Source organism: Coregonus clupeaformis, chromosome 15, assembly GCF_020615455.1.
Source record: "Coregonus clupeaformis isolate EN_2021a chromosome 15, ASM2061545v1, whole genome shotgun sequence".
Taxonomy (NCBI): Eukaryota; Metazoa; Chordata; class Actinopteri; order Salmoniformes; family Salmonidae; genus Coregonus; species Coregonus clupeaformis.
The window spans coordinates 48,063,087-48,351,444 of NC_059206.1; the positions used below are offsets into that span (position 1 = coordinate 48,063,087).

Consider the following 288,358-nt stretch of genomic DNA (forward strand, 5'->3'; position numbering starts at 1 on the left):
CCAGTGAATCGGTTAATAAAAAAGTGGTCAGATGACGCAGATGCTAAGCTACAGGACTGTTTTGCTAGCACAGACTGGAACATGTTCCGGGATTCTTCAGACAGCATTGAGGAGTACACCACATCAGTCACTGGCTTCATCAATAAGTGCATCGACGATGTCGTCCCCTGCTGATTTTGTACATTTGCCCACTGACAAAGAAATGATCAGTCTATCATTTTAATGGTAGGTTATTTGAACAGTGAGAGACAGAATAACAACAAAAAAATCCAGAAAAACGCATGTCAGAAATGTTATAAAATGATTTGCATTTTAATGAGGGAAATAAGTATTTGACCCCTCTGCAAAACATGACTTAGTACTTGGTGGCAAAACCCTTGTTGGCAATCACAGAGGTCAAACGTTTCTTGTAGTTGGCCACCAGGTTTGTACACATCTCAGGAGGGATTTTGTTCCACTCCTCTTTGCAGATCTTCTCCAAGTCATTAAGGTTTCGAGGCTGACGTTTGGCAAATCAAACCTTCAGCTCCCTCCACAGATTTTCTATGGGATTAAGGTCTGGAGACTGGCTAGGCCACTCCAGGACCTTAATGTGCTTCTTCTTGAGCCACTCCTGCCTTGGCCATGTGTTTTGGGTCATTGTCATGCTGGAATACCCATCCACGATCCATTTTCAATGCCCTGGCTGAGGGAAGGAGGTTCTCACCCAATATTTGACGGTACATGTCCCCGTCCATCGTCCCTTTGATGCGGTGAAGTTGTCCTGTCCCCTTAGCAGAAAAACACCCCCAAAGCATAATGTTTCCACCTCCATGTTTGACGGTGGGGATGGTGTTCTTGGGGTCATAGGCAGCATTCCTCCTCCTCCAAACACGGCGAGTTGAGTTGATGCCAAAGAGCTCGATTTGGTCTCATCTGACAACACTTTTACCCAGTTCTCCTCTGAATCATTCAGATGTTCATTGGCAAACTTCAGATGGCCCTGTATATGTGCTTTCTTGAGCAGGGGGACCTTGCGGGCGCTGCAGGATTTCAGTCCTTCACGGCGTAGTGTGTTACCAATTGTTTTCTTGGTGACTATGGTCCCAGCTGCCTTGAGATCATTGACAAGATCCTCCCGTGTAGTTCTGGGCTGATTCCTCACCGTTCTCATGATCATTGCAACTCCATGAGTTGAGATCTTGCATGGAGCCCCAGGCCGAGGGAGATTGACAGTGATTTTGTGTTTCTTCCATTTGCGAATAATTGTACCAACTGTTGTCACCTTCTCACCAAGCTGCTTGGCGATGGTCTTGTAGCCCATTCCAGCCTTGTGTAGGTCTACAATCTTGTCCCTGACATCCTTGGAGAGCTCTTTGGTCTTGGCCATGGTGGAGAGTTTGGAATCTGATTGATTGATTGCTTCTGTGGACAGGTGTCTTTTATACAGGTAACAAGCTGAGATTAGGAGCACTCCCTTTAAGAGTGTGCTCCTAATCTCAGCTCGTTAGCTGTATAAAAGACACCTGGGAGCCAGAAATATTTCTGATTGAGAGGGGATCAAATAGTTATTTCCCTCATTAAAATGCAAATCAATTTATAACATTTTTGACATGCGTTTTTCTGGATTATTTTGTTGTTATTCTGTCTCTCAATGTTCAAATAAACCTACCATTAAAATTATAGACTGATCATGTCTTTGTCAGTGGGCAAACGTACAAAATCAGCAGGGGATCAAATACTTTTTTCCCTCACTGTACATACCCCAACCAGAAGCCATGGATTACAGGAAACATCCGCACTGAGCTAAAGGGTAGAGCTTCCGCTTTCAAGGAACGGGACTCTAACCCGGACGCTTATAAGAAATCCCGCTATGCCCTCCGACGAACCATCAAACAGGCAAAGAGTCAATACAGGGCAAAGATTGAATCGTACTACACTGGCTCTGACGCTCGTCGCATGTGGCAGGGCTTGAAAACTATTACAGACTACAAAGGGAAGCACAGCCGCGAGCTGCCCAGTGACACAAGCCTACCAGACGAGCTAAACCACTTCTATGCTCGCTTCGAGGCAAGCAACACTGAAGCATGCATGAGAGCACCAGCTGTTCCAGATGACTATGTGATCACGCTCTCCGTAGCCGATGTGAGTAAGACTTTTAAGCAGGTCAACATTCACAAGGCCGCAGGGCCAGACGGATTACCAGGACGTGTACTCCGAGCATGTGCTGACCAACTGGCAAGTGTCTTCACTGACATTTTCAACATGTCCCTGACTGAGTCTGTAATACCAACATGTTTCAAGCAGACCACCATAGTCCCCGTGCCCAAGGACTCTAAGATAACCTGCCTAAATGACTACCGACCCGTAGCACTGACGTCTGTAGCCATGAAGTGCTTTGAAAGGCTGGTCATGGCTCACATCAACAGCATTATCCCAGAAACCCTAGACCCACTCCAATTTGCATACCGCCCCAACAGATCCACATATGATGCAATCTCTATTGCAGTCCACACTGCCCTTTCCCACCTGGACAAGAGGAACACCTACGTGAGAATGCTATTCATTGACAACAGCTCAGCATTCAACACCATAGTGCCCTCTAAGCTCATCACTAAGCTAAGGATCCTGGGACTAAACACCTCCCTCTGCAACTGGATCCTGGACTTCCTGACGGGCCGCACCCAGGTGGTAAGGGTAGGTAACAACACATCTGCCACACTGATCCTCAACACGGGGGCCCCTCAGGGGTGCGTGCTCAGTCCCCTCCTGTACTCTCTGTTCACCCATGACTGCATGGCCAGGCACGACTCCAACACCATCATTTAGTTTGCCGACGACACAACAGTGGTAGGCCTGATCACCGACAACGATGAGACAGCCTATAGGGAGGAGGTCAGAGACCTGGCCGTGTGGTGCCAGGACAACAACCTCTCCCTCAACATGACCAAGACAAAGGAGATGATTGTGGACTACAGGAAAAAAAAGAGGACTGAGCACGCCCCCATTCTCATCGACGGGGCAGTAGTGGAACAGGTTGAGAGCTTCAAGTTCCTTGGTGTCCACATCACCAACGAACTATCATGGTCCAAACACACCAAGACAGTCGTGAAGAGGGCACGACAAAGCCTATTCCCCCTCAGGAGACTGAAAAGATTTGGCATGGGTCCTCAGATCCTCAAAAAATTCTACAGCTGCACCATTGAGAGCATCCTGACTGGTTGCATCACCGCCTGGTATGGCAACTGCTCGGCCTCCGACCGCAAGGCACTACAGAGGGTAGTGCGTACGGCCCAGTACATCACTGGGGCCAAGCTTCCTGCCATCCAGGACCTCTATACCAGGCGGTGTCAGAGGAAGGCCCTCAAAATTGTCAAAGACTCCAGCCACCCTAGTCATAGACTGTTCTCCCTGCTACCGCACGGCAAGCGGTACCGGAGTGCCAAGTCTAGGTCCAAAAGACTTCTCAACAGCTTCTACCCCCAAGCCATAAGACTCCTGAACAGCTAATCATGGCTACCCGGACTATTTGCACTGCCCCCCCCCCCCCCATCCTTTTTACGCTGCTGCTACTCTGTTAATTATTTATGCATAGTCACTTTAACTCTACCCACATGTACATATTACTTCAACTATCTCAACTAGCCGGTGCCCCCGCACATTGACTCTGCACCGGTACCCCCCTGTATATATAGCCTCCCTACTGTTATTTTATTTTACTTCTGCTCTTTTATTTTTATTTGTTTATTTTTTTGTTAAAAATAAATGCACTGTTGGTTAAGGGCTGTAAGTAAGCATTTCACTGTAATGTCTGCACCTGTTGTATTCGGCGCATGTGACCAATAAAATTTGATTTGATTTGATAAACTAGCTGGAAAGATGAACGGAGCAAAGTACAGAGAGATCCTTGATGAAAACCTGCTCCAGAGTGCTCAGGACCTCAGATTGGGGCGAAGGTTCGCCTTCCAACAGGACAACGACCCTAAGCACACAGCCAAGACAACGCAAAAGTGGCTTTGGGACAAGTCTCTAAATGTCCTTGAGTGGTCCAGCCAGGGCCTGGACTTGAACCCGATCTAACATCTCTGGAGAGACCTGAAAATAGCTGTGCAGCGACGCTCCCCATCCAACCTGACAGAACTTGAGAGGATCTGCAGAGAAGAATGGGAGAAACTCCCCAAATACAGGTGTGCCAAGCTTGTAGCGTCATACCCAAGAAGACTCGAGGCTGTAATCGCTGCCAAAGGTGCTTCAACAAGTACTGAGTAAATGGTCTGAATTCTAATGTAAATTTAAAAAAAAAATTAATACATTTGCAAAAAATTATAAAAACGTGTTTGTTTTTGCTTTGTCATTATGGAGTATTGTGTGTAGGTCCTGTAGGTTGATGAGGGGAAAAAACGATGTAATCCATTTTAGAATAAGGCTGAAAAGTCTGGAAAATAAAAAAGTCAAGGGGTTGGAATACTTTCCGAATGCACTGTAGGGCCATAAGCAAACAAGAAAATGCTCATCCAAAGGTGGTGCTCCTAGTGGCCGATGATTTTAATGCAGGCAAACTGAAATCCGTCTTATCTCATTTCTACCAGCATGTCACCTGTGCAACTAGAGGCGAAAAAACTCTAGATCGACTTTACTGCACACACAGAAATGCATACAAATCTCTCCCTCGCCCTCCATTTGGTAAATCTGACCATAACTATATCCTCTTGATTCCTGCTTACAAGCAAAAACTCAAACAGGAAGTACCAGTGATGCGCTCAATACAGAAGTGGTCCGATGAAGTGAATGCTAAGCTACAGGACTGTTTCGCTATCACAGACTGGATATCATCAGTCACTGGCTTCATAAGTGCATTGACGACGTCGTCCCCACAGTGACTGTACGTACAGTGGGGAGAACAAGTATTTGATACACTGCCGATTTTGCAGGTTTTCCTACTTACAAAGCATGTAGAGGTCTGTAATTTTTTATCATAGGTACACTTCAACTATGAGAGACGGAATCTAAAACAAAAATCCAGAAAATCACATTGTATGATTAAGTAATTAATTTGCATTTTATTGCATGACATAAGTATTTGATACATCAGAAAAGCAGAACTTCTGGAAGGAGAGTTTACAGTCTAACCAGACACCTAGATATTGGTAGTTGTCCACATACTCTAGGTCAGACCCGTCGAGAGTAGTGATTCTAGTCGGGTGGGCGGGTGCCAGCAGTGTTCAATTGAAGAGCATGCATTTAGTTTTACTAGTGTTTAAGAGCTGTTGGAGGCTACTGAAGGAGTGTTGTATGGCATTGAAGCTCGTTTGGAGGTTTGTTAACACAGTGTCCAATGAAGGGCCAGATGTATACAAAATGGTGTCGTCTGCGTAGAGGTGGATCTGAGAGTCACCAGCAGCAAGAGCGACATCATTGATATACACGGAGAAAAGAGTCGGCCCAAGAATTGAACCCTGTGGCACCCCATAGAGACTACCATAGGTCCAGACAACAGGCCCTCCGATTTGACACATTGAACTCTATCTGAGAAGTAGTTGGTGAACCAGGCGAGGCAGTCATTTGAGAAACCAAGGCTATTTAGTCTGCCAATAAGAATGCAGTGGTTGACAGAGTCGAAAGCCTTGGCCAGGTCAATGAAGACGGCTGCACAGTACTGTCTATTATCGATCGCGGTTATAATATCGTTTAGGACCTTGAGCGTGGCTGAAGTGCACCCATGACCAGGCAGATTACTAGGACGCGTACTCAGAGAATGCGCTGACCATATGGCAAGCAACTTCACTGACATTTTCAACCTCTCCCAAGTCTGTAATACCAACATGTTTCAAGCAGTCCACCATATTCCCTGTGCCCAAGAATGCCAAGGTAACCTGTCTAAATGACTATCGCCCGTAGCACTCACATATTGTATGTAGCCTTGAAATGCTTTGAAAGGCTGGTCATGGCTCACATCAACACCATCATGCCAGACACCCTGGACCTACTCCAATTCGCATACCTCCCAAACAGATCCACAGATGACGCAATATCTATTGCACTCCACATTGCCCTCTCCCACTTGGACAAGAGGAACACCTATGTGAAAATGCTGTTCATTGACTACAGCTCAGCATTCAACACCATAGTGCCCTCAAAGCTCATCACTAAGCTAAGGAGCTTGGGACTGAACACCTCCCTCTGCAACTGGATCCTGGACTTCATGACGGGTCACCCCCCAGGTGGTGAGGGTAGGCAACAACACATCCGCCACGCTGACCCTCAACACGGGGTCCCTCAGGGGTGCGTGCTTAGTCCCCTCCTGTACTCCCTGTTCACCCACGACTGCGTGGCCGCGCACGACTCCAACACCATCATCAAGTTTGTTGATGACATGACGGTGGTATGCCTCATCACCGGCGACGATGAGTCAGCCTATAGGGAGGAGGTCAACAACTTCTCCCTGAACGTCAGCAAGATGAAAGAGCTGATCGTGGACTACAGGAAACAGAGGGCTGAGCATTCCCCCATTCATATTGACGGGGCTGTAGTGGAGCGGGTCGAGAGCTTCAAGTACCTTGGTGTCCACATCACTAAGGATCTATCCTGGTCCACACACACCAACGCAGTCGTGAAGAGGGCACGACAATGCCTCTTCCCCCTCAGGAGGCTGAAAAGGTTTGGCATGGGCCCTCAGATCCTCAAAGTTCTACAGCTGCACCATTGAGACCATCTTGATTGGCTGCATCACCGCTTGGTTTGGCATCCGTCCGCAAGGCGCTACAGACGGTAGTGCATACGGCCCAGTACATCACTGGGGCCGAGCTCCCGGCCATCCAGGACCTCTATACCAGTAGTCTGAGGAAGGCCGTTAAAATGGTCAAAGACTCCAGCCACCCAAGTCATAGACTGTTCTCTCTGCTACCGCACGGCAAGCGGTATCAGTACAAGTCTGGAACCAACAGGACCCTGAACAGCTACTACCCCCAAGCCATGAGACTGCTAAATAGTTAGTCCGGGTAGCTACTGTATTTGGTTAACTATTAAACTACTTCTTTGACCCTTTTTGCAGCTATTGCTGTTTATTATCTGTCCTGTTGACTAGTTACTTTATTCCTAGTTATATGTACATATCTATCTCAATTACCTTGCACCCCTGCACATCGACTCAGTACTGGTAGCCCGTATACTTTTCAAAAATGTATCTATTTTCTTTCTCTGCATTGTTGGGAAGGGCCCTTAAGTAAGCATTTCACTGTTAGTCTACACCTGTTGTTTACAAAGCATGTGACAAATAAAATTGGATTGGATTGAATTGAATTTACAACCAGTTAGCAAGATGAAAATATCAGAGTTTCCTAGTTCCAAGTAGCATGTGAACACGGCAAACGTGTCCCAGCTGTTCCAAAAAATTATGCTGCACCTGCGTCTGCGAAATGGCCGCAAATTGTGCAGCGCTGTAGTTGCTCTCCCCCAATAGCTACCACAGCCACAAAGTCATAAACCCAACCTCTTTATACAATTTCTCTTCTTAAAATTTGATTTTAAACCTAACCCTTACCTTGATAATGTGCATCCAGGTATACTTTAAGAGGATGAGTCAACTTATTTGAATGACATTATTTCATATGATTTAATACATGTTATTAACAAAGTCTTCTCCATTTGAAGTAATAAACTTTATTTCATGAAACAAAACGTTTAAAAGCAACTTCTCCTTTTGAATCAGCCTATGTGGCATCAATATGAGTCAGAAACATGTATTCTAGTGTCAAAATTTACTACAAAGTGTGAATGGGAATATTTTGGTCATTATGTCAGGCTCGTCCAAAACAGAGATTTGCGATATAATTAGGAGAAAAGGGTATGTCACAGAATGAAGGGTACCGTAAGAGTTTTCATTGGGTTGGGTGTATTTCAATCCTGTCCACATGCCCACAGCTGGCAGCACCCAAGTAGTCATTAATTCGGAGCGCAGCTGCACACGAACCTATCGTAATGCCCATGGTCATTTTGGTTTGACATTCAATATCCCTATGGGGCTAGTTAGGGACCATCAGTAAATTACACAATGTGCATTGGACAATATTTTGAAACGTCAATAGTTCCAAATGTTTATGACTTAAAAACCTTGAACCATAAATTGTATAAATGCATTCAGTGCCTTCAGAAAGTATTCAGATCCCTTGACCTTTTCCAAATGTTGTTACATTACAGTCTTATTCTAAAATGGATTTAAAAAATAAAAATCCTCATCAATCTACACCCAATACCCCATAATGACAAAGCGAAAACAGGTTTTTGGAAATGTTTGCACATTTATTAAAAATGAAAAACAGAAAGCTCAGGTGCATCCTGTTTACATTGATCATCCTTGAGATGTTTCTACAACTTGATTGGAGTCCTGTAGTAAATTCAATTGATTGGACATGATTTGGAAAGGCTCACACCTGTCTATATAAGGTCCCACAGTTGACAATGCATGTCGCAGCAAAAACCAAGCTATGAAGTCGAAGGAACTGTCCGTAGAGCTCAGAGACAGGATTGTGTCGAGGCAAAGATCTGGGAAAGGTTACAAAAAAATTACTGCAGCATTGAAGGTCCCCAAGAACACAGTGGCCTCCATCATTCTTAAATGGAAGAAGTTTGGAACCACCAAGACTCTTCCTAGAGCTGGCCGCCCGGCCAAACTGAGCAATCGGGGGAGAAGGGCCTTGGTCAGGGAGGTGACCAAGAACCCGATGGTCACTCTGACAGAGCTCTAAAGTTCCTCTCTGGAGATGGGAGAACCTTCCAGAAGGACAACCATCTCTGCAGCACTCCACCAATCAGGCCTTTATGGTAGAGTGGCCAGACGGAAGCCTCTCCTCAGTAAAAGGCACATGACAGTTTGTCAAAAGGCACCTAAAGACTCTCAGACCATGAGAAACAAGATTCTCTGGTCTGATGAAACCAAGATGTAACTCTTTGGCCTGAATGCCATGCGTCACATCTGGAGGAAACCTGGCACCATCCCTACGGTGAACCATGGTGGTGGCAGCATCATGCTGTGGGGATGTTTTTCAGCACCTGCTCCAGAGCGCTCAGGACCTCAGACTGGGGCGAAAGTTCACCTACCAACAGGACAACGACCCTAAGCACACAGCCAAGACAACGCAGAAGTGGCTTCGGGACAAGTCTCTGAATGTCCTTGAGTGGCCCAGCCAGAGCCCGGACTTGAACCCGAACGAACATGTCTGGAGAGACCAGAAAATAGTTGTGCAGCAACACTCCCCATCCAACCTGACAGAGCTTGAGAGGATCTGCAGAGAAGAATGGGAGAAACTCCCCAAATACAGGTGTGCCAAGCTTGTAGCATCATACCCAAGAAGACTCGAAGCTGTAGTCGCTGACATAGGTGCTTCAACAAAGTACTGAGTAAAGGGTCTGAAAAGTTATGTAAATGTGATATTTCAGTTTTATTTTAAATTAGTCAATTGAAAGAAATGTATTAGGCCCTAATCTATGGATTTCACATGACTGGGAATATTTCCCGAGTGGCGCAGTGGTCTAAGGCACTGCATCGCAGTGCTAGCTGTGCCACTAGAGATCCTGGTTCGAGTCCAGGCTCTGTCGCAGCCGGCTGCGACCGGGAGACCCATGGGCGGCGCACAATTGGTCCAGCATCGTCCAAGGTAGGGGAGGGTTTGGCCGGCAGGGATGTGGGTTCGTTTCCCACGGGGGGCCAGTATGAAAAAAATAAAAAAATAAAACATGAATGCATTCACTAACTGTAAGTCGTTCTGGATAAGAGCGTCTGCTAAATGACTAAAATGTAAATGTAAATGTTGGTTACAGATACCTTTAAGAAAAGGTAGGGGCATGGATCAGAAAACGGGTCAGAATCTGGTGTGATCACCATTTGCCTCATGCAGTTGCTGGATATTGGCGGGAACTGGAACACGAACACGCTGTCGTACACGTCGATCCAGAGCATCACAAACATGCTCAATGGATTACATGTCTGGTGAGTATGCAGGCCATCCATGGAATAACTGGGCAATTTTCAGCTTCCAGGAATTGTGTACAGATCCTTGTGACATGGGGCTGTGCATTATCATGGTGAAACATGAGGTGATGGCGAGGGATGAATGGAACGACAATGGGCCTCAGGATCTCATAACGGTATCTCTGTGCATTCAAATTGCCATCCCATACCATAACCCCACCGCCACCATGGGGAACTCTGTTCACAACGTTGACATCCGCAAACCGCTCTCCCACACAACGCCATTCACGTTGTCTGCGGTTGTGAGGCAGGTTGGATGTACTGCCAAATTCTCTAAAATGACGTTGGAGGTGGCTTATTGTAGAGAAATTAACATTAACTTCTCTGGCAACAGCTCTGGTGGACATTCCTGCAGTCAGCATGCCAATTGCACACTCCCTAAAAACTTGAGACATCTGTGGCATTGTGTTGTGTGACAAAACTGCACATTTTAGAGTGGCCTTTTATTGTCCCCAGCACAAGGTGCACCTGTGTAATGATCATGCTGTTTAAAACAGCTTCTTGATATGCCACACCTGTCAGGTGGATGGATTATCTTGGCAAAGGAGAAATGCTCACAAACAGGGATGTAAACAAATTTGTGGTAAACATTTGAGAGAAATAAGCTATTTGTGCGTATGGAACATTTCTGGGATCTTTTATTTCAGCTCTTTACATTTTACATGTTGCGTTTATATTTTTGTTCAGTGTACAAATATTGAAAGCATTTAATGAGACAACTAAAAGGTGTGCAACATGAAAATATTGTCCCATTTACATTGTGTAATTTATTGACGGTCCCTAACTATCCTCACAGATAGGCTATCCAAAGTCAAACCAATTTTGCCATGGTTGCACATCGGCAGCTGAAGCTAATTGCCGAAAGAAGTTGGCTAGCTTGCTAGCTAGCCTAGGCTACTTTCAGACACAATCCCTGGTTAGACTGTTTTAAGTTATCTATACGGGTGAATGGCTGTAACTGTGTACTGTTTTGGCAGAGTGAAAGTACAAACACTTCCCATGTTCGAACACACACACATGAGTCACCCACATCAAAGCACGCGTCCCAAATCCAAATCTTGTTGAACCGTCTGATGCTGCGTTCATAACCAAATGGGAATGTGGTAATTACCAGTTTTGAAATTGTAAATACCAGTTGGATGCATTCACATGCTTTGAATCAATTGGCTAATGGCCAATAAGCTGCGTCAAAAAAACTAAAAGTACAGCTATCATGCTTGTAAACAAATTATATAACTAAACATATTAATAGATTGCGTTTTATAAATAATGTTTTGTTGTTGCATTTAACTGCTGAAAATGCTGTTTACAAGGTCATGTGGGTGAAGTCGGATCTCAGGGATGATAGATGAGTTTCCCACTAGTAATTACCAGTTGGAGGGGTATTCAAGTCAATTTTTCCCAGTCGTATGTGGGAAATACCACCTTCCTACTTGGTTATGAACGTAGCATGAGCAGGGGAACGCACCCATAATAAGGGTATACAGTTGAAGTCGGAAGTTTACATACACTTAGGTTGGAGCCATTAAAACTCGTTTTTCAACCACTCCACAAATTTCTTGTTAACAAACTATAGTTTTGACAGATTATTTCACTTATAATTCCCTGTATCACAATTCCAGTGGGTCAGAAGTTTACATACACTAAGTTGACTGTGCCTTTAAACAGCTTGAAAAATTCCAGAAAATTATATCATGGCTTTAGAAGCTTCTGATAGGCTAATTGACATCATTTGAGTCAATTGGAGGTGTACCTGTGGATGTATTTCAAGGCCTACCTTCAAACTCAGTGCCTCTTTGCTTGACATCATGGGAAAATCAAAAGAAATCAGCCAAGACCTCAGAAAGAAAAATTGTAGACCTCCATAAGTCTGGTTCATCCTTCGGAGCAATTTCCAGATGCCTGAAGGTACTACGTTCATCTGTACAAACAATAGTACACAAGTATAAACACCATGGGACCACGCAGCCGTCATACCGCTCAGGAAGGAGACACGTTCTGTCTCCTAGAGATGAACGTACATTAGTGCGAAAAGTGCACATCAATCCCAGAACGACAGCAAAGGACCTTGTAAAGATGCTGGAGGAAATAGGTACAAAAGTATCTATATCCACAGTAAAACCAGTCCTACAAACTGAAAAGCGTGTGCGAGCAAGGAGTCCTACAAACCTGACTCAGTTACACTACCTCTGTCAGGAGTGTCACGAATTCCGCCGAGACTGCTCCTCCTCCTTGTTCAGGCAGGCTTCGGCGTTCGTCGTCCCCGGAGTACTAGCTGCTACCGCTTGATGTTCTCTATGTTTGTTTGGTTTTGTCTTGTTGGTGCACCTGTTTCGTATTATGTATTGATTATGTCACCTATAAGTTTCCTTTGGTTTTTCCTTTGGCGTATGATGGCACCGCAGCCGGGTGTCAGGGGTTCCTCCTTCAGGTGGAACTCTACCTGGCCACCATACACCCGGCGCCCTCGGGATACGAGAGCGTTTCCGCCCTCATCTCCTGTCTCTCCGGCAAGGCGTTGGAGTGGGCCAACGCCGAATGGAGGGGAATAGACGCCGCCACCATCAGCTATGCAGAGTTCTCCCGCTGCTTCAGGGCTGTTTTCGATCACCCTCCTGAGGGTAAAGCGGCGGGGGAGCGTATGTTCCACCTCCGACAGGGGAAGAGGAGCGCCCAGGATTTCGCCCTGGATTTCCGGACTCTAGCGGCGGATGCGGGGTGGAATGAGAGGGCCCTCATCGACCACTATCGGTGTAGCCTGCATGAGGACGTTCGTCGAGAGCTGGCCTGCAGGGACACCAATCTGTCCTTCGACCAGCTAGTGGACATGTCCATCCGTCTGGATACCCTGCTGGCCACCCGCGGACGTCCCGAGTTGGGGCCGTCCATTCCATCCCCCAGCACCTCCGAGCCGAGGCCCTATGGAGCTCGGGGTGCTGGCGCTAGAGAGAGAAGGAGAGAGAACCCGAGGGGGGCCGTCCCCTGCACCAGCTGTGGCCGTGGAGGACACACTGCGGCTAGGTGCTGGGGAGGGTCTCCAGGGAATCGGGGCAACAGGTCGCGCACTGGGGAGTCATTTCAGGTGAGTAGGCGCCCCACTCACCCAGAGCTCTCTGTTGTTCACTTGTGTATACCTGTGGTATTTCCTCACGTTGCATCTCATTCCCAGCATAAGGCGCTAGTCGATTCAGGCGCAGCTGGGAATTTTATTGATCGGAAATTTTGTTCTAAGTTAGGGATTCCCCTCCTGCCCGTCGATGCACCCTTTCCTGTCCATGCCCTAGATAGCCGCCCGTTGGGATCTGGGTTGATTAGGGAGGTCACAGCGCCACTAAAGATGAAGACGCAGGGGGGTCATGAGGAGATTATTCAGTTGTACCTAATTGACTCTCCTGCGTATCCCGTGGTGCTGGGGCTTCCTTGGTTAATCACCCATGACCCCACCATTTCGTGGCAACAGAGGGCTCTCAAGGAATGGTCTGGCCAGTGTGTTGGGCGATGTTTAGGTGTTTCCGTTGGGGCGACCACGGTGGAGAGTCCGAACCAAGTGCCCGCAATGCACATTCCCCCTGAGTATGAGGATTTGGCACTCGTGTTCAGCAAGACGAGGGCGACGCGATTGCCACCTCATAGACAGGGAGATTGTGCGATAAACCTCCAGACAGGTGCGGCACTCCCGCGGAGCCATGTGTATCCTCTGTCTCAAGAGGAGACGGCGGCTATGGAGACATACATAGCTGAGTCCCTGAGACAAGGATACATACGGCCCTCCACTTCCCCTGCGTCCTCGAGTTTCTTTTTTGTGAAGAAGAAGGATGGAGGGTTGCGCCCGTGTATTGATTACCGTAGTCTCAATCAGATCACTGTGAAATACAGTTACCCTCTTCCTCTGATTGCGAGTATGACTGAATCATTACGCGGAGCGCGTTTCTTCACAAAACTGGATCTCAGGAGCGCTTATAACTTGGTGCGCATTAGGGAGGGAGATGAATGGAAGACGGCATTTAGTACCAACTCAGGTCATTATGAGTATCTTGTCATGCCATATGGTTTAATGAATGCTCCTTCAGTCTTCCAATCATTTGTGGACGAGATCTTCCGGGACCTGCATGGGCAGGGAGTGGTAGTGTACATTGACGACATCCTAGTGTACTCTGCTACACGAGCCGAGCATGTAGCCCTGGTGCGCCGAGTGTTGGGTAGGCTGTTGGAGCATGACTTGTATGTCAAGGCAGAGAAATGTCTGTTTTTCCAGGAGTCCATCTCCTTCTTGGGTCATCGGTTGTCCGCGTCAGGGGTGAAGATGGAGATTGACCGTGTGTCAGCCGTGCGTAACTGGCAAACCCCAACCACTGTTAAAGAGGTGCAGCAGTTTTGGGGTTTTGCCAATTACTACCGGAGGTTTATCCGGGGGTTTTGGACAGGTGGCAGCTCCCATTACTTCCCTGCTGAAGGGGGGCCCGGTGCGTTTGCAGTGGTCGGCTGAAGCGGACAGGGCGTTTTGTAAACTGAAGGACCTGTTCACTTCGGCTCCGGTGCTGGCGCACCCGGACCCCGCTTTAGCGTTCCAGGTAGAGGTGGACGCGTCAGAGGCCGGTATTGGGGCAGTACTGTCGCAACGCTCCGGCACGCCTCCTAAGCTCCGTCCCTGCGCTTTTTATTCTAAAAAGCTCAGCCCGGCGGAACGTAATTATGACGTAGGGGACAGGGAGCTGTTAGCCGTGGTTCAAGCCCTAAAGGTGTGGAGGCATTGGCTTGAGGGGGCTCAACACCCTTTTCTCATTCTGACTGACCATCGTAACCTGGAGTACATCCGGGCAGCTAGGAGATTGAACCCTCGTCAGGCTAGGTGGAACATGTTTCTGACCCGGTTCGTTTTTAAGATCACTTACATCCCAGGGTCCCAGAACGGTAAGGCAGACGCCCTGTCCCGGCGGTATGACACAGAGGAGAGGTCCATTGAGCCCACTCCCATACTGCCTGAGTCTTGTCTGGTGGCACCGGTGGTATGGGAGGTCGATGCGGAAATTGAGCGGGCGTTACGCACCGACCCTACTCCCCCAGAGTGTCCAGTGGGTCGGACGTACGTGCCGCTCGAGGTCCGTGATCGTCTCATTTATTGGGCTCATATGTCACCCTCCTCTGGACATCCAGGTATTGGCCGGACGGTGCACTGCCTTAGTGTTAAGTACTGGTGGCCAACTTTGGCTAGGGACGTGAGGGTTTATGTCTCCTCCTGCTCGGTGTGCGCTCAGTGTAAGGCGCCTAGACACCTGCCCAGGGGGAAGTTACAACCCCTGCCCGTTCCACAATGGCCGTGGTCTCACCTCTCGGTGGACTTTGTCACGGACCTTCCCTCCTCTCAGGGGAATACCACTATTCTGGTCGTTGTGGATCGGTTCTCTAAGGCCTGTCGTCTCATTCCAATGCCGGGTCTCCCTACTGCCCTACAGACCGCTGAGGCTTTGTTCACCCACGTCTTCCGGCACTACGGGGTTCCCGAGGATATAGTGTCTGATCGGGGTCCCCAATTCACCTCTAGAGTCTGGAGGGCGTTCATGGAGCAGCTTGGGGGTCTCGGTTAGCCTTACCTCGGGTTACCACCCTGAGAGTAACGGGCAGGTGGAGAGAGTGAACCAGGATGTGGGTAGGTTTCTGAGATCCTATTGCCAGGGCCGGCCGGAGGAGTGGTCGGGTATATCCCCTGGGCAGAGATGGCTCAGAACTCTCTTCGCCACTCCTCTACTAACCTGACCCCTTTTCAGTGCGTGTTAGGGTATCAGCCGGTTCTGGCACCATGGCATCAGAGCCAGATCGAGGCTCCTGCGGTGGGTGAGTGGTTTCGGCGCTCGGAGGAGACGTGGAACGCTGCACACGTACATCTGCAGCGGGCCATCCGCAGGCAGAAGGCGAGCGCCGATCTCCACCGCAGTGAGGGTCCAGTATACGCCCCTGGAGATCGAGTCTGGCTCTCGACTCGAAACCTGCCCCTTCGCCTGACCTGCCGGAAGCTTGGCCGGCGGTTTGTGGGGCCATTTAAAGTCCTGAGGAGATTGAACGAGGTGTGTTACAAGTTGAAACTGCCTAATGACTATCACATTAACCCCTCGTTCCATGTGTCTCTCCTCAGGCCGGTGGTAGCTGGTCCACTCCAGGAGAGTGAGATAAGAGAGACCCCTCCGCCCCCACTGGACATCGAGGGGGCTCCGGCGTACTCAGTCCGGTCCATCGTGGATTCGAGACGTCGGATGGGGGGTCTACAATATCTCGTGGAGTGGGAGGGGTACGGTCCGGAGGAACGGTGCTGGGTGCCTAGGAGGGACATTTTAGATCCATCCCTCCTGACTGAGTTCCACCGTAGTCATCCTACGCGCCCTGCTCCACGTCCTCCTGGCCGTCCTCGAGGCCGGGGTTGGCGCACGGCTGGAGCCGCGCATCAAGGGGGGGGTACTGTCACGAATTCCGCCGAGACTGCTCCTCCTCCTTGTTCGGGCAGGCTTCGGCGTTCGTCGTCCCCGGAGTACTAGCTGCTACCGCTTGATGTTCTCTATGTTTGTTTGGTTTTGTCTTGTTGGTGCACCTGTTTCGTATTATGTATTGATTATGTCACCTATAAGTTTCCTTCGGTTTTGTTTGCAGTTGTGTGTTGTTGTCCGCCTGTCCGCTGGTGAATGTTATTTGTTTTCTAGTTGTTAGTGTTTTACGCACTGTTTGCGTAATCGCTCGCCTCCTGTGTTTTGAGGCCCGTTATTTTGTATTTGTCTTTGTGACAATTAAAGTCGTTTTCGACTAAGCTTCTGTGTCCTGCGCCTGACTCCAACACCGCATCCACATCAGCTTCTGACAAGGAGAAATGGGCCAAAATTCACCCAACTTATTGTGGGAAGCTTGTGGAAGGCTACCCAAAACGTTTGACCCAAGTTAAACAATTTAAAGCAATGCTACCAAATACTAATTGAGTGTATGTAAACTTCTGACCCACTGGGAATGTGATGAAAGAAATAAAAGCTGGTATAAATCATTCTCTCTACTATTATTCTGACATTTCACATTCTTAAAATAAAGTGGTGAACCTATCTGACCTAAAACAGGGAATTTTTACTAGGATTAAATGTCAGGAATTGTGAAAAACTGAGTTTATATGTATTTGGCTAAGGTGTATGTAAACGTCCGACTTCAACTGTATAAACGCAGTTGCCACACACACGCCCACACAGACACACAAAGACAAACACACAAGCCTTCGCCTCACTAATGTTAACAGGGGTCACAGTGGTCACACACACGACCCAGCATCAGCTCGAAGTTGTCCATCTCCAGCAGGCTGCTAGTGATGCATTGTGCCCACCAAGCCACTATAGGTGGTCCTAGCCAAGTGCAAGGAGGAGCGCCAAGCCCACCTGAAGCTGTAGTCGCTGCCAAAGGTGCTTCAACAAAGTACTGAGTAAAGGGTCTGAATACTTACGTAAATGTTATATTTGCTTTGTCATTACGGGGTATTGTGTGTAGATTGATGAAGGGGGAAACTATTTAATCAATTTTAGAATAAGGCTGTAACGTAACAACGTGGAAAAAGTCAAGGGGTCTGAATACTTTCCTAATGCACTGTATGTATGAGCTTCGAAAATATTTGAAGAAATAATATTGACATTGCAGCAAGATTAATGAAGTTATTTAAACGAATGAATGATTGACTGCCAAATCTAGATGATTTGACCTTGAAGAAATAATTACTACAGTTTATTGAAAAAAAAAAGTTTTTATTAATATTATTATTAATACTAGTAGTAGTATTAATAATATTAGTAGTAGTAGTAGTAGTAGTCGTATTAGCCTAATATAAATAGTTGATAATTCACACTCCGAATTACCCCATTAATCTATCCATATATTTTTTTACCTGTTAAATTTGATCAAAATAATGGTCTATTTTTCGTCACAAAATGATGTCAGAGGAGGCGTATGCAAGTTTCGGTTCTCCGGTGCCCTACTAGTCTACTACTGTGGCCTGGAGAGAGAGAAGGGAGACGTTTCTCAGTTGTGAGATTACATTCACAAAGGAAACTGGTAACGCAAAGAAAATAGCCTATCAATTGCGCATTCGTGTCGCCTTTCTCAATCCATACATGCTGACTGAAATTTGTGGCGTTTTCAATTTGTTTGCCTATCTCAATCTTACAATCAGGATGGAGTAAGAAATGAACATTTGTCGGTGGAGCTGGTCCATTTCCGCAGATGCTGCTGACGTTTGCGATGATATAGCGTCACATCTTGAACACTCGTTTTCAATTCCAAATGTTGAAAATATGAACGAGATCAAGTAGAAGCTGGCATTTGGAGAGCCTGGAAACATCAGTGGCGCGCGCTGAACATGCCCATTCAGCTGTTTTCACGAGGTCTCAAAATGAGTGTTTTCTAGAGTTAATTACCAACTTTTGGCATCACCAATGAATGATTGGAGACGTGTTTTCTGGAAGATACTATAGTGGGATAAGGGCAATGACCGCAAAACTATGGAGTTGGAAACGTTTACACATTGTGCGCTAGACTAAGAACGCAGTAACGCACGACTTCACCTGTGCGCCCCAAATGAAAGTTGTGAGTCGGTAGGCGGCGCACGTTCATACCATATGCTTTTCACTTCCTCGTTTAATTTGAACAGAAAACAAGTACAGGAAGGAGACGGGGTCGATCTGCTGAATCACACAAATCTTTCACACTAAAACTTTGCGACTGAGGACGCAGTCTGTGGTTCAGGCTACCTTTGGGTGACAGATCCAGCTTTTTAAAGTTTATTGTACATAGGAGTTAATGTCTACAATTATGTAAGTTCCGTCGTAACACACTAAAGAAGAATTTATTACAACTTTTTTTTTAGCGTTTTAGGAATTGCATAACATTTTTCTGATCCTCACGGTGGAGTCAAGACATCGACCATTCCCTGTGGGTGATTTACATGACTATAGGATATTGCAGTCACTCAATGCGATCACCTTCGATTCACCTGGCAGTATCGATTGTAAATTATGATGAAGCTCAGTCGGCAATTCACTGTTTTTGGCAGTGCTATATTTTGTGTAGTGGTCTTCTCATTGTACCTGATGCTGGATCACCTGCAATTAGACCATACCAAAAGTCCAAACAACGGTGGGGATAGATTGCAAAATGTAAGTCTGAATTATTTTCTCTATTTTTTGCAGTCTAGATCAGACATGCATGTGTAAGATATAGCCTATAACTGAGGAACGTTGTTTTTACATTGTTGCACAAATATGAATGCATTTATTTCCTCATAATCCTATCTCTGCTACTGTGTAGAGAACTGGTGTTGACTGGCTGCTGTAGGTAGTAGTAGGCCCTACTAGTCGTTTTTACAATGTTACAATGTACCAACGTTCCAGGCAATGTTTAAAAGTTTTCACTTCCGACAGGAAACACATTTTCAACTGTAGCCATGATAGAGTTATCGTCTTGAAACGGACATGGTTCCAATAAACACAAGTGTATTACTTTTTGGAAGTCCAAGGTTCATTTGCAAATTGAGATCTTGATATCGTGGGGTTGTGTGTCGCATAATTCCATTCTGAATGAGTGAAAACTAGTATTTATAGGCAAACAAAAACAATGTTCCAGCATAACCTACACCCTATTATTATACAGCTATGTTGCACCTAGTGCTCTTGCCCTAGGTCTGGGAGAGACTAAGTGAAAACTGGTAAAAGTGGACATGTTTGTGCAACAAGAAGGTGACTGACCTCTTGTTATCTCTTTATTCGTCATTTCCACTTCCTTTCACTGAGGGCTTAACAATTAACCCTATATGCATTGACACTTTGGATTTGTGTAATATAGTATGCTATATTTGTCACCATGGATGACATACCCATAGGTCCTCATTTTGGTAACACTACAATAAGGTTACTTTTATTAAGGGTTTACAATTAGTTTATTGACTGTCATTATAACTCATTTATAAATGGTTCTTGCATAATAATTAGATGCATACTGTATTGTATAAGCCAGTGAACTTGTTTTCCTCCGTTCCTTCTTCTCCTTGACCAGGGCCAGTTGTCAATCCTGCAGGGTAAGATTGACCGCTTGGAAAGACTACTGGCAGAGAACAATGAGATCATAACCAACATCAGGGACTCTGTGATCAACCTGAAGGAGTCGGTCAAGGATGGGGGTCCTGATGGAGGGAACATGAGCCAAGGGCCCTACACAGAACTGCTGGCTTCGCCTCCTCTGGTCCTCCCTATTGACTCCCAAGACTGTCAGTTTGCAGCAAGGGAGTTCTCCAAGCCAGCAGATGGGGTGCAGGTAAGACTTTTAGAGAGAATTAGAAACAGCTCAGGTATTTGTAGATGCAATGCTGTTGTAGGATTGAACTACGATTGGATCTATTCAACATACTCCAGTGAAAGTTTGAAGTGAACAAAACTTCAATGGACAGCGTTATAACTGCCAGTGTTATTTTTTATTGAACTCTAACCTATTTTGACAAGTTGAAATCGTTATACAGAGAGACATCATCATGATCTCATTACCACGCTGAATTGCTCCTACCATCAGTGTGAAATATGAAGCCTTGTAATAGCCATGGGGGAAATACTTGTTACAGTGTGACGTGACTATGGTGTTAAAATGAAGGACAAATGTAAAAACCATTACACTACTATTACACTGTGTCATGGATATGTTCTTGAATATTTTTCAAATTAATATCATGATAGTGCTGAGTGATTAGTGTTTTTTTAGGTTGATTCGGTTTCGGTACGATTATAAAAAATAAACACTGTTTCCGGTTTTGATTATTTAAAAAAATTATTAAATGCTCTATGCATTATGACGGTTGAATGCTTTAACAACACAGAATAAAACAATTAATAAAAGTCCCATGATGGTAGTGACTGTCCATTACTTATCACTTATTAACCATCATTTATTCACACTACTTTAATAAAATATTTCAGTTGTGGTGTATATTACATTTGTTTTATTTGATGACTTTATTATTTCATTCCAAGTCATCATCTCTATACAGCTGCTGCCTATGCTGCCTGACAAAATCACTATTTTAGTAGTTCTTCAAAGTAAATAAGGCATACTTTTATGACTGCTGAATACCAACTATCAATCACTTAGATCATGTATTTTCAGGTAGATACCTCGCGAAGCAACTGCTCTCTATCCCTCTCGATCGCATATTATTCTGTCTCCCTCGCCGTGTCTGCCCCACACTAACCTAATGTAGCAGGTGTAAAAGAAACACACAGACCAGACAAGTAGGCGCGCAATGGATTATGGTCATTGTAGTTCATCACCACGTTTTCTGTGCTGAACTATTTAGAAGATTGGCCTCTTGGAAACTAGAACTCCCTACTACCTCACATAGTTCGGGCTTGATCTGATTTATCTGTAGAGAAACTGTGCATTGAGCTAAACAAAAACAAAAAACAAAATGGAATTCTAATAATTGAACCAACATTTGTCAATTAGTTGTTTAAAAACGGAAAAATTACAGAAATGTCAGTTAATCACTCAGCACCTACAGTGGGGGAAAAAAGTATTTAGTCAGCCACCAATTGTGCAAGTTCTCCCACTTAAAAAGATGAGAGAGGCCTGTAATTTTCATCATAGGTACACGTCAACTATGACAGACAAATTGAGAATTTTTTTCTCCAGAAAATCACATTGTAGGATTTTTAATGAATTTATTTGCAAATTATGGTGGAAAATAAGTATTTGGTCACCTACAAACAAGCAAGATTTCTGGCTCTCACAGACCTGTAACTTCTTCTTTAAGAGGCTCCTCTGTCCTCCACTCGTTACCTGTATTAATGGCACCTGTTTGAACTTGTTATCAGTATAAAAGACACCTGTCCACAACCTCAAACAGTCACACTCCAAACTCCACTATGGCCAAGACCAAAGAGCTGTCAAAGGACACCAGAAACAAAATTGTAGACCTGCACCAGGCTGGGAAGACTGAATCTGCAATAGGTAAGCAGCTTGGTTTGAAGAAATCAACTGTGGGAGCAATTATTAGGAAATGGAAGACATACAAGACCACTGATAATCTCCCTCGATCTGGGGCTCCACGCAAGATCTCACCCCGTGGGGTCAAAAATGATCACAAGAACGGTGAGCAAAAATCCCAGAACCACACGGGGGGACCTAGTGAATGACCTGCAGAGAGCTGGGACCAAAGTAACAAAGCCTACCATCAGTAACACACTACGCCGCCAGGGACTCAAATCCTGCAGTGCCAGACGTGTCCCCCTGCTTAAGCCAGTACATGTCCAGGCCCGTCTGAAGTTTGCTAGAGTGCATTTGGATGATCCAGAAGAGGATTGGGAGAATGTCATATGGTCAGATGAAACCAAAATAGAACTTTTTGGTAAAAACTCAACTCGGTCGTGTTTGGAGGACAAAGAATGCTGAGTTGCATCCAAAGAACACCATACCTACTGTGAAGCATTGGGGTGGAAACATCATGCTTTGGGGCTGTTTTTCTGCAAAGGGACCAGGACGACTGATCCGTGTAAAGGAAAGAATGAATGGGGCCATGTATTGTGAGATTTTGAGTGAAAACCTCCTTCCATCAGCAAGGGCATTGAAGATGAAACGTGGCTGGGTCTTTCAGCATGACAATGATCCCACACACCGCCCGGGCAACGAAGGAGTGGCTTCGTAAGAAGCATTTCAAGGTCCTGGAGTGGCCTAGCCCCAAAACATCACTGCTCTAGAGGAGATCTGCATGGAGGAATGGGCCAAAATACCAGCAACAGTGTGTGAAAACCTTGTGAAGACTTACAGAAAACGTTTGACCTGTGTCATTGCCAACAAAGGGTATATAACAAAGTATTGAGAAACTTTTGTTATTGACCAAATACTTATTTTCCACCATAATTTGCAAATAAATTCATAAAAAATCCTACAATGTGATTTTCTGGATTTTATTTCCTCATTTTGTCTGTCATAGTTGACGTGTACCTATGATGAAAATTACAAGCCTCTCTCATCTTTTTAAGTGGGAGAACTTGCACAATTGGTGGCTGACTAAATACTTTTTTCCCCCACTGTATATCATGAGCATACAGAGCGCATAATGGGCTGCGCCACTGCTTGTAACTAACTATAAGTTAAAGCTACAATATGTAATGTTTTGGGTGGCCCGACCAAATTCACATAGAAATGTGAGTTATCGATCTTTCATTCTCATTGAAAGCAAGTCTACGAAGTGGTAGATCTGTTCTATGTGCGCTATTTCTATGCTTCCCGTTCTTAAGTTTTGTTTTTGCGTCTTTTACTTTCGGTTTTGTACATCAGCTTCAAAAAGTTGAAAATATAATATTTTTGGTTATGGAAAATATATTTCACAGCGGTTTCGATGGTACAATGATTCTCAACACAATGACTGCTTGTTTTGGCACATAAACTGAAATTAGGGAAACTATTAGAATTTTAGAAACCAGGAAATGGCGGAGTGATTTCTGCATAGTGTGTCTTTAAGTATAACTATAAGAAATCTAAGCTCAGGGCTCCAGCCAGCTATGCATTTGGTTTGCTAACTTGCTAGGAGGTAAGTGGCTAGATGTCAAGATCAAGCTTCTTGGTTATAGCAGAGACATTCAATCCCCTCCTGGAGCAAGATCCCTGTTACCTAAATTGTTTTGTGTGTCAGGTAGCCCAGCGGTTAAGAGCATTCGGCCAGTAACCGAAAGGTCAATGGTTCAAATCCCTGAGTCGACTAGGTGAAAAATCTGTGGATGTGCCCTTGAGCAAGGCACTTAACCCTAATTGTTCCAGTAAATTGCTCTGGATAACAGCGCACCTTTTGTGCACTTCCGGTAATACCGTATACCCCGGTATGGTACAGAAACGGTATGACGGTATGAAAATCTGGAGACCGCAATACCCCATAATGACAAAGCAAAAACAGGTTTTTAGACATTTTTGCACGTTTATTAAAAATAAAAACCAGAAATATCACATTTACATAAGCATTCAGACCCTTTACTCAGTACTTTGTTGAAGCACCTTTGGCTGCGATTACAGCCTCAAGTCTTCTTGGGTATGACGATACAAGCTTGGCACACTTGTATTTGGGGAGTTTCTCCCATTCTTCTCTGCAGATCTTCTCAAGCTCTGTCAGATTGGATAGGGAGCGTCGCTGCACAGCTATTTTCAGGTCTCTCCAGAGAAGTTAGATCGGGTTCAAGTCTGGGCTTTGGCTGGGCCACTCAAGGACATTCAGAGACTTGTCCCGAAGCCACTCCTGCGTTGTCTTGGCTGTGTGCTTAGGGTCGTTGTCCTGTTGGTAGGTGAACTTTCGCCCCAGTCTGAGGTCCTGGGCGCTCTGGTGCAGGTTTTCATCAAGGATCTCTCTGTACTTTGCTCCGTTCATCTTTCCCTCGATCCTGACTAGTCTCCCAGTCCCTGCCGCTGAAAAACATCCCCACAGCATGATGCTGCCACCATCATGCTTCACTGTAGGGATGGTGCCAGGTTTCCTCCAGACGTGACGCTTGGCATTCAGGCCAAAGAGTTCAATCTTGGTTTCATCAGACCAGATAATCTTGTTTCTTATGGTCTGAGTCCTTTAGGTGCCTTTTGGCAAACTCCAAGTGGGCTGTCATGTGCCTTTTACTGAGGACTGGCTTCCATCTGGCCACTCTACCATAAAGGCCTGATTGGTGGAGTGCTGCAGAGATGGTTGTCTTTCTGGAAGATTCTCCCATCTCCACAGAGGAACTCTGGAGCTCTGTCAGAGTGACCATCGGGTTCTTGGTCACCTCCCTGACTAATGCCCTTCTCCCCCGATTGCTCAGTTTGGCCGGGCGGCCAGCTCTAGGAAGAGTCTTGGTGGTTCCAAACTTCTTCAATTTTTAAGAATGATGGAGGCCACTGTGTTCTTGGGGACCTTCAATGCTGCAGAAATGTTTTGGTACCCTTCCCCAGATCTGTGCCTTGACACAATCCTGTCTACGGACAATTCCTTCGACCTTATGGCTTGGTTTTTGCTCTGACATGCACTGTCAACTGTGGGACCTTATATAGACAGGTGTGTGCCTTTCCAAATCATGTCCAATCAGTTGAATTTACCACAGGTGGACTCCAGTCAAGTTGTAGAAACATCTCAAGGATGATCAATGGAAAGAGGATGCACCTGAGCTCAATTTCGAGTCTCATAGCAAAGGGTCTGAATACTTATATAAATAAGGTATTTCTGTTTTTCATTTTTAATAAATGTTCAAACATTTCTACAAACCTGTTTTCGCTTTGACATTATGGGGTATGTGTGTAGATTGATGAGGATAATTCTTTTAAAAATCTGTTTTAGAATAAGGCTGTAACGTAACAAATTGTGGAAAAAGTCAAGGGGTCTGAATACTTTTCGAAGGCACTGTATGTCATCACATTTCTTCTTGACACCAATCATGATAACAAGCTCTTTTCTGCGTTTCATATTCCTGTTATTAAAATCATGGTTTTAGTCAGTGGCTCTTGTACCATTACGTACTGTGCATGTACATATAAAACCATGACAGATAATACATTCTTTCATCTTGTCCTCTCCAATTATACCATCATTTTATTTGGCCATAAGACAAAGACAGATATTTAAGTTGGCGCAAGTCCCAAAGAAACTCCAAGCAGCCTCTGTTGCATTAGAAGTTCCATCTCTCATTTGCATTCTTCTGACCTGCTGATATCACAGATAATCCAGGAACAGATGCACTGTTTTCTCTGTTTTCTTTCTTTTTGACCGCTACTGTGACTTAAAGTAAACAAAAAACTGAAACTGAACCAAATACACTAAACTTCCATAAACAAATTCTAGAGTAGGCAACATAGCCTAATAAAGTGAGGCTTTGCTGCAAACCAGTGTCACGGTTTATTGGTGGCAATATTGTTCAATACTTTTAATACTTCTAATAATACATTGTTGACAATAAACAGGTGAAATATACTTCATTGTATGTTAGCCTTCTTCATGGTAGTAGTTTACCTCAAATAATATCCCACTATTTGTCTCAGAGAGAAACAGAAACAGGGGTTCAAGTGTTTGTTTTTTGTGTCTTTTTCAGTTGATGGATGTTAATGATCTTCTGACCTTTGACAATCCTGATGGGGGAGTGTGGAAACAAGGATTTGATATCACCTACCGGGAGAATGAATGGGACAGCGAGCCACTACAAGTCTTTGTTGTGCCCCACTCACACAATGATCCTGGTAAGCAGTGCACTACTTCAGAGAGCATTAAAGGGACAACACACTCCAAAATCAAGTTGTAGTTCTTCACAATCGATTGTGTGGGACATGGATTTATCTTGACATAAGACTGCCTTTTAGGTTTAAAAACATCTGCTCATTTTATTTTGGAGTATATTGTCCCTTTAAAGCTAACCTGGAAACACTGGACTTTCCTCTGTGACTTCTTCAATGCTTTGTTTTCTCTACTTAATACAATCACACCTCGTATAGACAGGAGGCAAGGCGTAGGCAGTTCCACAGCAGTCAGGATTCATTTTTCATATTTATTTTTCCTAGGTTAATTGTGTTTCATGGTCTGCCAGGGGAAATAGCATTATACCATAGTATACAGCGTAAAGACAAGCATTATATCACAGTATACAACGTAAAGACAAGCATTATATCACAGTATACAACGTAAAGATAGGCATTATACCACAGTATACAACGTAAAGACAAGCATCATATCACAGTATACAACGTAAAGACAAGCATTATACCACAGTATACAACGTAAAGACAAGCATCATATCACAGTATACAACGTAAAGACAAGCATTATACCACAGTATACAACGTAAAGACAAGCATCATATCACAGTATACAACGTAAAGACAAGCATTATACCACAGTATACAACGTAAAGACAAGCATCATATCACAGTATACAACGTAAAGACAAGCATTATACCACAGTATACAACGTAAAGACAAGCATTATATCACAGTATACAACGTAAAGACAAGCATTATACCACAGTATACAACGTAAAGACAAGCATTATACCACAGTATACAACGTAAAGACAAGCATTATACCACAGTATACAACGTAAAGACAAGCATTATACCACAGTATACAACGTAAAGACAAGCATTATACCACAGTATACAACGTAAAGACAAGCATTATACCACAGTAACAACATAAAGGTCATAGAGCAATTGATGAAAGTCTTGTCCTGTTACCACTTGAAAAAAACGAAAACAATTGTTCAGAAAAAGAAAACAATTGATCAGACATATAAGAAGCCTGTTTTCTATACATTTCCTCACTGTTACATTTTCCACAGAAACAGAGCATTTGAATGATGTATTGCATTGTGAAGGCGAAGTCCCTCACAAGCATTCTAGAGACTAAGGCGTCAGTGCAGGCAATAAGAGTAGTGGTAGTTTCCGGCGTTTGTCACGTCGTGTGTATGCTCAGTAGCAGCATCTGCAGCCCAGTTACAGCCAGGGCCAGTCTATTCTTTGTTCCTGAGATTGGTTAACTCTTTAGTAACCCGAGCTGGCTTTCTGGTTTGACTGGGGTGGTCTTCCCTTACAGCTGTATACAGTGGCTCATGACAATACTCACGCCCTTGTACAGTTTAAAAGCACTGTTTGCCGTTCACTGAATGATTTATCCTGTTTTATCTTGCAGTGGAAAGAACGATGCAATGTTCAGACTTTTTTTGAATGCATTGATTTTCATTGGAAATATGATAACATTATGTTGTGAAATCAATGGATGTGGCATATTGATTGAACCACATGTTCTGCTCATTCACCTGATGATGATGATGATGATGGCTTTATCGAATCCGCTTATTGAATCTATGGCAGACAGACAGACAGACAGACAGACCACACAGCATTTACATAGAAGTGAACATATGTAGATTATTCCTTACACACCACTCTACAGTTGTAATGTATGCTCTTCCACTGTTTATAGTTGTCCATTTGTACATTTTCAGGATGGCTGAAGACGTTTGATGACTACTACCGGGACCAGACCCAGCACATCCTGAACAACATGGTGGTGAAACTCCACGAGGACAGCCGCAGGAAAATGATCTGGTCTGAGATCTCCTACTTCTCCAAGTGGTGGGACAACATCGACGACCAGAAGAGAGACGCTGTCAAGAGGTAGGAGTTCTGTCTGTCTGTCTGTGTGTGTCATTCTAGCTTCAAGGTGAAATCAATATGAGCAGCAAATCACTTATGGATTCTGTAATTGTATTCTTGATTTAGCTTGGCTGCTGTAAACGTGGAAACTAATTCCTTATTGGATTTGAAATAAGATTTCGATGCTCCTCTGTTATTCCCATTTTAATTAAAGCAAGGTTATACATTGCTTAGGGCTAGCGGTTTTATAGGGTTTATTAAAAATGCAGTGAAATTAGAAGTGAAGATGTTTTACATAAATTAACTCAACAACACCACAGCCTGAGATTGTCATTATACGGTATGTACAGGTAAATCAATGGCCGCATCCCAGTTTACAGTACAACGATTCTTTACTCTGCCTGGTAGCAGGAGTTAATTGGTTTGAATCGCCTTAACAAGCCAAACTGACTCCAAATGGTCTTGAGGTCATAAAATCAATTGTGCTTGTGAGAGGCACATGGGCTCACACTATCTCTCGCTCACTCTGCCTCAGTCTCTTTTCTGTTGACAATGTCCCCTTGAGGATGTAACGGTTGTCAGGAGTCAGGGGGTTCTCTGGGATCGACATGGAGGGAGTGAGAGGGAGAGGGTTTTCCGCTTCAGAAAACAGCCCCAAAAGCAAAGAGGGTGTCACAAATACTGTGTGCATTGGCCATGCTCACGACGAGCTACTGGCTGGTAGGCTTCAGCACTAAGCCCTGGGAGATTACAAAACGGTGTATGAAATGCAATAAATATTTCAGCTGCAGGTTAGAATTCCAATTAGGAGCACAAGCAAAAACAGCCTTAAGGTGAAGGATGGAGGAAGATGAAAAATCCAACACAAATATTTATTCACTATTGATTTGATTCGCAGGGAGTTCAAAGCGAACCAGATCCATTCCTTTTTTTGGGGGAGAATATTCCGTGTTTACTCTTTTTTTGAAGGGTGTTGCTACCCATTTAATAACTTATTTTCTTTGCGGGTTTTCATTTTATGTCAGCAAATTCAAGGTCTGGCAATTTTCCACGTTACAGTACACAGAGAAGTCTCGCTCAAGAAATTCAAACAAACAACCTCATTATTTCTTCAGAACGCACCTTTAGAATTTGAGAGGAACATGTTTTTGAGCAGCATGTTTCGGTTTGTAGGAGGGCCACATCCATCCTCGTTAGAATGCAGTGTTGCTATCTGCTCAGTGAAGATGGCACATGCCTTCATCCCTCCAACTCTTCAATACCAGGACAAACCTACACTACACACCACTTCCACCTGTCCAATCATAGAACAATGAAAGAAACCCACTGGTGATTGAATGATCCCAGAGGAAAATCATGTGTCCAAGGGGAGAAAATAAAAAGCTATTTCTATAACGAAAAGTGCTGAGTCGTCATACGTTGCTTTGCTGCTCCAATGCTCTTATTATAGGGGCTTGCCAGGGACATGTTAAAGAAGTCTGCAATTGAAAATTGCTCCGCGAACAGAGGAAAGATGCTGACTCAAAATCAATGCAAGAGGTTTCTAATAAGAGAGGGGAGTATCTCCTAAAGTGGTTGATTTTACTCTTAGGACATAGGAGTAAGATAATTAAACAGCAACAGATGAAAAGATGGTTTGTATTATTGCAATAAGTAGGGCCTTGATTTTTTCCTTTCCACGTGAGGTGATGTCTCGTGCAACTAAGATGTATGGATGACACCCTTAGAATGTCGTATTATCATGTCATAATGTTTGTGACTGAAAGCATCTATTTTTAATCCAGTGTTTTTTTTAACATGTAATAAACATACAGTGGGGAAAAAAAGTATTTAGTCAGCCACCAATTGTGCATGTTCTCCCACTTAAAAAGATGAGAGAGGCCTGTAATTTTCATCATAGGTACACGTCAACTATGACAGACAAAATGAGGAAAAAAAATCCAGAAAATCACATTGTAGGATTTTTAATGAATTGATTTGCAAATTATGGTGGAAAATAAGTATTTGGTCACCTACAAACAAGCAAGATTTCTGGCTCTCACAGACCTGTAACTTCTTCTTTAAGAGGCTCCTCTGTCCTCCACTCGTTACCTGTATTAATGGCACCTGTTTGAACTTGTTATCAGTATAAAAGACACCTGTCCACAACCTCAAACAGTCACACTCCAAACTCCACTATGGCCAAGACCAAAGAGCTGTCAAAGGACACCAGAAACAAAATTGTAGACCTGCACCAGGCTGGGAAGACTGAATCTGCAATAGGTAAGCAGCTTGGTTTGAAGAAATCAACTGTGGGAACAATTATTAGGAAATGGAAGACATACAAGACCACTGATAATCTCCCTCGATCTGGGGCTCCACGCAAGATCTCACCCCGTGGGGTCAAAAATGATCACAAGAACGGTGAGCAAAAATCCCAGAACCACACAGGGGGACCTAGTGAATGACCTGCAGAGAGCTGGGACCAAAGTAACAAAGCCTACCATCAGTAACACACTATGCCGCCAGGGACTTAAATCCTGCAGTGCCAGACGTGTCCCCCTGCTTAAGCCAGTACATGTCCAGGCCCATCTGAAGTTTGCTAGAGTGCATTTGGATGATCCAGAAGAGGATTGGGAGAATGTCATATGGTCAGATGAAACCAAAATAGAACTTTTTGGTAAAAACTCAACTCGTCGTGTTTGGAGGACAAAGAATGCTGAGTTGCATCCAAAGAACACCATACCTACTGTGAAGCATTGGGGTGGAAACATCATGCTTTGGGGCTGTTTTTCTGCAAAGGGACCAGGACGACTGATCCGTGTAAAGTAAAGAATGAATGGGGCCATGTATCGTGAGATTTTGAGTGAAAACCTCCTTCCATCAGCAAGGGCATTGAAGATGAAACGTGGCTGGGTCTTTCAGCATGACAATGATCCCAAACACACCGCCCGGGCAACGAAGGAGTGGCTCCATAAGAAGCATTTCAAGGTCCTGGAGTGGCCTAGCCAGTCTCCAGATCTCAACACCATAGAAAATCTTTGGAGGGAGTTGAAAGTCCGTGTTGCCCAGCGACAGCCCCAAAACATCACTGCTCTAGAGGAGATATGCATGGAGGAATGGGCCAAAATACCAGCAACAGTGTGTGAAAACCTTGTGAAGACTTACAGAAAACGTTTGACCTGTGTCATTGCCAACAAAGGGTATATAACAAAGTATTGAGAAACTTTTGTTATTGACCAAATACTTATTTTCCACCATAATTTGCAAATAAATTCATTAAAAATCCTACAATGTGATTTTCTGGATTTTTTTTCCTCATTTTGTCTGTCATAGTTGACGTGTACCTATGATTAAAATTACAGGCCTCTCTCATCTTTTTAAGTGGGAGAACTTGCACAATTGGTGGCTGACTAAATACTTTTTTTCCCCACTGTATCTGTCGGTGTTGCTCAGAATTTTGAACTGAAAAAGAGGGCTCAAATTCATAAAGCTGCAGGGTTTTTGGATCGCTTCACGATTTGTTTGTTTTTATTTTGGCTTTGAACTATGAAACGGTAATTGACTGAGTTGACAGTCTGAGATCCTGATCATTTTGCTCTGTGTTGTTTAGTCTGGTTGAGCGAGGCCAGTTGGAGATTACAACGGGAGGCTGGGTGATGCCTGATGAAGCCAACTCACACTACTTTGCATTAATTGACCAGCTATTGGAGGGACACCAGTGGTTGGAGAGAAATTTGGGTGAGTACATAATATATCAGGCATTTGTTATCTGGAAAGAGATTGTAAAAAAACAAATGTTGTTGACATGCACAACATACACTGAGTGTACAAAACATTAGGAACATCTTTCTAGTATTGCGTTGCACCCCCTTTTGCCCTCAGAACAGCTTCAATTATTCAGAGGGATGGACTCTACAAGGTGTCGAAAGCGTTCCACAGGGATGCTGGCCCATGTTGACTCAAATGCTTTGACTCCACTACCATTCCCCCTTTCAAAGGCACTTAAATATTTTGTCTTGCACATTCACCCTCTGAATGGCACACATACACAATCCATGTCTCAATTGTTTCGAGCCTTAAAAATCAGTCTTTAACATGTCTCCACCCCTTCATCTACACTGATTGAAGTGGATTTAACAAGTGACATCAATAATGGATCATAGCTTTAACCTGGATTCACCTGGTCAGTCTATGTCATGGAAAGGTGTTCATGTTGTTTTGTACACTCGCTGTGAAGCTGTTTGCGTTCCTGTGCTGGAACATGCAGTCACAAACTATAGCTACTTACTAGTGATTTGTCTTTAATTAACACTCTGCTAATGTTTTGTACACTCAGTGTATTTGTTCAGCATATTTGTTATTTTGCATGATTGACACAAAATGATCGGCATACTTTAACCATCAGAGATTTTAACTGTTTATACATGAACACATTAACCCAGTGGCAGATGGTGACTTAAACAGTTAGGGAGGATGACAAATGAAAACTGGTTGATTTAATGGGATGACCTGTGTAACAGATGTTTATTATAAGGATTTGTAGCTTTTCTATTATTTATAATTTTTCCTCAACATTTTGAGGAGGGTTGCTGCGAACCTTCTCTGCATGAACCTGACTCTTCCCTCTGGTCTTCCCTGCTAGGAGTGAAACCCCAGACGGGCTGGGCTGTGGACCCGTTTGGCCACTCCCCTACCCAGGCGTACCTACTGAAACAGGCTGGCCTGGCCAACATGCTCATCCAGAGGGTGCACTACTCCGTCAAGAAACATTTTGCCAGTCAGAAGACCCTGGAGTTCTTCTGGAGACAAAACTGGGGCAAGTATGCAGACTGACTGTAGCCCTGTGGCTCTCTCAGGGTGCTTTCCCAGTGTCAGTGTTTCCCCTAGCTAGGTTGTTTTCTAGGCGGGGTGCTAGGGCCCTCAAATAAACATCCAGTGCCTCTTTCTGATCTCTGCCAATCTCTGCTGGAGATCCGCTCCTCATGCCTCTATTCTCAGTGGTTCAGTGTTTCAGGCGCTATCTTATCCATTTCAATTTAGCATTTAGCATATTCAAAGTCCTAGTTCTACTTCTATAGACAGAAACAAAATAACATGACCTCAGAGTGACTACTTCATACTCAGTAGAAAACGCATGCTTCCAGCTACTTCCAATTCCTTTACATATTTGCTGTGGCTGATGCTGTGGATGGTTTGATGCCATGTGTTGAACTCTGGGCAGTCAGCTTGTGTAACTATCAGCGCTAGGATAGGCAACAGTAGCATCAGCTGTGGATGTTATTGAGTCGCTCAGACCACAGCAGAGGGATTTCTCATGTCAATAGATAATTACACGCGTATCACATGCAAGAGCATACTCGTCTCTCAAGGCTCCGATTTTGTTTGCCGTCATTTTATAGCATCTGTGGTATAGGGGATTGGCTCCTTGTATGTCTGGTTGGCATTTCATGCGATGAACAGACCTCAGATCGAATAGTATTTGATTTCTTTCCATTTGTGTTTGATTGAGCCTCTACGGAGTGCCAGATGGGCAGGGTTTGCAATTACGTTGGTTCCATTGCACCAGGCAAGCTCAATCGAGTGCAGCTGAAGTATTTGAAAGAAGATAAATACTATTTGAACTCAGGTCTGATGATGAGCATGCTGATTGATAAGAACAATGTAGACCACATCCTAATGACCAAAGGGAGGTCAAATATATAAGGGGTTTCACATTTTCCGTGAACCATCTGCAGTGTGTGTCTTTGTGTGTGCCTGCGCGTGCACTGGGTAGATGATGAAATCGTCTGCAATGCCAGAGCATCTGTCTGTACAATTTTTTATTTACGTCATGAAAATGATCAAATACTATTATGGTCATTTAATAGCAGACAATGATAAAAGATCAGGTCAGTTTGTGCGCTGTTCTTATGGTTCACTTTTATTGAAGTGTTTTATGTTATTCTCAGAGTTGAGTACTTGTTGATGCCCTTCAGGAGGCTGAAAAGATTTGCCATGGCCACTCAAATCCTCATAAAGTTCTACAGCTGCACCATCAAGAGCATCTTGACTGGCTGCATCACCGCTTGGAATGGCAATAGCACCGCCGTTGCCCGCAAAGCGCTACGAAGGGTGGTGCGGACAGCCCAGTACATCACTTGGGCCGAGCTCCCTGCCATCCAGGACCTCTATATTTCAGGCGGTGTCAGAGGAAGGCCCAAAAAATTGCCAAAGACTTCAGCCACCCAAGCCATAGACTGTTCACTCTGCTACCGTCTTGCGGAGCATTGGCTCTCGGACCAACAGGCTCCGAGACAGCTTCTACCCCTAAGCCATAAGACTGCTAAATAGCCAAAAGACTCCTAAATAGTCAACCAGTGGTACCCGAACAATCTGCACTGACTCTATCTTGCAAACAATCTACACTGACTCTATCTTGCACTGACCCTACACACACTCACTAGACTTTATATACATACCATATACACACTCACTCATACACACTACACAGTCACTCCCACACACAATCAAATAATACATATGCACACACACACACGCATACCGACACAACACAAACATACAGTTTTTTACATTTACGTCATTTTAGCAGACGCTCTTATCCAGAGCGACTTACAGTTAGTGAATACATATTTTTTTATATATACTGGCCCCCCGTGTGAATCGAACCCACAACCCTGGCGTTGCAAACGCCATGCTCTATCAACTGAGCTACATCCCTGCCGGCCATTCCCTCCCCTACCCTGGACAACACTGGGCCAATTGTGCGCCGCCCATGAGTCTCCCGGTCGCGGCCGGCTGCGACAGAGCCTGGATTCGAACCAGGATCTCTAGTGGCACAGTTAGCACTGCGATGCAGTGCCTTAGACCACTGCGCCACTCAGTTGAAGTCGGAAGTTTACATACACCTTAGCCAAATACATTTAAACTCAGTTTTTCACAATCCTGACATTTAATCCTAGTAAAAATTCCCTGTCTTAGGTCAGTTAGGATCACCACTTTATTTTAAGAATGTGAAATGTCAGAATAATAGTAGAGAGCTTTTATTTCTTTCATCACATTCCCAGTGGGTCAGAAGTTTACATACACTCAATTAGTATTTGGTAGCATTGCCTTTAAATTGTTTAACTTGGGTCAAATATTTCAGGTAGCCTTCCACAAGCTTCCCACAATAAGTTGGGTGAATTTTGGCCCATTCCTCCTGACAGAGCTGGTATAACTGAGTCATGTTTGTAGGCCTCCTTGCTCACACACGCTTTTTCAGTTCTGCCCACACATTTTCTTAGGATTGAGGTCAGGGCTTTGTGATGGCCACTCCAATATCTTGACTTTGTTGTCCTTAAGCCATTTTGCCACAACTTTGGAAGTATGATTGGGGTCATTGTCCATTTGGAAGACCCATTTGCGACCAAGCTTTAACTTCCTGACTGATGTCTTGAGATGTTGCTTCAATATATCCACATAATTTTCCTTCCTCATGATGCCATCTATTTTGTGAAGTGCACCAGTCCCTCCTGCAGCAAAGCACCCCCACAGCATGATGCCACCCCTGTGCTTCACGGTTGGGATGGTGTTCTTCGGCTTGCAAGTAACCCCCTTTTTCCTCCTAACATAATGATGGTCATTATGGCCAAACAGTTCTATTTTTGTTTCATCAGACCAGAGGACATTTCTCCAAAAAGTACGATCTTTGTCCCCATGTGCAGTTGCAAACCGTAGTCTGGCTTTTTTATGGCGGTTTTGGAGCAGTGGCTTCTTCCTTGCTGAGCGGCCTTTCAGGTTATGTCGATATAGGACTCGTTTTACTGTGGATATAGATACTTTTGTACCTGTTTCCTCCAGCATCTTCACAAGGTCCTTTGCTGTTGTTCTGGGATTGATTTGCACTTTTCGCACCAAAGTACGTTCATCTCTAGGAGACAGAACGCGTCTCCTTCCTGAGCGGTATGACCGCTGCGTGGTCCTATGGTGTTTATACTTGCGTACTATTGTTTGTACAGATGAACGTGGTACCTTCAGGTGTTTGGAAATTGCTCCCAAGGATGAACCAGACTTGTGGAGGTCTACAATTGTTTTTCTGAGGTCTTGGCTGATTTCTTTTGATTTTCCCATGATGTCAAGCAAAGAGGCACTGAGTTTGAAGGTAGGCCTTGAAATACATCCACAGGTACACCTCCAATTGACTCAAATGATGTCAATTAGCCTATCATTTTCTGGAATTTCCCAAGCTGTTTAAAGGCACAGTCAAGTTAGTGTATGTAAACTTCTGACCCACTGGAATTGTGATACAGTGAATTATAAGTGAAATAATCTGTCTAAACAATTGTTGGAAAAATGACTTGTGTCATGCACAAAGTAGATGTCCTAATCGACTTGCCAAAACTATAGTTTGTTAACAAGAAATTTGTGGAGTGGTTGAAAAACGAGTTTTAATGACTCCAACCTAAGTGTATGTAAACTTCCGACTTCAACTGTACATACACACACTCACACACACATACTTTTACACTCATCATTTGCTGCTGCTACTCTGTTTTTCTTTTTTTACTCTTATTATTATCTATCCTGATGCCTAGTCACTTTACCCTGCCTTCATGTACATATCTACCTCAAATACCTCGTACCTCTGCACATTGATCTGGAACTGGTGCACCCTGTATATAGCTCCATTCTTGTGTATTTTATTTTAATCATCTTTTGTTAGTTAGTATTATTATTTTTTAACTCTGCATCGTTGTGAAAGTTTCCTAAGCAAGCATTTCACTGTAAAGTCTACACAAGTTGTATTTGGCGCATGTGATAAATACAATTTGATTTGATTTGATTTGAGTAGATTACAGTTTGTTTGGCCATGTGGTGCCATTCTGCCAGTATGGCCAAAGGGGACACACTAGCTTAGTCTCTGGACAATGTTCTACATTATATACATGAGTAAGTGTTGTGGTTTTTTAGGTTTGAAGACTTGAATGAAATGAAAGTCGAGTGAATAGTCGAATAACGGTCGGTCTGAGAATGTTGTTTTACCTGTAATGTACTGATCAAATAACAGTAGAATACAGTATATTACTAAGCTTTCTAAAACTATTGTGTGTATGCTGCTCACCTTCTCTATATTCCTTCTACTCAATAACAAACGCGGGGTCAAATACATGGAAATCCAACATTGATGTAGTGGTTGGAAACACCTCTCTGTGCTATTGTTTTGAGAGACAGACAGACCTGTGGCATAATAGAGCGCATTGCTTGAAATGTGCAATGTCACACTGACAGATCCATATGGGAGATGACAGCGTGCTCTAGCTCAGGAAGCAGGCCCTTTCCACTGCAGGACAAATAGGATTTCATCTCAATGTCTCCCGAGTGGCGCAGTGGTCTAAGGCACTGCATCGCAGTGCTAGCTGTGCCACTAGAGATCCTGGTTCGAATCCAGGCTCTGTCGTAGCTGGCCGCGACCGGGAGACCCATGGGGCGGCGCGCACAATTGGCCCAGCGTCGTCCAGGGTAGGGGAGGGATTTGGCCGGCAGGGGATGTAGCTCAGTTGGTAGAGCATGGCGTTTGCAACGCCAGGGTTGTGGGTTCGATAAAATAATGTATGCACTAACTGTAAGTCGCTCTGGATAAGAGCGTCTGCTAAATGACGTAAAATGTAAAAAAAATGTAAACTTGGCCGCAGTGGCGTGTATTCATAGATACCAAGGGAAGCCAGGCTTCCCCATAGATTTTTACCAATTTTAACATTTTAAAACATACAATAATTTATATTTCGTCTCTCTGTGTTCATCAACATGAAAGAGAGGAGGGTGGCATTGGCGTTTCTCTACAAGTAGGGTGAGTCAACATGTTTTTCTACTTGCAAGAAACGCGCACGCACACACACGCACACAGAAATCAGAACCATGGACAGCCACATCATATTTAGCTTACGTTGATTGGTCTAAATTGTTTGTGGTGTCTTTTAGTTGTCACTGTATTAGACTGATTTGATCATGTTGAAGTTGAAATGGTGCTGGAATAGTGGAGGCAGCTCTTGTTTTCTTTGCGACTTGCTGTGGTTGTAAAGTTTTTTAGTGGTCCAAAAATGTCGGAAACATTAACTTGCTTGACCATGCTGTAGGTCATGTAGCTGTTTGTTACATGCAATGTGCTTTGTGGACTTCACTGGACAGAGGTTGCAATCTGGTTTTGTGATAAAACAAAGGTGTGGTTGAGTTTATTCTGCCACTGTGTCTTCTTATTGTCTCTGCTTTTAGGCCTATATATCAGCAAGGCATATGAATTAACAGGTTATAGAGCAAACAACATAATTCTTTTTGGGGGGGGCTTGGCTTCCCCCATGATTTTACCGCTCCTGCTTGGCCGTAGCAAATTAGTCATCGGTTCAATGCCAGATCAGATTGTATTTTATATAATCATCATCATACAAGCGACCAGGCATTATTTGTTATTTCTAATAAGGGATAAATGTTAGTACTTTTGAATACTGCATGCATGCCACGGACAGTCTCTTTGAGATAGAAATGTAATCTGTTTTTCTTTCAAACTATTTTTAGACATTGCATGCTAGCTTACATGCTAGTTGACAGTCCACATTCTGAAATATTGTCATAAGGATGTTTGTGGGTTCTTTGTACTGTCAAATGCAAATACCACGCAAGATGTACTGTTAGGAAAAATATATATATTTTCAAAGTTCTATTCTAATACTCTATTCTATTTCATGTTCTATTCTATCTGTGTGTAGACCCAGCCTCCAGCACGGACATTCTATGTCACATGATGCCCTTCTACAGTTACGATGTTCCCCACACTTGTGGTCCCGACCCCAAGATCTGCTGCCAGTTTGACTTCAAGAGACTTCCTGGTGGGCGGGTCAGCTGTCCCTGGAGGGTCCCCCCTCAGCCAATCACGGATGGAAACGTACAACAGAGGTGACCAATCACATAGAAATAGAATGAGCGTGATATACTGTCTCTCTACAACCACCGGACTCGGCTGTGAAATGCAACATTCACATTATAAAATCTTTATTGTCCTATCGAATTTACATGAAGCAGGAAATTGTCTTTGGCTTGAGGCTCACAGTTAAAAACAACACTTGACATTCAAACACGACAAACGCAAAGCTGGTCACAAAGGCGTTGGGTTCTCTATGGAAAGTGTTTCTTAATCTGTGGTCTGTCCCATAGCTTGCCTCTCCCTGGTACAGACAAGTATTAGAAACACTGGTTTATGGTGTAGCCAGACGGTCCACATTCTCTCCACAGTTTGATAGTGTTATGGACAAGGATCAAATAAGACATTGAAGCCACTGTACGGTACTATGTTGTGGTAATAGGAATTTCAGATGGCCTTTGTTTTTCTAACACAAGATAGGCTCTGATGATAAGTGGACTTTCTGACACAGTAGCAAATCCAAGACTAGAGAATTGACCACACACGTGAATGAACGAACACACACGCACATATTTCATTGACAATTACAGCTTAATATGTCATGAAAACTGTTAATCCGTTGTAGTATAGTAAACTATTTTTCCCATGATCCCTAGGGTTCAGATGCTGCTGGACCAGTACAGGAAGAAGTCAAAGCTATTCCGAACCAAGGTGGTGATGGCCCCCCTAGGGGACGACTTCCGCTACACAGAGGCCTTGGAGTGGGACCAGCAGTTTCAAAACTACCAAAAGCTCTTTGACTACATGAACTCTCATCCAGAACTACACGTCAAGGTCTGACTTGTGACTTAGGAGCTGGAATGTTGCGTGAATATGCAGGAAGTTTTGTTTAGTCTTTTATTTCCTTTTCAAGCTGCCAGGTTTATTTCAGGTTTATTAGGTTTGCATTAGTGGAAGATGGTGGGGTTTAAGGTTTTGATGCAACACATTGGAATGACTGATGCCCGATAGTAATGGTGTGTTTCGTTGGCTTCCTACCCTTCTTGAAATATTGTTTTTGTGTCCAGCTATTGCAATGGTACACTGCTCTCAATAAAGCTGAAAAGTAAACTACCCTACAGCATTAATGAGAGAGCTATTTTAAGTTTCTCTCTCAAGCACTCTATCATCAATTTGCTTTATAGTCTAACTGACACATTCTGTTCTAGGCTCAGTTCGGCACAATCTCGGATTACTTCAATGCTCTTCGTAAATCGGCCATAGACCCCGGTCATGCTGGTCCCTCTTTACCTGTGGTCAGCGGAGACTTCTTCACCTACGCAGACCGAGATGACCACTACTGGAGCGGCTACTTCACCTCCCGACCCTTCTACAAACGTATGGACCGCGTGCTGGAGTCACACCTCAGGTGGGAGCACAGACAGTTATTTTGTGGCAACCTATTTGTCTTTCTCTGTTTCTTTTTTCTCTGTTTCTTTTTATACAACTTATTCAAATCTCTTTCTCTAGTTCCTATAATTTATTTTAATTTTTTATCAATATTGTTACATTTCAATCATCATCCGTCAACCAACACAGATTACGTAGATTATTTTTACAACCAGTACAGTTTCAACATAGAAAGTGAATCACTGTAAGTACATGTATTGGATGACTGGTTAAAGAGAAACTGCCCCTAAAAAACTACTTCTCATTTAGAAAACAACCTATGTGGCATCGGTATGACTCCGAAACATTTATTCTAGTGTCAAAATTTACTACAAAGTGTAAATAGGATAATTTGGGTCATAAAGTCAGTCTTGTCCAAAACAGAGTTTTGTGAGACTTTTGGTCGTGACTGCATCACAACGTAAATGAAGGTTGGGTTTGTTTCAATCCTGCCCACATGCCCTCAGCTGGCACCACACACGTAATCATCAGTTCAGAGTGCAGCTGCACGTGACATTATCGTAATGCCTGTGGTAAATTTGGGTTGAGTTTGGATATCCCAATGGGGCTAGTTAGGGACCATCGTTAAATTACAATATTGGGACAATACAGTGGCTTGCAAAAGTATTGTATCACCCTTGGCGTTTTTCCTTTTTGTTGCATTACAACCTGTAATTTAAATTGATTTTTATTTGGATTTCATGTAATGGACATACACAAAATAGTCAAAATTGGTGAAGTGAAATGCAAAAAATTACATTTCAAAAAATTCAAAAACAAAAATAATGGAAAAATTACTTGTTTCCAGAAATGCTAAAAAATTATAAACGGAAAAGTGGTGTGTGCATATGTATTCACCCCCTTTGCTATGAAGCCCCTAAATAAGATCTGGTGCGACCAATTACCTTCAGAAGTCACATAATTAGTTAAATAAAGTCCACCTGTGTGCAATCTAAGTGTCACATGATCTGTCACATGATATCAGTATATATACACCTATTCTGAAAGACCCCAGAGTCTGCAACACCACTAAGCAAGGGGCACCACCAAGCAAGCGGCACCATGAAGACCGAGGAGCGCTTCAAACAGGTCAGGGACAAAGTTGTGGAGAAGTACAGATCAGGGTTGGGTTATAAAACAATATCCGAAACTTTGAACATCCCACGGAGCACCATTAAATCCATTGTTAAAAAATTGAAAGAATATGGCACCACAACAAACCTGCCAAGAGAGGGCCGCCCACCAAAACTCACGGACCAGGCATGGAGGGCATTAATCAGAGAGGTAACAAAGAGACCAAACATAACCCTGAAGGAGCTGCAAAGCTACACAGCGGAGATTGGAGTATTTGTCCATAGGACCACTTTAAACTGTACGCTCCACAGAGCTGGGCTTTACAGAAGAGTGGCTTAAAGAAAGAAATAAGCAAACACGTTTGGTGTTCACCAAAAGGCATGTGGGAGACTCCCCAAACATATGGAAGAAGCTCCTCTGGTCAGATGAGACTAAAATTGTGCTTTTTGGCCATCAAGGAAAACGCTATGTCTGGCGCAAACCCAACACCTCTCATCACCCCGAGAACACCATCGCTGGTGGTGGCAGCATCATGCTGTGGGGATGTTTTTCATCGGCAGGGACTGGGAAACTGGTCAGAATTGAAGGAATGATGGATGGCGCTAAATACAGGGACATTCTTGAGGGAAACCTGTTTCAGTCTTCCAGAGATTTGAGACTGGGACGGAGGTTCACCTTCCAGTAGGACAATGACCCTAAGCATACTGCTAAGCAACACTCGAGTGGTTTAAGGGGAAACATTTAAATGTCTTGGAATGGCCTAGTCAAAGCCCAGACCTCAATCCAATTGAGAATCTGTGGTATGACTTAAAGATTGCTGTACACCAGCGGAACCCATCCAACTTGAAGGAGCTGGAGCAGTTTTGCCTTGAAGAATGGGAAGAAATCCCAGTGGCTAGATGTGCCAAGCTTATAGAGACATACCCCAAGAGACTTGCAGCTGTAATTGCTGCAAAAGGTGACTGTACAAAGTATTGACTTTGGGGGGGTGAATAGTTATGCACGCTCAAGTTTTCTGTTTTTTTGTCTTACTTCTTGTTTGTTTCACCCCCAAAAATATTTTGCATCTTCAAAGTGGTAGGCATGTTGTGTAAATCAAATGATACAAACCCCCATTTTAATTCCACGTTGTAAGGCAACAAAATAGGAAATGTACTTTCGCAAGCCACTGTATGTTAAAACTGCAAGTGCTCCAAATTTCAATGACTTAAAAACCTTAAACCAACTATAAATTGTAGAAATGAATCATCAAATATTGAAAGCATTTTTGGGGAAACTAAAAGGTGTGCAATATGAAAAGATTGTCTCATTTACATTGTGTAATTTATTGACGGTCCTTAACTAGCCCCGGAGATAGGCTATCCAAAGTGAAACCGATTTTGCCACAGTCGCACACCAGCCAGCTTTGGCTAACTCTTTCCACCTGCAAACACACAAGAGACACCCACATCAAACCACACCCCGAAACCAACTTGCGTTTGAATTCAGTCTTGGCCGCTAGCATTACTTAATGAACCAAATCTAAAACGAGGCCAAATCAGAAAGTGCAGTCGCCTTTTAAGATTGCAGTGTACACAAGGAAATGGCAACTTGGCTGTCAATTAGCCAAACAATAGACCAAACAACATTGATTATCTATCTAGAGTAGTTGCTGGGGAATAGCCAAACCACAAGGCTCACTTATGTAAAAACTATAGTATACTAATGAATTAATGAAAATGTATGTAAACGTGAATTAACAGCATTTCAGTGAAGTAAATAAAAATCTGCTAAATGGTACTACATGCAAGTAAAACCAACATCAACTGTCGGTTTCCTGCATGTCTTCATTTATGCCCTGGAGACCCTAGAGTCTTGGCATCTATGCCTAGAAGACGCTGGCAGAGAAAGATCCCACTCGCTTTACAGACCCTTTCTATGTGAATGGCATTCAACTCCTATAATGGTCATGACTAACCTTCCCAACACCACACTCAACGCTGGCTATAACTGACCGTGCTGACGATGGGAAGAGATTGTCCTTTGTACTAATTGGGAAGAGATTGTCCATTGTACTAATTAAGGATAACTACTAATTAAGGCTAGTAATTAGTCTCCTGGACTGTCTCCTTGCCGGAGAGGGTGTATACCCCCGGCAGGTCCAACCAAGCCAGACAGGTCGAAGGGTAGTAGGCGGACAAAGCAGTCCCTGGCCCTCCAGGTTGGTGATTGTGCATGGGGCCAACTCCCCCACCACATAAAAAAATGACTTGTTACATTAACCTTTACTAAAGAAAGAAACAGACTGGATCAAAGGCAACAACCTGGTGGAGATCTTTTCAAGCCTGTGACTGTGAATTAAGGTTATAGTCTACTAGTACTAAATGCATTAAAACACGTTTGTCTGGTCAGTGTTTGAGGTTACTAGATAGTGGACCATTAGATTGGCTTTCATTTATTTTAACACTTTGGAGTGAGAAGACTGAATTTGAATATTTTATTGGATTCATATTCATCAAAATGCAAGAGTGGTTGGTGATAAATGTCATTACAAATAAAATAAAAAAACATCTAACAAGCATATTATTTCAATCAAACCTTTGTAATAGGCCTAGTTTGAGATGTGGTTATTATTCACAGTTTATTTTTGGGCTATCTCAGTGCTTCAAATGTAAAAATAACAATTTCTCCAATCAATTATCTGTTTATAATGCTGTGCATTTTACGTTGCACAGTGGATTAGTTTCACCATGTCTTTGATTGGGTTACAGTATTCTTTATTTGAATTGGATCTCCATGAGTTGACACCTTGGCAACCACTAGTCTTCCTGGTATCTTCTAATCTAGTGTTTCCTCTAGGAATACACTTGAGATACACCTCATAGTACCAGGTACCCAAACTTCTGACCAAAAGTTTGGCTACTTTCTACCGATACAGGGTGAAGACCCTCAGTCACAGTGTTCAGAACTGTTTTTTCAGCACGTATCGATTTCCTTTGCTTTGTCTTTTGAGATAAGGACCTAATCTTACAGGCTGCCTGGTGTGAGGCAGTCAAAGTGGTCAGTGCAGGAACTAAGCACATAGAGATGACTGTGGATGAGAGTTGTTTGTGTGTGTGTGTTTGTGCGTGTGCACGTGCACCAGTGAGTGTGAGCAGACTCAGTAGGAGAGCAGTAATAAGTGTTTCCTCCCCTATCCCAGGCCCCAGTCTCTGCAAGCCTCAACACCACAGTTTGTCTCACTGTGAACCCCCACAGACACAGTCTTCCTGGTCTTCCCTCATTGCCGACCAACCTCCAGACCCCCACATACAGTTGAAGTCGGAAGTTTACACACACTTAGGTTGGAGTCATTAAAAATTGTTTTTTAACCACTCCACAAATTTCTTGTTAACAAACTATAGTTTTGGCAAGTCGGTTAGGACATCTACTTTGTGCATGGCACAAGTAATTTTTCCAACAATTGTTTACAGACAGATTATTTCACTTATAATTCACTGTATCACAATTCCAGTGGGTCAGAAGTTTACATACACTAAGTTAACTGTGCCTTTAAACAGCTTGGGAAATTCCAGAAAATGATGTCATGGCTTTAGAAGGTTCTGATATGCTAATTGACATAATTTGAGTCAATTGGAGGTGTACCTGTGGATGTATTTCAAGGCCTACCTCCAAGCTCAGTGCCTCTTTGCTTGACATCATGGGAAAATCAAAAGAAATCAGCCAAGACCTCAGAAAAACAATTGTAGACCTCCTTGGGAGAAATTTCCAAACGCCTGAAGGTACCACATTCATCTGTACAAACAATAGTACGCAAGTATAAACACCATGGGACCACGCAGCCGTCATACCGCTCAGGAAGGAGACGCGTTCTGTCTCCTAGAGATGAACGTACTTTGGTGCAAATCAATCCCAGAACAACAGCAAAGGACCTTGTGAAGATGCTGGAGGAAACGGGTACAAAAGTATCTATATCCACAGTAAAACAAGTCCTATATCGACATAACCTGAAAGGCCGCTCAGCAAGGAAGAAGCCACTACTCCAAAAGCCCATAAAAAAGCCAGACTACGGTTTGCAACTGCACATGGGGACAAAGATCGTACTTTTTGGAGAAATGTCCTCTGGTCTGATGAAACAAAAATATAACTGTTTGGCCATAATGACACCATTATGTTTGGAGGAAAAAGGGTTTGCTTGCAAGCTGAAGAACACCATCCCAACCGTGAAGCATGGGCGTGGCAGCATCATGCTGTGGGGGTGCTTTGCTGCAGGAGGGACTGGTGCACTTCACAAAATAGATGGCATCATGAGGAAGGAAAATTATGTGGATATATTGAAGCAACATCTCAAGACATCAGTCAGGAAGTTAAAGCTTGGTCGCAAATGGGTCTTCCAAATGGACAATGACCCCAAGCATACTTCCAAAGTTGTGGCAAAATGGCTTAAGGACAACAAAGTCAAGGTATTGGAGTGGCCATCACAAAGCCCTGACCTCAATCCTAAGAAAATGTGTGGGCAGAACTGAAAAAGCGTGTGCGAGCAAGGAGGCCTACAAACATGACTCAGTTATACCAGCTCTGTCAGGAGGAATGGGCCAAAATTCACCCAACTTATTGTGGGAAGCTTGTGGAAGGCTACCCGAAATATTTGACCCAAGTTAAACAATTTAAAGGCAATGCTACCAAATACTAATTGAGTGTATGTAAACTTCTGACCCACTGGGAATGTGATGAAAGAAATAAAAGCTGAAATAAATCATTCTCTCTACTATTATTCTGACATTTCACATTCTTAAAATAAAGTGGTGATCCTAACTGGCCTAAGCCAGGGAATTTTTACTAGGATTAAATGTCAGGAATTGTGAAAAACTGAGTTTAAATGTATTTGGCTAAGGTGTATGTAAACTTCCGACTTCAACTGTACACCCAGCATCTCACACACTATTGTCCATATCCGAAAAATACCACATGAGAAGAGTTTGAATCCGTTTGAACTTTGAATCTGTTCTGTCCTGCTGAGGTCTCAAGATTGTGTACACATCTATTGTTATGCTTGGATGGTTCAACTTCATAACAGGAAGGAGTTTATGTTAGATTCAGTACACCAACAAATACAGTAGGGCTGGATTTGTGGATTTTCATTAAACACAGCACCGTATTTGCATTTGATGGTGTCTAAATATAGGAAGGGAGATGGCTAATCAGAATACAGTCGTTAAATTAGTCTTGGCACTCAACCGGCAGCTCCTTTCAAGCTGCAAACAAGACTGTGCACAGTATGTGGTATACGTCTGCCTGCTCTCCTCCTCATTCATCTGAAAGAGATGTTCCCTTCAAGGTCATTGTCTCGTTCTGTAAATATGTTTTTCTCCTTGGAAGGAGGCAGACCTATTGGCTTTTTACATGGTGCAATTGGGTCAGTTGCCTCAGTGTGTTGATTATGTTAGAAGCTCTCAAGATGCGGTCATTGCATTAAAACACATGATTTTCTTAGAGATACTACCACAAACAAGACGTGTTGCTCCGCCCATTGTAACAATCTAGAAAGACACAGTAAGATATAAGACACTGAAACTAGGGCTGTGGCGTTCATGACATTTTGTCAGCCCGTAATTGTCATGCAAATAATTGCCGGTCTCATGGTAATTGACCGTTAATTAACATAAACATGTTCACCATCTCCTGGCTTCCATGCATCATCTACAAGCCACTGATGCAGACCGTTGGAACATCTACATTTTAAACAGTCTAATAAATCAATTTAATATAGCCTACACCATCACAATAAATCCATTATTTATTTTAGACAAGTCTAAAGAAACATGATATGAAGAAAATGTAGTCTATTTCAGAAGAACAAAATAGCATATTCTGAGTTGTCCTTATGTTAGGCCCTGATCTGGCTATGCCATATGGCTGTGGGCTTTGCTTAGCATACAAGATTTGCTTAGAATTCTGTGGCATTATTTTTATATTATTTTATAGTATGAAGAATACAATTGAACATAGCTGAATAAAATAGAAAGGATATTTTCTCCAAAAGATTTCCAAGAGAGTGACCACATGCGGCTATTCTGTGTTGAGCAAAGAAACAGGTCCTCCTATATGCTTCATTTAGAGTTATTTATGCAACTTTAGTTGTGTTACAAACGTTAGACTAAATGTTTATATTTTTTATACATTTTAAGGCTGCATGAAGTGACTCTAATGATGATGTCACGATCGTTGACAGATGAAGCGGACCAAGGCGCAGCGTGATAAGCGTACATTCTTTATTTGTGTACACAACACGAACCAAAACAATAAACAAACGATACGTGAAGTCCAAGGTTACAACACAAACCTTTCGGAACAAGATCCCACAAAATACTAGTGCCAAACAGGCTGCCTAAATATGGTCCCCAATCAGAGACAACGAGCTACAGCTGTCTCTGATTGGGAACCACCCTGGCCAACATAGATATAAACGATCTAGAACAAAAGCATAGAAAATGTAACAGAAACTCCACACCCTGGCTCAACATTTAAGAGTCCCCCGAGCCAGGGCGTGACAGTTGATTTGAAAAAAGTTGCATGAAAGGCATGAGCTCTGCTCTGGTTCTTGCACAGGCTGCACACAATTCATCAGTTTCTCATTCACAATTTGACAAGCACTTGATAATATTCTCACCCATCAAACTATTCTTAATTTAATCTGGTCTTTACATATTATTTTTTATTTAGAATGGCCCACAAAAAAAACGGCATCCATAGCCTGCACTCGAATAGCGAATGGAGGTTACGTGTGGTTAAGTTTTTTTATATGCAAGCATAGGCAGTACGTCCATAAGGCTAGGGGAAGCTTTAACTAAAGTGAATTATATAGCCTAATTAGCCTACTCCCCTCTATACATAAATAAATAAAATAATTCAAAATAGGCTACTAAAGCATTTGGCCACAGAGGATCATTAGACAAGAGTAATACCTATGTAAGAATGTTGTTAATTGACTATAGCTCAGCATTCAACACTATAGTACCCTCCAAGCTCATCATTAAGCTCGAGGCCCTGGGTCTGAACCCCGCCCTGTGCAACTGGGTCCTGGACTTCCTGATGGGCCGCCCCAGGTGGTGAAGGTAGGAAACAACATCTCCACTTCGCTGATCCTCAACACTGGGGCCCCACAAGGGTGCGCGCTCAGCCCCCTCCTGTACTCCCTGTTCACCCATGACTGTGTGGCCAAGCACGCCTCCAACTCAATCATCAAGTTTGCAGACGACACAACAGTAGTAGGCTTGATTACCAACAATGACGAGACCGCCTACAGGGAGGAGGTGAGGGCTCTGGGAGTGTGGTGCCAGGAAAATAACCTCTCACTCAACGGCAACAAAACAAAGGAGATGATTGTGGACTTCAGGAAACAGCAGAGAGTGCACCCCCCTATCCACATCGACGGGACCGCAGTGGAGAAGGTGGAAAGCTTCAAGTTCCTTGGCGTACACATCACTGACAAACTGAAATGGTCCACCCATGCAGACAGTGTGGTGAAGAAGGCACAACAGAGCCTATTCAACCTCAGGAGGCTGAAGAAATTTGGCTTGGCACCTAAGACCCTTACAAACTTTTACAGATGCACAATTGAGAGCATCCTGTCGGGCTGTATCACCGCCTGATACGGCAACTGCACCGCCCGCAACCGCAGGGCTCTCCAGAGGGTGGTGCGGTCTGCCGAACGCATTACCGGGGGCAAACTACCCGCCCCCCTACAGCACCTGATGTCACAGGAAGGCCAAAAAGATCATCAAGGACATCAACCACCCGAGCCACTGTGTGATGAGTGTGATAGAAGGAGTCAGGCGCAGGAGGGTATATCACCGAATACAGAGTTTATTCCATCGTACACAATTGCGCTGGATAGCGACAACAGAAAACAGCCACAGGGGAAACCATCTACCCTGGCAATACAAGGTACGGGTAGCTCCAACAATATACAGGCACAGGGGAAAAATCGACCCTGGTAATACAAGGTACGAGTAGCTCCACCAAGCTACTCTACTCTCACAATAAACAATCACCCACAAGGATAAGGGGGCAGAGGGAACACTTATACACAGACTAATGAGGGGATAAGAACCAGGTGTGTGTAATTGACAAGACAAGACAAATGGAATGATGATATATGGAGCGGCAGTGGCTAGTAAGCCGGTGACGACGAACGCCGAAGCCTGCCTGAACAAGGAGGCTGCTGCTGCCTATTGAAATCACTGGCCACTTTAAGAAATGGAACACTAGTCACTTTAATAATGTTGACATATCTTGCACTACTCATCTCTATTCTATAATATTCTACTGTATCTTAGTCCATGCCGCTCTGTCATTGCTTGTCCATACAGTGAGGGGGAAAAGTATTTGATCCCCTGTTGATTTTGTATGTTTGCCCACTGACAAAGAAATGATCAGTCTATAATTTTAATGGTAGGTTTATTTGAACAGTGAGAGACAGAATAACAACAAAAAAATCAAGACAAACGCATGTCAAAAATGTTATAAATTGATTTGCATTTTAATGAGGGAAATAAGTATTTGACCCCCTCTCAATCAGAAAGATTTCTGGCTCCCAGGTGTCTTTTATACAGGTAACGAGCTGAGATTAGGAGCACACTCTTAAAGGGAGTGCTCCCTAATCTCATTATTACCTGTATAAAAGACACCTATCCATAAGCAATCAATCAATCCGATTCCAAACTCTCCACCATGGCCAAGACCAAAGAGCTCTCCAAGGATGTCAGGGACAAGATTGTAGACCTGGGCTACAAGACCATCGCCAAGCAGCTTGGTGAGAAGGTGACAACAGTTGGTGGGATTATTCGCAAATGGAAGAAACACAAAATAACTGTCAATCTCCCTCGGCCTGGGGCTCCATGCAAGATCTCACCTTGTGGAGTTGCAATGGTCATGAGAATGGTGAGGAATCAGCCCAGAACTACACGGGAGGATCTTGTCAATGATCTCAAGGCAGCTGGGACCATAGTCACCAAGAAAACAATTGGTAACACACTACGCCGTGAAGGACTGAAATCCTGCAGCGCACGCAAGGTCCCCCTGCTCAACAAAGCACATATACATGCCCGTCTGAAGTTTGCCAATGAACATCTGAATGATTCAGAGGAGAACTGGGTGAAAGTGTTGTGGTCAGATGAGACCAAAATTGAGCTCTTTGGCATCAACTCAACTCACCGTGTTTGGAGGAGGAGGAATGCTGCCTATGACCCCAAGAACACCATCCCCACCTTTGGGGGTGTTTTTCTGCTAATGGGACAGGACAACTTCACCGGGACGATGGACAGGGCCATGTATCGTCAAATACTTATTACCCTCATTAAAATGCAAATCAATTTATAACATTTTTGACATGCGTTTGTCTTGATTTTTTTGTTGTTATTCTGTCTCTCACTGTTCAAATAAACCTACCATTAAAATTATAGACTGATAATTTCTTTGTCAGTGGGCAAACGTACAAAATCAGTAGGGGATCAAATTAATTTTTGTATGTATATATTCTTAAATTCCATTCCTTACTAGATTTGTGTGCATTGGGTATATATAAATTGTTAGATATTACTTGTTAGATATTACTGCATTGTCGGAGCTAGAAGCACAAGCATTTTGCTACACCCGCAATAACATCTGCTAAACACATGTATGTGACAAATAAAATGTGATTTGATTTGATTCTTTTTTTTAAATTAGTTGTGGATTGTTTTAAATCGTATTGCCTACAGTCGGAAGGAAAGGCAGCACACACAATTTGGGCAGATTATTGTTGAGTTGTGACTGTCTGTGAAAAGTAGATAGGCCAAGCCAGGCATATTGCAATATTTCAAAATACAATTACAGGAAAACATAGTTTGGAAAGCAAATGGTTATTGCTGTAAAGAGAAGACAATGAAAATACAAATAATCTAAAATTCTCAACTGAATTGAGCGAACAACAGTATAGCCTGTCTTATTGGCACCAGCAGAGAGCATCGGCAATATCCCCGGTGAGTGCGCACTGCGCATATTCACTATTTATTATTATTGGGTTCGTTTTTCACAATAGTTTCCTCCTCCAGTTTAGATGGACGTCATATTCTATTTGTGTCTCCCCTTCTTGTAGGCCTATTATACGGACAACGTTGTTTGTCAGTGTCAGCAGAGTAGGCTACCCTGTAATTTGTCGTATTAAAAAACATCCTGCTAATGTCTCCATTCATGTAAAGTGTAGTACAATTGCATGAAATGTGTTTATAAAAGGCCACATTTTTCCCATGCAAAGAAAGAAGAAACGTAGCTGATATAGCTGAGGCCTATACTCGCTCAGCCATGCATTGAATGGTCTTTTTTTGCGAACAGTGATTGAGTTATATTATTTGCCTAAATTATGACTATGCAATCTACTCATCACATTAGGAATAGTAGGTTATCTTACATAAGTCTGCAAATGCGATAATGCATGGAATGCTTTATTATAAAGGTGCATTTTTATGGTGAAGATTACTTTCCCCAAACTTGAAACTCACGCGTCACCTATGTATGCCATTCTTAAGCTTAAGAATTGAGCAATAAATATAGCAGCACGAGAAAGCTGGGATCCTCTTTTAAATAGTTGCCAGTCAAAACTCTGTTTTCACATGCGATTGTGCAATGACTGGGTTTATAAGAGCACATGTTTCACTAGGCTCTGTAGGCTATGTGCTCTCTAACCGTTTTCCAGGGGTCCTAAGCCTATAGGATACATTTGGAGTTATTTGGCCACTTTAGTAGTGATACAATCAAAATATAGGCCTATGGGCTAGGCTACATGATGTGTGTGACTATGTTTAGAAAAAGTCACACAAAAAAGGCATGTGGTGTTTCTTGCCTTACTGCACACAAGCTGGGCATCATTCACAAGTGATAATATTGTCACCCATCAGACTATTCTTAATTTAATCTTGTCTTTACATACACTATATATACAAAAGTATGTGGACACTTTTGGCCATGTAGTGTATGTGTGAAATTAGTTTTGATTTAGAATGTACCATTATTATGCACCTATCGGAACAGTAGCAGGGGAATAAAATACATGTCATCTATGCACTTAATTAGCGAATGAAGGATGCTTTTCCTGCGGTTCATTTTCATGCCAGCCAGGTAGGCTATACTCCTGTTGTAAAGCGAAGCAAAGTGCTTAATATTAGGAAAGCTGAGAAATAAATATAGTAGGCCTAGCCTATAGAAAGCTGATGGGATCCTCCTCTTTTTAATAGAGGCCATCAAAACTCTGTTTTCTCACGCAATTGCATAGCCTACAGAAATGTTGCATAACATGAGCTCATGGGCTCTCATTAAGTGTTTAATTAGATTTTTCGATCGCATTTGCATTGATTTAAGAGTGATTAGAGGGACAATAGATCGCTGAGTACCAGGCCATTAGCGACTGGCAGTTAGCAAGTTTGGTAGGCTACTAATGACCATCAGCAGCATCAGAACGCAGATTTGGAGAAGCCTAGTTACCATGACTAAACGGTCACGTGGAATTTGACTGTGTGACCGCAGGTGTGGCGGGAAAATACAGTCACCGTAACGGCCCTAGCTGAAACACAGGCCCAGTGCAGTCAAAAACGTGATTTTCCTGTGTTTTAATATATACAGTATATGTCTGCACTATGAGTTTGGAATAATATTGTGAAATTGTGAAAATGATGATAATGCCCTTTTAGTGTAAGAGCGGTTTGAAAAGACTGCCTGAAATTTCTGCCTGTTTTGGTGGGATGGAGTTTTAGTATAGAATAAGAAGGCCTGCACACTGTTAAAGCTCCCAATTCACCGCTTTGTTGACAACATTTCCATCTGAAATGGATCTTCATCAGGTCAAACAAACTGAGTGCTCACATCCCAAAATATACACATTTCACCTCACATGACTATTGCAGCCATGACACATGGTGGGTGAAAAAACATTTGTGTATCTCTAACAATGTAATAATTTAATAACAATGAGATGGGTACATGTAGTGGTTCCAGAAAATAATATATATTTACAAAATGACCAAGTGGGTAACCTGGAAGGCAAGACAATTCAAAGTAAAGTGACATATACATGTAAGAAATGGTCTGATGTCAAACTCTTGGTTCAGACCTCTACGAGACATGTTACACAAACGGTGAATCCAATATAATTCTCTTCTCAATAATAGATTACCAGTATCTCCGCCCCTCCAGGGAGTCTTAAAATGTTCAATGCCAATGTATCTCAAAGAGCTAATGTTGTGACGAGCCTCCATGAAATGCTCAGCCACAGGGTTTCTCTGGTCAAGGGTCCTGATATTACTCCTGTGTTCTGCTGTCCTTGTTTTCAAAGCTCGTTTTGTTTTACCTACATAGCATAGACCAGAAATACACTTGATCAGGTATATCACATTTTTTGTGGAACATGTAATGATGCCCTAAATCTTAATGGCCTTTCCCGTAATAGGGTGATTGAACATTGTACATTTGTTTGTGAAGTTACACTGGGTACATCCGCCACATCTATAGTTACTGTCCGGAACATTGTCTAGAAAGGTACTGCGTGGCACTGGTGGAAGATCAGACCTCAACACCATTTGACTGATGTTGGGGGTGCGTCTGAAGACTACCAGTGGGGGTTCTTTAAACGTATTTTCTAGTTGTGGATCAGTGCTCAAGATGTACCAGTGTTTTTGAATGATGTGGTCAAATTGTTTACCAAGTGGAGAGTACTGAAGGAAGCATTGAACGCGTTGGTCAGGAGGGTGGGAAGGTTAATCAAAATGTCAAGAAAACGTATTTCATGCGCATTAAAGGTGAGGGTGAATTTCAAATGTTCACTGCTTGTATTGATGAAGGAGTGGAATCGATGAAGTTCCTCTACTGTGCCCTGAAATAGAACGAATACGTCATCAATGAAGCGTTTCCAGAGTCTAATATGGTGCAAGAATGGATTATTATGGCTGAAAATCACATTCTTCTTTTTTTTTTAACATACAGATTGGCATAATTTGGTGCCATTTTACTACCCATAGCAGTTCCCTTCTGTTGATTTCTGTTCATTCTGTTCATTTTCAAACATGAAAAAGTTCTTAGTCAGAACAATCTCAGCAAGTTCAAAGATACAGTTAGTGGTAGGGAGTGTGTCAATGGGTCATTGACAGAGGTAGTGTGCAATGGCTTCTAGGCCTCCCTGATGAAGGATATTAGTATTCAGTGATTCAACATCAAAGCAAGCAACGTCTCACCATTGATATTGTGCATTGTCTTAAGGGTGTTAATCATGTCTATAGAATCGCGTACATATGCAGGGTGTGACACCACACTGGGTTTTAGAAAGAAATCTACAAAAGCAGAAATATTTTCAGTCAATGAGCCAATGGAGGCCACAATAGGTCTCCCAGGTGGCTTATCTAGTCGTTTGTAAATTTTTGGTAAGGCATGAATGACGCTCCTGATTGGATAGTCTACTTTCATGAACTCATATTATTTTTGCATGATGTCTCCACTTTCCACAAGCTTGCAGTGAATCTCACCTTTGAACAGTGGTGTGGGGTCACGTGACAATTTCTGATAGAAAGTGGTGTTGTTCAATTGTCCCCGGATCTCATTCACATAGTCATCACAGTTTAACAACACCACAGCTCAAAGTGGAATCCTTTTTTTAAACATCCAATGCTTGCCTCTTGTTCTTTAGGGAGATTACTGTAGACTCTGTATTCTCGTTTCTTATTCAAAATCTGAGACACAAGGAGTTTTAGCCTTCCATGGTGACATCACCATGCGGTAAATTAGTTAATAGTCCAATAAGAAAGAGTTCCAAACCTCTCTGCCAATAACAACAAGTTTTCAGTTTTCCCCTCCCCACTCAGTACTTGATACTCTCTAGGGATAGGGCTGTACTGTGACCGTATTTCTGCCACACCGGCGGTCACATGTCAAGACAGCAGTCAAATTCCACGTGACCATTTTGTCATGGTAATTAGGCTTCTTCAAGCTCTGATGCTGCTGATGGTCATTAGTAGCCTACCAAACTTGCTAACTGCCTGGTACTCAGCAATCTATTGTCTCCCCCCATTTCAGTCCTGCCACAAAAGGACCAGCTGCCATCATGTCAGTGATTGTCTCATTAACACATGTGAGAGTGTTGACAAGGACAAGGCTGGAGATCACTCTGTCATGCTGATTGAGTCAAAATAAGACTGGAAGCTTTAAAAGGAGGGTGGTGCTTGAAATCATTGTTCTTCCTCTGTCAACCATGGTTACCTGCAAGGAAACACGTGCCGTCATCATTACTTTGCACAAAAAGGGCTTCACAGGCAAGGATATTGCTGCTAGTAAGATTACATAAATCAACCATTTATTGGATCATCAAGAACTTCAAGGAGAGAGGTTCAATTGTTGTGAAGAAGGCGTCAGGGTGCCCAAGAAAGTCCAGCAAGCGCCAGGACCTTCTCCTAAAGTTGATTCAGCTGCGGGATCGGGGCACCACCAGTGCAGAGCTTGCTCAGGAATGGCAGCAGGCAGGTTTAAGTGCATCTGCACGCACAATGAGGCGAAGACTTTTGGAGGATGGCCTGGTGTCAAGAAGGGCAGCAAAGAAGCCACTTTTCTCCAGGAAAAACATCAGGGACAGACTGATATTCTGCAAAAGGTACAGGGATTGGACTGCTGAGGACTGGGGTAAAGTCATTTTCTCTGATGAATCCCCTTTCCGATTGTTTAGGCCATCCGGAAAACACCTTGTCCGGAGAAGACAAGGTGAGCGCTACCATCAGTCCTGTGTCATGCCAACAGTAAAGCATCCTGAGACCATTCAGTGTGGGGTTGCTTCTCAGCCAAAAGGAGTGGGCTCACTCACAATTTTGCCTAAGAACACAGCCATGAATAAAGAATGGTACCAACACATCCTCCGAGAGCAACTTCTCCCAACCATCCAAGAACAGTTTGGTGACGACCAATGCCTTTTCCAGCATGATGGAGCACCTTGCCATAAGGCAAAAGTGATAACTAAGTGGCTCGGGGAACAAAACATTGACATTTTGGGTCCATGGCCAGGAAACTCCCTAGACCTTAATCCCATTGACAACTTGTGATTGATCCTCAAGAGGTGGGTGGACAAACAAAAACCCACAAATTCTGACAAACTCCAAGCATTGATTATGCAAGAATGGGCTGCCATCAATCAATCAATCAATCAATTTTATTTTATATAGCCCTTCTTACATCAGCTAATATCTCGAAGTGCTGTACAGAAACCCAGCCTAAAACCCCAAACAGCTAGTAATGCAGGTGTAGAAGCACGGTGGCTAGGAAAAACTCCCTAGAAAGGCGAAAGCCTAGGAAGAAACCTAGAGAGGAACCAGGCTATGAGGGGTGGCCAGTCCTCTTCTGGCTGTGCCGGGTGGAGATTATAACAGAACCATGCCAAGATGTTCAAAAATGTTCATAAGTGACAAGCATGGTCAAATAATAATCAGGAATAAATCTCAGTTGGCTTTTTCATAGTCGATCATTAAGAGTTGAAAACAGCAGGTCTGGGACAGGTAGGGGTTCCATAACCGCAGGCAGAACAGTTGAAACTGGAATAGCAGCAAGGCCAGGCGGACTGGGGACAGCAAGGAGTCACCACGGACGGTAGTCCCGGGCGTATGGTCCTAGGGCTCAGGTCTCTCAGTTGGCTTTTCATAGCCGATCATTAAAGAGTTGAAAACAGCAGGTCTGGGACAGGTAGGGGTTTCGTAGCCGCAGGCAGAGACAGTTGAAACTGGAATAGCAGCAAGGCCAGGCGGACTGGGGACAGCAAGGTGTCATCATGCCCGGTAGTCCTGACGTATGGTCCTAGGGCTCAGGTTCTCAGAGAGAAAGAGAGAACGAGAGAATTAGAGAGAGCATACTTAAATTCACACAGGACACTGGATAAGACAGGAGAAGTACTCCAGGTATAACCAACTAACCCCAGCCCCCGACACATAAACTACTGCAGCATAAATACTGGAGGCTGAGACAGGAGCGGTCCGGAGACACTGTGGCCCCATCCGAAGAAACCCCGGACAGGGCCAAACAGGAAGGATATAACCCCACCCACTCCGCCAAAGCACAGCCCCCGCACCACTAGAGGGATATCCCCAACCACCAACTTACAATCCTGAGACAAGGCCAGTATAGCCCACAGAGGTCTCCACCACAGCACAAACCAAGGGGCGCCAGCCCAGACAGGAAGATCACGTCAGTAACTCAACCCACTCAAGTGACGCACCCACTCCCAGGGGACGGCTGAAAGAGCACCAGCAAGCCAGTGACTCAGCCCCTGCAACAGGGTTAGAGGCAGAGAACCCCAGTGGAGAGGGGAACCGCCCGGCAGAGACAGCAAGGGCTGTTCGTTGCTCCAGCCTTTCCGTTCACCTTCACACTCCTGGGCCAGACTACACTCAATCATATGACCTACTGAAGAGATAAGTCTTCAGTAAAGACTTAAAAGGTTGAGACCGAGTCTGCGCTCTCTCACATGGGTAGGCAGACTGTTCCATAAAATGGAGATCTATAGGAGAAAGCCCTGCCTCCCGCTGTTTGCTTAGAAATTCTAAGGACAATTAGGAGGCCTGCGTCTTGTGACCGTAGCGTACGTTGGTATGTACGGCAGGACCAACTCGGAAAGATAGGTAGGAGCAAGCCCATGTAACGCTTTATAGGTTAACAGTAAAACCTTGAAATCAGCCCTTGCCTTAACAGGAAGCCAGTGTAGGGAAGCTAGCACTGGAGTAATATGATCAAATTTCTTGGTTCTAGTCAGGATTCTAGCAGCGTATTTAGCACTAACTGAAGTTTATTTAGTGCTTTATCCGGGTAGCCGGAAAATAGAGCATTGCAGTAGTCTAACCTAGAAGTAACAAATGCATGGATTAATTTTTCTGCATCATTTTTGGACAGAAAATTTCTGATTTTGCAATGTTACTTAGATGGAAAAAAGCTGTCCTTGAAACAGTCTTGATATGTTCGTCAAAAAGAGATCAGGGTCAAGAGTAACACCGAGGTCCTTCACAGTTTTATTTGAGACGACTTTACAACCATCTAGATGAATTGTCAGATTTAACAGAAGATCTCTTTGTTTCTTGGGACCTAGAACAAGCATCTCTGTTTTGTCCGAGTTTAAAAGTAAAAAGTTTTCAGCCATCCACTTCCTTATGTCTGAAACACAGGCTTCTAGCGAGGGCAATTTTGGGGCTTCACCATGTTTCATTGAAATGTACAGCTGTGTGTCATCCGCATAGCAGTGAAAGTTAACATTATGTTTTCGAATAACATCCCCAAGAGGTAAAATATATAGTGAAAACAATAGTGGTCCTAAAACGGAACCTCGAGGAACACCGAAATGTACAGTTGATTTGTCGGAGGACAGACCATTCACAGAGACAAACTGATATCTTTCCGACAGGTAGGATCTAAACCAGGCCAGAACTTGTCCGTGTAGACCAATTTGGGTTTCCAGTCTCTCCAAAAGAATGTGGTGATCGATGGTGTCAAAGGCAGCACTAAGGTCTAGTAGCACGAGGACAGATGCAGAGCCTCGGTCTGACGCCATTAAAAGGTCATTTACCACCTTCACAAGTGCAGTCTCAGTGCTATGATGGGGTCTAAAACCAGACTGAAGCATTTCGTATACATTGTTTGTCTTCAGAAAGGCAGTGAGGTTGCTGCGCAACAGCTTTTTCTAAAATTTTGAGAGGAATGGAAGATTCGATATAGGCCGATAGTTTTTATATTTTCCGGGTCAAGGTTTGGCTTTTTTCAAGAGAGGCTTTATCACTGCCACTTTTAGTGAGTTTGGTCACATCCGGTGGATAGAGAGCTGTTTATTATGTTCAACATAGGAGGGCCAAGCACAGGAAGCAGCTCCTTCAGCAGTTTAGTAGGAATAGGATCCAGTATGCAGCTTGAAGGTTTTAGAGGCCATGATTATTTTCATCATTGTGTCAAGAGATATAGTACTAAAACACTTAAGTGTCTCTCCCGATCCCAGGCCCTCGCAGAAATCTGCGCAGATCCAGGACAGCTAAGCCCTGGAGGAATACAGATTCAAAGAGGAGTCCGTAATTTGCTTTCTAATGGTCATGATCTTTTCCTCAAAGAAGTTCACGAATTTATCACTGCTGAAGTGAAAGCCATCCTCTCTTGGGGAATGCTGCTTTTTAGTTAGCTTTGCAACAGTATCAAAAAGAAATTTTGGATTGTTCTTATTTTCCTCAATTAAGTTGGAAAAGTAGGATAGATCGGAAGCAGCAGTGAGGGCTCTTCGGTACTGCACGGTACTGTCTTTCCAAGCTAGTCGGAAGACTTCCAGTTTGGTGTGGCGCCATTTCCGTTCCAATTTCCTGGAAGCTTGCTTCAAGCTCGGGTATTTTCTGTATACCAGGGAGCTAGTTTCTTATGACAAATGTTTTTCGTTTTTAGGGTGCAACTGCATCTAGGGTATTGCGCAAGGTTAAATTGAGTTCCTCAGTTAAGTGGTTAACTGATTTTTGTCCTCTGACGTCCTTGGGTAGGCAGAAGGAGTCTGGAAGGGCATCAATGAATTTTTGTGTTGTTTGAGAATTTATAGTACGACTTTTGATGCTCCTTGGTTGGGGTCTGAGCAGATTATTTGTTGCGATTGCAAATGTAATAAAATGGTGGTCCGATAGTCCAGGATTTTGTGGAAAAACATTAAGATCTACAACATTTATTCCATGGGACAAAACTAGGTCCAGAGTATGACTGTGGCAGTGAGTAGGTCCAGAGACATGTTGGACAAAACCCACTGAGTCGATAATGGCTCCGAAAGACTTTTGGAGTGGGTCTGTGGACTTCTCCATGTGAATATTAAAATCACCAAAAATTAGAATATGATCTGCTATGACTACAAGGTCTGATAGGAATTCAGGAAACTCAGAGAGGAACGCTGTATATGGCCCAGGAGGCCTGTAAACAGTAGCTATAAAAAGTGATTGAGTAGGCTGCATAGATTTCATGACTAGAAGCTCAAAAGATGAAAACGCCATTTTTTTTGTAAATTGAAATTTGCTATACGTAAATGTTAGCAACACCTCCGCCTTTGCGGGATGCACGGGGAATATGGTCACTAGTGTAACCAGGAGGTGAGGCCTCATTTAACACAGCAAATTCATCAGGCTTAAGCCATGTTTCAGTCAGGCCAATCACATCGAGATTATGATCAGTGATTAGTTCATTGACTATGACTGCCTTTGAAGTGAGGGATCTAACATTAAGTAACCCTATTTTGAGATGTGAGGTATCACGATCTCTTTCAATAATGGCAGGAATGGAGGAGGTCTTTATCCTAATAAGATTGCTAGGGTGAACACCGCCATGTTTAGTTTTGCCCAACCTAGGTCGAGGCACAGACACAGTCTCAATGGGTATGGCTGAGCTGACTACACTGACTGTGCTATTGGCAGACTCCACTAAGCTGGCAGGTTGGCTAACAGCCTGCTGCCTGGCCTGCACCCTATTTCACTGTGGGGCTAGAGGAGTTAGAGCCCTATCTATGTTGGTAGATAAGAGGAGAGCACCCCTCCAGCTAGGATGGAGTCCGTCACTCTTCAGCAGGTCAGGCTTGGTCCTGTTTGTGGTGAGTCCCAGAAAGAGGGCCAATTATCCACAAATGTTATCTTTTGGGAGGGGCAGAAAACAGTTTTCAACCAGCGATTAAGTGCTGAGACTCTGCTGTAGAGCTCGTCACTTCCCCTAACTGGGAGGGGGCCAGAGACAATTACTCGATGCCGACACATCTTTCTAGCTGATTTACAAGCTGAAGCTATGTTGCACTTGGTGACCTCTGACTGTTTCATCCTAACATCGTTGGTGCCGACGTGGATAACAATATCTCTATACTCTCTACACTCGCCAGTTTTAGCTTTAGCCAGCACCATCTTTAGATTAGCCTTAACGTCGGTAGCCCTGCCCCCTGGTAAACAGTGTATGATCGCTGGGTGATTCGTTTTAAGTCTAATACTGCGGGTAATGGAGTCGCCAATGACTAGGGTTTTCAATTTGTCAGAGCTAATGGTGGAGCCTTCCGGCGTCTCAGACCCCGTAACGGGAGGAGTAGAGACTAGAGAAGACTCAGACTCAGACTCCGACTCGCTACATAATGGGGAAAACCGGTTGAAGGTTTCTGTCGGCTGAATGAGCGACACCGGTTGAGCATTCCAACAGTATTTCCCTCCAGAAGCCATGAGAAAGTTGTCCGGCTGCGGGGACTGTGCGGGGGATTTATACTAACGTTACTGTCTGTACTTACTGGTGGCACAGACGCTGTTTCTTCCTTTCCTACACTGAGATTACCCTTGCCTAACGATTGCGTCTGAAGCTGGGCTTGTAGCACAGCTATTTTCGCCGTAAGGGCGATCGTTCTCCTGTATATTATGAGTACAGCGACTGCAATTAGAAGACATCATGTTAATGTTACTACTTAGCTTCGGCTGTTGAAGATGTTGATGAACCATGTCCAGATAAAGCGTCCGGAGTGAAAAAGTTGAATAAGGGAAAAAAGTTGCGATGGAAAAAAGGAAAATAACGTAAAGTTGGCAGCTAAAACGCACAGGAAAATGACTCTTCTGTCTCGGGATAAACGTCCGGGGTGAAAAAGTTTAACGAAAAAAGATGAGTGAGGACAAAACTAAAAAGTTGGTAAATTTGTTGAACACAAAGATTGATTAAACGTTTATTAAAAGTAAAACGTGAATAGTTTGGCAGGTAGCCAAGTAGCAACAAACAGCACAGCAGTACGGAGACAATGCAGTCAGGATGTGGCCCAGAAGTTAATTGACAGCATGCCAGGGCGGATTGCAGAGGTCTTGAAAAAGAATGGTCAACACTGCAAATATTGACTCTTTGCATAAACTGAATGTCATTGTCAATGAAAGCCTTTGACACTTATGGAATACTTGTAATTATACTTCAGTGTACCATAGTAACTACTGACATAAAGATCTAAGAACACTGAAGCAGCAAACTTTGGAGAGACCAATACTTGGTCATTCTCAAAACTTTTTACCACGACTGTATATGTAAAGACAAGATTAAATCAAGAATAGTCTGATGGGTGACAATATTAGCCTATCACTTGTGAATGATATATTATCACTTATGAATGGTGCCCAGCTTGTGTGCAGCAAGGCAAGAAACAGTGCATGCCTTTTTTTGCGACTTTTTCAAATCATAGTCGCACACCTCATGTAGCCTAGCCCATTTGATAAGGTTTGTATCACAACTAAAGTGGCCAAATAACTTCTTAAAATTAAGCACATGAATCCGCTTTACAATGGGTGTAGAGCCTAACTGGCATACATACGCAGTGCGTGAGTTTCAAGTTTGAGGAAAATCATTTTCACCATGAAATTGCAAACCTTTATAATAAAAGCATTACATGCATAATCGCATTTGCGGTCACTTTCCCCACTAATTGATTGCATTTTTGAACATTTGTGCTTATAGCCTACTGCCGTGTGCGCATTGCTGCGCTTATAATGTGAAGAAATAGCCTAATAGTTTATCAACATTTTAAGCTAAACGTTGTATCAGCCTCATTGCTTAAAAACTTTTTTTTTTATGCTAATGGTTGTATTAATTTGGGATCTATCGCATCCCACAACTGTCCGAGACTATGTTTCGAATATTTATTTATCTCACAGAATTGAATAGGTCAATATTTTTACTATGGGGGATAGTAGATCAATAACACAAGCTGAGTCTCTGATTGCAACTGTGGTCAATTTGGAGTAATTTACTTACACTCTTGGCCCATGATGACCCATATATCAACAACTATTTGTCACTTCACTGAATGCACTGAAATGAGTGAACAAATAAAAACTTTTTGCAATGGAAAACAAAAATCTTTGTTCTTATTGGACAAATCATATACAGTGCCTTCGGAAATTATTCAGATCCCTTGACTTTTTCCACATTTTGTTAGGTTACAGCCTTATTCTAAAATTGATGAAATTGTTTTTTTGCCTCATCAATCTGCATACAGTACCCCATAATGACAAAGCAAAAACAGGATTTTAGACATTTTTGCTAATAAAAAAAAAAAGAAAAAAAAGAAATCAAATGTACATAAGTATTCAGACCCTTTACTCAGTACTTTGTTGAAGCACCTTTGTCAGCGATTACAGCCTCAAGTCTTCTTGGGTATGACGCTACAAGCTTGGCACACTTGTATTTGGGGAGTTTCTCCCATTCTTCTCTGCAGATCTTCTCAAGCTCTGTCAGATTGGATAGGGAGCGTCGCTGCACAGCTATTTTCAGGTCTCTCCAGAGATGTTCGATCGCGTTCAAGTCCGGGCTCTGGCTGGGCCACTCAAGGACATTCAGAGCCTTGTCCCGAAGCCACTCCTACGTTGTCTTGGCTGTGTGCTTAGGGTTGTTGTCCTGTTGGAAGGTGAACCTTCGCCCCAGTCTGAGGTCCTGGGCGCTCTGGAGCAGGTTTTCATCAAGGATCTCGCTGTACTTTGCTCCGTTCATCTTTGCCTCGATCCTGACTAGTCTCCCAGTCCCTGCCGCTGAAAAACATCCCCTCAGCATGATGCTGTTACCTGGCACATAGGGATGGTACCAGGTTTCCTCCAGAAGTGACGCTTGACATTCAGGCCAAAGAGTTCAATCTTGGTTTCATCAGACCAGAGAATCTTGTTTTTCATGGTGTGAGAGTCTTTAGGTGCCTTTTGGCAAACTCCAAGTGGGCTATCATGTGCCTTTTACTGAGGAGTGGATTCTGTCTGGCCACTCTACCATAAAGGCCTGATTGGTGGAGTGCTGTAGAGATGGTTGTCCTTCTGGAAGGTTCTCCCATCTCCACAGAGGAAATCTAGAGCTCTGTCAAGGTGACCATCGGGTTCTTGGTCACCTCCCTGACCAAGGCCCTTCTCCCCCGATTGCTCAGTTTGGCTGGGCGGCCAGCTCTAAGAAGAGTCTTGGTGGTTCCAAACTTCTCCCATTTAAGAATGATGGAGGCCACTGTGTTCTTGGGGACCTTCAATTCTGCCAAATTTTTTGGGTACCCTTCACCAGATCTGTGCCCGACACAATCCTGTCACGGAGCTCTACGGACAATTCTTTCGACCTCATGGCTTGGTTTTTGTTCTGACATGCACTGTCAATTGTGGGACCTTATATAGACAGGTGTGTGCCTTTTCAAATCATGTCCAATCAATTTAATTTAACACAGGTGGACTCCAATCAAGTTGTATAAACATGTCAAGGATGATCAATGGAAACAGGATGCACCTGAGCTCAATTTCGAGTCTCATAGCAAAGGGTCTGAATACTTATGTAAATAAGGTTTTTCTGTTTTGTTTTTTAAATACATTTGCAAAAATGTCTAAAAACCTGTTTTCACTTTGTCACTATGGGCTATTGTGTGTAGATTGCTGCGTTTTTATTTTTATTTAATTCTTTTGGAATAAGGCTGTAACGTAACAAAATGTGGAAGAACTCAAGGGGTGTGAATACTTTCCGAAGGCACTGTAGCATCTCCCTGTTCAAAACGTTTCCTCCCTAATGAACACGACCCATGTCTGTCTTGGTGCCATGGAAAGGCATACTCATGTGAAGAAAATAACTATTCCCTCTGTCTGTCCTTCAGGGCTGCTGAGATCCTCTACTCCCTCACCCTGGCCAATATTAGGAGGTATGGGAAGCGGAATGATTTCCCAGCTGTGGAGAATTACAGACTGCTCACTGAAGCCAGGAGGAACCTGGGCTTGTTCCAGCACCATGATGCTATCACAGGCACCGGCAAGGACTTGGTAGTGATCGACTACGGTACCAGGTATAATTTTTTAATTGCTTGTTTTATTTTTTTTCAACATGGACACACTGATTAAGCAAGAATTAAATGGATTGCACCGACATGGTTTTGTGATTATTTCCAGCATCGGGCCGTAGACATTGATTGAATGAAAGTGAAACATTATATATTTGACTCAGAGCTTTGACTGCTTTCCTCTGGGCATTTAATTAGAACAATTCTCTGTTCTCAGGTTGTTTCATTCCATTTTGAATTTGAAACAAGTGATCGTCAACTCCGCTCACTGGCTGGTGCTGAAGGACAAAAGTGCATACAGTCACAATCCCTCAAAGGCCTTCCTTCAAATGGTGAGTAAAAAAAGCATTGGCGTTTTAATTTCAATGTTGAAACAAGGTAGATGATTGTGCATAGCAACATTTCAGATTAGTATAGGGATTTTCAAAGGGTGACAGTTTATGGTGGTGTTGCAGGTAGTGAAATGCATGCAGTAGCTACCTTTGAAGTGTTTACCACACTCTACCTTTGGCCAAATCCCTCAAGGAGGCACAACATCAGGATTTTAATATGCAAATTGCCCGGGCAGGAAGTCAACATCAATTTCCAGAGTAATGTAACCTCTTCCACTTCCTTGTTTTGATACAGCAGCTGAAAAGACGCTTGATATGTAAACTCAGCAAAAAAAGAAATGTCCCTTTTTCAGGACCCTGTCTTTCAAAGATAATTAGTAAAAATCAAAATAACTTCACAGATCTTCATTGTAAAGTGATTAAACACTGTTTCCCATGCTTGTTCAATGAACCATAAACAATTAATGAACATGCACCTATGGAACGGACACTAACAGCTTACAGACGGTAGGCAATTAAGGTCACAGTTATGAAAACTTAGGACACTAAAGAGGCCTTTCTACTGACTCTGAAAAACACCAAAAGAAAGATGCCCAGGGTGCCTGCTCATCTGCGTGAACGTGCCTTAGGCATGCTGCAAGGAGGCATGAGGACTGCAGATGTGGCCAGGGCAATAATTTGCATTGTCCATACTGTGAGACGCCTAAGACAGCACTACAGGGAGACAGGACGAACAGCTGATCGTCCTCTCAGTGGCAGACCACGTGTAACAACACCTGCACAGGATTGGTACATCCGAACATCACACCTGCGGGACAGGTACAGGATGGCAACAACAACTGCCCGAGTTACACCAGGAACACACAATCCCTCTATCAGTGCTCAGACTGTCTGCAATAGGCTGAGAGAGGCTGGACTGAGGGCTTGTAGGCCTGTTGTAAGGCAGGTCCTCACCAGACATCACTGGCAACAACGTCGCCTATGGGCACAAACCCACCGTCGCTGGACAAGACAGGACTGGCAAAAAGTGCTGTTCACTGATGAGTCGCGGTTTTGTCTCACCAGGGGTGATGGTCGGATTCGTGTTTATCGTCAAAGGAATGAGCGTTACACCGAGGCCTGTACTCTGGAGCGGGATCGATTTGGACGTGGAGGGTCCATCATGGTCTGGGGCGGTGTGTCACAGTATCATCGGACTGAGCCTGTTGTCATTGCAGGCAATCTCAACGCTGTGCGTTACAGGGAAGACATCCTCCTCCCTCTTGTGGTACCCTTCCTGCAGGCTCATCCTGACATGACCCTCCAGCATGACAATGCCAGCAGCCATACTGCTCGTTCTGTGCGTGATTTCCTGCAAGACAGGAATGTCTGTGTTCTGCCATGGCCAGCGAAGAGCCCGGATCTCAATCCTATTGAGCACGTCTGGGACCTGTTGGATTGGAGGGTGAGGGCTAGGGTCATTCCCCCCAGAAATGTCCGGGAACTTGCAGGTGCCTTGGTGGAAGAGTGGGGTAACATCTCACAGCAAGAACTGGCAAATCTGGTGCAGTCCATGAGGAAGAGATGCACTGCAGTACTTAATGCAGCTGGTGGCCACACCAGATACTGACTGTTACTTTTGATTTTGACCCCCCCTTTGTTCAGGGACACATTATTCCATTTTTGTTAGTCACATGTCTGTGGAACTTGTTCAGTTTATGTCTCAGTTGTTGAATCTTGTTATGTTCATACAAATATTTACACATGTTAAGTTTGCTGAAAATAAATGTAGTGAGAGGACGTTTCTTTTTTTGCTGAGTTTATCTCACTCACCCAAACCTAATGAAAATTGTATTAGAAAGTGAATGAGCCTTAGATGTTTAAATAGTTTCTCAGTTTTGAAAAGCGGCAGCCAATACCACAAAAACAAAATTTAAATATCTTTTTTGAAAATTAGTCTCAAAGAACTGGAAATAGCCTGTGGACTGTGTGTTGGTGTAGCTATACCAGATAGGTGTTCTTTTGCAAATCAACTCTAATCTCATATACATTTCTCTCAGGATGATATCCAGCCTGCTCAAGATGCCCTGCCTCGAAAAACAGTTCTGAAAATCAGCTCACAGCCTAGGTAAGGCACCGTACAAATGTTCCTCCCTTTTCCCTTACATATTCTGGCTGATATTATGACCCCTTTCATATTGCAAATATGATTTAGAATAAATACAGGAAGTTATAGTCTGGTCAGATGACAGCTGTGGAATCTTTTCTTTATGACCAATTAGTTTTGTCTGGGTATGTCTCTGTACTTTCAGACTTTTCAGATCAAAGCATTAGCAACTCATACCAACCTGTCTATTTTCCTCCAGGTCTGTGGTCATCTACAACCCCACGGAGCAGGACCGCACGTCAGTGGTGACCATGTATGTGAACACGCCCCATGTGCGTGTGGTCACAGACCACGGTCATCCCGTCCCCGCTCAAGTCAGCGCGGTGTGGGACAACCCCACCACAGCCTCCACAGAGGTCTTCCAGGTACAACTGTCACATTTTTGTCATTAGTGTTTGTATTTAGCCTTTATTTATCCATGTGAATCTTATTTATTGATCATTTTTTAAATAAGCTTCAAATTCAGATACATTCATGAACTATAATGGCAGTATCAGGGAGGACTATGAGGTTACCCCGGAGATTAACTGGAGATTGATTACCAACGTGTTACCAGTTCATAGTGAAACATACTTTTTTATGTTCATGTATGCTTTTTCTCACATTATCTCATGTTATGGTGTTTTCCCTTGGGGGCAGTTGTCGTTCATAGCACAGGTGCCAGCGCTGGGTCTTGGGGTGTACCAGTTAGGTAAGGCTGCGAGCGGCAGGGCGGAGACTGCAGAATACGTCTTCTTCAGGCAGAGCGGCGAGCTGTCCGTCAACGTGAAGCACTTCACAGTCAACATCCCCCAGGACGCCTCCACCCCCCTCAGCGTCCACAACCCCCACCTCCAGGTCTGGAGCTCCCCCACCACCGGCCTGATGGAGGTAAGACATGCATAGCATAACAAAGCATACCATAGCATAGTAAAGCATAACATAGCATAGCTTAGTAAAGCATAGCATAGTAAAGCAAAGCATAGCATAGCTTAGTAAAGTATAGCATAGCTTAGTAAAGCATAGCATAGCTTAGTAAAGCATAGCACAGCATAGCTTAGTAAAGCATAGCACTTCACAACACAGCAGTGCTCAGCACAGAACTCCTGCAAAAGTGCTATATAATTAAAAACAAAAAACGATGTTTTAAGTGAGAAGGTCTGAAGCCGAAAAAGAAAGGCATTTCACATGAGCACCACAATGCGTACCTCACCCATGCTCTACCAAGGTTTTCCAGCACACAGCTTTGACCTACTACAGTAGCTATGTTGGTCTATTGTACTTCCAACAATATGTAGGCAGGTTGCTTCAAACCTTCTCAAACAGACTAATTCATACCATTAGAGGAGGTGCTCCCAGAATAATGTGATTTGTACCACATACAAGCTAATGTATTGCATTCTTCCCACCCCACATTAAGACCCCCATTCCACTACCTTTTCAAGCTTTTGTTTTATTATATGAAAGCAAGCTTTGCTTTTATACTTACAACACCATCAGGCTTGATTGAGTGAGCTATTTTGTATTGTAGTAATGTGGTGCCTGCCTGTATTTCCTTAAACCTTAAACATGTAATTGAAAAATATCTATATTTCATAACATGTTTTTTGGTCAGTAGGTACCCAACATAAGAACAGGAGGTGGTGTGTTCGACACAGTCACTCATATATATATATATATATATATATATATATATATATATATAAGAGAGAGAGAGGTCTATAGAGCATGTCTGCATTCCTGATTTCTGTAACCGTTAACTTAACTGTGTAATATTTACATAAGCTCAGAACCACTTGTTTTTCAAACATGGCCCTGTTATCAACTGCTGTGCTGATTAATAGGCAGTTTATCACCTTTGTCAAAAGACTATGTAGCTTAAAGTTATGTGTATTTGTATTTATTTTTGCAATAAAGATGATACAATAATACACATTTACAATAGGCCTATATCTAAAAATACGTACATCCTAATGATATATATATACATTATTTTAATAGCAGGACACTGTAAAGTCCATTATCCCTCTGAAGAGTATGAATTAGGCTGTTTGAGAAGGTTTGAATCCTAAGCAACCTGCCTACACATTGCTGGAAGTAAAATAGACAAACATAGCTACTGTAGTAGGTCCAAGATATCTGCTGCAAAACCTTAGTAGAGCATGGGTGGAGTAGGCATTGTGGTGCTCAGGTGAATTTCTTTTTCGGCTTCAGACCAATGCCGACTTCTCACCTAAAACATACTTTTTGTTTTTAATTTCCATGGTTTTTACACTGTAAGGTGACTATACAACATTATTATTCAACATTATAATACAGCAAAACACAGCCATAAAAGTAAAGCAAAAGTACACAATAATGACAAATGACAACATAAATAATGTAGTTATTAGTCTTTATTTAATATTAACAGCTGATTTTCCAGAGGGATGCAAAGAACCAGAGACCCATTTAAGCCAATATGGAATAAACTGGGAAAAAAATCCCTGATCTCTTTTAACAAGACAATCGAGAAAGATCCTGGAAAATACACAAATAATCAACATGTATGTACCCATTAACTATTTACATGAAAATGTACTTTAACGTTTACTGAAGAAAAGCCTAGTACTAAATTACCTGTAAACAATAGTGAGTTATTACAAAATATAAGATTTACAATCAAACGTACATTCATCAGATATAGCTAGTAAACTTTGTACATACAATTCAGGGATGGCCACAATTGCTCTTGAAGAGCTTCAGGGTTATGCAGGCTTTCTTGTTCAAGCAAAGTTCTACCACACCTGATTCTACTATTCAAGGTATCGATAAACAGCGAGGTCTCTATGAACATCTGAGTAATAGAATCAGGTGTGGTAGCACTGGGCTTGAACAAAAAAGCCTGCATAACCCTGTGGCTCGTCAATAACAATTTTGGTAACTCCTGATACAAACACTGTGACAAATGACAAACTGCTGAGAAACACCTGTAAGTCATTAGACAAGTACAAAACACTTTTAAGAATACATATTTACAAATCTGACATTGGATAGGTGCTCTAAATCCTTTAACTACAAATGTTCTTAGTAATGCTGTACACAGCAGTCCAACTCCAGTAAAAGAGCACACACTCCCACATGTATAATTGGCATCTATCCTGGCCATTAGGCAGGCAGGGGCTTTCCCAGCAGCACGAAGATTGGTGTAGAGCTCCACTTCTCTTGTGTGCACGTCAGGAGAGGGGGTAATCAACTGCTTGTTTAACAATTCAACTGCAGAGCTGGTAAGTCTGCCTATGTGCAAGTCTCTGCCATTAAGCAGTGTGTCCCTGGGATGTACTGTAGGGATGCATCTGACGGATGAGGGCAACAACGTCTTCCTTGAGAGTTTGAGAGCTGGTCTCTCCACCGTTATCTCCTCCGTAGTAGCAAGACGTGCGCACTAGTACTACATACACGTCACACTCCCTGTCCCTTTTTGCCAAGTCTAATGGTCATCTTATGAACGATGTAGCCTCGTTTTAATCCGACGTCTAAAATCGGACCTAGGTTTGGGCAAATAATAGTCTGCCAACCCTAATGCTAACAACCCTGGGTTCTCGGTAACGGCCGGACGGATCATGACGAGAGGCGGGGAGTGTGTTGTACCTCCAATCAAATTGATTTGGAATTTTCATAGACATTGGTGTCATATTGGCTTAGATATGATGGTAGGGAGATTTGAATTTAACATTGAGCTTCAACCAATCCCATACTATAGTCGTGCCGACCTGCGCGACTATAATTCAAGCTTATTCTAATATTAGCACTGAACCAGAGTCATAAAGTGTATAGTGACTGTGACCTGCACTGAAATGGAATGTGTTACACTTCTAGACTGTCAATGGGACTGACAGGGTATCAAACCAGGGTCGTCTGTGTGACACAAGACTATATTATTCCTCTGAGCTAAAGCCTAGGCATTAGTTCTCGGAAGTAAAACAAGTCCAGGTCTCAGGCAAAATTAGTCATCACACAAGCTCATCACATTGTTCACCAAACCACCTCAGCTACAACAACACAGGATAAAGTTTGTTAGCTCTCTTTATTGATGTCAAGCTGTCAATGTAATGGTGATGTAAGTATTGAATCTGACTTTCTTCTGACTGACACCCACAGAGATTGAAGCTGAAAGAGGACGGCTCAGAACACCAGATCAAGGTGGAGTTTGCATGGTACGGCACAACCAGCAACCGAGATAAAAGCGGAGCCTACTTGTTCCTGCCCGACGGGGAAGCCAAGGTAACCCGACAACTTTATTAAACGTGATTGATTCTCCGTTGTCAACGTGTATCATTACAGCTGTACTGAAACCTTTTAAAGAAGAGAGTGCTTTCAGCTCTTACAGTAAAGGGAAAGGAGATACCTAGTCAGCTGCACATTTTACATTTACATTTTAGTCATTTAGCAGACGCTCTTATCCAGTGTGACTTACAGTTAACAACTGAATGCATTCAACCGAAATGTGTCTTCCACATTTAACCCAATGACTCTGAATCAGAGAGTAGTTCTGTTCCCCCAGTTTCACTCTCTTTTATCCCTTATTTGTGCTCCCTTACCAGCACACTCTCTGTAGGAGGTATTATTGGCAGAGGATGGATGGGAGATGGTGTTATGAGTGATTTGATTCCCATTGATTTTCTGTCCTCCTCCAGATGTACTCTCCCGCTCGGCCTCCAGTGATACGGGTAACCAAGGGATCTGTGTTCTCTGAGATCACTACTACCTTCGATCATGTGACGCACACTCTACGCCTCTATAATGTTCAAGGTAATGATGGAATGTGTGTGTGTGCGAGTGCGCGTGCATGCGTGGCTTATCTACAATTGACTCCATACATTGAGACCTTGATCAGTGACACAACTGAAAGCAGTTGTACATACATGCATGAGAACGTGTAGCCTACATGTATCAAAATCAGAAAAACAGAACCTTGAAAGATCAAAACACCCTGAAATATTATGTTTGTCTGTGAAATGGGAGAAGATCCAAAACCCGGTCTGTAGATGAGCTACATGAAGACTCACTCAGTGAGCCTACTAGCATAGTCTAGAGAGAGAGAGAGAGAGGGAGAGAGACGGTTTAGTCAGTGCAATACCTTTTGAATGGCTTGCTTTCGTAGAGAAAATTAGTGTTGTTCTGTTGCGTGCTTGGTGAGAAAAAGGAAGCTGCAGTCATGCCCACCAGGAGAAGGAGACCCTGAAGGGCTGCATGTCATCGCACAGCCAAGCAGGCCTTAATTGGACCCAGCATGCAGATTTTTACTTAATGAATGGTTTCATTGCATATTTTGACCTGAGGGTACAGTATATAGAGATGCAGTATACAGGTTGCAAGACGTATCACTAGAGTTGTAATTTACCCATTTGGAATGCTACACTGTGCCATTGATCTTCTATTAATGTATTTACGATATTTAATGGCTCAATGTTGAGACCCAATTTACTTTCACTGCTTTTGCATTCACCCAAAGTCTATGTACTGTATCTGTGGTTTTTTCTTCTTAGATATATTTATTCATGTTTTGCATTATTTCTGGGGGTATGTTTATTTTTTTTCCACCTGAAAAACTGGGGCAAATTTGTTCAACTGTTAATTTTTTTCCCTCCCAGTGGATTAATTAAGTTAGGTATGTAAAATTATATCAAACAATGTAAGATGTATTCCCAAAAAATGTATTTCCAAAAAGTGTATTCGGAGACTCACTAGGAGTATAATTAATACCTTGAAATCAAGCCAAAGAGGAAAGAAGCTTTTAAATATGTGCTGTGAATATGCTCTGTGATTGTGTTAGTGTTCTCTCTCTCTCTCTCTCTCTCTCTCTCTCTATAGGTGTGGAGGGCCAGGCGGTGGAGATCTGTAACTCGGTAGATATAAGGGGGGAGTTCAACCGTGAAATTACAATGAGGTTAACATCAGATGTGGACAGCAAGGATCGATTCTTCACAGACCTCAACGGATTCCAGGTACTGTTACTGTATGACCTGGAACTCACTCTCTCTTTCACTCACTCTCTCTCCCCTCCCCTCCCCTCTCTACTCAGGCACTGCCCCCAGATCATTCAATGAGAGAATGAGAATTGTATTTTGTACACACTGAAGGATAAGTGTACAGGTAAATCGGTCACAGCTTTTCGAGGGCTTACTTAATGAAAAAAGCCACTTTGAAAGGAAATGTAGCACTACAGTAACCCCTGATATTTAAAATAACTCAGACAAATGCATAGAGTGAAGAAAACATTGACAAAGAGCAACCTTACACAAGGTATACATTCTAATTCAAATGTTCCACGTGGAACATTTTAATTAGAATTTCTAGTAGGAATGCACAATTACAGCCCAGTCTCTAGCTATCCAGTTGCGAGAAAACACTCCACAATATAACAGAGCCATATATACCAGAGCAAATACTGCTTTTCTTGCTTCTGAAGTGGAGATTTCTATGCGAGATTGTGCATGGACATTGAACATGTCAACAGTAATGACATGAGCAATTAACTATGATACAAATGGCTATTTAGTAGCATTAGCTTGAATGTACATAGAAACTGGATGTCCAAACTCCTAGAAATGATTTCATGGACGTCTCCCATTTTGTCATAACATAAAGTTTTGATTTGAAAACAAAAGGTGAAATGCAGATTTAAACGATTCGATTTTGTTCAGGGGAGAATCTTTAGACAGATCAGTGTTTGAGCGCCCTTGCCAATTAGACACGCTGCCATAATTCTAGAGAGAGGCAGTGTTTTCCCTCAAAATCTCAATTTGCATGTTTTTGGCAGTCTGACCTTACTTTCAGGGATTAAGAGGGATTTACTGCCATCAGAGATTAAATATTTTGTTCTCCGAAATGCTACGCTTCACGCAAACAAACAAAAACAACCCACTTGAAGAGCTTCTCGTACTCATTGTAGTCAAAACAAAGTCGGTCGGCTTAAGATCCCACTCAACACAGTTGCTCACTGGTGATTCAGTATGTGTGGGGCCAGGAGTTTTTCCCTCATAGGAAAAACTCTGGGTCCTTGTTGAAGCCTTTAACAAGGGCCTTGAGGTTTTCCTAGTCAGGTCACATGGTTCCTCAACATCACCTTTATATGTGACCAGAGACGGAAGAGGAAGCGAGACATCTCAATCGCTCCTTTTTTCTGGTTAGTCAACTAACTAAGCAGATCAGACCCAGCTGCTATCGCAATGGTGCCTATGGGAGAGCCACCCCTTAACCTCTACGGGATCTGTGTCCCGTATACAGGACGGTTGAGCTAACGTGCGCTAATGTGATTAGCATGACTGTTGTAAGTAACAGCAAACTTTCCAGGACATAGACATGTCATATAGGGGCAGAAAGCTTACATTTGTGTTAATCTAACAGCACTATCCAATTTACAGTAGCTATTACAGTAAAAAAAAGACATTGCTATTGTTTGAGAGTGCACAACAACAACAAAAATGATCACGGCAACTGGTTTGATACGTTCACATCTGAAGGTAAATAATGTACTTACATTCAGTAATCTTGCTCTGATGTGTCATCCTAAGGGTCCCAGAGATAAAATGTAGCATAGTTTTGTTTGATAAAATCAATTTTTATATTCAAATTAGGAACTGGGTTCTACAGTTTGAGCCCCTGCTGTCTCTGGCTCCACATCCACCCCGCCTGGCCATCTAGATGTGTGAAAGTTAGTGTATAAGCTAATGATCCATCATGTATGACATTCCTGGGAGTGTGTAAACTTACATTTTGTATTACCAGATCATTTTTGTATGTTCTCTAAAGTTATGTATCAATTGACTAATTCAGCACATGTGGGCAGACTTGATACAAAATAGTCCAGTATTGCAATGCTTCACAGGATCAACCTGAAACTTTGCATACATACTGCTGCCATCTAGTGGCCCAAATCTAAATTGCACCTAAACAGCAATATTATATTGTGGTCTTTCTCTTGCATTTCAAAGATGATAAAAAAAAAAAAAAAAATAAACATTTTTGTTTGTATTATCTTTTACCAGATCTAATGTGTTATATTCTCCTACATTAATTTCACATTTCCACAAACTTCAAAGTGTTTCCTTTCAAATGGTATCAAGAATATGCATATCCTTGCTTCAGGTCCTGAGCTACAGGCAGTTAGATTTGGGTATGTCATTTTAGGCGAAAATTGAAAAAAGGGGTCAGATCATTAAGAGGTTAAGCAGACCGTAACTGTGACAATTTCTTTCAATGGTAAATGTCATCAAATCAAATCGTATTTGTCACATGCTTCGTAAACAACAGGTGAAGACTAACAGTGAAATGCTTACTTACAAGCCCTTCCCAACAATGCAGAGAGAGAAATAGAAAAATTATAACACAATAAATAAATACACAATGAGTAACGATAACTTGGCTATATACATAGGGTACCAGTAGTAGGTAGCTTAGTGGTTAAGAGCGTTGTGCCAGTAACCGAAAGGTCGCTGGTTCTAATCCCCGAGCCGACTAGGTGAAAAATCTGTCTGTGCCCTTGAGCAAGGCACTTAACCCTAATTGCTCCTGTAAGTCGCTCTGGATAAGAGCGTCTGCTAAATGACGTAAAATTTAAATATCGAGTCGATGTGAAGGGGTACGAAGGAATTGAGGTAAATATGTACATATAGGTAGGGGTAAAGTGACTAGGCAACAGGATAGATAATAAACAGTAGCAGCACCATATGTGATGAGTCAAAAGAGTTAGTGCAAAAAGGGTCAATGCAGGTAGCTATTTAGTTAACTATTTAGCAGTCTTATGGCTTGGGGGTAGAAGCTGTTCAGGGTCCTGTCGGTTCCAGACTTGGTGCATCGGTACCGTTTGCCGTGCGGTAGCAGAGAGAACAGTCTATGACTTGGGTGGCTGGAGTCTTTGACCATTTTTAGGGCCTTCCTCTGACACCCCCTGGTATAGAGGTCCTGGATGGCAGGGAGCTCGGCCCCAGTGATGTGCTGGGCCGTATGCACTACCCTCTGTAGCGCCTTGCGGTCGGATGCCAAGCAGTTGCCATACTAAGCGGTGATGCAGCCAGTCAAGATGCTTTCAATGGTGCAATAGAAGTTTTTCAGGATCTGAGGGCCCATGACAAATCCTTTCAGCCTCCTGAGGGGGAAGAGGCATTGTCGTGATACCAAGGAACTTGAAGGTCTGGACCCGCTCCACTAAAGCCCAGTCGATGTGGATGGGGGCGTGCTCGGCCCTCCGTTTCCTGTAGTCCATGATCAGCTCCTTTGTCTTGCTGACGTTGAGGGAAAAGTTGTTGGCCTGGCACCACACTGCCAGGTCACTAACATACTGACATCCTCCCTATAGGCTGTCTCATCGTCGTCGGTGATCAGGCCTACCACTGTTGTGTTGTCAGCAAACTTAATGATGGTGTTGGAGTAGTGCGCGGCCACGCAGTTGTGGGTGAACAGGGAGTACAGGGGGGGACTAAGCACGCACCCGTGTTGAGGGTCAGCATGGCGGCTGTCTTGTTGCCTACCCTCACCACCTGGGGGCGGCCGGTCAGGAAGTCCAGGATCCAGTTGCAGAAGAAGGAGTTCAGTCCCAGGGTTGTGAGCTTAGTGATGAGCTTGGAAGGCACTATGGTGTTGAACGCCGAGCTGTAGTCAATGAACAGCATTCTCACATAGGTGTTCCTCTTGTCCATGTGAGAGAGGGCAGTGTGGAGAGCAATAGAGATTGCGTCATCTATGGATCTGTTTGGGCGTTATGCGAATTGGAGTGGGTCCAGGGTGTCTGGGATGATGGTGCTGATGTGAGCCATGACCAGCCTTTCAAAGCATTTCATGGCTACAGATGTGAGTGCTACGGGCGATAGTCATTTAGACAGGTTACCTTGGCATTCTTGGGCACAGGGTGGTCTGCTTGAAACATGTAGGTATTACTGACCGGGTCAGGGAGAGGTTGAAAATGTTGGTGAAGACACTTGCCAGCTGGTCAGCACATCTTCATTTATCCACCATCTTTGATGTGATTTTCTCGCAGATCCAGCCTAGAAGAACCATGGCCAAGCTTCCCCTCCAGGCAAACTTCTACCCCATGACCAGTATGGCCTACCTTCAGGACTCCGGCACCAGACTGACCCTGCTCACCGCACAGTCCCTGGGCTCCGCCAGCCTCAAGAGTGGTGAGTGCAGGCCGGGGGATTTGTTTTCTGTTGTCTATTGGAAGGAGGGCATCAGTACTTTAAGTCTCCAGGAAAGATGACATCCCTGCTCGGTTCTAAGATTCCCATCTGTACAGTACATAATGTAATCTACTATTTTGGCACCAGGATGTGATATTAAAATGAGTGCAGTTTCTATCGTGCTGTTTCTTGCCAAGCTTTAAATGTAGGCCCTACAGATACATTTCTGTTATGTGAACAGAAGGCAACGTGATATTGAAATAGATCAACTTTGACCTTTTCCCCTCCAGGCCAATTGGAGGTGATCATGGACCGTCGGCTGAACCAGGATGATAACCGCGGGCTGGGCCAGGGTGTCCTGGACAACAAAGTTACCGCCAGCTCCTTCCGCCTGCTGCTGGAGAAGAGGGCCAAGACCGATGGGGTACTAATACCAGGAGTTTGAAGCAATTTTGTCATTTTCATAGTTACTGTAGTTTGTAGTTCTACTAAAGTTCATTGACTTTTGAAGGTCGACAATGGAGACTTGATTAAGACGATTAGGGTTAAAACATTGTCATATATTATATTATGATCAATCCTCTCTTTTGCCAATTACTTTTGCACCAGAGTATTGTCCTAACCCGTTCCTGTCCCTGCTTTGATATTTCCAGGGGGAGAAACCCTCGCCCCTCAGCTACCCGTCTCTGCTGAGTCACGTGTCGTCGCTGTACCTGAACCACCCTCTGATCTCCATGGCTGTGAGCACGGAGGCAGAGTCCCTGTCTCTATCCCCCTTAAACCCGCTGGCCTCATCACTGCCCTGTGATGTCCACATGGTCAACCTACGCACCATCCAGTCCAAGGTAAGGATTTTTGTAATGCTACATAATACTTTCTTCTCTTTTCTCCCTGTGGAGCATAAGGCCACAACAAGCCTTACATTCTGTTGCTATTTTACCTGTGTAGTAATGCTTTAATTACAATACATTAACATGTTGTTACGTAGTGATTTAATCATTGCTTTGTACATGCATATTCATGGCGTTGAGACATGAATAAACGCTCACATCATTAGCTACCCGTATTCAAATAATGAATTACTATGTAACATGTTAATACAATGTTGTTGCTACAGTAATTACAGTGTTACTACATAGGAGCAACTCCTTACAAAGAGTTACCAAGTTTTCTAAAGTGATGACTGTACCGCTGTGTTCTCATAGTCATTGGCTTTAATGTGATTAAGCTCATCCCTGACTGTATTGATTATCCTGGCAGTATGGAATACTGTCTTAATTGCTTGTTAGGACAAAACACACACACTCAGCACTCCTCCAAGGGGCTCTCCATTCATTTCCTTATATCATCTCTGTAAATACACTACATCTGTATGTTGTAAGTCTTCTATGGTCTCCTCTTTGTTGCTGCATAGCCCATTAACTCTGATGATACCGCCGTCTATCAAGATCAAGCTAATTGTTCCGGAATCTGCCAACCAATTTGCTCAATTATCGATTGCAAAGACATGCTCGGACATCCAATTTGACTCTAAGAACAAATCAAAAGAGGAGACGTGCAGAACCATTAAATGTGTTTTAGACGAGGGCTTTGTACTAATTTATACGAATACTCACATGGTGACACCCCTGCCGCTCCTACTACCACACTTATTATGCACTGTGGCATCTCCATGTACTCAGCCAGGGACTGTGAATGTAAAAAAAAAATGTTTCTGAAAGGGGGATGAAATTGTCTTGTGCTTGTTACTGCAGTAAACCTCGAACATGGCTGTGGAAATGCAGCTGACTTGTGAAAGGGTGGTCTCTATAATTGCCCCAGTGTTTAGGCTGAGGAGGGGGACAGGAGGGGTCTTTATTGGGACTGAAGCATTTCTCACTGGCCTTACAGGAGGAAGGGGGTGGCCCGTCGAACGAGGCGGCTTTGATTCTGCACAGAAAAGGCTTTGACTGTGCCTTCTCGAATAGGAACACAGGGCTACTGTGTGCCACCACGCAGGGGAAGGTAAGACCTGCCACACACACGCCAGCACACACAGGAACACACACACGTATACACACACCAAAATTAAAGTTATCACCAAACACTCTTTATTCATTAGTGATTAAAGAGAATTGTAACCTGAGGGTTAAAATGAGGGTTGCACGCAATGCTCTTTATTCAAGCAGCTAGTAGTACCATTGGTCTTTGAACATCATTTTTTTACAGAAATGAACTTCCCCTAGCAAAATGGCTCAAGAGGTCACTTGCCACAGAAAATGTGCTGTGAGGAAGGAAATTCCCAGGAAATACCTTTCATTACATTTCCTCCTATTCTGATGTCATGATAACTATTACAATGCAACCATAATCAGTTTAAGTGAATACTTATCTCTCTCCAAGAGGAAAATCAAGGCTGTTATGACCAAGTGTGTGTTCATTAGAAAATGGCTAGAGTAGATGATGAAATCTTTGTTGACCCAGGCACTTAATCTTAATATACTTAATAAGCCTGTTAAGTGTCCAGTTATGTTAATAGCTTCTAAAAGGAAAGGATATTTCATCATGATCATAGCAGGTGTCAAATGTTTTTATTGAACCTATCCATCAACCCCTTTCATAATGGGTTTTACTATTCAAACATGTGGGTATAACGCCATTGTTCATGTTTGGTTCTTGCACAGATCCGCATGGACAAGCTGTTTTCTGAACTGAAATTCCAGAGCATCACCCCTGCGTCTCTGACTCTGATGCACACGCCTGAGGAAGGGTCGAGCCAAGAGGAAATCGGCCTTAAACCAATGGAGATCAGCACATACCGTGTGCAGCTGACATGAGCGCTGGCCAGAGAGCCTAGTCGGTGACTGCCACGGCACATGCCCAATATCCGGCATCTGTTCCTGTGCCGAAAAACATTGTCAGCGAGGCTATGCCGAAGCCTGAATACATAGGACATCCTTAGAACAGACAGAAGGAGGGGAAGAGGAAGGGAGAGAGGGAAGAGGATTAGGAAGAAGAGAGGGAGGACGAGAAGGAAGGAGAGAGGTGGAGAAGGAAAGAGAGAGGCAGGAGGAGAAGGAAATGGAACTTGTTTAAGCTTAATTCTAAAAGTGCAATATTATATTGTTTGAGTCCAGTATCCCTAGTTATCCTGCAGTCTCAGGTTCTGTATGTGTTGGGAACGTTCGTGTTGCAATTTCACTTGAACTCACTCTATTGGGAAGACCACACATTCAAATTTCCTTTTCCACAAATATGATTTTGTACAATGTGATTCTTTGTTTTGACCAAGGTATGGCTTCAATCATAGTGAATATTACTTCATGTCCTTGGCGTGCCTGAAAAAATATGAATTTTATATTTTACACCGGTCAACATTTCTATGTGATATATCGTTAATTGCAAGTTATTTCTGTTGTTCCAAAGAGCAAAGATGTGCCTTATTTCTCTATTTTATAATGAGCCCTATGTACCTATCTTTATATGTTGTTCTTGGGAGAAAATTGTCACTTACAATTTGCTATCGATGCAAAATGAATGCAGTTAATAGTTGCTGTCACAAGATTGACATGTGGCATTACATTAATTGATATGGGTCTGTTATTGTGACCTTCATATATGTATTGTTATGAGTGATCCCTTTTTTTATGATAACCTCAGTGCACTCGATCTACTGCTTTAACAGAGGTGTGTAATGTCCTCACGTAAGCCACTACTGTTGTTTTGTGAAGCTCCTCTTGGTAAAGCACACCAGTCAGATGTTTTGTTCAAGACATTTGCAAGGGTGTATCAATCATAAAGCCATTCAGTCAATTGCAGGTAAAGGAAAACTTCACTGCGAGTTGACTTAGAATGTTCACACTGCATTGAGGTGTTGGTGTGAAAACAGACACACCCCACAAGCTGCTCCTCTCTTGGAAATTGTCATAATTGGATATTGATGCAAAAACACACCTGTAGTGTCAACATTCTGAGTGAACTTTCAAGGCCGGTTTTCCATGGAATAAGCCTATTCCTGGATTAGAAAGCACTTTCAATGGAAATTCTGCATCATAAATGCTTTTTAGTCTAGGCTTAATCTGTGTCCGGGAAACCGCCCCCTCAGTGTGGTTGATTATTATCTGCGATTGATTGAATTGGGGCCTACAGCCTAGATATCAAACTACGCAACTGATCCAACTCACCATTGATACAGTATATGCAGCAATCCCCCCTTTCTGCTAATAATATCCATCTGAATGATTCAAATATTCTAAATCTACAATAGTTGGTCATTAAATTATTGTGACACATTTTGTTACTATGGCCAAAAGCGTACAACTACTTGCTTAAGCATATGACACATGCCAAAGGTCACAAACCCTGTCATGTTTGCGCATACTATTTTTGTTTTGTTCTTTTCTTTCTTGTGATCTTGGGTACCAAATGCAATGTCTTAAACTGGTACCCTGACTGAGCCATTTTCAAATCCACTTCAACATGTTGCTATGGGTTTCTATTTTACGTTTTGACCACCTTTGTAAAGTTCCAAGGAAACGCAAACCTTCTGGTAACAATGTTTACAATGTTACCTTACATTTCCTGGGGTGTTTTGAGGTGAGCGTATCTTCAGTGTGATACGGCAGCATGCCTAGCTAATAGGGTGGTCAAAGAATTGCACCTTCACTGTTAAGTGTAAGGAATAAGAAGGATTCCTGTGACATTGGTTGCTAACAAAAGTTAACGTCTGTTTGTGTCAATGTAAATGAATGTGGAAACCATTGTTCCGTAATGTTTGAATGTCGATGGGAATGTCAAAGCTAGTTTAATAGTTCTATCACATCTGATTAAATGATCAATTATTTTAAGTATCTCCTTTATGAGAGACGAAAGTCAACTTCAAGACAGAAGCTGGTCTGGGATGATTTGAAATCAAAAGCATATTTGAGAAACAATATACTTTACTTGGTATAGAATTTCAATTGTATTGTCTATCTTAAAAAATCAGCATCAGGGGTGGGTGTTATGTGCAAATCTCTTTCTACCAATGTTACTTGTTGAGAGTCACATTTTGTCTAATTTTCTATCTTTCTGTAAATATAATGTGAGATTAAAAAAGGATGAAACCCAAGTTACGTTTGCCAATTAAATGAAATAAAGTGCATAAAACTATTTGCACTTGTTGTATGCAAGACACTATTCCCTCCAAAATAATACTAGATGCAATCACCATGGTAAAATGTTTTGGGATCAGTATTACAACAAAGAGCATGGCACAAGTCATTTATGTCTCTTTACGTGAAGTCATGCTTCATTCAGATTTGACCTCCCGTTTGTTTACATCCTGGCAGCTCATATGGTTTGGTGTCCTTCTTGACTTTTTCCATCCGCCTCCTCATAATCTCTTTGAATTGTTCCTCTTTTTCCTTCTGTACTTTCTCTAATTCATCCTTTTCAGCATTTTCCTCCTCTGCCATTTTGATCTGTAGTTCTTTTTGCCACTGTAGTGACATGAAAATACAATTTACTTGAATTTCCATCCCAACCATAGTTATTTTCAAGCACCATCAGAAATTACAATGACTTTGATTAAGCTATCACTGCTAATATACTACAGTATGTACAGTAAGGGGTGGCTAATACGCTTTTAGCAAGAGAAAATCCTCAAAAAGCAATCAGGGTATATTCCCAGGCACAATGCCACCATAAGGAACACATAACACACACTGGAAAAGGAGGAAATTAATTTCTAATTTTGATGCTCCATGATTTGTTTTTGGCATCTCTATTCATGCAAGGGACATTATCAATACAAATTGACATTCATAATTGTAATCCACATATATCAAGTTTGTAATGCCTTGCTTGAATCACTTTTCATGTATACCTAAATGTAATGCTCTCACCTGGTCCTCCACAACTCTCATCAAGTCAACATCTGTCCGTGCATTGAAGTCCATGTAAGTTTGATGTGTCTTACTTTTTCTAGAATAAATGTAATAATATTATGTTAAATTACATTTAATTTATTTTCCATAGTTACATAAAGTATTGTAGTCATAACATAGAACAATTTCGCCTAAATCTGTTTCCTTTTTCACACCAATGCCTAAAGATTTGACCATGGTCTCTTACCCCTGGGCACTGTGACATTCCTCTTGATCTCTCGTTGGATGCTGTGTTTTACTGGCAGGGCCAGGGAGTGTTTCTTTAGGCCTTGGAGGAGAGGCTTCCAGCCTAGGCCTGTTGGAGGGAGGTGGTGGTTCCTTCTTGGCCTTGGTGTGGGGGATGAGCTGGAGAGGCGTGGGGGGCAGGTAGAGCTGAGAGAGGGTACATGCTAACCTCCAGGTGATCAGTTGAGATGATGATGGCTTCCCTCCCTCACTGAGAAGACTGCTCTCTGGAACATTCATTTCAGCCTAGGAAACAAATAAAATAGCACATATGTATTGCAGTACCTGAACTTATGTTTAAAAAATCTAATCAATAAGTTAGTCATGTTAGCAGTTGTGCCTTTAATTAGCAAAAACTTGGACAGAGTATTCAACAATGCCATGGTATAAACCACAGTAATGATAAAATATGCTAATCTTTAATTGGATCCATAAATCGATCAGCAGTAAGAACCAGTTTTAAATTATTCTGATGCAAATTATATTTCACCTAATAATAAATGTGTGAATAAGAAGCCAAGTTGTTGATTCTGTTTGGATTTTAAGAGTGAATCTTCTCAGTATACAGGTAATTGATAATAGTTTCCAGAATCTTCCATACTACAGACTGTGACAAATTGGGACTTTCAGGATTTTCCTAATGACGTTATTCAGCTCTAACCTGGTAAGCAGATATATTTGTGCTTTAAACAATGCTTTGTAAAGGGAAAAGCAGTTGTGACAAAACAGCAGTTGTACATGAAAAGTCAAAAACATCTATTTTCTTTGAGATTAAGTTGACATTTGAGATAAATAAGGCCCAGTGTTTTTCCTGACCACGTGACCTGACTAGGAAAATATCTGGACCTTAGAGATATCATAAACAACTCAGTACCTCTATAACCCTGGCGGCGTCTGCGACTCTCTGGTCTGTCTCTTGGCACAGGTGTTCCTGCAGAGTGATCCAGGCCACATTCCTCAGCCCCTCCTGTAACACAGCTCCGCTGAGCCCTCGGCATACGCACACCAAAGCCTGAACAGCACTGTAGCGCAGCTGCCAGGCCTCGCCGCCAGCTAGCGAATGAACAGATGACACCACACTCAGTGAAAACCCTGACAAACTGGAGACCAGGATAGGGAATTACTGCTTTAGACTTTTAGTGTAAAGATAATGGCTAACCCAAGCTGTTTCATTGGTATGTACTCTTGCATGAAACTATAATGTATGTCATGGAAGTTTAGGCTAATAAGTCGTATAGGCATAAAATCTGAAGATGACGAAAAATCTATTACACTCACAAACCAAAACCAAGATGTGGGTATTTTTGTACAATGCTCATGTTTCAGTGTTTGCTTGTTTTTCCCCACTATCTCCATCTGTCATGCCACTTCCTGGACTTACAGTGGTTCAGAAGTTTAAGCAGTCCATCAGTATTGTGATATCCTGGAGGGGTTTGACTGCCCAGCAGAGCTGTTTTCTGTATCTCTGCATTGCTGCTATGCTGGCATATGTCTGCTAACACAGTGGTATAGATGTGTTCCAACTGCCATGGCCAGCAACCACTCTGAGACATACCTTCCTGGAAAAGAGGATGGCATACTTTTAGCGCGAATGAAAGAAATGAAAAGAGAGAGAGAGAGAGAAGTTAATTTAGTGTGTGGATATGGGCCCGCTTTCCCAGAACCAGATTAAGCCTAGACCTGGGCTAAAAAGGCATGCTCAATGGAGAATCTCCAGTTAAAATGACTTTTAGTCTTGGACTAGGCTTAATCTTTGTCTGGGTAACCAGCCCATAATATGTATGGCAGCTGATAGCTTTACGTTTTCTTCTATAATCCCATCCTGCTCTGTCTTTGGGTTGATGTGGAGACTCATCAACATCTGAAGGCACAACAAGCTGGACTTTGCAGCCTCACCCAGAACCATTAATCCCAAAGCACAGTCCACCCTGGATTTAAAATAGATTTAATTAATTAATTAATTTAAAGGATTTAGAATAAAACACTTTGATTTGGATGATTACACAAGTCTTTATGACTTGATACTGGTATAAAATAAACATTCATACATTTATGAAGAATGATACATCATGAGATATGTATGAACTAATGTATGAGTTATGTAGCCTACACTAATGTTGCACTAATGAAAAGTTTGACTGTTGGAGAACAAGATTACAATACACAGCCCAAACCAACCAGTTGTCTTTCTGCAGCTCGTCTCTCAGCAGGATGAGGTGGTGTGCCACTTGGGAGAGCTGGCAGACATCGTTTTGTACGCAGTACCAACTGAGAAGACAATGCCAGAGCACCTGGTTCACGTCGTACTCCTGACAGTCTGCCTGAGCCTACAGTACACAACAGATCACATATAGAAAGCGTCAGGATGTAGCTACGGGATATGCAAACATTATACAACCGGTGGGTCTAATCCTGGACGCTGATTGGTTAAAACCGCATTCCAGACAGTTTCTGTTCCACAAATTACCACCGGCTAAAGCTACGAATTTGAAATGCCTATTTACTCTATTCCATCTCACTGCGCAATCCACTGTCTCATCAACCCAGGCAGACAATTTATAAACTTGATCTCCACTGTAAAAAGCATCTTGACATTATCGCCCATTTCTTTTAGACTAGCAACTGGTTTTCAATAGCAGAGATTTGTATAAACCTTGCTGTCTGTCTCTGACATTTGCAACATTGTTTCAGTTTTGAAATTCGACCTCCAGCTGTCTCATAGTAATGAACTGTGTAGGGTTCGGGATGAGACTGACAGGAGGGCACCTTTTCTCTGCCAGTCGAAATCATGAATCAGCTGGCATCATTTCTATGGCTATATACAAAGAAATGTCAATAGAAAACAGGTCAAACTAAACGAAATGCAGCTAGTTTGCAGCCTTTCAGTTTCAGTTTGAAGTGATTGTGTAAGCGGCTTGCTCCTCTGAACAACAGTGTCCTGATGAGAGAGCACATTTTCTATGTAGGCGAAATCATTAGCGCATTGTTATAGATGCAGAGCCGCCAACTCTCACACATTGGCAGTGAGACACGCATTTGACCCTCTTCTCACGCTCCCACGGCACACCTCTTATATCTCACACATTGAAAAGTACTGCTTTTATTTTTCTACTTAGTTCATTGAATAGTCAGCGTGTTAACTTTTCAAATGTGCTCCAAATCGTTTTGAAATCGGAGCATCTGCGCCTGCAATTTAACATCACGAGCAGAACCTATATCATTGTCGTGTTTGGCCCCAGCACCGTGGCACATTGAGGCATATGATTGGTCTAGTTATGTAATGGAACAAGGGGATTGGATGCATGTTTTAAAGAAACGCCCCTCAAGATTAGCGTGGAGCTGAATGCAGAGCGAGAATGTTCTCCGGCAAATTTATAAAACTGTAAAAAGAGCAGCACCGTAGCGTTGTTTTATGAACAATGGTGTCAACAAAATTAGTTTGCTGTTACTTCCGTCCCTATTATTGCAGAATGCATCCTTTTGCCAGCATGTACTAAAGTATATTTAATCCACCATCGCATTAGTCCCCTCGTTTGGTGATTGGTATTTAGGCTGTGACAACGAAAAGGTATCAGACAGACCTACAGCAGTGACGTTTATGATGAAGGAGGACGATATATATTTTTTTTTAATGAGCTTTGCCTTATTTCTATTACAGCATGTTGGATGACTGTCATTCTTATTCAATTCACCCAATTCAATGTAACATCAATAGGTTTAGGCTACTAAATGATACTCAAATTTTTCCTATGCCCATCATGAGGTTGCTACATCAAAGCCTATGAATGAAAGTTTACAACGTAGGTGCACACAGGTCGAGATAAAACATTGAGATGACAGACAGTGACACATTCAATACCGCCTTGCACACGCTTGCCTGCTTCTAGCTTATCTAGGGTGTAATCACTAGTCCAACAGTTGCAAACAAGAGTTTCTATTGGACAAATGATGGTATTTTTATCCCCGTTTGTTTGCTTCCGTTTAAGAAACGTTTTCAACAGAATCGGCGGAATGAATACACCCCTGATCATGCATAAACACAGTTCACTTTCATAGCAGCCACGTTGTATTCCTTCTTGCCTCTATGCACTCTCCTCCTCTCACCTTGTCCCTTCGTTTGTGGACTTCAATGAACAACACATCAGCTGTATGTGACCAGGCGAAAAAACCTTTCCAAGCCAAACCATGTCATAACCGCTACCCACAGCCTACATCGTTGTCCCCATATTAGCTAGAGTAACATCCTAGTCAACATAGCTAACTATGATCCAAGATGGCGTAGCAGTGCGGTCTTGTTCTTTGTTGTGTGTCCGTGTAAATAGCCTGTTTTTTGTATTTCTTTTGTATTTTTCGTACATAATTCCCTATCACACTTTTTATCCTTCTACTAAATATACTTTCCTGCAACCCGCCTCACTCAATGTGGAACGGATTCTATTATTTACTCACCTTTATCTAGAATCTCCAGTTGAAACTAGCTAGCCAGCTAACTAGCTACTTGCTATTAGCCACCGTTAGCGGTTTTCACCCAGAACATTGGATTTTCTGCCGGAATAACTGAATCACTGGACCCTAACACCAGATCGCAACTAGCTAGCCGCAACCGAATGGATGTTGCTGTAGGCTAATCACCACTGCCCCCGAAGCAAGCACCAGTAAGCCTTGAGCCAGGCCCATATCCCGGCTATCTACCTCTTTGTCTACCAGATGGGAGTAGCCAGCTAACTAGCTACTGGCTATTAGCCACCGTTAGCGTCTTTTCACCATTGTCGGTGGCCTGCACTACCTACCTACCAGCCAGCTCTAGCCTGGACTATTATCGGCCAGTCTGCACTGTCTGCACAGCGCGATATCGACCCAGAACAGATCGGATTTTCTGCCGGAATCACTAAATCACTGGACCTTTAACACCTGATCATCGCAACTAGCTAGCTGCAACCAAATGGATGTTGTTGTTGGCTAATCAGCCTTGAGCTAGCCTCGAGTAAGGCACATCTCCCGGCTATCTACCTCTCTGTCAACCGGACGGGACCTCCTAGAGTCGACACGGAGCCCCGCCGATCCATCACGACTGGTCTGCCGACGTAATCGTCTGTGGTTTCAACAGGCTTCCCATTGCGACGACCACGAAGATCCATCTGCTAGCCCCGGCCCGCTAGCACACGCAAACAACAGCCGTGCTTCCTGCTCGTTGTGCTTTAGCACCAATTCGAACTGCTCTCGGACTCACATATTGCTGTTCACTGGACCTTATGATCACTCAGCTACACAGCTGATGCCTGCTGGACTGTTCCTTTACACGGTACCCTGTCCTGTTTATCTGTTTAGCCTCAGCCCAAACTTTCATCGCCATTACCAGTTGTTGTCTTAGCTATCTCGAATAACACCTGTGATTGCTTTATGCCTCTCTCCCATGTCAATATGCCTTGCCTATTGCTGTTCCAGTTAGTTCTTATTATCCAATTTCAATATAGAACCCCAAGTCATTCTCAAACTGCCTCAAATAGCTCCTTTGTTCCACCCCCCATACACGCCGAGACCGGCTCAGTCGGTGCCTCCAGTGATGCTCTCGCTTTCATTGGTACCCAACGCTTAGGTTTACCTCCACTATACTCATATCCTTCCATATCCTTGTCTGTACATAATGCCCTGAATCTATTGTACAACGCCCGGAAATCTGCCCCCTTTATTCTCTGTACCCAACGCACTAGAAGACCAGTTCTTAAAGCCTTTAGCCGTATCCTTATTCTAGTCGTCCTCTGTTCCTCTGGTGATGTAGAGGCTAACCAGGCCCTGCAGCCCCCAGTATCACTCCTACTCCCCAGGAGTTATCATTTGTTGACTTCTGTAACCGTAAAAGCCTTGGTTTTCTGCACGTTAACATCAGAAGCCTCCTTCCTAAATTTGAGTTATTCACTGCGTTAGCACACTCCACCAACCCTGATGTTCTAGCAGTGTCTGAATCCTGGCTTAGGAAGGCCACCAAAAATGCAGAAATGTCCATCCCCAACTATAACATTTTCTGTCTAGATAGAACTGCCAAAGGGCGTGGAGATTCAATCTACTGTAGAGATAGCCTGCAGAGCTCTATCATACTATCCAGGTCTGTGCCCAAACAGTTTGAGCTCCTACTTCTAAAAATCCACCTTTCCAGAAATAAGTCTCTCACTGTTGCCGCTTGCTACAGCCCCCCCTCAGCCCCCAGCTGTGCCCTGGACACCATATGTGAATTGATTGCCCCCCATTTATCCTCAGAGTTCGTACTGCTTGGTGACCTAAACTGGGATATGCTTAACACCCCGGCCATCCTACAATCCAAACTAGATGCCCTCAATCTCACACAAATTATCAAGGAACCTACCAGGTACAACCCTAAATCCGTAAACATGGGCACCCTCATAGATATCATCCTGACTAACTTACCCTCTAAATACACCTCCGCTGTCTTCAACCAGGATCTCAGAGATCACTGCCTTATTGCCTGCGTCCGTAACGTGTCTGCGGTCAAATGACCACCCCTCATCACTGTCAAATGCTCCCTAAAACACTTTGGCGAGCAGGCCTTCCTAATTGACCTGGCCCAGGTATCCTGGATGGATATCGATCTCATTCCGTCAGTAGAGGATGCCTGGTTGTTCTTTAAAAGTGCTTTCCTCTCAATCTTAAATAAGCATGCCCCATTCAAAAAATTCAGAACTAAGAACAGATATAGCCCCTGGTTCTCCTCAGACTTGACTGCCCTTGACCAGCACAAAAACATCCTGTGGCGTACTGCATTAGCATCGAATAGCCCCAGCGATATGTAACTTTTCAGGGAAGTTAGGAACCAATATACACAAGCAGTTAGGAAAGCAAAGGCTAGCTTTTTCAAACAGAAATTTGCATCCTGTAGCACTAACTCCAAAAAAAATTGGGACACTGTAAAGTCCATGGAGAATAAGAGCACCTCCTCCCAGCTTCCCACTGCCGATCGGCTCTTCTCAAGACCACCTCCAGGTATCGATGACAAGCGGACCGCCACCGGACCCCATCTCCCCGGTATCGTCTCAGGCAGAAGGTATGGCTGTCCACCCGTGATCTGCCTCTCCGGGTGGAGTCCCGCAAACTTCCCCCCCCCCGTTTATCGGCCCTTTCCCCATCTCCAAGATCATTAGGTCCTCTGCTGTTCGTCTTCTGTTGCCCCGTACCCTCCGTATACATCCCACTTTTCATGTGTCTAGGATCAAACTCATGTCTCACAGCCCTTTGTCTCCTGTCACACCACCCTGGATTATTGACCTCTGCCTGCCCTGACCCTGAGACTGCCTGCCGTTCTGTACTTTTTGGACGCTGATCTGGATTACTGACCTCTGCCTGCCCTTGACCTGTTGTTTGCTTGCCCCGTTTTTGTAATAAACGTTTGTTACTTTGACACTGTCTGCATCTGGATCTTCTCCTGAAACATGATAATCGGATCCTTTGATTGGGTGGACAAAATGTCAGTTCATGCTGCAAGAGCTCTGATAGGTTGGAGGACATCGTCCGGAAATTGTCATAATGTCTGTGTAAGTCTATTGAAGGGGCTGAGAACCAAGAGCCTCCTAGGTTTTGTATTGAAGTCAATGTACCAAGAGGAGGATGGAAGCTAGCTATCCTCCGGCTACATCATGGTGCTACCCCACGGAGAGCTGTTGAGGCTTCTGTGTGTTTTAATCAATTATTTGCTGACGTGAATATATTTAGTAGTTTTATCTAACAAGGATATATTTTTCAATGTTTTACCATTTTTATTTTTATGAAATTCACTGAGGAGGATGGTCCACCCCTTACTCCTCTGAGGAGCCTCCACTGACCTACAGTATGTTTTAACAGGGACGTTTGGAAGGGTGACCTTATTTTTAACTATTAAAATAATTTTGTCAAACAGATTGTGAACCAAAAAGTGAAAGTTGATTCTAGAGGGGGGACAATGAATAGAACAATTATTTGGTTAGGTTGTACGGGCAGATTTATGTTATCTTGTCTTCAGGAGATTTTATTTTATTATCAGGGTTACAGCTTTCAGGTCCTGAAAGATGCAGGTATAAGGGCCGGACGACTTGACAGAGAGAACTTGTTGCGAAGGGGAGTGCATCATGATGCACCTGAGAGAGTGTACTGTACTTTGTTACAAAATACAGCACTGAAGCAGAGAACATGAAAATCATCATTAAAAATAATTGGGGAATCATCCAAAGTGATACACTACCACGAAGGCTTCCCAGAGCCACCAGTCATAAGCTTTAAGAGATGTCCTACTCTAAATGACAAATTAGTCCACAGCTATCTTCCTGGTGACCCTCAAAAAAACTTGGCTAGACCACAAACCCAGGGGCTCTTTTAAATACAACCAGTGCATCCATTACAGAAATATTGCACAGAAAAAGTATTTTGTTGACACAGCTTCTAAAATGGAGTATCAAGTCAAGCATTTCATTAACTGCAAAACCACTCATATCATCTACAGATTGGAAAGTCCACAGTGCAAGGTGTTCTACATTGGATGGACAAAGAGACGCTTTCAAGACCGCTTAGCGGAACACAAGAACGCCATATGAGTAGGCAATGAAGACTACCCCATGGCAAGGCACTACAAGTCCTTACACCATGGTGACCCTTCCTCCCTACAAGCTATGGGTATTGATCATGTTCTGGACTCAATTGGTATTGGTATTTTATTAGGATCCCCATTAGCTGTTGCAAAAGCAGCAGGGGGGACCATCTTAAACAGCTAAAAAAAAAAAAGGGAAAGTTTGTGGATTTACAAACTACAGGCCACTAAGTACCCTGGTTTAAATGAAGATATGGATTTCTCACCTTTCCTGTAGGGTCATGAGAGGTTCCGTTGCTGTCATCTAGTGGACATATTGCTCTACATTTACATTTTAGTCATTTAGCAGACACTCTTATCCAGAGCGACTTACAGTTAGTGAATGCATACATGTTTAATTTAAATGTTTTATATATATAAAATAAAAATAAAAGGGTTTTTTACATTTTTTAGTTTTTTTCTGCCCTCAGCTATGTTTAGACTTGTGGTCCATGTTTGCTGTGTTCTAGTGTACTGTAAAATAGATGGCTCTCCTATTCTTAACACTTTGCCCAGTCATATTCAAGGTATTTCACTTTTTAATGTGTATAGTATTGCTTACTAGATGTTGTCCAATGAATTCTGTAACCACTCCCTCGTCAAATCAGGGTTGATTGGAAAAAGCTGTTAAAAAGAGGACTTTGTATTATCATATCTTTGAACTCCCTGACGAAGGCCATGCAGCCGAAATGCGTCTGAGTTTTTAAACTTTGTTTCCATTGAACATGCCATACAAATAAAGGCATTTAAATTAATTATATGAAGAATGCCTTGGTCCTCCTTTCTTTTTGATGACTAATTTACCTATTTTACCAAAGAGCTCCTTCTGTCTACCAAAACCTACTATTGTGTACCTTAGCAGCGCTTCCCTTACTTCTTTTTTTTTTTTAACCTGAACTGTGGTTTTAGTTTTTTAATTTTCCACCCTGGTCATAGGCCTATGCCATGTAAAATACGTAGAATTGCAGGAAATGAGCTCTAAAACAGTAACATTGTACTAGGACCCCCAGTCCCCCGTCTAGCGGATGTGCCATGGGGCAATGAAATTCACATAGCAAATCTCACTCCAAGCTTTCTTCAAAAGTTGGCAGCCCTGTGGATGTATCCAAATAAATATCACTAGAAAACAGCTTAAACAAACGCAAATGCAGCTACTTTCTGTTATTCTGGCTGCACTGTTTGAGGTGACTGTAAGTTAGCTGCAGTTGGCTAGCTAGCAAGCAAGGGATAAGAACATTGCCAGCCAGTATGGCAATGGAACATTTGGAATGAACGACTGGGTCCCGTCTCTGGCAACCGAACCGATAGAACCAACGACCTGCCGGCTTGGGTAGCAACCATAGATTTGTGTCGGGACTATATCTCCTGGAAGGATGAAATAGTATTAATAAATTCATAAAAATAACGTTTTTTAATGAAAATATGTCAATCATTATTTGAATATGTTGGTAACCTGTTGTATATAAGTGATAATGCCCTCAAAGCCTCGTGTTTGGAGGATATATTGGCATGGTTTGCCGGCCCTCGACTTTGTCTCGGGACTAACAACACCCGTGCCAATCTTTCCTCCAAACACCGGCAAGTGCATTATCGCTTAATTAGTCATCTAGATAAGTCATGTTGTGTTATGACACAGTGAAACATTACAAATATTGACATGTATTTGAGTGAACGTGAATACACTTTTCCAATGTTAATCTTAAACTAATCTTAAACCAAATTCATTTTTGGGATAGAATGGATTTAAATGAATATATGCCACTTAGAAGAGTATTATCCAAAGCAACTTACATTACAGCAGTGGTAGAAAAAGTACCCAATTGTCATACTTGAGTAAAAGTTAAGATACCTTCATAGAAATGACTCAAGTAAAAGTGAAAGTCACCCAGTAAAATACTACTTCAGTAAAAGTCTAAAGGTATTTAGTCTTAAATATACTTAATTATCAATAGTACATGTAATTGGTAAAATATACTTAAGTATCAAAAGTAAACTATAAATATTTTCAAATTCCTTATATTAAGCAAACTAGACGGCACCATTTTCATGTAGTTTTTTTTAAATTTACAGATAGCCAGGAGCACACTCAAACACATAGACATCATTTATAAACGAAGCATGTGTGTTTAGTGAGTCCACCAGATCAGAGGCAGTAGGGATAACCAGGGATGTTCACTTAAGAAGTGCGTGAATTGGACCATTTTCCAGTACAGTTAAGCATTCAAAATGTAAGGAGTACTTTTGGGTGTCAGGGAAAATCTATGGAGTAAAAAGTACATTATTTTCTTTAGGAATGTAGTGAAGTAAAAGTATAAGTTGTCAAAAATATAAATAGTAAAGTAAAGTACAGATACAATGACCTAAGTAGTACTTTAAAGTATTTTTACTTAATTAAGTGTATATGTTTTTTGTATGTACAGTTGAAGTCGGAGGTTTACATACACTTAGGTTGGAGTCATAAAACTCGTTTTTCAACCACTCCACAAATTTCTTGTTAACAAACTATAGTTTTGGCAAGTCGGTTAGGACATCTACTTTGTCCATGACACAAGTCATTTTTCCAACAATTGTCTACAGACAAATTATTTCACTTATAATTCACTGTATCACAATTCCAGTGGGTCAGAAGTTTACATACACTAAGTTGACTGTGCCTTTAAACAGCTTGGAAAATTCCAGAAAATTATGTCATGGCTTTAGAAGCTTCTGATAGGCTAATTGACATCATTTTAGTCAATTGGAGGTGTACCTGTGGATGTATTTCAAGGCCTACCTTCAAACTCAGTGCCTCTTTGCTTGACATCATGGGAAAATCAAAAGAAATCAGCCAAGACCTCAGAAAAACAATTGTAGACCTCCTTGGGAGAAATTTCCAAACGCCTGAAGGTACCACATTCATCTGTACAAACAATAGTACGCAAGTATAAACACCATGGGACCACGCAGCCGTCATACCGCTCAGGAAGGAGACGCGTTCTGTCTCCTAGAGATGAACGTACTTTGGTGTAAATCAATCCCAGAACAACAGCAAAGGACCTTGTGAAGATCCTGGAGGAAACAGGTACAAAAGTATCTATATCCACAGTAAAACAAGTCCTATATCGACATAACCTGAAAGGCCGCTCAGCAAGGAAGAAGCCACTGCTCCAAAACCGCCATAAAAAAGCCAGACTACGGTTTGCGGACAAAGATCGTACTTTTTGGAGAAATGTCCTCTGGTCTGATGAAACAAAAATATAACTGTTTGGCCATAATGACCATTGTTATGTTTGGAGGAAAAAGGGGGTAGCTTGCAAGCCGAAGAACAACATCCCAACTGTGAAGCACGGGGTGGCAGCATCATGCTGTGGAGTTGCTTTGCTGCAGGGGGGACTGGTGCACTTCAAAAAATAGATAACATCATGAGGAAGGAAAATTATGTGGATATATTGAAGCAACATCTCAAGACATCAGTCAGGAAGTTAAAGCTTGGTCGCAAATGGGTCTTCCAAATGGACAATGACCCCAAGCATACTTCCAAAGTTGTGGCAAAATGGCTTAAGGACAACAAAGTCAAGGTATTGGAGTGGCCATCACAAAGCCCTGACCTCAATCCTATAAAAAATGTGTGGGCAGAACTGAAAAAGCGTGTGCGAGCAAGGAGGCCTACAAACCTGACTCAGTTACACTAGCTCTGTCAGGAGGAATGGGCCAGAATTCACCCAACTTAGTGTGGGAAGCTTGTGGAAGGCTACCCGAAACGTTTGACCCAAGTTAAACAATTTAAAGGAAATGCTACCAAATACTAATTGAGTGTATGTAAACTTCTGACCCACTGGGAATGTGATGAAATAAATAAAAGCTCTCTACTATTATTCTGACATTTCACATTCTTAAAATAAAGTGGTGATCCTAACTGACCTAAGCCAGGGAATTTTTACTAGGATTAAATGTCAGGAATTGTGAAAAACTGAGTTTAAATGTATTTGGCTAAGGTGTATGTAAACTTCCGACTTCAACTGTATGTGAACCCATTACCATGGCGCTACTATGGGCCACGCTCTTAACAACTTATCAATCAGGACCAAAATACATATTTTAGGAGGTTTGTTAGAATTTGCATGGAACTCTTACTGATGCTGAATCATCTTGAAAAGGTCCCAGTCCACAAATTATCTCCCCTGAACGTAACATGAAGTGCACTGAGAGCAAGATGTTTGGATACGGTTGGTAGCATGACTCACACTGAGACAGAGCTAAAAGGGAAACAACAGTTTTCAGCCATTTTAGCCATTGTTTTTCAACAACACAGTTTACATCAATTAGTTGAACGTACATGGGCACACACACAATAATTACACTATTACAGTGTATGTAAAAGTAGAATGAATCACTATTTATCCATCTAATACTCTACCTTTCAAAAAAACGTGAAGATGGGATTTGCTTCTTTGGTATCCACTCAGGTTTCCAGAGATGTGAAAGAGAAATAGTCTCAAGAAGACCAAATATCCCAGCTAAAAGAGCACAACAAAGTTGCACAGGTGAACTAAATATAATACAATTCAAGTTCTTGCCCTATTTTAGGAGTATGGCTATTCTGTAAACTTGTTACATAGGATATGTTTTCCCACAGTGACACGTACTTAAAAGAAACCTAGATCTGCCCACTCTACCTTGAGTATCTTCACCTCGCAGGTGTACAAATTGGGCTTCTGAGACATATCAGTACAGACCCAGTACAAGACTGACTCTCCCAGGTAAAAGAGGGCAGGAATCTGTTCTGCATGCACTGGAGCATGGTCCAATGACATCAGAAGGGAATCCAGGGAATCTAAAGAGGTAACACAATGTTTGTCTTGATTTACAAAAAAACTGTGTGTTAATAGCTATGGCATAACCATATTATTCATAATCATTATAACTACTGAGGCCCTAAATCTTTCCTGACCATGTGACCTGACCAGGAAAACCTCTAGGCTCTAGTTATATAGTTATAGTAGTCTATAGGGCCCTGAGTTTTTAATGGTAAGGTAAAATGTTAAGGAAAAAAATCAGGGCCCAACCCAATCATTACAATACAGTTATTGAAAAGTGCACCCTATGCACAATAGGTATATAATAGGTCTCTCATTAATAACCTACCATTTTGAATTTTACCACGGCACAAACCAAGCAACAGCAGCTCTGTCCATGCCAGAGGAAGCTCAACGTGGTAGCCCTCACCCATGCATTTCAGTCCAGCTCTGCGCTGTTGAGGAAATATATGATTATTTTGAGGTATACAGCAGGGTTGGGGTCAATTCCATTTAAATTCCTGTCAATTCAGAAAGTAAACCAAATTCCTATTCCACATTTTTCCTAATTGAAACACATTGAAGAGAATTGGAATTTCAGTGTACTTCCTGAATTGACTGGAATTGAAATGGAATTGGCCCCAACCGTAGTGTACAGTGAAATAGCCACATATATTCGATTTTGTCACCATCTGCTGGGAATTCTGTGAACTGTCACAGAAGATGGTTGAGGATCGAAAGCTGGACATTGACACCTGGGTTGCGTTCAGTACGAAAAAACATAATGGTACGTTCAATTAAACGGAAACGGTGCTGTTCTGAACGACCAGTTGAAAAAGGGGAGGGGTTGGGTTGTGGGTTGGGGAACGCTGTCAGCATGTCCGCTCCGCTTTAAATACGTCACTCATCGCTTCAAGCCACACACTGCCATACCCACCAAACAGAACAAATGTACCTCAAAGTCTGTTCAAGAACTTTGAAGAACGTTTTGGAGAAAGGTATCGTTCAGTACAAGCCGTTATGCAATGTAACAAACGTTTAATCGAACTGAACGCACCCCTGGATCATGATCATTAGGGAACATTTTTAAATGTTTTGCAACAGAAAATGAACATTTCTTATTGGACAAATCCAGGTAATCACCTTGCTTCGGCTAAGTAGTTGTCGTGCCAGTTCAACATACTTTTCATGTTTCTCAGAGCCCTGGGAATTGTTGTACTTTTTGATAAACTGCTCTGTTATCTCAAATGGGTTTCTGTAAAATAGACACATTTTATCATACATTAGGCATAAGTGAAGACAACAACCTTACAGTACATTTAAATTTTCATCATTTAGCAGACGCTCTTATCCAGAGCGACTTACAGTTAGTGAGTGCATACATTATTTTTTTATTTTATTCATACTGGCCCCCCCGTGGGAATCGAACCCACAACCCTGGCGTTGGAAGCGCCATGCTCTACCAACTGAGCTACACGGGGCCCAGTAGTAGGCTATGCAATTTTTTACGAAGGGGTATATACACATTTTACAAAAACATATAGAGATTGAAACAGTAAAACATAATTCTGTCAGTAGCCTAAATTGAGTTCCCCCATTCTAGCTCATTTTTCAGAGACAGAGCTTGAACCAGCAACCCTGAGGTTATTGGGCAAGTTCACCACCACCTTTGCCATATGGTCCAGGGCCCATATTCACAAAACACTTATTACGCAAAAACTTAAGAAGCTTCTTATGAAAAAAAATAAGAAGTTCATAAGATGCAGAGGTCAGACGTTTCTTGTAGTTGGCCACCAGGTTTCAGCTTTAATATTGCAAATAGATTGTAACTTCCATCAATGTAATTGTCTGCATCATTTCCAATCCCCCATATGTTTTTTTTGGTAAAAAAAAATATATATATATATATATATACATACAGTGAGGAAAAAAGTATTTGATCCCCTGCTGATTTTGTACTTTTACCCACTGACAAAGACATGATCAGTCTATAATTTTAATGGTAGGTTTATTTGAACAGTGAGAGACAGAATAACAACAAAAAAATCCAGAAAAACGCATGTCAGAAATGTTATAAATTGATTTGCATTTTAATGAGGGAAATAAGTATTTGACCCCTCTGCAAAACATGACTTAGTACTTGGTGGCAAAACCCTTGTTGGCAATCACAGAGGTCAGACGTTTCTTGTAGTTGGCCACCAGGTTTGCACACATCTCAGGAGGGATTTTGTCCCACTCCTCTTTGCAGATCTTCTCCAAGTCATTAAGGTTTTGAGGCTGACGTTTGGCAACTCGAACCTTCAGCTCCCTCCACAGATTTTCTATGGGATTAAGGTCTGGAGACTGGCTAGGCCACTCCAGGACCTTAATGTGCTTCTTCTTGAGCCACTCCTTTCTTGCCTTGGCCGTGTGTTTTGGGTCCTTGTCATGCTGGAATACCCATCCACGACCCATTTTCAATGCCCTGGCTGAGGGAAGGAGGTTCTCACCCAAGATTTGACGGTACATGGCCCCGTCCATCGTCCCTTTGATGCGGTGAAGTTGTCCTGTCCCATTAGCAGAAAAACACCCCCAAAGCATAATGTTTCCACCTCCATGTTTGACGGTGGGGATGGTGTTCTTGGGGTCATAGGCAGCATTCCTCCTCCTCCAAACACGACGAGTTGAGTTGATGCCAAAGAGCTCGATTTTGATCTCATCTGACCACAACACTTTCACCCAGTTCTCCTCTGAATCATTCATATGTTCATTGGCAAACTTCAGACAGGCCTGTATATGTGCTTTCTTGAGCAGGGGGACCTTGCGGGCGCTGCAGGATTTCAGTCCTTCACGGCGTAGTGTGTTACCAATTGTTTTCTTGGTGACTATAGTCCCAGCTGCCTTGAGATCATTGACAAGATCCTCCCGTGTAGTTCTGGGCTGATTCCTCACCATTCTCATGATCATTGCAACTCCACGAGGTGAGATCTTGCATGGAGCCCCAGGCCGAGGGAGATTGACAGTTATTTTGTGTTCCTTCCATTTGCGAATAATCGCACCAACTGTTGTCACCTTCTCACCAATCTTGTCACTGACATCCTTGGAGAGCTCTTTGGTCTTGGCCATGGTGGAGAGTTTGGAATCTGATTGATTGATTGCTTCTGTGGACAGGTGTCTTTTATACAGGTAACAAGCTGAGATTAGGAGCACTCCCTTTAAGAGTGTGCTCCTAATCTCAGCTCGTTACCTGTATAAAAGACACCTGGGAGCCAGAAATCTTTCTGATTGAGAGGGGGTCAAATACTTATTTCCCTTATTAAAATGCAAATCAATTTATAACATTTTTGACATGCGTTTCTCTGGATTTTTTCGTTGTTATTCTGTCTCTCACTGTTCAAATAAACCTACCATTAAAATTATAGACTGATCATTTCTTTGTCAGTGGGAAAACGTACAAAATCAGCAGGGGATCAAATACTTTTTTCCCCCTCACTGTACTATATACATTTTATGGACACAGTCAATTTTACAATAATTCTATTTTGTTTGTTTTTACTCCTGAACTTCCTCTACCCTCAACCTCTGCGAATTATTTATTTCAGCTTTTATTTCTTACATCACATTCCCAGTGGGTCAGAAGTTCACATACACTCAATTAGTATTTGGTAGCATTGCCTTTAAATTGTTTAACTTGGGTCAAACTTTTCGGGTAGCCTTCCACAAGCTTCCCACAATAAGTTGGGTGAATTTTGGCCTATTCCTCCTGACAGAGCTGGTGTAACTGAGTCAGGTTTGTAGGCCTCCTTGCTCGCATACACTTTTTCAGTCCTGCCCACAAATCTTCTATAGGATTGAGGTCAGGGCTTTGTGATGGCCACGACAATACCTTGACTTTGTTGTCCTTAAGCCCTTTGCCACAACTTTGGAAGTATGCTTGGGGTCATTGTCCATTTGGAAGACCCATTTGTGTCCAAGCTTTAACTTCCTGACTGATGTCTTGAGATTTTGCTTCAATATATCCACATAATTTTCCTTCCTCATGATGCCATCTATTTTTCGAAGTGCACCAGTCCCTCCTGCAGCAAAGCACCCCCACAGAATGATGCTGCCACCCCCGTGCTTCACGGTTGGGATGGTGTTCTTCGGCTTGCAAGCGTCCCCCTTTTTCCTCCAAACATAACGATGGTCATTATGGCCAAACAGTTCTATTTTTGTTTCATCAGACCAGAGGACATTTCTCCAAAAAGTACGATCTTTGTCCCCATGTGCAGTTGCAAACCGTAGTCTGGCTTTTTTATGGCGGTTTTGGAGCAGTGGCTTCTTCCTTGCTGAGCAGCATTTCAGGTTAATGTCGATATAGGACTCGTTTTACTGTGGATATAGATACTTTTGTACCCGTTTCCTCCAGCATCTTCACAAGGTCCTTTGCTGTTGTTCTGGGATTGATTTGCACTTTTCACACCAAAGTACGTCTATCTCTAGGAGACAGAACGTGTCTCCATCCTGAGCGGTATGACGGCTGCATGGTCCCATGGTGTTTATACTTGGGTACTATTGTTTGTACAGATGAACGTGGTACCTTCAGGCGTTTGGAAATTGCTCCCAAGGATGAACCAGACTTGTGGATGTCTACCATTTTTTTTCTGAGGTCTTGGCTGATTTCTTTTGATTTTCCCATGATGTCAAGCAAAGAGGCACTGAATTTGAAGGTAGGCCTTGAAATACATCCACAGGTACACCTCCAATTGACTTAAATGATGTCAATTAGCCTATCAGAAGCTTCTAAAGCCATGACATCATTTTCTGGAATTTTCCAAGCTGTTTAAAGGCACAGTCAACGTAATGAATGTAAACGTCTGACCCACTGGAATTGTGAAACAGTGAATTATAAGTGAAATAATATTTTGTCATGCACAAAGTAGATGTCCTAACCGACTTGCCAAAACTATAGTTTGTTAACAAGAATTGTGTGGAGTGGTTGAAAGAGTTTTAATGACTCCAACCTAAGTGTATGTAAACTTCCGACTTCAACTATATATAATGAATATGAATTCGGAGGACAGAAATGATTAAATATTAAAGCATTAGACCTATCACTAAAAGCTTCAGTCATACAAAAGTTATACTTAAAACCAAACTGGTTTTGTGCAGGAACGGGATCTCTATCGATCCCCGATCACCCTTTTAGCCCCCCAAAAATTATTTCTTGGGGCTGTCTCTCGGGCTTCCTCCTCGGCCGGCGCCTTCTGTGTTGCCGTTGCTCCTCTCTAACCCGGGCTTCCTCTGTCTGTTCCCAAGGACGGCGATCCATCCCAGCCTGGATCTCCTCCCATGTCCAAGATCCCTTACCGTCCAGGATCTCCTCCCATGTCCAGGATGTCTGCTCCTGGGCACGCTGCTCGGTCCATTGTTGGTGGGATCTTCTGTCACGATCGTTGAGAGACGGGTCAGACCAAGGTGCAGCGTGGTATGCGAACATGTTTATTAAACTGGATACACACTGACAAAACAACAAAAGGCAATGAAACGTGACGTCGGAAGGCTATACACAAACAAGCCAAACTCACCGAAGCACAAACAAGATCCCACAACCCAGGCAGGAAAACTGGCTGCCTAAGTATGAGCGACAGCTGCCTCTGATTGGGAATCACACCCGGCCAAACATAGAAATACAAATACTAGACTCTAAACATAGAATCTAAACAGAAAACTCACACCCTGACCCAACCAACAAGAGTTCTCTCGATCAGGGCATGACACATACACTAAGTTGACTGTGCCTTTAAACAGCATGGAAAATTCGACATAACCTTAAAGGCTGCTCAGCAAGGAAGAAGCCACTGCTCCAAAACCGCCATAGAAAAAGCCAGACTACGGTTTGCAACTGCACATGGGGACAAAGATTGTACTTTTTGGAGAAATGTCCTCTGGTCTGATTAAACAAAAATATAACTGTTTGGCCATAATGACCATTGTTATGTTTGGAGGAAAAAGGGGGTAGCTTAAAAGCCGAAGAACACCATCCCAACTGTGAAGCACAGGGGTGGCAGCATCATGCTGTGAGGGTGCTTTGCTGCAGGAGGGACTGGTGCACTTCACAAAATAGATGGCATCATGAGGAAGGAAAATTATGTGGATATATTGAAGCAACATCTCAAGACATCAGTCAGGAAGTTAAAGCTTGGTCGCAAATGGGTCTTCCAAATGGACAATGACCCCAAGCATACTTCCAAAGTTGTGGCAAAATGGCTTAAGGACAACAAAGTCAAGGTATTGGAGTGGCCATCACAAAGCCCGAACCTCAATCCTATAGAACATTTGTGGGCAGAACTGAAAAAGTGTATGCGAGCAAGGAGGCCTACAAACCTGACTCAGTTACACCAGCTCTGTCAGGAGGAATGGGCCAAAATTCACCTAACTTATTGTGGGAAGCTTGTGGAAGGCTACCCGACACATTTGACCCATGTTAAACAATTTAAAGGCAATGCTACCAAATACTAATTGAGTGTATGTGAACTTCTGACCCACTGGGAATGTGATGAAAGAAATAAAAGCTGAAATAAATCACTCTCTACTATTATTCTGACATTTCACATTCTTAAAATAAAGTGGTGATGCTAACTGACCTAAAACAGGGAATTTTTACTAGGATTAAATGTCAGGAATTGTGAAAAACACAGTTTAAATGTATTTGGCTAAGGTGTATGTAAACTTCCGACTTCAACTGTAAATAGGCCCATTTAATTTTGTCTGGCTTGCCGTTCCAAATACAATGGAAACTTTTTTTCACATATAATTTTAAAAACTGTTCGCTAGGTGTAGGCAAGACCATAAGCAAATAGGTAAACTGGGATAAAACTAAAGAGTTAATCAGGGTGATTTTTCCACAAATTGACAGGTATTTACCTTTCCATGGTAGCAAGATCTTATCTGTTTTTGCTAACTTTCTATTAAAATCTATTGAGTTAGATCATTTATTTCATTTGGGATATGTATTCCGAATATATCCACATCACCATCAGACCATTTTATTGGTAAACTACATAGTAATGTAAAAATTGTATTTTGTAGTGATCCAATACATGATATAGTACATTTACATTATTTTATTGTAATCCAGAGAGGTTAGAAAATGTATCTAGATCCTCTATGAGGCTGTGGAGGGATTAAAGTTGTGGATTTAAAAGAAAACATGAACCATCAGCGTACAATGACACCTTTGTTTTTAAGCCCTGGATTTCTAATCCCTTGATATTATTGTTGGATCTGATTTTAATAGCTAACATTTCGATGCCCATAATAACTAGATATGCCGATAGTGGACAACCTTGTTTTACTCCTCTTGACAGTTTAAAACTTTCTGAGAAATAGCCATTATTTACTATTTTAGCATATTTCTTACTGAGATTACTGTTCTAAAACATGTCCTTGGGTTTAAAATAATCAATACTGAAAAGTTTGTGAGTGAATTAAACATGTTCAATTTCTTTCATGAGCTTTTTCTCTCACTGTCCTGAGTTTAAGACAAGGGTTTAGCTTTCTTGGAATTAAGAACATTTCCAATACATTTTTGCTTAACGTGAAACATAAGGAATAGCGCAAGAACATTTCCAATAACCTTTTTGAGGAATAGCAACTTTTCTTAACTTTCTTCTTAAGTCTATAGTTAAGGAAAAAATGCCAGTCAAGAATACATTTCTTCCTAAGAAGGTTTTGTGAATCTGGGCCCAGACCTTTGCACACACACAGGCTATATTTACACACATACAGGCTATAGGCTACATTACTTAATTAAGATCAAAAAGGGACAGTGCAGCAAACTCAGTCCTTACCTGGTAGCCTTTGAATTGGTTGTGATTGTTATTTCCTGCGCTTTTTTGAAAAGTATTTTTTGCAAATCCTCTGTGTGTGTTTGGGAAATTATACCCAAATTATGGACAACTGGAACTTTAATTACAGGCATCTTGCACAGTTTTATAAATACTAAATGATAACATAGGCAGCTTTCATCATTTTGTAGACACCTGTTTTCCTCGCCTACGTCTATGGAATTTCACTCTAATGTCGTGCACACCTGTGTCGTTTGTTTGCTATGTTTCCATGGACGCATGGCAGCGATGTCAAATAAGTACACCAAAGAAACAACATATCCCACAATGCAATTTGGACGCGGAATAGAAGAAAACAACTTCCGGTTGAGTTGACAGTTCATTCGCGTTGTTTTGCTAGCTACATAGCTAGCTATCTAACGACGTTATTTAGAGTGGCTAGCTTGCTAAATTGATGTTATACAGTGGTTCAGTTTTTTTTTCAATGTGTTCCTCGTAGATTTAGAGAGCGATATAGTTACACATATTTGACTAATCGTGATAACAGGGAGCTGTCACTCCTATTTAGCTCTCAGGCAGCATGACTTCTCGGCGACCGGACAATTTCGATGGTTTAGGTTACAGGGGTAGGGAGGATCCTGCTTTCAGTGGGGGCTACAGTGGAAGGTCATTTAATAATTCCTCTAGTGTTGACCTACAGAATTGGGTAACAACACCGCCAGATATTCCAGGTAGCAGAAATTTGCATTTTGATGACCGCACGCCCCAATTTGAGGCGGCCCCTGCAGCTGAAGATACTCTGCCCACGGCTCCTCCATCCGGTAGGAGATCGACATCTTGATCATTCCAGCGATGCTGGCCCTTTTCATTCACAGCAATGACAACGACACAATATCATCACTGAGTGTTTCTTAAGTGAAACCATTCACAAATTTCAGCTAGCTAGCTAGGCTTTCATTTTTAAAAACATTTTAGTCATTTTAGCAGACGCTCTTATCCAGAGCGACTTACAGTTAGTGCATACATTTTCATACTAGCCCCCCGTGGGAATCGAACCCACAACCCTGGCGTTGCAAGCGCCATGCTCTACCAACTGAGCTACACGGGGCCTAGGCTTTCATAGAATAGTAGTCAGTGTCAGAAGAATACATTTTGCTTCTTCGCCTTGAAATCTATGGTGACAATAATTTACCAGTCACACAGATGATATGTGTGCAATATAGGGATTCAATGACATTGAAGTACAAAAACATTGAAGTACAGAGCACAAACTAGGCCTATATATATATATATATATATATATATATATATATATATATATATATATATATATATATATATATATTAAACTGTTTTATGTATGATGCATTGTTCTTTATTGCATGTACAATTGGGCCGATAGAATCCAACCAAGTCCAGAGAAAGATGGCTGTTGTCAGACAAGACCAAGAGCGAGGGAGGCTAGTGTAGACCAAGGTGCATTTCTCAAGTAGGCAACATGGCCTACTTAAAAATCTGTAGAGTGCAACAGAAATCGAAGTGCCTATGACTCATATTATAAAGTAGCTTTTCTGGTTATTTGTGCCTTTAGGTTAGTTATGGATTTGTGAACATTGATTGACGTCAATTAGGCCTACACTACAGCTAATAACATGTTGTTGACACAGCTCAGGAGGGAGTATATCGTGGGTGACTTTAACGATGGTCATTTCCATGTAAAACGGCCCATGAGCACCAACATATGAAGTTGAGTAGAGAAATCAATGATAAGGATATCTGGTGCGTCTTGGAGGTCTGGAATCTCTCGGTGGTCTGGAATCTCTCGGTGATCTGGAAGGTCCTTAAAGTCTCTTAATCATCAGTTCCCTCACTCTGGTACAATGGTTAAGATGATACCCGATACTCCCCTCTATCCGTACCATCGTTGGTATAACCTGGACAACGATGTGTATGGTTACTTCAGTTGTTAACCTTCCCCCGTCACTAGGGTCTCCGGATCAGCCAGAGTCCCTCTCAATCTATCGACATCGGTCTGTGAAAAGTGTCCTTCAATCAGCCTACCCATAGGGAAGCTCAGAGTTACTGCTGCAAAGACACAAGCACATACACACACAAAATACAACAATGCTACCCAATGGCTGAGGTTGGAACACTCCTATAGTGGGAAACATGGATCTAAGTATCTGTCTCCACCACTTTTACCATCATTAAGGTAGCCAACAACACCTGGTACAGGCCCCTCCACATAGGGTCTTTCCAGCTCTTTCTTCTGTAGTCTTTTGCCATCACATAGTCTCCAGGGCACAGAAAATACTCAGATTCTCCTACTCAGTTGGGCAGAGTTATCTTCACCCATGAAAAGACAATCTTAAGAACATTGTTAGGTTAGGTGAGACACAGTATGCTACTCATGTCCTCTCATTCGTCAAGAAAAGCCTTGAGATTATGAAGCACACCTGCTTCCAGCTTGTTGTAGTCCACTTATTTCATGCCTCCTATCACAAAAACAAAAAAGATTTAACCTAACCCATAACACATTATTACTGTAGCTCAGCTGGTAGAGCACGGCGCTTGTAACGCCAAGGTAGTGGGTTCGATCCCCGGGACCACCCATACACAAAAATGTATGCACGCATGACTGTAAGTCGCTTTGGATAAAAGCGTCTGCTAAATGTCATATTATATTATTATTATCCTTAATACACCTTGCATACTTCCCCACAAAACCATAATCAAACATTAAAACCTCTGTAATCCCAACTTCCCCCCTTGGACACATACATCACATCGTGATTCATGTGTACAAAAAACAAAACAACAACAATATTGCCTATTAAACCAAAAATAATAACTAAACTGAAAATGACAACCCTTGAGCATATCTTTACTTAACTGTATTCCATAACACTATTCAAGGAATACCTCTCCTTCAGGACTAACTCTCTCACTTCATCCTTGTCCTGTTTAGACTAATTTATATATAGGATTCTTTTTCTCCAAATTATAAACTTCTTCACAATTATCCTTATTTTATCTAACCCCCTAATTCAGCATGCCTCTAGAATTCATAGTGCGGGTGATCAGGTCGCACTATAAAGCCAGGACAGATTTCAGAGGTCATTGAAATCATTCAATGAATTGTTTCATCCAATATTATACTACTCCTAACAACCATCAAGAGTTTTCATAAATGTTGTAAGTCCTTAGTACAGCTTTTTTCAAAATAAATCACACATATGTACTTATCCCTCAGTAAATAAAACCCAAATTACATGTGTATGCCCCTTTAAGATATTTCACTTCCATCCCATCAAAAAAAAACAAATAGAAATAAAAATCCTATACAACTAACATTTCATACTAAGTAGTTTGTTTGTGGTTATTTGAACACCATATAGTAAAACAATAAACAAACAAAAATGGGCAGGCCTTATTTATGTTTGTAGCTCCCTATGACAACCTAAAAATAAAACTACTTAATTTTACTAACTAGTTCCACCCTAGCCTACAGACTTTTTTAACCTCCCAATCAAGAAATCCCCATGTTCCTAGAAGAGAAAGTATACATGTCGTTAACATATAATCAACAATCCAAAGATAGTAATTACACACAAAACATCATACATATATCCCCAGTCCTATCTCATCAACAATCATTAACCCCAGCATCAATTTAAAATTGTTCGATACGTCTTGTCCTACCTTACCCCTAACATAATATTATAGGAGACTCCCATCAATCCTTAAAAGAAAACTCCCACTTAGAAGACACTAGATAATAACACATTTTATTAAGTTAACTACACCTTCCACCATAAACCTATAACCCCATTTTAGTAATTTAAACGTCGCAAACTGTTGCATTGATGTTTTCTTTTTTTCTCTTAAATACAAACTTATTGTTTCATAATCCAAAACCCATAAAAAGATGTCTACTTAATCCATCAAGTCAACAGCAACAACTACCTCCCAAGGTTCAACGTACTATAAACAAATTATCGTTATCTGAAGTAATAAAACATCATCATAACTCACTGCTGTTTAAACAAACTATATAATGTCATAATAAAATGATCAATTATCAAATATCGTTCCTTATTCAACTATCGAGACATGTTCTTCATTAGTTAATCGTCTCCACAAAGCAATACTACCTAATAACATATTCTCATTCTCCTAAATATAAATAATTACTTCTATTAAACAATCCCATTCAACATCAAGTCAACCTGTCTCATCACCCAATTAACTTATTTTTTAAACCCTCTACAATATCTATCATACTCTACCGCTAATTTCCCTCATAATGGTACCTCAACAGATGACAAATTATTTTATATTTATAGTAAAAACCAATAAAACATCCAATTCACCAATATGCAAATTCAATTACTATGTTATCCTATCCGACATGGATTGGTAGGACAACATCTTTCCTATAATGTCATCAATGAAACCAGTAATTCACATCAATAACATCAATGTAAAAGATTTGCTTTCTGTCCCCTACTGGATTCGAACCAGGGACCCTCTGCACACATTGACAACATTCACCACCGAAGCACCGTTACCCGTCGCTCCACCAGTGCCACACAAAGCATCTACTTCCAGTTCATAGAGCAAGTGACGTCACCTAACGAAAACCGCACTAGCTCTCACCGCTAACTAGCTAGCAATATCCTGCCGATAATAATAATAATAATAATATGCCATTTAGCAGACGCCTTTATCCAAAGCGACCCACAGTCATAATATTCAATCTCCTATGACTTCCTACAAAATACGCGATCCTTGTACACTTAACGTAACCCATAATATCCCTTATAGCGCTCTCACGTTTCAGCAAGCCCCAATGTCCAACATCCACAGACAAAAATGGAAATTCTTCAATTTTTCCTAACAGACCTAATAAACCACTTTCAAACAGCGTTCTGCATTTACCTCTATCATAGGGTTTAAAAACGAACTTAACAACATTAACCAACCTAAATTGCCGTAGTAACGTCATGTTTGGTTCAGTTGATCTATTACCATATAAGACATTCACTTCTCCATGCGTCGTAAACTATATCCTATATCTCCTGTAATCAACTAAAATCATAGCCACGCAATTAAACCATCACCCCGCCATTACAGAATGAATTAACTATCCTTTCTAAGTAAGCTACAAGTAACACCAAACACTTGCTGTAGTTTACCATCATATATTGAAATCATCCATTTATCACAATCCAATTTATTTATAGACATATTCCACCATTGTCACTCGTTTAATCTAGCAAAACCTCATTCAATGACTAAAAATTATTACCACGTAGTCTCCGTTAACATTTTAGTCATTTAGCAGATGCTCTTATTCCAAGCGACTCACAATTAGTGGGCTCATACATTATTATACTTATACTAGCCCCCCTTGGGAATCGAACACCCAACCCTGGCTTTGCAAGCACCGTGCTCTACCAACTGAGCTACAGAGGACCACAGATGAGCGTATAGTGCCTTTTTCTGATAATGTTATAATTGTAGCCTATTGCATTACTTTAGTTTAAAATATGTTTGTTTATTCAACAAATCTAAAACCCACTATAGCATAATAGCCAAAGCTTCTTGCATCCCCTAATTCACGTAACGAAAATACATTATCATTCTAGAATTCAACTATTCGCATCCATTACTGATGTCACGCAAACCATAGAATAAAGTAATAACAATTAGAATTTTGTCAAATAAATGTTTTCCATCCAACTATTCAAACTTTCTTTAAATAACTCTTTCAGCTCGATACAGTCAAACAAGTATGACTCTCTTTTAACCGGAAACTAATTCATGGCATTAGTAAAATCTATTCACATCCCAACAATAACTAATAATCCTGACTGTTCCTTCAATCTAAACAACCCACAACTATAGCTAAACTATACTTAGAAAACCTAGACTCTGTTCAGCGATGCAGAATCTATGCTTTATCGAAATGACAAGTTAATCCTCCTTTATTCCAATGATAATGGTCAGTAGTTTTAGTATCTGGCACATACCACACTTTATCAGAAAATAGCTTTGAAGGACACAGATCTCACACGCTCAACGTAATCAACTTAGCAGTCAACAAGTCAAACCCCACATTCATTGATTTGGAAACAGATCTAACGACCTAACCAAATGAATTATATATCTGCTTCTGAAATAATAGATAGTTTATTACAATGCTTAATTCTACCACATGTCCTATGTACTCTCTCCCATTTCCACGTACATCTACGTGTTTGGGCAAGTCAACATCTATAATTTTATCCAATCCCTCGTATTAAATCACACTCACATAAAATTCATTATATTCCAATATATTCATATCTACCAAACCATTCATGTTTCTAATTATTCTTTATTGCCACAAATCAGTTAATCACCATCTAGTCTCAGCGGAACAAACAACAAATTACCCAAATCCTTTCCCTCAGTCATAGAATCCTCCTAGAATCATATATGCTGGTCACTATTCCCTGATCTTACAAAATTCTATGACAGGCATTGTTGTACGAAACTCCAAGATATAATTTACAAGAAAAGCTTATTATTTCTATGTATATATAATTATCAAACACACCTCTATATCTCATCATTCAAACTTCAGAGTGCGACTAATTTACATCATTATACCACTCTTATTCCATATTTATACAATGTTGTTCTTAAACGCCCTTAATTACTTTGTATAACCTACAGGAATATTTTATTCTATCAAAGGGCCCAAATTTGGAATGTTAACCCTATCCTAGTTATTATTTTACTGTAGTCAGTTTATCAGAATACTGCATCACCTCTAAAGTTTCTAAATATAATGTCAGAAACATACCCTAACAGATTTATCAAAATACAATGCATAGACGTCATATGACCACACCGGTACACGTGACCTGTTCCTCCAACAGGATTTATTCTACCCCTCCTGGTAACGTGAATTTTCTACACTCAGTTGGTCAATGAATATCCACGCACCATTTATTCTTCTCTTTCCTAATGTGAGATTGGGCACACCCTTTCTCCATCAGACAGAAGCTTCAAACAACCTCAAATATATTTCCTTTCCTTACAGAAAGGCTATTTACTTGCAGGATTTCTTATTATTCTCACTCACACAGATGAGCAGCCACTTGTGCCCAAATGAATCAGACAGTTGAAGGACTCACAGCCACCAAAGCAAACCACTCACTCATATGAGATGAGTAGACCTACTCTATTTTAACACTTTATCAAAATTTTGAAGCCCTTGTAGCTATTTAACCCGTTCACCTACTCAGGATGACCGGTGTTACTCCAATTTATGGTGTCACCTACGCCGGATGACCTAACTTTTTTACCTGATCGACCCTACCTAATTTTGGCATCACCACAACACAGGATGATGCCCTACCTACCCGAGCAGACCTCTTAACAATGAATTCGTCATTAGAGCGGTAACCGTAGGTAGCCACCTGCCCGTTCAGACCCCTGGAGTGCTAATTTTAGCTCTCCAAAGCGGTATCCACAGGATTTGTATTTATTTAGCCCAGGTGTTACACTTTCTCTACACACCTGGACTTCTACTACGCTTTCCTAAGCGACCTGTAAATTCTGCCCTATTTTTTCTGTTACACTTTCTCAACACAGAAAAAGGAGCGGTATTACACAGGATTTCTGCCTACCTAAGCAGTCCTCAAGACGATTCACTTCCACGACACATCTAAAGCGGTATCTGTAGGTCCCAAATTTAGCTAGCCACCTGCACGTGTCGAAAGGACCCAGACAAAGCGATCAGCAAGATGAATCAAATGAATCAAATGAATCAAATGAATCAAACAAATCAAATGAATCAAATGAATCAAATCAATTGAACAGACGGTTCAGACAAACAACAGCGACATGTATTCTTAAATTCAAAAGCCCCTAGTCTCTAATTTTCGGGTTCTTAAATTTGGAGAGACCTACTTTGGTATTTCTGCTGCTGATACCGTGCCCCGGATCGAACCACACAAACGTTATAAGTAAGAACTTGGCTTACCTTTTTAAAAGCGGCCGCTTTTGTTTGTATGGTCCGTCCAAGCCGTTTCATAACTGCAGATGTACACTGTCTCTGGCCCCTATTTGTCAACTCCTGGCAAAGGCTCGCCAATTATGTCATGGAAATATTTGACTAATAGATAATCAACTCAAAAATATCTCTCAAGACACCGGAGCTTGTGAATTCAAGAATTTAGACTTTATTGCATAACAAAGCCTGAGCTTGCTCCATGGAACAACAACTGCTTGTCCTGAACCGGAGTGCTCCTTTTTATACAGTCACACTGTTACAACTGATGGTTACACCTCCCTATGTGAATCAATAGCATCTTTCAGTATCACATGTTGGCTGCTCACGAGGGCTACTTGCGCTCTCTAAGTGGGGCCACTGTGTCTTATTAGTGGCATGACTCAAAAAATTATGCACATACGTACGGTAAAGAACAATCACACTCTGTATTGACTATATTCACTATCTAGGCATGCATCTGGAGTACAAAGTATCATTCATATTCATTCTGTTTCACCATTATCATTTTATAACACACTATAAACCATATCCATTCATCCTTAAACATGATTTATACATGTCATCCATAACCCATTCTCAACCACATACAATTAAACATTCATCATTTATCATCCTCCCCGGCCCCTGAGATTATGTGCATGTGGCCATGTGTCAGGTCATAAGCATAAAGAAATGATAAGACTAGTTCCATTGTTACTCCAATCTCCACACAGCCACCACGTCATTGTTATTCCCAGACCAGCTGCAGGGAGTTTTATGAAAAACACATAAATGTCTCTGCTCTGTACAACCTTCAACTGGTTCTCAATCCATAAACATTTTAAGGCATATAGGTGTTTAATTCTACAACATATGTACTTATTACTAATATTATTATTTTACCTTTGACCTCTCCCTACATTTGCCTTAATGATACATAAAATAATACCATAAAGTTCATAGGAGCATGTCAAATTGGGTGTCTATATTTGAGAGAAAATTAAGGCATATACATTTTTCAACCATTTTCCATCCTAAAAATTAGGAATAAGCAAAGGCTTTAATTTCTTGTCAAACAGCTGGAAAAGGGGTCTTAGAAAACATCTACCAGAAATAGTCTTAAAATATATTAGAAATGCGTAAAAACACTAATGTTGAAGTAAAGACCCCTGCCAACTAATATCAACACTTACAGTTGAAGTCGGAAGTTTACATACACCTTAGCCAAATACATTTAAGCTCAGTTTTTCACAATTCATGACATTTAATCCTAGTAAAATTCCCTGTCTTAGGTCAGTTAAGATCACCACTTTATTTTAAGAATGTGAAATGTCAGAATAATAGTAGAGAGAATGATTTATCTCAGGTTTTATTTCTTTCATCACATTCCCAGTGGGTCAGAAGTTTACATACACTCAATTAGTATTTGGTAGCATTGCCTTTAAATTGTTTAACTTGGGTCAAACGTTTCGGGTAGCCTTCCACAAGCTTCCCACAATAAGTTGGGTGAATTTTGGCCCATTCCTCCTGACAGAGCTGGTGTAACTGAGTCAGGTTTGTAGGCCTCCTTGCTCGCACACAATTTTTCAGTTCTGGCCACAAGTTTTCAATAGGATTGAAGTCAAGGCTTTGTGATTGCCACTCCAATACCTTGACTTTGTTGTGCTTAAGCCATTTTGGAAGTATGCTTGGGGTCATTGTCCATTTGGAAGACCCATTTGCGACCAAGCTTTAACTTCCTGACTGATGTCTTGAGATGTTGCTTCAATATATCCACATAATTTTCCTTGTGCACCAGTCCCTCCTGCAGCAAAGCACCCTCACAGCATGATGCTGCCACCCCTGTGCTTCACGGTTGGGATGGTGTTCTTCGGCTAGCAAACTACCGCCTTTTTCCTCCAAACATAACGATGGTCATTATGGCCAAACAGTTCTCCAAAAAGTACGATCTTTGTCCCCATGTGCAGTTGCAAACTGTAGTCTGGCTTTTTTATGGCGGTTTTGGAGCAGTGGCTTCTTCCTTGCTGAGCGGCCTTTCAGGTTATGTCGATATAGGACTCGTTTTACTGTGGATATAGATACCTGTTTCCTCCAGCATCTTCACAAGGTCCTTTGCTGTTGTTCTGGGATTGATTTGCACTTTTCGCACCAAAGTACGTTCATCTCTAGGAGACAGAACACGTCTCCTTCCTGAGTGGTATGACGGCTGCGTGGTCCCATGGTGTTTATACTTGCATACTATTGTTTGTACAGATGAACGTGGTACCTTCAGGCGTTTGGAAATTGCTCACAAGGATGAACCAGACTTGTGGAGGTCTACCATTTTTTTTCTGAGGTCTTGGCTGATTTCTTTTGATTTTCTCATGATGTCAAGCAAAGAGGCACTGAATTTGAAGGTAGGCCTTGAAATACATCCACAGGTACACCTCCAATTGACTCAAATGATTTCAATTAGCCTATCAGAAGCTTCTAAAGCCATGACATCATTTTCTGGAATTTTCCAAGCTGTTTAAAGGCACAGTCAACTTAGTGTATGTAAACTTCTAACCCACTGGAATTGTGATATAGTTAATTATAAGTGAAATAATCTTCTGTAAACAATTGTTGGAAAAATTACTTGTCATGCACAAAATAGATGTCCTAACCGACTAACCGACTATAGACTATAGTTTGTTAACAAGAAATTTGTGGAGTAGTTGAAAAACAAGTTTTAATGACTCCAACCTAAGTGTATGTAAACTTCCGACTTCAACTGTATATTTACTTTAGGAAACATTGCCTTGTGCCTTGACATTCCGTTACCCAAAACCCACATATCTATAAGATTTCTCATGAAAGTTCACAGAAGTAACAGTAAAGGTAGATCTTTCAATTAGTTATAGTGTTTTTACTGATGTCAATTTCGGTAACAGAATTTCAGAAAAATCGGTAATGGAATTTCTACAATTGAATTGGTTACAATGGGAAATCATAGTAGTCACAAACCACAGTTGGTTCACTGCTACGGTCTTCCCTTCCACTGGCATACTGTTATGTTCAGCTGATAATGGTTTTATTTTTCTGTCGTCTAGTAGTCAAAGCTATAGTGTACAAAGTCTGGACAGCCCCTCCCTCTCTCTATCTCTTTCTCTCCGATTAATGTCACCTCTCCCGGCTCTTAATGAGACCTATCCATGAGCCCCCTCTCTTTCCATTTACTGTAACCAGCATCCTCACCCACTGAGCATCGAACGACACCGGACTTCCATGGACGTTGAAAAGTACTTGAAATGTGGTCAGTCCTCCTTGTCCAGCCTTGATTTCAACGTCCAAGATTGGTTCAGATTTGGTCCGATCCGTAAAGACATCTACAGTGAGGGAAAAAAGTATTTGATCCCCTGCTGATTTTGTACGTTTGCCCACTGACAAAGAAATTATCAGTCTATCATTTTAATGGTAGTTTTATTTGAACAGTGAGAGACAGAATAACAACAACAAAATCCAGAAAAACACATGGCAAAAATGTTATAAATTGATTTGCATTTTAATGAGGGAAATAAGTATTTGACCCCCTCTCAATCAGAAAGATTTCTGGCTCCCAGGTGTCTTTTATACAGGTAACGAGCTGAGACTAGGAGCACACTCTTAAAGGGAGTGCTCCTAATCTCAGCTTGTTACCTGTATAAAAGACACCTATCCACAGAAGCAATCAATTAATCAATCATATTCCAAACTCTCCACCATGGCCAAGACCAAAGAGCTCTCCAAGGATGTCAGGGACAAGATTGTAGACCTACACAAGGTTGGAATGGGCTACAAGACCATCGCCAAGCAGCTTGGTGAGAAGGTGACAACTGTTGGTGCGATTATTCGCAAATGGAAGAAACACAAAATAACTGTCAATCTCCCTCGGCCTGGGGCTCCATGCAAGATCTCACCTCGTGGAGTTGCAATGATCATGAGAACGGTGAGGAATCAGCCCAGAACTACACGGGTGGATCTTGTCAATGATCTCAAGGCAGCTGGGACCATAGTCACCAAGAAAACAATTGGTAACACACTACGCCGTGAAGAACTGAAATCCTGCAGCGCCCGCAAGGTCCCCCTGCTCAAGAAAGCACGTATACAGGGCCGTCTGAAGTTTGCCAATGAACATCTGAATGATTCAGAGGAGAACTGGGTGAAAGTGTTATGGTCAGATGAGACCAAAATCGAGCTCTTTGGCATCAACTCAACTCGTCGTGTTTGGAGGAGGAGGAATGCTGCCTATGACCCCAAGAACACCATCCCCACCATCAAACATGGAGGTGGAAACATTATGCTTTGGGGGTGTTTTTCTGCTAAGGGGACAGGACAACTTCACCGCATCAAAGGGACGATGGACGGGGCCATGTACCGTCAAATCTTGGGTGAGAATCTCCTTCCCTCAGCCAGGGCATTGAAAATGACAATGACATTGTCAGCATGACAATGACCCAAAACACACGGCCAAGGCAACAAAGGAGTGGCTCAAGAAGAAGCACATTAAGGTCCTGGAGTGGCCTAGCCAGTCTCCAGACCTTAATCCCATAGACAATATGTGGAGGGAGCTGAAGGTTCGAGTTGCCAAACAACAGCCTCGAAACCTTAATGACTTGGAGAAGATCTGCAAAGAGGAGTGGAACAAAATCCCTCCTGAGATGTGTGCAAACCTGGTGGCCAACTACAAGAAACGTCTGACCTCTGTGATTGCCAACAAGGGTTTTGCCACCAAGTACTAAGTAATGTTTTGCAGAGGGGTCAAATACTTATTTCCCTCATTAAAATGTAAATCAATTTATAACATTTTTTACATGTGTTTTTCTGGATTTTGTTGTTGTTACTCTGTCTCTCACTGTTCAAATAAACCTACCATTGAAATTATAGACTGATCATGTCTTTGTCAGTGGGCAAACGTACAAAATCAGCAGGGGATCAAATACTTTTTTCCCTCACTGTATGTTTCACAAGTTTGGACAGCACAGTACAGTTCATATCCATCATTCATTGAAGTTGATGGTTCATTTATAACAAAACCTTTCGAAATTGCCAATAATTTCAATAAACTATTTCACTAGTAAAGTGGAAAAACTCAAGTGAAATGACAACATTGAACAGTGAACCATTATAATTTTGTATAAAATATCTAATAATGAAAGAGAAGGATTGCCTCTTTAGAATTTGGTAAAGTTTGTGTGGGAGAGGTGGAAAAACTATTGTTATCCCTTACAAAAAAAGATTGCAGTATAACTGCAGTACAATGCAGTACAACTGCAGTTAAAGTGCAGTCTAACTGCAGTATGCTGCAAATACTGCATCCAAAATAACACTTTCTTTTTTACTTCAGTAATTTTGCAGTGTAACTGCAGTTCAAATGCAGTACACTGCAGTTATTCTGCAATTACTGCGTCCAAAATACTACAGTCGACTGCAGTTACTGCACTTTTACTGCAGTTTAAAAACGGCAATCTTTTTTTGTAAGGGTATTTATCAATAATGATAAGCCACCAGTTATTCACAACCTTGATGGGAAACTATTGTGAATGGTAGCAGACTGTATTGCCACCATACACACAGAGTGTGTGTGTCCACAGACGTGGAAGGAAGCTAAAGTAATTGCACTGCCTAATTATTAAAAATTGTAAAGCACCCTTTGCTGGCTGTAACAGCCGCCCAATCAATTTGCTGCCTGTTCTTAGTAAACTGATGGAGAGAATTGTGTTTGGCCAAATACAATGCTATTTTTCAGAGAAAAAGTTAACTGCTGACTTTCAGCATGCATATAGAGAAGGGCACTCAACTTGTACTGCACTAACCCAGATGACAGATGATTGGTTAAAATAAATGGATAATAAGATGATCGTGGAAGCTGTATTGTTAGATTTCAGTGCAAACTTTGATGTTATTGATCATAAATTGTTTTTGAAGAAACTCACTTGCTATGGCTTTACATCACCTGCCATCACATGGTTGGATAGTTATTTATCCAATAGAATCCAGAGAATGTTCTTCAATGACAGCTTCTCTAAGATCCGATATGTCATAGCTGACACCCCATTCTTTCTGCAGACAGATTTTATTCTTCATTCAGAGTGGATATTTAACAGAGTTTCGGGAAATGTGGGGGGAAACTGTTGTGAAAAATCTTCCTTATCATTAAAAATTAATGCACTTTCAGAGTTTTGTAGAATGAAGATAGACTTTATTACACAAGCAATAAAGCAGAGCTGGTCTGTAGAGCAACTGCTTTCCAGCTCCCAGCTCTCCTCCTTTATACAGTTTCATCTTTACTGATAATCCACGCCTTCCAGCTTAATCCCTCCCTGTTCAGTTCACTCCACCATTGTTTCCCAATTTTGACCGTTCCGCCCAATTTCTGTCTAACTCCTCCTCTTGAGTCACGTTGTTTGTTTTTAATGGTGGCGTAATCTTACTTCTCCTCCTCTTATTACTCAGTTCTTGGAAACAATAGTGGTGTGACCAAACCCCATTTAGTAGAAATGGCTCTGTTTTAACCCTTTAACTGGTTCTTAATCCATAGGCATATAGGCGTTTCATTCTACAACATGCATAATTCATATAATTGGTTTGTTATGTTGTCTGCCCTTAAGTGAGACAGAGTAGTTAACAAAAAATCTCCAATAAAACCGAGGGAGATTTTACCGAAATTCTGTTACCAAATTTTGCATCTGCACAGTTTTTCAAGTAAATGTGTTTTTGAAAAAATGTTCAGTGTTAATGGTTTGATTTCCTTTACTGTGGAATTGCCCACATCTGACTAATACGTGTGCCAGATAGTCTATTTGTTTGTAAACCACCAACACAATTTGAATAGTCTGCTTCTACGCTACTCAATCTGTGACGCTCAAAATAGTTAAAATAAACGATGATTTATTGAGTCACTTGAGTGACTATGACTTATTAAAATATCGCAACAGATAAGGTTTGCGATGAAATGTTGCTTTTTGGATATTCACATGTATTTGTTCTTTCTCTTTCAGAGCAGTTGAACAGATTTGCTGGATTTGGTATCGGGCTTGCAAGGTAATTCAGTGTTAGGCCTATCTACGGTGGTAGTTCACCGGTAATGTCAAGAGATGACTATAATCGAACTTCAATTCAAAAGAAAAGTAAACGTTTACATTAAACAAATATTTACGTCATTGAACATTCTATATACAGCAGAAGTGTTTGAGAAAAGGAAAATAGTAGGCCTATATTCATTTATTCACACCATGTCTTCTTCCAGTCTCTTTACTGAAAATGTCCTGGCTCACCCTTGCATTGTGTTTCGTCGTCAGTGCCAGGTAAGCATATGTTCAGGTCTGCCATGCAGTAAATGCCACAATCCACATGTTCAGATACTGTATGTGTTCCACCTGTAGGATCTGGTGTAATATCAAGACTCATAATTTTCTACAATACAATATATCAATCTTCCTGGGTGTATCACAGTTGTCCATTAGAATGCTACATAAGGTTTAACCTCCAGTGCGCTTGAAGTAAGTATTAATGAAGTAAGTTGAAATAAGTAGTAATAATAAAATAAATAAATGATTCCTAATTCTGTTTGTTTGTGGCTTCCAGGTCAATTATCATGCCAGGTGCTACCATCTGTCCCCATTGACTGCTGTCAGTGTGATGTATAATGTTACCAAGAGTCAGGTAATAAATGCTTTTCATGAACCCAAAACCCAACATTCACAATTAGGCCTAACATACAATATGTTGTTCAAAAGCTATTGAAAATGTGAATTTGGCGCTAGCATTTTGTTTTAATGCTGGTATATTGTTGTGAATTCTCTGCTCGCAGGGTCCAAAGGCCTTATGGAAAGGAATGGGCAGCACCTTTGTTGTACAAGGAGTCACATTGGGCACAGAAGGCATCATTAGTGAATGCACTCCACTACCACGGTATGGATGATATTTTAGACAAGAAACCTAGCTAACAGGTTGCAAGAAACCTAGCTAACGGGTTTGAATAGATATTGCCCTTAGTCTTCGCCTGATCGCCCACCATATCCTATTCCTTATGGATTAGCTTTGACAAATATATATTTGTTTTATTGCTGTTTATAAAAATCAAGCACAACATCCCCAGCGAGTCATTTTAGATGCCGTTAAGTGTCAAACTTCCATTCACAATGTAATGTAGCCTCTACCAGAGCATGCTGAAGTGGGCGATTCTACTCAGAGGGGCCATATCTATCAGCTTCAAGGGTTCCAGTGAGATGGCCAGGACATCCCAGTACCAGAATCAAAGACCACTAAGAACTTTAAATGAATACATAAAACGAAACTATAGCGCATACTTCAACAATAACTGTTCAAACAACACAAAAACTAGTATAAACCAGCCTTTTTAAATTCTTAAAAATCACAAACATGTTGAATCTCCTTATTTGAACATATGAAATAAACTAATATGAACTGTTGGTTACCTGGTACCGTGGATAGAGGTCTGACTGTGTTTGTTTGTTCTTAGGGAACTCTCCCACAAATGGAACCCAAAGCAAGTTATTGGGCATTTGGTTCTGAAAGGGTAATAACATTTATTTTCTTTCATTTATAATGGATGGTTTTCATACTGTAAAAAGTAGTGACAAAGTATCTGTATGGTTAAAGTGATGATCAAATTGCTTAACTATTGAGTGCATATGGATATATTTATCAAAACTGTGCAGTGGAATTGAGAAGGGACTTTACACTTAGTAAATGCTGTTATCAGATGGTGTTGATTATATCTTTATTCCAGTAGATTGCTTTGATCTTATGAACAGTCATTGCGTATCTCTCTCCTTATTACAGTTTGACCTATGTGGTTGCCATGCCATTTTACTCAGCTAGTCTCATTGAAACTGTGCAGGTCAGTGTGTCCATACTTATATGAATGATGATCCCTTTGTCGTATGTTGTATTTTGGCCACCCTTATCTTGTCTGTTGGTATCGCTACTATAACTCCCCTTCACTTTCTAACTGACTTTGGGTGAGTTTCCCTAAAAAATAAAGATCATCTTGAACGTGAAGACAGTGGTGTAAAAATACCTTCAAGTACTACTTATGTCGTTTTTTGTGGTATCTATACTTTACTATTTATATTTTTGACAACTTTTACTTCACTACATTACTAAAGAACATAATGTACTTTTAACTCCATATATTTTCCCTTACACCCAAAAGTACTCGTTAAATGTTGGATGCTTAGCAGGAGAGGAAAATGGTCAAAGTCATGCACTTATCAAGAGAACACGTGGTCATCCCTGCTGCCTCTGATCTGGCGGACTCACTAAACACAAATGCATTGTTTGTAAATGATGTCTGAGTGTGCCTCTGTCTATCAGTATATTTTAAAAACAAGAAAGTGGTGCCATCTGCCTTGCTTAATATAAGGAATTTGAAATGATTTATACTTTTACTTTTGATACTTAAGTATATTTTAGCTCTTACATTTACTTTTGATACTTAAGTATATTTAGAACCAAATACTTTTAGACTTTTACTCAATTAGTATTTTACTGGGTGACTTTTACTTGAGTAACTTTCTATTAAGGTATCAATACTTTTACTCAAGTATGACAATTGGGTACTTTTTCCACCACTGTGTGAAGATCATTGTTCGTCCATTGCCTACCAAAAATAAATATGATGTTTATGTTTTTGGGAAACTCAACCTTTATCAGTATCAAAGATTCAGTACATTTTACAATTCCTTCGCAGATATGGTCATTCCAATCCAAACACACAAGCAAAGATAATTTTAGGCCATTCTTAACTATTCTGCAATATCATACCAATGCTGTCCCTTGTCGTGTATCCCCAGAGTGAGATAATCCGGGACAACCCTGGCATCCTGGATTGTGTGAAGGAGGGTGTGGGCCGGGTCATGGGCATGGGCATCCCCCACAGCAAGCGCCTGCTGCCCCTATGGGGCCTCATGCTTCCCACCGTGCTCCACGGGGTCCTCCACTATGTGGTGAGCTCCACCGTGCAGAAGCTAGTGCTCTTCCTCCTGCGCCGGAGAAGCCCGGCCAAACAGCCCGTGGACGGCTCAGAGACAGTCCAGACCATGCTGGACGCCTACTTCCCTGAACTCATGGCTAGTTTTGTGGCCAGTCTGTGTGCCGACGTCCTCCTCTATCCGCTGGAGACGGTGATGCACAGGCTCCACATCCAGGGCACGCGCACCATCATCGACAACACGGACCTGGGCTTTGAGGTCCTGCCCATCAACACGCAGTATGAGGGTATCAGGGACTGTGTGAATGTGATCCGCCGAGAGGAGGGAGCGCTGGGATTCTACAAGGGCTTCGGATCCATCGTGGTGCAGTACTCGCTACACGCCGCCGTGCTGCAGATCACCAAGGTGATCTATTCCACCTTGCTGCAAAACACTTAAAGAAAAACAATGCAATATATTTCTAAATGTTTTTTGGGCTGGTGGTTCCCCCCTTAGAAGTCAGGGTTGGGCTCATTCCAGAAAATGTTGTCCCGAAAATACCAAAAAATGTCTTGTTTTTTTCTGTCCAGAAGCACGTTGCAGGTGTTTGCCGAGAGAGGTGTTCCTCACGTAATTTTCACCACTCCCACTGTGTCATAAAGTACTAAATAATATGTTCTATAATAGATGGCATCAACAAATATCCCCAATAGTCATAGAAGGAAATATACACTTAACTTCCATCTGTCAAACTAACTCATCCTGGCATAATTTATGTGAAGTATTAGTCAGTAGTCTTCTCTGCAAATCATGTTGACAAGCTTTCTCAGTGCTTCTCTACTTTGTATGAATGTGGTGATTTGTTGCTTTTGGGTTTGTGTTAGCACTAGCAGAGGAAGGATTGAGCCAGAAATGTATGTACAGAATGTCTTTAAATTATTATTGCTTTAGGAGTGATAATGTGTGTGTAGGTATGTATCAAGTTGTTCACATTTACATGTACATTGCAAATACATGTGAGTACATTGCAAATTAACAGTACATTTAGGAACAATTTAAAGGTATTTAGTACGAGACTAGGAACATGAGCAGAAAAAGTATAATTTATGCAGATGGATGATTGAGTTCAGGGAGTTTAAGTGATTGAACTGCCTCTTGTAAATGTTTAAGGACTTTATGGAGCTCAGAGTAGGGAAATCTATAAGATAATATCTTCATCGTTTGAGAACCTTGCTGAAAATAAATGTCTGACTTATTCTCCGTATGCATTTCTGTAATTTGAACAATGAGTTCGGTTTGAGTGTGTCAAGAACTGCAACACTGCTGGTTTTTCACACGCAACAGTTTCCTGTGTGTCTCAAGAATGGTCCACCACCTTGACACAACTGTGGGAAGAATTGGAGTCAACATGGGCCAGCATCCCTGTGGAATGCTTTCGACACCTTGTAGAGTCCATGTCCCGATGAATTGAGGCTGTTCTGAACCCAAAAGCGGGAGCAACTCAATATTGGGAAGGTGTTCCTAAGGTTATGTACACTCAGTGTATATTTAAATATGTCTCTGATTTACCTGTACTGGACCTCAGTAAAGGGTTTTTAATTACTATATAAAACGTTCCATCCACCAACACTTGTCTCGTCTACCAGCCAGCTCTACACACAAGTAGATCTATTATATCCCCAATAAAAAGCTTTTTGGAAATCAACAAATCATAGTGGAATTCATAGCTATGCAAAAAGTACAGTGCCTTGAAAAAGTATTCATCCCCCTTGGCGTTTTTCCTATTTTGTTGCATTACAACCTGTAATTTAAATTGATTTTAATTTGGATTTCATGTAATGGACATACACAAAATAGTCAAAATTGGTGAAGTGAAATGCAAAAAATAACTTATTTCAAAAAATTCGAAAAAATAAATAACGAAAAATGGTGCATGCATATGTATTCACCCCCTTTGCTATGAAGCCCCTAAATAAGATCTGGTGCAACCAATTACCTTCAGAAGTCACATATTTAGTTAAATAAAGTCCACCTGTGTGCAATCTAAGTGACACGTGATCTGTCACATGATCTCAGTACATATACACCTGTTCTGAAAAGCCCCAGAGTCTGCAACACCACTAAGCAAGGATCACCACTAAGCAAGGATCACCACCAAGCAAGCGGCACCATGAAGACCAAGGAGCTCTCCAAACAGGTCAGGGACAAAGTTGTGGAGAAGTACAGATCAAGGTTGGGTTATAAAAAAATATCCGAAACTTTGAACATCCCATGGAGCACCATTAAATCCATTATTAAAAAATTTAAAGAATATGGCACCACAACAAACCTGCAAAGAGAGGGCAGCCCACCAAAATTCACGGACCAAGCAAGGAGGGCATTAATCAGAGAGGCAACAAAGAGACCAAAGATAACCCGTTTGGTGTTTGCCAGAAGGCATGTGGGAGACTCCCCAAACATATGGAAGAAGGTACTCTGGTCAGATGAGACTAAAATTGAGCTTTTTGGCCATCAAGGAAAACGCTATGTCTGGCGCAAACGCAACACCTCTCATCACCCCGAGAACACCATCCCCTCAGTGAAGCATGGTGGTGGCAACATCATGCGGTGGGGATGTGTTTCATCGGAAGGAACTGGGAAACTGGTCAGAATTGAAGGAATGATGGATGGCACTAAATACAGGGAAATTCTTGAGGGAAACCTGTTTCAGTCTTCCAGAGATTTGAGACTGGGACTGAGGTTCACCTTCCAGCAGGACAATGACCCTAAGCATACTGCTAAAGCAACACTCGAGTGGTTTAAGGGGAAACATTTAAATGTCTTGGAATGGCCTAATCAAAGCCCAGACCTCAATCCAATTGAGAATCTGTGGTATGACTTAAAGATTGCTGTACACCAGCGGAACCCATCCAACTTGAAGGAGCTGGAGCAGTTTTGCCTTGAAGAATGGGCAGAAATCCCAGTGGCTAGATGTGCCAAGCTTATAGAGACATACCCCAAGAGACTTGCAGCTGTAATTGCTGCAAAAGGTGGCTCTACAAAGTATTGACTTTGGGGGGATGAATATTTATGCACGCTCAAGTTTTCTGTTTTTTTGTCTTGTTTGTTTCACAAAAAAAATATATTGCATCTATGTTGTGTAAATCAAATGATACAAACCCCCCAAAAATCCATTTTGAATCCAGGTTGTAAGGCAACAAAATAGGAAAAATGCCAAGGGGGGTGAATACTTTTGCAAGCCACTGTAGGCTGTCTACTGTATCAGCCATCATAAGGGAGGTATGAGGAATGCTCTAGATACAGTGAGGGAAAAAAGTATTTGATCCCCTGCTGATTTTGTACGTTTGCCCACTGACAAAGAAATGATCAGTCTATAATTTTAATGGTAGGTTTATTTGAACAGTGAGAGACAGAATAACAACAAAAAAAATCAGAAAAACGCATGTCAAAAATGTTATAAATTGATTTGCATTTTAATGAGGGAAATAAGTATTTGACCCCTCTGCAAAACATGACTTAGTACTTGGTGGCAAAACCCTTGTTGGCAATCACAGAGGTCAGACGTTACTTGTAGTTGGCCACCAGGTTTGCACACATCTCAGGAGGGATTTTGTCCCACTCCTCTTTGCAGATCTTCTCCAAGTCATTAAGGTTTCGAGGCTGATGTTTGGCAACTCGAACCTTCAGCTCCCTCCACAGATGTTCTATGTGATTAAGGTCTGGAGACTGGCTAGGCCACTCCAGGTCCTTAATGTGCTTCTTCTTGAGCCACTCCTTTGTTGCCTTGGCCATGTGTTTTTGGTCATTGTCATGCTGGAATACCCATCCACGACCCATTTCAATGCCCTGGCTGAGGGAAGGAGGTTCTCACCCAAGATTTGACGGTACATGGCCCCGTCCATCGTCCCTTTGATGCGGTGAAATTGTCATGTCCCCTTAGCAGAAAAACACCCCTAAAGCATAATGTTTCCACCTCCATGTTTGACGGTGGGTATGGTGTTCTTGGGGTCATAGGCAGCATTCCTCCTCCTCCAAACACGGCGAGTTGAGTTGATGCCAAAGAGCTCGATTTTGGTCTCATCTGACCACAACACTTTCACCCAGTTCTCCTCTGAATCATTCAGATGTTCATTGGCAACCTTCAGATGGGCATGTATATGTGCTTTCTTGAGCAGGGGGACCTTGCGGGCACTGCAGGATTTCAGTCCTTCACGGCGTAGTGTGTTACCAATTGTTTTCTTGGTGACTATGGTCCCAGCTGCCTTGAGATGATTGACAAGATCCTCCCGTGTAGTTCTGGGCTGATTCCTCACCGTTCTCATGATCATTGCAACTCCACGAGGTGAGATCTTGCATGGAGCCCCAGGCCGAGGGAGATTGACAGTTCTTTTGTGTTTCTTCCATTTGCGAATAATCGCACCAACTGTTGTCACCTTCTCACCAAGCTGCTTGGCGATGGTCTTGTAGCCCATTACAGCCTTGTGTAGGTCTACAATCTTGTCCCTGACATCCTTGGAGAGGTCTTTGGTCTTGGCCATGGTGGAGAGTTTGGAATCTGATTGATTGATTGCTTCTGTGGACAGGTGTCTTTTATACAGGTAACAAGCTGAGATTAGGAGCACTCCCTTTAAGAGTGTGCTCCTAATCTCAGCTCGTTACCTGTATAAAAGACACCTGGGAGCCAGAAATCTTTCTGATTAAGAGGGGGTCAAATACTTATTTCCCTCAATAAAATGCAAATCAATTTATAACATTTTTGACATGTGTTTTTCTGGATTTTGTTGTTGTTATTCTGTCTCTCACTGTTCAAATAAACCTACCATTAAAATTATAGACTGATCATAATAATAATAATAATATGCCATTTAGCAGACGCTTTTATCCAAAGCGACTTACATCATGTCTTTGTCAGTGGGCAAACATACAAAATCAGCAGGGGATCAAATACTTTTTTCCCTCACTGTACCTGGGGCAGCTACACTGAAAAAATATATAAACGCAACATGCAACAATTTAAAAGATTTTACTGAGTTACAGTTTATATAAAGAAATCAGTTAACTGAAATAAATTCATTAGGCCCTAATCTATGGATTTGACATGACTGGGAATACAGATATGCATCTGTTGGTCACAGATACCTTTAAAAATAAAAGTAGGGGGTGGATCAGAAAACCAGTCAGTGTCAGGTGTGACTGGGGCTGTTGCGGTGACATATTACCGCCACACTGAGCGTCATGAATCATGAACGCAGTAAAATTCCACGTGACAGTCGAGTCACAGTAATCTATGTTTATGTACTCAGCATATGCCTTGGAAGTATAAAATTCATTAATGGCCTCGTACTATGGGCTCTATTTTCCTTCTAACCATTCTGACGTCAATGCAATCGAAAATCACATCAAACACTTATCATCAAAACAGTATTGTGCTTTTAAATCTCACCTCACTGTGATTGATCAATTTGAAGAAAGAAGTTCAACAGTAGGTTGAAACTGAGTGGAAAACATGGTCATTGTGGATGTTGTTTCAAAGCCTAACAACTAAATGGACAGGCGACACATCTCTTTTGCATAGAGTTGATCAGGCTGTTGATTGTGGCCTGTGGAATGTTGTCCCACTCCTCTTCAATGGCTGTGCGAAGTTGCTGGATATTGGTGCGAACTGGAAAATGCTCTCTTACACGTAAATCCAGAGCATCCCAAACATGCTCAATGGGTGACATGTCTGGTGAGTATGCCGGCCATGGAAGAACTGGGACATTTTCAGCTTCCAGGAATTGTGTACAGATCCTTACGACATGGGGCCGTGCATTATCATGCTGAAACATGAGGTGAGTGCGGTGGATGAATGGCACTACAATGGGCCTCAGGAGGATCTCGTCACGGTATCTCTTTGCATTGAAATTGCCATTGATAAAATGCTATTGTGTTCATTTTCCCTAGCTTATTGGGCACTCTGTTCACAAAGTTGACATCAGCAAACTGCTCGCCCACACGATGCCATACACACTGTCTGCCATCTGCCCGGTACAGTTGAAACCGGAATTCATTCATGAAGAGCACACTCCTCCAGCGTGCCATTCGCCATCGAAGGTGAGCATTTGCCCACTGAAGTCGGTTACACTGCCGAACCGAAGTCAGGTCAAGACCCTGGTGAGGACAACGAGCACGCAAATGAGCTTCCCTGAGACGGTTTCTGACAGCTTGTGCAGAAATTATTTGGTTGTGCAAACCCACAGTTTCATCAGCTTTCCAGGTGGCTGGTCTCGGATGATCCCACAGGTGAAGCCGGATGTGGAGGGGCTGGCGTAGTTACACGTGGTCCAGTCTACGGTTGTGAGGCCGGTTGGACGTACTGCCAAATTCTCTAAAACTACGTTGGAGGTGGCTTACGGTAGAGAAATGAACATTTGGTTCTCTGGCAACAGCTCTGGTGGACATTCCTGCAGTCAGCATACCAATTGCACGCTCCCTCAAAACTTGAGACATCTGTGGCATTGTGTTGTGTGACAAAACGGCACATTTTAGTGGCCTTTTATTGTCTCCAGCACAAGGCGCACCTGTATAATGATCATGCTGTTTAATCAGCTTCTTGATATGCCACACCTTTCAGGTGGATGGATTATCTTGGAAAAGGAGAAATGCTCACTAACGGATGTAAACACATTTGTGCACAACATTTTAGAGAAATAAGCTTTTTCTCTGTATGGAAAATGTCTGGGATCTTTTATTTCAGCTCATGAAACATGGGACCATGTTGCGGTTATATTTTTGTTCATTGTAGATATCAGGCGACCATAAGAGCAGCTCTCTCTCCAGGGGAGGCTAGAAGAGAGGACTGTAAGTGTCAGATGTAAGGTATGCTTCAGGCTGCATGTGTTAGTCTGCCCAGTGCAGAATATGCCCTCACACATAGACCGATCTCTTCATTATGATAAAGATGTCTTACTAAGCTCAAAGAAGGAAACCCTCAAATGTCAGCAATGGACACATTGTGGGAACTGCATTTTTTAGAAAAGTGAAATTATCTATTTGATTTTATCAATTTGTATGATATGATTTGTATGATTTCAGTCAGTAACATTTGAAGTCTTGAGTACATAGTTGTTATTCAAACTATGAGATCAGAGATGTTATGGAATGGGGTGAGTGGGTTAAGAGATGTATTATACTATGTTAGATTAAGTGATCAATAGGTGAAAGTACATGCCTATATGATTCATACTGTGAGTCAGAGTTTTTTTTTTTTGTGTGTGTGTGATTTTTATTTATTTATGAGGTGACACTATGGGTTATGGGTAAACTTAAGGGAATTTGAGAGAGTATAAAAGATGCCCGATCACTGAAATGTTCAGTTCTCAAATTAACACAAAGATGAGCAAGGCACATTTGATTGGTAAATGACTGAATTTGACAATTGATTGGTAACTGACCCAATTTAACACATGTTGACTTTGACAGCTTTCCTGGCTTCTTTTGTACATGTTGTAATTGTGATATTGGTCTGTGTATTGAATTCCTTTTTTGCAGGTTATGTCACACTGGCTTTTGCAGTGTACCTTGTTGAGAGCATTTCAGCAATGCATCAGGGATGTCTCCAAAAAATGCAGGATGATGCATCCAATGTTATCAGACCAGAATTTCACATGAATGTAAGTCAGATTTCTAAAAGCTTGTTTCTTTGAATTTATTAATTATCTTGTTGATATTAGGTTTGCACATAATGAGATTCCCTGAGGTTTGAAACACCTAAGTGGTTTCATTTGCAGGCTATATGGAAAACTAACTGTACAAGTTCGAGGTCGATGTCTAATGACAGGGTAAGCTCTTAATATCCTATCGGTTTGACTTGATTTAGACAAAATGTTGTTTTTTTTCAATGACTAACACCATCATATTATACATTTCATTTCACTCAGCTGTGCATTTTCAAATGGTCTCACTGCCCAAGTAAAATAGACGATCTTGGGAAAATACGATGTAGATTGGCATCTTCAGCAAAGGTGAGTATTTTGAACATGCTTATCTGTCATATTTTCCATATTTGTCTATCATTGTTGTTGTTATGACAGACAGTAATCACATGGTGTTTGCTGTCAGACTGAGTTTCTCTGATATCAAAGGTACAAATAGTATTGTCTTTGATTGTATGTTTGATTTTCACAGGGTGAAGAGTGTGGGCATCTGAAGAGGCGGCCATATAAACGTGCCAGACATCCATGCAAATTCTTGCAATGCTGGGATTTGTTGGTGTCTGCAAACCTGATTGATTGATTTTTTAAAATCATAGCCATATTTAAAACCAGCAGCAGAAAATCTGTTTGATATTGTTTTATAAATCAAATATTAATCAACGCTGTAATTGTTTATCATATATTTTCTGTAAAATTACTTATGGGTCAACCTTCTTTGGTGAAATCTAAGTATTTTCTATGTGATTGCTTATTTTCAGATATTACATTTTTCATTGAAATGTATTTTTAATTAGGTTGTTTCAGTATTTATTAATTATGTCTTATTTCTATGTTTAAAAAATAATAATAAACTTTAATTGATAATAAACACTTTAATACCGTATTTTGATTTAGCTACAACACAGAATACGGGGTGGGGGATTCATTCATTATTTTTTTCTCAAAAGACACACAAGGCCATATATTCTTTACTATACTAATAATTTATCAGACAGTTTTCAAGATTTTGTTGATACATTTATTTGCAATAGAATAGAGAATGAGAGCGGTAGCTATTTATGGAGACTAACAATCTCAGGGAATGTATCACGCGGAATAAATAATTCTCTAAAATCCGGTCTATCGGACATATTTCAGTGTTACACAAGATGTGTTCACGCTTTGAAAACTTTGAAGAATCAGAGGAATAACGTTATTTTGCCTGTCGTTTCAAATAGTCTACGAAAAAGGTCTCTACATTTGATAGAAATCATTACTTGATGTACATCATAACCTAAAACATGCCTGTGGGTAGTAAAAAGGGAAGCGTTATATTTTCAGGCTTCAGAGCATTGGGACTGTATTCGAATCACCTCTCACACGTGGTACGGTATCATAAGAAACACCGAGAATTCTACATTGTGACAGCTGTGGGAAACTGTTTCCATACGTACAATGTAAGTGATTATGTTGATAAATGTAACGATAATGCTAGCTAGTTACTTGTCACATAGCAATCATTTAAAAAATATATAATGTTAGTGTCTTTGCCATTTCCTGATGTCAAAACTAGATCAATGAAACAACATAGCTAGAGGAAGTGCCACGAATGCAATGCAAGATTTTGAGGGCAGCCTTTTCTACAATAACGTTATCTACCTTACGAAAAAAAAGATTGCAGTCAGAATGCAGTATAACTCTAGTTAGTGCAGTATGGCTGCAGTATGCAGCAAATACTGCGTTCAAAATACCACAGTAGACTGCAGTTACTGCACTTTACTGTAGTTTCAAAACTGCAATGTTTTTTTGTAAGGTTACATTTAGTTATTGGATAGCTCGCTAATTCTCATATTTTAAACGGAGTGGTTATTTTGTGGTCCTATTGGTGATCATCATTAGTTATGTAGCCATAACAGTGACTAAAAAGAGAAGTTATCATCAGTTCACCTTTTTGCACATTCCATTGTCCATTCCATTGTTTTATTTGGTAATGATATCAACCATTTGTAATGTTACAGGTCAAGAAACTTGGAATCGTTGCTGTCAGTAAGTAGGACTCATGCATATTTATGTAGTTTAATTTAAAGGTAGTCTTCGTGATATGATGGCATCATCTTACACAGTGGGATTTCCTCTCTACAGAAATCAACAACTATGAAATGCATATCTGACAAAACAGCCACTGTTTGCTCTTCCTAATGTGGGCATGTGTCAAGGGAGGGCATACATCGGGAAGATTGGATTCTGTTGATGTCTGTAAGAGTTTCCAGACTGTGTATGATGATGGCAAATCACTGAGTCTAGCTACCTTTATTAATTCACCATTGTTACAGTTTCAAACAATTTATTGCTATCAATGTTACTATTTGACTGTAGATTTATGGCAGGTATGAATTTTCCCAAGGTAATGCACTTCCAGAGGACATATCATACCTAGCAGCTGATCGGATGCTGGTCTATGTTGCAAATGGGAAAAAAGTATCAGCATTTGCCAGGAACAAAGAGGTGAAGTAGCCATTCCATCACTTATATGATTAATATATTCTATAAAATCATTTTTTTTGTTTTTTTAAGACAATGATATCTGAAACTATTTAGGCCACCTACTAGTCATGACATGAGGCTAGCTGAGGGCACACACTCGCTTTAACTTAAATGTGACATTGATTATAGTGAATTACTTCGATTATAGTAAACTGACTGTGAGATGTTGTGTCTATCCAGGTTGTTCACATGTACACTGGCCATGGAGCTGATGTTCATCTCCTGCTGCCTTTTGGGGATCACATAATTTCAGTGGACAGGGACAATGCTGTCATTGTATGGGACGTGGAGTCAGAGGGTTGGTGTTGCAAAATAATGCATAACTGTTCATTGGGATCATTTTTGAGTTTAGCTGTTCCAATGAACCTCGAGTTGAAAATGTTTTCGTAAATTGAGTGTTTTGGAATGATGATCAGTAGTTTTTCATTTTCCTGTCAAACCAGTCAATTAAATTGTTTTGTTCTCTCATGCTTGTTTGTCCCACAGAGGAGTACCTGCAAATAACATTTGACAAAGTGTCATTTGAAGTGTCTGCTGTAATGCACCCAAGCACTTACCTGAACAAGATCCTGTTTGGGAGTAGCCAAGGAGGTCTCCAGCTCTGGAATGTCAAATCCAAGTACAGTCATTCATGTATTTTGAACTAAAAAGTATTGGTTGATAATGTAATTATAATTTGGTTGTGAAATCATAAAACTGATGGAAGGACAGAACAACTAAAGATCTGTATTAATGCAACTGAAATTGTTATAGTGTGCTTTTATCAAAGTTTGGTTTTAAATTTAGGACAACTTGCCATATTCTCTGTACTCATTAAGTGCATCCCTTTTTATCTTAGCAAGCTCCTGTACACCTTCCCTGGATGGGCATCAGGAGTTACAGTGCTTCAGCAGGTTGGTTAAAATATAATTATTCTCAACATTTCTCAAAGCTGAACATTTTTAGGTTGAGGAACGGTCAAGCAAACATACGTTCAACTCCTTTCAAATACTGTATAGAAAGAAGGGACTGTGTAGCCTACATTCTGGTTTAGGAAGACATGCAGGCGGTGGCGCAAGCAGAAATCCAATGATGGCAGGGCCAGCAAAAATGTAGGTGGGCCAAAACCAAAATAAAGCATAGCCTACCCTATACCCTACTGTATTCAATCACACATAACAAACCATCTAACGTGATTTCGCATTACTGACCAAATAGTCTTGTAGGCCTACGGAAATCCGTGACTCTTGCATTGAACATGCGACTCACATAGACCTACACATAATAAACCATAGGCCTATATAACGTTAATAATCACAATAGGCAGCCATTGGTCCAACAGTGGTCACCAACTTTTTCTTGGTCTAGATCACTTTGAGTCAAAATGCAAGCAGAGTCTGCCTACAATGTATTGTGTGATATCAATTAAATGATAAATAGCCTATAGGGCATAACTATAGTGTATGGTCGGAGAAGCACAGGGCAAAGTTATCTTTTCAATGAAATAAAGTCATTAAAAATGATAGGCTATTTGCATTGACTGGAAATAAATAATGTTTCATGCATTTGCCTCTTTTCATATATAATAAGAGAGGTCAGATTTTCTCCATGTAGGCCTACTCCTTATTATAAATAATGTACAGTCCCTTATATTTGAAAACTCAAGTCTCAAGCTAGGCTATATGATAACCCTGGTAAAAGGTCAGTTGTTGTAGCCTATTGCAAGGCACATCAGAGCATATATTGAAATAACTTTTTTATTTTTATTTCACTGGATCGATGGTCATGTCTCAGCGGAGTTGGGGAGAGAGAGTGCGAGTCGAAGTGTTTCATGATTTCTAAAAGTGTTTAATAAAAACAGCATTTTAGGGCTGATCATTGTCTCTGAATGTACTGAAACTGTCTTTAAGGCACTCGAGATCAATGCAATCAGTGATTGATATAGAGGGGAACTTGAGGTCTTAATGGCAACATATTTAAATCAAATAACTTGGAAAGTGCTCCAAAATCCTCTTCTATACATGGTCTCAGCGATAGCTACTCTTTACTGCACATGGTATCAGTGCGAAGTGACAAGTGGCAGAATCTTAATTTTTTCTTCGTAAATAATCAAGCATAATTCAAATTCATTACAAGGGCCTAAATTGAAATAGATTTTATGAACAGCACAAAATGTTATGTTATGTTTTCCTACTTACAAAGCATGTAGAGGTCTGTAATTTATCATAGGTACACTTCAACTGTGAGAGACGGAATCTAAAACAAAAATCCAGAAAATCACATTGTATGATTTTTAAGTAATTAATTTGCATTTTATTGCATGACATAAGTATTTGATCACCTGCCAACCAGTAAGAATTCCGGCTCTCACAGACCTGTTAGTTTTTCTTTAAGAAGCCCTCCTGTTCTCCACTCATTACCTGTATTAACTGCACCTGTTTGAACTCGTTATCTGTATAAAAGACACCTGTCCACACACTCAATCAAACAGACTCCAACCTCTCCACAATGGCCAAGACCAGAGAGCTGTGTAAGGACATCAGGGATAAAATTGTAGACCTGCACAAGGCTGGGATGGGCTACAGGACAATAGGCAAGCAGCTTGGTGAGAAGGCAACAACTGTTGGCGCAATTATTAGAAAATGGAAGAAGTTCAAGATGACGGTCAATCACCCTCAGTCTGGGGCTCCATGCAAGATCTCACCTCGTGGGGCATCAATGATCATGAGAAAGGTGAGGGATCAGCCCAGAACTACACGGCAGGACCTGGTCAATGACCTGAAGAGAGCTGGGACCACAGTCTCAAAGAAAACCATTAGTAACACACTACGCCGTCATGGATTAAAATCCTGCAGCGCACGCAAGGTCCCCCTGCTCAAGCCAGCGCATGTCCAGGCCCGTCTGAAGTTTGCCAATGACCATCTGGATGATCCAGAGGAGGAATGGGAGAAGGTCATGTGGTCTGATGAGACAAAAATATAGCTTTTTGGTCTAAACTCCACTCGCCGTGTTTGGAGGAAGAAGAAGGATGAGTATAACCCCAAGAACACCATCCCAACCATGAAGCATGGAGGTGGAAACATCATTCTTTGGGGATGCTTTTCTGCAAAGGGGACAGGACGACTGCACCGTATTGAGGGGAGGATGGATGAGGCCATGTATCGCGAGATCTTCCAGCATGACAACGACCTGAAACACACAGCCAGGGCAACTAAGGAGTGGCTCCGTAAGAAGCATCTCAAGGTCCTGGAGTGGCCTAGCCAGTCTCCAGACCTGAACCCAATAGAAAATCTTTGGAGGGAGCTGAAAGTCCGTATTGCCCAGCTACAGCCCCGAAACCTGAAGGATCTGGAGAAGGTCTGTATAGAGGAGTGGGCCAAAATCCCTGCTACAGTGTGTGCAAACCTGGTCAAGACCTACAGGAAACGTATGATCTCTGTAATTGCAAATAAAGGTTTCTGTACCAAATATTAAGTTCTGCTTTTCTGATGTATCAAATACTTATGTCATGCAATAAAATGCAAATTAATTACTTAAAAATCATACAATGTGATTTTCTGGATTTTTGTTTTAGATTCCGTCTCTCACAGTTGAAGTGTACCTATGATAAAAATTACAGACATGTACATGCTTTATAAGTAGGAAAACCTGCAAAATCGGCAGTGTATCAAATACTTGTTCTCCCCACTGTATATCCCTTTTGTTTTCCACCCCCTCCCTGCTGCTTGCTATGATGGTGTATGCCTGTTTAGGCCAGTGCTTGACTTGGACTGAAATAGGTCCCGGTACTCATTTTGGGTGCCAGTACCGTTTATATTTAGGTGCAGGAACTCCTCAATACTTTTGAGATAATATTCTATAAGAGGTGCAGGAACTCAAGCAGAAGAAAATTTGAGGTGCTGATACTCAGTTCTGGTGAGCTCCTGTCCAAGTTAAGTACTGTGGTTAGGTTAAAAGACAAATAATGTCCTGTTTGGAACGTGTAGCTCAGTTGGTAGAGCATGGCGTTTGCAACGCCAGGGTTGTGGGTTCGATTCCCACGGGGGGCCAGTATGAAAAATGTATGCACTCACTAACTGTAAGTCGCTCTGGATAAGAGCGTCTGCTAAATGTCTAAAATGTAAAGTAGAGCATTTTGCTCAATCTGATTGGGTGGGCCTGGCTCCCCAGTGGGTGGGCCTGCGCACATCCATGCCTAAGACCTTGCATACAGGTAACTGCCAAAATAAAGAAAACACCAACGGCCACCACAAGCCAGAACAGCTTCAATGCACCTTGGCATAGATTCTACAAGGGTCTGGAACTCTATTGCAGGGATGGAACACCATTGTTCCGCGGGTGGTTTTATTTGGCCTCCCAAGTATTTTTTTCATTGTTGGACATGAAAGACTAAAATCAGCTCCAAGTGATTTTAATTTGATAACTCTGTTCCCAAGTATTCCCACACATAATATAAATAAATGATCGCATGCAAAGGTAAGCAAGGTTTGAAATGATTGTGTTAGTCAAATATTATATTGGTTTGGGCTTCTTGCGGTCAATTTGCAATCTTAAAATGATTTGTAATTATGTTCCGGCCCCCCGACCATCCGCTCAAGAAAAGATTGGCCCGCAGCTGAATCTACAGTTACATTTTAGTGGTATACACTATGTATGGGATCTACTGTGTAGAAAAGTTGGCTACTGTGAAATCAGAAATTCAATGCGTTTCCTGTCAAGCTTATCTCTCTCTCGCGCCTTTCTTCTAAACCGCCCCTTCAGACCCCAGCTGTGGACGCTGTGGGTGTAGGCCTATCATCAGGTCAGATCATCATCCACAACATCAAGTTTGATGAGTCACTGATGAAGTTCCAGCAAGACTGGGGCCCAGTCACTTCCCTCTCCTTCAGAACAGGTGAAGTCCCCAATTGAACATGGTGTTGTCTTTATGATTCTAATGATGAACACAACATTGTGTGGCCTCAATTTGTGTCTGATGTGTCACTACTTTGCGTCAATATAATAAGTAAAATCGTGCTTGAGATTATTTTAAAAAATGTTTACTTACCTCTTAACACTTTGATGTGATTGTCTTCTAGATGGCCATCCAGTAATGGCGGCTGGTAGTCCTGTTGGACATATTGGGCTGTGGGATCTGGAGGAGAAGAAGCTTGTTTGTCAGATGAGAGATGCGCACAACACAGCTATCGCTGGATTAACATTCCTCCATGGCGAGCCTCTTCTCATCACCAATGGGGCTGATAACGGCATTCGGGTTAGTGTTACTTAAATTGTGTCATTCACTAGAGGGCATCACTGTAAAATTGTTGTAAACAATTCTCTTTTTTTTTAAACTACACATCTTAAAGAAGGAGTGTCAAACATACTGCCAATTTTTTTGTTTGTTGAAATTATTGTGTCTACATTAATTTCTTGACTGTGTCCAGCTTGCTAATAATCACCGAAATTAAAGCTTGACAGTCGGGGAGCATAGTAAATTCCCCAAACTATGGTTTAAAGACAGAATGCGCCCCCCCCCCCAGACCTCATTGAAGACCGAGTGTGGCCCTCGGGACCTCATTGAAGACCGAGTGTGGCCCTCGGGACCTCATTGAAGACCGAGTGTAGCCGCCGTGGCAAAATGAGTTTGACACCCCTGTCTTAAAGCTTGTATTAGCAAATCTCAAGTTGCAAATTCAGCACTGCTACCACAATCTCGTACCAACATACCACAGGGCTATGAAGAATTAATATATTTGATTTGGTATTCAACCATAGAGTTTTGAATGATCAGTCATATTCCTTAGGTGTGGATCTTTGACACGGCGGGCGGAGGAGGCCGTCTACTCAGGAGTCGTCTGGGACACAGCGCCCCGCCCACTAAGATCCAGCACCACGGCCTGAACGGACATCACATTCTCAGTGCTGGTATGTGTGACTTACATTTTACATTTTAGTCATTTAGCAGACGCTCTTATCCAGAGCGACTTACAGTTAGTGAGTGCATACATTTTTTTTCAAACTGGCCTACCGTTGGAATCGAACCCACAACCCTGGCGTTGCAAACACCATGCTCTACCAACTGAGCTACATCCCTGCCCAAGTTAAGACTTGCTGTATCAGGCAGTTAGTTGTATAAGGCATCTATGAGTTTTTAATTAAATAAAATACATATTTCTCTCTAATCCACTGTACTCTTTCTTTTTCTAAGGTCAAGATGGTACTCTGCAGTCGTTCTCCACTGTTCATGAGAGATTCAACAGGAGTTTAGGACATGGTATGACTTATTTTCTCTGTTGTAGGAAAAATTGCTGTTATGGACAATGAGATGTCAATTTGAGTGCTGTTTACCTGCATAAATCCTTGTTTGCTGTATTCTTCATGAAAATATACCAATTGGTAAGTAGGTTCCATCAACAAGAAGAAATCCAAAAAGAAAAGCTTGAGGTATGACGAACTAAAGCTTCCTGCCATCACCACTTTTGCCTCAGGTATGCTTAGCAAAAAATAAGAAACGTCTCTACTTTTTAAATACTGTGTTAACTGTCATGAGGTAAAAAGACTCAAAACAAGTCTGTATTTCTGTAGAACCTTTATCATTGAATGTGATTTGTTAAAACTTTAATGTTTTGTCTGATTCTGTGTGATGTAGAGAGTGCCCGTCAGAGTGATTGGGACAGTATAGTGGCGTGTCACCGAGGGTATCTCATGACGACCACCTGGAACTATCAGAAGGGCAGCATGGGAGCACACAAGCTGGAGCCCGAACGCTTCAACAAGAACCGCGCTCTCAACGTCCATGCTACGGTAGCTAAATATGTTACTGGTCATGTAAAATGTTTTTTTTGTGTGTAAAATTAACCTAAATGATTTGATTAGGTTCGATCAATAAGAAATCTACCTTTTAATAGTTTATTACACAACGTTTATTACACATTTGAAACAAACATAATATATGCGCTATTTATGTTGTTAAAATTTGTATTTTCTCCTCTCAGGCAGTAGATATCACATCATGTGGTAACTTTGTAGTGGTAGGACTCTCATCTGGACATATTGACGTTTACAACATGCAGTCTGGCATGCATAGAGGTCAATATGGAGAGGACAAAGGTAAGTAACCCCATACAGACAATTACCAATGTATATTTAGCTCATGCTTTCTGTGAAAGATTCAGCTTTGTCTCATTTCTGACTCTGTAGCTCATAGGGGGGCGGTGCGCGGCGTGTCGGTGGATGGACTCAACCAGCTGACCGTGAGTGCCGGAGCTGACAAACTGGTCAAGATCTGGAAGTTCAAATCTAGGAAGTTGGTCCACTCCATTGACCTGGGCACCTCACCTGCCACCACACACCTGCACAGGGACAGGTACGGGACAGATAACACCACAGGGAAGAATAGCACTTATACGACTGCACGTCTTCCAACTGATTTAGTTTTCACATGGTTATAACATAGCAGTAGAAAAGTGTCTGATTGCAGTCTTTTCTGACCCTGGTAAAGTGGTATGTTGGCCATAGCGCTGGACGACTTCACGCTCAATGTTCTGGACATGGAGACCAAGAGGATTGTCCGCAAGTTCTCTGGCCATCGTGGACAGGTCAATGATATGGTGAGTCATTATCTCTCTTGCTCTCACTTTCTCAGTTCTTCACCTATCTCTCTCGATTGATCTCGCTCTCTCTTTCCCTCAAATATATTTTTGAGTACTGATGATTTTTCTTGTCTGACGTTTCCCCTCAGGCTTTCAGTCCAGACGGTCGCTGGTTGATAACGGCAGCCATGGACTGTACCATCAGGACATGGGACCTCCCCTCCGGCTGGTAAGACCAACCCTGCCGCTTCTGGAGCAGATTATCAGGTCCCCCAAAAGTGGCTAGGGGGTACGGGCCAGAGTTTGTTTCTGGACCATACTTTACTGATATATCTTCTTGTCCGTGGCTAAGGTCATACATGCAAATGACATTCGCACACTTGTGAGGTCACCAGCAGTCACAGACAAGCCCTGTCTTTTCATTTAATCTAACCACAACCTGAAATCGTTGAGATGACCATCTTTGTTTAACTTTATCATAAATTGAGTTTATCAGTGAATCTCCTTCAAGTGCTCTCCAGGGGAATTTCCATCTCCGCCTTCAGTAATTGACTTGATTTATTCTCTTTTTTTTTTCTGTCACTCTTAACATTCGTTCTTTCTTAGCCTGGTGGACTGCTTCTTGGTAGACTCTGCTGCAGTCAGTCTGACCATGTCACCCACAGGGGACTTTCTGGCCTCCTCCCATGTCGACAACTTGGGGATATACTTATGGTAAGAGTCCCCACCACATCAAAGAAAGACTGTCATTATTACGTAACCTAACCTTCTGATTAAACGTTCACTCTTACAGGCAACCAAGTATTAGATGATAAAGGAACAATCTTGATTAGCTTAGTCTTTGAACTAATGTGACTCAACAAATTAGTAGTCATATGGTCAATTTTGTTGGAATACATGCTGTACTGCAGTAGGAACAGTTATTTATGAAGGATTTTTGTTATTTCCTTGTATTCAAGTAGTTTGCTGTGACAACGTGTTTCATGTACAGTGTGGAGAACAAGTATTTGATACACTGCCAATTTTGCAGGTTTTCCTACTTACAAAGCATGTAGTGGTCTGTAATTTTTATCATAGGTACACTTCAACTGTGAGAGACGGAATCTAAAACAAAAATCCAGAAAATCACATTGTATGATTTTTAAGTAATTAATTTGCATTTTATTGCATGACATAAGTATTTGATACATCAGAAAAGCAGAACTTAATATTTGATACAGAGATCATACGTTTCCTGTAGGTCTTGACCAGGTTTGCACACACTGCAGCAGGGATTTTGGCCCACTCCTCCATACAGACCTTCTCCAGATCCTTCAGGTTTCGGGGCTGTCGCTGGGCAATGCAGACTTTCAGCTCCCTCCAAAGATTTTCTATTGGGTTCAGGTCTGGAGACTGGCTAGGCCACTCCAGGACCTTGAGATGCCTCTTACGGAGCCACTCCTTAGTTGCCTGGCTGTGTGTTTCGGGTCGTTGTCATGCTGGAAGACCCAGCCACGACCCATCTTCAATGCTCTTACTGAGGGAAGGAGGTTGTTGGCCAAGATCTCGCGATACATGGCCCCATCCATCCTCCCCTCAATACAGTGCAGTCGTCCTGTCCCCTTTGCAGAAAAGCATCCCCAAAGAATGATGTTTCCACCTCCATGCTTCACGGTTGGGATGGTGTTCTTGGGGTTGTACTCATCCTTCTTCTTCCTCCAAACACGGCGAGTGGAGTTTAGACCAAAAAGCTATATTTTTGTCTCATCAGACCACATGACCTTCTCCCATTCCTCCTCTGGATCATCTAGGTGGTCATTGGCAAATTTCAGACGGGCCTGGACATGCGCTAGTTTAAACAGGGGGACCTTGCGTGTGCTGCAGGATTTTAATCCATGACGGCGTAGTGTGTTACTAATGGTTTTCTTTGAGACTGTGGTCCCAGCTCTCTTCAGGTCATTGACCAGGTCCTGCCGTGTAGTTCTGGGCTGATCCCTCACCTTCCTCATGATCATTGATGCCCCACGAGGTGAGATCTTGCATGGAGCCCCAGACCAAGGGTGATTGACCGTCATCTTGAACTTCTTCCATTTTCTAATAATTGCGCCAACAGTTGTTGCCTTCTCACCAAGCTGCTTGCCTATTGTCCTGTAGCCCATCCCAGCCTTGTGCAGGTCTACAATTTTATCCCTGATGTCCTTACACAGCTCTCTGGTCTTGGACATTGTGGAGAGGTTGGAGTCTGTTTGATTGAGTGTGTGGACAGGTGTCTTTTATACAGGTAACGAGTTCAAACAGGTGCAGTTAATACAGGTAATGAGTGGAGAACAGGAGGGCTTCTTAAAGAAAAACTAACAGGTCTGTGAGAGCCGGAATTCTTACTGGTTGGTAGGTGATCAAATACTTATGTCATGCAATAAAATGCAAATTAATTACTTTAAAATCATGCAGTGTGATTTTCTGGATTTTTGTTTTAGATTCCGTCTCTCACAGTTGAAGTGTACCTATGATAAAAATTACAGACCTCTACATGCTTTGTAAGTAGGAAAACCTGCAAAATCGGCAGTGTATCAAATACTTGTTTTCCCCACTGTATATTGAGTAGTAGTATCACATCCAGTATAATAGTATTCAGGATACTAACTAGTAGTATTCAGTAATAATAATAATGTATGCCATTTAGCAGATGCTTTTACCCAAAGCGACTTAGTCATGTGTGCATACATTTTACGTACGGGAGGTCCCGGTAATTTAACCCACTATCCTGGCTTTGCAAACGCCATGCTCTACCAACTGAGCTACCGAGGACAACAGCATAGTAGTATTCAGTATTAGTATTTCAATCGAGTACAGGCTTAACTGAATGAACAACAAAGACCGAATGCAATATGACATTTTATTAAATAGTTTGGGGAATGGTTTTTGTCTCCGAGGGAAGATCCTCGGAGCTAGTTGATGTGATGGCAGGTAGCCCTATTCGGGGCTGCTGGCATTGAAACCTTCCCCACTGGGGGAAAGGAGTTCCAATGATGGCCCTTAAGGTTGTTATAGCTAGTGGTGGTGGGGAGGTGGATAGGCTGTAAGGTCAATAGGTGAATGACATTCCACACATGGCTAACAGGAAAAAGGAGAAGAAACAAGATGCTAAGCTGATAATGATATGTTTGTATTCATTCCCACTATGCCCCTAGAATAGGAAACAAAGTGAATGATGTTTACTGGATGAAGTTAAATGAGCATTCAGACCAGCCTTCCTGATTGAACTTTCGTACAACTACATTAGTATTATTCTTGATTGAGCATCCCATGTTGAGTGAATTCCATATTGTTGTGTGTTTCCAGGTCCAACAACACGCTGTGCAGCATGGTGTCGCTGCGCCCCCTGACTGCAGACTACGAGCCCACCATGATCATGCTGCCAGGAACCTGTCCCAGCCAAGGTACCTACTGAACACCCAGTGTGCCCATGTAGCACTTACTCTGTACCGAGCACAGGGGGGTAGCAAATCCCCCACACCATCTGGACTGGCACATGTAACAGTGGTATCAGCCAATTATTCAAGCATTGTTAATTAATGGTATTTAATATGGAGGGAGTAAATCCGTCCTTGATTGGATAGGTAACAGTGACGGTCCTTTGAATATTGACTAGATATTTATGAGAAAAACAATACTGTGCCATAATGTGTGTGCCAGAGTACTGGACATTCAAACACAATGCTTGAAATAACCTTTCAGGAACTTAAGCAATATTATATGGTAGTTGATGGTATCAGTTGCTAAAGAAACATTTGTTTTTTTCTGCAGATGAAGAGGGAGAGGGAGATGCTGAACTCAACACTGAGATGATAGAGTATGAGTCTCCTGAGCAACTGGACGAGAAGCTAGTCACCCTCTCTCTGCTGCCCGACTCTCGCTGGAAGAACCTGCTGCACCTCGATATCATCAAGGTGAGCATGTCACACGGTAGTTGTCTGTGGAGAAAAACGGGTCGCCGACAGGGTCTCAAGCCCAGTTTGTCTGTGCGACTCAAGACAAGTCTCCTTACACATGCAGTGACTGACAACACATGTAGCAATTGTTCTGTAATATCGTTGTCATCTCTTCATAATACAGACCTTCACAGTGCTCATATATTTTGTTTTTGTTATGTCGGACTGAAATGAGATTGGTGTTTTCCCCTTTCACATAGAAACGGAACAAACCCAAGGAGCCCCCCAAGGTTCCGAAGGCTGCCCCATTCTTTATGCCCACCATCCCAGGACTAATACCCCAGTTCGCCCCCTCTGAAGGCTCCAACCAGGAGGAACAGGTGAGAGAAGTTAAATACTTATTCAAGTTCTGATAATAAACAGAACTCTATGAATGACCCTGAAACCACAACACTGTAAAATTATTTTTTTATTTTATTTTATTTCTTGTAAGTTAAAGCTGGAATCCTTAATGTTGAAACTGCCATGTCCGTTTGCGATATTACAACAACGAAGTTAGTGCAAACAACGAACACTGTTTTTTTTCCTTTGACATGGGCGCTAGAACTCAGCTACTCGACCCCGACGGGCCCCGACATTATACATCGGGTTAGGGCCAGGTAGGGTCTGTTTTTCATCAATAACTAGGGTATGGGCAGGGCTCAGGTATCACTAAATTGATCACTAACATTTTGAAGCTGAGCCATTTGCTCGCGATCTGCTGCACAGTACAGTCATATCTAACTAAGATCATAACGTGGTGTCAGAAGTGCTTCAGCCTCGTCAAAAATAAGACAGGAGAGATTATTTCACAGAAAATAATAATGTTCCTTGAGTTTGTCAGAGTTTAGAGTGACAAAGTAGCTAACAGCCTACTGCTCTCTGTCTCATCATTGAACAGAGCAGCCCAAGCTGAGATGTTGCTATAGATACTCAGATATAGAACCGCCATGAGCAGAGCGCATGCAGAGCGAGCAGCGCTCAGGAGCGACTGACAGACAGAGAGGAGCAGCTAATGGATTTACTAACAGAGGAAGTTATTTTGGCAGAAGCGATCAGGCCTGGGTAGGGTAGGGCCTGAACGTCGCTGTCATGGGTAGGGCTCGGCCTTGAAATTCATGCCCGTGCAGGGCTCTAGGCGACCCTCCCCACCTCTGCTTTGTCAACAAAACAATAACAACGGCCGTGGGGTGGACAGTGGCACTTTTTCCCCCTACTACGGATTTCATCTTTAAAAAGGGTTGTTTGCTTTTCATATTATCCCCACTCCCATAGTAACTGTTATTTGGGTTAAACAATGCTTCTTTTGTTTACTTTTTCACAGTCAAAGATTGTGAATTTTGGAGTCCTGGCACAGAAGTCCCATTTCTACCAACTGCTAGAATCTGCTATGCTCAGCAACAAATGTAAGTCTGAATCTCACTTAGCTAGCAATTACTCACAGCACCTCTGGCAAGCATAGCAATTCCTATAACCCCAAATCAATTCTGAGGCCATAAAAACTCAAGAATGTATTTTAGAATCACAATACTTGGGCCTACTGCTATGAAGTCAAGTCATTAGCATGTGCACTAACTAAATGATTATTTGGCACACCTTTACATTTCTAATGTCATGTACCTCAGACCAATACAATGAATAACCCATCCTTATCATTGTTTCCTCCAGATGATGGCCCTGTGGGGATGCTGAAAGAGATGGGTCCGTCTGGTATTGATGCTGAGCTCCGAGGCCTGGCCCCTGATATGGGTGGAGATGTCTCTGTCTTACAAGGCTTCCTGAAGATGGTGGCCAGCATGCTGGACTCCAAGAGAGACTTTGATCTGGCACAGGCCTACCTGGCTCTCTTCTTAAAGGTAACCACATAAATATTCAAGTTAATAAGCTGCTATTATACCAGGGGTCGCGTTAGTTCACAAATCTGTATTTTCAAAATGCAGACATAAAACAAATCTGTGTTTTTAAACCATTTCACCTGAGTTTTATATTGAAAGTCAAGTGGTTTTTTTTGTTGCTTCAAAGAGAGGTGATCAAGGGCCTGCAACTATAGTTTTCCATCACAGAAAATAGTGCGACACATTCAGTGGAAAATAGCTTCATTTTCATCAGATGACAACAGAAGTGCAATGCTATTTGGCTAGCAGCCACACAAGTAAATGAAAGGTATTTTTTGCATATTTCTAATATTTATCACAGAAAGAATGTAGCCAGCTACATTTCCTAATGTTTTGCTTGAAGTTAATCTTGCATTTTACCTTAGAAAAGTAAGCTGGCTACACCAAGAAAAGTACCAGAGAAAAGTAAGCTGGCTACACCAAGAAAAGTACCAGAGAAAAGTAGCTACACATCAGTTAGAACGCTGTCTGCTGATAGAATGCCCGTTGGTGAATTCTCATCCGAGTTTAGAAGTGCAACTGAAGAACAAAATTAGTCTGATGCAGAGCAGAAATTACAATAAGAAGCATTTTAGATCTGGTTTACGAAAAACAGTAAGATATTTATTTGCGTGAAAAATACAGAATTCTGTGTTAACGCAACCGCTCTATACCTGTGAAATAACACTGTTTCTATTGATTTAATCTACATTTTAATGATTTTGAGTTTTTATTGTTACATTCTAGTCCAACAATGTTATTACTACAGTAATTATATTGTTGTTAATGTTAGATGTAATCAACTCGGATGCCACTAGATGAACGGGAAAGTTGTTTTCTGTTGCATTGACTGTCATCCACTTACAGCTGCAGCCAGTAGATGGCATCAGAACACAAGAAAAAAACTGAAATGTAAAAATACTGTGATACACAATGCCCTATTCAATCAAAACCAATACCCAGATTTCCTGTAGAAGTCAAATAAAAATGTAGCAAGAAAACATGTTTGACTTGATATGCAGTTCTATTGTTTCACTCTTAAAATACGATCTATTTTGTTGAGTACCTGAATTCAATTAGCATCTTTACAGAACATGAATAATTATGTTTTTGTCTTCACAGCATCACAGGCACGTTCTGAGGGCAAATAACAAGTGTGTATTCATGTATGGCTAGACTTACTTCCATCACTAACCCTGGTTCCTCTCTCTCTAGCTGCATCTCAGACTGATCTCCCAGGAACCAGGGCTGATGGAGGAGGCATCTAGAGTATCAGAGAAACTGGAGGAGACGTGGACATCCATGCAGACACTTTTCAATCAGAGCCTGTGTTTGCTGTCATACACCAAGAGTGCACTGCTTTGAAGTGTACCTCTCCCTTACTTTTATTTTTGTTTTCTTAATGTTGTTTTTCACCATAAAAGTTGTGTAAATCTCTATACAGTATTCTAGACGCAAGTATCACGGTTAATGCCAGACAAATTGGTCACATTTTATATGAAGTGCTCTCATGCTTTTGTAATGGTCTAACAAAATATGAAGTTCAATGAAACCATGATTGATCAAAACCTGATGTAAACCTTTAAAATAAACATCATGATTGTTATCATTGTATTTCTCCAGATTATGTTTTAACTTTATGTTCTTACCCTAATACAATTAGATTTTCCTTTGTTCAGCATTAGTTTGCTTGCTTTGTTCCCTGCTGTCTCAATAGTGTACAGCATAGTAATAAGGATTATACAGAGGACAAAATAGTGCTGTACTCCGTAGACAAATCCGATACATTGATATATTTTCATCGTGTTCAGTGCTGTTGGGGATTATAGTTTTTGTCTCATGACGGAGCAGGTAGTGGAGCAGATGGTGTCTCTGTATGCCTCTCTCTGTAACTAGGTTCTGTTGGAGTCCTAGAGGATGACCAGCCACACAGGGTGCATGGGTTTGGGCTTGGGACAGGGGTTTTAGTCAAGCCTGTCATTTTTATGGTAATATAAAGCAATAGAGTAACAATTTAAAAATATATATATACATCTTACTGCATCTTTGACAAATGCAAGTGTTATCATTGAATGATAAGCATGTTAGTTACTGGGCATCAATTGCATTTCTGTGATTTGTCAGTGTTTTAATTATTAAAAAAGACTAATTATATTATTTCCTGTTTATTGTAGGGCAGTATTTTTGAATGATGTGCTCCACAACATACAAATGTTTGCGGGAATAATAAGGCTACAGCGTAATTACATAGTTCAAATGGTAGGCCCGGAGCCATATACAGTATATATACAGTACCAGTCAAAAGTTTGGACACACCTACTCATTCCAGGGTTTTTCTTTATTTGTACTGTTTTCTACATTGTAGAATAATTCTCTCAACCAGCTTCATGAGGTAGTCACCTGGAATGCATTTCAATTAACAGGTGTGCCTTGTTAAAAGTTAATTTGTGGAATTTCTTTCCTTAATGCATTTGAGCCAATCCGTTGTGTTGTGACACGGTAGGGTTGGTCTACGGAAGATGGCCCTGTTTGGTAAAATACCAATTCCATATTATGGCAAGAACAGCTCAAATAAGCAAAGAGAAACGACAGTCCATCATTACTTTAAGACATAAAGGTCAGTCAATCCGAAACATTTCAAGAACTTTGAAAGTTTCTTCAAGTGCGGTCGCAAAGACCATCAAGCGCTATGATGAAACTGGCTCTCATGAGGACCGGCACAGGAAAGGAAGACCCAGAGTTACCTCTGCTGCAGAGGATAAGTTCATTAGAGTTACCAGCCTCAGACTGCAGCCCAAATAAATGCTTCACAGAATTCAAGTAACAGACACATCTCAACATCAACTGTTCAGAGGAGACCGCGTGGATTAGGCCTTCATGGTCGAATTGCTGCAAAGAAACCACTACTAAAGGACACCAATAAGAAGAAGAGACTTGCTTGGGCCAAGAAACACGAGCAATGGACATTAGACTGGTGGAAATCTGTCCTTTGGTCTGATGAGTCCAAATGTGAGATTTTTGGTTCCAACCGCTGTGTCTTTGTGAGACGCAGAGTAGGTGAACGGATGATCTCCGCATGTGTGGTTCCCACCATGAAGAATGGAGGAGGAGGTGTGACGACACTGTCTGTGATTTATTTAGAATTCAAGGCACACTTAACCAGCATGGTTACCACAGCATTCTGCAGCGATAGCCATCCCATCTGGTTTGCGCTTAGTGGAACTAGCATTTGTTTGACCAAGAAGGAGAGTGATGGAGTGCTGCATCAGATCACCTGGCCTCCACAATCACCCGACCTCAACCCAATTGAGATGGTTTAGGATGAGTTGGACCGCAGAGTGAAGGAAAAGTGCTCAGCATATGTGGAAACTCCTTCAAGACTGTTGGAAAAGCATTCCAGGTGAAGCTGGTTGAGAGAATGCCAAGAGTGTGCAAAGCTGTCATCAATGCAAAAGGTGGCTACTTTGAAGAATCTAAAACATATTTTGATTTGTTTAACACTTTTTGGGTTACTGTATGACTCCATGTGTTATTTCATTGTTTTGATGTTTTCACTATTATTCTACAATGTAGAAAATAGTTTAAAAAAATAAAGAAATACCCTTGAATGAGTAGGTGTCCAAACTTTTGACTGGTACTGTATATTTAAGCAATAAGGCCCGATATACCACCGCTAAGGGCTGTTCTTATGCATGACGCAACGCGGACTCGAGGCTGTAATCGCTGCCAAAGGTGCTTCAACAAAGTACTGAGTAAAGGGTCTGAATACTTATGTAAATGTTATATTTCCGTTTTTTTCTAAAAACGTGTTTGTGCTTTGTCATTTTGTGGTATTGTGTGTAGATTGATGAGGAGAAAAAGTCTGAATTCTTTCCGAATGCGCTGTATAAGGTAGGCCTATTTTCATGTCATAAAAAGCAACACAATTATGTCTGGTAGTTATGGTAATATGACGTGCTTGATTGTGACCTCAGGTAAAGGTAACTCACTTGTTTTTGGATGTTAAACCAGCGACAGTAAGACCCGGTGGAAACCCTCTCAAACGCAGACTCCACTGTCTCTTTGCACACTTGCCTTTACACTGAGTGCAATATGGTAGCAAAGCTGGACTGGCGGCTGTGAATAATATGCATTTAGGACCAAGCTCATTACGCTACCCAGTCCTTCAAATGGTCTTGTAACTCATATTAGATTCTTACAAAAGGCTGGGTTTTGTGCTGCTTTGGAGAAGATAACGGTCTTACGCGCGTCTCTGTCACACCTTGACCGTATCCAACTCGCTTTTCTTCACACCACTGTAACTGAGTCAAGCCTTGAATCGCCGCAGGGGAGACGAGCTGTCAAGATACTTGAATCCGTTTGGATAGCTGGTGCTGCTTAAAGTCACTATGCTCTCGTCCAGAGCAGGGGCACCCCCAGCTCCAGACTACTGGATAGATGAATCGAATAAGGAGATCTTGGCTGACTACTATGAGTTGGAGTCCGAATTGGGACGGTGAGCATATATCTCTGTACAGTACTACTGTTTTCAGTGTTCTCATGTTTTCACTGCCTTAATATCGCCAGGAGTCGCATTCTGATGATCTTCTGGTCTTGTCTGATCTATAGTTCTAATAATGTATTACTGAGTGCACATGTGATCGAAGGACATACAGGAAATGGTATTGCATCTATTATATGACCACTATTTTGTTGTTTTCAATTGAAATAAAATCTACATACACACACACACACACACACACACACACACACACACACACACACAGGAGAGAGAGTGCATTGGGTTACCACAATTTCCTGCCTAGATTAGCATCCCCTGATGTTTTTGCTAAATTAAACGATTATTTAACAACAATATAAAAATGCATATACTTGTCATCTAAATAATTGATATACAAATAATTGACAAGGCTATAAAAAGTTACGTAATATAACTGTCCATTTCCATCTTCATACCCAACCTGGTCTCAGAGCATTTGGTATTATTCTGTACGTAAATCCAATATGTTCCATTTAGTATGATATGTTACGCTTTGTATGGTATGTATTCATTTGTGAATTTCCATCACCCATTTTGTTTGATACAGTGCATTCGGGAAACTATTCAGACCCCTTGACTTTTTCCACATTTTGTGATGTTACAGCCTTATTCTAAAATTGATTAACAGAGATGTTAGATCGGGTTCAAGTCCGGGCTCAGGCTGGGCCACTCAAAGACATTCAGAGACTTGTCCCAAAGCCACTCCTGCGTTGTCTTGGCTGTGTGCTTAGGGTCGTTGTCCTGTAGGAAGGTGAACCTTCGCCCCAGTCTGAGGTCCTGAGCACTCTGGAGCAGGTTTTCATCAAGGATCTCTCTGTACTTTGCTCCGTTCATCTTTACCTCGATCCTGACTAGTCTCCCAGTCCCTGCTGCTGAAAAACATCCCCACAGCATGATGCTGCCACCACCATGCTTCACTGCAGGGATGGTGCCAGGTTTCCTCCAGACGTGATGCTTGGCATTCAGGCCAAAGAGTTCAATCTTGGTTTCATCAGACCAGAGAATCTTGTTTCTCATGGTCTGAGAGTATTTAGGTGCCTTTTGGCAAACTCCAAGTGGGCTGTCATGTGCCCTTTACTGAGGAGTGGCGTCCGTCTGGCCACTCTACCATAAAGGCCTGATTGGTGGAGTACTGCAGAGATGGTTGTCCTTCTGGAAGGTTCTCCCATCTCCACAGAGGTACTCTGGAGCTTTGTCAGAGTGACCATCGGTTTCTTGGTCACCTCCCTGACCAAGGCCCTTCTCCCCCGATTGCTCAGTTTGGCCGGCGGCCAGCTCTAGGAAGAGTCTTGGTTGTTCAAAAATTATTCAATTTAAGAATGATGGAGGCCACTGTGTTCTTGGGGACCTTCAATGCTGCTGAATTTTTTTAGTACCCTTCCCCAGATCTGTGCCTTGACACAATCCTGTCTCGGAGCTCTACGGACAATTCCTTCGACCTCACGGCTTGGTTTTTGCTCTGACATGCACTGTCAACTGTGGGACCTTATATAGACAGGTGTGTGCCTTTCCAAATGATGTCCAATTAATTGGATTTACCAGAGGTGGACTCCAATCAAGTTGTAGAAACATCTCAAGGATGATCAATGGAAACAGGATGCAGCTGAGCTCAAATTTGAGTCTCATTGCAAAATTTCTGAATACTTATTTAAGTAAGGTATTTCTGTTGTTTATTTTTAATAGATTAGCAAAAATTCATTTTTGCATTGTCATTATGGGGTATTGTGTGTTGATTGATGAGGATTTTTATTTATTTAATCCATTGTAGAATAAGGTTGTAATGTAACAAAATGTGGGAAAAGTCAAGGGGTCTGAATACTTTCCGAATGCACTGTATGTTACAAATGACAATTCGTATTATATGTTACGAATTTGTAAAATGTACAATATGATATAAATTCGCATAACGTGTTATATGTTACCAATTTGCAAAAAGGTATGATATGTTACGAATTAGCAAACGTATGATATGTTACGAATTCTAGCTATGGTTAGACTTAAGTTTAGGAATTAGGTTAAAAGGTTATGTGATGAGGTGTGAATGACGGAGTCAGGCGCAGGAGGTAAAACACCGAAATCCAGAGTTTATTCAGTGCACATGAATAAAGCGCAGCAAGCGTCAAAACGAAACTAGTACAAGGGAAAAAATCAACCTTGGCTACATACATACAACCGAGCTACTCACTCTCACAATGAACAATCACTCACAAAGGACAAGGGGGCAGAGGGAACACTTATACACAGACTAATGAGGGAATGAGTACCAGGTGTGTGTGATTGACAAGACAAGACAAGACAAGACAAATGGAGGGATGATAAATGGAGCGGTAGTGGCTACTAAGCCGGTGATGACGAACGCCGAAACCTGCCTGAGCAAGGAGGAGGGGCAGCCTCGGCTGAATTCGTGACAGGTTAAGGTTAGGGTTAGGTGAAAGGTTAGTTAAAAGGGTTAAGGTTAGGGTTAGGGGGAGGGTTAGGTAACATGCTAAGTACAGTGAGGGAAAAAAGTATTTGATTCCCTGCTGATTTTGTACGTTTGCCCACTGACAAAGAAATTATCAGTCTATAATTTTTAATGGTAGGTTTATTTGAACAGTGAGAAACAGAATAACAACAAAAAAATCCAGAAAAACGCATGTCAAAAATGTTATATATTGATTTGCATTTTAATGAGGGAAATAAGCATTTGACCCCCTTTCAATCAGAAAGATTTCTGGCTCCCAGGTGTCTTTTATACAGGTGACGAGCTGAGATTAGAAGCACACTCTTAAAGGGAGTGCTCCTAATCTCAGTTTGTTACCTGTATGAAAGACACCTGTCCACAGAAGCAATCAATCAATCAGATTCCAAACTCTCCACCATGGCCAAGACCAAAGAGCTCTCCAAAGACGTCAGGGACAAGATTTTAGACCTACACAAGGCTGGAATGGGCTACAAGACCATCGCCAAGCAGCTTGGTGAGAAGGTGACAACAGTTGGCGCGATTATTCGCAAATGGAAGAAATACAAAAGAACTGTCAATCTCCCTCAGCCTGGGGCTCCATGCAAGATCTCACCTCGTGGAATTGCAATGATCATGAGAACGGTGAGGAATCAGCCTAGAACTACACGGGAGGATCTTGTCAATGATCTCAAGGCAGCTGGGACCATAGTCACCAAGAAAACAACTGATAACACACTACGCCGTGAAGGACTGAAATCCTGCAGCGCCCGCAAGGTCCCCCTGCTCAAGAAAGCACATGTACAGGCCCGTCTGAAGTTTGCCAATGAAAATCTGAATGATTCAGAGGAGAACTGGGTGAAAGTGTTGTGGTCAGATGAGACCAAAATCGAGCTCTTTGGCATCAACTCAACTCGCCGTGTTTGGAGGAGGGGGAATGCTGCCTATGACCCCAAGAACACCATCCCCACCGTCAAACATGGAGGTGGAAACATTATGCTTTGGGGGTGTTTTTCTGCTAAGGGGACAGGACAACTTCACCGCATCAAAGGGACGATGGACGGGGCCATGTACCGTCAAATCTTGGGTGAGAACCTCCTTCCCTCAGCCAGGGCATTGAAAATTGGTCCTGGATGGGTATTTCAGCATGACAATGACCCAAAACACACGGCCAAAGCAACAAAGGAGTGGCTCAAGAAGAAGCACATTAAGGTTCTGGAGTGGCCTAGCCAGTCTCCAGACCTTAATCCCATAGAAAATCTGTGGAGGGAGCTGAAGGTTCGAGTTGCCAAACGTCAGCCTCGAAACCTTAATGACTTGGAGAAGATCTGCAAAGAATAATGGGACAAAATCCCTCCTGAGATGTGTGCAAACCTGGTGGCCAACTACAAGAAATGTCTGACCTCTGTGATTGCCAACAAGGGTTTTGCCACCAAGTACTAAGTCATGTTTTGCAGATGGGTCAAATACTTATTTCCCTCATTAAAATGAAAATTAATTTATAACATTTTTGACATGCGTTTTTCTGGATTTTCTTGTTGTTATTCTGTCTCTCACTGTTCAAATAAACCTACCATTAAAATTACAGACTGATCATGTCTTTGTCAGTGGGCAAACGTACAAAATCAGCAGGGGATCAAATACTTTTTTCCCTCACTGTAGGTGCAAAGTAGTGGCGCAGTGGTCTAAGGCACTGCATCGCAGTGCTAACTGTGCCACTAGAGATCCTGGTTCGAATCCAGGCTCTGTCGCAGCCGGCCGCGACCGGGAGACTCATGGGCGGCGCACAATTGGTCCAGGGTAGGGGAGGGAATGGCCGGCAGGGATGTAGCTCAGTTGATAGAGCATGGCGTTTGCAACGCCAGGGTTGTGGGTTCGATTCCCACGGGGGGCCAGTATAAAAAAATATGTATTCACTAACTGTAAGTCGCTCTGGATAAGAGCGTCTGCTAAATGACGTAAATGTAAGTAGTTGAAAAGTTGCTAATTAGCTAAAGTTGTCTGTGATGAGATTTGAACTCACAACCTTTGGGTTGCTAGACGTTCACCTTTAGTTTTTGCCTTAAGTAACCATCTCTCTTATTTAACCATACCAAATGTAACATATCATACTAAATGCAGTGTCTTGGATTTACATACAGAATAATATGAAAAGCTCTGAGACCAGGCTGTCATACCAGGTAATTGTCCTTTTATGACCATGGTCCATTGGGAAAAATACAACTCTGTTTGTTCATGTTTATCCTCATAGCACTTTTCTGTACAACTGTAAACACTTCCAAAGCATGAAAAATAGATACAAAGAATTCTCCAGGCAATGACATTGTGAGACACCAGGAGCAAGTTTTAAGTTTTAATGTCACATGCACAAGTATAGTGAAATTCCTTTCTTGCAAGCTCTAACCCCAACAATGCAGTAATCAATAACAATTGAATACTAAACTTAACAAGGTAGAACAAAAACACACAAGATATACAAATAAGAAATAAGCAGCAGTACATGTTAATGATTTCATAGCAGATTGTAACAAATTCAGTTGGTGGTCTGGTGACAACATGATATTGATAGTCTATGGACTGGTGCATGTGTTGTTCTTATTTATTTCCTTTACCCCTTACCTTCTGAGCACCTGACTGAGGTGTATATTTGTTTACTTGTTTATTTGGATCCCCATTAGCTTTTACAGGACCAGCAGCTACTCTTCCTCCTGGGGTCCACAAAAAACACAAAACATGACAAGTTACACTGATAGACAAGGAAAGTCACACAATAGGCTACAGTGTTAAAGGTGCAGTATTGATCATGCACTGGCACTGCTTTATATGGCTCTGTCTCTGCCGCCACAATCACATGAGAAGAGCCCTACTCCATATTCATAGTTAATTATATTATACAAGGCAGTCTGATAGCACCGGGACAACAGTTGCACTCAAGGATCTGCCACTGAGCCCTAATCAGGGATATGGAATGGAGAGAGAGGGAATCTAATGCATAGAATCAGGGGAAATTAGAGCCATCTACAGAAGTCCCATAATGGACCTGCTTCTGCCCATGCTGTTGAAATGGGATGAAGCCTTCTGCTGTTGGTCGTGAGCAGGGAGATGGTGGCCTGTTGAGTTTGAATTAATTAAAGTTGGTAATTGATTTAGGTGAGAGAAAATAGGGGATATTGTATTATACTTAGGGCTGAACATAGGCTATCCATATCTGTTGGCTCAGGGGCAGTGCCGGTGCCAGAAGGAATCAGTTGAACGGGCATTTGCGTTCCATAGGGGGTATTTTTCACAGGACCTCCTATGTGTGCAAGCATGTAGAATTCATTAACCGATCTGAGTGCCAGTTATGATTATTTTTACAGGCCTATGCGCATTTTCATGGAACAGTTTAATTTAAATAATACGGTTTTTGTTTCTCAAAATCATTGTCACAAAGTTAATCATAAACATCTGAATTAAAATAAAAAAATCTAAAAGTAAAAATGCAACTAATGCGAGAGCACCAGCCTCTGCCATATGGACACGTTGATACACCGTGATCCATTGGCGGCTAAATAAATTAGCTAATGGAACTCAGAGATAGCCTATAGGCCAATGGAGCAGTAGGCCTATAACTTCCATCGTCAACTAAATAAAATATATAGGCCTAAAGCCAACAAATAAAAACAGAATAAAATATCCTGATGAAAATTCAGGTTATTTTAATTGCATTCATCTATCTACTCCGCCTCTCTGCCTCCCTTTTTTTTTATCTGTCTTGACTTGAGCTATCTCTAGTGAAGTGCAACATTGTATCAAATCAATCAAATGGGTGCGGTCTGAAGCTGTCCCTAGCGAACTTGCAGCTTTGTATCACCTAGCCTATTCCGGGCCCTCAGAGTTATCCACCCCAGTGAGCTCGGGACAGACAGCAGTTTTTTATGACGTTTCCACTGGATATATGAGACCATCAGATAAGGATATTTTGCTCTTTCACACCGAGGCTTGGTGATTATCGAGGCAGGGAGAGTGTTGGAAAGATTTTTCAAATACTGTGAGGAACTATTATCAGTCACAATGGATGAAAAAAAAAAAAAAAGACTTTGTTGGTTTACTGTCTGAGGTGAAGAAAAATGTACTGAGAAACTCAGCTTATTAGTGGTGGACGTGGTGAATTAAATGGTCACTTTCCTACATTTGCGTGCAGCAGGTCAGGTAGGCAATTTCTATGCGTGCTCTGGCGCGCGGGCGCCCTCAACATTATCAGGACAGAGTAAGCAGACACATGCTCATTGTTCACATGGAGCACTCCAAACCATTATGGTTAATAAACCCAAACTTGTTTCTCACAAGTGTAGCAGGTTGTGAACTCTGCAAACAACGTTTCCACTGCGAGAATGAGAACGATAAATTACTGTAATTAATACATGCATTAACAGAAATGTATCTAACCAAATGACGGGGTTTAACGGTACATTTACTAGGCCTACTGGTGACATATGTAATGGGGAATTTATAAAAAAATAAACAATCAAAGGGCAAACAATTCACACAATGAAACAATGAATGCGAGACAGCTGAGTGCATTCTGGAGAGCAGAGTGCATTCTGGAGAGAGACGCCCATATCTTCACCACACACCCCTTCTTCTTGTCTCAACATTTTAAATGATACTCAAGACACATCATCTTAGATGCTTTTCACTGATAGCCACAACTCAATAATCAGCTAGGCCTATTGCCACGCACACTGCTCAAATTGTTGGCTTCCCAAATAGGCATAAGGCTACACACTTGTGATTTGAAACAATCCATGATTTTATTTAGACAGGAGTAATTAGATACTTTTGGCAAAACATCAATTTACTTAGGGGGAAGCCAGCATCCAAACAGTGCGCTGTGCACCCGCCACTTTCCTTTCCAATTCGCAAGTGGCTGAAACCAGAGATCTGTATATAATGATGAGATGCTCATGTCTCCGCTCTAACAATGGGAGTCGTTGTCCCAAAGGTGGGAAGGCAGGCGACAAGTTTACGTCTTCATTTTAAACCCATAGAATCGTATTGTGTTTATTCTGGACAGATTTTGGCGAGAGTGAGCCTCTTCCTCTCTGCTGAAACTATCTCACCGAAGAAAGCATCCGAGCGGGCGAAACAGCGCCCCTCTGTCTTACTATATGTAGCCCATGTATCTGATGCTGTCTGGCCAGAAATAGTCTGACATTCCATACTTTTTTTGTCCAGACAGCATCAGATACATGGTCTACACATACTGAGACAGAGGGGAGCTATTTTGCTCGCTCGGATGCTTTATCTGAGATTGATGCATCTTTCTGTCGATGCACGTCTCGGTCAAATAAATGATCAATATTTCAATATTTTATTTGGACAGGCAAGGAGGTACGGTAGGGTGGGCCAGGCCTCCTAAGGCCCGCCCATAGCGCCGGCCCTGCTCAGGGGGGCTTACTCCACAGGAATGTACAGTACCAAACATGTGCATACCTATAAGGGGTCTTAAACTTTGTAAGGTGAGGCCAATATGTTAATGTCTAGTTTATGATCAGGCCAACTATATGCCTGCAAGCTTGACAAGTTGCAAAGTATCTCTCAGCCCTGGCTTTGGGTATAGCAGTTATACCATCAAAGCCTGGAGTCTTTCCTGATCACGTGACCTGACCAGGAAAAATTCTGTGCCATAGTTACTTACCTAGGTCCCCAAGTTCCGTTTCAGTCAGTCAGCTTGGTACAACACAGCTATGGGGAGTTCATGCGCTAGCGCCCTCTACTGAAGAACATTAGAATCATGCCTGACAAGGCCAATGAACACCCTGACTCACAGGAAGCCCCGCCCGCCTTACACCGGCGATAAACCCAAGGCACGGATTAATTCCTTCAATTCTGGTCCCTATGAGATGCTTAGTGATACAGGTTATGGACTCAGTAGGCGATTGGCAATCATGCTATTATCCCACACAAAGTCTCTGTGGTTCATATGAACTCCAAGATGAGCTGTCCCCGCGCACCTTGCACAATGAGAGGGGAGGTGGCACGGACTGTGGTCCTCCCTTGCCCCCCTCCCCAGATGTTCGCTGTGACAACAGTACCTACCCCACGTGGCACGGTCAATCGGGTTACGTCATTGGTAGCCCCCGAACCCAGAGTGGACTGGGCTTCAGGAAAACATTGGCACTTAAACAAGTTGTTTCTACCCGGGGTACAGGCTACAATTCGTTGTGCGTCCCCCACATTTGTGTCAGAGTGGTTCCTATGTCAGAGGCCCAGGACAGCTGGTACAGACTGTATTTCCTGGTTCCCAGAAGGGGCAGGACATTGTGTCCCACTTTAGACCTGTGTGCCCTAAACAAGAACTTTAGGGTCTACAAATTCAGAATGCTCACGAACAGCCGGTTGTTACAGTCAGTGCGCCCGGGCGATTGGTTTACCTCCATTGACTTGAAAGACGTGTACTTTCATGTGGACATACAGTGGGGGGAAAAAGTATTTAGTCAGCCACCAATTGTGCAAGTTCTCCCACTTAAAAAGATGAGAGAGGCCTGTAATTTTCATCATAGGTACACGTCAACTATGACAGACAAATTGAGAATTTCTTTTCCAGAAAATCACATTGTAGGATTTTTAATGAATTTATTTGCAAATTATGGTGGAAAATAAGTATTTGGTCACCTACAAACAAGCAAGATTTCTGGCTCTCACAGACCTGTAACTTCTTCTTTAAGAGGCTCCTCTGTCCTCCACTCGTTACCTGTATTAATGGCACCTGTTTGAACTTGTTATCAGTATAAAAGACACCTGTCCACAACCTCAAACAGTCACACTCCAAACTCCACTATGGCCAAGACCAAAGAGCTGTCAAAGGACACCAGAAACAAAATTGTAGACCTGCACCAGGCTGGGAAGACTGAATCTGCAATAGGTAAGCAGCTTGGTTTTAAGAAATCAACTGTGGGAGCAATTATTAGGAAATGGAAGACATACAAGACCACTGATAATCTCCCTCGATCTGGGGCTCCACGCAAGATCTCACCCCGTGGGGTCAAAATGATCACAAGAACGGTGAGCAAAAATCCCAGAACCACACGGGGGGGACCTAGTGAATGACCTGCAGAGAGCTGGGACCAAAGTAACAAAGCCTACCATCAGTAACACACTACGCCGCCAGGGACTCAAATCCTGCAGTGCCAGACGTGTCCCCCTGCTTAAGCCAGTACATGTCCAGGCCCGTCTGAAGTTTGCTAGAGTGCATTTGGATGATCCAGAAGAGGATTGGGAGAATGTCATATGGTCAGATGAAACCAAAATAGAACTTTTTGGTAAAAACTCAACTTGTCGTGTTTGGAGGACAAAGAATGCTGAGTTGCATCCAAAGAACACCATACCTACTGTGAAGCATGGGGGTGGAAACATCATGCTTTGGGGGTGTTTTTCTGCAAAGGGACCAGGACGACTGATCCGTGTAAAGGAAAGAATGAATGGGGCCATGTATCGTGAGATTTTGAGTGAAAACCTCCTTCCATCAGCAAGGGCATTGAAGATGAAACGTGGCTGGGTCTTTCAGCATGACAATGATCCCAAACACACTGCCCGGGCAACGAAGGAGTGGCTTCGTAAGAAGCATTTCAAGGTCCTGGAGTGGCCTAGCCAGTCTCCAGATCTCAACCCCATAGAAAATCTTTGGAGGGAGTTGAAAGTCCGTGTTGCCCAGCGACAGCCCAAAAACATCACTGCTCTAGAGGAGATCTGCATGGAGGAATGGGCCAAAATACCAGCAACAGTGTTTGGAAACCTTGTGAAGACTTACAGAAAACGTTTGACCTGTGTCATTGCCAACAAAGGGTATATAACAAAGTATTGAGAAACTTTTGTTATTGACCAAATACTTATTTTCCACCATAATTTGCAAATAAATTCATTACAAATCCTACAATGTGATTTTCAGGATTTTTTTTCCTCATTTTGTCTGTCATAGTTGACGTGTACCTATGATGAAAATTACAGGCCTCTGTCATCTTTTTAAGTGGGAGAACTTGCACAATTGGTGGCTGATTAAATACTTTTTTCCCCCACTGTATATCCCCCTCACAGGAATTCCTGAGGTTCCATTTCAAGGCTGTAGCCTACGAGTTTCTGGTACATCGAGCTTTTGCTCTCGCCTCGCACTTTCACCAGAGTTGTGGAGGCAGGTTTGGCACCTATGCAGTGTCTGGGGCTCAGAATGTTGGACTACCTGGATGTTTGGCTGGTGGTAGCAGAGTAAAGGGATCAGGTGGTGTTAAACACATCCATTCTGGTTTCCCATGTTCAGTCTCTGGGTTTCATAGTGAATCGAGAGAAGAGCTGTTTGACTCCATCTCGGCGCATTCTGTTTCTGGGTCTCGAGTTAGACTCAATCGAGAATCATGCGTTTTTGTCCCTGCAGAGGGAGGCATGTTTCTGGCTTTGCGTTCTCAGGGGTCTCCCTGATATGGGAAATGTTCGGCAGGCCGACGTAGATCTTTACACATCGTGAGAAAACACACAATGTTGGCTGTTTTCCTCGATAAGGGACCTGAGTACTCCGTTGGGAACGGATAATCTTGCGCACCAGTGGCCTTGGACCTTCCTTTACGCTCTTCCCCCTCTGGACCTGATTCAGCCCACGCTGGAGAGGGTGCGTCTGGAGGGCTTGTCATTGATCATTGTGGCTCCCTGTTGGCCCAAACAACTTTGGTTCGCAGAGATCATTTGCCTTTTAGGAAGGGACCCGTGGTAACTCCCGTTGCGCAGGGACCTATTGTCCCAGGCACACGGGCAGGTCTGGCATCCGCGGCCTTAGATTTGTAATCTGTGGGCTTGGCCCATGAAAGGTTCAATCTGATGGCAAGGAGTTTACCTCTAAACGTTATTGCTACTATACTATGCAAGGGTTGTATAGATATACACTACATGGCCACACCCGTTGCTGACAGGTGTATTAAATCAAGCACACGGTCATGCAATCTCCAAAGACAAACATTGGCAGTAGAATGGCCCATACTGAAGAGCTCAGTGACTTTCAACGTGGCACCGTCATAGGATGCCACCTTTCCAACAAGTCAGTTCGTCAAATTTCGGCCATGCTAGAGCTGCCCCAGACAACTATAAGTGCTGTTGTTGTGAAGTGGAAACGTATAGGAGCAACATCGTCTTAGCCGCAAAGTGGTAGGCCACACAAGCTCACAGAACGGGACTGCCAAGTGGTAAAGCGCATAGCGCCTAAAATTGTCTGTCCTCGGTTGCAACACTCAATGCTGAGTTCTAAACTGCCTCTGGAAGCAACGTCAGCACAAGAACTGTTCGTCGGGAGCTTCATGAAATGGGTTTCCATGAACAAGCAGCCGCACACCATGCACAATGCCAAGAGTCGGCTGGCACTTGGAAACGCGTTCTCTGGAGTGATGAATCACACTTCACCATCTGGCAGTCCGACGGACGAATCTAGGTTTGGTGGCTGCCAGGAGAACGCTACCTGCCCGAATGCATAGTTCCAACTTTAAAGTTTTGTGGAGGAGGAATAATTGTCTGGGGCTGTTTTTCATGGTTCGGGCTAGGCCCCTTAGTTTAATTTAAGGGAATTCTTAACGCTACAGCATACAATGACATTCTAGACGATTCTGTGCTTCCAACTTTGTGGGGAAGGCCCTTTCCTGGTTCAACATGTCAATGCCCCCATGCACAAAGCGAGGTCCATACAGGAATGGTTTGTCGAGATCGATGTGGAAGAACTTGACTGGTCTGCACATAACCCTGACCTCAACCCCATCGAACACCTTTGGGATTAATTGGAACGCTGACTGCGAGCCAGGCCTAATCGCCCAACATCAGTGCCTGACCTCACAAATGCTTTTGTGGCTGAATGGAAGCAAGTCCCCGCAGCAATGTTCCCACATCTAGTGGAAAGCCTTCCCAGAAGAGTGGAGGCTGTTATAGCAGCAAAGGGGGGACCAACTCCATATTAATGCAACTTGGAATGAGATGTTCGACTTTTGGCCATGTATTGTAAGTGGCGGGCGTTTGAGCTTTGGTTCCAAAATAAAGGTATTGTTCCTTTTCAGAGCTCTCTGGTCGACATTTTAATGTTCCTACATGGGCTTTTTCGAGCAGGGCCATTCATTCTACACCCTGAAAGTGTATATGGCAGCTATTCCTGCCTTTTGCTAATCCTGCTTGTGGTAGAGTGCTTTCTAAGCAGCGTCTCTCCCGCAGGATTGTGAAGGCTATTTATTTTGGCATATGCAAAAGGAAGGAATTACCTAACAGTGTACGCGCCCACTCAATTAAAGCGTTGCCTGTAAGAGATACTGTAGACTGAACAAAAATATAAATGCAACATATAAAGTGTTAGTCCCATGTTTCATGAGCTGAAATAAAAGATCCTAGAAATTGTCCATACACACAAAAAGCTTATTTCTCTCAGATTTTGTGCACAAACTTGTTTATATCCCTGTTAGTGAGCATTTCTCCTTTGCCAAGATAAACCATCCACCTGACAGGTGTGGCATATCAAGAAGCTGATTAAACAGCATGATCATTACACAGGTAAACCTTGTGCTGGGGACAATAAAAGGCCACTCTAAAATGTGCAATTTTGTCACACAACACAATGCCACAGATGTCTCAAGTTTTGAGGGAGCGTGCAATTGGCATGCTGACTGCAGGAATGTCCACCGGGGCTGTTGACAGATAATTTAATGTTCATTTCTCTACCATAAGCCGCCTCCAATGTTGTTTTAGAGAATTTGGCAGTACGTCTGTGATGGAACATTTAACGTTTGTGCTTTTCTATTAACCAATTTCTGTGTTCTATGTTTGTGATTTTCTAATAACCAATGTATGTGTTGATGCAAGTGATTGATTGAACAAATCCTCACTATCAGTATCTGCAATTTGGCAGTATGCCCAGACCCTTGTTTTGAGAACAAAAGATATCTCCGTTTCAAGGTCTCAACTTAGAGAGAAGAAGCCTTGTGAGGTATTGGTCTGTCACATGCATGACCCAGTATTGGTCGGTCACATGAAGGAAGCAAACGTTAATGATGAATTCATTATGAATGATGAATAAGCTATATCATCCAAATAAAAGTGTCTGTATATAAGATAACTAACGGGACTGCCCCGGAAGTGCTCCTGATCGACATGTGTACTTGGTGCATTGAGTTGGTTGGAAACTCTCCAGCGCGCTGATAATAAAGAATGGTTCATTTAAGATTGACTTCGAGTGCCCCTGTGTAGAATTTCCACGACACGTGAAACCTGCCTCAGAACCGCAGACCACGTGTAACCACACCAGCCCAGGACCTCCACATCTGGCTACTTTACCTGCGGGATCGTCTGAGACCAGCCACCAGGACAGCTGATGAAACTGTGCACAACCAAATAATTTCTGCACAAACTGTCAGAAACCGTCTCAGGGAAGCTCATCTGCGTGCTCGTCGTCCTCACCAGGGTCTTGACCTGACTGTAGTGGGCAAATGCTCACCATCGATGGCCACTGGCATGCTGGAGAAGTGTGCTCTTCACAGATGAATCCTGGTTTCAACTGTACCGGGCAGATGGCAGACAGCGTCGTAAGGGCAAGCGGTTTGCTGATGTCAACGTTGTGAACAGAGTGCCCCATGGTGGCAGTGGGGTCATGGTATGGGCAGGCATACAGTGAGGGAAAAGAGTAATTGATCCCCTGCTGATTTTGTACGTTTGCCCACTGACAAAGAAATGATCAGTCTATAATTTTAATGGTAGGTTTATTTGAACAGTGAGAGACAGAATAACAACAAAAAAATCCAAAAATGTTATAAATTGATTTGCATTTTAATGAGGGAAATAAGTATTTGACCCTGTCTCAATCAGAAAGATTTCTGGCTCCCAGGTGTCTTTTATACAGGTAACGAGCTGAGATTAGGGGCACACTCTTAAAGGGAGTGCTCCTAATCTCAGCTTGTTACCTGTATAAAAGACACCTGTCCACAGAAGCAATCAATCAATCATATTCCAAACTCTCCACCATGGCCAAGACCAAAGAGCTCTCTAAGGATGTCAGAGACAAGATTATAGACCTACACAAGGCTGGAATGGGCTACAAGACCATCGCCAAGCAGCTTGGTGAGAAGGAGACAACAGTTGGTGCGATTATTCGCAAATGGAAGAAACTCAAAAGAACTGTCAATCTCCCTCGGCCTGGGGCTCCATGCAAGATCTCACCTCGTGGAGTTGCAGTGATCATGAGAACGGTGAGGAATCAGCCCAGAACTACACAGGAGGATCTTGTCAATGATCTCAAGGCAGCTGGGACCATAGTCACCAAGAAAACAATTGGTAACACACTACGCCGTGAAGGACTGAAATCCTGCAGCGCCCGCAAGGTCCCCCTGCTCAAGAAAGCACATATACAGGCCAGTCTGAAGTTTGCCAATGAACATCTGAATGATTCAGAGGAGAACTGGGTGAAAGTGTTGTGGTCAGATGAGATCAAAATCGAGCTCTTTGGCATCAACTCAACTCGCCGTTTTTGAAGGAGGAGGAATGCTGCCTATGACCCCAAGAACACCATCCCCACCGTCAAACATGGAGGTGGAAACATTATGCTTTGGGGGTGTTTTTCTGCTAAGGGGACAGGACAACTTCACCGCATCAAAGGGACGATGGACGGGGCCATGTACCATCAAATCTTGGGCGAGAACCTCCTTCCCTCAACCAGGGCATTGAAAATGGGTCGTGGATGGGTATTCCAGCATGACAATGACCCAAAACACACGGCCAAGGCAACAAAGGAGTGGCTCAAGAAGAGGTACATTAAGGTCCTGGAGTGGCCTAGCCAGTCTCCAGACCTTAATCCCATAGAAAATCTGTGGAGGGAGCTGAAGGTTCGAGTTGCCAAACGTCAGCCTCGAAACCTTAATGACTTGGAGAAGATCTGCAAAGAGGAGTGGGACAAAATCCCTCCTGAGATGTGTGCAAACCTGATGGCCAACTACAAGAAATGTCTGACCTCTGTGATTGCCAACAAGGGTTTTGCCACCAAGTACTAAGTCATGTTTTGCAGAGGGGTCAAATACTTATTTCCCTCATTAAAATGCAAATCAATTTATTCAAAAAATTACATGCGTTTTTCTGGATTTTTTTGTTGTTATTCTGTCTCTCACTGTTCAAATAAACCTACCATTAAAATTATAGACTGATCATTTCTTTGTCAGTGGGCAAACGTACAAAATCAGCAGGGGATCAAATACTTTTTTCCCTCACTGTAAGTTACGGACAACGAACACAGTTGCATTTTATCGATGGCAATTTGAATGCACAGAGATACCGCGGTGAGATCCTGAGGCCCATTGTCGTGCCCTTCGTCCGCCGCCATCACTTCATGTTTCAGCATAATAATGCACGGCCCCATGTCTCAAGGATCTGTACACAATTCCTGGAAGCAGAACATTTCAGATGCTTATCTGAATTCCCAGTCATGTGAAATCCATAGATTAGGGCCTAATTACTTTATTTCAATTGACTGCTTTCCTTATATGAACTGTAATTCTGTAAAATCTTTGAAAATGTTGCATTTATATTATTTTCAGTGTATTTGTGCTGCGGCGAATTGGGAATCACCACACACATTTGTGAGGTTTTATCGCTTGAATGTCGCTGCCCCCAGTGTAGCCCACAGTGTGCTTACAGCTGGGACAGGAGAGGGTCATTAGGCAGCAAGCAGATTGCACAATACCCGGGTACCGCAGGTTTTCCTGTCGGGTTGGAACTCTGGGTGGTCTGCCGTGGGCCGTTTCATTTGTTGTCCGCTGGGGTCGGCTTGGAGCGTGATTTCATATCCCCATAGCTATGTTGTACCAAGTTGACCGACTGAAAGGGAACGCACAGTTAGGTAGAGTCATAACTGTCAGTTTTTCCTGCTCTATTCACATGGTCTGGAATAACTACTAGCCCTAGTTATACCATCAGGCACATTTAAAGCTTTGGCCTTTTGAGCGTTCTCAGTCAGAGTCCAGAGTGAAGCTATTGGGCCCCAGCTGAATGCATAATGTAGCTGAATGTACTGTAGCTCGTCTTGCTCCTGCGAGGACCAACAGCATCTTTTCTGGGATTACATAATGTTGTGTGAGTATAAAACTGAAACAAGCAGCTTGTGTAATATATAGGCAGGCAGCATTGAGCTGCAACAGCAAAGAGATGCCTTCACTCAGATGACTTGTTTTGTTGGTTTAGAAAAGCTTGAGGGTTATTATAATTACTATGATTAAAAAGACCCAGTTATTTTTAAATTGAAGTTCATTTGTTATTTCCATCCATGTTGTGTAAAGCCACGTGACAGGCACTGATACCTCTTTGAGGACAACCTTCAGGCATCTTTGCTATCTGAAATAAGTTTGTCGATATCCTACATTTTCCTACATTTGTCACACTTCATGCTGGAGATGTTACAAATGTGATTGGATTTTGCCTGTTACTTATTAAAGAGGATGAGGTCAGTGTAGTTTCCAGGGGGAAATTGTATTATTGTCACGCTCGTTGAAGGACGGGTCAGACCAAGGCGCAGCGTGAAATGCATGCATGTTTATTATAAAGATAAACACACGAACAAAAACAACAAAACAACGTAACGTGAAGTCCTCAGGCTAAACACAATACAAGCCTCTACACGGAACAAGATCCCACAACTAATGATTGCCTAAGTATGATCCCCAATCAGAGACAACGAGCGACAGCTGTCTCTGATTGGGAATCACACTCGGCCAAACATAGACATACAACACCTAGAACGTGAACATAGAAATAACAACCTAGAACTCCACACCCTGACTCAACATACTAGAGTCCCATAAGTCAGGGCGTGAGAGTACCCCCCCCAAAGGTGCGGACTCCGACCGCACAAACCTGACATAACAGGGTAGGGTCTGGACCTCGGCGAGCTGCTTCCCCTCTCCTTCCTCCCACGATGTACCAAGCCATGTCTGGACCCTGGTGTGGGAGACCCATAACCTGGAGAGGGGCTGACGTCTGGGTCTGGACTGGAGCCGCAGACCGGAGCTGGACTGGGCACCGGTGGAGCGGTCTGCTCTGGCTCCGGACTGGAGCCGCTGACCGGAGCTGGACTGAGCACCGGTGGAGCGGACTGCTCTGGCTCCGGAGTAGAGCCGCTGACCGGAGCTGGACTGGGCACCGGTGGAGCGGACTGCTCTGGCTCCGGAGTGGAGCAGCTGAGCAGAGCTGGACTGGACCCCGGTGGAGCGGACTGTTCTGGCTCCGGAGTGGAGCAGCTGACCGGAGCTGGATCAGGCACCGGTCAGCTGCTCCACTCCGGAGCCAGAGCAGTCCGCTCCACCGGTCCCTGGTCCGGCACCGGTCAGCTGCTCCACTCGGAGCCAGAGCAGTCCGCTCCACCGGTGCCTGATCCAGCTCCGGTCAGCTGCTCCACTCCGGAGCCAGAACAGTCCGCTCCACCGGGGTCCAGTCCAGCTCCGCTCAGCTGCTCCACTCCGGAGCCAGAGCAGTCCGCTCCACCGGTCCCTGGTCCGGCACCGGTCAGCTGCTCCACTCCGGAGCCAGAGCAGTCCGCTCCACCGGTGCCTGATCCAGCTCCGGTCAGCTGCTCCACTCCGGAGCCAGAACAGTCCGCTCCACCGGGGTCCAGTCCAGCTCCGCTCAGCTGCTCCACTCCGGAGCCAGAGCAGTCCGCTCCACCGGTGCCCAGTCCAGCTCCGGTCAGCGGCTCTACTCCGGAGCCAGAGCAGTCCGCTCCACCGGTGCTCAGTCCAGCTCCGGTCAGCGGCTCCAGTCCGAGCCAGAGCAGACCGCTCACCGGTGCCCAGTCCAGCTCCGGTCTGCGGCTCCAGTCCAGACCCAGACGTCAGCCCCTCTCCAGGTTATGGGTCTCCCACACCAGGGTCCAGACATGGCTTGGTACATCGTGGGAGGAAGGAGAGGGGAAGCAGCTCGCCGAGGTCCAGACCCTACCCTGTTATGTCAGGTTTGTGCGGTCGGAGTCCGCACCTTTGGGGGTACTCTCACGCCCTGACTTATGGGACTCTAGTATGTTGAGTCAGGGTGTGGAGTTCTAGGTTGTTATTTCTATGTTCACGTTCTAGGTGTTGTATGTCTATGTTTGGCCGAGTGTGATTCCCAATCAGAGACAGCTGTCGCTCGTTGTCTCTGATTGGGGATCATACTTAGGCAATCATTAGTTGTGGGATCTTGTTCCGTGTAGAGGCTTGTATTGTGTTTAGCCTGAGGACTTCACGTTACGTTGTTTTGTTGTTTTTGTTCGTGTGTTTATCTTTATAATAAACATGCATGCATTTCACGCTGCGCCTTGGTCTGACCCGTCCTTCAACGAGCGTGACAATAATACAATTTCCCCCTGGAAACTACACTGACCTCATCCTCTTTAATAAGTAACAGGCAAAATCCAATCACATTTGTAACATCTCCAGCATGAAGTGTGACAAATGTAGGAAAATGTAGGATATCGACAAACTTATTTCAGACTGGCTTGGTGCGAGACGCAGGCACGAGGTGTACAGGACTGGGAACTGACGTTAGAGATCTCCGACTGTACCAGTCTTTCACTCTTCGCGCCCAGTCCTCCTCCCGTGAGGACTCCTCCCTGAGCCCCCAGAAGTGCAGTGGTCGGGGCTCTTCTCCAACAATCCCCGACCAGCCTTTTAGCCCCCCAAAATTTTTTTTCTTGGGGCTGTCTCTCGGGCTTCCTCCTCGGCCGGCGCCTTCTGTGTTGCCGTTGCTCCTTTCTAAACCGGGCCTCCACTGTCTCCTCCCAAGGACGGCAATCCATCCCAGCCTGAATCTCCTCCCATGTCCAGGATGTCTGCTCCTGGGCACGCTGCTTGGTCCGTGTTTGGTGGGATCTTCTGTCACGCTCGTTGAAGGACGGGTCAGACCAAGGCGCAGCGTGAAATGCATACATGTTTATTATAAAGATAAACACACAAACAAAAACAACGTAACGTGAAGTCCTCAGGCTAAACACAGAACAAGATCCCACAACTAATGATTGCCAATAGGCTGCCTAAGTATGATCCCCAATCAGAGACAACGAGCGACAGCTGTCTCTGATTGGGAATCACACCCGGCCAAACATAGACATACAACACCTAGAACGTGAACATAGAAATAACAACCTAGAACTCCACACCCTGACTCAACATACTATAGTCCCATAAGTCAGGGCGTGACAATTATGCAATTCAGAGGGCAGATACTTATTATTATTACCATCCTCATCTGTGTCATCCTCTCCATAGACCGTTATCTCTATTCATTTTATTTGCAGCATATTAAGATTTTTGTAGAGAATTAGATTAAGATGTAAAAGGACCCATGAGCACCAACATGAATTTCATAAGAACATGTCTAACTGGGTGTCAAATGAAAGCTAAGAGTCTATATTTTGTAGAAATTAAGGCATATATAAAATTAGGAATAAGCAAAGGCTTTGATTTCTGGTCAAACAGATGGAAAAGGGGTCTTAGAAAACAACTACCAGGAAGTCGTTAAAGGTATTACAAATACAGCAAAACACAATAATATTGAAGTAAAGACCCCTGCCAACTAATATCAACACTCATATTTTGTTTTGGAGAAATGTTTCTGCCTTCTGTATGTTTAAGAAACGTTGCCTTGTGCCTTGAAATTCCGTTACCAAAAACCCACATATCTTTATTATATTTTCTAATTTCTCTGCCTCATGAGGACGGGGGATAATGAAAGTCACAGAAGTAACAAGTAAAGGTAGACCTGTCTATTAGTGATAGTGTTTTTACCGATATCAAATTTGTTTATGAATAATTTAGTGACAATTTTTAGAAATTCCATTACCAAATCGTTATTGGAATTTCTGAAATATCGGTAACGGAATTTCTGCAATTGAATTGGCTGCAATGGGAAATTATAGTAGTCACAGACCACAGTTGGGTTCACAAGTTTGGACAGCACAGTACAATACAGCACAGTAGAGTACAGTAAAGAAAAGTAGAGTAGAGTTCAGTACAGTACAGTACAGTACACAGTAGAGCACACTATAATGTACTGTACTCTACTGTACTGCACTGAACTCTATTGTTCTGTTCTGTGCTGTGCTGTACTTTGATGTCCAAACTTGTGAAACATAGACGTCTATGATTGGTTAAGATAGTCCCCTCAGTTGGTAGAGCATGGCGCTTGTAACGCCAGGGTTGTGGGTTCGTTTCCCACGGGGGGCCAGTATGAAAATCTATGCACTCACTAACTATAAGTCGCTCTGGATAAGAGCGTCTGCTAAATGACTAAAATGTAAAAATGTAATTTGGTCCGGTCTGGAGCAATCACATTTGGTCTTGTTTGGGGCAGAGCTCATTAAAATAATAGCCAGTGTGTAGAATAATACCCAAATATGCAAAGGAGGATATTGCATATTTCTACCTTTGTGTACCTATTTAGGATACATCACCCTGAAGAGAATGACTTTCATATCCATAATTATGTATTTCTGTGTAGTACAGATTAGGGACCCATGATTAAATTCCGTTACCGCAATTCCGTTACCGGGTGTAAATCCACTTGACTTACTGTAGTTCAATAACCAAAATAGTTTTTTTCAAAGTCAATGTGTCATGTCATCGCTGAAATCCCATTCTTTCTGCAGACATCATTGAATCTTAATTCGGAGCAAATATTTAACTGAGTTTTTGGAAAACATGGACACAAAAAAACAGAGGGAGATTTTACCGAAATTCTGCACAGTTCTTCCAGTCAATATGATTTTGTAAAATTCTCAGTGTAAATTGTTGTCACGATCGTTACATGATGAAGCGGACCAAGGCGCAGCGTGATATGCGTACATTCCTTTATTGCAGTACACAACACGAACCAAAACAACAAAACAAACGATACGTGAAGTCCTGGGTTGAACACAAACCTTCCGGAACAAGATCCCACAAAATAACAGTGCCAAACAGGCTGCCTAAGTATGGTCCCCAATCAGAGACAACAAGCTACAGCTGCCTCTGATTGGGAACCACCCTGGCCAACATAGATATACACGAACTAGAACACAAACCTAGAGAACTAAACAATGAAACCTATACACCCTGGCTCAACATATAAGAGTCCCCAGAGCCAGGGCGTGACAATTGTTAAAGGTAGTCCTTGTGCATAGAGTTGTATGGTTTGTTAAACTTTGAAATAAATTGTTTTTGTTTGGCATACATTTTTAAGTGAAAGATCTGAGTCTCAGCGCAATTCTGTTACTGTGGAATTGTTCCTCATAGTAAATTAGTATGACAAACATGGACATTTCAAACAATTTAGCCTACTTTTATTCCTTCCTAAAAGCAATATTGTCCCACCTAAAGTATTGTTGCATTTGGCTGCAAAATTAAATGTCAGCGTTTATAAGAAAAGCTATATGAGCTTGATACTAAATGTCCTATTTTCAGTGTAGCTTCCTTTTGCAGATTTCCACACAATAAGCCCATTCTGGTGTTTGTCTTGGTGCTGTGGATGGATATGACCATTCCAGAATGATGAATATGATCCATTAGTCGGTTAGTGGAACTCATCACTGATGATCTGGGATGGAGCTCTCTGGCCTTGATGTAGAAGACCCATCTGTTAATTAAATCATCCCACATTTGAATCCCCTACCAAAGAAAAGCCTTTCTGAATCTGATGATAGCAGTAGCTAATTTCCCTGTGTGTGTGTGTGTGTGTGTGCTCATTTAGAAAAAAAGGTGGTATCTACAACCTAAAAGGGTTCCTCGGCTGTCCCCATAGAAGAACCCCTTGAAGAACCCTTTTTGGATTCCATGTAGAACCCTTTCCACAGAGAGTTTTACATTGAACCCAAAATGGTTCTCCTATAGTGAGGACAGAGTGCAGGACAGACCAGGGTCTGGAGATATGCAGATCTCTGTACAGCTTAGTTGATATGCAGATCTCTTTTGCCCGTCTTTGTAGAGCTTAGCACTAGAACTGACAGCAACAATCAGCTTCATTCTCAGGGTGTCAGCTTCTGAGGCTAAACGATCTAGCATCTTGACTCATCTGCCGTGTGTATAGTGACTTTAGAATGAAATAACGCTTATCTCTCCTAGAGTTGAGAGGCTCAACACAATGCTAAATAATTCAAGTGTGAAATCATTGAATAAGGATGACAGAAACAATGCAGGGATAAGTTGAATTGGGAGGTGGATTTATAATGTGGATTAAGAATTGCATTGATTAAAATGAATGAATAAATGAATGGAATAAATTGGTAGTTTATTCAAGAACTCACTCAGATATTTAGACAGATTTTGTTAGACAATTACATAAGGAAAATTGAGGATATCAAAATGCAATACGTCTCTTTGTTTAGGTCAAATCAGCTTTCTTTCTTTTTTGAAGGAGGGCACATAGGCCTAGACTGCACTAACTATTTATTAATATAATCTTTTCACGTCTTCATTGTATCGTGGCCTGTCTGTGTATTTTAAACTCTTACTCCTCTGCCAATTAATGGCATTTTTGATGTCGGATAGGAAAGTGGTCATTACACGTCCTCTCATACATCACAGAGAAGAAAGCAGGGCAAACTCATGAATATAGATCCCTCTTTTCTGTTTGACATTAAGATTTAATGATTTAATGAAATGAGGCATTGTATAAATTACAGGGAGGGATCCAAGGAGGAGCGAGAAGTATTTGTGTAATTTGCTCAGATAGGCCTGTGCCTTTGCCCCTGAGCTCCATTGCACATCAATAGTGTACAGTCCAAGTCTAGCTTTTCACTTGAATTCTCTCTACTCAGACTCCTGGCTGTTGTTGTAGTTGGTTTGAAGCTGTGAGCTGGCTGTCATGCCTGCCTTATGTCTGCTAACATGGACCAGCCGTGAGGGTATTTCCCACTGGCCTTGGAGAAGTGAGAGAGAGAGAGAGAGAGAGAGAGAGAGAGAGAGATGGAGGAGGGAGAGAAGGTGTGGGAGATGGAAAGAAAGAGAGAGAGGAGGTTTGAGTGAGAGGCAGAGAGAGAAAGAGAAAGTGTGTTCTGTATTTCTGGTGTAATGGTGAGTATCTGGGTCTGGACACTTAATGAGAGCCCAGATGCTTTCCTCTGAACACAGAAGCTGCTTCTCTCTCTCTCTCTCTCTCTCTCTCTCTCTCTCTCTCTCTCTCTCTCTCTCTCTCTCTCTCTCTCTCTCTCTCTCTCTCTCTCTCTCTCTCCATCCCTCTCTCTCTTCCTCTCTCTCTTTCTCTCTCTCTCTCTCCCTCTCTGCCTCTTCCCTCTCCCCACTAATTTGTAAGCTTGCGACCAAATTTGATTTCTTTGCACATTGGAGGCACTCCAATAGCCTACCTTTCTATATACTGCAGGCAGAACAGTATGTATCCCTCTTGCTTTCTTGGAGCCATTATAGCAATCTTCTCTTTAAAATGTCATATCAACTCCTCTGACAATAGCAGGGTCATGTTGTACCTGTAAAAGATGTCATATGCAAAGTGGAGTTCTATTCAGAACTAACAGTACTACTTATGGTTGAATAAATAAAAAGTAGATCTTTAGTTGGCTTTGTAGCTCAGGGCCCATATTTCAAATCAAATCAAATCAAATCAAATTTTATTGGCCACATGCGCCGAATACAACAGGTGCAGACATTACAGTGAAATGCTTACTTACAGCCCTTAACCAACAGTGCATTTATTTTTAATAAAAAAGTAAAATAAAACAACAACAAAAAAGTGTTGAGAAAAAAAGAGCAGAAGTAAAATAAAATAACAGTAGGGAGGCTATATATACAGGGGGGTACCTGTGCAGAGTCAATGTGCGGGGGCACCGGCTAGTTGAGGTAGTTGAAGTAATATGTACATGTGGGTAGAGTTAAAGTGACTATGCATAAATAATTAACAGAGTAGCAGCAGCGTAAAAAGATGGGTGGGGGGGGCAGTGCAAATAGTCCGGGTAGCCATGATTAGCTGTTCAGGAGTCTTATGGCTTGGGGGTAGAAGCTGTTGAGAAGTCTTTTGGACCTAGACTTGGCACTCTGGTACCGCTTGCCGTGCGGTAGCAGAGAGAACAGTCTATGACTAGGGTGGCTGGAGTCTTTGACAATTTTGAGGGCCTTCTTCTGACACCGCCTGGTATAGAGGTCCTGGATGGCAGGAAGCTTGGCCCCAGTGATGTACTGGGCCGTACGCACTACCCTCTGTAGTGTCTTGCGGTCGGAGACCAAGCAGTTGCCATACCTGGCGGTGATGCAACCAGTGAGGATGCTCTCGATGGTGCAGCTGTATCTTTTGAGGATCTGAGGACCCATGCCGAATCTTTTCAGTCTCCTGAGGGGGAATAGGCTTTGTCGTGCCCTCTTCACGACTGTCTTGGTGTGTTTGGACCATGATAGTTCGTTGGTGATGTGGACACCAAGGAACTTGAAGCTCTCAACCTGTTCCACTACAGCCCCTAGTCCACAATCATCTCCTTTGTCTTGGTCACGTTGAGGGAGAGGTTGTTATCCTGGCACCACATGGCTAGGTCTCTGACCTCCTCCCTATAGGCTGTCTCATCGTTGTCGGTGATCAGGCCTACCACTGTTGTGTCGTCGGCAAACTTAATGATGGTGTTGGAGTCGTGCCTGGCCATGCAGCCATGGGTGAACAGGGAGTCCAGGTGGGAAAGGGCAGTGTGGAGTGCAATAGAGATTGCATCATCTGTGGATCTGTTGGGGCGGTATGCAAATTGGAGTGGGTCTAGGGTTTCTGGGATAATGGTGTTGATGTGAGCCATGCCCAGCCTTTCAAAGCACTTCATGGCTACAGACGTGAGTGCTACGGGTCGGTAGTCATTTGTCATTTAGGCAGGTTATCTTAGTGTCCTTGGGCACGGGGACTATGGTGGTCTGCTTGAAACATGTTGGTATTACAGACTCACTCAGGGACATGTTGAAAATGTCAGTGAAGACACTTGCCAGTTGGTCAGCACATGCTCGGAGTACACGTCCTGGTAATCCGTCTACGGAGAGCGTGATCACATAGTCATCCGGAACAGCTGGTGCGCTCATGCATGCTTCAGTGTTGCTTGCCTCGAAGCGAGCATGGAAGTGGTTTAGCTCGTCTGGGAGGCTTGTGTCACTGGGAAGCTCGCGGCTGTGCTTCCCTTTGTAGTCTGTAATAGTTTTCAAGCCCTGCCACATCCGACGAGCGTCAGAGCCGGTGTAGTACGATTCAATCTTAGTCCTGTATTGACTCTTTGCCTGTTTGATGGTTCGTCGGAGGGCATAGCGGGATTTCTTATAAGCGTCCAGGTTAGAGTCCCGCTCCTTGAAAGCGGCAGCTCTACCCTTTAGCTCAGTGCGGATGTTTCCTGTAATCCATGGCTTCTGGTTGGGGTATGTACGTACGGTCACTGTGGGGGACGACATCATCGATGCACTTATTGATGAAGCCAGTGACTGATGTGGTGTACTCCTCAATGCTATCTGAAGAATCCCGGAACATGTTCCAGTCTGTGCTAGCAAAACAGTCCTGTAGCTTAGCATCTGCGTCATCTGACCACTTTTTTATTAACCGAGTCACTGGTGCTTCCTGCTTTAGTTTTTGCTTATAAGCAGGAATCAGGAGGATAGAGTTATGGTCAGATTTGCCAAATGGAGGGCGAGGGAGAGCTTTGTATGTGTCTCTGTGTGTGGAGTAAAGGTGGTCTAGAGTTTTTTTTCCTCTGGTTGCACATTTAAAATGCTGGTAGAAATTAGGTAGTACGGATTTAAGTTTCCCTGCATTAAAGTCCCCGGCCACTAGGAGCGCTGCCTCTGGATGAGCATTTTCCTGTTGACTTATGGCCTTATACAGCTCATTCAGTGCAATCTTAATGCCAGCATTGGTTTGTGGTGGTAAATAGACAGCTATGAAAAATATAGATGAAAACTGTAAGTCGCTCTGGATAAGAGCGTCTGCTAAATGACAAAAATATATATATAAATAAAATATATAAAAAAAAAATATATATATATATATATATATATATAATAAAACTCTCTTGGTAAATAGTGTGGTCTACAGCTTATCATAAGATACTCTACCTCAGGCGAGCAAAACCTCGAGACTTCCTTAGTATTTGATTTTGTGCACCAGCTGTTGTTTACAAATATACACAGACCGCCACCCCTTGTCTTACCGGAGTCAGCCGTTCTATCCTGCCGATGTAGCGTATAGCCCGCTAGCTGTATGTTATCCATGTCGTCGTTCAGCCACGACTCGGTGAGACATAAGATATTACAGTTTTTAATGTCCCATTGGTAGGATAACCGTAATCTTAGGTCATCCAATTTATTTTCCAATGATTGAAGATTGGCTAATAGGATTGATGGGAGGGGCAGTTTACCCGCTCGCCGTCGGATCCTTACAAGGCACCCCGACCTACGTCCACGATATCTCTGTCTCTTCCTCATGCGAATGACGGGGATTTGGGCCTTGTCGGGTGTCTGTAGGATATCCTTCGCGGCCGCCTCGTTGAAGAAAAATTATTCGTCCAATACGAGGTGAGTAATCGCTGTCCTGATATCCAGAAGCTCTTTTTGGTTATAAGAGACGATGGCAGAAACATTATGTACAAAATAAATTACAAATAACGCGGAAAAACACACATAATAGTACAATTGGTTAGAGGGCTGTAAAACGGCAGCCATCTTCTCCGGCGCCATTTGAACCAAGCGTCTCAGAGTAGGAGTGCTGATCTAGGATCAGGTCCTCCCCTGTCCATATAAACGTATTCAGCACTCCTACTCTGACAGGCCCAGGGCTTTTAATTACAAAGGAAACATAATTAATGACCCCGAGCCAGTGGCCCAGGTGACCGAACTGCTGACCCATTTCAACTGAACACATGACAATGTAAAAATGCTTAAATCCTGAAGGAATATAGGCCTAATCTCCATGTTTGCCTACTACTGTTATAATTTATAGGCCTATGGCATTGTGGTGGAATATGTCTACCTAGCGCTCAGATTTGAACGTGTCAGTACAGAGAAAATACAGCGTTGAATTTCTTTGGGAGAATTGCCCACTTAAGATTCAGACAACCACTCTAGGCACTGTTCGCAGCCATAATGGAAGTAAAGAAGAACCTCATCAAAGCCTATTCACCATTTCCTGGGATTCAGTGTCTTGCGCTGTTTGCACAATTTGTCCCTACCCACTTGACAGTTGTTCTTGTATCTTAACTGTGTATTCCCTCTGCATTTAGGGGAGCGACATCCGTGGTGTGCAGATGTCGACAGAAGGGAACACAGAAGCCGTTTGCGGTGAAAACGCTGAAGAAAACAGTAAGTTCTCACTGGAGTCTTAGTGTAGTCATTTTACCCAGAGACTACAACAGGCTACATTTCCTTCCTTAACACAGTTTTATTTTGTTCCTGCAGGTGGACAAGAAGATAGTTAGGACAGAGATAGGTGTTCTACTTCGACTCTCTCACCCAAACATTGTGAGTGTTCTACACACTTTTGTGCTGTCCTTGCATAGAATGAACGATTGTTGTTATTTTTTTTATTAATGCTGAATTTATGTTTGTTTTGCTTTACTTCTTTCAGATCAAACTAAAAGAGATATTTGAGACCCCATCAGAGATCAGTCTGGTCTTAGAGCTTGTGACTGGAGGAGAACTATTTGATAGGTTAGTTAACTGCCCTAATGGTCACACACACACACACACACACACACAAAAACACACACACACATACACACATACTCTCTGTACATTTCCTCTGTTACAATAATCACAACACGTGTTATTCTCTCAGGGTTGTGGAAAAGGGCTTCTACACTGAGCGGGATGCTGCTGATGCTGTCAAACAAGTATTAGAAGCCGTTGCAGTGAGTTGACTTCCTTCCTCTGACACCTGTCAAAAAGTAGGCCAATAAATGTCTAGCAAACTCTTTGACATACTGTAAAATCATCACACGTTCACTCCGCCTGTCTCCTTATCTATACATTGTAAAGAACAAAAGGGCATTTATAGAAAGCTTTTTCAACAGTGGACACGGTTCAAGTTCACTTCATTGAGCTATCACATGACCAAGGGTGTGTCTCTCACTGAGCTATCTTTGACATCTTCTCCACATGGACTGAACCATATGTCATATGTTGAACAGGCATTAACTTGTTAGTGTCTTGTAAGAGATCTCCTTCCATGATCCTCAGTTAGCAACAGATTGATGTTGCCAAGGAGATGAAATAGTAAGACAGAGAGGGAATTTTTAACACATTGAAATCTGCCTAGGTCTTGGTGTTGTAGTCAGTCTACATGATGCAACCGCTGCTGTTTTCCCAACGGGTCGACTCAGGAGAGAAGAACAGGGATTTCTGAAGCCTCCAGATCCTTTTGAAGTTTCCTTGTGTTGTTGAGCAAGTGCTGAGAAAGCGTTTGTTCCTTGTTGATTTGGAGTGATTTATTTACAGTGTACACTTCAAAGACAGCAGTTCTGTGGTCTGTGTTACATGATGAAAGCCTTCTGGATATCTAGCTAACGTCCTAGTGGAGCATCGTGGTAGCCTCATGTCCCGTCAATCTCACTGACTCACTACACTCTGTTTGTGACAGATTCCTTTATTGTAGGCAACTCATTTGGTGTTATCTTAGTATCACAATGTGTTGATTATTTTGGACACATGTTATGCTGTGATAACAGAGAATCCAGAGATTATTATTATTAATTTTTTACTATGTCAAAAGACGGTATTAGGCTAATGCTCTTGATTTTGAGATGTAACATTGAGAGCCTATGCATCTCAAAATAATATTTCCCTCATTGGCCAAATACATCAGCTAGCCCACCTCTCAGGTAGGCCTACTTTACTTTCTCTGGCGGAAGAGCACCACAGTCAATGAGAATACACAGCTGTGTTGTTGGGTTACAGTGCTGTACGATGGCTTATTGGCCAGAATAGTTTTTTTTGTGTGGTGCTATGGCAGCCGTGGGAGGCCTGGGATGTGTGCGGTGTGTGTGGTGGGGGCTACTGTCTTCGCTTCTCCTTCCCTTATTCCCTCCCTCCCACACACCACGCGTCGGATGAGAGAGGACACCTTATCTGTGTCAGCTTCGTGCAGGAGAAGAGAATTCCCCTCTGACATCATAGAGAGATTACACCGGAGGGGGTCACAATACATAGTGTGGGGAGAAAATGATGCCTTTGTTCACTGTGAACAAGGTCTATTCAACTCAGCCATTCCCAAGCAGAAAATATGTCTGTTTTGTTGCTTAATAAGGGTAGCTCATTCAGTGCGAACCTTGATGCTTATAAATTTAATGTCAGTGCCAGTGGAAAGGAATGTGGTTTTCTTTAACAGCTTGATGTTAAGGGTTTACATAAGAAACTAGAGATTTGGATATACACCCACCCACAGTGTGCAGATTATATAAAGTTATGCAATAGGTTGCTTTACAAACAGATATCATTATCAAGACAGTGAGCCATAGATTTGTCAGAGGAGGTCTATAATCATAACACTACAAAGTCTGAGAACGCATTGCTTTCCCTCACTCAAATCCCACCTTTGTCTTTTCAATGACCAGCGTTATCAAGGTAGCTGCCTTGTGCTGCTGTTTTCTGTAACTGGGCAGACTTCTATGGCCCACGCTGCCTTGTTTGATGAGTTACTGTGGTAACACAGGTGAAAGTCCTCGCTGAACCCCAAAACAGTTTAAAACATGCTTACATCCAGTACACAGTATCATAACACATTGTTTTATGGTGTAATACACAGCTGGCAATGATAAGAAAGAGGTTGTGAAAGATAGTTAAACTTTGCATTTTGTTTATACATTTTTAACAGTGCACTATAATGCAGGAATGTTATGGTTCTGTGTAGAAAACGAATTGTGGGAGGAGGCACCGCCCAAAATCCCCAACAGTCCAGCTCCATACTCACCACCAGACAGATCAATAACACGATACAGTACCAGTCAAAAGTTTGGACACACCTACTCATTCAAGGGTTTTTCTTTATTTTGACTATTTTTTACATTGTAGAATAATAGTGAAGACATCAAAACTATGAAATAACACATATGGAATCATGTAGTAACCAAAAAAGTATTAAACAAATCCAAATATATTTTATATTTGAGATTCTTCAAATAGCCACCCTTTGCCTTGATGACAGCTTTGCACACTCTTGGCATTCTCTCAACGTAGTCACCTGGAATGCATTTCAATTAACAGGTGTGCCTTCTTAAAAGTTAGTTTGTGGAATTTATTTCCTTCTTAATGCATTTGAGCCAATCAGTTGTGTTGTGACAAGGTAGGGGGGGTATACAGAAGATAGCCCTATTTGGTAAAAGACCAAGTCCATATTATGGCAAGAACAGCTCAAATAAGCAAAGAGAAACGACAATCCATCATTACTTTAAGACAGGGGTGTCAAACTCATTTTAGCTCAGGGGCCACATGGAGGAAAATCTATTCCCAAGTGGGCCGGACCGGAAAAATCATGGTATATATAACTTAAAAACAACAACTTCAGATTGTTTTCTTTGTTTTAATACGATCAACATACAACATAAAGCTGGAGCCTGAGGACAGTGTGTCCAAAATAGTACAAGCACAACATCACTATTAATCATAAAACACGTTAAGTTTATTTGAAAATTCTAAAGAAAAAGAACACACAAACACACAATGCCTCAGTGATTAACAGAACTGTTTCACAGATCACAGAACTATATCAGGGTGTCATTTCTCAGGCAGAAATGTAGATAAAAATAATGAAATCCTGTTCCCCAAACAAGTGCAAGAACCACAGAGTCAAGAATAGGTTAAATATACAAATAAAATAAAATCAATTAAAAACAATAGCACATCAACATAAAAACATATAAACATAAAGCTGGAGCCTGAGGACAGTGTCCAAAAGCACAACATCACTATTAATCATAAAACACCTCAAGTTATTTGAAAGTTCTGAGGACAAAGAACACACAAACACACAATGCCTCAGTGATTAACAGAACTGTTTCACAGATCACAGAACTATATCAGGGTGTCATTTCTCAGGCAGAAATGTAGATAAAAATAATGAAATCCTGTTCCCCAAACAAGTGCAAGAACCACAGAGTCAAGAATAGGTTAAATATACAAATAAAATAAAAACAATTAAAAACAATAGCACATCAACATAAAAACATATAAACATAAAGCTGGAGCCTGAGGACAGTGTCCAAAAGCACAACATCACTATTAATCATAAAACACCTCAAGTTATTTGAAAGTTCTGAGGACAAAGAACACACAAACACACAATGCCTCAGTGATTCACAGAAGTATATCACAGATCACAGAACTATATCAGGGTGTCATTTCTCAGGCAGAAATGTAGATAAAAATAATGAAATCCTGTTCCCCAAACAAGTGCAAGAACCACAGAGTCAAGAATGGGTTAAATATACAAATAAAATAAAAACAATTAAAAACAATAGCACATCAACATAAAAACATATAAACATAAAGCTGGAGCCTGAGGACAGTGTCCAAAAGCACAACATCACTATTAATCATAAAACACCTCAAGTTATTTGAAAGTTCTGAGGACAAAGAACACACAAACACACAATGCCTCAGTGATTCACAGAAGTATATCACAGATCACAGAACTATATCAGGGTGTCATTTCTCAGGCAGAAATGTAGATAAAAATAATAAAATCCTGTTCCCCAAACAAGTGCAAGAACCACAGAGTCAAGAATAGGTTAAATATACAAATAAAATAAAATCAATTAAAAACAATAGCACATCAACATAAAAACATATAAACATAAATCTGAAAGCGTTGCTCAAACTCCCGTAACAGTCCCGTTATTTTATCTTTGAACCGCTTCATGTCTGCCACATGTTGGGTCGCGCACACATTTTTCAGACAGGGGAAGTGAGCTGCATCACCACCGGCAAGTTGCGTCTCCCACAATGACAGCTTCAACTTGAAAGAACGTATGCTGTCATAATACTGCGTGACAACTTTGTTGCGCCCTTGCAGCTGTTTGTTCAAGTTATTCAGGTGCTCTGTAACATCCACCATAAATGCAAGGTCCTGCATCCATTCTGCGGAATGAAATTCTAACACTGGTTTGCCCTTTTCTTCCATGAACTGTTCAATTTCTTCTCGTAAATCAAAGAAACGCCTCAGCACAGCACCTCGGCTTAACCATCTTACCTCAGTGTGGTATGGCAGGCCATAGATGTGGTCTTTCTCTCTGAGAAGGCTGTCAAACTGACGGTGATTCAGGCTTCTGGATCGGATGAAATTAACAGTTTGGATGACCACCTTCATGACGTTATCCATCTTTAATGACTTGCAACACAAAGCCTCCTGGTGCAAAATACAGTGAAAAGTCAAAAAATCACGTCCTCCATTTGCAGATTGCACTTTCTCTCGGAACTTTGTCACAACGCCTGCTTTTTTCCCGATCATTGAGGGCGCACCATCTGTAGCCAGGCTGACAGCGCGGGACCAGTCCACTCCGACCCTGTCCAGCGCACCGACGAGTGCGGTAAAAATATCAGCTGCTGTCGTTGTATCTGTCATCGGCACCAACTCCACGAACTCCTCGGTGACGGTCAATGTGTCATCAACTCCGCGGATGAAAATGGCCAGTTGTGCAACATCTGTAATGTCCGTGCTTTCATCAATTGCAACCGAAAACGCAATAAATGACTTTACTTTTTGCTTCAACTGGCTGTCCAAATCCACTGAAAGATCGGAAATCCTGTCTGCAACTGTGTTTCTTGTCAGGCTGATATTTGCAAAAGCCTGCCGCTTTTCAGGGCACACAATCTCCGCTGCCTTCATCATGCATGTTTTTACAAATTCACCCTCACTAAATGGTTTTGAAGCCACTGCGATTTCATTAGCAATGAGGTAGCTAGCTTTCACTGCAGCGTCACTGATGTCTCGGCTGTGAGTAAACACAGACTGCTGTTTCTTCAGACCCGCCAACAGTTCATTCACCTTCTCTCATCTCCGCTGTCCTTGAAAGTTGTCATATTTGTCGGCATGAAGACTCACATAGTGGCGACCGAAGGTTATATTCTTTCAGCACTGCAACATGCTCTGAACACACCAAACATACAGCTTTCCCATTCAATTCAGTGAATAAATAGGATGACCATTTTTCTTGGAACACTCTGCACTCTGTGTCCACTTTTCTCTTTTTTGACAGAGACATATTGGGGCAATGAGGGTGCCAAAGCACATAATGTTAAAAGTAGAAGCCGTAATAAATATCGCGGGCAAAACAAAGTAGCTCATTGGCTGCACGTGCTTGACCTACTTGCTCTGCCCCGGTATAAACAGTTTGCTTGCTTAACACAATTGCTATTGCACCATCCAGTGGACGCAATTGGAACAGCAGTTTATTTTATTGAAAAATTGCAGCGCATTTTTATACTTTACAAAATTATTATTATTTTTATTTATTTTTCAAAATCATCTCGCGGGCCGGATTAAACCCGTTTGCGGGCCTGATCCGGCCCGCGTGCCGGATGTTTGACACCCCTGCTTTAAGACATGAAGGTCAGTCTATACGGAACATTTCAAGAACTTTGAAAGTTTCTTCAAGTGCAGTCGCAGGAACCATCAAGCGCTATAATGAAACTGGCTCTCATGAAGACTGCCACAGGAATGGAAGACCCAGAGTTACCTCTGCTGCAGAGGATAAGTTCATTAGAGTTACCAGCCTCAGAAATTGCAGCCCAAATAAATGCTTCACAGAGTTGAAGTCACAGGCACATCTCAACATCAACTGTTCAGAGGAGACTGTGTGAATCAGGCCTTCATGGTCGAATTGCTGCAAAGAAACCATAATTAAAGGACACCAATAATAAGAAGAGACCTGCTTGGGCCAAGAAACACGAGTAATGAACATTAGACCGGTGGAAATGTGTCCTTTGGTCTGGAGTCCAAATTGGTGATTTTTGGTTCCAACCGCCGTGGCTTTGTGAGACGCGGTGTGGGTGAACGGATGATCTCTGCATGTGTAGTTCCCAACGTAAAGCATGGAGGTGCACTAATGTATGCACTCACTAACTGTAAGTCGCTCTGGATAAGAGCGTCTGCTAAATGACTAAAATTTAAATTTAAATGTGTTATGGTGTGGGGGTGCTTTGCTGGTGACAATGTCTGTGATTTATTTAGAATTCAAGGCACACTTAACCAGCATGGCTACCACAGCATTCTGCAGCGATACGCCATCCCATCTGGTTTGGGCTTAGTGGGACTATCATTTGTTTTTCAACAGGACAATGACCCAACACACCTCCAGGCTGTGTAAGGGCTATTTTACCAAGGAGAGTGATGGAGTGCTGCGTCAGATGACCTGGCCTCCACAATCCCCCGACCTCAACCCAATTGAGATGGTTTGGGATGAGTCGGACGGCAGAGTGAAGGAAAAGCAGCCAACAAGTGCTCAGCATATTTGGGAACTCCTTCAAGACTGTTGGAAAAGCATTCCAGGTGAAGCTGGTTGAGAGAATGCCAAGAGTGTGCAAAGCTGTCATCAAGGCAAACGGTGGCTATTTGAAGAATCTCAAATATAAAATATTTTTTTATTTGTTTAACACTTTTTTGGTTACTACATTATTCCATATGTGTTATTTCATAGTTTTGATGTCTTCACTATTATTCTACAATGTAGAAAATAGTAAAAATAAAGAAAAACCCTTGAATGAGTAGGTGTGTCCAAACTATGCTGTTGTCTTGTGTCTTTGGGCAGTACCTGCATGAGAACGGTGTTGTGCACCGAGACCTGAAACCCGAGAACCTCCTATATGCCACCTCAGCACCAGATGCTCCCCTCAAAATAGGTGGGTGCGTTACTCAATACACTGTGGGATTCACTACGATTATCCCAAAGAACATCCATTGAGCCTGAACAGACTCTGTCGTGCTATCAGATACAGAACTGAGATAATTGGGGAATCAATGCCAACGATTCTATTCTATTATTTTCTATTGTTTTCCATTCTATTGTACTGGTATTCTATTCTATTTTATTATATTCTACTATTTTACTCTAATACCAGATAAATAGGCAAATCTCTAATATAGCTGTATTTCATTTTGCAGCTGATTTTGGACTGTCAAAGATCATTGATGATCAGGTCACAATGAAGACAGTTTGTGGTACACCAGGATACTGTGGTGAGTTGTAACCCATTACTGTGATGCTATTTCATTGACTTGGAACAAAATAATAGACATTGCCATTTCAGACATAGCAGATTGTTGTTGTTTTGGTCATGCATGCTTTACCTGGCAAGTTTTGAGCAGAGATTAGTACCCTGAGGATAGGGTGTACTGTATATTGTGGTCCTCTGTAGCTCAGCTGGTAGAGCACGGCGCTTGTAACGCCAAGGTAGTGGGTTCGATCCCCGGGACCACCCATACACAAAAATGTATGCACGCATGACTGTAAGTCGCTTTGGATAAAAGCGTCTGCTAAATGGCATATTATTATTATTATATTATTATTATTATTATTGTAATATTTATCCACATACTACATAGTAGGTTCTTCCTTCGATAAGTAATTAGTGAGTACGAATTCCTTACTCTGTTTTCATCTCTGTCTCTCTCCCTCCCCATGAGTTGCATCTCATTTTCCCCCTCCATCCTGCGCTTCTCTTTTCCCTCCCTCCCTCCCTCCCTCTCCGCCTCCCTCCAGCCCCAGAGATCCTGCGAGGATGTGCTTATGGACCTGAGGTTGACATGTGGTCAGTGGGAGTTATCACATACATCTTGTAAGTGACACCAGCCCCTCAAAAGTTTACTGGAACCCCGAATCACGTCATTGAAAAGACCAGTTCATTTTGACACCCAACAGTTTTGTTCATTTGTTAGCAGCAACAACAACAAAATGCATCAAGAATCTGTGTTCTTTATTTGATAAGAGGAAGTACAGACTGTTTTTAATTGTATTTTTAGGCCATTTTGGTTTCTGAATCAAGGGTGTTGGTGCAATCCTGTTTTAGAGCATCTGAGTGTTGTTTCTTTCTCACATACTGATTGGTATACATAGTATGTGGGTGTGAGTTCACCATTATACAGAAAGCCAGGAAATGGTAGTGCAACTGCAAGCAACAGCATTCAGAAGAAGCACAGTGGTATACAGACACTAGTTAACGAATATTAAACTGTAAAAATAACATATTCTGAAGGCACATCAATCTGGGAGAAAAAAGAGAGTGTGTGAGTTTCTTATTATTTTGTCCAATATTTAAAGGCAAGCCTTAGTGCGAGGAGGATTGCATGTCCAATAGAGTTGTAGCTCAGGATCCTGCGGCTGTCAGAGCCTGTCAGACTGTGCCAGCCAGTGAATCAATAGACAGGAGCTGTCTATGGTTGATGTATGCCTCATTTTTCATCCTCCCTCTGACAGGCTATGTGGCTTTGAACCGTTCTTCGATGATAGAGGGGACCAGTACATGTTCAAGAGGATCCTCAACTGTGAATATGAGTTTGTCTCCCCCTGGTGGGACAATGTGTCCCTCAATGCCAAGGACCTGGTGAGTTTTATTTATTGTTACCAGGGGTCCCGAGGTTACCACAGTTCCGCTGCCGGGCTGACATTTCCCCCTGGTACTTAGGCCTGATTGATAAATCAGTAATTGGTGGAGAATGCAAACCTAGAATGCAAACCTAACCAGCATGAGGGTTCTCTTCTTGCCCTGTAGACTACAGGCTTGGCTTCTGAAAAAACATAGTGTGCTGTACTTCCGGAATGCCCTGCAGACTTTTATGCCTGCACTTTAGCATCCAATTGGTTAGATCATGGGTTAAACAATGGTGAACGTGCATAAAGATGGCAGAATTCAGATATGACATTGACATAATTGTTTTAGTACTATCCACACTGAGTTTTTAAACTAAGGCGCGCGATATGGTTCAATGTGCCAATAAATCAGCACAATCTACGTTTTCTTTTTTTTTCAAATTGCAGGCGTCTTGAAGCTAAAATTGGGATCATGTATACTCTGCTAATAACCATACAAAAAAAGAATAACTGAGAGCAATGTACAATAAGGTGAACTTAGCAAAACAAGGAATTTGTGGTAAGTGCATGGACCGCCATCTTTATGAACCTCCGCTATTGATTAGACATATGGTTGCATGCTGCTTTGTAGCATTGGGTCAGGTGAACTGTTTCCCAGCTGAAAGGTCAGTGGGAGTGTGTCCATATAGGTGTGTCTGATTATAAAATAATATAAAAAGGAGAGTGACTAGACTACATCCATCTCCTACTGTATTTCTGTATTTTATCTCCACATTATGAACTGGGTTGACTTGTTATGGGGACAAAAACCTGCATAAACAGCATTCAAGCAAATAATGAATTCAGACTCACAGTCTCAGTGACCCAGTTACTAACCATATGCTACTATATGTGCTGCTGTCCTGTAGGTGAGAAAGCTGATTGTCCAGGATCCAAAGAAGCGGCTGACGACCTTGCAAGCGCTGCAGCACCCCTGGGTGACTGGGAAGGCAGTTAACTCAGCCCATATGGACACTGCTCAGAAGAAACTGCAGGAGTTCAATGCACGCCGAAAACTCAAGGTAGGTACAAAAACAAAGTCTCTCAATTGTTTTTTTTGTACAGTAGTTGAGGGCAAGTAGTAAAAGTAATGATTGTGTGCTTGTGTCAATATCCTTTGATTGAATGTGTTTGGAATGCAAGCAGAAACAAACATATACTGAGTATACCAAACATTAGGAACACCTTCCTAATATTTAGTTGCACCCCCCCTTTGCCCTCAAAACAGCCTCAATTCGTTGGGGCATGGATTCTACAAGGTGTCGAAAGCGTTCCACAGGGATGCTGGTCCATGTTGACTCCAGTTGTGTCAAGTTGGCTGGATGTCCTTTGGGTGGTGGACCATTCTTGATACACACGGGAAACTGTTGAGCGTGAAAAACCCAGCAGTGTTTCAGTACTTGACACAAACCGGTGCTCCTGGCACCTACTACCATACCCCGTTCAAAGGCACTTAAATATTTTGTCTTGCTCATTCGCCCTCTGAATAGCACATACACAATTCATGTCTCAATTGTATCAAGCCTTAAAAATCCTTCTTTAACCTCTCCTCCCATTCATCTAGGAGAGCAGGTGTTCTTAATGTTTTGTATACTCAGTGTACCTGATTGCTATAATCCTTTGATTTATCTGCATAGTCAGAGTGGGCCTGCACATTAATCCTAAACTATGTCAATGAATGATATACTGTGTACTGTGTGTTTGGTGACAGGCTGCAGTAAAGGCCGTGGTGGCCTCGTCACGATTGGGCAGCGCTGGCAGTCACGGCAACGCTGACAACAGCAAGAACAGCAACTGCAACAACTCCACCAATCAGAAAGGGGCACAAGAGGAGCAGCCACGGAATGATCAGTCACAGTCACAGATCCAGGAGGGATCCTAACTGTGGATCTCCTCTGTTGTTGCATGTCACCCTGTGAAGCCATTCTACCCTCCTGTTGGACTGTGAAGTTTCTGAGAGGAACCATATGGTCTCACCTATACTGGGGATACTCTGCCTGGCTTTATTGCATGTGACTGATTTATTAAACAATGTACAACCATATTGACTTGGCACATTGCAAGAACATGCCTACAAGTATTTTAAGTACATGTGAAATCAGAGTTTACGACTGTGCATGCCCATTTCATAACTCACACAACAAGTAGCTTCACTGGATGGTTGATCTATTCCATTATACCATGTCATAACTGCAAAATGACGTCCAAGTGTTCACAGTATTAATTTGCCTGTTTATAAATGAATTCATAACGATGGTAATCATCATGCTACTTTGGTGGCAGAATATAATATAGACTGGAGAATCGATTTGCAATACTGGTTGAGTAAGCCTACAGTATCTGTTTGGAGAACGGGTTGGACACATTTTTCAGATGGTCATAAACTGAACCTTTATTACAACTTCTAAGGAGAATGCCTTATTGTATCTTATTATCTGTGTTTTACACTCCTTTTGTAAGAAATATTTAATATCTTGTTAAAGGTCCAATGCACCCGTTTTTATCAGAATATCAAATAATTTCTGGGTAACAATTAAGTACCTTACTGTGATTGTTTTAAATTAAAATGGTCAAAAGAAACAAAAATAGCTTCTTAGCAAAGACCAATTTCTCAAGCAAGAATTTTGCTAGGACAGTCTGGGAGTGGTCTGAGTGGGGAGGGGAAAACTGAAAACTGCAGAGAGGTTTGGAACTCTCTTATTGGTCTATTAACTAATTTTCCGCCTGGTGATGTCACCTTTAGGCCCAGTGCAGTCAAAAACGTGACTTTGCTGTATTTTATATATATTTCCACACTATGAGGTTGGAATAATACTGTGAAATTGTGAAAATTATAATAATGCCATTTTAGTGTAAGAGCTGTTTGAAAAGCCTACCTGAAATGTCAGCCTATTTTGGTGGGATGGAGTATTGGCCTGCCTGGTGACATCACCAGGCGGTAAATTAGTCAATAGGCCAATAATAAAAGAGTTACAAACCTCTCTGTCAATAACATCTAGTTTTCAGTTTTCCCCTCCCCACTCAAACCACTCCCAGACAGTTCTAGCAAAAATCTTGCTTGACAAATTGTCTTGCTAAGAAGCTATTTTTGTTTCTTTTTTACCATTTTAATTGAAAACAATCACAGTAAGGTACTTAATTTTTACCCAGAAATGATTTGATATTGAGATAAAAACGGCTGCATTGAGCCTTTAAGAATTAGATTAGAAAAGAGTTAGAAACAATCAATTGCACAATGATTGTACTCAAAGTAACTTTCAAGGAACGTGAGGTTATTTCATAGCGTAGAGTTGTTTTATCATTAAGAACTTTTTTCTTTTGTATACCAAAATATGTATGCCTGAAAAGGCACCCCAGTTTTTTATTGCCAAATACACAATTTGCAGGGAAATGGACGAGTAGATATTCAGTGCCAAAATTGGTTGAGTCTGTTGCTTTATTCGATAATATCCTACCTCTGTCATATAAAATGGAAGAGGCTGTTTTCTTCGTGCAAATATTTATCTCTCATTAATCCATTAACTGACATGCCTTGTAGTAGAATGTTTTTTTTTTTTATCTACAAAGAAAAAGGTTGGCTGTGCATTGAATTTTAGCATGCTTTTGTCTGCAGTATAAAGGAATGTTGTGGATAATATATGAAATATATTCAACAAGGGTTGTCCTTTTGCATGTAGGAATGTTGAATTGAACTGCTGCGGTTGTCTGTAAAAATGCCCTATAGTTGACTGACATCACATGACAGATGTAATCTGTGTTAAACAGTGAAGTATTAGAGGCCTTCTGAAGGCTCCAAGACGTCAACTTGATTTTCATTTTATATGCTCAAGGGAACATTTAATCATTCAATGTTGTCTTAAAATGGTTACCATTAGGATTGATTTGGTATGGACTGCAGGATAAAAAAAATAAAACTTTATGAAGTTATATGTTTGAGCAGTTTTGTATATCTGACAGCTTATGTACTTTTTGAACAAATGGTTATCAAGTAAAGAATGATGGCAGTATCCTTAACATATTGTTTTATTGACCTACCATTTCCAGTGTTTCCGATTCATTGTAGATGAATTAGGCGGGTTGGTATGGGTCTCCATTGCCCAGTACTGGAGGATGCCCCTATACTGACCAATGTCTATGGTTGTGTAAGTATAATGTATGTAACAGGTCAATGTGGAGAGAGAGTGAGCTGTAAGAGGGATCCATGGATACTGTGGTGCAAAGGTGAGAGCACTACTCCCTGCTCCACAAAAGCCCTGGCCTCGAGGGCAGAGGCAGTAGTATTCTCACATAGCTACGCCATGCTACAGAATTACCCCTTTTTCTCGAAGCGTCCTTGCATTTGCACCAAGCCCTAAATGCAAACTGGTAAGCTCCGCCAAAGGCCATCCCACTGCTGCCACCAATGTAACAGGTCGATGTGGAGAAAGAGTGACGAGCATGATCACTGGGCATGATCCATGGATCCTGCAGCATGGGGATTTTCAAACTAGTCAGGGCTTGGGTGAATAGCTTTCTTGCCTCAATGAATGATTTTTTAAAAATTACCCTCTTCAGTTGAACAACGACAAAATACATTATTGTGAAGGGCGCACCCTAGTGTTTCTGCAGCGGACTGCGAATGCTCTGTCCCAGTACTTCTTCATGATAGACGGGGAGGGGGAAGCAGAGAACTGTAAGCTCAGTATCCATCTTAAAGAGAAAATAGGAAAGAGAAACCGCGTCCCAGGTTTATCCCTCAAAAACGGTATCTTTTCCGCGTGAACCGTGCTAGGGAGCCCCAGGAGGGGGCTGTGTCATCGTCTGTAGGATGTCCCGACATGAGGGTAAGTGAAAAATAGACGTCCATAGCGTCGCAGACTGAGCACTGAAGCTTGCTAGCTTGCTAAAATGCCATGTTTTGTATTGCAATGCATTGGACAGGGCTCATGATGGCGGCCACCATGAATTTTCAACCTTTTCTCAACCTCCTGATAACTGGGTGGAACCAGGCAGTTTTTCGTTAACGACAGTCCGAATTGATTAACAGTCATGTTTCAAATAAGTCATACTTCTAGTGAGGGGCCCTTTCTTATTATAGCGAGTTAGCTAATGCTAATTAGCTTGCTAACGCTAGCTAACTAAACTGATGATGGTCCGATGGTTGCTAACTAGTTAGCTAGGAGGACGTTAACTAACTAGCTAGCTAACTAGCATTATTCAACACTGTAGTAGGAGCTAGTTTAAAGTGTCCAGACTTTGGTGAATAGAAGGGTGAATGCGTCGTATATTTTGGTATGGCCACATATTGTTTTCATAGCTAGCTAGTAAACTGGACTCCGTGCTGAAATACTCAGTGCCACCAAGGTTTTGGTCATTGAATGCACTGTCATCAGGGTAGTTTGAGGCCCTCAGTCACAGTGGGCCAAACCTAGCCATGTAGTTAGCTAGCTGCTACCTAGTTTGCTAAACTAGCTAGTTAGCTAACTAGTCCGTCTACCTTCACTCAATTATCTTACGTTAGCTACCTATTCTAATTAAACTAATTAACGTTAGCTAGCTAGCTAGGGTTATCGGCGCAGAAGAGTATACTAGCAAACTAGGTAACTGTAAGCAGAGTGAAGTTAGCTAGCACAAGTCAGCTAAGGTTAGCCAAGTTAACTCTGTTAGAGCACGGATTTCGAAAACAACCAGTTTGATAGCTAGCTAGCCATCTCTGTCTGGCTTGCTACACTAGACACATTTGTTCACTTGTTGAATTGTGCCATTAGGTCTGGATGACTAGCCAGGTCAGGATTTTTTTCCCAATGAAAGTAACGTTGTAGCTAACTAAGACTCATCAGTTTTCACTTTAGACACGTTTGTGGTGAAGTTTGGAGAATAATTCATTTTAGCTGGGCTGCAGCAGAGGCTCTGTGCAAATATTATGAAGGCATGTCATGAAGTCGGTGAATTGGTGCATTGGCTAGTTATGTCAAAATGACATACAGGTTCCAAATAGGACGTTTTCCAAGGCAGCACACTTTTGTCCCTAGCCTGGTTGCGCTCTCTGTTAAGCTATTACATTCCACTCGTGCCCACTCTTGTCATTAGCCAAAGAGACTGGCCTTTCAGAAATCTTCAAATATGAACGTTCTATCATTAATGAGCTCTAGGAGATCAGAGGATTTGATACTGATTTGATAACCCTCACAGCTATCATCCAATCAATGTTTTTGCAAATTAGACTGATAGGAAAACGTTCTAACTTAATTAATACATTTGATTGGAAACATTCAAACATTGGGCATTATGGTGCTGGAAGAACAGAGGATTCCTGTTTATTGCATTTTTACTAATGTGATCACACCACAGAAGCTCTCGCCATTCAAACTTCTCCGCCAGTTCATGTGAATTCCTATTTTATATCCTGCAAAGTGCTTTTTTCCTCAAATAGATATACACTGCTCAAAAAAATAAAGGGAACACTTAAACAACACAATGTAACTCCAAGTCAATCACACTTCTGTGAAATCAAACTGTCCACTTAGGAAGCAACACTGATTGACAATACATTTCACATGCTGTTGTAGGTGGAAATTATAGGCAATTAGCAAGACACCCCCAATAAAGAAGTGGTTCTGCAGGTGGTGACCACAGACCACTTCTCAGTTCCTATGCTTCCTGGCTGATGTTTTGGTCACTTTTGAATGCTGGCGGTGCTTTCACTCTAGTGGTAGCATGAGACAGAGTCTACAACCCACACAAGTGGCTCAGGTAGTGCAGCTCATCCAGGATGGCACATCAATGCGAGCTGTGGCAAGAAGGTTTGCTGTGTCTGTCAGCGTAGTGTCCAGAGCATGGAGGCGCTACCAGGAGACAGGCCAGTACATCAGGAGACGTGGAGGAGGCCGTAGGAGGGCAACAACCCAGCAGCAGGACTGCTATCTCCGCCTTTGTGCAAGGAGGAGCAGGAGGAGCACTGCCAGAGCCCTGCAAAATGACCTCCAGCAGGCCACAAATGTGCGTGTCTGCTCAAATGGTCAGAAACAGACTCCATGAGGGTGGTATGAGGGCCCGACGTCCACAGGTGGGGGTTGTGCTTACAGCCCAACACCGTGCAGGACATTTGGCATTTGCCAGAGAACACCAAGATTGGCAAATTCGCCACTGGTGCCCTGTGCTCTTCACAGATGAAAGCAGGTTCACACTGAGCACATGTGACAGACGTGACAGAGTCTGGAGACGCCGTGGAGAACGTTCTGCTGCCTGCAACATCCTCCAGCATGACCGGTTTGGCGGTGGGTCAGTCATGGTGTGGGGTGGCATTTCTTTTGGGGGGCCGCACAGCCCTCCATGTGCTCGCCAGAGGTAGCCTGACTGCCATTAGGTACCGAGATGAGATCCTCAGACCCCTTGTGAGACCATATGCTGGTGCGGTTGGCCCTGGGTTCCTCCTAATGCAAGACAATGCTAGACCTCATGTGGCTGGAGTGTGTCAGCAGTTCCTGCAAGAGGAAGGCATTGATGCTATGGACTGGCCCGCCCATTCCCCAGACCTGAATCCAATTGAGCACATCTGGGACATCATGTCTCGCTCCATCCACCAACGCCACGTTGCACCACAGACTGTCCAGGAGTTGGCGGATGCTTTAGTCCAGGTCTGGGAGGAGATCCCTCAGGAGACCATCCACCACCTCATCAGGAGCATGCCCAGGCGTTGTAGGGAGGTCATACAGGCACGTGGAGGCCACACACACTACTGAGCCTCATTTTGACTTGTTTTAAGGACATTACATCAAAGTTGGATCAGCCTGTAGTGTGATTTTCCACTTTAATTTTGAGGGTGACTCCAAATCCAGACCTCCATGGGTTGATACATTTGATTTCCATTGATAATTTTTGTGATTTTGTTGTCAGCACATTCAACTATGTAAAGAAAAAAGTATTTATAAGATTATTTCATTCATTCAGATCTAGGGTGTGTTATTTTAGTGTTCCCTTAATTTTTTTGAGCAGTGTATATTTTTAATTGCTCAATAAGTGACCAAACTATATTGTAGGGCGGGGAATTGCCAGGGACCTCACAATACGATATTATCACAATACTTCCATGGTCCAAACATAGTTCTCACCCATATGTCTGCAGCAGAGAGAGGAGAACTATGAGAGAAGGAGTTTTGATCAGTCATGGAAATAAGTGATGAAAACAAATTGGCTCCCTATTTAAAAAGATGGAGAACAAGCTATGAGAGAAAAATACTGGAGTTTTTGTGCAGGTACAGCTAACTAGTGCAAAAATAATATTGCGATATTGTCAAAACAATACAATAAATTGTCAAATCATATCCCAATATGGGCTCCCGAGTGGCGCAGCAGTCTAAGGCACTGCATCTCAGTGCTTGAGGCGTCACTACAGACCCCCTGGTTCGATTCCAGGCTGTATCACAACCGGCCGTGATTGGGAGACCCATAGGGCGGCGCACAATTGGCCCAGCGTCGTCCGGGTTTGGCCGGTGTAGGCCGTCATTGTAAATAAGAATTTGTTCTTAACTGACTTGCCTAGTTAAATAAAGGTAAAATAAATAAATATGTCACTATTGATTTCCCCCTTAGTGTTTTAACTACTTTGTCTATTTGTTTCATATCTGCACTCATAATATCCGTCAGAAATATAAAATTCCCAGTTTACGCTTCAAAACCAACTTTATGAGGTTTTAAAAATAGGTTATATTTGACTCAAAATTCCATAACATACAGTAAGGCATTGTTGGCAGAATAGATGGATGCAGTTCAATGCATGATTAATATTTAAGCGATAATTCCAGAGAAGCCGGTGTTTGAATGATATATTGGCACAGGTGTTGTTAGGCCCAAGATGAAGTCGAAAACACCGGCTTCGAGGGCATTATCACATTTATACAATGGGTTACCAACATATTCAAATAATGATTGACATATTTTCATTCAAAACGTTATTTTGATGGATTTATTCATACTATTTCATCCTTCCACGAGATATAGGGTTGCTACCCAAGCCGGCTGGTCGTTCGTTCTATCGGTTTGGTTGCCAGTCGTTAAGTATTTTTGTTCTGTATCTATGGACCCAACCCAGTCGTTCGTTCTAAATGTTCTATTGCCATACCGGCTGGCAACGTTCTTATCCCTTGCTTGCTAGCTAGCCAACTACGGCCAACTTACAGTCACGTCAAACAGTGCAGCCATAATAACAGCAAAGTAGCTGTATTTGCATTTGTTTAAGCTGTTTTGTAGTGACATTTATTTGGATACATCCATAACAATGAGCTAATGATGCTTGATTTCACCTGGCATAGAAAATGTGCGCTCTAGTCAGGACACTGTTGTTCAGAGGAGCTATCCAACAACACAGCTAACACAATCACTTCAAACTGAAGCTGGAAAGACTGCAAACTAGCTGCATTTAGTTTCATTTTACCTGTTTTCTATTGATTTTTTTGTTGTATATATCCATAAAGATTATACTGATTCATGATTTCGACTGGCTGAGAAAAGCTGCCTGCCTGTCTTTCTCGTCCCGACTCCCGACCCCTACACATGAATTGCTATGGTATTGAAACAATGTTGCAAATGTCAGAGACCGACAGCAAGGTTTATACAAATCTACACTATTGAAAACCAATTGCTAGTCTAAAAGAAATGGGGGTATAATGTCTAGAAATATAGAATTTTCACAAGTGCCTTACTATACGTCATTCCCAAACATTCTATGAATTTATGAAATTGTCCACATGTAAGTGCTTGCTTGTCAGAAATTCCTGGGGGTGAATATGAACAGATTTGAATAAGATTTCATGTTGCTAAAATGCTGTCAGTTCCACTTTGGTATTTTGGTATTTTATTCGGATCCCCATTAGCTGTTGCAAAAGCAGCAGCTACTCTTCCTGGGGTCCACACAAAACATGAAACATGACATAATACAGAACATTTAATAGACAAGAACAGCTCAAGGACAGAACTACATACATTTTAAAAAAAGGCACACGTAGCCTACATATCAATACATACACACAAACTATCTAGGTCAAATAGGGGAGAGGCGTTGTGCCATGAGGTGTTGCTTTATCTGTATTTTGAAATCTGTTTTGCTGTTTATTTGAGCAATATGAGATGGAACGGAGTTCCATGCAATGATGGCTCTATATAAACTCAGCAAAAAAAGAAACGTCCCTTATTCAGGACCCTGTCTTTCAAAGATAATTTGTAAAAATCAAAATAACTTCACAGATCTTCATTGTAAAGGGTTTAAACACTTTCCCATGCTTGTTCAATGAACCATAAACAATTAATGAACATGCACCTGTGGAACGGTCGTTAAGACACTAACAGCTTACAGACGGTAGGCAATTAAGGTCACAGTTATGAAAACTTAGGACACTAAAGAGGCCTTTCTACTGACTCTGAAAAACACCAAAAGAAAGATGCCCAGGGTCCTTGCTCATCTGCGTGAACGTGCCTTAGGCATGCTGCTAGGAGGCATGAGGACTACAGATGTGGCCAGGGCAATAAATTGCAATGTCCGTACTGTGAGACGCCTAAGACAGCGCTAAAGGGAGACAGGACGAACAGCTGATCGTCCTCGCAGTGGCAGATCACGTACATTTGCACAGGATCGGTACATCCGAACATCACACCTGTGGGACAGGTACAGGATGGCAACAACAACTGCCGAGTTACACCAGGAACGCACAATCCCTCCATCAGTGCTCAGACTGTCCGCAATAGGCAGAGAGAGGCTGGACTGAGGGCTTGTGGTCCTGTTGTAAGGCAGGTCCTCACCAGACATCACCGGCAACAACGTTGCCTATGGGCACAAACCCACCGTCGCTGGACCAGACAGGACTGGCAAAAAGTTTTTCAATTCCTCATCAATCCATGGAGCCTTAACAGTTCTAACAGTCAGTTTCCTAACAGGTGCATGTTTATCAATAATTGGAAGAAGCAATTTCATAAATTCATCAAGTGCAGCATCTGGATGCTCCTTATTAATCACATCAGACCAACACATATTTTTTACATCATCCACATATGAGTCACAGTAAAATCTTTTGTATGATCTCTTATACACTATTTTAGGCCCAGCTGTTGGAACTTTGGCTTTCCTGGATATAGCCACTATATTGTGATCACTACATCCAATGGGAAGGATACAGCTTTAGAACAAAGTTCTACAGTATTAGTAAAAATGTGATCGATACATTTGGATGATCTTGTTCCTGTAGTGTTTGTAAACACCCTGGTAGGTTGATTAATAACCTGAACCAGAACACAGGCACTGGTTACAGTAAGAAGCTTCCTCTTGAGCGGACAGCTTGATGAAAACCAGTCAATATTCAGGTCCACAAGAAAGTAGACCTCTCTGTTTACACAATCAAGCATTTCACACATATTATTTAGATACTGACTGTTCACACTTGGTGGCCTATAGCAACACCCCAAAAGAAAAGGCTTTAGATGCGGCAAGTGAACCTGCAACCACACCACTTTAATAACACTTGATATAAGATCTTCTCTAAGCATTACAGGGATATGGCTCTGAATAGATACAGCAACACCTCCCCCATAAGCATTTGTGTCTCTTCTATAGATGTTATATTCTTGTATTGTTACTGCTGTATCATCAAATGAATTATCTACGTGAGTCTCAGAAATGGCTAATGTATGAATGTTATCTGATGTTAGCAAGTTATTGATTTCATGAACCTTATTTCTAAGGCTACATATTATGGGCTATTTTCAGCCCTTTCCTGGGTAGCTTATCAGAGAGAGAAATAATACTGAAAAGAGCAAACAAAGCAAGAGAAAAAAAGATACATTCAGCAGTCCATTAATCAATTGGTGTGTGTGTGTGCTGCGGGGTTGATGCTACGAACCTGTAGGCTTGGCGCTCTCATCCCTTCCAGGCTTCTGGGAGGGAGGGTGGACAGTGAGCCTGTCATAGTGGATGTAAGCAATGTCCCCACGCGCTCTGGCAGCTTTCATGGCTGGGATAAGTTCTTTCCTCTTCTGGCGCACAGCTTCAGGATGGTCCTCGTTGAGAAAGATATACGTTCCTCTGAAGTTCTTGGCTCTTTCCAGAACAGCTACCTTGTCCTTGAACCTCAGTAACTTGACCACTATCGGCCTGGGCCTGTCACCTGGGCCGGTGGTGGTTTTTCCAGTCCTGTGGGCGCGCTCCACCTCAATCTTCCTGTGGTCCGTCTTCAATTTCTCAGTGATCATTTCCCTCACTTTGTCCTCAGACTCCGTCCAGGTCTCATGTGGAGATTCTGCAATTCCGTCCACAACCATGTTGTTACACCTTGATTTATCCGTCATTGCTATCATGGATTCACAGACAGAACTGATGTCCTCTCTCAATTTTATTTTTTATTTCATCTTTATTTAACCAGGTAAGCCAGTTGAGAACAAGTTCTCATTTACAACTGCGACCTGGCCAAGATAAAGCAAAGCAGTGCGATTAAAAACAACAGCACAGTTACATATGGGGTAAACAAAACAAAGTCAAAAATACAACAGAAAATATATATACAGTGTGTGCGAATGTAGTAAGTTAAGGAGGTAAGGCAATAAATAGGCCATAGTGCAAAATAGTTACAATTTCGTATTAACACTGGAATGATAGATGTGCAAAAGATGATGTGCAAATAGAGATACTGGGGTGCAAATTAGCAAAATAAATAACAATATGGGGATGAGGTAGTTGGGTGGGCTAATTTCAGAATGGCTGTGTACAGGTGCAGTGATCGGTAAGCTGCTCTGACAACTGACGCTTAATGACTTACAGATTGCTGTAATCTTGCTGTTCTCCTGTTTCAACTCATCGAGCTGACCCTGGGAGAACTGCAAACTGTTCTTTAGGTCCTGGACCTCTCTGGTCAGGTCGTCCATTATTTTATTAGTCAAATCCACCAGTATTTGGACAAAGCACTTGAAGCTATTTTATTGTTGTTGTAAACTGCTTGTAGAACTCTTTTTGTTAGTTTAAAATATCCTTCACGTGTGATAGACAACACTATCCTCGACAACGGTACTCCTGCCAGCTTTGGTCTTTGTCATGGTAGCTAGCAACGTAGGTTACGCTGTTACTCCTCGCAGTTCCAGACAGGGCAGGTCACAGGGAAGATTGAAAACAACAAACAGCAGGGATCTAGACAGCCACAAACCCGGGACAATCCACGGTCCCAGCCACAATGGCTAACCGCGTCGCGGGCTGCGTTCAAGCCCTCAAGAAAACCCTGCTAGCTTGATATGCTGCTAGCTAGCAGCTAGGCTAGCTGCAATGCCAAATAGCTCCTCAGACCGGTCCTTGGTTGGCAGAATCACTGGACAGAGGCTAGCAATCCCAGCAACTGATGCCCACTGTGTCGCGGGATCCAAACTAAAAAGTTAGCTAGCTACTAAGAACTTACCAATACACTTTCAAAACAACAAATCCGAGCTCTTCCTCGTTCCGCGTTCAACAGGAAGTGACGTAGTGATAGGAGACTCGATAATTATTCAACTGGACTGGAACCTGTCAACCACCCCATTTACTCTGTTAAACCTACTCTTTGAAATATCAAAGCTAAGCAGGGCTGGGCTCAGTTAAAAAGAGAGGAGGGACAAATAATATAACTGAAATGAGCATAACAACATTTTCTAATGTATGCAAGTCATGATAATCAGCATATGTGCGAGGAATGACAACGGGTGCCAGTTTTACATTACATTGCTCATTAATGAAACTGAAGCAAACGTAGCTCAATTTTAATCTTGTAGGCTAATATTTTCCGTATCATTATTTCTCTCATTATGGAGTCCTCTAGCCACTTTGAACAACATGGTCTTGCATTGACACTGCCTTCTCACAAGGGAATGACTGCAGCAGGTCGAAACGGTATTCACCCAGTCGGTATTAGATAGAACGTTGCGACCCTGCCCACCTGTGGGGAAATCAACCTGTTGTTACCCCATTGGCTCACAGCAAAAACTTTTTAAAATGCAATTTTTCTTGTTATCTATTTGTTTTAGTCAATTACAAAACTACATTTAAGAAAAGTACATGTCTAAAGATTACTTTTAAACATTGCCTGCTCCCTAGCGTTCTCACTACTTAGAAAAACGTAATATTGTAATATCTCTCATTCCCCTTTTCATGACGATGCTGGCAGCCACTTGAGTGAGTGAATGCTAGCTAGCTACCGACCGGAACATTAAGCTAGACCAACAACACAAACGGACTATACAGCAACAAGTAGTAAGTGGAGTTACAAACGGACTGTACTAAATAATTTAAATGTCTTACCTGTGATGATATGTTTGCCACACACATAGCTACATGTAGCCTACTTGGACACCGCGTCCCCACATTTCCCACACCGAATAGTCTGAAGCCACAGGGCTCTTCTCGCAGGCTCTATTTCCCTACATGGGAGTATTGCGAACCGTAGCTCGGGATTTTTGACTTGGCTACATGTGCATTGAACAACACAGCAGCTTTTAGGCATGTTTAGTTATTTATGTATAACAAAAAATCGCAGAAGTTGCCTCTTATAATGGGGGTCATTAGGAAAGAATGTTGTTTTCCCCCAATTTGTGGGCGTGGTCGAGGGGAATTCCTTATTACGTGAATATGACTGAGACTGTTGGTTTGTTCTTTTTTTAGAATTCAAATTCTATATTGCACCAAATTTGCGCGCTCCCCATGTCCCATAACGTTGTCATGGAAAATATTAATGTTTCCATCTACCAATCATCAACTGTGCCGTAAATCTGGCTGCATATTGAACATTGAGATTGTCCAAAGGCAGGAGTGGCAGGGAGTGGAATGTTCGCTTAAAAGACTGGTACACAAATTACCTTTTATCCAGAGTCCAGACGGGCATTGCATAGGGGCAATTCCACAGTAGGAGTGACACTGAGACTCTGATTTTTCACAAAAACCAATGATTGCAAAGTTTAAAAAAACATAACTCTATACACAAGGACTACTTTTAACAATTTCCAGTGAAAATTGTACAAAAACTTGAACAGTGCAGATGCAAAGTTTGGTAACAGACTGACGGCACACACAGCACAGATACCAGGGGTGTGACAGACACCAGGGGTGTAATCATTAGTCATTCCAAACAGTTGCAAAACATTTGAACTATAACAAGATTTTCTATTGGACAAATTCAGGTAGGTCCCTCCCCGTTTCCTTTGCTTCAATTTTTAAGAAACATTTTGCAACAGAATTGGGGAAATGAATGCACCCCTGGGGCCTCATTTATAAATGTTGCGTACGCACAAAATAAATATAATAACAACATGCAATAATTTGCTGTTAGTGAGAAGAGCGCAAATCTATTATCTTTACATTCATTCTAAAATAATTTAATCTATTTCCTATTTATTTATTTATTTATTTTCCATGCTCATTTCAGAATAAATTCCTCACCTTTTCTGACTGTGATGGTTTAAACTCGTGAAATAGCCTATCGGCCTACAACAAGTTTAGGATAGGCTACCATTCGTCCCATCTCTCATTTAATTGGACCCACTTCACAGCAGTAAATAGATAAGCTACCGGTATTTAAAGTATTTTGCTCTATGCGATCCGAAGCACAGTTTAACGGTAAAACAGAAGGTTCACCTTTTCCATTGACGTTTGTAGGCTACGTCTGAATACTGTTCTGTCAAATTTCTTGAGTAGCCTAGACAATATTTAATTTTTAAACATAATTCATATAGTATAACCATTGCACCTTTTCTAGCCATAAAACAAATTAGCATGCGCATCTCTCATTTAATTGGGCCTATTAGATAGACTATTATAATTTCACGTTTTTGCTCTATGCATCTGAAAGGGAGTGCAGTTTATAACATACAGTATTTAACAGGTGAACAGAGTATAGGCCTACTATAGTTTTCATTATTTATTTTTTAGAGTAGACAATGTTTCAGAATTCGCGGGCAGTGCAACATATTTAGGTTCAGGAGAAAGTAAATGCAAAACATTATTGAATTCAAATGATATGTTTACAGGTTCACAGCAATTTGCAAGTTTTTGTGTTTCAGAAATGGTCAGATATAGCAAATGTCACTGCAAAAAAATATTAATCTATTAATTAACACCTCCAAAGACATTTAATCAAGTTCGCTATTGATATTTCCTTTAGATATACCGTATTGGCCTAATTCCAATACTTCCAAAGTATACAGCAAAAAGGGGGGTTATAATGCTCGTTCAAGCGTGCACAGTTTTATGACAGGTCTGATTTTATAATGGAAAACATGCATATGTAGTCTCTGCAGGAATAGCGCACGCAGATATTTAGTATAAAATGTGTGCAACGGTTATAAATGAGGCCCCTGGCCTCTGAAAGCCACTGGAGTAGTGTAGCAAGGGGTGTAATCATTTAGTACCATATTCCATCAGTGCTTGATTGTCATCAAAGGATGGGAAGTCACCTGCTGTTGTCGTCATCATCAAAGAGCAAGGGCATATTCTCAATTTGAAAATTTGGAGAATCCAGACAATTGAATGACCGATCCGTACAGAAGATCTGTTCTCATAAATGTTAAATGTTGACTGTATGTGAGCAATGAACAGCAGCATAGCCTAACTTTTTCCTTTTTCAGTTCCTGCACTTTGTATCAGTTTTGTCAGTTGCCTAAGGAGTGATAGGCCTATGTGATAAATGCCTTGGCTTTAATACAGTGGTGAAATTGTCTGATTTAAAAGCAACAGTAACAAAGTGAAGGTGGTGGTTATAGCAGTTTCGATAACGCCTGTCTGAAGGAGGAAGTTATAATAATAATATAATATGCCATTTAGCAGACGCTTTTATCCAAAGCGACTTATCAGTACAGTTAGCACAGCAATACACCACATGATATGATGACAAAGGGCACAAAGGGGCAGGTTGAGGACAGTGTGGTGTTTTATTTAAAATGATTTTATTTTCACTTTGTCTACGCGCTCTGTTTATGTTCTCCAGATCATCTCTTTTGTCTGTTCTTCTGCTCTATAGGCCTGGTTAGTTTATTGCATTGTCATATAAAGGTCTGTAGCCCAGGCAACAAATGGAAAAGAATACGTACAAATGCATAAGAGCCGACAAGATGGGGCACTATTATTCAGTGCCAGCCAGGTACACACACACTGGCATTCCTTAATGACTTGCTACTGACTTACGGTGGGTTTTTCAAAATTCCTCTTGGTTGGCATTTGTGGATTAATGTCAGTGCCAAATACATGCTGATGAGTGTCAAGCAGCCTAGGATCAGACTGTACTTTCTCTCTCTCTGGTCGTAGGCCTACTCCACTAGACCACACTATCGGGCATGCAATTAGCCTATATGTTGACGTTCAATCTTCACCCTTGTTTTACAGGTGTGAGCTGTGACGCATGTTTAAAAGGGAACTTCAGAGGGCGCCGGTACAAGTGTTTAATTTGCTACGACTACGACCTGTGTGCGTCGTGCTACGAGAGCGGAGCCACCACAACGAGACACACGACAGAACACGCCATGCAGTGTATATTAACCAGGGTAGACTTTGGTAAGGATTAAACATTTTACATTATAACAGGAGTTTTTCCTGACCACGTGGTCCAAGCAGGGCTTGGAGTTCTTCCTGGTCAGGTGGTCAGGAAAAACACTTCGCTCTAATTGGTATTCATTTGATTTCAGTGTATTTTATATAAAACGTTTAGTGTTATGGTTATGATAACAGTGATTCTAAAGATGGATTGTTTTCTTTGCAGACCTGTATTACGGCGGTGAGGCGTTCTCAGTAGAGCAGCCCCAGAGCTTTTCCTGTCCTTACTGTGGTAAAATGGGCTACACAGAGACATCCCTACAGGAGCATGTCACCTCAGAGCATGCAGAGACCTCTACAGAGGTGGTGAGTGGACACATCATCCTAGTGTTTCATCTAGCTTTACTAAGATGGGAAGACCGGTCCCCCAGTCTAGCTCTGTTGCCCTTTTGCTTAAAAAAATGTGTCCTCCATTGGTTTCAATAGAATGTTTTGGTGTTTACTGTAGCTCAATTGGTAGAGCATGGCGCTTGTAACGCCAGGGTAGTGGGTTTGATCCCCGGGACCACCCATACGTAAAAATGTATGCACACATGACTGTAAGTCGCTTTGGATAAAAGCATCTGCTAAATGGCATATTATATTACATCCTCTATAAAACTCTATGGGAAAGATTGTATCCAATGACATCTCATACATCCAGCTTAGATTCCAGGGCTTGTGGACGCATTAACACAATTCTCAAATGATTATTTTACAACTGACGCTTGCCAATAACTTAAAATAACTTGAGTGGTCAGTGGAATATATCCAGAGGGTGCTTACGGCTTGCTTCATTTCAGATCTGTCCAATATGTGCTGCGTTGCCGGGCGGGGACCCCAATCATGTGACCGACGACTTTGCTGCTCATCTCACACTTGAACACAGAGCACCTAGAGATTTAATATCTTTTTAATGCAGCTCTACTCTGTCTGTGTGTGTGTACGCTCTGCTTGTGTGTCTGCATCTGTTTGTTTTTGTGTGTGTGTGCTTCTGCGTGTGTGTGTGTGTGTGTGTGTGTGTACACCTTTGTGGCTGGGTCTGTGTGTATTATTTATGATTATTCCAAGTACTTGCGAACCCTTTGAACTCTGCTCCTTAACCTGCCTTGTTTACGATGAGTCCAGCGGCGTCCGGCATGTGCGTCGGATGTTCCACCCCGGTCGCGGGCTGGGCGGTCCCAGGGCACGCAGGACCAACATGCACTTTACTAGCAGCTCCACCGGGGGGCTCTCCTCCTCACAGAGCTCCTCGTACTCACCCAGTAACAGGGAAGCCATGGACCCCATAGCAGGTGAGCAGTGCACCTGGTCTGACCAGTCTCTGTCTGTATAGTTAACTACAAGCAGAGATGGATAGAGAATCTGGTTGTCTGGTCTTTACCCTCTGATCTGTGTTCACTCCTGCTGGATTTTATTCACCAGTCTGTACTGGAGTCACTTGAATATTCACTTCAGTGGTTCTTTTATCTTTCCATGAGACATAACGGCTATGGCTTTGATCTCGTATGAAGTATAACCTGCAGTCATAGTGACATGCCTCTTTTCTGTGACAATCTTACTGTATCACATTCACCTGTCTCTACTGGAGCCTAGTTTTGAACTATTAATCTCACTAGAAGAAACTCAAACACTCTTCTTCATCTCTCTCTCGTCTCTCCTCCCACAGAGCTGTTGTCTCAGCTGTCGGGCGTGCGGCGCTCGGCGGGCGGCCAGCTCAACTCGTCAGGCCCGTCCGCATCTCAGCTGCAGCAGTTACAGATGCAGTTGCAGCTGGAGCGCCAGCAGGCCCAGGCGGCCCGGCAACAGCTGGAGACAGCCAGGAACACCACGCGACGCTCCAACCCCGGCGGCAACATCAGCGCCACCATCCCCCCGCCCAGCGCCGTCGCCAACTCGGCCGGCGTGGCCGAGAGCAACCCCATGGCCTCCCACAGCTCCCAGTTCCTGCTCACACGGTGAGTTGGTCGATCTCTCTGAGGTGTACATGTGAACAAAGCCTTTTATTTACTTCACTATATTCGAAATTGAAGGCTCTGCGCACACAGACACACACACACTGTTTGCTGTTACTGCTATCAGGCCCCAATTGTTGAATGCCCCGAATGGCAGGATCTGCTCTGTCCCCCCCCTTGCATGGTATCTCCCACAGTCTCTCCCTCTTGTTCTCTCCCCACGAATAGACTCACAGGTCTCCCCTCCTCCTACCTTTTTCGATACTACAACATGAAAAACAGTTTGGTACTAGAATTTTGTTCGTTTCGGTTCTTCTATCAAATGTCTCACGTTTGGAAGTCAACTAAATATATTGAACTTATTAGAACATTTATACATTTTCACAAGAGTTTATCATAAGACATGGACAGAATGCATCAGTGATTCGTATTCCCTGCAACCTTCTAAAGAAGCAACGGCATGGGAATGCCCGTCTGTGTGTGGTGCGCATCTACCACTTTGTGTAGCCATTAGCGTTACCTAATAAATCAGACTGTAATACCAAATCTTGGTATAAAGCCTGCAACAAAGCACAGCAAAAACTTGGAAAGTGTCCTTACAAGCCAGAATGTTGCAAACCTATAATGAGGAATATGTTTGGAACATCAAATCGCAATAAAACCGCAATACATATAGAATCGTGAAAATCGCAATACATACCTAAGTATCGTGATAATATCGTAGCGTGAGGTCCCTGCCAATTCCCAGCCCTATTAAACACCTGCAAGACTTCGGTTTGTATGCATGCATCGGATGTATAGTGCATTCGGAAAGTATTCAGACCCCTTGACATCAATCTAAACACAATACTATAACGACAAATCGAAAACAGGTTTTTAGACATTTTTGCAAATATATAAAAAATTGAAATACCTTAATTACATAAGTATTCAGACCCTTTGCTATGAGACTTGAAATTGAGCTCAGGTGCATCCTGTTTCCATTGATCATCCTTGAGATGTTTCTACAACTTCATTGGAGTCTACCTGTGGTAAATTAAATTGATTGGACATGATTTGGAAAGGCACACAACTGTCTATATAAGGTCCCACCATTGACAGCGCATGTCAGAGCAAAAACCAAGCCATGATGTCGAAGGAATTGTCCGTAGAGCGCCGAGACAGGTTTGCGTCGAGGCATAGATCTGGGGAAGGGTACCAAAACATTTGTACAGCATTGAAGGTCCCCAAGAACACAGTGGCCTCCATCATTCTTAAATGGAAGAAGTTTGGAACCACCCAGACTTTTCCTAGATCTGGCCGCCCGGCCAAACTGAGCAATCGGGGGAGAAGGGCCTTGGTCAGGGAGGTGACCAAGAACCCAATAGCCACTCTGAGAGCGCTCCAGAGTTCCTCTGTGGAGATGGTAGAACCTTCCAGAAGGACAACCATCTCTGCAGCACTCCACCAATCAGGCCTTTATGGTAGAGGGGCCAGACGGAAGCCACTCCTCAGTAAAAGGCACATGACAGCCCGCTTGGAGTTTGCCAAAAGGCACCTAAAGACTCTCAGATCATGAGAAACAAGATTCTTTGGTCTGATGAAACCAAGATTGAACCCTTTGGCCTGAATGCCAAGCGTCACTTCTGGAGGAAACCTGGCACCATCCCTATGGTGAAGCATGATGGTGGCAGCATCATGCTGTGGGGATGTTTTTCAGCAGCAGGGACTGGGAGACTAGTCAGGATCTAGGGAAAGATGAACGGAGCAAAGTACAGAGAGATCCTTGATGAAAACCTGTTCCAAAGCGCTCAGGACCTCAGACTGGGGGCGAAGGTTCACCTTCCAACAGGACAATGACCCTACGCACACAGCCAATGCAACGCAGGAGTGGCTTCCGGACAAGTCTCTGAATGTCCTTGAGTGGCCCAGCCAGAGCTCGGACTTGAACCCGATCTAACATCTCTGGAGAGACCTGAAAATAGCTGTGCAGCGACGCCCCCCTCCAACCTGACAGAGCTTGAGAGGATCTGCAGAGAAGAATGGGAGAAACTCCCCAGATACAGGTGTGCCAAGCTTGTAGCGTCATACCCAAAAAGACTCGAGGCTGTAATTGCTGCCAAAGGTGCTTCAACAAAGTACTAGTAAAAGGTCTGAATACTTATGTAAATGTGATATTTTTTTATTTTAAAGTCAGTTTAATAATACTTTCCTGTGGATATTTTGTCTCCAATGTTGACCCACTGAAGGACCAACACCACGGACAATCTGCGGAGTAAATTCAAATATAATTTTATTCAACATTCGTGACAGACGACACGTTTTTCGGGTTTTTTCTATGTAAATGAGTGTGCACAATTGGGACTACCCAGTGGCCATTTGTTTTGCAAACTCCATCATAGGGTCAAACAGTAACTTATTTTCTCACTGGCCAAAAATCGAATGGCCAGAACAGAATTTCTAATGGCCTGGACATGGTGTAATTTTTGATGCAGGGCCTATAGCGCGTGTCAAACTCATTCCACGGAGGGCTGTGTGTATGCGGGTTTTCGCTCCACCCTTGCACTTGATTGATGAATTAAGGTCACTAATTAGTAAGGAGCTCCCCTCACCTGGTTGTCTAGGTCTTAATTGAAAGGAAAGAATGAGTTTGACACCCCTGGCCTATAGGTTGGCATGCTTTTCGCTATAATTTATTTATTATTATTAATAGGCTATATTTGGTTATTATATGTATTAAAAAGCTGTGTAATATAATTTAGAAATGCAAGTCATTACTCTATTCTTCAGAATTGCATTATATTAATTATTCATTTTTGTTTCTGAAGTATGCCATTTTGAGAGAAATTCTACAACTTAAAATAGGACGCTGCCTCTTTAAAGGGTCAGACACACCGAGAATTCTTAATATCAATAGGTACTTAGCACCTCTGCCCAGTGTCGGCAGTTAATGTTTTGTTGTTCACACAGCTGTTTAACCACAGATTAAATAAATACTCCAGACCACAAGGTGTCAGTAGCTTGTTTGGTATTGTGCCAGCAGTAGATAACTGTTAGCTAGCTAACTAGCAAGCTGCACAAATGTTGTTGCTAGTTAGCTAGAATTTGTAGTAAGCCCTTGTTGATACTAGCCAGATGGCCACAACTATACTGAACAAAAATATAAATGCAACATGTAAAGTGTTGGTCCCATTTTTCATGAGCTGAAATAAAAGATCCCAGAAAATTTCCATATGCACAAAAAGCTTATTTCTCTCAAATGTTGTGCACAAATTTGTTTAAATGTCTGTTAGTGATCATTTCTCATTTGCCAGGTGTGGCATATTAAACAGCATGATATCATTACACAGGTGCACCTTGTGCTGTGCAGTTTTGTCATACAACACAATGCCACAGATGTCTCAAGTTTAGAGGGAACTTGCAATTGGCTTGCTGACTGCAGGAATGTCCACCAATTAATGTAATGTTAAATTCTCTACTATAAGCTGCCTCCAATGTTATTTTAGAGAATTTGGCAGTACATCCAACTGGCCTCACAACCGCAGACCATGTGTAACCCCGCCAGCCCAGGACCTCCACGTCCGGCTTATTCACCTGCGGGATCGTCTGGGGAAGGGGGGTGCTCAGGAGTATTTCTGTCTGTAATAAAGCCCTTTTGTGGGGGAAACTAATTCTGATTGGCTGGGCCTGGCTCCCCAGTTGGGTGGACCAGGTTCCCAAGTGGGTGGGCCTATGCCCACCCATGGCTGCGCCCCTGCCCAGTCATGTGAAATTAGGGCCTAATTTATTTATTTCAATTGACTGAATTCCTTCTATGAACTGTAACTCAGTAAAATCTTTGACATTGTAGCGTGTTCGTGTTTATTTTTGTTAAACGTAGATAACTAGCGTAGCTAGCTAGCACCATTATAATTAAATCACAATGAATTCATTTTTTTATGAAGCAGCCAAGAGTCAGTGGAGAAGCGAGCTAGCTATGTTGTGCTACTGCATATGGCGACGCTAACCGTTAAGCTAACGTTAGCTAGCAAGCGAACTGGCAGTTAAAACAATTCTGATGAAAAGGGGGTGAGTTACACCAGTAAAATTGCCCTCTTTTTCCATTTTTCTTGTCACTCCTGTCGGCTCCCCCACGTGGAGGTTCATGCTCTCTGATTAGCTCAAAGTCAAGTTGTCGGCCACTACCGATCATTGCGATTCTTTAAGTAATGCAGGGCATACACTATACGACTTTTAACAATTTAAAAACTTGGACGAGCTCACATTTCCTGATTTTCCTTGTCCTAAATGTTTCATTCCGTCCATCCTCAACCCCAGGACGTGGGTGCTCACATTACACAATGATTCCCTAGTTGATCCTGCCCTGCATTTCTCGGTAGTCGTAGGAAAAAAATGCAGACATGCAAACAGTGAGTTGCTTTATTACTGTGCACATTATTATTTGCAGAAACGTCAACAAATTTACGGAGGACAGAATATGGACTTCATTTCATATATCATTATTATTTCATATTATCTTTTTGGTTTTTGTCAGTAGTCCGCAGATGTACTATTGATGGAGTTCGTTTTGCATGGCCCGGTGCCCCGGGTGCGTGGAGATTTCACTTAAGGACCAATGGAATGATCTAAAATGAGCAAACTCCGTCCATCCGGGGCACCGGACCATGTAAAACTAACTTGCCCATTGAAAAGGCAGCAGCGTTCTCTCCACAGCTCCACCAATCGGTCTTCCATCACCTTGGTCCACATGGTACGTGTTGTTGCTTTCCTCAAAATGTCTTAGATTTTTCCCAGACCTAAAAAGCATTGTTGTGGACTTCGAACATCCAATTTTGTTGTTTTTCTATAAAAAAAAGTTTGGAAAAATCTGTTGTTCTCCCCGCTTTCTTTTTTGTCGTGGGATCGAGTATTGTGATGCTAACCCTGGTATCGAAGTCTAAATTCTGCTATCATGACAACACTACTGCATTTCCACTTCCTCCATGTAGTCCCTGCCTCTGCTCTGTGTTAACCAGTTCCCCTCCTCTTTGTCCTGCTACAGGTTAAACGAGCCCAAGATGTCGGAGGCGGAGCGGCAGGTGCTGGAGGGCGAGCGCGCTGACCGCAGCCTGTTTGTCCAGGAGCTGCTGCTGAGCACGCTGATGCGCGAGGAGAGCTCTTCCTCGGATGAGGAAGAGCGCCGAGATTTCGCCAGCTTTGGGGCCATGGGCTGCGTGGATATCATGCCTTTAGACGTGGCCCTGGAGAATCTCAACCTCAAGGAGAGCGGCACAGGCGGTTACGGCAGCAGCTCGAAGAGCTCTAAGGAGCCTCCACCGCCTCCTCTTTGATGATATCCCAGCACCACACAGACTTTGTCCTCTGTGCTGCCACTGCCAGTGATGGGCGGGCAGGGCAGCAGGCTGTTTTTTGGTTTGTTTTTTGGTGATTGTAATTTCAGGTCTGTCACCTTTGTTACGTTGTGTACAACCATAAAAAAGGAGAGTGGGAGCGATTGGGGAAAGTGCAAGTGGATGAGTGCGCAGCGCTGAGCGAGTGATTGAGAGAAAATAAATATATATAAATATATATAAAAAGTTGATAATCACATAATTTTTCTTTAGCAGGTCAGCATTAGGTAGTCGTGGCAGACCTCTGCTTCCTGTTCTCATGCAAAAGGCTCCTTATAAATACTCCACATTCAAAAACTGAAGAGGAATCAGACACCCTCTGATGAAGCTGCTGTGTGTATTTGACATAACTAATAAAGTGCTTGAATGGTTTACCATAACTACTGCATGAGGTTCTTTGCAGCGTGCATGACTTTTAATGACCTTACAGTCATTAAAAAGCAAAAAAATAAATATCCCAAAGCTTTTTCTCTTCAACCATTTTAAAGGGTTACATGATCGAGTTTTTCCGAAAAATTGAATATCCCAAAAAACTGACATGCTGAAAAGTTTAGGAACTTTTACAACTTTTTTTATTTTTAATAGAAAAAAGCAACATATTGGTATCTGCTGTAGCTTTAAAAAAAAAAAAAAAAATGCAATGTGTTTGTCTCTCAGCTCCGGTTTGTCCTTCCCTCTCTGTGACATCATCGTCTGAATATAACAACAACTTGCTACACTAATGTCTAAACTCGAGGTCTGCATTTACTTAGCAGATGATAAAATAATACAGTACTAGGAGCAGAAAAACAAGATCTTGCCTCTGACATTTTTCCTATATGTTGATGTTTTAGTGATAAGCTGTGTGTAACCACCAGATGTAGTTTCTAATTGATGCACCTGTACAGAAGAACTAGTCTTTACCATTCTCATTGATCGCACTCAACTCTACTCCTCTTCTCCATCTCTCTGCTTCTGTAGGGCCAGACTCCCTCCCTATGTTAATTTGTATTACTTTCTTTGTTGAGGAAGGGGAGCTCGGGACTCCACATTGCAGACATTGTTTTTTGTTCGACTTATAAAAAAGAAAAGATACGTTCAGATTTCTTTTCAGCTAAGGATAGCACCTTCTATTTATTATTTTTGTTTTTGTTTATCTGATTCTTTTAAGCCTTGTAATGAATCATGCCACCTCCATGCCTGTACTCTTATACTCTATGTAAAATACAATGAGATGTATATTGAATTTGTGCGTTAACTTTCATAATGGTTCTAGGACATGGGCAGACTTTTTTTTTTTTTTTATGTAAATTTAGAATACTACAATAAAACGCGCACAGCTTTTGATTAAACAAAGCACCTCCCTCTTGATCTTTGTGATGGTGTGTTATTCGGCTACTGTATAGGGCTTTTCACACTGCTGAGCCGAACCAAGCTGTACTTTTTGCACATCCACCATAGTTGTTGGAAAGGACAATGTGAAAAGAAAAATAACAAACCCTTACCCAGTACAGTTTGGTTATGGTCTGCACAGAACTCTGAAAATGGTATATGTGTCGCCATGTTCAAGGCTTTAAGGAGATATTTTATCTAACTGGTGTGTACCAAACAGGGCTATACATGTGTGCTACAAAAACAAGGCTCAATAAAATACTCTTGTGCAGCACCAACTTCCCTGGACCTAAAGACCACTGGCTCCGGACACCACTGGACCCTGTGCACTTTAAAGGGATACTTTGGGATTTTGACAGAGGCCCTTTATCCACACTGAACAAAAATATAAAAGCAACATGCAACAATTTCAAAGATTTTACTGAGTTATAGTTCATATAAGGAAATAATCTATGTGACATGGGGCCGTGCACTATCATGCTGAAACATGAGGTTATGGTGGTATGGAACATTTCTGTGATCTTTTATTTCAGCTCATGAAACATGGGACCAACACTTTACATGTTGCGTTTATATTTTTGTTCAGTGTACATCCCCAAAGACTCATGAACTTGTAGATACAGTGAGGGAAAAAAGTATTTGATCCCCTGCTGATTTTGTACGTTTGCCCACTGACAAAGAAATTATCAGTCTATAATTTTAATGGTAGGTTTATTTGAACAGTGAGAGACAGAATAACAACAACAAAATCCAGAAAAACGCATGTCAAAAATGTTATAAATTGATTTGCATTTTAATGAGGGAAATAAGTATTTGACCCCCTCTCAATCAGAAAGATTAGGAGCACACTCTTAAAGGGAGTGCTCCAAACTCAGTTTGTTACCTGTATAAAAGACACTTGTCCACAGAAGCAATCAATCAGATTCCAAACTCTCCACCATGTCCAAGACCAAAGAGCTCTCCAAGGATGTCAGGGACAATATTGTAGACCTACACAAGGCTGGAATGGGCTACAAGACCATCGCCAAGCAGCTTGGTGAGAAGGTGACAACAGTTGGTGCAATTATTCGCAAATGGAAGAAACACAAAATAACTGTCAATCTCCCTCGGCCTGGGGCTCCATGCAAGATCTCACCTCGTGGAGTTGCAATGATCATGAGAACGGTGAGGAATCAGCCCTGAACTACACGGGAGGATCTTGTCAATGATTTCAAGGCAGCTGGGACCATAGTCACCAAGAAAACAATTGGTAACACACTACACCGTGAAGGACTGAAATCCTGCAGCGCACGCAAGGTCCCCCTGCTGAAGAAAGCACATATACAGGCCCGTCTGAAGTTTGCCAATGAACATCTGAATGATTCAGAGGAGAACTGGGTGAAAGTGTTGTGGAGGAGGAGGAATGCTGCCTACATGGAGGTGGAAACATTATGCTTTGGGGGTGTTTTTCTGCTAAGGGGACAGGACAACTTCACCGCATCAAAGGGACGATGGATGGGGCCATGTACCGTCAAATCTTGGGTGAGAACCTCCGTCCCTCAGCAAGGGCATTGAAAATGGGTCGTGGATGGGTTTTCCAGCATGACAATGACCCAAAACACACGGCCAAGGCAACAAAGGAGTGGCTCAAGAATAAGCACATTAAGGTCATGGAGTGGCCTAGCCAGTCTCCAGACCTTAATCCCATAGAAAATCTGTGGAGGGAGCTGTTGCTTCGAGTTGCCAAATGTCAGCCTCGAAACCTTAATGACTTGGAGAAGATCTGCAAAGAGGAGTGGGACAAAATTCCTCCTGAGATGTGTGCAAACCGGGTGGCCAACTACAAGAAACGTCTGACCTCTGTGATTGCCAACAAGGGTTTTGCCACCAAGTACTAAGTCATGTTTTGCAGAGGGGTCAAATATTTATTTCCCTCATTAAAATGCAAATCAATTTATAACATTTTTGACATGCGTTTTTCTGGATTTTTGTTGTTGTTATTCTGTCTCTCACTGTTCGAATAAACCTACCATTAAAATTATAGACTGATCATGTCTTTGTCAGTGGGCAAACGTACAAAATATGCAGGGGATCAAATACTTTTTTCCCTCACTGTACCATTATTATGTCTCTGTCCAGTATGAAGGAAGTTAGAGCTCGTTTCGCAAGCCAATGCTAACTAGCATTAGCGCAATGACTGCAGATACCCATAGACTTCCAGTCATTGCTCTAATGCTAGTTAGCAATTGCGCTAGCGCTAATTTCCTTCAAACCGGACACAGAGACATGAAAATGGTATCCACGAGTTCATCTGACTCTGGGGAAGTAGATAATCCCAAAGTATCACTTTAAGCTCACCTCAATCTATGCACTGCAATGGCTTCACTTTTTTACTACAAGTATGACAGCAGTGAGCAACACACTGTACTTATTCTATAGCTAGAGGACTCCTGATATCTCCAGGAGTGATAAGTGTAATTTTTGTCTTTATCTTGTCTTGTACTGTCTTTTTGCTAGCTAGGGCCATCTACTTTAAGTGTTGCCTGTCTTCTCAACATCTTGGTGTGTGTGAACCGCTGACTGCTCATAACTTGACACATCAACCAGGATCAAGTGGCAGGGCAATTTGTGACTTGTTTTGGTAATCAATGGCTGTATTGGAGGGGGAGTGGTAATCTGCCTAAATGACTACCGACTTGTAGCACTCACATCTTTAGCCATGAAATGCTTTGAAAGGCTGGTCATGACTCACATCAACACCATCATCCCAGAAACCCTAGACCCACTCCAATTTGCATACAGCCCCAACAGATCCACAGATGACGCAATCTCTACTGCACTCCACACTGCCCTTTCCCACTTTGACAAAAGGAACACCTACGTGAGGATACTGTTCATTGACTACAGCTCAGTATTCAACACCATAGAGCCCTCAAAGCTCATCACTAAGCTAAGGACCCTGGGACTAAACACCTCCCTCTGCAACTGGATCCTGGACTTCCCGACGGGCCGCCCCCAGGTGGTAAGGGTAGGCAACAACACATCTGCCACGCTGATCCTCAACACGAGGGCCCCTCAGGGGTGCGTGTTTAGTCCCCTCCTGTACTCCCTGTTCACCCACGACTGCACGGCCAAGCACGACTCCAACACCATCGATAAGTTTGCCGACATCACAACAGTGGTAGGCCTGATCACCTACAACAATGAGACAGCCTATAGGGAGGAGGTCAGAGACCTGGCTGTGTGGTGCCAGGACAACAACCTCTCCCTCAATGTGATCAAGACAAAGGAGATGATCGTGGACTGCAGGAAAAGGAGGGCCTAGCACGCCCCCATTCACACCGACGGGGCTTTGGTGGAGTAGGTCGAGAGCTTCAAGTACCTTGGTGTCCACATCACCAACAAACTATCATGGTCCAAACACACCAAGACAGTCGTGAAGAGGGCACGACAACGCCTATTCCCCCTCAGGAGACTGAAAAGATTTGGCATGGGTCCTCAGATCCTCAAAAAGGTCTACAGATGCACCATCGAGAGCATGCTAACTAGTTGCATCACCACTTAGTATGGCAACTGCTTGGCATCCGACCGCAAGACGCTACAGAGGGTAGTGTGTGCGGCCCAGTACATCACTAGGGCCAAGCTTCCTGCCATCCAGGACCTCTATACCAGACAGTGTCAGAGGAAGGCCCTAAAAATTGTGAAGGACTCCAGCCACCCTAGTCATAGACTGTTCTCTCTGCTACCGCATGGCAAGCAGTACCGGAGAGCCAAGTCTAGGTCCAAAAGGCTCCTTAACAGCTTCTACCCCCAAGCCATAAGACTGCTGAACAGTTAATCAAATGGCTTCCCGGACTATTTGCATTGACCTCCCCTTTTTTACGCTGCTGCTACTCGCTGTTTATTATCTATGCATAGTCACTTTACCCCTACATACATGTACATATTACCTCAATTACCTCGACTAACCTGTACCCCGCACATTGACTTCGTACCGGTACACCTTGTATATAGCCTCGTTATTGTTGTTTTATTGTGTTACTTTATTTATTAATACACTTTTTTACTTTAGTTTATTTAGTAAACATTTTCTTAACTCTTATTTTTCTTAAAACTGCATTGTTGGTTAAGTGCTTGTAAGTAAGCATTTCACGGTAAGGTTGTATTCGGCGCATGTGACAAATAACATTTGATTTGATTTGTTTCTCCTCTCCTTGGCAATCAGTACAGTGAGGTGTGCTCTTCACCTCTGCTAGGCAATTAGTGTTAGTACTTCAGTCTCCCCTGGTTTTTTAGCGGCAGCTCTACGCCGGTCGTGTCAGTGGCGGTTTCGTCAGCAAAACTAAGACTGTTCTGCAGAGTTCTTTGAGGAAGGCTCCACACCACTCTCTCACTTGAGTATCTTACCTAGTTATTTTCTGATTATTTCATTTTGCTCTTTGTTTTTCTTTCTCCCCAATTGGTAGTTACAGTCTTGTCCCATCGCTGCAACTCCCGTACGGACTCGGCGAAGGTTGAGAGCCATGTGTCCTCCGAAACATGACCCCGTCAAGCCGCACTGCTTCTTGCTCGCTTTACCCGGAAGCCAGCCGCACCAATGTGTCAGTGGAAACACTGTACAGCTGGTGAACGAAGTCAGCGTGCATGGGCCCAGCCCACCACAAGGAGTCTCTAGAGCGCGATGGGACAAGGACATCCCGGCCGGCCAAACCCTCCCCTAACCCAGGCGACGCTGGGCAAATTGTGCGCCGCCTCATGGGTCTCCCGGTCGCGACACAGCCTGGAATCGAACCCGGGTCTGTAGTGATACATCTAGCTTTTGACCGCTGCGCCACTCCGGAGGAGCTCTTTTGTAGCTCTGGCAACTATGTGTGTGCTTTCTATACCTGTTCGCTCCTCTCCCTGTAGGCGTTACAGACGCTCCCCACCCCTTAGCTGCAACCCTTCTAATTTAGTGTTCCCTTGCACACACCACCCATGTGGAATTCTGGGTCTCTGGCAGTGTTTGGAACTTCCGATCTGCGGTCAAGAATGCCAAGTTCATTTCAGCCTCTGCTGCCCTTCAGTCCCTTGACTTTTTGGCCCTGACGGAGACATGCATCACCCCAGAGAACACTGCTTCTCCAGCTGCTCTCTCTTTATCTGATGATGGCTCACCGCGTTTCATACTGGGCGACTTCATCCTCCCGACGTCTGCCTTCGATTAATTTCTTTCCAACTCTCTTTCCCCTCCTTGCCTCTTTTGACCTCACCCTTTCCCAATGCCCTCCACCTCACAAGGCAGGCAATACGCTTAACCTCATCTTTACTAGAGGTTGTTCGCCTACTAATCTCACTGCAACCCCCTCCAGGTCTCTGATCACTACTTTGTCTCCCTTTCCTCCAACCCTAGCCACTCCACCCCTACCCAGATGGTCATGCATCATCGCAATCTTCGCTCTCTCTCCCATTACTCTCTCCTCTTCTATCCTATCACCTCTCCCTTCTACTAAATCCTTCTCCCTCCTGTCTCCTGATTCTGCCTCTTCGACCCTACTCTCCTCCCTTTCCGCATCCTATGATTCGCATTCCCAGCCGGCTTGGCCCTCCCCTCCCCTCCTGCTCCGTGACTGAGTGACTCATGGCGAGCTTACAGAACAGGGCTGAGGAAAACTCCTCCTCTCTACCTTCTCTTCCTCTGTATCCGCTGCTAAAGCCACTTTCTATCACAAAATGTCAAGCTTCTGCCTCTAACCCTAGGAAACTCTTTTCCCCCTTCTCCTCCCTCCTTAATCCTACACCCCTCCCTCCTCCCTATCTGCGGACGACTTTGTCAACCACTTTAAAAAGAAGGTGGACGACATCCGCTCCTCATTCATTTAACCTATTGATTCCACTAGTCCCACTCACACAGAACTACACTACGCCTTGACCTCTTTCTCCCCTCTCTCTCCAGATGAAATACTGTGACTAGTGAGGTCTGGCCGCCCGACAGCCTGCCCGCTCGACCCCATCCCCTCCTCTCTTCTCCAGATAATCTCTGGAGACCTTCTACCATTCCTCACTTCCCTCAACAACTCATCCATGACCACTGGCTGCGTCAAAATGGCCCGAGTCACTCTTCAAGAAACCAACACTCGACTCATCTGACGTCAAAAACTATAGACCTGTATCCCTTCTTTCTTTTCTTTCCAAAACACTTGAGCATGCTGTCTCTGATCAACTTTCTCGTTATCTCTCAGAATGATCTTCTTGACCCTAACCAGTCAGGCTTCAAGACGGGTCACTCAACCGAAACTCTGTTCTCATCCTTCTAGATCTATCTGCTGCCTTTGACACCGTGAACCATCAGATCCTCCTCTCCACCCTCTCAGGGCTGGGCGTCTCAGGCTCTGCACACTCCAGGTGATGTGGAAAGGATATGTGTCTGCACCACATACTCTCACTACTGGTGTCCCCCAGGGCTCGGTTCTATGCCCTCTCCTCTTCTCTCTATACACCAAGTCACTCGGCTCTGTCATATCCTCACGTGGTCTCTCCTATCATTGCTATGTGGATGACACTCAACTATTTTTCTCCTTCCCCCCTTCATCTCTGCGTGCCTGGCAGATATCTCAGCTTGGATGTCGGCCCACCACCTCAAGCTCAACCTCGACAAGACAGAGCTGCTCTTCCTCCGGGGGAAGGCCTGCCCGCTCAAACTCCAGAGTGTCGCCCTCGCAGTGTTTAAATAATCTCGGCATGACCTTTGACAACACCCTGTCGTTCTCTGCAAACATCAAAGCAGTGACTCATACCTGTAGGTTTATGCTCTACAACATCCATAGAGTACGACCCTACCTCAAACAGGAAGTGGCGCAGGTCCTAATCCAGGCACTTGTCATCTCCAGTCTGGAATACTGCAACTCGCTGTTGGCTGTGCTCCCCTCTTGTGCCATGAAACCCCTGCAACTTATTCAGAACGCAGCAGCAAGAGGAACTGCCCCTGCCTACCTTCAGGCTATGCTCAAACCCTACACCCCAACCCGAGCACTCTGTTCTGCCACCTCTGGTTTCTTGGCCCTTGAGGAAAAGTGTACTTACTATGCCTGTGATATGGGGTTGTCCCACCTAGCTATCTTAAAATGAATGCACTAACTGTAAGTTGCTCTGGATAAGAGCGTATGCTAAATGACTTAAATGTGAGAATTATAGAGGGCAAAAGGGTGTGCAACTCAATATTAGGAAGGTGTTCCTAATGTTTTGTACATTTAGTGTATAATCATGCTCCAAGCCGACCCCAACGGAAACTAAATAAAACGGCCCAAGCCAGACCTGACCCCACCAGATGCGGCAGACTGGGTACTGGGCACAAGGCGCGCTACCTAGTGACTTTCCCCTGTTCCAGCCGTAAGCACAATGTGGGCTACACTGGAGGCAGTGACATCCAAGCGATAAAACCTCACAAGTGTGTGGTGATGCCCAACTCGCCGCAACACAATTATCTCCTACAGTCAACCCTTTGAACAACACCCAAGACGTTGCCAGACCCCTGGTGGAGTGGCCGCGTACACCGCTAGGTAACCCTTGCCCCTTGCTGCTTTATGCCAGGGAGATAGCCTCCACAATCCAATGGGAGATGCTGCTTAGAGAGTGCCCTGTCGTGAGCTAGATTAGCAAAACAGACAAAAAGCTGGTCACATAACCAGATACACTGGGGCCGTTCAATGTACGTGCGTAAAGCTTGCACCGGACACAGGGCATGGAACCTCTGTTGCTCTTCAGAAGCAAAAGGAGGAGACGAAAAGGGAAATAGCTCAAAGCTAAGGACCTGTAGGACATAGCCATGACTTTCGGTGCAAAGGCTGCATTTGGACGCAACGTCACCTTAGAGTCACCTGGGGTGAACTGTGTACAGGAAGGGTTCACGGATAACGTGTGGAGGTCCCCAACACATTTAGCCGAGGCTAAAGCCATGAGCAGGGAGGTTTTGTAGGAGAGGATCTTCAGATCCACCGACTCCAGAAGCTCAAAGTAGGGCCACACACAGTGCTTCCAAAACCAGCACGAAATCCCGTATGGGCGCAATAGGTTTTAGGACCGGTCTGAGATGACGTACACCTTTCAGGAACCGCACAACCAGGGGGTGGCCCCTGGTGTGGCTCTGTCAATTCTCACATGATATGCTAGGATAGCGGCCATGTACACTTTTAAAGTGGGGAATGCCCACCCCTGCTCGAAAAGCTCCTGTAGGAATATAAGGATGTCCCTCACAGAGAACTGAAAAGGAACCAGCCCTTTATCTTGGCACCAGAGCTAAAATACTTGCCACTTATTCACATACAGCCACTTATATGCATTGTGAATTGAATGGTAGCAATAACATTCGGAGTTGATGCCCAAATCTCCGGCCTTGTATGCCAAACCTGCCAGTGCACCTGGGACAACAGGTCCCTGCGGGTCCTCGCCTAAAAGGCAAATGATATCCCTCCCAGTGCACCCTCACCAACGTGGGCTGAATCAGAACCACTGGCGGAAACACGTAAAGGATGGGCCACTGGTGCACCAGAGCGTCCGTTCCCAACGAGGCACTCTGGTTGCCTGACGACCCAAACTGAATTCTTCCGCTGCTCTATCATTCGCTACATACTTCAGTCTGAGACTGTCATCATTGAAGTCGTTTGTGGTAACATCAAAATTAGGGATTTGTACAAAACAAAGTCATCAGCGATTGGATCAACTCTAACTAATCAGAGTATCAAAGCCAATTACAAATTTTTTATCCACGTGTGTTCTGGCTCTGGCCCAACCCATTAGTTTCTGGGACCAATCAGAACGGTTAGAATGGGTTTGCGTTATAGAAATCGTCGGGGAGGTACTCAGATCCAGACACATTGCGGAGAATAAACACTTGTCCGTGGGTGTGGCGTAGCGTTTGGCCGGAGCAAGGAGTTTGGGTAGCCAGGCAAGCACTTGGGTCCCTCATCAAGAAAAAGAAGGAGGTGCCTGAGCGGGAGTAGGTGCCTGAGCGCCAGGTACATCGTCAGAAGTTCCAGATAATTTATATGCCAAGCACCCTGTGACACCGTCCATACTGAGTAACCCTCGCACAGCTCGCCCCACCCTTGGGGGGATGCGTCTTTCGTGACCATAATACGGAACAACACCTGCTACATGAGAACCCCTTGCGACAGTAGCCAGGCATCCCTCCACTGGCTCAGTGCCCGAATCGGCCGGTTTAGGTGGCGAGATGCATCCAAGCACGTGGCTAGCACCCAGCGCTGGAATATCCGCATCAATAATAGTCCCAGGAGAATGACCACTATCATAGATGCCATCATCCCCAGTAGGCGCAGGAGCTGGCAAAAACGTACTGTGCGCCCCAACCGAAATTGGGCCAAGCATAGCTTGAACCCGTACAACCTCTCTGGAGATAGGAAAGCGCATTTTACGTATGAGTCTAACTTGAGACCCAAGAATGGAATGCACTGCAATGGGGTTGGAAAGCTCTTTTTCTGGTTTACAATAAAACTTAAAGACTGAAAATGGGACACCAGCCTGGATGTGTATAACACTGCTTGTTCCCTTGACTCTGCTGCTATCAGCCAATCCTCCAGATAGGCCAACACCCCCAGCCCTTGGCCCACCACCTTTGAATAGATGCGAGGCGAGCGGGACAAGCCGAACGGGAGGACCAAAAACTTGTACGCTATCACCTCGTAATGAACCTCAGAATCTTTCTGTGACTGGGGCACGTGAAAGTATGCATCCTTTAGGTCAATGGTGGTGAACCAATCACCGGGACGCACGAACCGAAACAGTCGCTGGTTTGTGAGCATTTTGAATGTGCGAGGTCTGAGATGCTTGCTGAGGACACATAAGTCTGGAATGGGGTGTAAAGTCCCGACTCCTTTCCGGAACCAGGAAATACCGGCCAGCCATCCTGGATCCAACATAGAAACCACTTGGATTGCCCGCGTCTGGAGAAGGGAGGATATTCCCTCCCTCAAAATGGGCGCTGAGGCCTCGCGAACAGTCAACGTGATGAAGCCGCAGGAGAGTGGGGGACGCGCAACAAATTGTAGCCTGTACCCCGACGTCACTGTTCACAGGAGCGCCATTGGTTGGAGCAGACAGCGAGCCTCCCATCAGGTCCCATCTGAAGGGGTGCGACGCCAACTTGTGGACTGGGAGAGATTGGTTATTTTTCATTGCACCCACATGTGGGAGACGCAACCATTTTGACAGCCGTGAACACTGTGGAACTTTGGGTTGACACAAGTGTGTTTATGCGCCAAGGTTTCTCTTACAAAAAAAGATTGCAGTTTTGAAACTGCAGTAAAAGTGCAGTAACTGCAGTCGACTGTGGTATTTTGGACGCAGTAATTGCAGATTAACTGCAGTGTACTGCAGTTGAACTGCACTGTAACTGCAGTTACACTGCAAAATTACTGAAGTTAAAAAAAAGTGCTATTTTGGACGCAGTATTTGCACAGTTATACTACAGTGTACTGCAGTTATACTGCACTCTGACTGCAATATTTTCTCTTAAGGGCTACCCGAAGCCCGGTCCTTTCTGGGTTCAGGGGCTCCGGCAATCAGAGATGTACCCCGATTGGCAGTGCCCCTTGGCCCCCTGTCACAACGAGCCTCACTTGATTTAGGTGGTAAGATGCGTCCTGGTAACCGACTGGCACCCAGCGCTGGACCACATGCATTAAAAATAGACCCAGGGGAAAACCGCGATCATTGAGGTTATCATACCCACCAGTAATAGGTACCGGATGCCACAGCACCTTGTAACCCAGCTGGAAAAGGGACAGACAGCTCTGAAAAACGGTAACAGACAGGGGCGATGTCATAGAAATTCTATAGGAAGAGAGACTGCAGATTCTTTCAAACAACAACTTTATTATAAGATTTGCAAAAATGAAGCAATCAACAATTACTAAGAATAGTTCTGAGTTGAAAGCTCAACGAACAGGTAGCAGATGTGCAGAAACAGGCCCTGGCAGCAGAGTTGTAAAAAGTAATTTAGCTCATCTGTGTAGATCAAGATAGCTGATATCGCCACCATTCTCTGTTCCTCCCTACACTTCCCACATAGCTAAATTCCTGCCGATCGTAAACACAGGAGGTCACGTACTGCGGTCGCACACAAGCGGCTCATAAATCTGTACGCTCAGATTTATGACTAAGTCACACAAGACAAGTTTATATCAGTTAAAAAACACTAGCATCAAGCAATGGACAATTCTCTAAGTAAAAAACAGCATAGTATGTCTAATTAAACAGCATAATATGTAATTAATTTATTTATTCCACAGCGACTCGTAATTGAATTGAATTTCCAGCAATGAAACCAATCGCCTATAGAACCCATAACCTGTATCACTAAGCACGTCATAGGGACTAGTGAGCTACAGGCAGGAATCAGCAATGAATCCCAGTAATGAACCACCTATGGGGAGGAGTGCCCCCTTGTGGACTGAGAGCGAATCGCCCAACTTATTACTCTCACCCTTGGGAGATTGATATACCCCTTGAACACCGTGAACGCGGGTTAACAGAGAGAGCTTTAAGAAATGACAAGCTTCTAAACTAAGTTGTGCTTCCGTGAGACTGTATAGCCTGGATGAAGCCGGCCTCTTATGGACACAGGGGGCTCCGGCAATGGCTAACGTAGCACCCCGTTTGGCCGTAACCAAATGTGGGGGCACTGACGTCACAATAATGTTTTTGTGGAGGGGATCACCGGTCGCTCAGACCTGTACTAAGGCCCCTCGCTCCAGGGGTTACCCGAGCCATGTGCCCGGAGTCTGCTTCCTCATTGGAGGGGCCTGCTAGCCTCTTTGACCGCAGCACGGTCCGTTTAGAATAACAAAGCGACTTAACGCTAGTTATGTATACTAAACAAGAGAGCTACCCAAGCAATTCCACCGTTAGGAAGCCGGAATAGCTAGCAGTAGCTAGCTCGCCTCGGCAAGGTAGCTAACGTGGCTAGCACGCTATGCAGCGCTTGTTAGCTAGCCTGGCCTCGAATGTCCATGTAGGACTGGACCACCGAGGTGAGACTCGGACGCTACTGGGAAGAGAGGAAAGCGGTTCTTAACCAATGCAGACACAGGCGGCGTGGGGATACCCACAGAACCTACGTGTAGCCTCCCGTAACTGGCGACAGAGCACACAGGAGCCAGGAAACATTCGACCTGACCAACAACCCGATCCATCTCCGTGTCTCGCAACTCAGACCCAGCTGAGGTAGGGGCACCCGGGAGAGGAAGTCACTATCGGAAACACCAAGCCCCCTAAAGAATGCTACACGATTGTCAAGAGAACCTTCGCCGCGGACTAGTAGGGTGCCAGCGGTCCCCTAGTCTCACACACTAACTGATTTGTGCGAGGGCAGTCTGAGCATGCACTGAGACTTACAAGACAACAAACATGAGTATCTTTTAATTCATTGGGACATGGTTGCGAACCCGAACATGTTAGCCTTCGTCGTTTCGGTCGCGTTAGCCATCTTACTTATTGCTATAGCCAGGCCAATCAATTCAAATAATAACTAATTGTTCGTGATTAGGAAATTTATGAGAACCATACAAACTACAGCACATAACATCCAGGGGGTGAGCATGCTCTACCACAAAGGGACAGTTTAGTTGGCACAATGAAAGACAGTCTCGGGATCCAATTGTTTGTTTTAGTAGTGTGAATCATTCCACTTCACACCAAGATGAAGAGCGGAATAATTGAATAAATTCATCTAAGCCTCATGCTTATCACCTGTGGAAGGTGGGGCTTTCAGTGAGGAGCGGATTTCATTGGCCTTGTCAGGCGTGATTGTAGATCCTTCAACCGAAGTCGCGAGAATGTGACTCTCCATAGTGTGTTGTACCGAAGTTGACTGACTGAACGCGGAACATGTGTTTCTTATTTTGGAAGTTCAGGTAGAAAACCTCCCCGTTTCACTCTGTTTTGTGCCTAAACAAATCGACCAAGCACTGGCTTTATGCACTGATCTAAGATCAGTTTACCCTCCCCAAATCCTAACTATAACCAGTTGGGGAGGAAATGTAAGAACTGGGCCTGTATCCACAAACCGTCTCTGAGACATTTTACTCCTACTCTTATGGATAAAAATATGTCCTAACCAGTTAAGAGTTGCCAGCAGGTGTCTTGATAATAGAAAAATGCAGCTAGTCAGTGGTTCACGCGCCACATGCAATTGCTTTGGAGTTGTTAAAATAATGTTTTGATATTTCTACAGTGGCTTGTGAAAGTATTCACCCCCCTTGGCATTTTTCCAATTATGTTGCCTTACAACCTGGAATTAAAATAGATTTTTGGGGAGTTTGTATCATTTGATTTACACTACATGCCTACCACTTTGAAGATGCAAAATCTTTTTTATTGTGAAACAAACAAGAAATAAGACAAAAAAACAGAAAACTTCAGCGTGCATACCTATTCACCCCCCCCCCAAAGTCAATACTTTGTAGAGCCACCTTTTGCAGCAATTACAGCTGCAAGTCTCTTGGGGTATGTCTCTATAAGCTTGGCACATCTAGCCACTGGGATCTTTGCCCATTCTTCAAGGAAAAACTGCTCCAGCTCCTTCAAGTTGGATGGGTTCCGCTGGTGTACAGCAATCTTTAAGTCATACCACAGATTCTCAATTGGATTGAGGTCTGTGCTTTGACTAGGCCATTCCGATACATTTAAATGTTTCCCCTTAAACCACTCAAGTGTTGATTTAGCAGTATGCTTAGGGTCATTGTCCTGCTGGAAGGTGAACCTCCTTTCCAGTCTCACATCTCTGGAAGACTGAAACAGGTTTCCCTCAAGAATTTCCCTGTATTTAGCGCCATTCCACCATTCCTTCAATTCTGACCAGTTTACCAGTCCCTGCCAATGAAAAACATCCCCACAGCATGATGATGCCACCACCATGCTTCACTGTGGAGATGGTGTTCTCGGGGTGATGATAGGTGTTGGGTTTGCGCCAGACATAGCGTTTTCCTTGATGGCCAAAAAGCTAAATTTTAGTCTCATCTGACCAGAGCACCTTCATCCATATGTCTGGGGAGTCTCCCACAAACGTGTTTAATAATTTTTTTCTTTAAGAAATTGCTTTTTTCTGGCCTCACTTCCGTAAAGCCCAGCTCTGTGGAGTGTATGGCTTAAAGTGGTCCTATGGACAGATACTAAAATCTCCACTGTGGAGCTTTTCAGCTCCTTCAGGGTTATCTTTGGTCTCTTTGTTGCCTCTCTGATTAATGCCCTCCTTACCTGGTCCGTGAGTTTTGGTGGGCGGCCCTCTCTTGGCAGGTTTGTTGTGGTGCCATATTCTTTCAATTTTTTAATAATGGATTTAATGGTGCTCCGTGGGAAGTTCAAAGTATCGGATATTGTTTTATAACCCAACCCTGATATGTACTTCTCCACAACTTTGTCCCTGACCTGTTTGGAGAGCTCCTTGGTCTTCATGGTGCCGCTTGCTTGGTGGTGCCCTTTGCTTAGTGGTGTTGCAGACTCTAGGGCCTTTCAGAACAGGTGTATATATACTGAGATCATGTGACACTTAGATTGCACACATGTGGACTTTATTTACAGTTGAAGTCAGAAGTTTACATAGACCTTAGCCAAATACATTTAAACTCAGTTTTTCACAATTACTGACGTTTAATCCTAGTAAAAATTCCCTGTCTTAGGTCAATTAGGATCACCACTTTATTTTAAGAATGTGAAATGTCAGAATAATAGTAGAAAGAATGATTTATTTCAGTTTTTATTTCTTTCATCACATTCATCACATTCCCAGTGGGTCAGAAGTTTACATACACTTTAAATTGTTTAACTTGGGTCAAAAGTTTCGGGTAGCCTTCCACAAGCTTCCCACAATAAGTTGGGTGAATTTTGGCCCATTCCTCCTGAGAGAGCTGGTGTAACTGAATCAGGTTTGTAGGCCTCCTTGCTCGCACATGCTTTTTCAGTTCTGCCCACACATTTTCTATAGGATTGAGGTCAGGACTTTGTGATGGCCACTCCAATACCTTGACTGTGTTGTCCTTAAGCCATTTTGCCACAACTTTGGAACTATGCTTGTGGTCATTGTCCATTCGGAAGACCCATTTGCGACCAAGCTTTAACTTCCTGACTGATGTCTTGAGATGTTGCTTCAATATATCCACATAATTTTCCTTCCTCATGATGCCATCTATTTTGTGAAGTGTACCAGACTCGTTTTACTGAGGATATAGACACTTTTGTACCTGTTTCCATCTTCACAAGGTCCTTTGCTGTTGTTCTGGGATTGATTTGCACTTTTCGCACCAAAGTACGTTGATCTGTAGGAGACAGAACGCGTCTCCTTCCTGAGCGGTATGACGGCTGCGTGGTCCCATAGTGTTACATTTTCGCATGATGTCAAGCAAAGAGGCACTGAGTTTGAAAATAGGCCTTGAAATACATCCACAGCTACACTTCCAATTGACTTGAATGATGTCAATTAGCCTATCAGAAGCTTCTAAAGCCATGACATCATTTTCTGGAATTTTCAGCGTGGCAGATGTGTTGTTGCCTACCCTTACCACTTGGGGGCGGCCTGTCAGGAAGTCCAGGATCGAGTTGCAGATGGAGGTGTTTTGTCCCAGGGACCTTAGCTTAGTGATGAGCTTTGTGGGCACTATGGTATTGAACACTGAGCTGTAGTCAATGAACAGCATTCTCACATAGGTGTTCCTTTTATCCAGGTGGGTGAGCATTTTCTTGTTTGCTTATGGCCTTATACAGTTTGTGCGGTCTTAGTGCCAGCATCGGTTTGTGGTGGTAAATAGACAGCTACGATTAATATAGATGAGAACTCTCTTGGTAGATAGTGTTGTCTACATCTTATCATGAGGGACTCTACCTCAGGCGAACAATACCTCGAGACTTCTTTAATATTAGATATTGCGCACCAGCTGTTATTGGCAAACAGACACACACCCCCACCCCTCGTCTTACCAGACGTAGCTGCTCTGTCCTGCCGATGCACAGAAAACCCAGCCAGCTCTATATCCGTGTCGCCGTTCAGCCACGACTCGGTGAAACATAAGATATTACCGTTTTTTATGTCCCGTTGGTAGGATAGTCTCGACCGTAGATCATTAAGTTTGTTTTCCACTGATTGCACGTTGGCCAATAGAACCGGTCATAAGAGATGGAAGCAGCAACTTTATGTACAAAATAAGTTACAAACAATGTGAACTAACAAAATACCACAGTTTGTTAGAAGCCTGTAAATCAGTAGCCATCCCCTCCGGCGCCAATTTCCAGTAACCACGAATATTGTTACTCTTTTCTTTAGAACCAACAACACTAAGGGCTATCATCTGATGATCAGATAAAGGTGCTCCACGGTGTGAGATTTCTGAACTGCAAACCAAAAGTTCAGTTAGCATTGCTCCAAGTGAAGTCTTTTCCATTAGTGTTCAAAGCCTGATACCAACAACTGGTCACAGATAAATGAGGTAGCCTTGAATCTTGGTTGTTGGTTGTTGTTTTTGGTGGCAAATGATCCCATAAGTCATCTGGTGCTTCATTAAAGTCACCTCCTATAATAAGGCAAGCTCCTCTATGTTTATAATGGAGATTCTTCATTTTCAAAGACAGTTGTGTAAACATAGTCATGGCCTTTGCAGTCCCATCACTCGCCAGCTAGCTAAACAATTAGCTAACTTTTTTATAGCAAAGGCAGTAACTTAGCTATCTAGCTAGTGAACTTGGCTGGCTAGCCAACAGGTGCACAGAGAAAGTTCCTTTTTGGGTCTCAACTATCAAGCAGATCTTATTGATTTTGGTTCAAAAGACATATTGTTACATTCGTTTCGTAATAGAAATACGTTTGCAGTTCAATAAATCAATGAAAATCAATGTGGTACTCGATAACTGTCTCAGAGTTCACACGGATGCTGCCGCCCTCGTCGCCATCTTGCATGACCCCTGATAGCTGCCATAGCTAGGTTATTTATCATGCAATATGATTACGTCGTACCTGTCTTGACTGCATCAAACCGGGAGAAACTAGTTAAGCTAGCTAGTTAGGCTAATTGAGGCAGCATGTGCTTTCTCGTCTTACACAGTTACAAATAACTCCATTCAGAATATTAAGTAGCAACCTACCTGTTGGCTCTTGGTCATTGTAACCTATCCTTCTCCTTTAACTTTTAATTACGTCATTTTAATTCCATCTTCCATTGATTAGATATATCCTCACTTTTAGGCTGTAGCCTATTGCCGCTTTGATGACTTATGATGGGCCAACAACAAGCTACATGTAACACACGCCACTCTCGAAAAGCAAGAGCAGCAGCATACAGTAAATTATTCAATTTCTCTCTATTTTTCTCTCCTGCTGCAGTTGCATTTGGAACTGTACGAGTCCTTCCGGACAAGTCAGTTAAAATGACACATACCTGTGAAAATCATATCAGATCTGACCCAGACCCGTGACATTATTGAGAATTCTGCATCTGGACCCGCTCGGGTCACAGATCGGGTCTCAGGTATTCGGGTACAGGTTGATCCATGAAGACCTCTTCACTTTCACCGTGGTTGTCTGAAGCGTGCTATAAACTAGAGTTCACAGCTGGCGAATGGCAATGCCTCATCGTGATTGGTTATTCCCCATTATTTGCAACAATGTAAATTAGCGTCTTGGCGTCATCACCATCTTTCCTTTGCGGTACCGCAAACTGTCGTGATTACCAGCTGAGATAAACTTGTATGAGTTGATTTTATTCCTGGCTCAGAGTTTGTCTGGGCAGTGCCTGAAGATAATTTTAAAACCTACTCTGAGCTGGGATTCTTTTGTCTTAAAACAGGTTTTAACAGGATTCCCAAGGACATTTTCTGAGATGCTTTGTGGATAAGGACCTTGGCCTAGGGACCACTTCATCCTGCTCAGCAAGCATTACTAGTATTGATTTGTCTGTGTATCAGGGTCTTTGCTACGGACCAGCTGCCGTTGTCACTTAACTATGTGTTTATTGTTAGATCCCAAAGTTGCCCTTTGGGATGCCTTTCGTGACACTGCGAGGGCTGGTTCTATAAAATAGCCACCAGAAGCAATGGCGGGTTTACATGTCAAGTATCAATCAACACTTTACAGAGATGGACATCCCAACACAGGGTTCAGATACTCTGCCTATCAGACGCAGAACAGAAATATGGGTTGTGTTCATTATATACCAAACGTAATAAAATGGACTGAAACAGGGAGGGACTATCTGAACTTGTTTAATAAGAAACACTCGTTTTCTGTTGCAAAATGTTTTGCTATGGTGTGTCCGAATTAACACAACCCTGATGGTGGAACTGGAGCAGTAAATCAATGCGAGTTCTAAGACACATGGATCAGATGAGTCCATTATCTCGTGGCTACTGGGGTACAATGACTGAAATGACCTCTGACAGCAATTCTATAATAGATTGGAAGCGCGGTATTGAATTCTGCTGCAGGTCGGTAGCCTGCATGCAATAAATCATGTAAATTGATTTGATATTATCGGCATATACCTGTATCCGGTATATGATTTCATATGATTAGCTAACAATTGAATAGCTGCACAAGGAGGCCTAAATCGCAGATGCAATTCAATCAGCTTGGTGTTCTATGAATAATGTAGATGTACAGAACGTAATGTATGAGATTGGTATTGTAAAGTATAACTCAAAGTGACATTCTGAAAGGAGACAACTTATTGTAAGACATACCACCTTTATTAAATGCACAGTATTACAAGGAACATTTCCATTAACTGCAGAGAAGCTACTCTCATGATGCACAAAGCATAGAATTGATTGATAGAATCGACTGATACTTAAGCAGTGGGATTGAATCTGTCAGGAGAAAAAAAACACATACACACTGCAGCTCAGGGGTATCACACACGTATACACACTCACACACAAATGCACGCATACACTCTGACTCTCACGCGACATCATTCAGACAGCAGATAAAACGTTATCTGCACAGGGATTAAAAAATCTATTATGCTTTTTCATATTTACAAAATAATCAGTGACACTCCCCCCATCCCAAAATAGATTACATTCAAAAAGGTCCCATCCCTTCTAGATTACATTCAAAATAATATACTATTCATGATGCAAAGTCACAGTTATTCCTCTGAAAGAAGACCAAAAATAAGCTACAGTCAGAGATAGAGATGAGTGGTTGGGGGGTGAAATTATGGTCCCCATTGGGTCACCTGGTCACTGGATTTGGTCCTTTGACGTTCCAGGTGACCAAGAGTCTATGGCCTTCTCACAGACAAGACAGACAGCATCACTCAGTCATAACCTCTATGGTCCTTCCATCCGATAGGAAAGCAGGGTGAGCAGGGATATAGATATCAGAGAAAATACAGTTTAAAGAAATCTCTCCATTTTCAAAGTAAAAAAAATTAAAATAATTATTATATTCTTACTGATATTATGAACAAGCACAAATAAAGTTTTTTTGTTGCACAAATACATATGTATTTACATATTGCCAGTGGCCCATAACACATATTTATTTAATGTCACATGTTTTTGATATGGTACCTGTTTATAACAGAATATACTATAGAACATACTATTCATTTAGACAAATATCAGAACTGTACAGAATGGATTGCAGATTACAGGCAAGACACACATGACTATAATACAGAATGGACTACAGTGCATTCGGAAAGTATTCAGACCCCTTCACTATTTTGTTACATTACAGCCTTATTCTAAAATGGATTAAATAAACAATCCTCATCAATCTACACACAATACCCCATAATGACAAAGCGAAAACAGGTTATTTGAAATGTTTGCAAATGTATTTAAACAACGAACAGAAATACCTTATTTACATAGGTATTCAGACCCTTTGCTATGAGCCTCGAAATTGAACTCAGGTGCATCCTGTTTGCATTGATCATCCTTGAGATGTTTCTACAACTTGATTGGAGTCCACATGTGGTAAATTCAATTGATTGGATATGATTTGGAAAGTCACACATCTGTCTATATAAGGTCCCACAGTTGACAGTGCATGTCAGAGCAAAAACCAAGCCATGAGGTCGAAGGAATTGTCCGTAGAGCTCAGAGACAGGATTGTGTCGAGGCACAGCTCTGGGGAAGGTACCCAAACATTTCTGCAGCATTGAAGGTCCCCAAGAACACAGTGGCCTCCATCATTCTTAAATAGAAGAAGTTTGGAACAACCCAGACTCTTCCTAGAGCTGGCCGCCCAGCCAAACTTAGCAATCAGGGTAGAAGAGCCTTGGTCAGGTAGGTGACCAAGAACCCGATGGGCACTCTGACAGTGCTCCAGAGACAACCATCTCTGGCGCACTCCACCAATCATGGAAGCCACTCCTCAGTAAAAGGCACATGACAGCCCGCTTGGAGTTTGCCAAAAGGGACCTAAAGTACTCTCAGACCATGAGAAACAAGATTCTCTGGTCTGATGAAACCAAGATTGAACTCTTTGGCCTGAATGCCAAGCATCATGTCTGGAGGAAACCAGGCACCGCTCATCACCTGGCCAATTCCATTCCTATGGTGAAGCATGATGGTGGCAGCATCATGCTGTGGGGATGTTTTTCAGCGGCAGGGACTGGGAAACTAGTCAGGATCGAGGGAAAGATAAACAGAGCAAAGTACAGAGAGATCCTTGATGAAAACCTGCTCCAGAGCGCTCAGGACCTCAGACAGGGTGAAAGTTCACCTTCCAACAGGACAACGACCCTAAGCACACAGCCAAGACAATGCAGGAGTGGCTTCGGGACAAGTCTCTGAATGTCCTTGAGTGGCCCAGCCAGAGCCCGGACTTGAACCCAATTGAACATCTCTGGAGAGACCTGAAAATAGCTGTGCCGCAACGCTCCCCATCCAACCTGACGGAGTTTGAGAGGATCTACAGAGAAGAATGGGAGAAACTCCCCCAAACACAGGTGTGCCAAGCTTGTAACGTCATACCCAAGAAGACTCGAGGCTGTAATCGCTGCCAAAGGTGCTTCAACAAAGTACTGAGTAAAGGGTCTGAATACCTGTTTTTGCTTTGTTATTATGGGGTATTGTGTGTAGATTGATGATGTTCAACAAAGAATGCAACAGGGATTATGGTGATAATACAACAATTGAACTGACTGTGGCTCAAAGAATAGGAGTTTGGGTGTGCATTTCTGAAGTGCACGTAACAATCTATTGTCTCAGCAAACATAACTGCACTGAATTATCTCCATATCAAAAGCCAAAGGTTATGGGAACTGGGAGCTTGCGTAGTATCACTGATAAACAGTAGTGTAGAGCTCACGTTTATGAGTAAAAGTGACTCCAGTAAAGAGAAAGTGGAAAGATTGTATATTGATATCACTGCAGAAACAATCTGATTGTAAATACCTTACAAAGAGACAGACACACTTAGCAGAGCACTGTGACATTAATGGTCCTTTTCCATATTGACTTATCATTGTTCCTTGGAGGGAATGCATGATCACCATGAATATTCAGTCAAAAGCAGGGGAGATGGTGGTTGAAGTTGTTTTGCTAATCTTACTTTATCTTGCGGAGACACCATTTTCTCCGCCAGAATTTCTGGGGACCTCATTTTTTGCCCCCAAGAAATTATCGTGACCCCACCCCAAATCTAATGACAACCTGAAAATGTATACATTTCGATTTTTACATCAACAAATAACCTTCAATTCATTGCATTTCTTATCATGAAAAGAAACCAATAAATACATTTACTCAATAAAATTTTATTTTTTACATTGTTTTTCAAACGCGTTTGTATATTGTCCAGTACAATAATCTGTACTCTTAATTGTTTGTTCAAATGTTGTTTTTTGTTAATATATTTTGTAATTTTGACCCCACACCCCCACATTAAGGGTCGCGACACCGACTTTGAATACCACTGGTATAGTGCTACATACAGTGCTTTCAGAAAGTATTCACACCCCTTGACTTTTTCCACATTTTGTTGTGTTACAGCCTGAATTAGAAATTGATTACATTTTGATTTTTTGTGCCTGGCTTACACACAATACCCCACAGTGTCAAAGTGAAAATATGTTTTTTGACATTTTTACATGCCTAGCAAAGAAGGGCACCTGTTGGTAGTTGTGTAGCAGACATTGAATATCCATGGTGAAGTTATTAATTACACTTTGGATGGTGTATCAATACACCCAGTCATTACAAAGATACAGGTGACCTTCCTAACTCAGTTGCCGGAGAGGAAGGAAACCGCTCAGGGATTTCACCATGAGGCCAATGGTGACATTAAAACAGTTACAGAGTTTAATGGCTGTGATAGAAGAAAACTGAGGATGGATCAACAACATTGTAGTTACTCCACAATACTATCCTAATTGACAGAGTGAAAAGAAAGAAGCCTATCCAGAATACAAATATTTGCAACAAGGCACTAAAGTAATACCGCAAAATATGTGGCAAAACAATTAACTTTTTGTCCTGAATATAAAGTGTTAGAGGGAAAACCTGTTTCAGTCTGCTTTCCACCAGACACTGGGAGATTAATTCACCTTTCAGCAGGACAATAACCTAAAACACAAGGCCAAATATACACTGGAGTTGCTTACCAAGAAGACAGTGAATGTTCCTGAGTGGCCGAGTTACAGTTTTGACTAAAATCTACTTCAAAATCTATGGAAGACCTGAAAATGGTTGTCCAGCAACGATCAACAACCAATATGACAGAGCTTGAAGATTTTTGAAAAGAATAATGGGCAAATATTGTACAATCCAGGTGTGCAAAGCTCCAAAAAATGTACGCAGAAAGACTCACAGCTGTAATCGCTGCCAAAGGTGATTTGACTGGTTGGGAATACTTATGTAAATTATATATTTCTGTATATAATTTTCAATAAATTTGCAAGAATTTTGAAAATCATGTTTTCACTTTGTCATTATGGGGTATTGTGTGTAGATGGGTGAGTAAAAACAATATTTCATCCATTTTGAATTCAGGCTGTAACAACAAAACATGGAATAAGTCAAAGGGTATGAATACCTTCTGAAGGCACTGTATGTAGGTCCTCTTCCTTATCAATTAATCTGATTCAACTGTCATAGTTATCAAGTCATCACATCCCTGATAGAAGCTGTTCAGGAGGCCTTACAGCTCTCCTGTACAACCACATGGGGAATCAGACTAAATAAACTCTCTCAACTGCTCCTAGACATAAGATTTTCTCACAACTGCCCTTAGACTTAAGATACTCTCACAACTGATCCTAACCATTGCAATAGCCTATATGATATGAGATATGTATATCAATCAATATAAGATCACATAATATCACATCCGGGTTCCAAATAATATGCTATACATAATGTAAACAAGTAAATTAGTAATGTAAGTGCATACATAGCTGAATAGGGGCATTCTACCAGTCATCTTTTCTAACTAAAGCAGTCAATACCCTGTTGATTCCCCACAAATACAGCTGAAATAAATAAAATATCCTCAAAGGCAAAATCCATCATTTCCTATTAGCTTCAATATACTGAAACATCGTCAACAACCTCAACAACAACGACAGCCTTTGTAAAGCTGCCTTCGAAAATACAAAACAAACAGTGTAGTAGAGTTTTGGGCCACCAATAGATTTATACAGTAGAGGATAAAGTTATGCTCTCTCTAAGCCATTGCTGGTGAATGTGCTCTTCACAAACGACAAAACAAAATGCCAATGTTATTCTATGCTACAGTATGCTCAACTTTCTTACTGCTGTGATTTGAGTTGAGGCAACTCAAAGTTCCTCCCTGTTCAAACGTAATGCTGGGACGGTCCTTATTCACTGTGCTTTAGTTATCCAGTCAAGATTGTGACGTGTAGTGCATACTAACCACATTCAAAACACCAACACGTTCTACATGGAAATGGACAATGTCAGTAGCTAGCAAATAGAATCAGATAGAAAATACCACTGATAATGAACCACAACCTGAAATATTCATTTAAAAAAAAGAAAATAATTCAGAAAAATGATTTATAAATATGGCATAGAGAATGCCCATATGTTTTAATAGGTAAATCCTTATTTTTATAACATTGAAAAGTGTTTTTGTAATATGCACATATGTATATTAACGGTTTAACGGCGTTGTGTGGATGGATGGCTCTTGTTCTCTCTGGACTGAGGATACCTACCTACATAGAGACTTTATAACACATGAATAACCGTATATGAGCAGTACATAAGCATTTCATAATTATTTTTTATTTTTTTACTGTGGTATGTATGGGTTATTAATGTGATATGAAGTCATTATAAGTCCTAAGAGGTACCCTTCAAGTACCAACATATCAACTCCACAGCTCTGGGCTCTGGTTGGCCATGATGACAGAGTTCAGTCACCAATCAAAATGTAAAGACGTAACGTGAAAACAACAAAGTCAAAATCACCTGACATCAATAAGAAAGTTCTCACACCATAAAAATTGTCCATGACACTTATATAAGCGGTAAGCCTTACTTCATTGCAATGGGTAAAAAAAAAAAAAATCACGTCTCGACTTTATATGTCGCTCCACATGAGATGTTCCTCGTTATGTTAGGAGGAACAAGGAAAAGCTCTATCCATGTTGGCAAGTGTCCATACATTGTCCATGATAATTTTGACACACAGTCATTTTCCCTTTGTTCATCCCCAGCAATTACAGTGTACAAGAAGAGTACAATAATACAATTAAGGATCTGTTTCGCAGACCCAGATTACAATTTAATCAAGATTACTGATAATTTGGTTTCATGGACATGGCCTCAATTATTGTTGGACTATGGTTAATCTTCATTTAAAAAGTTATTGTCACAGTCCAGCAGTATGTAATTCAAGGTTAATAGATGTTCATGAAATCATTTTTAGCTCTTGATGAACTAAATCAGAATTGGGCCTACTCCTGGATTATTTTAATCTGGGTTTGAGAAAATGGTCCTAAAAGTATCTTCAAATGGAGAAGGAAAGGAAATCTCAATCAAATTTAAGGCTTTTGTCTATGTGATGAGGAGGCAGAAGCACAGTCAGCACAGTCGGGCACACTCGCAAACACATATGCTCACACACGCAGGCACGCGCACGCATACACACACATACACAAAACTCCACCCTCACCCTCACCCCCACCCATATACACTCCTGCCCAGACTCACTCAGCCCAGTATATCCAGGTAGACAGGCGAGGCCTTGGCCAGACTCTGGAGCAGGCTGTGGATCTCCTTGATGTTCAGTCTCATGTAGGGTTCTCTCTGCCAGCATCCCAGCATCAGGTCGTACACCTCCTTTGGACAGGAACGCGGCCGCTGCAGCACGCGCCCCTGGGTGATGCACTCGATCACCTGCATAAAGGGTCATCACCACTGGTCAGCACTTTTTCAATTCAATTAAATTAAATTGAAATTCAGTTCAATTCAACTTTATTTATTCCCTGAGGGGCAATTAAGGAAGCCATTGCTCACATTATAACAACAGCATATAAATAAAGTGAGGTTTACCAAGGTGATATGTTTTTTTAGACTCATAGACATATTAACCCTGGTTTTATATAATAGATTGGCAGGAAATGTATATTCATAACGCATAAAAATCTACACTGAGAGAATAAAACATTAGGAACACCTTCCTTTAACCTGTCTCCTGCCCTTCATCTACACTGATTGAAGTGGATTTAACAGGTGACATCAATAAGGGATCATAGCTTTCACCTGGATTCACCTGGTCACTCTAAGTCATGTAAAGAGCAGGTGTTCCTAATGTTTCGTACAGTCAATGTATATGGACAATACAAATGTGACATACTGTAACTAAGATTAGAAAAATGGAGACTACAGAAGACTGATGTATTTGAAGTTTTGACGATAAATCTCATAATTGGAGCTCAGGTGCTATGGTACCAGTGTAGTCAATCTACTGTAGGAAAGGTTTGAGCTTGTGTCTCTGACCTTGTAATCTTGGAACCCAGAACCAAATCTCAAGAGTTTTTCTGTCTGTCATAAGAGACTACTGACCTCATTGTTGGAGAGCTGGTACCATGGCTGCTTCCCATAGGTGAAGATCTCCCAGAGGACCACGCCGAGACTCCAGACATCGCTCTCCGTGGTGAACCTCCGGTACATGATGCTCTCTGGAGGCATCCAGCGGATGGGCAGCATGGTGTGACCACCCACCTGGAAACAGACACGAAGGATCCATCAAGAACCATCCAGGATAACCACAGAGAAGGTCAAATGAAGAAGAGATGATGAAGGCTGGAATGAACGGGAGTGAAATAAAGAAACTGCCCAAAAACAGGGTTAGATGGAGAGGTGTTGTTGTCAGTCAGGTCAGTAACCAACATACTATTAAGGCCTATTAACATTTGGTTAAAGGTAGAATATACAATATTCATGACAAGATCATGTACACAAATTTGTATTGTGTGTGGGCCTACAGTTTCCATGGAAATCAATGTTATGATGAGATATTTTAAAAAAGGTATTAAAACCCAACTTGCACAATACATTTTTTGCCTGAATTGGTATTGGCACTGTTTGGCCTTAGCTGCGACGCCCCACCTGTTTAGCTAAAAAAAAAAAGAAAAAAAAAAAAGGTATATATATTTTTTGGGTGCCTGTTTTGGCATTAATACACGTCACATATCAGTTTGCAAACAATGTAAAAAAAAATAATAATAGAGTTAATAAAGCCGCATACAAACATGGTCTCTTTTTTGCTTTCTTGAGTAAGGCAGCTCCAAAATGCAGGTGTTTCAGCCTAGATCAGTGCTTTCTGTGGTGGTGGGGCAGCTAGCGGACATACAGAGCCTAGTGGTTGGTAATGTTCTCTAGTTGCGCCGTGATTGGCACAGTGTTCTGTCACCCATGGGGACACTACGTCACCGCAAAATCTACGGGGAGAGCTCCAAAAATTCAAGCCCCTTGGATGCTGCCATAGAGTTACATTAGAAGTGCCCATCCAAGAAGGCTCAAGGTCATTGGCCACAGATAAAATACAGTAGCTTTGATTGGATTGATCATGTCATCATACTTTCAAAATCTTAGCTAGCAGTCATCATCATGAATCAAGTCAACAATCTACTGGCAAATCCTTTTCAATCCTTGTCATATGAAGATAAATTAGAGATACAACCTCTCTGTGCTCATGGACATTGGACATAAACATTACACAACAAGTCAGAAATGGAAAATTCAACAATGAGTGGTTTGGAAGGAAGCAGTGCTAGCGTTGCAAAGCAATCACTATTTCGCTTCCCCTGCCTGCTATTCAGTGGAGAGGGTGTGTGGTCCAAGTCTGGGTTTAAGGTTTTAAAACATCTGTCTGAAAGGGTCTCAAAACATGAGAATTGTGCATCACATATAGACAACACAGTTAAACTGGGATTACTGGGGAAATTAAACGTTGTGGCTCAGCTAGACTCAGCTAATACTTCAAATGTTAGGCTAACCGCTGAGTCTGGGTCTCTCTTTCTCTCTCTGTGGTGACTTAAAGAAGAGTAAAGTGAAGGCCTCAACATCTTGCTGAATTTATCTGAACTAATATCTATCTGAATTTCTGTCGCTGTCCATTTCGGAATTTCTGGCCTACCTCATCGCAGTTTGCTTCCACTTACTTATATAAGAACAAACATTGTGAATTTACTGAACATAAATGTAATAATGTTTGTGTATGGTTCAAAAGTCAAAACTCATGTCGACATTATTATTGAAGGAGAATGCGGTTCTTATCCATTTACACAAATCCACAAGGAGTCAGTAAAAACCATATTATTTAAGCAAGTCAGCCATAAGCTCCACTCTCGGGATAGCTTTATGTAGACCCTAAAAGTTTGTGGGCAGCGTTTGTCGCCGTTATAGTGCATTTAATGTATTGTTTAGAGTTGTGTAGTGGCTTCGCTGGCATTCATCTAAAAAAAATGTTGTTTGCCCCACCAAGATTGACATGTTAAATCGCCACTGATTGACATGATTGTCAGTTTACAATAACTGACACATTTGTTTATGTGTTGACCCAATTGCTGTTCAGCTGCGTCGTTGGTCTTCCTATCTGATCCCAATGGCGGATAATGTGGATTAGTGAGTGGGCATATTCATATGCTGCCCTCTGATTGGGGGATGATGGGTCTAAATTACATTCATCTGTATTGTATTGATTCTCCCCTGGGAGGGCCAGGAAGCAGCAGAGGGCACTGTAGTCTACGTAGACTCCAGGCCTGGGGCTGACTGGGAGACATAACATGTCTGGATCTAAGAGCCAAATCTGATAATGGCTTGAAGAGCAACTGCCTTTAAAAAGCAACAAATCCCTTTAAAAACGGCCTATGTGGCATCGATATGAGTCAGGAACAGTTATTCTAGTGTCAAAATTGACTACAAAGTGTAATTTGGATAATTTTGGTCATAAAGTCAGTCTCGCCTAAAATGGAGTTTGGAACAACCGTGCATTACTTGAGAAATACTGCACCAAACACGTTAGTTCGACGTAAAATTGCACAACTAAAACATCCTTGGCAAAAACGTCAAAATGTATTACAGATTTCTTGAGTTATCTTAGATTAATTCTGGGGATTATGAGGAAATTAAATAGATTTACACGTTTACAGTGTCTCATGGGGGACAAACATCATTAACCAAACGCGGAATCGGTTAGGAAACACCCCCAAGACTGAAATCTTGTTTTTCTAATGAGCAACAGAAAAATACATGTGCCAATTGACATGTTCAGTGTTTAAGATAACCATCTGTAATGAATAAAGGGTGATTCAATGCCAGCATGGCCCGAAAATATGTTTGGTATCACAGATTGTTCTGGCAATTGTTACATAAAAACTTCATTGGGAGGAAGGATGTTTAACATGCTTAAATATATAAAATGATGAAAGTGGCCATTTTAGGCCCTTTTTAGACCTATACAGTGGGGAGAACAAGTATTTGATACACTGCCGATTTTGCAGGATTTCCTACTTACAAAGCATGTAGAGCATTTTTATCATATGTACACTTCAACTGTGCGAGACGGAATCTAAAACAAAAATCCAGAAAATCACATTGTATGATTTTTAAGTAATTAATTTGCATTTTATTGCATGACATAAGTATTTGATCACCTACCAACCAGTAAGAATTCCGGCTCTCACAGACCTGTTAGTTTTTCTTTTAGAAGCCCTCCTGTTCTCCACTCATTACCTATATTAACTGCACCTGTTTGAACTCGTTACCTGTATAAAAGACACCTGTCCACACACTCAATCAAACAGACTCCAACCTCTCCACAATGGCCAAGACCAGAGAGCTGTGTAAGGACATCAGGGATAAAATTGTAGGCCTGCACAAGGCTGGGATGGGCTACAGGACAATAGGCAAGCAGCTGGTGAGAAGGCAACAACTGTTGGCGCAATTATTAGAAAATGGAAGAAGTTCAAGATGACGGTCAATCACCCTCGGTCTGGGGCTCCATGCAAGATCTCACCTGGTGGGGCATCAATGATCATGAGGAAGGTGAGGGATCAGCCCAGAACTACACGGCAGGACCTGGTCAATGACCTGAAGAGAGCTGAGACCACAGTCTCAAAGAAAACCATTAGTAACACACTACGCCGTCATGGATTAAAATCCTGCGGCGCACGCAAGGTCCCCCTGCTCAAGCCAGCGCATGTCCAGGCCCGTCTCAAGTTTGCCAATGACCATCTGGATTATCCAGAGGAGGAATGGGAGAAGGTCATGTGGTCTGATGAGACCGAAATAGAGCTTTTTGGTCTAAACTCCACTCGCCGTGTTTGGAGGAAGAAGAAGGATGAGTACAACCCCAAGAACACCATTCCAACCGTGAAGCATGGAGGTGGAAACATCATTCTTTGGGGATGCTTTTCTGCAAAGGGGGCAGGACGACTGCACCGTATTGAGGGGAGGATGGATGGGGCCATGTATCGCATGATTTTGGCCAACAACCTCCTTCCCTTAGTAAGAGCATTGAAGATGGGTCGTGGCTGGTTCTTCCAGCATGACAACGACCCGAAACACACAGCCAGGGCAACTAAGAAGTGGCTCCGTAAGAAGCATCTCAAGGTCCTGGAGTGGCCTAGCCAGTCTCCAGACCTGAACCCAATAGAAAATCTTTGGAGGGAGCTGAAAGTCCATATTGCCCAGCGACAGCCCCGAAACCTGAAGGATCTGGAGAAGGTCTGTATGGAGGAGTGGGCCAAAATCCCTGCTGCAGTGTGTGCAAACCTGGTCAAGACCTACAGGAAACATATGATCTCTGTAATTGCAAACAAAGGTTTCTGTACCAAATATTAAGTTCTGCTTTTCTGATGTATCAAATACTTATGTCATGCAATAAAATGCAAATGAATTACTTAAAAATCATACAATGTGATTTTCTGGATTTTTGTTTTAGATTCTGTCTCTCACAGTTGAAGTGTACCTATGATAAAAATGACAGACCTCTACATGCATTGTAAGTAGGAAAACCTGCAAAATCGGCAGTGTATCAAATACTTGTTCTCCCCACTGTATCTACAATTCAAAATCCGTGTGTGTGTGTAGAGCGAGTGTCTTATCATGTGTATGTGTGCCTGTGTGTGTGTGTCTCTTCACAGTCCCCGCTGTTCCATAAGGTGTATTTTTATCTGTTTTTTAATCTGATTCTACTGCTTACCTGAAGTGGAATAGAGTTCCATGTAGCCATGATAAAAATTACAGACCTCTACATGCTTTGTAAGTAGGAAAACCTGCAAAATCGGCACTGTATCAAATACTTGTTCTCCCCACTGTACATGCCTCCTGTAAGACCCTATGATCTGTGAAGCGTCTTGGTGTCTTTTTACTCCTTATAATGTGTGCTCTAAAATATGGAGTGTGTCTATATTTTGAAATAAAATTCACATTAATTTTTTCAACATTACAAATATTATTATTCATATCTTAAAATTAACCTTTTTGATTTAGCTTATTTTTAAACATATTATTTGGAACAATATACTATTCAAACACATCACATTTCCAGAGTGGGCTCTCTTATACTTTTGAAGAAATTATTTATTTTATACAAAGAAATTGACATTATACGTCATCAACCAATCACTGCCCTCCTGTATGATTGCACATTCAGCAAATCACCAGCAGAGGGAGTTCCCTTTGAATCCATTTCCACATTCACTTTGTTCGTGGTGCTCATAAAATGTATCATAACTTTAAAAGTAGCAGAGAGCCCACTTTAGAAATGTGATGTACTTGTAGAGTATAATGTTTAAAACAACATGTCTAAAAATGAACAAAATCAAAAAGGGTACTTTTGAAATATTACTATTAATAGTTTTAATGTTGAATAAATTCATGTGTACATTTTTTTCTTCTAAAACACTCCATATTTTAGAGCACACTATTAGGAGTTTAATGACATTAAGGTGTTGTCTGTATCATGTACGGTTAACAGATAATTAAGTCTTACAGGGGGCATGTATAGGTATAAAAAGGGCCTAAAATGGCCACTTTCATTATGATTTTCAAAAAAATGGTTTGTGTTACAAATGTAAAAAGAATATCAAACATCCTTCCTCCCAATAAAGTTTCTATGTGAGAATTGTCAGAACAATCTGAGATGGCCAAAAAAAATTCAGGCCCATGCAGGCATAAAATCGCATTAAAGCCTGTAGCGTTGTCTATACTGTTCTAGTATAAGCTAGACAGTAGCAGATAGCCGTTAGCCTGGTAGCCCAATCGTTTTGTGCTTTAAGTAGCCAATAGCATGCCAGTTTAGCATAACAACAACAAAGGAGTTGGGTAAAGCAGAAACAGGTTGGGCTACCAGGCTATGTGCTATGGTAGACAATGTTTTCCTCACTCATTTTATAAGAACTGGGTTAGATACTGGATAGAAGGAGAAACGTGTTCATGAATCTAGGTATTTTAAGAGCAGTAGCTTGCCTCTGAAAAGGCATAGAATAGAGAATTCAAGGCTAAATTTGCATCACAGCATAAATGCAACGTCAAGCATGAACTCCTTGCTCAGGGAAAAAAACTGCCAGTGCATTTTGCACTGTTGCCCCCTATTACCATGGAAACAGCAATTCTATGCAGATTATAGAATTTGCATTTAAATGGCATTAAAAATAGATAAAATATTGCTGGTTAAAATTATTATTGCTGTTACAAACCAAAACCAGAACAAAATTCTAATTACACATATGAGTGTATTCCTGTCTTTCTGTTCCGCTTGTGTGTGCGTGTGTGTGTGTTTCTGTGTGCATGCTCACGGACTCACTCTGTAGTAGTCAGTGCTGTACACATCCCTGGACATGCCAAAGTCCCCAATCTTGACCAGTAGGTTCTCTCCCACCAGGCAGTTGCGTGTGGCCAGGTCTCTGTGGACAAAGTGCTGGGAGGCCAGGTAGACCATGCCTGCAGCGATCTGCTGGGCGATGTGCAGCATCTGAGACTGGGTCAGCTCCACCATCAGGCTGTGCTGCCCATCAGCCATCAGCACCGCGTCAGGACCATGGGACCTACATCACAACACAGGTGGGTCAAACACAATGCTAACTATAGTTATCTACAGTTGACTACAAAGAGGACTTAATCAGATATGTGCAAACGCATTCGCTTCCATTGCAGATCTCCAGTTTCAATTCAAATACAGTATCACCAACACACTTACATATGTGGCAAAATCCCCCATAACCTCTCATGCCTGATTAGACTAGACAACTTTATTATCCATTCAGTTTGCACAGAATGGAAATGTGTCTTTGGCGCTCTGGCTTACAGTAAAATGATAAAAACTGACATAAAACATACACATTGAGCATTTACGTCAGTTATTGCTTTAATACAGTACACGTGAATGGGCAAACGTAATGACACACACATATGCACAAAGACATTGGGACACAGGACGGTACCTGAGGAACTTGTTGAGGTCGCCGTGCTTCATGTACTCGAACACCATGATGAGCGGGTCACTCTCCACACACACGCCGTAGAAGGTGACGATGTGCTCGTGCTGCAGGTTGGTCAGTAGCTCCGCCTCCCGGTGGAAGTCGGCACGCCCGCTCTCGCTGGCCTCTTTCAACGTCTGAGGAGGACACACACACACACACACACACACACACACACTTATCATAATTTAGTAATTGATTGATGGGATTGTTGATTGTTTCAAAGTCTCCATCCTACAAAATTCGATTAAATCCTAAAATATATTAGTTGGCGGTGCTATAATCCAAAACAATGTACATACAAACCTCAGATATGGGAAAAGCACAAACAGCTAAATATTTTATACTTTTTTTTTATATCAAAGCCAGGACTAAAGTGTGTGTTGATTGTTTGAAATGACATGCATGGAGGGCCATACTTTACCTTGACAGCCACCAGGATCTTGTCCTGATCTGGGGTCAGGTTGTAGCACTCAGCCAGGAACACCTTCCCAAAGGCCCCCTCTCCCAGCTCACGCTTCAGCACAATATTGTGTCTCTTGATGTGCTGGACAACTGGGATGAAAAGAGACAGATACAGTAAGGCTATCACAAGGCCCTAGTCTAGAGGCCTAAGTTTTTCCTGACCATCATTTGAACTGACCAGGAAAAACTCTGGGCCCTAGTTAGAATTAGTCAGGTCGGGTGGTTAGGGAAAACTCCTGGCCCTACTCATTACATACACCTAAGTTAACAGCCCTAGTCTACTGCTGTATACAGTGGCTTGCGAAAGTATTCACCCCCCTTGGCATTTTTCCTATTTTGTTGCCTTACAACCTGGAATTAAAATGGATTTTTTGGGGGTTTCTATAATTTGATTTACCACTTTGAAGATGCAAAATCTTTTTTATTGTGAAACAAACATGAGGGTGCATAACTATTCAGCCCCCCAAAGTCAATATTTTGTAGAGCCACCTTTTGCAGAAATTACAGCTGCAAGTCTCTTGGGGTATGTCTCTATAAGCTTGGCACATCTAGCCACTGGGATTTTTGCCCATTCTTCAAGGCAAAACTGCTACAGCTCCTTCAAGTTGGATGGGTTCTGCTGGTGTACAGCAATCTTTAAGTCATACCACAGATTCTCAATTGGATTGAGGTCTGGGCTTTGACTAGGCCATTCCATAACATTTAAATGTTTCCCCTTAAACCACTCAAGTGTTGCTTTAGCAGTATGCTTAGGGTCATTGTCCTGCTGGAAGGTGAACCTCCGTCCCAGTCTCAAATCTCTGGAAGACTGAAACAGGTTTCCCTCAAGAATTTCCCTGTGTTTAGCGCCATCCATCATTCCTTCAATTCTGACCAGTTTCCCAGTCCCTGCCGATGAAAAACTTTGTCCCTGACCTGTTTGGAGAGCTCCTTGGTCTTCATGGTGCCGCTTGCTTGGTGGTGCCCCTTGCTTAGTGGTGTTGCAGACTCTGGGGCCTTTCAGAGCAGGTGTATATATACTGAGATCATGTGACAGATCATGTGACACTTAGATTGCACACAGATGGACCTTATTTAACTAATTATGTGACTTCTGAAGGTAATTGGTTGCACCAGATCTTATTTAGGGGCTTCATAGCAAAGGGGGTGAATACATATGCACGCACCACTTTTTCGTTACTTCGTTTTTAGAATTCTTTGAAACACTTCATCAATTTAGACTATTTTGTGTATGTCCATTACATGAAATCCAAATAAAAATCGATTTAAATTACAGGTTGTAATGCAACAAAATAGGAAAAACGCCGAAGGGGATGAATACTTTTGCAAGGCACTGTAGAGGATGTCCACAGACTGGTCGCTTGTCAGACCAGTATGGACATTGTAGCCATTACAGAACTACATTTCTCACAGGGCTACAAGTGTGATAGTCAGATGTGTTTGTCTGTCTAGTGACATCCTCTGTGCCATACGGTCTGATATTACAGCATTAACTGCAGGTCACACGGCAAGAGGTCAACCAAAGTCATCGCCATGGTAACATCAGACAGGAAATGGACAGCGAAGTCCATCAAGTCGCAGTGGCCCTGTCATGGATTTATCAGAAAAAGACTGGGTTACACCACCAGCAGACCTCCGCGCCACGGTAACTCACACGTGTCCGATTTCAGCATACTGCCAGATTGGCGGAAATACTGTGGGTTCTCGATGACAGGGATCTTTGTCATTCCAATGATCACTGCATCGTGGCCCATCTCTGAGGACGAAGGGGTGTTGTTGCCGTTGGAGACATGATGAAGAGGACTGGCGGAGTCATCGTCGTTACTGATGACCGAGGAGGAGCCTGAGGAGGAAGTGGAGGACCCCAGTGGGAGGAAATACAATTATGAGAGGAGTGGAAGAGGGGTCTTTTTCATGTTTGACTTTTGTATGTTATCATGTGGCAAAACATAAGCTGGAATGTGGTGGGGCTAAATGGAATTAAAACTGTAGAAATGTGCACCTAAAACAAGATTTTCATTGTTATCCAAATGGGAGGCCTGCAAGTCTCAATACTGGTTTGAAAAATGACTAAACTAAGATTAAAGAGAAAAGCTTTACCCTTCATCCCAAACTTTGAGTTTCTTCCGTATTTCAGAATGATCACCATCAGAACACATCCAATTAATGCCACACCAGCGATCCCCACCACTATGTACACCTGGGAAAACACCATTCAACAACGTAAAATACTTGCCAATAACAGTGCACAACATTATAGTATATAAATAACCACACATGACAAATTATGACGTGTATGTTAACTTACTGCAACACTGTCCTCTATTGGGGGTAGTGGTAAGTCTGAGACAAAAATACCAAGCACAGGTCATATTTAATACAGAATGAAAACAGCATTAAACATACAAACATTGAAGTACATAATCGAACTATAATTTCTTCTGATTTCTTCTCTCACGTTAAAATGACTTTAGATTTTTCTCAAACGCTGAAAATAACCAGACAGTAGGTGTGTTAGCTACAGTGCATTCAGAAAGTATTCACACCCCTTGACTTTTTCCATATTTTACAGCCTGAATATAAAATGGATTACATTTAGATGTTTTTGCCCTACACACAATACCCCATAATGTCAAAGTGGAATTATGTTTTTCAAAAGTTTTACAAATTAATTAAAAATTAAAAGCTGAAATGTCTTGAGTCAATAAGTATTCAACACCTTTGTTATGGCAAGCCTAAATAAGTTCAGGAGTAAAAATGTGCTTGTTTTTTTATGACTCTCATCTCTTTACCCCACACATACAATTATCTGTAAGGTCCCTCAGTCGAGCAGTGAATTTCAAACACAGATTCAACCACAAAGACCAGGGAGGTTTTCCAATGCCTCGCAAAGAAGGGCAACTAATGGTAGATGGATTTTTTAAAAACAGACATTGAATATCCCTTTGAGCATGGTGAAGTGATTAATTACACTTTGGATGGTGTATCAATACACGCAGTCACTACAAAGATACAGGCATCCTTCCTAACTCAGTTGCCAGAGAGGAAAGAAACCACCCTGGGATTTCACCATGAGGCAAATGGTGACTTTAAAACAGTTACAGAGTTTAATGGCTGTGATAGGAGAAAACTGAGGATAGATCAACAACATTGGAGTTACTCCACAATACTAACCTAACTGACAGAGTGAAAAGAAGGAAGCCTGTACAGAATGAAAAATATTCCAAAACATGCATCCTGTTTGCAACAAGGAACTAAAGTAAATCTGCAAAACATTTGGTCAAGCAATTAACTTTTGTCCTAAATAAAAAGTGTTATGTTTGGGGCAAATCCAATACAACACATTCTTGAGTACCAGTCTCCATATTTTCAAACATAGTGGTGGCTGCATCATGTTATGGGTATGCTTGAGGGCTGGGAAGTTTTTCAGGATACAAAATAAAAGGAATGGATCTAAGCACAGGCAAAATCCTAGAGGAAAACCTGGTTCAGTCTGCTTTCCACCAGACACTGGGAGATTAATTCACCTTTCAGCAGGACAATAACCTAAAACACAAGGCCAAATCTACACTGGAGTTGCTTACTAAGAAGACAGTGAATGTTCCAGAGTGGCCGAGTTACAGTTTTGACGCAAATTACTTCAAGATATGACGCAGATGCTAAGCTACAGGACTGTTTTGCTAGCACAGACTGGAACATGTTCCGGGATTCTTCAGACAGCATTGAGGAGTACACCACATCAGTCACTGGCTTCATCAATAAGTGCATCGATGATGTCGTCCCCACAGTGACCGTACGTACATACCCCAACCAGAAGCCATGGATTACAGGAAACATCCGCACTGAGCTAAAGGGTAGAGCTGCCGCTTTCAAGGAACGGGACTCTAACCCGGACGCTTATAAGAAATCCCGCTATGACCTCCGACGAACCATCAAACAGGCAAAGAGTCAATACAGGTCTAAGATTGAATCATACTACACTGGCTCTGACGCTCGTCGGATGTGGCAGGGCTTGAAAACTATTACAGACTACAAAGGGAAGCACAGCCGCGAGCTGCCCAGTGACACAAGCCTACCAGACGAGCTAAACCACTTCTATGCTCGCTTCGAGGCAAGCAACACTGAAGCATGCATGAGAGCACCAGCTGTTCCGGACGACTATGTGATCACGCTCTCCGTAGCCGATGTGAGTAAGACTTTTAAGCAGGTCAACATTCACAAGGCCGCAGGGCCAGACGGATTACCAGGACGTGTACTCCGAGCATGTGCTGACCAACTGGCAAGTGTCTTCACTGACATTTTCAACATGTCCCTGACTGAGTCTGTAATACCAACATGTTTCAAGCAGACCACCATAGTCCCCGTGCCCAAGAACTCTAAGATAACCTGCCTAAATGACTACCGACCCGTAGCACTGACGTCTGTAGCCATGAAGTGCTTTGAAAGACTGGTCATGGCTCACATCAACAGCATAATCCCAGAAACCCTAGACCCACTCCAATTTGGATACCGCCCCAACAGATCCACAGATGATGCAATCTCTATCGCACTCCACACTGCCCTTTCCCACCTGGACAAGAGGAACACCTACGTGAGAATGCTATTCATTGACTACAGCTCAGCATTCAACACCATAGTGCCCTCTAAGCTCATCACTAAGCTAAGGATCCTGGGACTAAACACCTCCCTCTGCAACTGGATCCTGGACTTCCTGACGGGCCGCCCCCAGGTGGTAAGGGTAGGTAACAACACATCTGCCACACTGATCCTCAACACGGGGGCCCCTCAGGGGGTGCGTGCTCAGTCCCCTCCTGTACTCTCTGTTCACCCATGACTGCATGGCCAGGCACGACTCCAACACCATCATTAAGTTTGCCGACTGACACAACAGTGGTAGGCCTGATCACCGACAACGATGAGACAGCCTATAGGGAGGAGGTCAGAGATCTGGCCGTGTGGTGCCAGGACAACAACCTCTCCCTCAACGTGACCAAGACAAAGGAGATGATTGTGGACTACAGGAAAAAAAAAGAGGACTGAGCACGCCCCCATTCTCATCGACGGGGCTGTAGTGGAACAGGTTGAGAGCTTCAAGTTCCTTGGTGTCCACATCACCAACGAACTATCATGGTCCAAACACACCAAGACAGTCGTGAAGAGGGCACGACAAAGCCTATTCCCCCTCAGGAGACTAAAAAGATTTGGCATGGGTCCTCAGATCCTCAAAAAATTCTACAGCTGCACCATCGAGAGCATCCTGACTGGTTGCATCACCGCCTGGTATGGCAACTGCTTGGCCTCTGACCGCAAGGCACTACAGAGGGTAGTGCGTACGGCCCAGTACATCACTGGGGCAAAGCTCCCTGCCATCCAGGACCTCTATACCAGGCGGTGTCAGAGGAAGGCCCTCAAAATTGTCAAAGACTCCAGCCACCCTAGTCATAGACTGTTCTCTCTGCTACCGCACGGCAAGCGGTACCGGAGTGCCAAGTCTAGGTCCAAAAGACTTCTCAACAGCTTCTACCCCCAAGCCATAAGACTCCTGAACAGCTAATCATGGCTACCCGGACTATTTGCACTGCCCCCCCACCCCATCCTTTTTACGCTGCTGCTACTCTGTTAAGTATTTATGCATAGTCACTTTAACTCTACCCACATGTACATATTACCTCAACTACCTCAACTAGCCGGTGCCCCCGCACATTGACTATGCAACGGTACCCCCCTGTATATATAGCCTCCCTACTGTCACTTTATTTTACTGTATATATAGCCTCCCTACTGTCACTTTATTTTACTTCTGCTCTTTTTTTCTCAACACTTTTTTGTTGTTGTTTTATTCTTACTTTTTTGTTTAAAATAAATGCACTGTTGGTTAAGGGCTGTAAGTAAGCATTTCACTGTAATGTCTGCACCTGTTGTATTCGGCGCATGTGACCAATAAAATTTGATTTGATTTGATTTGATTTGATATATGGCAAGACCTGAAAATTGTTGTCTAGAAATTATCAACAACCAATTTGACATAGCTTGAAGAATTCTGAAAAGAATAGTGGGCAAATGTTGCACAATCCCCAGAAAGACTCACAGCTGTAATCACTGCCAAAGGTGCTTCTACAAAGTATAGACTCAGGGGTGTGAATACTTGCAGTATGTAAATGAGATCTTTCTGTATTTCATTTTCAATAAATTAGTAAACATTTCTAAAAACATGTTTTCACTTTGGTATCCATTTTGAATTCAGGCTGTAACACAACAAAATGTGGAATAAGTAAAGGGCTATGAATACTTTCTGAAGGCACTGTATGTTACTTAATAGACAGGGCAAAGAGTCAGAAAAACTGGCATTTTGTCCAGTCAAAGGTTTCTCCATGGATTATGCTTGTCTATCCCCTACTAGCTTTTGGGCCACCCTGGATTTTGCCCCAAATCCAATATGTTCCCTCAGGATTTCATAGTTCAAGCACATACCAGTGGTGTCTGAGATGCAACAGGGTGATGACATCCCACAGCACAGGAAGAGCAGTGGACAGAGGACATGGAAAATATAACAAGGCAGGATCATCAATCTGTCATTATCCCTTAAGTCTTTAGGGCCCAGTGCAGTCAACAACAACATTTTCCTGTATTTTATATATACAGTGCATTCGGAAAGTATTCAGACCCCTTCACTTTTTTCACATTTTGTTACGTTACAGCCTTATTCTAAAATGGATTAAATTCTTTTTTTTCCTCATCAATCTACACACATGACCCCATAATGACAAAGCAAAAACAGGTTTTTAGACATTTTTGCAAATGTATTAAAAATAACAAACTGAAATATTACACTTACATAAGTATTCAGACCCTTCATTGAAGAACCTTTGGCAGCGATTACAGCCTCGAGTCTTCTTGGGTATGACGCTACAAGCTTGGCACACCTGTATTTGGGGAGTTTCTCCCATTCTTCTCTACAGATCCTCTCAAGCTCTGTCAGGTTGGATGGGGAGCGTCGATGCAAAGCAATTTTCAGGTCTCTCCAGAGATGTTTGATCGGGTTCAAGTCCTAAGGTCTGGCTGGGCTACTCAAGGACATTAACAATCTTGTCCCGAAGCCACTCCTGCGTTGTCTTGGCTGTGTGCTTAGGGTCGTTGTCCTGTTGGAAGGTGAACCTTCGCCCCAGTCTGAGGTCCTGAGTGCTCTGGAGCAGGTTTTCATCAAGGATCTCTCTGTACTTTGCTCCGTTTATCTTTCCCTCGATCCTGACTAGTCTCCCAGTCCCTGCCACTGAAAATCATCCCCACAGCATGATGCTGCCACCACCATGCTTCACCGTAGGGATGGTGCCAGGTTTCCTCCAGATGTGACGCTTGGCATTCAGGCAAAAGAGTTCAATCATGGTTTCATCAGACCAGAGAATTTTGTTTCTCATGGTCTGAGTCCTTTAGGTGCCTTTTGGCAAACTCCAAGCGGGCTGTTAAGTCCCTTTTACTGAGGAGAGGCTTCCGTCTGGCCACTCTACCATAAAGGCCTGATTGGTGGAGTGCTGCAGAGATGGTTGTCCTTCTGGAAGGTTCTCCGATCTCCACAGAGGAACTCTGGAGCTTTGTCAGAGTGACCATCGGGTTCTTGGTCACCTCCCTGACCAAGGCCATTGTCCCCAGATTGCTCAGTTTGGCCGGCGGCCAGCTCTAGGAAGAGTCTTGGTTGTTCCAAACTTCTTCCATTTAAGAAGGATGGAGGCCACTGTGTTCTTGGGGACCTACAATGCTGCAGAAATGTTTTGGTACCCTTCCCCAAATCTGTGCCTTGACAGAATCCTGTCTCGGAGCTCTACGGACAATTCATTTGACCTCATGGCTTGGTTTTTGCTCTGACATGCACTGTTAACTGTGGGACCTTATATAGACAGGTGTGTGCCATTCCAAATCATGTCCAATCAATTGGATTAACCACAGGTGGACACCAATCAAGTTGTAGAAACATCTCAAGGATGATCAATGGAAACAGGATGCACCTGAGCTCAATTTCAAGTCTCATAGCAAAGGGTCTGAATATTTATGTAAATAAGGTATTTCTTTCTTTTTCTTTTACATAAAAAAAAAAAAAAAAAACTGTTTTCGCTTTGTCATTATGGGGTATTGTGTGTAGATTGATGAGGACATTTTATTTATTTAATCCATTTTGGAATAAGGCTGTAACGTAACAAAATGTGGAGAAAGTGAAGGGGTCTGAATACTTTCCGAATGCACTGTATATATACGGTACCAGTCAAAAGTTTGGATACAACTACTCATTCAAGGGTTTTTCTTTATTTTTAATATTTTCTACATTCTAGAATAATAGTGAAGACATCAAAACTATGAAATAACACATATGGAATCATGTAGTAACCAAAAAAGTGTTAAACAAATCCAAATATATTTTTAATTTGAGATTCTTCAAAGTAGCCACCCTTTGCCTTGATGACAGCTTTGCACACTCTTGGCATTCTCTCAACCAGCTTCACCTGGAATGCTTTTCCAACAGTCTTGAAGGAGTTCCCACATATGCTGAGCACTTGTTGGCTGCTTTTCCTTCACTCTGCGGTCCAACTCATCCCAAACCATCTCAATTGGGTTGAGGTCGGGTGATTGCGGAGGCCAGGTGATCTGGTGCAGCACTCCATCACTCTCCTTCTTGGTGAAATAGCCCTTACGCAGCCTGGAGGTTTGTTGGGTCATTGTCCTGTTGAAAAACAAATGATAGTCCCACTAAGCGCAAACCAGATGGGATGGCGTATCGCTGCAGAATGCTGTGGAAGCCATGCTGGTTAAGTGTGCCTTGAATTCTAAATAAATCACTGACAATGTCACCAGCAAAGCACCCCCACACCGTCACACCTCCTCCTCCATGCTTCACGGTGGGAACCACACATGCGGAGATCATCCGTTCACCTACTCTGCGTCTCACAAAGACACTGTGGTTGGAACCAAAAATCTCAAATTTGGACTCCACCAGATTTCCACCAGTCTAATGTCCATTGCTCGTGTTTCTTGGCCCAAGCAAGTCTCTTCTTATTATTGGTGTCCTTTAGTAGTGGTTTCTTTGCAGCAATTCGACCATTAAGGCCTGATTCACAGTTGATGTTGAGATGTGTCTGTTACTTGAACTCTGTGAAGGATTCATTTGGGCTGCAATCTGAGGTGCAGTTAACACTAATTAACTTATCCTCTGCAGCAGAGGTAACTCTGGGTCTTCCTTTCCTGTGGCGGTCCTCATGAGAGCCAGTTTCATCATAGCGCTTGATGGTTTTTGTGACTGCACTTGAAGAAACTTTCAAAGTTCTTGGCATTTTCCGAATTGACTGACTTTCATGTCTTAAAGTAATGATGGACTGTCGTTTCTCTTTGCTTATTTGAGCTGTTCTTGCCTTGGTCTTTTACCAAATAGCGCTATCTTCTGTATACCACCCCTACCATGTCACAACACAACTGATTGGCTCGCATTAAGAAGGAAAGACATTCCACAAATTAACTTTTAAGAAGGCACACCTGTTAATTGAAATGCATTCCAGATGACTACCTTATGAAGCTGGTTGAGAGAATATCAAGAGTGTGCAAAGCTGTTATCAAGGCAAAGGGTGGCTACTTTGAAGAATCTCAAATATAAAATAAATGTTGATTTGTTTAACACTTTTTTGGTTACTACATGTGTAACCAACTACATTGTTTTGATGTCTTCAGTATTATTCTACAATGTAGAAAATAGTACAAATAAAGAAAACACCTGGAATGAGTAGGTGTGTCCAAACTTTTGACTGGTACTGTATATCCACACTATGTTGGAATAATACTGTACAATTGTGAGAATTATGATAAAGACCTTTTAGTGTAAGAGCTGTTTGAAAAGACTGGCTGAAATTTTAGCCTGTTTTGGTGGGATGGAGTGTTGGCCTCACGGGTGATGTCACCAGGTGGTAAATGAGTTAATAAACCAATAAGAAAGAGTTCCAAACCTCTCTGCCAAAAACAGCTAGTTTTCAGTTTTCCCCTCCCCACTCAGACCAGACTCCCAGACAGAGAAATTGCTCTTTGCTAAGAAGCTATATTTGTTTATTTTTGACAATTTAAATTGAAAACAATCACAGTAAGGTACTTCATTGTTAACCCAAAATGATTTGATATTGAGATAAAAAAAATGGCTGCATTGGATATTTAAAATTAAAGTAACTGTCTAGTGAAAATCTCACTTTTAAAAGTTAATATTCTATTAACTCATACCCAAATAATGTTGTTTACTCATCCTATACTCATACTGTATGTTGCCAAAGCATAAATTTGGTGGGGAAAAACACTTAGAAAACCGCACCTCAAACTTCTATGTCAAATGCTTGCTATTTCCTCATTGAGGATGATGGCATAGAGGCCAATCAGCAGTCTACTTGCGTGAATATTTTTATGACCGGTATACGCCCACACCATTCCAACACAGAAAAGCTGCTTTTTAACATTCTTAATTTAAAAAAATTGGAAGGAAAACTATTTCACTCATATTGTCATTAATTATAGGTCATATTTCATAGAAATCTGGAAACACTGGACAGTTACTTTAATGTCATGTCAAGAGAAAAACACATACTGTTGTTTGCTGTCTCTGTAACAGCACGTTTTAGAATTGTAATTCTTTGCAAAATTGCAATGTCTTAAGAAATACTTACATGGGTAGTTATATGGCGGTTCTGAAATAAGTGAAAAAGAGAATTGACATGTTATTCATAAACATCCATTACACATACCATGCTTCACAAAAAACAGTATATTCTCATAAAAAAGCTGCTATGAAGAACCATTTGTTCCCGTACGAGACCTCTGAAAAAAGGTTACCATTTTCAAGTCATATAGAACACTTTTTAGTTCCACATAGAACCTCTTCTTCCAAATATAACTTATGAAAGCGTGCTATTTGTAACCAAAAAGGGTTTTATTTTACTTGAAAGGGTTCTATTTGGAACCTTTTTTCAGGTCCTACGGGGACAGATGGTTCTATATAGCACAGATTTTTTCGTAGGATCTAAAAACAGCTTATATATAGATTATATACAGTTGAAGTCGGAAGTTTACATACATTTAGGTTGGAGTCATTAAAACTCATTTTCCAACCACTCCTCAAATTTCTTGTTAACAAACTATAGTTTTGGCAAGTCGGTTAGGACATCTACTTTGTGCATGACACAAGTAATTTTTCCAACAATTGTTTACAGACAGATTATTTCACTTATAATTAATTGTATCACAATTCCAGTGGGTCAGAAGTTTACATACACTAAGTTGACTGTGCCTTTAAACAGCTTGGAAAATTCCAGAAAATGATGTCATGGCTTTAGAAGCTTTTGATAGGCTAATTGACATCATTTGAGTCAATTGGAGGCCTACCTTCAAACTCAGTGCATCTTTGCTTGACATCATGGGAAAATCAAAAGAAATCATCCAAGACCTCCAAATTTTTTTTTGTAGACCTCCACAAGTCTGGTTCATCCTTGGGAGCAATTTCCAAACGCCTGAAGGTACCACGTTCATCTGTACAAACAATAGGACGCAAGTATAGACACCATGGGACCACACAGCCGTCATACCGCTCAGGAAGGAGACGCGTTCTGTCTCTTACAGATTAACGTACTTTGGTGCGAAAAGCGCAAATCAATCCCAGAACAACAGCAAAGGACCTTGTGAAGATGCTGGAGGAAACAGGTACAAAAGTATCTATATCCACAGTAAAACGAGTCCTATATATCGACATAACCTGAAAGGCCGCTCAGCAAGGAAGAAGCCACTGCTCCAAAACCGCCATAAAAAAGCCAGACTACGGTTTGCAACTGCACATGGGGACAAAGATCGTACTTTTTGGAGAAATGTCTTCTGGTCTGATGAAACAAAAATAGAACTGTTTGGCCATAATGACCATCGTTATGTTTGGAGGAAAAAGGGGGTACCTTGCAAGCCGAAGAACACCATCCCAACCGTGAAGCACGGGGGTGGCAGCATCATGCTGTGGGGGTGCTTTGCTGCAGGAGGGACTGGTGCACTTCACAAAATAGATGGCATCATGAGGAAGGATAATTATGTGGATATATTGAAGCAACATCTCAAGACATCAGTGAGGAAGTTAAAGCTTGGTCGCAAATGGGTCTTCCAAATGGACCATGATCCCAAGCATACTTCCAGTTGTGGCAAAATGGCTTAAGTACAACAAAGTCAAGGTATTGGAGTGGCAATCACAAAGCCCTGACCTCAATCCTATAGAAAATGTGTGGGTAGAACTGAAAAAGCGTGTGCAAGCAAGGAGGCCTACAAACCTGACTCAGTTACACCAGCTCTGTCAGGAGGAATGGGCCAAAATTCACCCAACTTATTGTGGGAAGCTTGTGGAAGGCTACTCGAAACGTTTCACCCAAGTTAAACAATTTAAAGGCAATGCTGCCAAATACTAATTGAATGTATGTAAACTTCTGACCCACTGGGAATGTGATGAAATAAATAAAAGCTGAAATAAATCATTCTCTCTAATATTATTCTGACATTTCACATTCTTAAAATAAATTGGTGATCCTAACTGACCTAAGACAGGGATGTTTTACTAGGATTAAATGTCAGGAATTGTGAAAAACTGAGTTTAAATGTATTTGGCTAAGGTGTATGTAAACTTCTGACTTCAACTGTAGAATCTTATATAGAATTGCAGTAACTATAAACGAAACTGGAGTGAGACCTGTATCGTAGTCTGTGTCTGGCGGGAGCAGGAAGTGGGCGTCGATTACTTTTTGGTCCTCCCCGTACTCGTTCCTGACCACCAGCGTATACTGCCCATTGTGGATGTGAGTCGGGTTGACAAGCTGCAGGCAGCCGTGGTGAACGCTCCCTGTGCTCTCGTGGATCTCGGTCTTGATGTACTCCTGTTCGTGGAGCTCTTGGTCCTTGTGGTACCACCGCAGCTCGGGCTTGGGGTTTCCGGTCACACTGAAGGGGATGCACCAGTGGTGGAGGCGCAAAGGCTCCAGCAGCTCCAGGATAGTGGGGCGAACTGACACAGAGACAACAGGAATAATAGTCACAGGGTACTGGGAGTGGGTGCTAGACACGAGGAAGGAGGACTGGAGGAGTGCAGTGGGAGACTGGGGAAAGGGGGCTAGACAGGAGGGAGATTATGATAGGGCATTGAGGGCAACCAGGAGCTAAACAGAATGAGGAGTACAGTATGGCAAGGTGACAGGAGACATGTAGAGTCAATCAGAATGTTGAGCGATAGTGGATAGTATCATTTCAGTAAGGACACAGAACCACCAGAGGTAGTCTTTCAGAATGTTGACGACCAATACTAGGATGCTACAGATCCAGGATAAAATTACATTTTGCAACCACAGTGCCAGAATAAAATAAACAAAAAAATGGTATAGGCACTCAACACAACAGAACATGTCCTTACAGAGGATGTTGAGTTGGAGGTAAGCCTCGGTTTGGCCGACTACGTTCTCAACATTGCAAGTGATCACTCTGCCGTTGTCGGAAGGCAAGAGACCTAACAGTGTCAGATTGCTCTCCAGCTCCAAGGCATTGATCTGTAAATACATTTAGCAATATTAGCATTGTCATGATGAGCATAAGCATTATTAGCTTTAGCATTAGCATTATTATTAATAGTAACATGTATTACACAGTAAATACAGTTAATAACAAATCATGGTGATCATAGTGAAACATATTTAATGCTGTATGTTATAAAACGCCTAAAACTATGGAGTGATGTGCTGTTATTATAATAATAAAATGATATATTCTTCTTTACGTATTGAAACATAAAAAAAAGTTTCATGTAAAAAAAAGATTTTTTTTTTAAATTTATTGCTATGGGGCCTCCTGAGTGGCGCAGCGGTCTAAGGCACTGCATTGCAGTGCTAGAGGCGTCACTACAGACCTGGGTTCGATCCCGGGCTGTATCACAACCGGCCGTGATCGGGAGTCCCATAGGGCGGCGCACAATTGACCCAGCGTCGTCCAGGTTAGGGGAGGGTTTGGCCGGGGGGGCTTTACTCTACTCATCTATACAGTGTATTCAGACCCCTTGACATTTTGTACGTTACAGCCTTATTCTAAAATTGATACTATAGTTTTTTTCCCTCATCAATCTACACACAATACCCCATAATGACAAAGCAAAAACTGTTTTTTAGACAAACTGAAATATGACATTTACATAAGTATTCAGACCCTTTACTCAGTACTTTGTTGAAGCACCTTTGGCAGCGATTATATCCTTGAGTCTTCTTGGGTATGACGCTACAAGCTTGGCACACCTGTATTTGGGGAGTTTCTCCCATTCTTCTCTGCAGATCCTCTCAAGCTATGTCAGGTTGGATGGGGAGCGTTGCTGCACAACTATTTTCAAGTCTCTCCAGAGATGTTCGATCGGGTTCAAGTCCGGGCTCTGGCTGGGCCACTCAAGGACATTCAGAGACTTGTCCGAAGCCACTCCTGCGTTGTCTTGGCTGTGTGCTTAGGGTCATTGTCCTGTTGGAAGGTGAACCTTCGCCCCAGTCTGAGGTCCTGAGCGCTCTGGAGCAGGTTTTCATCAAGGATCTCTCTGTTCTTTGCTCCGTTCATCTTTCCCTCGATCCAGACTACTCTCCCAGTCCCTGCCGCTGAAAAACATCCCCACAGCATGATGCTTTCACCACCATGCTTCACCGTAGGGATGGTGCCAGGTTTCCTACAGACATGACGCTTGGCATTCAGACCAAAGAGTTCAATCTTGGTTTCATCAGACCAGAGAATCTTGTTTCTCTTGGTCTGAGAGTCTTTAGGTGCCTTTTGGCAAACTCTAAGCGGGCTGTCATGTGCCTTTTACTGAGGAGTGGCTTCCGTCTGGCCATTCTACCATAAAGGCCTGATTGGTGGAGTGCTGCAGAGATGGTTGTCCTTCTGGAAGGTTCTCCCATCTCCACAGAGGAACTCTAGAGCTCTGTCAGATCGACCATCGATTTCTTGGTCACCTCCCTGACCAAGGCCCTTCTCCCCCGATTGCTTAGTTTGCCCTGGCGGCCAGCTCTAGGAAGAGTCTTGGTGGTTCCAAACTTCTTCCATTTAAAGAATGATGGAGGCCACTGTGTTCTTGGGGACCTTCAATGCTGTAGAAATGTTTTGGTACCCTTCCCCAGATCTGTGCCTCATCACAATCCTGTTTCGGAGCTCTAGGACAATTCCTTCGACCTCATGGCTTGGTTTTTGCTCTGACATGCACTGTCAACTGTTGGACCTTATATAGACAGGTGTGTGCCTTTCCAAATCATGTCCAAACAATTGAATTTACTACAGGTGGACTGCAATCAAGTTGTAGAAACATCTCCAGGATGATCAATGGAAACAGGATGCAGCTGAGCTCAATTTCATGTCTCATAGCAAAGGGTCTGAATACTTATGTAAATAAGGTTCTGTTTTTTATTTTTAATACATTTGCAAACATTTCTAAAAACCTGTTTTCATTTTGTCATTATGGGGTATTGTGTGTAGATTGGTGAGGATATATATATTTAAAATCCATTTTAGAATAAGGCTGTAACGTAACAAAATGTGAAAAAGTCAAGGGGTCTGAATACTTTCCGAAGGCACTGTATATATTTGTGTGTTATGGTGTCAGTTGAGGAAAGTGCATTACATACAAAGCCAAGAGCTTTTCCCTGCCCACATGACCTAATCAGGAACAACTCCTAGCCCTAGTAATAGTCAAAGGGTTGTGTCATAATATACCAAAACAAAGATCATAATCTTACCTTAGTGATGGTAAACAGACTGTCGATATTCCACAAGATATCAGGGGCAGGAGACCCTGTTGCACTGCACACTGCTCTGACATCACTTCCCTCTGTCTTTGTGATGATAGAGGGACGGACCTCCGCTGCGGGAGCCTCTGTGAGTCAAACGTAAACAGAACCTTTAACAATGTTGTTTTACTGTACAAGTCGCACCTAAGTGACCTTCACTTGATTTCTACATCATGCTGTTTACTGACTATTTGAAAAGAAAAGTCGAAGCAATACACTGGCATTCTAGTATGCTCCTCAATGTTCCACACATACGCACGCACACACACTCTCTCTCTCTCTGCTTTGTCACAACATGTTTAGTGTAGTTCCCTGTCTGTATGTCTGTCTTTCTCTGGGGTTGACATTACCACAATCAGGGGGAGAGAATCTGGAGATGGCCCTCTTCACTGCTCTGTCATCTATGCATTTCAGCTCTTGACTCTCTGTACTGTCAATGTCCTCTTGCAGCCTCAGTTTGATCCACATGTTCTCACATACACACTTCAGAGGGTTACCAGACAGGAGAGGACTAGAGGAAAGAAACAGAGCATTAACACACACACTCACACACACACACAAATACTTGCAATCACATATTCATAGGCGTTTGCACTTTAAAATAAGAATGACATGACATAAAATAGTAAATAAGGATAGGTACTTACAAAGATGTCATGTTTAAGTTTAGGAATGTCCTCCAAGAGAGTGTTGACAAGTTATTGTCTCTCAGATTCCTATGAGTCAAAATAATAAATCATAAACGTTACAATGAACCAACTATTGTGGTCAGACTGACATAAATAATGTTATTAATGTACAGGTAACTGCCAAAATAAAGGAAACACCAACAGAAAGTATCTTAATACGGCATTGGGCCACCACGAGCAGCCAGAACAGCTCCTATGCGCCTTGGCATAGATTCTACAAGTGTCTGGAACCAGTGCTTGACTTGGACTGAAATAGGTGCCGGTACTCATTTTGGGTGCCGGTACTGTTTACATTTAGGTGCAGGAGCACCACAATACTTTTGAGTTAATATTCTATAAGAGGAACAGGAGCTCAAGCAGTAGAACATTTGAGTTGCCGGTACTCTGCTCCGGTGAGCTCCTGCCCAAGTCAAGCACTGTCGGGAACTCTGTTGGAGGGAAGCGACACCATTCTTCCACGAGAAATTCCATAATTTTGAGTTTTGTTTATGGTGGTGAAAAACACTGTCTCAGGTGCCAGTCCAGAATCTCCCATACGTGTTGAATTGGGTTGAGATCTGGTGATACACACACACCATTTAAACACCCTACGCGCCTTTGAGACCCCTCTTTCAAAGTCACTGAGATTTTTATACATGACCCTAAGCATAATGGGATGTTTTAATTGCTTAATTAACTCAGGAACCATACCTGTGTGGAAGCGCCTGCTTTCAATGTACTTTGTATCCCTCATTTACTCAAGTTTCCTTTATTTTGGCAGTTACCTGTATATACAGTAATCAATCCAAAAGCAATGTGTGTGATTAAACTAAAATGAAAAAGTATGTTGGAACGGAACGCCCGCTCTATTTACTCTATCACCTTTACTTGTTTTGCACCTAGCACCTTTTAACTATGCATTAACAACAACAACAAAATTGATAGAGGAGTCCGGCCATTAAACACAATGCTCCTCACTGTTTGCTGAGCGTGTCGTCCCGTTACCCAGCCATGAGGCTGATCTGTATGTGCTTGAACCAGCTCCTCTGACTATAGTAGACATTATCATGCCAATCCATAAAGATTTGGACAATAATTACCACATTAGAAGTGTTGACTGCAAGGCTTCAGTGTAAGGTTAGTACAGATGTAGAATCTTAATTTGAGCCAGTTTGCTACAGCAGGAAAATAATCCTGCAGCAACAGGAAATGATAATTATTATGTGGATTAAATTAATGAACATTTTTGTAGGGGCTGATTACATTTTTCATTAGGGCAAATCAAGTTTCAAAGTGGAAAATACAAACTTTAGAAGCCTTTTTAAAACTCAAATACACTACAAGTTTGCATTTCCTGCTGTGCAGGAACATTCTCAGCAACAAAAGAGTGATCAAATGAAGATCCTCCATCTGTAAGAATCTACTTCCCTATAATATGAATTGGGCTTAAATGTTTGTGATTGGCTTGGGGCCCCTACATTTGCTCTTTGAAAGTACATTAGCTACATCTGTGAGAAGGAAGATGAGAAGGAAAACACCAAACAGAGGACCAATCAAAGACTATACAGTACTTACAGATATTGAAGTCTTGTATTGTTGAAAAAGGCCTGTGATGAGATAGAAGTCAATCTCGTATTTGTCACAGTTCTGTTCGAAGGGGGGAGTGAATATTTGTTATTTTTAAAGTCACAATTACATATTAATATAGTTCAACCATAACATACTCTATAAATATTCCATAACACAGTCTGGATCCTAACCTTGCGTAATACTAATACTTACAGATTTCTGAGGTTTGAGTAGTACTTCAAGCTGTTATCATTGATGTCAAATAGTCTGTTTTGATTTGCAATGTATCTGTAAAAGTTCAATACAAAATAATTACAAATGATTATTATTACAAAAATGTAATGGAAATAATATAGTATTTGGCCATTATGTCCATCTTGGGCAGTTTCACAGGTTTCTGAACTGTTTTGCGGGAATCTGTAGCTTCTCTTCATGATAGATTTGATAGTGGTAGAAACTAGTGTTTCTTTGGACACTCCCCCTAATATCTACTGATTAGAACAGCTAAGATGATTATTGATATCTCTTTACACTAGAGTATACAACACCTGGATGAGTGATGGTGGTGCATGTAATATTAATGTTTAGAATTAATTATTAATGTTAAATATTCATAATAATTCATGAAAATGCTTTGTATGCCAAGGTAATATGCCAGTAGACCCTCATCAATTAAGGTTTTCTTTTGATTAAGCTATGGATGGTATGGGAGGACACAGTTAAGTACAACACCACCCTGTCTAGATGTAGGCTATGGCCCCTGCATGCTGTTGGTGTTAGTTTGCTCACTAACTGTATTTGCCCAGGAGCAATATAGGTGTCAGGCACAATACTCTACACTATATATTACTCCGAGAATTAACTGAGCATGGATATATGTTATAGGCCTACTGTACTGAAATATGCTGCAATAGCTAATAGGCCTGATAAACTAGATAAAGTACACTTATCACCAACAACATGCAGTGGTAATGCACTGTTTTCTCCACACATGCCTTATCTGTTTATTGTCTATCAAATGAACTCATCCTGTCCATCTCTAGCACTTCAACAATTGTGGCCTAAACCTAATAAATGGCTTTAAACCAGTGTCTTATACAGATACCACTGTGACTGTGTGCTAACGTGTTTGATATTTACAAGAACCACTTCGGGCAGTTATTGGTAACCAAGGTACAGTCCATATAGTCCATTGATTGTTACGATGGGTATTTTGTGGGGGTGACATAGACCCGAGTCTGTACTGAGTCTGTTATGTTGGCTAGCCTACATTATAATCGTGATTTGGCTAATTTATCTGACATTGTTTTCCTTTGTGTTTTTGTCTTGCTTCCCCCAGTCTGCATGTTGGAGCCACGGCAGCCATCATGCCATAATCCCCCATAAATATCATTACCACTATCCCTGGAAGGGCCTGGTTTCTAGAGGATGATAGCCTAATCCAAATATTCCCAACAACGCGTACCCCTACCACCTGACACGTGGGTACACCTTAGATGTTTTTGTATTTATTTGTTTGATCATTGGTCTGACATTGGTTTGCTTAAAAACATGAACCTTTATGCAATTGTCCCGTTCATTGTAGGTTTGCCATGTCTGCAATGGCGTAGCCATTTATTTTAATTAATCGATACTTACATATCGGTGATGTTGATGTCCATTTCTATGTCATCTAACGTAAGGATAGGGAAATCCTCGATCCCTGGTTCAGGATCGATACAAGCAATCCTTGAGATGCTGCAAGTGCAGAATGCAGGGCAAGCAGCGCTAAACCTCCACAGCCCCATCAAAACCATAAAGATTCCCAAGCGAGCCATTCCATATTTCCCTACGTTGGAGTCCATCGCAGGTCCAACGATATCTCACGGTAGGTATTGATCAAATCTGGATATTATGAATTTCCCCCCTCCTATAGCCAAATTAATCCGTTCGGCACAACTAATGAGACTACCTTTGATCACGAATGCGCAATCCCCTCAATGTAATATTAGGATGCCATGGAATGGCCTCTGTCTCCGCAGAATTGGTATCACACTACTGCATATCGATGCCGTGAAGCAAGGTGTCAAGTGCTCCGTCCTCCGTCTCACCCGTCTCTTTCTCAGAGGCAGAGCGTGGTAAAACGTGGCGCTCCAGATGTTTTGGGGGAGCAACCCGTTTTCCTGGTGATTCTTCTTCATATGCAGTAGTGATGGAGATGGAAATAAGAGAGACTGCACGGTGGAGTCAGAATGCGTGGTGATGTAGCGACAGAGTGCGTATGCGAGGAGGCAGGGTACCTGCATTCGTCTATTGATTACCGCTGTGGAAGAGCGCATCTCCGCCAGTCATCGCTGGAATTGCGTTTATACAGAAATGTATTGCTGACAGTTTATCAACATTTATCAGTGTTAGGACTATTCAACAGCTATGCTTATCATGCACACATATTCTGAAAAATAGGTGGGAATAGGCTATACAAACTATTGCCCTACATGTATTTATTTATTTTATTTTATTTAACCTTTATTTAACTAGGCAAGTCAGTTAGGAACAAATTCATATTTACAATGACGGCCTACCTACACCCTTATCTTATAATAGGAGGTTTAATATTTGGTTGAAATGGAATTACATTACCTATATTTGTAATGTTTGATGTGCCAATTTTATTCTGCATACCGACAACCTCGGTCTATAGGCCTACATAGTGCTTTTTCCAACAATACCACAGTTCCATGGATGGTCATTACGAGTGTGACGTGCAGTTTGACGCACAAGACGAGCTGCATCTAAGAAAAATAATTAAACAAAATATGTTTGTGTATGTGCTTCAAATGGGTTTTCCATCCGAGGAAAAAAGACGGCGGAGAAATACTGTAGCTGCTATCGAAATAGTCGTAATTTGTCAAAGCAAACAGATAGGTTATGGTTAGCATATGTTGTTAAAAATACATATTTGTGGATATGTCAGTTATTGGGGGGCCATGAGATTACATATTTATCTATTTATGAAAAATGTGCTATTGTAATAGCTAACTTGGATAGATTATTAAAAAAATATATGTAATATGCTCAGTTCCATTTTTTTATCTAGGAACTTTTCAATTTGAGGACAAGTAAATCTGCTGCAGACAAAGGTCATGGACAAGAAGAGTCCTGGCACATGACACGGTTATTTTTATTCCAGGTGGTAAACACACACAGGTGCTGTGATGTTGTGGGAAAATTGTATCTCTGAGGGATAATTGTTATAATTTTGACAAGGTCCTTTAGTGATTGCATAAATATCACAATAAGCAAGTGAAGGAAATTTCAGACAACAATGGCTATTGAAATGAGATCATTTAAAACATTTGTGATCTTTAATAGAGTAATGTTCTTAGGACAATTAAAGATAAAATCAACTGGACAAAACATTGCAACCATGTGCAATTAGCTTTCTGCCCCTGTGCCTCAGCTTAATCACATGGAACTTATGAAGAATATTTATAGAAATAGAAACAGGATAGTACCCGTTTGTGAATTACTCCTCTACTTATTTGGACAGTGTAATGAATACTCAGGGAGAAAAAGGTGTAGATTCACGAGCAGAGCGCGGCAGGTGTTTATTACGCCTTCGCAGAAGGCAGGAATCGTGGTCACAGGCAGGCAATGGTCATACACAGGTAGGCAAACAGGCAGGAGAATCAAAAACTAGGACTGAAGGCTATAACTGGTTCTCACAAACGAGCTGGGAAAGGCTTAGTAGAGTCAAAACGAACAATACCTCACAAGGCACTAACAGAAAGAACTGAACTAAATAAAGAGCTGATGAGACCAGGTGAGTAACTAACACAGGTGAAATCCATGAACAAAAATGAACGACAGGGCTACGTTCACGAACACAAAGAAACAGGGCTACGTTCAAGAACACAAGGTGAACTAAGAAAATAAATACAGAACCTTACAGACAGTGAAGCTAAAACTTTTAATTCTGCTCTATAATCCAGCATTTTGGATTTGAGATCAAATGTTTTATATGAGGTGGCAGAACAGAATGTTACCTTTTATTTTAGCGTATTTTCATACATATCTGTTTTACCATTTAGAAATGAATGCACTTTATATATCTACTGTAGTCCCACCATTTGAAGGTGTCAAGTATTTGGACAAATTCATAGGGTATTAAATGTAGTCAAAAATGTAGTATTTGGTCCCATATTCCTACCACGCAATTATTACATCATAATTGTGACTCTACAAACTTGTTGGATGTATTTGGCAGTTTGTTTTGGTTGTGTTTCGGAATACGTTGTGACCAATAGTAGAATGGTAAATAATGTATTGTGTCATTTTGTAGTCATTTTTATTGTAAATAAGCATAGAATATGTTTCTTAACACTTCTACATTAATGTAGATGCTACCATGATTACGGATAATCATGAATGAATCGTGAATAATGATGAGTAAAAAAGTTACATATGTACAAAGATCATGCCCCCAAGACATGCTAACCTCTCACCATTACCATTTACAGGGGAAGTTAGCATTTTTGGGCATTATTCTGATTAATGAAAAGAGTAACGCAGATTTAGCGGTGTATCCAATAGCAATTGTTACATTGTAATGAAACCAATGTCATTTGATGTCTGCACCATTAGCTTGCTACATTTTGAAAACAGATGTTAGGCTACTTTGTTTTTTCTGAATCATTGCCAGCGGTTGGAAAAGTACCCAATTTTTTTACTTGAGTAAAAGTAAAGATACCTTAATAAAAGATAACTCAAGTAAAAGTGAAAGCCACCCAGTAAAATAATACTTGAGTAAAAGTATAAAAGTATTTGGTTTTAAATATACTTAAGTATCAAAAGTAAATGTAATTGCTAAAATATACTTAAGTATAAAAAATAAAAGTAAAAGTATAAATCATTTCAAATTCCTTATATAAAGCAAACCAGACGGCATTATTTTCTTGTTTTTTAAATGTGCGTATAGCCAGGGGCATTCTTCAACACTCATCATTTACAAACGAAGCATTTGTGTTTAGTGAGTCCGCCAGATCAGAGGCAGTAGGGCTGACCAGGGATGTTCTCTTGATAAGTGTGAATTAGACAATTTTCCTGTCCTGCTAAGCATTCAAAATGTAAGGAGTACTTTTGGGTGTCAGGGAAAATGTATGGAGTAAAAAGTACATCATTTTCTTTAGGAATGTAGTGAAGTAAAAGTAAAAGTAGTCAAAAATATTAATAGTAAAGTACAGATACCCCAAAAATAGTACTTTCAACTATTTTTACTTAAGTACTTTACACCACTGATCATTGCAATGATGACCACCACATGGTGCTGCAGCTCCTGACCAATTCTGCTATTTTGTGTGTTTTTTTCAAGCTGATTTGAACTTTTTGGTATATAATGTCACAACTATAATTTCCTATGACCAAAAACAGCTTCTGCACATCTGAACAGCGATCGCTATTATCGATTTGGAAGAACATTTCTACTTCAACGAGTCTACATGTCTGGACGTTCTGCTTACTGATACTGCAGACCATACTATTTACCAAGATAGTTTTCATCTACACTGCTCAAAAAAATAAAGGGAACACTAAAATAACACATCCTAGATCTGAATGAATGAAATAATCTTATTAAATACTTTTTTCTTTACATAGTTGAATGTGCTGACAAAAAAATCACACAAAAATTATCAATGGAAATCAAATGTATCAACCCATGGAGGTCTGGATTTGGAGTCACACTCAAAATTAAAGTGGAAAACCACACTACAAGCTGATCCAACTTTGATGTAATGTCCTTAAAACAAGTCAAAATTAGGCTCAGTAGTGTGTGTGGCCTCCACGTGCCTGTATGACCTCCCTAAAACACCTGGGCATGCTCCTGATGAGGTGGAGGATGGTCTCCTGAGGGATCTCCTCCCAGACCTGGACTAAAGCATCCGCCAACTCCTCAATTGGATTCAGGTCTGGGGAATGGGCGGGCCAGTCCATAGCATCAATGCCTTCCTCTTGCAGGAACTGCTGACACACTCCAGCCACATGAGGTCTAGCATTGTCTTGCATTAGGAGGAACCCAGGGCCAACCGCACCAGCATATGGTCTCACAAGGGGTCTGAGGATCTCATCTCGGTACCTAATGGCAGTCAGGCTACCTCTGGCGAGCACATGGAGGGCTGTGCGGCCCCCCCAAAGAAATGCCACCCCACACCATGACTGACCCACCGCCAAACCGGTCATGCTGGAGGATGTTGCAGGCAGCAGAACGTTCTCCACGGCGTCTCCAGACTCTGTCACGTCTGTCACATGTGCTCAGTGTGAACCTGCTTTCATCTGTGACGAGCACAGGGCGCCAGTGGAGAATTTGCCAATCTTGGTTTTCTCTGGCAAATGCCAAACGTCCTGCACGGTGTTGGGCTGTAAGCACAACCCCCACCTGTGGACGTCGGGCCCTCATACCACCCTCATGGAGTCTGTTTCTGACCGTCTGAGCAGACACATTTGTGGCCTGCTGGAGGTCATTTTGCAGGGCTCTGGCAGTGCTCCTCCTGCTCCTCCTTGCACAAAGGCGGAAGTAGCGGTCCTGCTGCTGAGTTGTTGCCCTCCTACGGCCTCCTCCACGTCTCCTGATGTACTGGCCTGTCTCCTGGTAGCGCCTCCATGCTCTGGACACTACGCTGACAGACACAGCAAACCTTCTTGCCACAGCTCGCATTGATGTGCCATCCTGGATGAGCTGCACTACCTGAGCCACTTGTGTGGGTTGTAGACTCCGTCTCATGCTACCACTAGAGTGAAAGCACCGCCAGCATTCAAAAGTGACCAAAATATCAGCCAGGAAGCATAGGAACTGAGAAGTGGTCTGTGGTCACCACCTGCAGAACCACTCCTTTATTGGGGGTGTCTTGCTAATTGCCTATAATTTCCACCTGTTATCTATTCCATTTGCACAACAGCATGTGAAATGTATTGTCAATCAGTGTTGCTTCCTAAGTGGACAGTTTGATTTCACAGAAGTGTGATTGACTTGGAGTTGCATTGTGTTGTTTAAGTGTTCCCTTTATTTTTTTGAGCAGTGTATATTTTTTTGTAGCTGTCTATTTACCATTACAAACCGATGCTGGCACTAAGACCGCACTCAGCAAGCTGTATAGGGCCATAAGCAAACAAGAGCATGCACATCCAGACACAGCGTTTCTTGTGGCAGGGGATTTTAATGCAGGGAACTGAAATCCGTTTTACCAAATTTTTACCAGCATGTCATCGGTGCAACTAGAGGACACAAAACTCTTGATCACTTTTACTACACACGCAGAAAAGCATACAAGGAAAATCAACCTTTGTCAAATCAGACCATAATTCTATCTTCCGGTTTTCTGCTTACAAGCAAAAACTCAAACAGAATGTACCAGTGACGCACTCAATAAGGAAGTGGTCCGATGAAGCAGATGCTAAGCTACAGAACTGTTTTGCTAGCACAGACTGGAATTTGTTCCGGGATTCATCCGATAACATTGAGGAGTTTACCACATCAGTCACCGCCTTCATTAATAAGTGCAGGCAAAGTGTCAATACAGGACTAAGATCGAATCCTACTACGCCGGCTCTGATGCTCGACAGATATGGCAGGGCTTGCAAACTATCAAGGATTACAAAGGGAAACCCAGCCATGCGAGCCTACCAAACGAGCGAAATGCCTTCTATGCTCGCTTCGAGGCAAACAACACTGACCCATGCATGAATGCACCAGCTGTTCCGGACGACTGTGTGATTTCGCTCTCCGTTGCCGATGTGAGTAACACCTTCAAACAGGTTAACATTCACAAAGCCACGGCGGAATACCAGGACGCATACTCAGAGTATGCGCTGACCAGCTGGCAAGTGTCTTCACTGACATTTTCAACCTATCCCTGACCCGGTCTGTAATACCAATTTGTTTCAAGCAGACCACCATAGTGCCTGCCTAAATGACTATCGCCCCCTAGCACTCACAACTATAGCCATGAAAAGACACCCTGGACCCCACTGAAATTCGCATCCCGTGCCAACAGATCCATAGATGATGCAATCTCTATTGCACTCCACACTGCCCTCACCCACCTGACAAAAGGAATACCTATGTAAGAATGCTGTTCATTGACTACAGCTCAGCATTCAACACCATAGTCCCTACCAAACTCAGGGCCCTGGGACTGAACATCTCCCTCTGCAACTGGATCCTAGACTTCCTGACGGGCTGCCCCCATGCGTTGAGGGTAGGCAACAACACATCTGCCACGCTGACCATCAACACAGGGTCCCCTCAGGGGTGTGTGCTTAGTCCTCTCCTGTACTCCCTGCTCACACATGACTGCGTGGCCGAGAGCCTCAAGTTCCTCTGTGTTCACATCACTAAAGAATTAACATGGTCCTCACACACCCACACAGTGCCTCTTCCCCCTCAGGAGGCTGTAAAGATTCGGCATGGGCCCTCAAATCCTCAAAAAGTTATACAGCTGCACCATTGAGAGCATCTTGACTGGCAAGGCGCTACAGAAGGTGGTGAGTACGGCCCAGTACATCACTGGGGCCGAGCTCCCTGCCATCCAGTACCTCTATTCCAGGCGGTGTCGGAGGAAGGCTCAAAATATTGTACCAGTGCATCAAGTCTGGAACCAACAGGACCCTGAACAGCTTCTACTCCCAAGCCATAGGACTGTTAAACATGGCTGCTAAATAGCTAATCAAATGGCTACCCTGACTACCTGCATTTACCCTTTTTTTTCACTAACTCTATGTGTAACCGGTGTGAAATGGCTAGCTAGTTAGCGGTGCGCGCTAGTAGCGTTTCAATCGGTGACGTCACTCGCTCTGAGACCTTGAAGTAGTAGTTTCCCTTGCTCTGCAAGGGTCGTGGCTTTTGTGGAGCGATGGGTAACGGTGCCTTGAGGGTGACTGTTGTCGATGTGTGCAGAGCGTCCCTGGTTCAATCCCAGGTTGAGGCGAGGAGAGGGATGGAAGCAAGACTGTTACATATGCACACACACTCTACCCACACACTCACACATACTTACACTGACACCCCAACAAACACATACTACATACGCCCACACACACATAACATGCACACATATGCATACTGACGCAACACACACACACACACTCAAACACACACACCACATACGTTGATGCTACTGTCATATCTATCCTGTTGTCTAGTCACTTTACCCCTACTATATGTACATTACCTCATACCCCTGCACATTGACTCGGTACTGTTACTCCCTGTACGTTATTTTCTCATTATTTTTATTCGTTATTCACTGTGGATTTATTCCTCCTGTCACTATTTCACATTTTTTAAAATCTTTATCTTTAACTCTGCATTGTTGGAAAAGGACCCCTAAGTAAGCATTTAACTGTTAGTCTACACACCTGTTGTCTAAGAAGCATGTGACAAATAACATTTGATTTGACCTAGCCTAAGCTACTATAACATTTGAAAACTTGGTAACCTGAAAACTAGGGCCTACAGTATGCCAGTCTCTCTTTTTATCCGTTCATGATGTGACATGTCTTGACCTTGACAACCTCATTCCCCTTGACACATCATGTTTAGTAAATGTTTCAGTCATGTACTCCACTCCATACACAGATGCATTGCAAAATAGCTACATAGGTAAACGGTCCCTGGCGCTCGCGACCTGTAAGTCCCGCCCAGTTGCTATAGCTCCGCATGATTGGTAAATCAATGGTTCATTCCTGTCAGCTAATTTGTCGACCTCTTATGGTCCGCTCATACAGGCAGCCCAATTCTGATATTTTTTCCACTAATTGGTCATTTGACCAATCACATCAGATCTTTTCACAGCATCTCTGATCTGAATTATTAAAAGAGCAATTGTTGGAAAAAATATCAGAATTGGGCTGCCTGTCTAAACGCAGCCTACATTTCTTTGACGACGTGTTGATTTTGAAAGGCAGCTGATTTATCCAATCTCTGCACAATCTTTTTTCGTCTCGAATCTGCACTCTCCAATCAGTGAAAGAAGACAGACGCCCTATTTTGCTGCCCGACTGAAACGGGAAGATTGGTTGTGAACAATTTCAGGACAAACATTTGCTGTGGAGAACACTGTTTGGCTGCAGGTTTGTTTCATATTAGTTTAGCTTTTAAAAAATGGTTCGCGGTTAGCGTTCAATTATTTGAGACAGTTTGTTAGTTGACGTTCTGTCTTTTACATTGTAATCGGTCAATGGGGAATTAAATAACTTTTAGGCTCATTTGGGGACACGCCTCGAACTGTATCGCTAATATTAGCTAGCTAGGAGTTGAGCCTAGTTACCTAACGTTAGATAAACGTTTGCGGTCCCCTCCGTTGAGAAAAGGTCAGCTAACGTTAGCAAATTGATTGTGTTGCAAGCTAGCCTTATCAGTCATTCGTCAAACTAACGTTAAACTAAGGCCGTTTTTCATAACGATATACAGTAGTTATCTAACTACCATGAATTAGCTAGCTAGCGTGCTAACTTACCTAGCTACATACAGCGCATGTAACGTTTCACAGATGGTTGTAGTTGTTGGCTAACTAGCCGCTTCCAGGTTAGCCAATGATCATAACTACCTGGCTAACGTTAACTAGCTAATATAGGTTCAGACAACTAACGTTAACTAAACAACTAAACCAATATAATAGCTGACTTCTTGACGAAAAAAGATGCGCTAGATAACGCGTTACTGTAAATGTTTGTGCAGAAGTAGCTAGCTAGCTAACTAGGCCTTTAGCGCTACCTAGTAATCTAGCTAATTTAGCTACCTAGTTAGGTAGCTAGCTAACGTTACTAGCTAGATTACTTCCAGTGTTGCCATGCATTAGGTCATTGACTGGCTAACTAACGTTAACTAGTTATCTAGATAAATAACTTGTCTGCATCAGTACTAAGCGGACGTTAACTAACGTTAGCTTGCTAATGTCATCCCTTTCTTTGGTAACGCAACCCCTACCTTGTCTTGTACTGTAGGCAGACATAAATATTTTTAAATCGTATGAGGCAGAGCCTACTAACCTTACACCCACACCAGAAGTAGCTAGCTAGTTACAATGAGGTGGCAAACTACCCCCTACAAATTGTTGGGCGACTGTATGTTAATTTTAGACCCATTACATTTAGCTATGTCAAGCGGCAACCACTCTTATCAAGGGCTGTGATTTGGGAAGTATTCCGTTAAATTACAGTATAGTACGTACACTTGTGTATCCTGTGGCACAGCATTAATAGGAATTGAAGTAGCCCAAAGACCGGCAGATGGCGATATTGAGTTGTGCCATCTTAGCGTCCAAATACATTGAATGCAGCCGGCAATACATTAAATCCCATGTGGACCTGTTCGTACCTAAAATAGACTTGATTCGGGTTGCATAGGCTTCGATTTCCCCAACTTTATTTAATGGCGGGAAAATGCGTACTTTTCTTATGAAACACAATTTTCCAGCGCCATGCTACAAGTGGCTAAATGCCAATACCGGATGTTGTGTAGCGCGTTCAGCCAATCAGGTTGAAACTCAGACCAGGGGTTCGGTTTCTTTTATGCATGGCTGTTGAGTTGGCAGCATCGCATTAGTGGAAACCAAAATTATTCTCAGGGCAGACCTGGTTGTAACTGTTCGAGTCGGGGACAAATTTAGCTAACCCTTTTCCTCACCTTAACCTAATTCTCCTAACCTGCTCCGTAAGTTTCCCTCACCTGCTACGAAAAGTAACTTCTGCTAGTCCAAACCGGCAGACCCACCCAGAGAACAGTCTTGGTTTCCACTAATACGATACAGCACTGAGTTAGGTTAGGGGTGAAAAAACTGACTGCTGCAACTTGATTGGCTGTACGTGTTACATAACATCCAGGATTATAATTTAGCTAGGAGGAAATCAAAGCCTATGCAGTCTGAATGGAGAATGTTTTAGGTAAGAACCGGTCCACGAGGGATACGAATGTATTGCCGGCTGCATACAATGCATTTGGACGGTAAGATGACATGACTCATGCCATCTGCCAGCCTTTGGGATATCATTTAAGTTGTAAGCAGGGGCAAGGAAACAACAGGTTTGATTAGTGACAAGATTGGTGAGGCTTATAATGCGGTAACTCGTGAGTTTCCCTAGGTCTTGTCTGACACGTCCTCAAAAGGCATAGCCTTATTTCAATTGTTGCCTCCCCACAGCAGATCCACAGAGGAGCCTGTTCGCATTTCACCACTGGTGCAAGACAATGGAGACAGAAATCGAGCAGCAGGAAGAAGAGACCACGTTCAGCAACACTGACACTAACGGTAAGACATGAAGGATATTCTGTCAGTGCATTATCAGACATAATACAACACTGCTTTTCTCTAATAGTTGATATCAGTCTTTACAGAAGGGACTACCGGTATAGCTGCATGCTGGCACCATGTGTGCATGTCAGATGGCCATGGGTTTCTCTTGTCCAATTCACTGCTGTTTTGGGAGCAGTTCTGCCCAGTTTTGATCCAGGAAGGGGGGTGGTAGGGGCTGAACACATGCTGGGTGGATGCTGTTGCCTGGCTTCTGGCTGGAACATGTATAGGACACAGTGTAGCATCAGGCTAACGCTCCAGGTTTCTCCCTCCAGGTAAACGCCCTGCTGAGGACATGGACGAGGAGCAGTCCTTTAAGCGCTCTCGCAACACAGACGAGATGGTTGAGCTGCGGGTACTGCTGCAGAGCAAAGTAAGCCTGTCAACAGAAATTGGATTTTAGGCCTATTCCTTTTTAATCAGAAATTCTTAATTGTTTATGGCATTAAATCAGCAATGCTATTTCTTACATCTATGTCATGGATCAGTGGCCGTTGTTTTCCCTGGTTTTCGGTGTTTTGCTAATCACATCCCTCTTCCATGTCTCATATCATTCAGCAGACTGTCGGACCCATTATTCTGTCCCTAAGTAAACCCTCTTGTTCCCCCTCAGAATGCTGGAGCCGTTATCGGAAAGGGTGGCAAGAATATAAAAGCCTTACGCACAGACGTGAGTATACGGAGTTGGCATCATCAAATATTTTCCTTGACCAGGGGATTTGCTGTAAAGCTATAATTCTTTGGGCTTGGAATTGCTAGGGACCTCATGATATGATATCACGATACTTGGGTGCCAATACAATATTTATTGTGATTCTCATGATTTTCATGATTCTATGTGTATTGCGATTGGTCAGTCAGGGAAATAAAGTTGCTGGCTTACTATTTAAAAAGATGGAGAACAAGCTATAGGATGAAAAATACCAGAGTTTTGTCACAGCAGACTAGCGCTAGCTAACGCTACCTACAGTAGCAAATAAGTATGTACAATGCATTCATAAAGTATTCAGACCCCTTTACCTTTTCCACATTTTATGTTACAGCCTTATTCTAAAATGGATTAAATAGTTTTCCCCTCATCTACACATAATACCCCCATAATGACAAAGCAAAAACAGGTTTTTAGACCTTTTTGCAAATTTATAAAAATGAAAACTGAAATCACATTTATGTAAGTATTTAGACCCTTTACTCAGTACTTTTAGCAGCAATTACAGCCTCGAGTCTGTTGGGTATGACGCTACAAGCTTGGCACCCCTGTATTTGGGGAGTTTCTCCCATTCTTCTCTACAGATCCTCTCAAGCTCTGTCATCTGTCAGGTTGGATGGGGAGCGTCGCTGCACAGCTATTTTCAGGTCTCCAGAGATGTTCGATCAGGTTCAAGTCCGGACTCTGGCTGGGCCACTCAAGGACATTCAGAGACTCGTTCCGAAGCCACTCCTGCGTTGTCTTGGCTGTGTGCTTAGGGTCGTTGTCCAATTGGAAGGTGAACGTTCGCCCGTCTGAGGTCCTGAGCGCTCTGGAGCAGGTTTTCATCAAGGATCTCTCTGTACATGTCTCTGTTCATCTTTCCCTCGATCCTGACTAGTCTCCCAGTCCCTGCCGCTGAAAAAAAAAGGGATAGTGCCAGGTTTCCTCCAGATGTGACGCTTGGCATTCAGGCCAAAGAGTTCAATCTTGGATTCATCAGACCTGAGAATCTTGTTTCTCATAGTCTGAGCGTCTTTTGGCAAACTCGAAGCGGGCTGTCATGTGCCTTTTACTGAGGAGTGGCTTTTGTCTGGCCACTCTACCATAAAGGCCTGATTGGTGGAGTGCTGCAGAGATGGTTGTCCTTCTGGAAGGTTCTCCCATCTCAACAGAGGAGCTCTGTCAGTGATCATCGGGGTCTTGGTCTCCTCCCTGACCAAGGCCCTTCTCCCCCGATTGCTCAGTTTGTCTACGGACAATTCCTTCGACCTCATGGCTTGGTTTTTACTCTGACATGCACTGTCAACTGTGGGACCTTATAAAGACAGGTGTGTGCCTTTCCAAATCATGTCCAATCAATTACATTTACCACAGGTGGACTCCAAGTTGTAGAAACATCTCAAGGATGATCAATGGAAACAGGATGCACCTGAGCTCAATTTCGAGTGTCATAGCAAAGGGTCTGAATACTTATGTAATTAAGATTTGTTTTATTTTTAATCCATTTGCAAACATTTCTAAACCTGTTTTTGCATTGTCATTATGGGGTATTGTGTGTAGATTGAGGAAAACATATTTAATCAATTTTAGAATAAGGCTGTAACGTAACAATGTGGAAAAAGTCAAAGGGTTTGAATACTTTACGAATGCACTGTATGTGTCTAGATATATCGTCCAAAAATATAGCGATATGTAACTTTTTTCTTTTTCTTTCTCCCCATCACTAATAATTGTCCTTGTAAACCCAACATTTTCCTAGACATTATGGTATCCAACAACCCAATTCCTAATGACAACCCTAACAAGCACTATTAAACAAACGTGATCCCTGTATTAAATGGTTTTCCTCTAATATAGGTAATCTCCCATGTATAGACTCTGACTGTTATTGTTTGACTTGATTGGGCAAATTGTGCATGTCTGAACACTTGGAGAGACAACTGCATCTTTTTTTTTTATATACAGTGGTCAGATTATCGCTTTCCCAAATGACACATCTATTGGCTCATGTGGACAGACATGGTTTGGCTTGATTGAACTAGATTTGGGGTCGAGGGTGGGTGGGGCATTCTCATGGTTCAGATAAAAGGAAACCTTTCTCTCTACTGAACTCTGAACTTGATTTCTAATGCCCCTTACAGCCCTGAAACTATACCGGACTGTGGCGATGTCCCTTCAACAGGTGTCTCAAAGCCTGAGCGGACCTATAGTCTGTTTCAACCTCTAGCCATGCAGTCCATTTAGCTAATAGTGTGTTTGTTAGCGCGGTCTCAGTCTAGCCGCAGTTGTTCTTGTGCACTTACTATATAATATATTATTTTAAAGCAGTATAGTGATGGAGTATAGCGTGTATTCAATTAAAATGTATTCCTTCTCCCCCTCTTCCCTCTCCTTTACTTTGTTATTTTTGGCCACCTTCCTCCGTTGCCCATGTACTGGATCGACATGCCCCTCCTGCGTTGCCCACCTTGACGTTGGCCCAACCTCCGCCCCTGAACGCCCGCCCACCTGACACCCCGGTTGGCCCCGCCCCGCCCCGCCGCCCGCCCACAAACGTGCCCCTCCCTAAACGGGCACCTTACTTGACATCATGTGATTGAATGCCCTTGCCCAATGCCAACCTCCACGGCCAATGCAGTACAATGCCAGTGTATCTGTCCCTGACAGCAGTGGCCCAGAGCGGTATGTCCCACCAGTTATTGCCTGATTAGAACAGAGAAACGTGTCTTTGATAACCTGCCTTCTGTTTCATTTTAACATTTTTTACATATAGAACCCCTCCCCCTCCCCTTTTATCAGGAGACGTGTATTGTTCCATTGAATTTTTCTGTCTTCTCCCCTCTCTCCCTCACATTTAGGTATTTCCATTTAATTTGGACCTTTTTTGTCACTATAAATGAAGTAATTTGTCCTGTACAGAGGGAGAAAAATAAAAAAATCCTCCACTTTCAGTAGTTCATATTGAAGGGGAGGAGACCAGCTGTTGGATGTTTCCTTGCTGTGATATTTTTAGTCGTGAACTGTGTAAAGGAAAGCCAATGATATTTCTCGCTCTGTCCTTCTGGCCCACCTTGCTCCCCCCTCCCCCCCTGCGCCCCTCCCCCACCCCACTGTTCTCAACATCACTGTTCATGATCTGAGCGCTCAAGCTCCGCCCACTCTGTCACTCATCACTGTCGTCTCTTTTTTTTTTTCTCCTTGTGCTGCATCTCCCCCTGTTTGGTTTCTCTCAGGCACCCCATCAGTCCAGACTGCCTGCCAAACCTCTCATTCCCCCTCGCTCCTGTCCGCCACCTAGTGGTTACCACTCGCATCCCCCCCCCCAACCCCCTGCTTTCTTTATTTGTTTCTTTCTACCCCCGACCCCCAAACCCCTGTCACTATGAGAAGGTGTGCCGGTGGCACGATTGTGATGGCGAGTTTATTTATCTTTTTTAATTGCTGCTGGTGATGGTTAAAAGAAGGCTTCTCTCTCCCCTCTGACTGTGGCCAGCCTTGTGCCTCACATTGTAATCTAAAGCCCTTCCAAACCTGCCCCATTCCAATCTTTCTGTCTTTCTTTGTTGAATGTGAGATAAGCGAGTGCATGTCAAGTTGCTCGTATTTCAGTCCAGTGTTGGGAAAGCCAAAAGATGTACAGTATACAGCAGTCCTCTTCTTCCTTTGCTTTGTTTTTTAACTCTTTGTGTGTACTTCACGTCAGTGTTAGTCTTAAAGTACGTTATTTTATTTTTTTCTGTCCTCCCTCTGTTTTGCCTCGTTACCTTTGGCCACATGCCATTTCCTACCAGGATCCTGAGTGTGAGTGCAGATATTGACACTATCGGAGAGATTCTGCTGAAGATCATCCCTACTCTAGAAGAGGTGAGTCCCCCGCGGCCTCTATAGATATACAAGTACATGTGTAGGTTTGTATTTTTCCAGATCCTCAGTCGAGAGTTAAAGGCCGTATTTGACCTGACTGATCTGTACCTGTTTTTTCCTAGTACCAGCATTATAACGGGATTGATTTTGACTGCGAGCTGCGTTTGCTGATCCATCAGAGTTTGGCCGGGGGCATCATTGGGGTGAAAGGTGCCAAGATAAAGGAGTTAAGAGAGGTAAGATGGGATCCGGTTGTCTGTCATGTGTACGCCACTGGTTTCAAAAAGCTGACTTGACTCAGTCCATACTCATGTTTGAAGATAAGCTGAAATGCAGATTGCATGTGCTTGATCTGTCCTTAATAGTTGTCTTTGTTGCCCACTTGTCCTTAGATGGCTATGGGGAGTGTATTGAATATATTATTTAATGCTCAAAGCTAAAGAAGGGTCAAACCCATTTTGAACATTTGGCATTGTGCGGAGTCTTCCTGTGTTGTGGGTGTATTTCATGCTGAGCTTCCTCTGTCTCCACCAGAACACCCAGACCACCATCAAGCTGTTCCAGGAGTGCTGTCCTCAGTCCACTGACCGTGTGGTTCTGGTTGGAGGGAAGCCAGACCGTGTTGTTGAATGCATCAAAGTTATCCTGGACTTGGTATCTGAGGTGGGTGAGAGTTCAGTTCTGAGCCGGTGACCACGACACACTTCCCCATCACCAGTGTCTAAACATGGAAACTCCCTGAAAGTCAGTCACTTAAACTAGAATTGTACCCATTTAACAGCAGACACTGGTTTTTTTGTTTTACATATTCCATTTACAACAGTTGTGGACATTAGTCATTTCAGAGCTACATTTCTTCACAGGGCTACATGTATCATAGTATTATCCATCTTTCTGTAGGCTCCTATCAAAGGGCGCGCCCAGCCCTATGACCCCAACTTCTACGACGAGACGTACGACTACGGCGGCTTCACCATGATTTACGAGGAGCGGGGCCGGCGGCCCATGGGAGGCTTCCCCATGCGGGGCAGGGGGGGCTTTGAGCGCATGCCCCCCGGCCGCGGGGGCCGACCTATGCCCCCCTCCAGGCGGGACTATGACGACATAAGTCCTCGTCGGGGACCGCCCCCTCCCCTGCCAGGCAGAGGGCGTGGAGGGAGCCGGGCTCGTAACCTGCCCCTCCCCCCACCACCACCCCCAAGAGGAGGGTAAGGAGCTTTCCTTCCTTTTTGTTCTTTCATTGACTTGTTTGTTTATGGCTACCTCTTTTATCACATTCAGTCACTCAGTGATTTGTAATTTTTTTTTCAAACCGTGTACCTTCCCTGTGCCGACGTGACACAACTTCCCCACTACTATTAGCCATATACATAATCTCAGGGATTTCACCTATGTTAACGCGATCATATGGACCCAAGTCATACTGTTAGACTAATCCTTAAAGTAATCTTTTATGACAGTTCCACTGAGTCATGTTGACCATGTTGTGTGTTTGCAGAGGGGACCGGTTCTCCCACCAGAGTTATCACGGCAACATGGACGACAGACCAAAGTAAGTAATTTGTATAAAAGGTAGCACCTGCAGAGTGGTTAGGGTGAAACTTCTCCAAATCAGCATAGTCATTTGGAGAATTGATCTCTCGGCTGTGGAGTTGAAAATGTTGGGTTTACTCTTCTGTTGATTTAATGGTCGTCAGTACGGTTTTAACCGTGGCACAGTAGTTATTTTGTCAACATGACCTCTTATCCTATAAGTAGATGACTATATGAACACTAAGTCTGTATCGGTGTCCACTTATCAATACTGATTCCAAAACAAGTTGTTTATGGTCTGTTGAAGCGGTGTGGCTCTTCACACTCTCGGGTGGCTAAACGACAAGCCAAGAAGGACTTGTCACACTTGTGTTGTATAGACTTGTCAGCCCATTGGTTTGGGGCACACACTATCTGTCCACCAAAGGTGGTAAACTGAACCCTCCATCTCATGCCATGTTAACCCTGACAACCTCCCCTCTTATCTAAGCAGTGACAGGAGAGGAAGACCAGGAGACCGCTACAACAGCATGGTGAGTGACCTCAGCATTTATGTGTTTTAGATAAGGGTTTAGCATGGTAGCGCGAGTTAGTCTGTCTATTGCCTGTTATAATAGTAGGCAAGTCGACAGTTTGGATTGTTATAATTACTGTACTTGTGGAAATGGATTGGTATTGTTTTCCTGTTCTAGTGAAAGCACGGTGGTTTGGACACTGGCGCTGCTCATAACTGAGCGAGCGCACTAGTTAGGCCTCTTGTTGCCTGGCAACAGTTGTCTCCTTGGTTACCAAGGAGCAGCGGAATACATAGTCTGGAGCCACTAAACTAACAAATGAACTTGAGGCGAAACAAAGCGAATTCCGGACAGGGTTGTACCAATGTACATAGTCGAAAATAAAAAGGGCAGCTCAGATTCATATGAAGAAATGATGGAGCTCAATGTTAACTGTAAACCAGTATTGACTTGATGTAGGTTTCAGTGTTGTAATACGTTTCTCATTTTGTCTTTCTCGCTTCCCCATGTCCTGCTGAATACAGAGTGGTGGATATGGTGGTGAGTCTCCACAGTTTCACAGTTACTTTTGGTCATGGTAGTCTCTACACTGTTTGAATGTCTCTTAGGTCGGGGTAAAGACCTTTCTGTCCAGTAAGCACCACCAGCTCTCCCCCTGTCCTTTGTCACCCTGTTGGTCTATGTAGTCTGTCAGCCACAATGTGACGTATTGTTGTTCTTTTCCTCCCTTCATCTTTTCGAAGATAACAATTCCTCGTGGGAGCCCTTTCAGTCTGGTGAGTGCAAATGGATCACATTTGTATCATGTCTCATTTTGTTGCTTCTGTATTTTGTTTTTGTCGTTTTTATAAAGGGATGACTTTCCCCACAACCGAGGATAAATTCTAAATGATATCTCTTGGTCTCTCCAGGTGGCCGAGGGTCATACAGTGACATCGGGGGTCCCGTCATCACAACACAAGTAACCATCCCCAAAGATGTGAGTAAAGGATTAAATAGCAGTCCCAAAACAGAGTTGAGATTTCTGATTGATCAGAAAGTTCCCACATCAGCCTCTATTCATACGTCATTGAAATTGCCCTACTCCCCCAAAACCATGTGCCCCCTTTACCTGGTTGTCATTGTGCCGATCACATTATTGGGGGAAAAGTAACCCTGGCTCCTCACTTGTCGTAGCTGGCCGGCTCCATCATCGGGAAGGGCGGCCAGCGGATCAAGCAGATCCGTCACGAGTCGGGAGCGTCCATCAAGATTGACGAGCCACTAGAGGGCTCCGAGGACCGCATCATCACCATCAATGGAACACAGGACCAGATTCAGAACGCCCAGTATCTACTGCAGAACAGGCACGTGCTAGCACCCTTTCCTCTTCTCCGGTGAAAGCAGTATGGTGGAAACCTATTCAACCCGTCACCTATCAGTGGTAATCAAGGAAAAAAAGAGTCGTTCATGACTAACTGAAATGAAATTTAACATAATGGAGTTCTAGAAATGATTCCTGGGGTTCCTTTATTCACTTTTCCACCGTGTTTTGTGTTGCAGTGTGAAGCAGTACTCTGGTCGGTTCTTCTGAACAGGGAAGAGGAGTGAAGCCAAACCCCTGCCATGCCCATTCTCTCCCTCAGAGCCAACATTCCTCTGCTATGGGTAGATGTGCTCTCCCCCGGTCATCTAACACACTATCTTTTAATTAGACGAAGTTAGGAAATTCTCTCAAAGCTGTCGGATGAGTCCCTGCTATTTTTTGCGCTGCTTGTTTTTTGTTTTTCTTCTGGATTCTTGTGCTGTTCTGTACTTGGAGTAAACTCATGTGTTCACGCTCCGCCTCCCCTGAGCCACTCCTCCCCCAGTCAGTACAGCATGCAGAATGTAATCTTGTTTTGTAAAGAACATTTTATGATTAAAACAAATAAATGTAGGTTATTTTTGCTTAATTGTTTTTTCACTGAAAGAGTAGGTGCTGTATAAAAATGTAAATATACAGTAATCATTTCATAGGATGAATAAGTGCTAAGATATTTTTATTTTGTTGGGAGACTGAAGGGGCCAAAAGGAAAAGTACTGTTGATTTGAATTTAGTTTTCTACCTGATTTTCAGATGTTTATCAAGCCACTCATAGGGATGGACATGATGTAACTCATGCGTACATAATAATTGACATTTGGATCCATTTAGACTTGCTTTCGTGTCAGTTTTGTAAGCATTTGTTACATTTTAGATGGGTTCTTTGTAAGGGGAATGTAGCCTTTCTGTCCATATGAGTGGCATGTTCACTCTACCCCTGTCTGTGGTGTCTTTGTAGTATCTGCTGAAAGTCAGAGTAATAAAATCTGTGCCACATTTTACTAAACGTGTGGTGGGTGGGGCCAGGCATTTTCTATGACAAGTAGGCCTAACTCATCATAATTAAAAATGTATTCTTTTTGCGGGGTTTACTTGCTAGTCGAAACTTGGACATTTCTGACTTACTGATTTGTTGAACGCGGCACGTGTATAACTACAACCAGTTAGCAAGTCTGACATTTCCTAGTTCCAACTACCACTTCAACACGGCATAAGATTAATGTGCAACAATGTGACATCAAATTTAAGTTCTGAATGGTCAATAACATGTAGCCTAATGATACATTTAAGATTGATAAAATTAGCCCATAGGCCTATTCTTTAATCCAAGATATGTCGGTGTTTATGTAGGTAGTGGATTGCCCACCTAGGTTTCCATACAATTGGCGACAGATTTTCATGCAAATATTCTAAGAACCGCAGAAAAATACATATGTCCATCAAATTCACCTGTTGCGGATAAAATGGCTGTGCGTGATGACATGGTGCACATAACGTTTTGCCCATGTACAAAATAAAGAATACAAGTTAAATTGGTTTCCATATCATGTTCAACTCTACTTATGGTTTGCTTTATAGGCCTATTGCGAATGTGCACACTTTGGTCTTCGTCACATGCGCTTTAGTCAACAGCTAGCAAATACGGTGCGTGTAGGATAGCCTACATGAGATTATATATATTAAAAAGGCAGCCAAGCATCGATCATGTCTCCAGAATAAGACCGATATTTATTGGACAGTAGCCTCGATCACGGCGTGCACTTTCACCACCTTGTGAAGCTCATTTATTTCAGCTGTAGCCTAAACTTTTTTTTCCCCGAGTCGTAGTGGGAGGACCACACAACATATCATCGCATGACTCCAAGTTTACTTCGATATGATTCTTATATCAATATTTGCGCATAAAGCAATGGCATTTCCATCGCCATTTCTCGTATAATTAATTTTTACCGACAGTCTAGCGTGTTTTGTATACATTT

The 288,358-nt window shown here is 42.5% G+C and overlaps 9 protein-coding genes and 1 non-coding gene across 19 annotated transcripts in view; 7 read left to right on the plus strand and 3 right to left on the minus strand.

Annotated features, from left to right (window-relative positions):
• The first annotated feature begins 18,045 nt into the window (after positions 1-18,045).
• LOC121582802 (alpha-mannosidase 2) lies at positions 18,046-83,100 on the plus strand. 2 transcript variants are annotated; one of them, XM_041898908.2, is made up of 22 exons: positions 18,046-19,173; positions 20,069-20,326; positions 26,101-26,245; positions 28,007-28,178; positions 31,750-31,877; positions 32,782-32,955; positions 38,879-39,065; positions 39,687-39,864; positions 40,239-40,438; positions 65,174-65,359; positions 65,571-65,685; positions 67,725-67,792; positions 68,031-68,196; positions 68,471-68,701; positions 71,951-72,073; positions 72,487-72,601; positions 73,664-73,797; positions 77,829-77,970; positions 78,261-78,394; positions 78,624-78,815; positions 79,861-79,974; positions 80,179-80,626. In XM_041898908.2, the coding sequence occupies exons 1-22, from the start codon at positions 19,033-19,035 to the stop codon at positions 80,182-80,184; spliced, it is 3,309 nt and encodes a 1,102-aa protein (XP_041754842.1). In that variant the 5' UTR covers positions 18,046-19,032; the 3' UTR covers positions 80,185-80,626. The 2 variants fall into 2 exon arrangements, with proteins under 2 accessions (XP_041754842.1, XP_041754840.1); XM_041898906.2 differs by lacking the exon at positions 80,179-80,626 and adding an exon at positions 80,634-83,100 and having other exon boundaries at positions 18,048-19,173.
• On the minus strand, positions 81,573-105,539 carry tmem232 (transmembrane protein 232). 2 transcript variants are annotated; one of them, XM_041898909.1, is made up of 13 exons: positions 105,296-105,539; positions 98,628-98,739; positions 97,834-97,939; positions 97,365-97,522; positions 97,106-97,205; positions 96,823-96,944; positions 86,280-86,428; positions 85,903-86,029; positions 85,483-85,660; positions 84,976-85,154; positions 84,064-84,347; positions 83,835-83,913; positions 81,573-83,429 (listed from the first exon to the last, which is right to left on the minus strand). In XM_041898909.1, the coding sequence occupies exons 1-13, from the start codon at positions 105,424-105,426 to the stop codon at positions 83,244-83,246; spliced, it is 1,911 nt and encodes a 636-aa protein (XP_041754843.1). In that variant the 5' UTR covers positions 105,427-105,539; the 3' UTR covers positions 81,573-83,243. The 2 variants fall into 2 exon arrangements, with proteins under 2 accessions (XP_041754843.1, XP_041754844.1); XM_041898910.1 differs by lacking the exons at positions 85,903-86,029; positions 96,823-96,944.
• Positions 98,891-98,967, minus strand: trnag-ucc. The gene has a single exon. It is a non-coding gene; the product is annotated as a tRNA-Gly (tRNA).
• Positions 105,540-105,647: 108 nt separating the features above from the next.
• Positions 105,648-124,534, plus strand: LOC121582804 (solute carrier family 25 member 46). Its single transcript, XM_041898911.2, has 8 exons — positions 105,648-106,113; positions 120,338-120,380; positions 120,586-120,643; positions 120,924-121,001; positions 121,150-121,250; positions 121,822-121,878; positions 122,145-122,202; positions 123,158-124,534. Exons 1-8 carry the CDS (start codon positions 105,873-105,875, stop codon positions 123,731-123,733), a joined length of 1,212 nt encoding a protein of 403 aa, XP_041754845.1. The 5' UTR covers positions 105,648-105,872; the 3' UTR covers positions 123,734-124,534.
• A 7,571-nt stretch (positions 124,535-132,105) lies between these two features.
• Positions 132,106-148,474, plus strand: LOC121582805 (WD repeat-containing protein 36-like). Its single transcript, XM_041898912.1, has 23 exons — positions 132,106-132,404; positions 132,966-132,993; positions 133,352-133,452; positions 133,672-133,789; positions 133,978-134,110; positions 134,330-134,384; positions 138,232-138,364; positions 138,549-138,724; positions 139,257-139,377; positions 139,661-139,726; positions 139,857-139,940; positions 140,102-140,256; positions 140,448-140,562; positions 140,653-140,818; positions 140,954-141,062; positions 141,194-141,273; positions 141,651-141,758; positions 144,366-144,463; positions 144,831-144,973; positions 145,216-145,335; positions 146,319-146,400; positions 146,663-146,850; positions 148,084-148,474. The coding sequence occupies exons 1-23, from the start codon at positions 132,249-132,251 to the stop codon at positions 148,231-148,233; spliced, it is 2,685 nt and encodes an 894-aa protein (XP_041754846.1). The 5' UTR covers positions 132,106-132,248; the 3' UTR covers positions 148,234-148,474.
• A 2,416-nt stretch (positions 148,475-150,890) lies between these two features.
• LOC121583405 (calcium/calmodulin-dependent protein kinase type IV-like) lies at positions 150,891-190,923 on the plus strand. The gene is made up of 11 exons (XM_041899583.2): positions 150,891-151,363; positions 179,068-179,146; positions 179,243-179,305; positions 179,412-179,494; positions 179,622-179,694; positions 186,586-186,676; positions 186,939-187,013; positions 187,537-187,612; positions 188,251-188,377; positions 189,273-189,425; positions 190,115-190,923. The coding sequence occupies exons 1-11, from the start codon at positions 151,257-151,259 to the stop codon at positions 190,283-190,285; spliced, it is 1,098 nt and encodes a 365-aa protein (XP_041755517.2). The 5' UTR covers positions 150,891-151,256; the 3' UTR covers positions 190,286-190,923.
• A 2,071-nt stretch (positions 190,924-192,994) lies between these two features.
• LOC121582806 (E3 ubiquitin-protein ligase KCMF1) lies at positions 192,995-214,614 on the plus strand. Its single transcript, XM_041898913.2, has 7 exons — positions 192,995-193,226; positions 205,757-205,924; positions 206,130-206,269; positions 206,746-206,847; positions 207,060-207,237; positions 207,612-207,900; positions 212,918-214,614. The coding sequence occupies exons 1-7, from the start codon at positions 193,211-193,213 to the stop codon at positions 213,204-213,206; spliced, it is 1,182 nt and encodes a 393-aa protein (XP_041754847.1). The 5' UTR covers positions 192,995-193,210; the 3' UTR covers positions 213,207-214,614.
• Positions 214,615-237,597: 22,983 nt separating this feature from the next.
• Positions 237,598-268,496, minus strand: LOC121582807 (BDNF/NT-3 growth factors receptor-like). Of its 2 annotated transcripts, XM_041898914.2 has the most exons (18): positions 267,744-268,495; positions 266,319-266,393; positions 266,112-266,183; positions 264,516-264,584; positions 264,219-264,379; positions 263,818-263,954; positions 261,477-261,609; positions 260,763-261,074; positions 258,715-258,735; positions 254,504-254,512; positions 250,341-250,375; positions 250,133-250,232; positions 249,687-249,875; positions 247,992-248,122; positions 247,532-247,704; positions 246,895-247,135; positions 240,645-240,803; positions 237,598-239,975 (listed from the first exon to the last, which is right to left on the minus strand). In XM_041898914.2, exons 1-18 carry the CDS (start codon positions 267,947-267,949, stop codon positions 239,790-239,792), a joined length of 2,409 nt encoding a protein of 802 aa, XP_041754848.1. In that variant the 5' UTR covers positions 267,950-268,495; the 3' UTR covers positions 237,598-239,789. The 2 variants fall into 2 exon arrangements, with proteins under 2 accessions (XP_041754848.1, XP_041754849.1); XM_041898915.2 differs by lacking the exon at positions 254,504-254,512 and having other exon boundaries at positions 267,744-268,496.
• Positions 268,497-275,948: 7,452 nt separating this feature from the next.
• Positions 275,949-286,963, plus strand: LOC121582809 (heterogeneous nuclear ribonucleoprotein K). 6 transcript variants are annotated; one of them, XM_041898920.2, is made up of 16 exons: positions 275,949-276,209; positions 278,279-278,386; positions 278,707-278,804; positions 279,045-279,101; positions 281,761-281,804; positions 282,914-282,986; positions 283,115-283,222; positions 283,521-283,649; positions 283,887-284,194; positions 284,485-284,538; positions 285,010-285,052; positions 285,559-285,574; positions 285,778-285,810; positions 285,946-286,013; positions 286,211-286,457; positions 286,577-286,668. In XM_041898920.2, exons 2-15 carry the CDS (start codon positions 278,326-278,328, stop codon positions 286,412-286,414), a joined length of 1,296 nt encoding a protein of 431 aa, XP_041754854.1. In that variant the 5' UTR covers positions 275,949-276,209; positions 278,279-278,325; the 3' UTR covers positions 286,415-286,457; positions 286,577-286,668. The 6 variants fall into 6 exon arrangements, with proteins under 6 accessions (XP_041754854.1, XP_041754851.1, XP_041754853.1 ...); XM_041898917.2 differs by having other exon boundaries at positions 275,950-276,209; positions 278,282-278,386; positions 283,109-283,222; XM_041898919.2 differs by having other exon boundaries at positions 275,951-276,209; positions 283,109-283,222; positions 285,013-285,052.
• A 1,002-nt stretch (positions 286,964-287,965) lies between these two features.
• Positions 287,966-288,358, plus strand: part of LOC121582810 (guanine nucleotide-binding protein G(q) subunit alpha-like) — an 11,027-nt gene continuing 10,634 nt past the window's right edge. The window contains exon 1 of one of the 2 annotated variants that reach the window (XM_041898922.2): positions 287,966-288,358. This exon is cut by the window's right edge and continues 700 nt beyond it. The gene's annotated coding sequence lies outside the window, so the exon portion shown is untranslated. The other variant, XM_041898924.1, reaches the window with a different exon arrangement.

Coding starts and splice junctions, on each gene's coding strand:
- LOC121582802 (XM_041898906.2), top strand. CDS start 19,033: ATGATGAAGCTCAGTCGGCAATTCACTGTTTTTGGCAGTGCTATATTT. Junction 68,702..71,950: donor CCACCACCGGCCTGATGGAG/GTAAGACATGCA, acceptor TGACACCCACAG/AGATTGAAGCTGAAAGAGGA. Junction 79,975..80,633: donor GTGCCACCACGCAGGGGAAG/GTAAGACCTGCC, acceptor GTTCTTGCACAG/ATCCGCATGGACAAGCTGTT.
- tmem232 (XM_041898909.1), bottom strand. CDS start 105,426: ATGCCTGTAATTAAAGTTCCAGTTGTCCATAATTTGGGTATAATTTCC. Junction 97,206..97,364: donor GCGAGGTGAAGATACTCAAG/GTAGAGTGGGCA, acceptor GTGCTCTTTTAG/CTGGGATATTTGGTCTTCTT. Junction 96,945..97,105: donor TCTTCACGTTTTTTTGAAAG/GTAGAGTATTAG, acceptor TTTCCCTTTTAG/CTCTGTCTCAGTGTGAGTCA.
- LOC121582804 (XM_041898911.2), top strand. CDS start 105,873: ATGACTTCTCGGCGACCGGACAATTTCGATGGTTTAGGTTACAGGGGT. Junction 120,381..120,585: donor TTTGGTATCGGGCTTGCAAG/GTAATTCAGTGT, acceptor GTCTTCTTCCAG/TCTCTTTACTGAAAATGTCC. Junction 121,251..121,821: donor GAATGCACTCCACTACCACG/GTATGGATGATA, acceptor GTTTGTTCTTAG/GGAACTCTCCCACAAATGGA.
- LOC121582805 (XM_041898912.1), top strand. CDS start 132,249: ATGCCTGTGGGTAGTAAAAAGGGAAGCGTTATATTTTCAGGCTTCAGA. Junction 133,453..133,671: donor CATTTGCCAGGAACAAAGAG/GTGAAGTAGCCA, acceptor GTGTCTATCCAG/GTTGTTCACATGTACACTGG. Junction 140,563..140,652: donor TCAATATGGAGAGGACAAAG/GTAAGTAACCCC, acceptor CTGACTCTGTAG/CTCATAGGGGGGCGGTGCGC.
- LOC121583405 (XM_041899583.2), top strand. CDS start 151,257: ATGCTCTCGTCCAGAGCAGGGGCACCCCCAGCTCCAGACTACTGGATA. Junction 151,364..179,067: donor TTGGAGTCCGAATTGGGACG/GTGAGCATATAT, acceptor CTCTGCATTTAG/GGGAGCGACATCCGTGGTGT. Junction 186,677..186,938: donor AGATGCTCCCCTCAAAATAG/GTGGGTGCGTTA, acceptor TTCATTTTGCAG/CTGATTTTGGACTGTCAAAG.
- LOC121582806 (XM_041898913.2), top strand. Junction 206,848..207,059: donor ACAGAGCACCTAGAGATTTA/ATATCTTTTTAA, acceptor TGCCTTGTTTAC/GATGAGTCCAGCGGCGTCCG. Junction 207,901..212,917: donor TCCCAGTTCCTGCTCACACG/GTGAGTTGGTCG, acceptor GTCCTGCTACAG/GTTAAACGAGCCCAAGATGT.
- LOC121582807 (XM_041898914.2), bottom strand. CDS start 267,949: ATGGACTCCAACGTAGGGAAATATGGAATGGCTCGCTTGGGAATCTTT. Junction 261,075..261,476: donor CCTCCAACTCAACATCCTCT/GTAAGGACATGT, acceptor TCTCTGTGTCAG/TTCGCCCCACTATCCTGGAG. Junction 240,804..246,894: donor ACAGCACTGACTACTACAGA/GTGAGTCCGTGA, acceptor GTCTGTTTCCAG/GTGGGTGGTCACACCATGCT.
- LOC121582809 (XM_041898917.2), top strand. CDS start 278,326: ATGGAGACAGAAATCGAGCAGCAGGAAGAAGAGACCACGTTCAGCAAC. Junction 283,223..283,520: donor AGATAAAGGAGTTAAGAGAG/GTAAGATGGGAT, acceptor TGTCTCCACCAG/AACACCCAGACCACCATCAA. Junction 285,811..285,945: donor GTGGGAGCCCTTTCAGTCTG/GTGAGTGCAAAT, acceptor TGGTCTCTCCAG/GTGGCCGAGGGTCATACAGT.